Here is a 288358-nt window from a genome sequence, read left to right as displayed (position 1 = left end):
GATATCCAAGCACCCCGCCTGTTCCCATTCCAGTCCAGAAACCTCCTCCTGTGCCGGGAGCTGCCTGGCCTCCTGGGTACTGCTGTCTGTGAGTGTAATCACTGTGGAAACCATAACTGGGGTTGGCTCCAGGGTAGTCTGAGCAGAAAACAAGAACTGATCAAAACTTTTTTTTTCATGCAATGCAGCCTAAATTACATAAAATAACACTCATCTCATTTCTTTAGCACCAAATCACAACAGCAGTCACCTCAAGGTGCTTTATGTTGTACAGTAAAGACCCTAAAATAATACAGAATACAAGGTCCTCTCTACCAAAAGGATGTGCTGCTTTGACAAATGTGCAGACCACACCGTCTACATCTCCGCACGCCGTCATTTTGCATCAACTACCTGTGTAGTCTGGTTTGAATCCTGGTGGGGGTGGTCCACCCATGGAGCCATGGTAATTGTGTCCAGAATGTGTAGCTGGTCCACCATCTTGCCCCCCAGTGGTGTTCCCACTTAGGAACAGTTTATGGATGCCATAGGCTAAGAGCAGAAGCACAGCAACAACCAGCAGTCCTCCTGAGTCCTGAGTGCCTGCAGGGTAAGAGCTCTGACGGTCATGCTGCTGCCCATATTCTGATGAACCAGTAAAGAAACTGGAGGCAAATCCCCAGAGATCTGACAGACAAAACAACAAAGAACATTCTTAAACAACTAATTCTTGTGTAAAAATGAAAACCTGCGTCACTAATCCTCCTACCATTAAACCCACCGCGGGAACCCCTACTACTGTGAGCCCTCCTCTGGCCCTCTTCAGTCAGTTCCAGTGTGTACTCCAGCCCACAAGACCCTTTCAGTATGTAGGCATCAGCAGGGTGACTGTAGCCCTCACAGCTCACCTCAATGTGACCAAATCGATGTATGTTGTCCATGTCAGTCCTACACTCCCACTGTGACACACAGCAGAACAAGAGACACCCCATCAGTCTAAAATGTATTTAAGCATAACAAGTTTGAGGGTTACTCATACACACGGTACAATACCTCATTTAAACTTCACTCTCACCACTTAGACATTCTTGCATTTGAACTTAGTTTAAAGAGACAAAATAAAAGGAAAATGTGAGGTCTTCTATTTTGCAGGTGTCCCATATCTGTCAAGGATGAGATTCCCCACACAAGTTTCTCAAATCTTGCTCAAGTTTTGAAGTGCAAAATTTCAGATTAGAAAAAGTCCCAATTTAATTTGTCAGATTTTGTTTTTTTCATGAGCAGTTGTGCTGACAAGATTAAACTGCCTGAATGTGACAGAATGTGCCCGTCAACACATACATATTACTGAAATTGAACATGCAGACCATCCTACAGCCAGTGGTGCCAAAAAAACATGGAAACGACAATAAAGATTAAGGCTCAAACCACCTCTCCTCGTTGTCGCCTGTAGAAATAATGTCCTTGTAGTTTGGGTTGGCCTACCACTGTCTGAGATGAACGTTTTAATATGCACAGCACACACAGGAGTCATTTCTTCAAAAATGGAAATAAAGCAGCTGAATCAGTTCTACTGAGCTCATTTCACACAGTACAGCACCAGTAGGTCCCTCACCTGCACATCGACTCCATTCCAGCCTTTATTCACACACTGAACCACCTCTGGGACGAAGGCGTGGCAGCCCGCTGACCCTCCAACACACTTGAGCTGAGGGATCGGGCTGGAGCGCCTGGCTGTGGTGTACCGGTTCCTGTACAGAGTCAGTGCCTGGATGTCCCGCAGCAGTACACTGCCTGCAGGTGACAAAGGAGAAGGGCTATTTTCCACACTAGGATTACACAAATCACAGTCATGTCGCTTTAGACACACTAAAGCTCTTCTTCGGGAACAAACTTTGACTCGTTAGTCCTGAATCAACCGGCATTTTCTGTACGCTGTTCTTTATGACATCATGTAGTGCTATACTCATCATATAACCTACCATTGCTGACAAACATGCATGCACAGCGTGTTTGTCACTAGTTTGTGGTGTATTTCCTAAACAGGGGAGCATCTCGGTAACCAGTGTTGTGCCAAAATGTGATTGTTTGCCAAAAATTGATTTCCAGTGTTTCCCTCTGTTTTTACGTGTAATATCTTTACATATGTTGGTAAATAGACTTCGGTGAACAGGGTTTACGAAGGGGTTATATATAATATCTAAAAATTACCTGTTTTTCAAGTATCTTTATAACGTCCTAGTATTGTACCTACATTATAACCAATCCGGTCCTTTTTGTCCACTTAAAATATGTTTATATTAGGGTTTTTTTTGTTATATTTTTTGCAATTTCTGCTGTCCTCTTTGTCAGATTACTCTTAAAAAAATACTTTTTTAACGTCAACGAAATTTTTTTTTTAACTGGATAAATAAAAATAAATAAATAAAAGTCACGGCCAAAGACTGATTGCGGCTTCTAACTTGTGACAGGAGCGTTGTTTGTGACTTGATATCATTTATGGGGGATACATTTGACATGTTACAGATCAACAAGTTATTTATATCAGTTTAAATATGAACAATCCGTATTTGGCAAATACCGGAAATCAGTTTTGGCAGGCGATCACTTTTTGGCACAAACCGGAACTGAAGAGCAGCGTAAAAGAAGCGGACACTAAACGCAAACCCACCGTCATCCCAGCTGTCGGTGTGCCGCGCACACAGGAGCAGCAGTACACCGGAAAAAAACACCTTCATGTCGCGTCGTTGTTTCTCCAAGAGCCTTCACACACACAGCCTCGATAAACACACCACAGCCCGAAGACTCTGCTGCCGATACTTCCGTGTTGCGTCACCTGTTTTTCGCTTTCTGGGACCAATGAGGAACGTGCACGGCTGCACTGTGGCACGTCCGTGTGTTTGTGAGAGAGAAAGAGAGAAAAAGGCAGGGGCAGTTTGCTCGGGATAATGACGGCAAAGCTCCGGCACATGTGTCAAAACAATCAACACTGCTTCAGAAACTGTCGAGGTTCAGGTCTTCTCAACAGAGTCACGTGATCAGTGCCGTCCATCGTAATCAGAGGCATGGAGCCAGACAAAAAGAGAGGTTGCTCTGCCTATTCCTAAATAAAAAACAGTTCATAAGCATTTCTGCTCCCAGGTCTAAAGTCTAGATAAGAAATACACATAGTTATAGTTATAGAAGGTATAGTATATTTCAAGGGCGTAGATTTGGCATGGACGGAAGGGACATGTCCCCACCAATATCCAGCGATTATTGAATTGTCCCCACCAATAATTTGATCTCTTCGAGTAAAGAAAAACTAACCCGATAGAAAGAAAAAACATCTGTCGACGTCTCATTCACCCAGCGGTGCAGAAAGAGTTAAATTACCTTCTCTACTGGAGTCCTACGTCATGTGACAAATATGGCCAATGTGATTGGCTGTGCCTTTCAGGGAGCTCTGTTTAGTTTTAGCAGCGGCAAGCCTGCGCTGCCAGGTAGTGATGTGCGATACCACTGATTTCCTTTCCGATCCGATACCAAGTAATATTCAGGGTGGTATCGACAATACTGATCCGATACCGATACTTTGTACAAAAACTTATTTTATTTATTGTATCTCAAATTATAGCATCATAATGATTACAGGACATCAGATTACTTGTTCTTATCACTTAATAATGCAGAGTTCATCAATAAAAAAACTGAAGTTGTGTGCTATTTGAACACCTTGCCTGCCTGCAGCACTAAAGGACTCCGGTCTGTCTCGCCCTAGCAGCACCTGTCCCTGTCCTCCTCTTCAGTTCGCCTCAACATACTCTTGTCATATTCTGTGATGTGATTTATACTGAGGTGTTTGACAAGGTTAATGATGTTGCCACAACCATACATGCCAACCCTCCCGATTTTTCCGCCCCTCCCGAAAATCTCCCGGAGCCACAATTCTCCCGAATTTCTCCCGATTTTCCACCCGGACAACAAAATTGAAAAACCGTATCACAGAATTCATAGCGCGGCCCAGCCAATTCCAGTTTCCAACAATGGCGGCAGCGACTTAGTTTTAATATTACTCTTATTTCTCTTTCTGGGTCGCAAAAAAACTTTTAACATATTTTCAGGTGAGAATGTAGCTGTGTAAACTTCAAATATCTGAGCCGACCGACACATCGTCTTCAAACCCCCGCGGTCTTTCACTACTCGGGTTAAACATGATATACAAGTCACTTTGATAACTTAAAAATGTTATTGTTTGGCTTTTTCAGTGTTTTATTTGTTCGTGAGTAAATCGGTTTGGCTGAGATTAAAGTTATTAGATTAGATTAAATTAAATTAAATGTAACTTTATTAATCCCTCGGGAGGGTTCCTCCGGGGTTTTCACACAGCTGAATAAAGGTTAAACAGAAAACTAATTAAACAAAGTGTGAGACGGTCGAGAGTTTACGTCAGCGCCCGGTTATAAATTAGATAGCAAGGAGCAGACGGCAGAGTTTCACTCCACCGAGGGAGCTCGTGACGTACTACCCGGCTTTGTTTAGACCGCGAAGGGCGGGTCCTCAGGTGGAAGCAGCCTCTGAATTTGGACACCCCCGCTGTTTCCAGGCCGGGCAATAATAACGGTGACATTTAACGTATTTTATCCGATAAATAAACCCTGTAAAATGTATTTACCACCACCCCCAACAGCCCTTTTGAATGTCTCCCTAATTCTGAGGTCTCGAGGTTGGCGAGTATGGCCACAACACCTCACTTTTTTGCCACATGTATCGCAAACCACATCTCAGCTGTTTGTGGAGGTAAAATACGTTCACACATGACTCCAATTACGCTCAGCCATTGTTGCGAGCGCGCACGCCAGCGGCTGCGAGACATTTATACAGCCGTATTTCACACATGACTATGAAAGGCGGAAGAGGAAGTAGTTCCTTTGAATGTAGACAATCCGAATGTTAGTTTCTTTCCACCGTGTTCCTGTTAATGATAAACTACAAATTTACCCCAAATTACTAATATATCGATATTTTAATGTGAGAATCGATTCTAGAACATAAATGATTGGTATCAGAGGAATCGATATTGCAGGATCGATCCACACATCACTACTGCCAGGAGGAGAGGAGGACGGCAGCAAAAAGGAAGAACCTGGATATAAGAAAGTATTTTTCAAAGAAACCTGTAAGTCACTTAAAGCCAAGTTCGCTCATAAAATGTGTCCGTCACAATAACGTTACAGGCTATGCAGGCGGCACTATTAGTTCTCTCAGTCTCCCACAGTAGCATTTCTAATTTTGATTGAAACTGTCAGAGAAAACGGCAGCCTCGAGCAGGCCAGGATATTAGTTTACAGAGGCTGTTAAAATTATATATCTAACGTTAAATGTTGGTGACACAATAATTTCATCCTAATGGTACTGACATATTCATAGGGTTAATTTTTGAGACAAAATATCATGAGGTAGTCATGATTTTGCAAATATTCCAACCAACAATGGTGATACAAGATCACAGGTGAAACTGGATGATGACTTGATGGTTCAATTACTGTATTTGAAGCACATGTGTGACTGCATGTATTTGGAATGTGTCATTGTTATTTATCAGGTGACAGAGGCAGCTCTGCCATGTTGTAGCTCGGACAGAGGTGAAGATGCGAGGTCACAGGTGACTGACTGATGATTTGGTGCTATAGATTAACTAGTATTTATTATCATGACAATTGGGCTTCTGATGTAAATTGATTCATGTTGTATGTTTGACAAAGACTCTGAATTGACACGTCTCACTTTTTATATGGCATGAATCAATGTGTTATTTTATCAGGTGGCAATATGTCCTAGTGCAGTCAGAGGGGAAGAGCCAGGGCCAAAGGTGAGGCACATCAAGCATATAATAATAATAATAATAATTTTAATCTGAGGATAAAACGCATGTACTGAGGCTAAAAGAAGCTTCAGTGCTCTCAGAAGACTAAAAAGATGGGTAAGGTTAACAGTGACTCGAATGAGATTAAACAATGCTGCTGTATGCCATGTCCACCAGGAGAGACTGGACAGTATAGATGTATATATAGAAATGCCAGCAGTTTACCTCAGTTAACGAGAGGAGAAGGCATGTGTGTGGCCCCTTCACATAGTGGACATTGGGTTGTTGTGTGGAACACTAGTAGTCCATGTCTGTTGCTGTAACAGTAGTTCATGTTTGGAATAAAAAATCCCAGCTCACTGATTTGATAGGAGCAACAGTGTGCCTAAAATGTTGCATAATTTTGCTGAGAGATCTTTTACTTTGTGGTAATCTTAGATGAGTAGTTTTATGGACAAAACCCACCAGGTCATTCAGTGTTCCCTTAGTGCTAATGTATAAGAGATGTTGGTGTACTATAACTGAAGTAAAGTCATATTCTTTTATTGTCATGACTGTATTTGAAGCTATTTTTATGTTTGTATGATACCTGATTTATATGAAATATGGCTGAAGTAAACTAAACTCTAAAATACTTAGTCAGTCATTTGTTTAATAGTAATTTAACATTATATAATTCAAATGTAAAACTATGAATTGTAATTTTAAATGGTTTAAAAGCATGTAGAATAGCATATGTAGGCAAGTATATTTCTCCTTTTTTATCAAGAAGCAAAGACAAAAAGGGGAAAAAAAGAAACAGGGCAAGGTTCGGTGGTTGAATCATCCGTCCCCACCAATGCCAAAACCAAATCTACGCCCTTGGTATATTTTATATAAACGAATCTGTCCGCTGGTAATTGCATAATCACGTGGCCTCACAGTACAAGCATACTCCCAAGCTATTATAATGTGTTGTATATTGTTATTTATTGTGTGGGTTTTTTTAATTAGTAAAAAACCATCAAGAAGTCACAAGCAAAAGGAGAACACACCATGGCACATGTTTAAACAAGGAAAATGTATTCATCAATATTATTAAAATGGGTATAACATAATTTTTTTCAACAAAAAATACACGTTCAAAACACCATATCAGCCCGATATCAGACAGAACTGTCACATGATATCAAACAGAGGCTGTCAATTCAGCTCTGTTAATTGGGCAATCATAATGAAGCAGTTCATTACAAGTTGTAGATTCAAGCTGCTCTTCATATTTTTGGCCACCAGATGTCACCAAGGGGAACTGTGTTGAAATCGTTTTTCAATACAAGCTTCAGTGCTTCAGAAAGCTTCATTTGGTCATCACTAGCTCAGGATCTGCAGTCCACAGACTGGAAACACATTGAAAAATAGTGGTGTGTGGATTGATACTGAAATTTTGATTCTTCCAATACCAGATATTTATGTTCTAGAATCGATTCAGTAGGCAACGAGTGAAGTGTCTTGCCCACGGACACAACGACCGAGACTGCCCGAGCCGGGGCTCAAACCGGCAACCTTCCGATTACAAGACGAACTGCAAACTCTTGTGATGGTGATGAAAATTGAGCACCTCAGTTATGCGAAGAACAGTCAACTTATCTTGGAGAAATTGCCTCTGACATAGAAGTTACATAATTTATGTGAAGTTGTACCAAATGAAAAATTGATTAAAAAATTGGCTTGTCCAATTTCTCAAAAGTTACTTGAAGGTTGCATTTCATTTTTGCCTCTGCTACAGCACTGATATCACATAATACAACGGTTGAGATTTTTTTAAGTATAATCTTCAGGTTATAATTAATGAACTCAGCCTTGCCATTTCTAGCAACAGTCCTTTGGTCCAAGCTAAATCTAAGGGACGTCCACTAGCATCAGATTTCAAACTTAAACAATTCTGTGAGGAAAAGTTTAATGTTGTGGAACCTGTTGAGTATGTTCTAGAGGCAAGGTTCAACAAAACATTTCAATATGTTCCCATACTTAAGTCTCTTCAGCTACTTGGGCATAATGGTAAATAAAAGAAATGGTAAATGGCCTGTATTTGTATAGCGCTTTTCTAGTCCCTAAGGACCCCAAAGCGCTTTACACAACCTGTCATCCACCCATTCACAGTCACATTCACACACTGGTGATGGCAAGCTACATTGTAGCCACAGCCACCCTGGGGCGCACTGACAGACAGACTATAATGATATAGTCGACAAGCTTGCTAGTAGTCATATAGCCTGTTCTGCAAATTTACACCAAATACATGTTTTGATGGTCAAACAATCCTTTTTTTCATGTGAGGATTTAAAGATTTCCTTGTGTTTGCATATTAATGACTTCCAGGTTTGCAATCTATTGTTTCACGCAAGAAACATAAATATTGTCTGATTTATTGGATTTTAGGTAACTTCCCTCCGGGAAGAAACTAGTGCTCAATCTATCTCACACTGTTGTGCAAAACCAATCAAATCTATGGATTTTGTACAGCTCAGCTTTGTGACATTCGGGAGAAAGAAGTAAAATCAGAGTATTTCAGTGCAGAACAAAGAAAAGGGGGTAAGCTGCTTTGGTGTGAAAAAAGCTTGCATTTTAACTGAAAGCCTCTCTCACTTTTTCAGAGGTCAAGTTTTCTAAAAATCTTATGAATGCAATCGCTAAAGCAACATAGAATATTGCAATTGATTTGAAATTGAAAGGTTTATCTACTAGGAGGTGGAGGGGTACCACTGGCCAATGCCAATATTTTTGTCATTATTATGATATTGTTATTATTGGCTGTCATACAAACCTGTTTTTAAAGCAGTTTGAAAGTGAAGGGGAAAAAAGAGGGAAGAGAGGAAAGATACAAGAAATAAAACAAATTTAGATCATATAGAAATGCAATGGTTTTCTCATTTCACAAATTTAAACTCAATACAACACTGGTGAAAATTAAAACAGTTTCCTTAAGAAATGTGTCCTTTTTTATCAGAGTGAACACAAGATGGCTGCAGTCCTGAGAGTTGTCCTTGGAGTTGACAATGCATCAAAGTTAATTCTGCCCACTGGAATACCTGATTCAGCTGAAGTCCTTAACAAAGAGATTAGAAGGAACTTTGCATTGTCTGGCAATTTCAGACTGAAGGATAGAGACAGTGAGTTTGACAATGAGTTTGTAAACTTGTCAACAACTTCAGAAATCAAAGACAAGAGCACGGTTAAAGTTATTTACCTTCAGAATGAGTCAGACACACACACTGAAATAAAGGCCATGTTGGATTTACTTAATTCAGTAGTGGCACACAAATGTTTTTCTTTGGCAGAAATGTAAACAACTGAGTTAAATCAACACAATTTTTTCATATTCAATAAACCTGTGCATTTTGTGTTCAAAAACGCAATTGAAACATGTTTAGATGAAGTAAGTTGAGCTCTTGGAATATTTTAATCCTTCACAATTTTGTCATTTTATTTCACCACTATTCAATAACTTTTACTGCAGTACTACTTGGTCACCTAAATACTACATAATGTTCAACAAAGTCTAGAGTCTGGTTACCATGAAAGTTGAATGGATCTACAACAACTACCATCCTCCTATCTTTATCCTGGTTGCAGGGGGGCTGGGAAATAACCCTGAAGTGATAGGTTATGAGGCAGGGTACACCCTGGACAGCTCACCAGTCTATCACATGACAAACAACCATTTGCATTTACAGGTAATTTAGAATCACCAATTAACCTAACTATAATAACTGCATGACTTTTAACTGTGGGAGGAAACCAGTAGACCCAGAGAGAAACCACTGCAAACTAGCCATATTGCGGATTTGAACCCAGGACCTTCTTACTGTGAAGCAACAGCATTAACCACGATGCCACCAATCCAGGCTTAACAAAAGTAGGAAAGCTATGATTTTGAGGCTTGATGCAGATTTTTTTTTTGTTTTGTGTGTGTATGGTTGTCTGCCTCTTATAACTCCAGTGATTTTCCTGTAGTTTGACATCGCGTGCGATCTTATGAATTTCATGAGTTCAGCAACTAACCACTCTTACTAAATTGTATCATGTCATCGCAACAAGAACAAATTAAGTTGTTGAATTTCGTACAGATCCTTCATGATTTAATTACGTTCATAGAAACATGAAATTATTGTGTTCAAATTACAAGTTAGACTTTTTTAATGTAACAACCAGCCAATTTACTTTTTTTGGTATACCAAAAAAAGTAGAGGTGGCTGCTCGACTTGACTGAGACCACGATCCAAAGCGCGCAAGACTGAAATACCGTGCAGTGTCGCCGGATTTAACATTGCTATATTATTGACTTACTTCACTCGAACATGATATGAACAATTTAATCTAGCCTCTCTGCATATCATGTAGTTTCTACGCTATATAGTTACATTTAACTTTAAAGCATGAGGCACTTGTGTTAAATACATGGTGCTTACGTAAATCCTAGAGCTGGCCAATCCCTTTTTTTCAGTGCAAGAGGAGGAGTTGGAGGAGACACAGCTCTACCCTTAGATCCCATCCATGGCCATCAAACTTCAAAATATCTCAGTTCAGTTATGAGATACAGATTTAGTTTAGAGAGAGCGAATCGAGCGTTCTACAGCAGCAGCACACTTCTAAGTCCAAGCTCCAAGCTTAAGGGAGACATACTACATGGACTGGCAGAAATTGATTGTAGCTGTAATTCTTGTGAATACGATAAAAAGAGTGGGCATTATACGCTTGTTCTGCTTATATTACAATACTCATTCTGTGTAACATACAACATACTTGTCAGTGACTCTGCACCTGAAAACTTCCAACCAAAACCAGATGTTCTTACCTAGCATATGTTATAGCTGATCAACATCAGTTTTAGCTTGCTCTGAGATACACTTGGCTAATATGTGTTTTCAGGTTAATGCAGAGTTCACCCGCATCACCACAGTCCTCTAGTCTAAATCTTTTTGGTCCAACTGGAGCATTACTCCAGCAAACTACTAAGGGTGTTTAAAAAGAAGGGGGGACAGCAGGACACAATATCAGACAGCTCATGGCAACCATGCACAAGGTGTGCATGTTGAATGAGTTTGTGATTGTTTAAGCTCTTGACACTGAGGTGTAAACCTCAGGAAGCAAGTTTGACATAACCAGGCTTTATATCTTTTAGTCTGCTTGATGAAATGTAAAATCCCAGAGGTAGCAGCTATCATGTCTGTGATTCTAAACTTTCTTACTCCAGGGTTTCTGCTTAAGGATCTGTGGACTTAAAAAGGAGCGTTTGATGCTTCATTTTTCTTCTGCACAGAATGTTGATTTAAAAAAAAAATAATGCAACAATGATCCTGGAAATAGGACAAGAGCTATACAGGTTGCATATATAAAATGTGTCTTGTGCAGAGAATTTATGTACATTTACAGGATAGTGTAAATAAAATAATTAGTTTAAAAACCGTCTTTCACACAATTGAAGTAAGGTGGGGCAAGATACTGAAAGCATTGCCGTATTAAAGAGTTCTTGTAAGTTGCAACACCGTTGGAGCCCAACTGACAAAGAAAATCTGTAAAAAAAAATTTACACAGCATTTTTTGATTTTAAAAACCTGTCCACATTGTTTATACTGAAAATGGGACTTTTGAGTTATGGTTGAGGTGGAACTATTATCGGTGTGCTATTAATACTGCCATTTTTCTCCACTAGTAAACCATGGAATTTTTTCTCCATGAACCACAATAAGACAAGAGATCTGTGGTGCAAACAAGTTATGAGTGTTAATATACACTAAATCTTACTTACTGTTTATTCATTGATGGTTCTGATCTTCTCTTAGGATTTACTGAAAATGGAATATATAGATAATTACCAACCTTATATCATTTGTAAATTGTTTCATTAATACTGCCAATTTATATTATAGGCATAAGTGTTAATGTGTGTGCACTTTCTGCCATGCAGTACTGATTCTGGCGCTGTGAGACAAATTAAGAAAATAGTATTGGGCATCTACATTGTGAGACATGAGGCAGCAGATGAGATGGATCTCCCTGAAAATGCTGGTATCATCACTTGGCTTTGATTCATATTATCGTCTACACACACACACACACACACACACACACACACACACACACACACACACACACACACACACACACTTGATCTACGGTTTAAACTTGAGATAGCCTAAGAACCTGTGATACACATCTGAATTTCTTCAAAAAGTGATAATTGGATTAGATGGGGAAAAAAAGCTTTTCAATAAAGTGCAGGTCCTCAAAAACAAGTCCTCTACAGCAGACAAGACTGGACCTGGAGTTGGACTTATGAGTCTTACTCAGGCAAAAAAAAAAAGGAAAAAAAAAAGGTGTCTTTAGAATTTGGACTAATGCTGGACAAAACAATAACCAATCTCAAGACAGGATTTAAGTTGACTGTTGACTGTTGTGTTTCAAGTTTTTGTGGACTACAGGATCACATTTCGTCCACTGATGGGGAGATGCCAAAAATGCCAAATATACGTGTGAAATAACCTGAAAAGAAGGAAGGAAGACTACTGGACCAGCTAACTGGGCAGAGTAAACTGAGGAATTCCCAAAAAGACAATCTAATCTAAAGACAAAACGTTGGTGGATTTGTAAATGTAGAATAGGAGGCAGAGTGTTCAGCTTTCAGGCCCCTCTTCTGTTCAACCAGCTTCCAATTTGAATTCAGCAGACAGACATTGACGGACGGACTTTTGAGATTAGGTTTAAAACTTTCCTTTTTGCTAAAGCATATCGTTAGGGCTGAATCAGGTGACCCTGAGATGTTAGACCCACTCACTAACATCTCGCTAAGCTATGGTGCAATAGGGGGGAGGATGCTGGGAGATTCCCATGATGCATTAAGTATTTCTTCTTCAGTCACCTTTCTCATTCACTATGTGTTAATAGACCTCTCCGCACTGAATCATACTTGTTATTAATCTCTGTCTCTCTTCCACAGCATGTCTTTTGTCCCGTCTTCCTTCTCTCAGTCGCAGCAGATGGCCCCGCCCCTCCCTGAGCCTGGTTCTGCCAGAGGTTTCTTCCTGTTAAAAGGGAGTTTTTTCTTCCCACTGTCACCAAAGTGCTTGCTCACAGGGGGTCATATGATTGCTGAGGTTCTCTCTGTATGTATTATTGTAGGGTCTACCTTACAATATAAAGCGCCTTGAGGCAACTGTTGTGATTTGGCGCTGTATAAATAAAATTGAATTGAACTGAACTGAATTTATAAAATATTTAAGTAATCCAGGTAGAGGTTGAAGTCATTACCTTATTTATTTTGTAATCACTTGTCTTTCTGTATTCTGCTCAGTTTACTTTGCTGCCTTTACAAGTTTTTCCTTTTTTGTAATTGGTGGTAATTCAATAAATATACTCAGCTGTGACCCTTTATTAATTTTTTGTTTTAATGTTTTTCAGTTTCAGTGTTCTTTTGTAATGACGATGTGCATAAGTTCAAACCCCCCCCCCCCCCCCCGTGTTTTTTTTTTATTATTATTATTATTTTACCCAGTATCATTTAGGCCGCCTGGACTTATTTGATCATTTTGGCTGTAAACGTGTCAGAAACTAAGAGTGAATCCTTTTGCCCCTTCTTTCAGAATAACCTCAGCTATCAATATCTCACAATTATTTTACACTACTGTATTGTTGTGACAATGTAACAACAGCTTAAAGTGGAAAGAAAATTGACTGCGTTTTTTCAGATTTATAGTTAAGTGGAAACTGATATTCAACATGAACAAAATGTAACACAACATCAACTTTAAATATGAACCATACTAAATATGTACAAAAAATGTTTTTGAGCCTAGCTCACCCAGTTTTTTTTATATATTGTTCCTTTTATATAACAAATCTCCAGGTGTTTTTGGTCTTTGCCACTTCTCTACACCCGCCTCTCTGTACTCCATGTGTCATCAATTCTTACCCGTGTTTAGACTGTCACTGCTCATGCAATGGTGCACCATAGAGTTTTGTAAAGCTTGTCTTCTCATTGTTCAGTAACCATTTGAAATTTCTCTCTAGCCCAAATGGTTGAGGAGTTACGGTAGTGCAAAGCATCCATGGTAAAATCTAAGCAGAGTTGGTCAAAGGAGCTTGCAAAGAAAAGCGTCTGGACTTCTTTAAGTTACTTGAAGACGTTTCACCTCTCATCCGAGAAGCTTCTTCAGTTCTAAGGTCAAATGGTGGAGAGTCCCAGATATAAACCTAGTGGGAGTATCCCCCCACAGAGGGACAAAAGGACCCCCTGATGATCTTCTAATCGCCTGAGCCAAGGTGTGAAACTGGGTGTGGGTCCCAATCAGCCAGAGTTTCGGGTGTGTTCATTGTGAAACCTGGCCCCACCTTATCATGCGAATTCCTGAGGTCAGATGGCCCAGGATGTGAGTGGGCGTTAAGGCGTCTGGGAAGGGATCTCAAAACTGGATTATAGATGGCAGAGAGTTGGTGTCGTAAACCCCCGCCTCTGTTCAAAGATGGTCGCTCACAGTGGACATAGATGGCTTCTTTCACTCCTCTTTCAAACCATCTGTCCTCTCTGTCCAAAATGTGAACATTGGCATCCTTGAAAGAGTGTCCTTTATCCTTAAGATGCAGATGGACTGCTGAGTCTTGTCCTGTGGAGGTGGCTCTTCTGTGTTGTGCCATGCGCTTGTGAAGTGGCTGTTTGGTCTCTCCAATGTAGAGGTCTGGGCATTCCTCGCTGCCTCGCTGCCTCGCCCAATGTTCACATTTTGGAAGTCCAGACGCTTTTCTTTGCAAGCTCCTTTGACTACGATGACCTGGATGACTGAGAACCTTCACAGACACCTAAGCAGAGTTGATTTTTCTGTGTTCAGACAGCAGTAGCTTGTGAATGCTTAATGCTACTGCAATACACCAACCCACCTCCTCTCCATCACCGCCTCTCATCCCCCCGTTTTCATCTCCACCACTAGCATCTAGACTCCGGGGGTCAATCACTGTTGGGGTTCTGTTCTGCTGAGGGCCATCGAAGACTAACCGCCAAATACCAGTGAATCATGTTAATTTCTTTCCAATAATCTCTACTCATTGAACTACTATTTGATGACCCCTGTGCACTGTTTAGTGGATTGGTTGTCTTTCTTTTTTAACCACTGCCCATTTTTGACTAAAGATTTGGATTTTTGTCTTTTACCCAGAAGCTTTGTCTTCTGCATTTGTGTCTCATCCACTGTGAATGTGTTGCAGATACAGGTGTTTTATGTTAATAACACAGCTTTCCAACAGCTGCAAAGTTGTCATATTTTCAACTGTTGTCAGGAGAACATTTTGAGAAAGGAAATTCATATAAATACAGTGGCTTTATAGCCAGAATTATCCTTACAGTGTGCTACTGTATTTAAAGGATGCCGTTTTTATCATTGAATTGTTACCTTTCATGAGGTCAGGTTATGTATTTTAAAGCGGGAGCTATGAACAATCGTCTTATTGACTGTAGCAATATGAGATTTGCACTTATTTCCAAAGTTATAATTATATTGCAAAATTGAAGAACAACACATCTACATTTAACACATGCACCCAGCAGGCTATTTTCAACACAGACACGCAGGGAAGCAGGGAGGTCTTCTTAACTCCTTTTCCTGCATCATGTCTGTCACTGGGGCTCGCTGGTGATCTGGTGATGTGTTCACCGCGTCCCGGGATCACTCCGTCCTATAGGGGGGCACCTGTCTATCCACACTTCAGTGGGTGGGGTGGATGTGGATGGATTTGTGTCTCTGAAGTTTCTGTGTGTGTGTGTGTGTGTGTATAGACAATAATATGAATAATAAAATTGATAAACAAAAAAACAAAAACATTAACAAGATGAGCTTACAGAGACTACAGCAGGGGTCGGCAACCTTTCTGATCATGAGTGCCATCTAAAATTTCCTCAGAAGTCAATGTGCCATATGATTGCATTAGCAATAAATGTAATAATGCTCTATATTAACAGTTATACACTATATAGAACAACTTTATAGAATTATATTTGTTCACAGATGTTGGCAGCTATCAGCGAATAGTTTTCAGCTATTTTGAAACAAAAAAAGACTTTTTATCCATAACAGCAAATGAACTGTACAACATTCAGTGTCCAGCATTCAGACGGCTACCTGAGGACACTCTTCATGTGAGAGAAAATGTGCTCACACAGATATGTAGAACCAAATACTGTCAATAAGGCCTCTGCAATGTTCTAAGTTAAACTTGTCAGGTAATGATGTCCAGCAGGTGAAAATGCATCTTCATGAACACACACAGCTGTGGATTCCAGCTGTGTTCGTAGTTCTGCAAACTTTGACCCCCACAGACTCAAGCTTTTCAGTTCAATCAGCTGAATTTCGATGTCCTCTGTGTCCAGCCAGTTAATGCAAGACAAATCCAGCTGCTCATTAAAGCTTTCTGGTTTGATTAGAAAAGAAAACATTGGTCCATACACCTGAAAGTCCCGAAAACACATTATGAATTTTGTCTCGAGTCTGTGGATGTATCCGTGTATTTCCGCGGTGCTGATGTTGCACTGAGCGAACAGCTCCTGAAGCATTTGAAGTGTCGGAATGTGGAAATTTTAACATCGCTTGAAAAAACTTCCAGCTAGCATCGTCCCTCTCACCAGTAGGCAAAGTTATCTGTAGCCAAATACAAGTTGAATCTGGTAGTTGGGGTTGTTAGCTATAATATCGTCATTAAGAAGCGGCACAACAAATGTGTCTATGCAAGCCAATTTGCGATGTGCACCGCTGGCCCAGCCATTTATTTTTTAATGCACCTTCGCAGAATTCCCTGCGTGTCGTGCCCAGGGCTGGACTGGGACAAAAAATCGGCCTGGGCATTTTGACTAGAGACCAGCCCACCAGGTATTATAGGAAAAGCCATAAAGCCTTTGAATGAAAACAAACGCTGTTGTGACAGTGAAGTACACTGTCTTGTTGGTATGATTTCTATACATTTTATATCAGATAAAAACTTTGGTTGTAAGATTCAGATAACTATTTATTAAAAGCTAGACATTTGAAATGAGAATAAGAAAGAAAAGTATTTCTTTGTTCGCCCCTTTCCCGGGCTACCTGGCTCCCTGGCAACACTTTGCTAGACCCGACCCTGCACAGTTACCAGCCGTCAGCTACAAAGGATCTTGGTGTTATTATTGGCTACGTTCACACTGCAGGCGAAAGCACATCAAATCCGACTTTTTTGACCCTATGCGACCCATATCCGATCATGACAGTGTGAACAGCACAAATCCGATATTTTCAAATCCAATCTGGGTCAGATTGGATTGTGGTACTGAATCCAATACATATCTGATGTTTTAGAAAGCGACTGCTGTTTGAATGGTCATGTCGCATTAAATCCGTCTTTTACGTCACTGACACAAGACAGACGCCAATTATCAGCGCCCAAGAAGACATCGTGAACGCTTGCTGGCCATCCAGTGAAACTGTTGGGAAGACAACGTTGGAGAAACGGGAACATTTTATTTGTACTGTATAATCTGCAGATTCGGACAGAATCTGCAACTATCCTTTGAAGCACCGCTCCTCTCTAAAACTGCAGTAAGGATCATTATTAGGCCATATGTAAATAACAAAATAACTTTATAACTTAACGCAAAATTGGGAAACGTAAGGTCCGAAACAAGTCTTTATATTAAGGGCCATCAGTCAAACAATACTGTTTGGTCTGGGTCTAAACAGAGCGCGTTGTGTGTGACATCTTCTTTTGCGCATGCGGGGCGCATTGAGGGTTCACACTAGAGTGCGTTTGCTGTCACATTTTATTTGTAGTGTGAACAAGCAGACAAAAAAATCGGATTTGATCAAAAAATCGGAATTGAGCATTAAGACCTGCAGTGTGAACGTAGCCATTGTCTCTCAGAAACAGTTCATAAGTATGGCGTTATTTTTGTGCCACTATTCTGATATCAGCTGATGTTCTTTCTGGCGCAAAGTGGGCGATAAACAAATCGCCACTCTGCGTTTCTCCGCCACTGCATCGTTTGAGTTTTGAACGAAATGCATTCTGGGATATAGCATTTCGTCATTGCGAGCTGATTGGAGACCAAAACAGCCAGTGAGATTTTTTTGCATCCAAGTCTCTGATTGGTTGGTTTTGTGGCACAAATATAAAGGTGTACAGAAAGACTTGAACGTGCACGGGCAGAAATGTTGAGAGCGCAAGCAACACATTGCGAGCGAGCGCAAATGCAAAGACTGAGCGAGAGGGGCTGCTATTGTGTGTGTGAGTGTGTGTGTGTGTGTGTGTATGGATAATAGCAAACACTGAAATATATTTTTTGCACACAGCAATGAATTTTGTTCACTCAAATTTTTTCTTTTCTTCGCTCAAAATAAATTTCTCCTCAAAATGCAACACTTGCACATGCAATTTTTTTTTAACGTGTGCTCAGAATAGTGGCACAAAAATAACGCCATACATAACTTCCCTTCAACTCATTCATGTCACCTAAAAGGTAAACCTGTTTCTCCATCACCTGTTCAGTAAGGACATCTCCTGGTTTCATCCTCATGTTTCCCTCTCACCACATATCCAAACCGATATCATGACCAGCAGCTTTACAGCTGTGGCTCCAGCCAACATCAGCTGATACTAGAAATTAATATTAAATAAATTCTAACAACAGCTGACCAAGCTTAAACGTGCTGCTGTTGTTTAGCGCGACATCCGCTGGTTTCCTCTTTCTGGCACAAAGTGGGCAATAAAAAAACAAGAGAGAAAAGCCGATCAGCTGATCATTGATCAGTTTCATGATTGAAGTAGCAACAGGAGAGGGAGGGGAGAGAATGAGAGAAGAAGATGCAGCTGACAGCGTACAGACACAGAATAACTCCAGCTTTGTGTCTTTTTCCATTCTAGCTGAAGTACGGGACAAACTGTGTTCCTTTTCAGCAACGCGTAATATTTTCTCTGAATACGGGACGATTCCGTTTTGGTTAGCAACTCTACTAACTAACCTTATGAACAAAATAAAGTTCAACATCAGTAACATCGTAGCACCCACCCAGCTGTATAGAAACTCCGTCATGCTAGCTAGTATGCAGTACGAGTTATTGTAACTGACTGGAAAAAGTCAGCACAAGGAAAATAAACTCCACCTAAACTTGGTTTATATCTGACCCAGATAGACTGCAGGTCATACCATCTTACCTGAAGTTCAGTTCACCTGATACTCGAAGTAGCGGCTGCCTGGGGTCTCTCCTCCTCCTGCCTCCCCTTTCCCTCATCCACCTGCTGGCCTCTGTGGAAGCTCCGCCATAGCCACCACCAAACAACTGAGTTACTTTTACACATCGGCCAGCATCTGGCCAATCCACCACCTTTCATTGTTTATACCGTTACAAAAACAATAAAAAAACCAAAACAAACAAACAAAAAAAAACCATTGCCCCATAAAAACGAAAAATCACCATCGCTGTTGTGCCAAAAAGTGATTTCCAATGTTTCTGTGTATTTTTTCTGTGTAATATCTTTACGTATGTTGGTAAATAGACTTCGGTGAACAGGGTTTACAAAGGGGTTATATATAGAATTAAAGAATTATCTGTTTTTCAAGTATCTTTATAACTCTGTGTTATTGTACTTACATTATAACCAATCCGGTCCTTTATCCCCACTTAAAATATTTTTACTGAACTATTGTAATATTTGCTGCCATTTCTGCTGTCCTACTGGCCAACTTACTCTTACAAAAGGCAATTTTAATATTAATGAGATTTTTAAAATTTTTTTTGCATAAAAAATAAAGGTTATATAAAAGTCACGGCCAAAAACTGATTGTGACTTCTACCTTGTTACACGAATGTTGTTTGTGGCTCAAGATGACTTTATGTCATCCATGAGGGATGCATTTGACATATGTTTCACATATTATAGCCCAACAAGTTACTTATAGCAGTTTAAATACGAGCAATCAGTTTTTGGCAAATACCAGAAATCAGTATTCGGCACAACACCCGGCCAGTCCAGCTATGGTCGTGCCATCAGTTAACCCATCCCATCCCTGGGCTACAGTGTTCCTGTTGTGAAAGCAAATATATTTGGCACAACAAAGTATTCAGACCATTATTATGCTTGTGGCAACTGCTGGACAGGACAAAAAAAAAAAAGATTCCTGACTAATACTGTCAGGGCCTACAGCTTTGCCTTGGTGTAGTCACTTGGTCAGTTGTCTCCTCACTTGGTCAGCCATCACAGGGAAGGGGAAACTTGAGAGGAAGGTGGGGGGTTCTGGGTACCCAAGCTCTGTGTGGAGGAGGGTTGAGGAGGTGTTAATATGGGCACTGTATGAGGAACACCTGTTGAAAAACAGCCGCTTGTCTGCGACTGTAAACTGATGGGAGATCAACATGCACGGCCAGCAGCCACTGGTCTGCTTTCACTGCTCTGAGATTAGTCATTAGCCGCGACTGGTTGTGGAGAGCTAAGGAAGACAGGAAAAAAGACATGCTGTGGAAGAGATAACAAAGGAGTTTCCCCTTGCTAACCACCTTGGGCAACATATGTGATGTAGAGGAAATGTGTGGAAAAGTATAGCTTTAGTATATCAGCAAGGAAAACTTTAACGATGGTGGAGACTCTAACCATTTCCAGTCTAATAAAAGACGCATGTTGAGCAGGTGCAGGTTGAGCAGCACTTTTAGATTTGCATCTAATAGAATATCTGAATGTAATACATTTAACTGTTTTGCCAAAATAATATCAGTTGAATTAAATGGCTTGACCATGATAAGTTTTCTTTCATATTTGAATTCTCCCTTCAGGTATTAACAGTTAACTATGTCACATGATGATCAAGCCATTTAATGCAGCTGATATTTTTCTTACTAATCTTTTAATACACTTTTTTTTCAGAGGTCCTCACAGGAAGCATCAATATGCTTTAGTATGATGCTACTCAATTAAACAGTATTTCAAATGAGCTCAATCTTAAACTCTGCAAAAATAACATTAATCCACTTAACACAGATGGGGAACATTTTTCTGCAGATGAACTACTTTTACTTTTGATAATTTATGCAAAAATCATCTCTGTTTGCCTTTCTGTTAAAGTCATTGCACGCCACTGTGATGGATATATGTCAGTTCTGAATGTTAGTTACAGATACCAGGGAGAAAAGAATGACAAGACCCTCTGCCACATGATCAAAACTTTACTTCACGCCTCAGTCCCAGAGATTCCATATACACAGTCCAGACTTGTATTGCCAACAGAATTAAAGCAGGTATAACTTCTTCTCATGCTTAACCCTGTTTTTCTCATGCATAAAAACCAGGCATAATGCCAACAAATTGGAACCAAAGATTAAAGACTCCATTTACATTTTGCTTGCCAAGATAAAAATAAAGATGTCTTTATGGGAAATGATTCGATTATGTACAATTCAAAGCATAAACAAACTAAAACACCAAGATATAATAGAATGATTAAAGCATGGCCATTATCACACCATAAGGAGTAGGCAAGCATTTGAGCGATATATGTTCACGTTCAGCTCTTCACTTTATCCGCAGTCATAATGAATATAGATTAGGAGTCTCACATTATCACAGTAAGGGTATTCAAACAAGTCCAATTTAATCTTTTTTTTTCTTTAGCCAATAGGCAAGGGGTACAGATTTTTGTACATGTTGTGTTTCCTCTACAGATTCAATGTTTCTCTGATATACTTTACCATGCAATGTGAACCAAATAGGATATTGTCAGTTCAAGAGTAATATACCCATGGAAAGCCAGGAGTAGTGTATTAGGTGTATCAGGTGAAAGTGTCTGAAACTGGACTTGTTGGAATATGGATTCTCAGCTTCAGACAGCAGTTTCATTAGGGACTAACCAGGGAGCAGCAGACGTATCCATAGCACCATGGCAGTAATGCTCCTGTATGACAATAAGATAAATGGAAGCCCAGGTAGTCAGTTCAATAAGCTGTCCTTGGAAAAAAAATGTGTATGTATGTGTATAGTAAATGAACTGAAAGAAGTCAATGTGGCATCACAGTCTAATATGGAATAAGGTGAAAACCTTTGAGGCATAGCTGGTCCAAAGACTGATTATTCACAAATTCTTGGAGATAAGCGTCTTTGTATTATCTAGCAAGGACCACCTTCTCTCTAGAATTTGCTTTCCCCTTAGCTGTACTAGCTGTTTTTGGCCTGGTCCTAGCGGGCATGGTGGTAGAAGAGGACTGAGTGGTGGCTTCTTGCGAGGCGCTGCGTCGCATGGTGGTTGTAGTCCTGGGTGGCAGCATGGGGACAGTTGGGGCTCGTACCGAGAGGGGCTGCCTAGATGAACATACTCTCTGAGGGGAGGGACTGTCAGTCCTACAGTGGGATGAGCTAAGGCTGCGTCTGGTTCCAAACAAGACTCGTAGGGGCATTCGAGGGCTGCCAGATGGAGCAGGGACAGTTGAGGGACGGGGACATGTTAAGGAGGACCCAGGAGAAATAGGCCTAAATTTTTGGGGGGTAACTAGAGTGCTTAGTCCAATTTTCTGATTCCTGTGAAGAGAACATAAAAATGTGAAAAATTATTTTACTTTAAAAATATGTATCAAACTGCTTAAATTATTGTGGGTACACTATAACAAAGAAACTAAATCATACCCATTATTTAAGCGAGGAGTAGGAGCAGCACTACCAAGCCCACCTGAAGACCGCTTTATGGGGGTAACTGGCCTGGGGATCTTGCTCCTGCACTCTTTGAAGCCTTGCTCTTCAGTTGTTTTAAGACGAGAGCTCCACCTGGACTCATCTGATGTATGCGTGTCTTCCTCTGAGCCTGCATTGGACAGGGTTTCTGACGGCCTTCGACGCTCATCGTCCCCCGAAGACAGCGATGATGATGTACCAGAAAGCATTCTCCTCCTCATCCAACGAGTGTGTTGCTTCTGGACTAGCAGGTGGGCCAAATCCAGCTGCCTGGCGCGATGCTGAAGCCGGACCCGAGCCGAGAGAGATAAGGACTGCTCTGAGCCTGAATCCTCCTCCATAGAAATGAGCACTGGAATTCGGCTTCGGATTCTGGGCTTGATGGCAGAGAGTACTTTTGATTCTGCTGTCTGAAGTTTGGCAGCGTCTTCACTTGGTGGTGGTTGGTTTGTAAGTTCCTGTGACCGATCTTTATGTATGTCAGTTGGTGACATTGCTTCTGGAACAGGCTCCAAAGACTGGGGCAGCTCAGTAGATGGACCATTCTCAGTTTTGGGGTATTTGTCTATTTGAGTTTGGTCTTCCACTGAGTCCTTTGGATACTCTTCTATCATTGGTGCTCCCTCCACCTTCTTATGGGTGTCAGCATCTATATCGGATTTATTCATGATGGGAAAGACTTCCCGGTCACCCTCCTTGGAAGACATAACATTGAGGTGTGATGTCTCGGCAATATGAATGAAAGTACGCTCAACTTTGGTGAAGGGGGGTGAACCAGGAGCAATGGGTGTGGAAGGCCTCAGGTCTGACCTGAGAGCTGGGGACAAACGGCCAGTCTCTGAAGGTTCAGGCTGTATTGCATCCCCAACTAGAAGGCGGTCATTACGGGATGTTAGAGCACATGGTGTAGCCAACTCACCATCCAGAACGTGATCGCCGCCAGAAGGAGACTTGCGAGTGTCTCCTGGGGAGAATAGAACAAGGGTTTTGGATGCATCCTCTAGGTCTGGGTCTGCATCAGCAGCGGAGGCATGCTCCTTCTGGCCCCTCTGGTCCTCAGCCATCAGTGTTGAAGGCGCAGCATCCTGGCTACGTTCAGTACTCTTCTGACTCACCTCACTGTTGGACTCACTCTTTGTAACGTCGTCATCCTTTGGCCCTGGGGTTTCTGGAACTTCTTCGTCTGGTGTGGCAAAACTCCGCCGCTGAGGCAAAGTACCAGTCAGCATGACAGTTAGAAAGTCAGCCCTCTTGGCCTGCAGCTGAGGAAGGATGTGAAAATGCTCTTTCTCGTCACTCTGGCCTTTTGTCCGATAGTCTGGAGAGGGAGGCGACAAACCACTCTGCTCTGAAGGCGATAACACCTAGAAGCAATGCAATAACATTTTGTATTACCGATGAGTCAACTCAAAGACTTCACCCAGCTCTGTACAGAAATATCATAAAAGGCCTTTACTAGTGAAACATTTTTAGCAGTTTTAACAATGCATGAGCACAATGTCTAGCACTCATTAGGAGCTTATTTAATATTAACATACGTAGCCTTTAAAACAATATCAGGGTGGAATGGGAGAACAGTCACAATAAGTGTCTCAGCCTATAAATGAGAAAAAAGAAAATCTGATGTCAAAAACTTCCGGTGTGATGACACTAAAAACTCGTTCATTGACGATCTTTCTAGAGTTAAATACACAAATGAGTGGGGAAGGAATTACAGGAGGACAGAGTCCGTCTCTAAAGTAGCGCACATGAAGCCAGCCTCAGGCTGCGCAGACGAGGCTTTAACACGGTGGCACCAGCAGCGGCGTTGGAGGAAGACGCTGCAGTATCTCGCCTGCACAAGATACTGGGATGGCAATGGGTGGCCCGCCCCCAGCGACAGAACCGACCCTCGACAGCGCAGAGAGTAAAAGAAAGGCAGAGGGAGTTTCAAAGACGTGAAGATAAATGATATAATGATATAGATGATATAAGGCCATTCTTATTCCAAGCGTGACATCACAGCCTCTTCAACTCATTAGAACAGAGGAGCGGCACCAGCAGCAGGAGTAAAGATGTTGGACAGTTAGGATGGAGGCAGTTTTACAGCTTGCCAAACAGGCAAAAATGAACCAGAAGCAATTCCAAAAAGATGAGTTTTCAGTTGTTTTTTTAAAAGCGACTACAGTCCACAGTTCTTAGGCTCAGAGGGAGACAGTGGCAAAAGCTCTGTCACCCTTAGTTCTCATCTTAGTGTGATGCATAGCAAGTAAGCCCTGATCAGATGATCTCGGTGACCTGCTAGGGACATAGGGCTATAGAAGATCAGGAATGTAAGCTGGTGCCAGTCCATGCAAAGCTCTAAAAGTCAAAACCAGGATCTTAAAATGGACTCTAAATTCAATAGGAAGCCAGTGTAAATGACATAGCAACAATGTCGCATGTGAATATTTAGAGGACTTGGTCAGAAGCCTAGCTGCAGCATATTGCACAACCTGCAGATGTCCCACATGTGCAGACACATAAACAGTGAGTTACAATAGTGTATACTGTAGATCAATACAATAGATGTATACAACCGGGTGGCTGTAGCTCAGGAGGTAGAGCAGGTCGGAAGGTCGGTGGTTCGATCCCTGGCTCCTCCAGTCTGCATGTCAAGTATCCTTGGGCAAGATACTAACCCCAACTTGCTCTCCGATGCATCGGAGTATGAATGTGTATGAATGTCGTTAGAAAGCACTAAGTGTAGATAAAGTGCTTGTGAGAATGGGTGTGATTGGGTGAATGGGGCATGTTGTATAGAGCGCTTTGAGTACTCCGTGACAGTAGAAAAGCGCTATATAAGAATCAGTCCATTTACAAGCAATGTGTCATAAGCCAGTGGCTAGAATCAAAATAAATGGAAACTTGACAGACAGCTTTGAGCTCTCCCGAGCAGGGGTTTCAACCTTAAATGGCACAGCTGGCTCTGACATTTCATTGGAGGGCCACTTTAGTGTTCAAGTAGTACAAAAAACCAAACAAACTAGAAAACACCCAAAAATGTAGTGGGGTTTTTTTTGGTTTGTTTTTTTCAAATTTCAAATATTGTATAACAAAATAAAACTGCAAATGTGAACACAATTTTTTTCCCAATCTTAACTAACTGAAGCATTTCATTGAACTACCAAATAAACAAATTACTATTCTCTTTCTGGCCAGACACAAGTGCACACATTAGTTTTTGACTACTAGTGAAAACTGTTTTCTTTACAAATAACTCTCTCAAATAACACAGCCAATCCCTCAACATGTTTCTACTCTCTGCTCATGTTACCTTCATATTAAATAATTTTTTGCTTTTAAAATAACTTATTTTAACATTGCACTCAACAACGGACAAATCCTCCCTAACAAAAAACATAACTTCAAGGGCCAAATTGTGTAGTCCTAGTATGGGTTGGTGTTTGAGGACCCTGCTCCAGAGGAACATGTCAGGGGTGCTGTTTAAGCCCCTCCCTATTCACATTATTTATTGAGCCTCTGGCCCAATATATAAGACAAAGCGATGAGTTGAAAGGGGTTAGCAGTGGAAGAACAAAGTGTAGGTCTCTTCGTAGATGATGTAATAATATACCTCTAAAACCCAGATCATACATTCTTAAAGCTCTGGACTATTCTAGAAGAGTTTGGAGGAAAATGTAATATTTCTAAGACTCAAATATTGTGCATAAACTACAAACCCATTGAATTTATCAGACATAAATACAAACTTAAATGGGATTCAGAAAATTAAAAAATATTAGGAATCTAACTAAACACATTATATGAGACCATTTACAGTAGGATTACTAATGCAATGCAAAAGGATTTAACAAAATGGACACCCTTAGTTATGGATCTCAATTCAAGAATAGAGGTAATACCCAGATTGTTGTATTTATTCCTTTCACTACCAATGCATATCCCTGATGCTCAATTTGCCAAATGGAACAAACAAATGAGTAGATTTATTTAGAAGGGGTAAAAACCGAGGGTAAAACTGAAAACTCTCCAACTAGAAAAGGGAAGAGGAGGACTGACTATTCCAAGAGAGTATTATCAGATAGCCCAGCTGACATGCACTGGAAACATATTGAGCTCAATGATGGAGTGAGTTGCCCTCAGACAAAATGTACACACATTTCAGGGACCAAAATCCCATTGTTGCAACAACATTAAAGGTCTGGTGGGATCTGGTAATCAAATACAAAATCGAAGGAGATTGTAAAATGCTGATTTGGCCCTCACATTCTCCAGAATTCAGAACTGGTCAACTGGATAACACATTGACTAAATGGAGAGACGGTGAAATCACAGCAGTATGTACGTTAACAGACGGGAAAGTGTTTAAGTCCTTCAAAAAGAAGAGTTTGAGCTGGATAATTCTGACTTATTTAGGTATCTTCATTTGAGACACTGAGAGCAGAAGCTCTGTCTCTCAAGAGGGCATTGAGCTAATAGAAATGGTTACTGTGGCATATAAGAAGTTACCGTCAAAGGTTGTGTCAAAAATGTAAAAATGCTTCCAAAAATGTAACAGAAATTATTCATTGTGGATAACACAAAAATGGGAATCAGAACTGAAGATTGACCTTTCTGGGGATGATCTGCCTGTTACAACACACTTCTACTTGCTGTGGACAATGGAGAGAATCTGGCTGGAAAAATTTGACAAGATTTTTTTTAATCACACCTCACGTCACAAGTAAACAGTTGTGAATCCCACAGCAATGGTGGAGACTGCAGTCATATCAGTGCGAATCACTAACATTTTTTGGAAATGTGAAAAGGTTCAACTTTTCTGGGAATTGTCAAAATACCTGAGGATATCTTAAGTTATAAAATACCTAATGATCTACAGATTTTGTACTTAGGCCTACTACCCGCAGAAGTAATTCACGGTGAGGACCTTTACCTGTTTAAACTGATGCCTGTAAAAAACATTATTACAAGAAACTGGCTTTAAAGTGATCCTTTGCGATTGAAACAGTGGCGAGACGTCATGGAGCAAATTTCCACAATGAAAAAAATAACTTATTGCTTAAGTAGTGCTGTCAGCGTTAATCTCGTTAAAATCTCAGTAAAGTGACATTAACACCATAACACAGCAAATCTCTGTTAGCGAGTTGACGCGGATCGCCCCGTGCGTCAATGCGTTATCGTGGTTAGCTCGTTAACACTGTGCAGCCCCACGTTAACTCGCTAACGGAGATTTGCCGCGTTAATGTGGTAATGGCGTTAGCGTCATTTTAACGAGATTAACACTGACAGCTGATGTCTTTTTCAGGGAAGGCTTTACATATTACAGCAACACAATGTTAAGCTAAACAGTGCATCTATTACAACAGCTTTGTAGTAGAAGAGGCCAGCTGTTTAACTGACCTGCATGCAGTCCACGCCTTTCACCACCTAAAAACATTGGGATCATCACAAAACAAAAAAAAAAAATACAAGGGGAAGCTAAAAGCTTGTAATGGGCTCTCTCTAAGAAGCAAAGACAGCATAAACTGGTACATTTTTCCCAAAACCCATTTTAATGTCATTTTGGTTGAACACAAGCTTTTCAAGATTGTCTAGATTACATAAATTGATATAAAAGGCACAAAAATGCATTGCAGAGTTCATCCTTAGATAGCACACAGTTTGATATTCAGGTGATTTTTCAAGTGTTTCCCTCGTTCAATCTTTAACATACAGCTTGGACATACACACTGAACCCCGGTTATTATCATGCTTATTAGAGGTTAAATGAAAATTGATTTCTCTTAATTGCTTTCTACATTTCTATATATATCTGTACAGGGTTATTTTTTTGATTTACAAAAGTTTAAAATACATGCTTTACCTGTAAATTATACAAGCAATGCTGTACAATCATATAGTGATAGAAAAAAATGCTTACATATATTGTACATGTGAAAGACACTCACGGATCATTACACTGAACAAATATTGTGAGCATTCAGTCATCTTTTCCTTATCTACAATCTGCTGAGACTGCAAAACTGATGAAGGAGCATTCAGGTACAATTTAATATTCTTTTTTTTGCTCTGTTGCTGCTATAGTCAAATTAAAGATGGGTGCCTTGAAGCGTAGTTCAGAGCAAAAACTAGAAGCAAAGGGTGACGTGTAAGCCTAGCTCCATCAAAATAGGAAAAGTTTCTGTCTCCTACAGCAACAAAAATGTCTTAATTCAAATGCTGACTTAAATTAATTAGTTAATCAATTTTAGTAGCAATAGTTTATAGTATTCTATTGCACACTTTTTTCCCTCTGATCGCTAGGTGGGAAAAAGCATATTCCACCAACCAGTTGGTGAATGTTTGCTGGCTATTACCAGCTGAAATTGGTCACAAAGAGCACCAATTTCTGCACCAAAAAACTCAGATTGCTGCAGTTACCCATAGTTTGCATGGAATATGCAGATTTGTCTGCAAACTCTTGCTAGCTAGCTACCAAGCAGTAGAACAGTTGCAGTGAAATTGGAAAAAGTGCAAAGCAAACGAAAAACTTAAACTGTTCAACTTCAAAGGAAAAGTTGTGGTTAAAAGTCCCAACTTTTAATTCAAAGCCAAACAGTTACTGTTTCGTGTTTGGTTGGAATTTCACAGTTTCACTAGCACTGAGCAAGCAGTTAACAAAATCCTCCCTTCCTTGCCAACTACGGCCAACTGCAACAGTCTGCTAGTGTCCAAGGCAATTGCACGATTGATTATCTTCAACTGGCAACAGCAAGCAATCTCCTGCAGCTACACACCAGCCTCACTTAGAATATAGATTTTTTTCTAAACTATTAAGGTAGTTAGGAGACACATGCAGGAACTTGTCTTGCAGTATCCCCGTGCTTCTAGCTTTTGTACCAAGCTAGGCTAATTGTATCAACAAATCTATGAAAGTGGCATAGTGCTGAAATATACCAACTGGACACCAGTATATACCTCTCTCTATGTATATTCACATTTTTTTGTTAGTCCTTAATATCAGGAAGACATTAAATATGCAAACGTATGTATGTATATCTGGAAGGACATATCTCTTTATTTATTTTATAATTTTTTGTGAATCATGCCATATTTTCTATGGTAGACCTTAACAGTTTTAATATGTTTTACTCAATCAACTAATTGCTTTACAACTGCTGTAATTTTATGTAATGAAACAGTTATTCTTCCAGTTAATTATAACTTTAAAAATGTGGAGTTTTCAAAATAAAAAACTATAAACCTCATAATATACATATATGGTTAATCGCAGGTTGTTCCTCCACTAACTGGAGAACACCTAAAATATATTTTCACATAATCACTCAAAAACACTCAAATCAAAAAGACTTGTCTGATCCGTGAGTATCTCGTGTAGATGTGAATTATTTACAGAACAATCCCAGACTTCTTTTAGTCAGAGCTGTATACATAATTACTGTACAGTGCTGTTTTTTACAGTTGGCAATGCATGTTGTTCAGATAGCAGATCTCATGCAAAGAATGGACACAATTGGCAAACAGTTTTGGTACAAGATGACACCTGTTGCAGATCACTCTTTTAGACTTGAGGTGTTTTTAGTAGAATAAGCACACTGACATATTTCTACTCCCTGTTTGTAACCAAATGTAGCATTACCTTAATGGTGATACAGGATTGTACTAGTGACAATCCTGTGTGGTAGTTGAATCATTTTGCTTGCATGCAAAATAAAGTTCAAAGTTAGCAGCTAGTCCCCTTCATACATTCTCAAAGTGTTTATGTTGTAATGCTATGGTAATATAAAATATACAGGGTGTCCTGAACTCAGTGTGAAGCAGCATGAAAACAAACTCAGTCTTACCATCAGGCTGGATCTGAATAACTGTCGGCACAGAGATAATGCCTCAAATAGAAGCTAAATAAAAGCGCAAGTGGTGCGTATTTAGTTAATGTAGCCCTTTGTAGCCCTGACATTGCCCGAGCATGTCTTTCATTGCACAACATGGCCATCTTATCTAATGTTATGTATATTTAAGACTAAAGAGGAAATTGTTCTTTAACAGCAGCATACAACAGACTATATTATATGAGCCATGACATGAATAAAGTGGAGGGTTTCAGAAGGAAAGACATACATACTGTATGTCTTTCCTCCTGAAACCCTCCATGTTTTTTCACATTGGCTCATGTGGTTGGTCAGTTAGCTTCTTAGGGTACCCCAAATAGGGTTTAAAATTCTTAGGACCCTAAACCGTTTTAATTTAGAACTCAAAAACCTTGGATGAGAGGTGAAATATCTTCATGAAACTTTAAGACTTCCACTTGCTTTCTTTCCAAGCTCTTTAGACTACCATGACCCGGATGACTGAAAACCTACACAGACACATTGAGAAGACCAATATTTCTTCCGGTAAAAGCCAGCAGATATCTGGATAACTGATATTTGTGATGGTTAAAAAGCAAATAAAAAGTTACATTATTGTCAGATAAAAGCTGATGATAGTAACCATCACAGACTTATTGCTTGCAGACCTGGCTGAAACTGAATGCTACTCAAACTATAAACAGAAAACAAATATAAATATTTTGAAATATTCTATTTCAAAGATCTTTTCCATTGCTCACGAATTCTTTTGTTTATAGAGATAAGAGTTTTTCTCTTATCTCTCCAAAATGAAAAACCATTTACTTTGTCCGTATTCTCTCTTTTTATCTCTGGTTATCTTTCCAGCGTTGAACCATTTCAATTTCCCAACAAAAAGCACCTCTTCGTCAATCATACCTGGCACTGACACCCTGGCACTGACCTTATAATGTAACTGAAATGTTACGTTTCATCATGTTTGTTTAGAAGATAAAGTGGACCTTTGCATTTTTAAAAAGAAAAATCCCTTATTCTGCTCTACTGGATCTATTATGTGATATTAGGTGCAAAAAATCAAAAAAGCACAGCTGGCCTGCAGACAGTCTTTTATGCTTCAAGCTTGGGTCCTCTACCAGAGGCCTGGGAACTTGAGGGTCCTGCACAGTATCTTTGCTGTTCCTAGGACTGCACTTTTCAAGACAGAGATCTCTGATTCCGTTCCTGGGATCTGAACCACTCACCCAGTTTAGGGGTAAATGCCCTAAGCACTCCAGTTACCACAGGACCACATTTCCTCTTGCTCCTCTCTTAGCCACTGATATTTCTCACTTTGACTTGGTAAAGTTACATTTATCACTATGACCTTCTTCCTCTGCGTGTCCACTACTATGTCCGGATGGTTAGCCATAAGCAGCTTGGCCGTCTGTATCTGGAAGTCCCACAGGATCTTAGATTGGTCATTATACCCCTAGTTACGATATTCCACGTATGCCCTGCCTGCTAGCATTTTCCACCCTGCTGCAATGTGCCTGATTGTCTCAGGGGTATCCCTACACAGCCTGCACCTGGGATCTTGCCTAGTGTTGTAGACCTCAGCCTCTATCGATCTTAGAGCTTGTTCCTGCACTGCCATGATTAGTGCCTATGCTCAGTCCAGCTTTGTCCAGCCATTGAATTTCTCAGTTGTGACCATCTTCCTGATGTACTCCTTGGTCTCCTTTCTTCTGCTTATTGTACAGTCTTGGCGTGCCGGACTTCTGGTGAAACCCTCAATGTATGGTTATGGCTTATTATCCCAGCAGGGTATTTTACAACTGGCAGAGTGGTGGTATTGATTGCTTGGATCTTGTTCTTCTCATTCAGCTTCTCTTAATCTCTGCAGGTATTTGGTGCCTGCAGCTTTCCTGGGGCCTCTTCGTCGTTCCTATTTGCAGGTGGGATTGCAAGGTACTTGCACCTATCCTCAATGTCTGCAATGCTGCCTGCCGTGTGAATGTTAGACAGAATGAGGCAAGTTGTGTAAAGCGCATTGAGTGCACAGATAGAGTAGAAAAGCGCTATATAAGAACCAGTCCATTCACCATTTACTCTTTCTCTCTTTGCTACCATTCGACTATGACATTCTGATGTTGGCGTGGATCAGCGAATCAAGGTCTAATTCACTCCTGGCATGTGGCTTGATGCCATCCATGTACAGGATTTGGCTGACATTGCTTGATTCTTTAGTAGGTATGCGAAGCCAGTCTTGTTAATGATCTGGCTGGTTTCATACCTATGCAGAATAACAGTGGGACAGAGCACCTCCTTGGAAAATACCACACTTAATAGTGGCTTGTGTAATTGGATTAAAGTTGTCCTCTAGTGTTGTTTGCCACATCCCCATTGAATTCCTGATAAAGGCTCTTAGGGTCCTGTTGACCTTATACATTTCTCGGCTTCCAGGATCCATGTGTCAGGTATTGTCATAGGCGGTGCACAGGTTGGTCAGTCTGGTCTTAAGTGACTTGAGTGGCTGCTCTATCAAGCAGAAGCTGGTGTTCTGCACCGGTGGTGTTTCTTCCAATTTCTTTCTGGGCCTCGCTCATATACTGAGCCATATGCCTGTCCATCTTAGCTGCTATGATACCTGACAAGAGTTTCCGTAAGGCAGGTTATTGGTCGGTAGTTGGACGTATTTGGGCATCAGGACTGTCCGGCTAGCCATTCTGGGTATGTCTCATCCATAAACAGCAACTTAATTTGTGTTGCCAGGCGCTCGTGGCGTGCAATTAGCTTCTTCAGCCAGTAAGTGTCAGGGCCGAATACTGTCCAGCTCTTTGTGCCTGAGACTCTTTCTTGGATGTCTGCCACTGTGATAGTTACTGGAAATTGTTCAAGGTTGCTGTGGCCTGCTCTTAGAACCACTAACGACTAAGGATTGTTATTATTTGTTGCATTCGTCTCCCATCTGATCTTCCTGTTTTGCTGTGTCTCCAGACTTGGTGGGGCTGCTCCCACATTGTTCCCCTGTCACTAAGAGTATACCTTGGATGGTTCAGTAGAGAACATCCAGTTTATTCTCAGGGTTCTATCTCTCTGGTATACCCCTTCAGGCAGTTTGCCAAGTAACCTGTTGGTGTGCAAGTGTTGGTGTGATATCTATCTATGTGTCTATTTACATCAGTACTTCCAACAGAAACCCAACATACAATACATAAAATAAGTCTTTTTGAATATATTTTAAACTAACAATAAATATAACAGGATTGACTGCATCCTCTGGAAGACCTGGATTTAACTCAAACTCAAACAAGTTTACAAATTTAAATGTAGAATTTAAAACATTTAAGAATTTGAATGAATCTGTTTGAATGAATTCAAAAAGATCATGATGTTATGAAAAATAGATGTTAAAATATTTCAGTAATGGGCTCACTGACTGGCACTGTTGTGAATGCCCCAAACTCATTCCACAAAAGCACACAAATGCAAATAGCAATGCTGGATGCATTCCATGGAAATCTGCTACCTCAGTGAGTGTGCTTAAATTATACTAAACAGAAAAAGAAAAATGATAAAAGAAAATCACAGATATGTTGTGTAAAACAAGATTCTGTACAACTAACGTGCATGATTCTTTTGATGGAATAATACATCCAAGCACATTCTGTTCAGGTCAATTTGTCAGCATTTGTGTGCTTGAATGGATCCCGATCACCTTAAAATATGTATCAAAGGAGAGTCAAACAAGAGCTCCAGCAAACACTTCACAAACTGACATGTACTTTTAAATGTTCCAAATGTAAGTTCACTTCTTTTACAGTCTTCTGATACTAATGAGAATTCATTAGAAAAAAGTGCAAAAGTTAAATTTAAAAATGTCATAAAACAGGCTTTAACTTTGTTAGGTCCTATCTGGCAGCCTTCTTCAGCCCTATACATTTTCCAGTTAAGAGGTGGCCCTTAATCTCAAAGAAAACAGTTCAGAAAATTATTTCTTTCAAATAAACTTTTTAGCGTATTAAAACTATAAATAAGACTATAAACTATAAATAATAAATCCATTCAAGAAAAAACAACCTTTTTTTGGTCTTTTTCATGATTTTTGCTTGTTTTGAAAAGGAATCTTTTTATTTTCTTAGGTAGAATTTGTCTTTATTGTAAATTTGTTTACTATGTAGTGGTAGTTGCTAATTTGTAATATAAATTAATGTAAATAAAAAGTGATTTTATACATTTGTAAATTTGTTATTGGTGTCAATTCATTTATGACATGCCAGTGTGTGTTGGTTTCTTTTACTAATTAGTTTCAATTTATTTAGTAACTATTATTTTTTGTGAAATATTTGTCTTTTAGGGACACCGTACTTCTTGGTGTCAGGTGTAGGTGTAATTAGAGGTTAATGCTGAATTCCTTTTCACACCTTGAGAAAGACTTTTATCACATACCCCTCTCTCTTCACACACAGAGTTTAATGAAGCAGAAGCAGAGTGAGATGTTTATATCACTGGTTGAGTGATGGCGAAGATTTGTGAAGTCTTGGTGCAAAACCTTGGTGGGATAACCTGCACTTGTTGATAATCACACTTTCGTTTTAGCAGAAAAGAATTGAAATAAATAAATGCACAGATATTGTAAAGCTTAACAGTCTGTTTGCAGCCCCACTCTGTTTCACGCTCCTCTTCTTCATAGAAGCAAGAAGGATGTATTCAGTTTCACATTATTCACATGAGTCTGCCAGATCTGTGGCATGTGCAACATCAGGTTTGTAGAAGCTTGTTAGAGTTTATTGCATGGAAAATATTCCCCATCTTGAGCATTTTTCTTCTTTTCTTCTGTTCCTCTTCTTACAATTGATAGAGCTACGTGACTGTGAATGTGTGTGTGATACTAAGTGTTTACCAGCTTAGCAGTGCTGCTGTCTGCCAGTAATATGGCTTGTTTTGTTTCATGACCATGTCTGGCTCTTAGTGTGCTGTTTTTATCACATCTGATTTATCTATGTGTACATTCATTAGAATATTTGTATATGCAGAGCTGGCCAGAAATATCTAATGAACCAAATACAAAGGCAAAGCTGTGTTTTATTTTGGTATTAATAAGTATACTGCTTGTTTTGATACAAGTCAAATGTCTTCCCAGCTCACCAGTGATGCTTCGTAATTTAAGGGCCTTTTGAAGCATTCTACACATTTTATTTAGGGCCAATGAAATTTAAAGATTTATGGATAAATACTAATAAAATAATTAGTATTTTAATAGTTGGTGCTCTTAATCAGAGCAAATGCACCAGAGATGATCTTGACTGTGGAACACAAATGGTGGAACAAAAGGAAGTGAGAGGCCAAACTGCACCGGGCCCCAAGTTGGTGTGACCAACCCTGCATACAGTATGTATGTATTGTGTATGTGTCTACTTAACACGTGTTAATTTAATATGTGTTTGAGTCCATCTCTCAGCTGTTGTTCTTGTTCATGAGCTTAGCTAACACGTGCTGCAGCTGTGCCCTCGACATATTCAGAACAGAGTGTCTGCTCCGTGGGCTGCCAGGGGTCGGCAGAGTGCCAGCATGCCGCCGGCGGGTTGAAGTAGCAGTGGCGTTGACGTGTGCTGGGCTGCTCTCAGCTGAGCGGCTCCTCTGGATAAAGTTCCCTCCTCCATGAGGATACTGCTCTGTCTCAAGGGTGGAGGAAGAAAAGACATAGGAGGCCAGCCTCCTCAGTTGGTTGGGCCGTGGTTGGTGCCTGTCCTCCTCCAACTGCAAACAGATCAACCAGAAAGAGGGAAGTGAGGTTAAAAAAGTTTAAATTAATTATTTATTTAAAAAAAAAACCAAGCAAACAATAAATTTCAGATTTTCTTACAGCTACAACCCCACATTGGTTTGACTTCCTGCCCTTTTCTCCTACCCCTCCATGACGTTAGACAGGTTAGACAGGAGAAAGCTGATTGATGCTCACTTCTGTCAAAAGCCCTCAGCTTAAATGTTGTGAGAAAAGGTGCTTGGGGAGAGAAGCTGGTGGAGTGCTGGTGTAAACCTGGCACTCTAAAGTTACAGTTATCAGAAACTATTTAGAAGCTATTAGAAACTTAACTGGACAGTTACACCAATTGACTAGCTTTTTGGATCAGACTAGCATCCTGGATTAGACTGGGAAAATGACGATGAAGACACTTTCCCCGACAAAGCACTTAAAAGGACACAAAGGCACCAGCACAAGCGCTGCACATACTGTATCTCACTAGTCTGGTCAGTTTGAGCTTTTGTTTTCTGAATGAAAAATTACCATTGGAGGTACAAAAAGAAACAGGGAACACAAAAAAGAGATGAGTCATCAAGCACACAAAACACAAACACACAATGGAGGGAAAAAGGGAGGAAATATGTTTGAACAGAAGAAAAAGGAAGAGGAAGAACAGAAATTCAGTGAGAGAACAGAGGTAAAGGACTATTCCTAAACTGTGCTTACCCCGAAACATCACTTTATTTCTTCTTGTGTTGTCCCAATGGCACCCTCGCTCTTTTCTTTGTCTCCTCAGATGAGTCAAACTTGACATACTGTGTACTTTTAAAGCGATAGGTTGGGGGCAAAGGCATCAGTAGTTATGTGGGAGCGGGAAAAAGAATTGACGCAGAAAAGACAATGGCAGTCCTCGATGGTTGGCAGCAGACAAGCTTGCTCTGAGTCTAGAGATGACAATCGTCGCGAAAACAAAGGAAAGTCAAAGAAGAGCTCACTAAAAAGCACTAAAATTAATTTGTGCATACGAATTTTCCACTGACACGGGCTTAAAAGGTATCCTGTTTCACTGCAGATAAAGTGAAATTTCAGTGATGATGTTGCACGTCCAGCCTGTAAACAGCAGCCACCAAGTATGGAGGACCAAACCTGACCTATTTGTAAATAAATAATGGACAACTCAAATGGTCACAAATTTGTAATTCAACTAAAAAAATCAAACGTAGATTTAAATTAATAGAAAATCACATCCATGAAGAAAATCCTGCTAAGGAAAATGAAAATGATGTGAAAATACAAAGTGAGCTTAATGTGAAATTCAGTGATTCCACATTAGTTTTCCACATAACCGGCTCTTCATACGCAGAATTCAGTTCAGTTTTATCTCTAAGGAGAACCAAGCAATTGTTGTGCTCACCTCCCCACCGCCCAACCCCATCCCCCCACCTCTTCCTCTAGTTCTATAGTGCCATTTCCATAGAAATTATTCTTGAGAAATTCCCAAGCACACAAAAACAAACACACACACACAACTAAGAATCCTGTGTCATGAAAAGTTCTTGGTTTTCAGAGAATGAACCCATTAGATGATCCCATGACATTTCTTCCAGCCCCATTCTCAAGACAAATGTACTAAAATGTATTTAATCTATTTATTTATTAAAATGAAGTTTAATTTCTTTTTGGTCCCTAGTTTGGTCCTCCATAACAAAGTGCTGTTTGTTTTTATGTTTTTATTTGTTTACTTTAACTTGGTCAAAACTTAGCATATATAAACTTAGCATAAAAAATAAGGAAATTTTTGTTTGCTCAAGTATTGCTTTATTGTAACAATGCTTCCTGGCAATAACTATTATGCTGTTAGATAGCATTGGTTAAGCAGCAGAGTTTAGTATTTGGGTTGCACCCATAGAAAACTAGCCAAATCCCCTCTGCCAATGCCACACAGCTTATTCTGTTATTGAGTCCTGTTTGGTGCTGTTTCATTGTATTGGGTGATTAAGGCTACGTCCACACGTACACGGGTATTTTTGAAAACGGAGATTTTCCGTTTTCGTTTTAAAAAATAATCCCGTCCACACGTAAACGCAGAAATGAAGGAAAACGCTGCTAGGAACATGCCAAAGCAACAGGTGGCGATATATTCCTAACCGTGTAGAAATGTTGGCCAATCAGAAGTCTAGAAGCCTCGGTGGGAAATAGTAAACAAGGATGGGGCATAGAAGCAGAACCGAGTCGTATGTGTGGAGGGACAGTAACTGTATGTGTATATGTAAGCATTTAAACACTGCAGAGAGTACAATTAACAGTAACAGTATTGTAGAAATTCATTTCACCGAAACAATAACGTGGCGCACAGTGTGATGTCAAAAAAGGCGCACACTTTTGACGCTGTGTTTTCTGCGTTTTCTCAGTTTTTCTCGTCCACACGTAAATGCAAAAACTGAGTTTTCAAAAATATCCACCCTGGCCGGAGTTTTAAAAAATCTCCATTTTCAGTGACCACGCCGTTTACGTGTGGACGAAAGGTGCAAATGCATAGAAAAATCTGTGTTTTCAAAAATACCCGGGTACGTGTGGACGTAGCCTAAGTTTGAAGAAACAAGACACACTGGCAGTTTATTCATTTAACAAACAGGGGCCTCAGCAGCACGTGGAAGAACCATACATAGCCACAACAGCATGGCACCACCTCTTCCTCATGCCGGTCACCAGCTTGGTTGTGGGATGGTATCCAATTCTTCAACCATCATTTGTTGCAAGTAAGCCAGTGTGGTTGTGTTGGTCATTCTGGCACAAACAGCACACCTAAGCATCAAGGTCAGGACTGCAGGTAGGCCATTCAATTCTCTCCACTCCCAAATTCAAGAAGAAGTCTCTGATAAACCCTGCACTGTAGGGACGAGGTGGACTGTGGAGACATGGGTTTGCTACTGGAATCTCATCTCAATAACACCCACCCACACCATCACATTGCCTCAACCAAAAACTGTTACCCTATGGGTACAGTCATGGCAGGCCTCCTGGTTGACCTATGGGACTGAAGATTGGCTGTGTGCAGTTTGTTCTGGTATGGAACATATAGAAGACAGCCTACAGTTTGTAAGTGCTGACGGGGTAAGAAAACCGTATTCTTGTGGTATCATCTTCTTGGGACACATATTTTGCAGCCTATCTCTGACGTCCCTTGATATATGAAACTTGCTCTTTCACTTGGAGATGCCAATAAGCCTCACTCCAAAAAGTGGTTGGTTTTGTGGAACACCACCTTGAAGTTGCCTTATGACATGTGACCTGATCCAAGTAAATCAAACATGGCATGGTAGAGACAGCTGACAGCTTCACAGAGACAGCTGGTAGAAACCAATGACCGCTGCGGACCACTGGGTCCATGCTCACAGACACTGCTAATCAGGCACCAGATTCTTAGTTACTGGGGTACCAGAACCTCAAAACAAGAGTCAATAGCAGAATAAGCTCTTTGGAAGAGACGATTTAGCAAGTTTTTCATGGGTGTAGCCAACATACTTAGCTCTGCTGAGCCCGAATTTCATTTTCCTCACGCACTTGGCACCATTTAAAGGGGAAATAAACAGGTAGAGGATTGATTACCAAGAAGCAGTATGATAAAGAAATACTAGAACAAACTCACATTTCCTTACTTTTTGTGCCAAGTTTATAATCATAATGTCGTTGGGATCTTAGGTTTCCATACACTCGTCATGTGCACGAATGTCATGGCAATTTTCTGCTTTTAACAACATGAAATTCTTAGTAAGAAAAATGAAGAAAATTTAGACTTTTCATTCAAATTTCAAATTTCATGCTGGGTTAAGCAAATAGGACAAGCTGTACCACTAAAATAAAAATATCAGTACCATTTGTATAAGAAGGTATTTTGATATTAAAAGGGTATTTGAGAAGGTATTGTATAGGCTAATCTAATTATAATTGAGAAAATATATTTCTCAAGAATATACATACTTGCCCTGGAGTAGTCTTATAATCAAATCGATCTGAGGCTAAACAGTAACACATGACAGCCAGTCCTGTTTGGGTATCACCAGGAAATGTCGCACATAAAGATATCAAAGAGATTCAATCGTGTGTCATAGTCAGGGGTTAAAGTGGGTTGTGTTTTCTGTTTTATAACTTGTTGTTTGTTTGGGTTTTTTTTTTTTTGGGGGGGGGGACACTCAAACGAATACAGGTGTCCATAAGTTGTGGTTGCTGTACTTTAGCATCTAGCTAGCACTACAAAAGAACATAAAGGGGAACAGCATTTTTTAAGTGGCATGTAATTTCAAATATGGCGCGTCTATCAGCTCAACAAAGATTAGCAAACACACAAATTGTTTGTGTGCAGTTTGATGCACAACATGTTGCTAGCTAAAGGTCCAGTTGGAGGCCGCATTTGTAGGCCGATTATATCACAGCCAGGCGACGAAGGCTGCTCCCAATTCGAAGGCTGCTCCAAATGCAGCCGACAAATGCGTCCTTCATTTCCCCAGATATGAAGGATGGGTCGGGTGTATCCTTCATGTCCCAAACTATCCCAGAATTTATAGCACTACTAAGTTTTAATATTACTCTTTCTAGGTCCCAAAATCAACTTTTAAGATATTTTCAGGCAAGAATGTAGCTGTGTAAACTTCAAATATCTGCTCGATTTATCAAGACATCACATATTTGCAAAAGTGCTCTGACGTTTTCGGAGATGCCTGTTACCCACCAGCTCGATAACTGACTGGGAGGTCAAGGCCAGCAAGAACACTGGACTCCTGGCGGTCTTTCGCTACTCAGGTTAAACATGATATATAAGTCACTTAGACAACTTAAAAATGTTATTGTAAGGTTTTTTATTTGTTCCTGAGTAAATTGGTTTGACTGAGATTTAAGTTTTCACACAGCTGAATAAACGTCAAACAGAAAACTGCTTAAACAGAAGTGTGAGATGGTTGAGAATTTACTCCAATGTCCTGTTATACTTTAGATAACAAGGAGAAGATGGCTGAATTTATTAAACAGCTGGTGACGCAAATCTGAAGGCTAAACCATCCCATTTCACAGCCTCGCACCTCCAGCCTTATCGGTCTTCGAAGGACCCGGGCCTGCGTAGACCGCAAGGGCCAGGTCCTTCGAAGGATGCGGCTTAGGAATTGGGAAACAGCTATTGGGTCTGTACATACGACATTATGTTTTTTCATGTTTTTTCATATTGGACAACAATCTGCAAATTTAATTAAAATTTAATAAACTATCATCTTATCTTTATTTTTAGTTAGCACAAACCTTAAACACTTCAAGCTGTAAGATAATGATAGTTATATAAGAGCAGATGCATGCTGGTGCAATAAGCTGTACGTTTTACGTCCAATGGATGCATGATCTGATTAGTTGACTAATCGCAAAAATAATCGGTGACTAGTCAACTATCAAAATAATCGTTTGTGGCAGCCCTAACTGTTAGTGCAGAGAATGTACGTTAGCCAGGACCACTCGTGAAACATCTTCTTACATCTGGTTGAATTCAAGTGTATAAATCTGCAAAGAGCAGTTCAGCAGATCACAGTCTCTTCATTAAGAAAATCTATTGGAGCTCTCAACAGAAATTATTGTGAGCTGTGCTTCTTTTCCCCACGCTGAACCATCAAAACTGATTTTAGGGTTCCCCCACCCACTGAATCCCACTGTAACCCCTGACTGTACTCATTTCCTGAGTAAAAAGAAAGAAAATAGAGCTTGTCTTTTTCTCTGCTCATATTCTACATAAATAATTCAAGCTGAGTAAATTATTTGAATTCAAATTCAGACTGAAATAAAGTCTTTATTCCCTGATATAATTTTATTAATACATTAATACATTAATATAGCACAAGGTTCAGTTAGCTTTGCACAGTTGTCCTCCAAAGAGCTACTTTTTACTTCCTTACTTGGAGTACATTTCAGAGCCTGTACTTTTTCACTTTTACTTGAGTAAAGAATTTGAATCACTACTTCAAGTATCTGTACTTCTACTTAAGTACAGAATGTCTGTACTTTTGCCACCTCTGCAGGACACTCACACGACAAAGAAAAGCCTACATTGCCCATCAACAAAACAGTGAAGCAACGGGTTGCAATCAGCTATCAGCACACGCGGCTATAATTAGTGGCTTCTTAGCTAACTATTTTGGACTCAATCTATGAGACATTACAGTGAGCAGAGTGCAACATAAAAATGATCAGACTTTTGAAAAACTTCTCAAACATGACAAAATATATTTTGATTGTGCTTTACATTTGGAAAAGCCTTTTTTTGTGTCACAATTTTTTCTTTTTTTCCCTACACCAAACACACAAAAATGAAATAATAATATTCAACATACTCAACCATTGCAACAATATTCATCTACATTACAGCTTTCATTCACAAATCTATTGCATTTCACCATGAAGAAAGCACAAGAAAGATGTGTTTTCTTTTTATCACCCTATAACCAGACAAGAACACCATTATTGGTTGCTTCTGCAAAACACACTTTTCAAACTTTATGTCACAAAGCCAGAATTCAGAGATTAGGAAAAGAGCTTGATCATGAAAAATAAACAATCAATTGAAATAACGATAGGGTTACGCAACTAAACATAAAGATTAGGCTATCATAACAGTAAATGCCACCCACGCAACACTACAACAACCTTCACACCTTTACTTCCTCCAGTGGGGAATTTTGTCACTGGATGTACAGCTTCAGCTGAAAATGTATTCAATGTGGAGATCAATCTCTGGAAAATCGGCCATTTTTATTCTGGAGTAAATTTCCATCTGTCTACATTCCCCAATCACAATATCACCAGACGTGAGTGTGTGTTTGTGTGAAAAGACATCAATCTGTCTCAAGGACTAGAAAGAGACAAGTCTCACAGCTACACAGTTAAATCTGTATTTCACGAGTCATAGGCAGTTGTAAAAAACAAACCATCAGTAATATTCTGGGTCAAAATGAAGCTGATTGTGGCAACAGTAATTAGATATCTGAAACAGAGTTAGTTAAACAAACTGCAGTTTGTTTAACCGTAGTTACTTTACCGTAGTTTACCAATGAACAACAATGCAAAAATGCAAAGAATGACAGACTCCAAATGGAAGTCAGTCTCACAGATTGCGCACAAAATATGGACAAATCTACTGTGACTTTACACAACTCTGCATTTTGAATTTTTGATGTTAGAATTTCAGCTGCTGTCACAAGTGGCCATGTTTGGATAAGATGGTAAATTTTTCAGTTAGCAGCTAATGCTAACAAGCTTGATTTGCCTAGTACAGGTGCACCTCACAGGCAGATACTAATTAGTAAAAGACTAAATAAATACTAGAACTTCACTCAACAAAACTGAGACAAAAATACTCAAAGAAAGGTGGTGGTTTTGAGACTATAATATGATTATTAAACAGAATTTAGCCTACAGAAAAAAATCTAAATAGTTGAAACCTATGAAAAATCTTCCCTCTTGTCTATACATTCTGTATAGCAGATATCACTTTATAAAGATTAGTAGTTTGTAATAAATAATGTATTCAGAAAAAAGTATATTTTGCTGGTTTTTAATGTCTGTCTTATTTCTGTATCATGCCTAAGCGAGAGAGTATTTCAAATCTTGGCATTCGGTGGGAAGAAATGAACTAAGGCACTTGGTATAGACATCTCCTGTCTGTAAAGCATTTTAAAACGTAGCTGTCTTAATTTGACTCACTCTGTAGCTAAATCCTATCAAAATTACTATTGTTGTTTTGATTTCCCAGGTCTGGTGATTTTTGTTTATTTTTTCTGTACCAGGCAATGTATTTTCAGAATTGCTTACAAGTATTTAATTTTAAAAATTGGCTAATTAAAATTTGCTAAAAAACAATTAGCTATCTAGCCTAAAAACAAGCTGTGAGCAAGCTATCGGAGTTCAGCTTTACTTTAAGGTCAGCATTTAACCTGCCAGAGGATCTTTTGGATGCTGGTAATTGAACAGAACAACTACTGTACATGTGACTGGTGCTCAAGACAGAGCTGCCTCGAATCTGAAAACAAACTCAGGTGTCTGGTGTCTGTTCCCCTCTTATCACCGTGGTCTTTTTAGGACAAGTCCAGCATGACCCGAAATATTTTGCTCATTATCCAAAAAGTACGTGGACTGTCTGATTCTCTGCAATCTATAGACAGATTCCTGCATTATTGTTCTTTTGCACTTGAAGTCTGTAGCAGTCCCATGATTACGATATGAAGGATATAGAGAAGAAGAAGGAAAGCACATATTCCTCGTCTTGATTACTTGTTGTTTGATTAGGCATTTCTTAATTTAACTAGTCTGTTTGTGTGTTAACTTTAGATCATATTTTAGTAAGGCAAACACTGATTGAATTAACTAATTGTGATTAAAAAAATATACTCATCAGTATAAGAATAAAGGTTTTGAGATAAGTTTGAAGAAGGTGGATGGATTGATGGATGGATGGACAGATGGACATAGAGATGGATGGGACAGCTGGATGTTCCAAAAATGGTCTGCCTCAACATGCTCTTTCATGTCTACAAACAGAAAATATTAGTGTCCAATTTCTAAATTCAAGTTTCAAGTTCTTCTTGCTTAATTTATCCAGCAGTTTGTGTTTCTCAGCACCACCACAGTCTGACTTAGTGGCCATTGAATGCCTAAGGGCACCTTTACACTTGTAACAAGTGTTTCCAACACGTGTTTTTTTTCCTGCACAACCAACTTATAAATCGGCACCATTTTAAAGACTCTTAAAGTAAATTGTAAATCATCATCACTGATAAAGAGGGAAGAATATACATTTGCAAAACCTCTGATCATGCTGGATTTGTCTTTTAAGTTGTATGTTGGCAGGCAGATAAATGAGCCGGAGCGTGCACTGTGCCTCGATATGTCAGTGTCTGAGCAGTCAGAATCACATACTGACATCAAAGAATAAACCTCTTTTGCAGTCGTCAAGTCCGCTCATTTGTCCGCAAACATGCCATCAAAGAACTAAACTCTTGTGTTATTGGCTGGCTGGGTCTCTTACCGGTCTCTGAGGTCCAGTGGGCTCAGACTCTCTCCGGCGAGGACGTCCTGATGGCAGAGAATGACAGGGCGACTGTGCTGGGCTGCCACCACTTTTCCTTGATGCCTCCTCCTCTGTTAGCGTTAGCATCCCCCGGCTGCTCTCCCGCGTGTGAGTCTTTGGACGAACTACTGGCTCCGCTCCTGCAAAGGAAACCAAAGACAATTCTGCAGTCAAAACGTCCTTGTGTTTACTTTAGTCACTAACAGGCTGCCACAGTCACTTGCAGTTTGCAAGATGCCAACTTGTCTGCAAACATTCACTGAACCATTGAGCAGTAGTGAAAAAGTGTGATGCAAACCAGAAACAGAGAACATTCAATTTCAAAGTAAAAGTTGTGCCTTAAGTTTAAAACGTTTACTTTGAAGGCATATGGTCTCAGTTTCTAGTTTGCGTTTATATAATTATGCTTTAATGTATTCAAAAAAAATTAGTTAAAACATCTAGCTATTTAATTTAACTTGAGATTTATTGTGCAACCACTGCAAAACTGTCCAGTGTCTTTAAAAAGAGATAACATTAGCGAGCAGTTGAGCAATTTAAGGGTAGCCAGTTAGTCGTAACTTTGTTACAGCGAATGATTCTTCGAGTTATTAATAATAATAATGGATTGCATTTATATAGCGCTTTTCGGGACCCCTCAAAGCGCTTGGCCCTGGAAGAAGAGGAGCAGGCCAACAAGGAAGAGGAGTTCAAATGAGAGGAGGAAGAGGAGCAGGCCAACGAGGAAGAGGAGTTCAAATGAGAGGAGGAAGAGGAGCAGGCCAACGAGGAAGAGGAGTTCAAATGAGAGGAGGAAGAGGAGCAGGCCAACGAGGAAGAGGAGGAGGCCAACATGGGAAAGGAGAAGGTCCAGGAGGGAGAGCAAGACAACCTCGCACCATCATTACGGACGAGATGCGAGCAACAGTCATTGACCATGTCATTGTCCATGGCATGACAATGGCTGAAGCAGGACTAAGAGTCCGTCCAAACCTGAGTAGGTTCACCGTGGCCACCATTATCAGGGCATTCAGACAACACAACAGGTATTGTACTCTATTGCTTTCTTTGTCACAATACAGTTTTACAAACCTATGAAAGTAGTCTATTGGTTTCAAATCAGTTGTGACTGTATTGTAACACGTCAATTGACAACACGTTTCTTTCTTTAGAGTTGAAAGAATGCCACATAGAGGTGGGAGGGTTGCCATATTTGCAGCGGCACAAGAAACCCTCATTGTGGATATGGTTCGTGGGAACATCCTCATCAGACTCCGGGAGATCAGAGACAAAGTCATTGCCGATAATGTCAACTTTGAGAGCATTGACGATGTCAGCTTGGCCACAATAGACCGAGTTCTCCGGCGCCAAAAGACGCGGATGAAACAGGTCTATAGGGTTTCCTTTGAGCGCAACTCTGCGCGACACAAAGACCTACGTTACGAGTATGTGCAAGTAAGTATACATCCATGTTCACAGTACAGTTAGTGGACATACTGTGTTGCTCAGTGGCCTACATTACTTCTGGACAATACTGTGCTACCTGATTGACTGTTGTTCTGAACACCTGTACGCTTTCACATTTTCACAGAGGATATTACAGTTGGACGCGATGGCCAGACTTCATGAGTACCTCTTCCTGGATGAGGCTGGCTTCAACCTGCAGAAACGAAGGCAAAGAGGCCGTAACATCATTGTCCAAAGAGCCATCACTGAGGTCCCTGGCCAACGGGGGGGTAATATTACCCTTTGTGCGGCCATGGGTTCAGAGGGGCTTGTCCACCGGCATGCTGTCCTTGGGTCTTACAACACCCAACGTCTCCTCACCTTCCTAGAGGAGCTAAAAGACATCCTCCTGGACCGCCAACAACACCATCCTGGGCCCGCACATCACATTTATGTGATCATTTGGGACAATGTCCGCTTCCACAGAACAAACCAAATCAGAGAGTGGTTCACCACCAACAGTGACCACTTTTTCAATGTCTGTCTGCCACCCTACTCCCCTTTCCTGAACCCTATAGAGGAGTTCTTCTCATCGTGGAGATGGAAGGTTTATGACAGACAACCATACACAAGAGAGAACCTCCTAAGGGCAATGGAGCTGGCCTGTGTTGACATCCCAGCGGAGGCCTTCCAAGGATGGATTTGCCATTCCAGGGCGTTTTTCCCGCGGTGCCTGGCAAGAGACAATATAGCCTGCGATGTGGATGGGGTGATGTGGCCCAATGCAGCTCAGCGACATGATGCCGCACAGTGATTGTGGTGTGTGTGTGGTGTGAATAATGTAAATAAAAAAACTTCACACCCTGTTTTCAAGAGTACTGTTGTGTGCAATAGATTCTGTTTTTGCATTGAGTTGTGTTACAGTAGTGTATGTACATGCAGGATTTTCTATAGATTTATACTCTTCATATGAAACTCACAAATCTAAATGCCTAATCCTCTGCAGAGATCTACGATGATCCGTTACTGTATGGTTTCTAAAAATATGCATTGGCAGTTATGAAACAAAGAACCTTCTCACAAATTGAGCATTGTGTTTTCAATTGTTTTGCTGTAGTGTGTAATGATGTGTATAGTGTTTACATTTTTGAAAGCTTCAAGCTGCTCTTTTGGTGTGAATGTTTGAGTTTTGCAGTGGGAAGGTGTGGTTGTGTTTATGTAGCTTTAGAAAAGGGTGTTGTGTTTAGACATTGGGGAACATGGTGGAAATGTTTGTGAAATGTGTTTTAGCATTTGAGAAAAACTGTAATACAATATTTCCCCAAAAGGAATGACTCTGACTTTCAGGGTGGTATTATGTCACAGACAACAACCCAATTAGATGTTTCATAATTTCCATCAAAACACTTGTTTTAGTTGTTGAATTCCCTCATTCTGCCTCTATTTGATAGATTTAGCACTTTATTTAGTCTGGTTTTCATTTTTGTTTTCCTAATAATTCACTAGGTTATTATTTTTATTAATGACTGTTGATAAAATGGAGACTTGCTTCCAATCCACTTAGAATTCACCACTTTTAAAGAGACCTATTTTGTCAATAGAACAGGGCTCCTATTCTATCAGCTCCTAGGTAACAACCAAACTTATGGAAGATGGCACCAAAGCTAAGGTTTCAGATTAACACTAGCACTGAAACATTTCAAATAGTGTCCTGCCCTGATGAACCAACCATTTTTATTATATTTATCCTGTTCATTTCAGTTTTATGACTAAAAAGCTTCTTTTTATCTCCTACCTCCAGCCCTGAGTCGCCTCCTCTCCTCCTGTTCCTCCAGAGGGCGTAGCTCCTCAGGCTCCTCGTCAGTAGTTCCTGACGTGGTTGGAAGAAAGTCTCGCAGCTCTGCCTCTTTGTCAATGATCACCCACTCTTTGCTATCAAAGTCTTCCTCCTCTGCCAGCGGTACAGAACGAATAAAGGCGTTGCTGTGGGCCTCCTGGTCGACGGATGCCACGGACACTTCCTGACGGCCACTGATCTGACGATCTCCACGGCAGCCGGGGTCAACAGACAGCATCTGAGCCGGCTGGGAGGAGTAGACGTGACGAGATGGAGAACCGAGGATGTCCATCCTAGACCTGGTGGACGCACAAACAAATGTGTACAAAATAGAGGGATATGGGACTATGACTCTTCTACAGCTTAACAACCTGGTAAAAATACTTTTTCAACTTTTTGTTTCATTGTTCAGTTCAATTTAAAGCTCAGGTTTAAACTTCTTAAGGGTAAAGCGAAATCAATTTTAAATATAGCCCAGACTAGTTGATTTTTCAAAGGAAATCTTAAGTCTCGGTTCAGCACTGATCCATAACATATAAGACATATGATATACAGAATGTGAAGTCCATTACAAACCTCGGTCAGTTCAGACACGTCCAAGTCAAGTCATGGTAACAGAAACTTTGAAGCCAAGTTTCACATTAAAAAGATTCGGTCTTTGGAGTGTATCCAAATGAATTCTCAACAATCAAAATCAAGAAAAATCTCAGAGCCAAATCCAAGTCATTCAAATCTAGTTGAACCTCTTTTGTACATTTCTGATTTATGTGGATTCAAAAAGTTGAGATCAAATTCTTTTAGAGCAAAGGCCTCATAATTAATTAATTCTAATCTTTGGTGTGATTTTATTTTTCAATAGGCAGGTTGAGTTTGGCTTATGTTTATTTTTTTAAACTGGAAAATGTTTTCATATTTGTTGTTTGTTACCAAAAGTAACATGAAATGCTGTCTCTTCACCTAAAACCACCTTTGTTGTTTTCTATACTTTACTGTCACCTCTGTCCATAGGCGTCAGCCCGGCCCTCAGCTGCAGAAAGACGATCAGATTCTGGGCTGTTGACCCGCCGATATCGTAAGGACCGACCCTGTCCTGTTGGGGACTCGGGTCCTACACCTCGTACAGGAGACACTGGACAGGCCCCTCGAATTGCTTCCTCTTCCTGAGCCCCCTGAGGAATGATAAAAAAGTGAGCAACCATTTAAACACTCTGGAAGGCAACTCTAAAACGACTTCCTTAAGTCAACATTGTCTTGATGCATGGTCAATCATCCAGGTAAGGAAATGGGTGAGCGAGTTTGGATAAGTGACAAAATGTTTCTCCCACTGAAAATGCTACGTCCAGATGAACAGAATCAACTTTCTGGAATTAAGTCAGCAGCATAAATAACAGCAACCCTAAGCCTAAAAGCTAACGTGATGTTTTGGAGACAAGCAAAGGAAACGTTTTTTGGAGATAAAACTAATACATTTTGATACCAGTGATTCTTTTTTTTTTTTTGTACAAGACTTCAAAACTTGCAAGAAGAAAAAATAAGAAAAAAGAAAAATGACATTTTCTGATAGTATATGGGTAGAGTTAAGGGCAGTCACTGATAGTGACTTGGCAGAAGGTTCATGTGAACCAAAATGTCTTAAGACTAAACAACTAACACATTTTAGAATCATCTAAAAGGCTGTAATGACAAAAATATTTTCAGGCAATCCACTTTTTGTTTTTATCAACTAATAATTGGATAAAAATGTTGCTTATGTTTCTAATGAAACAAGTCCATGTGAAATCTCAGAGATTTCCACAGGACTTCATGCAGTCCTATAAAAAAGTACACTCCCTGATTCAGTAGCAGGTAGAACTACCTTTAGCAGCAATAACTCGAAGTAATTGTTTTCTCTATAGCTTAATCGGTCTCTCAAATTGTCCAGCCATACATCCATTTTCTTCTGCTACCCATGGGCAGCAATCTGAGCAGAGAAACCCAGACCCCCTCCTCTAGCTTATCCAGGGAAACACTGAGGTGTTTCCAGGCAAGACGAGAGAGCTAACCTTGATTATTCACAGTCATTCTGCTGTAGATAATGATCCCAAGCTAGTGTGCTTGGGATCATTATCTGTTGTATGATCCCATTTGGACCAAGTTCAAAAAAAGCCCAAATCATCACCACTCTGCTTGACAGTCAGTGTTTGTACTGACATGCTGTGTTATGGCCCAACCTCCACTTTGGTCATGTCTATCCAATGGACAATGTTCTAGAGGGCTTGTGGTTTGACACAGTTTAGCAAATATAAACTGTGCTACCATTTTTATTTTTCAAGGTTTTCCCCTCCTGTAAATTCTTCCAAATAAGCCACATTTTAAGTCTCCTAATTGTAGTACCTCCTTTAGCATGCTAACTAAGGCCTCTAGAGTCTGATTCTGGGGTCGATTTAATGGGACTGTGGCATTACCAAAACCTATAACTGATGGTTCAGACCTTGGTTAGGCTGATCCTGAGTCTATTGCGGTTAAAGTCTGTGTCATCCCAGCCTTCTCCAGTCTCTCCAGAATGCTGGACACCGGTTTCCCCAGGGGGTCGGCTCGGTGGAGGTGGAGGAGCATTTTCCTGATCACTGAGATGCTCGTCTTGAACATCGGTGTTCTCCCTCTGTAGGTCTCCAGGAACTGGAGTCACAATGGCTCTATGGACACAGAATATAACAAATCTTTACATAGATGCTGTTATTTTAGAAATACTTTTGAATCTAATCATGCAATTTACAAAACTTTTTTGTTATGGTATTAACCAAATTCTTTCTAATACAGTCTGCATAGCTTTACAAATCAAAGAAAAATGGCTAGTGGCTGTTAGAGAAACTTCCCTTTTTGGCACTTCTATTTCAGACTTATTTTACAGGAGGTTGCAGCTTGTTCTTACCCCACCATGGCTGCAGTAGGTCGGGTGTTGTGCTGTGGTTGGGTGGAGGCACTGGTTGACAGCGTGACATCACTTCCTCCCTTTTCCCAATCAAAGGGTTCATTCTCTGTAATGATTCGCTCCTTCATACTGTTCTCAAACACTGACATCAGCAGCTGGAAAAAATACACAAATTTATGAATGTGAATCAAAGTCTCAATATTAGACTGCTCCTCTGAACTTTTATTATATCTACCTGGTAATCTGGTTTAGTGTAGTAGTCCAGGGCCAGGACATGGTCCAGAAAGATTTTAAACTCTGAAGGCATGTGTTTCAGCAGCAGCTGATGGTCATAACGCTCTTTAATTTGACCAACTTGTTCCTAAACAGAAAAAAAGACAAGAATATATATACATATATACATCCATCCATCTTCATCCGCTTTATCCGAGGCCGAGTCGCGGGGGCAGCAGCCTAAGCAGAGAGGCCCAGACCTCCCTCTCCCCAGCCACCTCCTCCAGCTTATCCGGGGGAACACCAAGGCGTTCCCAGGCCAGCCGAGAGATATAACCTCTCCAGCGTGTCCTGGGTCTGCCCCGGGGCCTCCTCCTCCTCACCTCACCCAGGAGGCGCCCAGGAGGCATCCTTGTCAGATGCCCGAACCACCTCAGCTGGCTCCTTTCGATGTGGAGCAGCAGCGGCTCTACTCTGAGCCCCTCCCGGATGGCCGAACCTCTCACCCAATCTCTAAGGGAGAGGCCAGCCAAACTTCGCAGGAAGCTCATTTCTGCCGCTTGTATATATATATATATATATATATATATATATATATATATATATACGGAGCACGGAGGGAGGTTAGCCAACTAACGGAGTTGCAGAAAGGTGCGGCAAAGAAGGTGCATAAGAAATACAGCAAACTGTCCATACCTGAGGCCTTGGAAACTGCCAAGCAAAGACTCACAGCCTTGGCCAGCCGCTTGAGGAGGTACACCAGAGAGATAGAAGGCAGGAGAATAAACCAGCTGTTCTCCACAGAACCAGCAAAGGTGTACTCTCAGTGGCAAGGGAACAATAAGAGAACAGCACCACCAAGGCTGGAGACGGAGCAATACTGGAAGAGCATATGGGAGAAGGACGCAACCCATAACGGCAATGCTCAGTGGCTAGTGGATCTGAGGGCAGACCATAGCGACCTCCCTGAACAGGGACCAGTAACCATCACAGTGGCAGATATCCAAGAAAGGGTCTCCAGTATGAAGAGTTGGACAGCACCAGGGCCCGACATGGTTCACGCCTACTGGCTGAAGAAGCTGACTGCACTCCACGAGCGTCTGGCAGCACAAATGAACCAGCTGCTAGTTAACGAGAGACACCCGGAATGGCTAACCGAAGGTCGAACGGTCCTGATCCCCAAGGACCCCAAGAAGGGACCGGTCCCATCCAACTACCGACCAATAACCTGCCTCAGTACTACATGGAAGCTCCTGTCAGGCATCATATCGGCTAAGATGAACAGGCACATGGGTCAATACATGAGTGGGGCACAGAAAGGGATTGGCAAGAATACCAGAGGTGCAAAACACCAGCTACTGGTAGACAGAACAGTCAGCCGAGACTGCAAGACCAGACTGACCAACCTGTGCACTGCCTGGATTGATTACAAGAAGGCCTATGACTCAATGCCCCACAGCTGGATCCTGAAATGCTTAGAATTGTACAAGATCAACAGGACCCTAAGAGCCTTCATCAGGAACTCAATGGGGATGTGGCGTACAACACTAGAGGCCAACTCCAAGCCCATAGCACAAGTCACCATCAAGTGCGGGATCTACCAAGGAGATGCTCTGTCCCCACTGCTGTTCTGCATAGGCCTGAACCCCCTCAGTGAGATCATTAACAAGACTGGCTACGGATACCGACTACGGAACGGAGCAGTTGTCAGCCACCTCCTGTACATGGATGACATCAAGCGGTATGCCAAGAGTGAACGAGACATTGATTCACTGATCCACACTACCAGGCTATACAGCAATGACATTGGAATGTCGTTCGGACTGGAGAAGTGTAGTCGAATGGTAACGAAGAGAGGGAAGGTAGTCAGAACTGAGGGGATTGAACTACCAGAAGGCAACATTGCAGACATTCAATTCAATTCAATTCAATTTTATTTATATAGCGCCAAATCACAACAAAAGTCGCCTCAAGGCGCTTCATGACATAGAGGACAGTTACAAGTACCTGGGTATCCCGCAGGCGAATGGGAACCATGAAGAGGCCGCTAGAAAGGCTGCAACCACCAAGTACCTGCAGAGGGTCAGGCAAGTCCTGAGGAGTCAGCTGAACGGTAAGAACAAGATCCGGGCCATCAACACCTACGCCCTGCCCGTGATCAGGTACCCTGCTGGGGTAATAGGCTGGCCAAAGGAGGAGATAGAAGCCACTGACATAAAGACAAGAAAGCTCCTTGCCATGCATGGAGGGTTTCACCCCAAGTCCAGCACCCTGAGGCTGTACGCTAAGCGGAAGGAAGGGGGCCGGGGACTGGTGAGTGTCAGCACCACAGTCCAGGATGAGACAACGAACATCCAAGAATTCATTGGGAAGATGGCCCCAACTGACCGAGTGCTCAGTGAATACCTCAGGCAGCAGAAACCCAAGAAAGAGGAGGGAGACGAGGAACCATCATGGAAGGACAGGGCCCTGCACGGTATGTACCACCGGCAGATAGAGGAGGTGGCTGACATCCAAAAATCCTACCAGTGGCTGGACAAAGCTGGACTGAAAGACAGCACAGAGGCACTAATCATGCCAGCACAGGAACAAGCTCTGAGTACAAGATCCATAGAGGCTGGGGTCTATCACACCAGGCAAGACCCCAGGTGCAGGCTGTGTAAAGATGCTCCAGAGACAATCCAGCACATAACAGCAGGGTGCAAGATGCTAGCAGGCAAGGCATACATGGAACACCATAACCAAGTGGCCGGCATAGTGTACAGGAACATCTGTGCCGAGTATAACCTGGAAGTCCCGAGGTCAAAATGGGAGATGCCCCCAAGGGTGGTGGAGAATGACCGAGCTAAGATCCTGTGGGACTTCCAGATACAGACGGACAAAATGGTGGTGGCTAACCAACCGGACATAGTGGTGGTAGACAAACAGAAGAAGACGGCCGTAGTGATCGATGTAGCGGTTCCGAATGACAGCAATATCAGGAAGAAGGAACACGAGAAGCTGGAGAAATACCAAGGGCTCAGAGAAGAGCTCGAGAGGATGTGGAGGGTGAAGGTGACGGTGGTCCCCGTGGTAATCGGAGCACTAGGTGCGGTGACTCCCAAGCTAGGCGAGTGGCTCCAGCAGATCCCGAGAACAACATCGGAGATCTCTGTCCAGAAGAGCGCAGTCCTAGGAACAGCTAAGATACTGCGCAGGACCCTCAAGCTCCCAGGCCTCTGGTAGAGGACCCGAGCTTGAAAGATAAACCGCCCGCAGGGGCGAGATGGGTGTTCTTATATATATATATATATATATATATATATATATATATATATATATATATATATATATATATATATATATATATATATATATATATATATACACACATTGATCAAAACAGATCAAATTCTGACTGCTTTTTGGATAATGTAAGGTCACAGACAGACTTTTTTAAAACATAGATGTATTTAAAGAAGCAGGACAAAACGTTAAATATGTTTAACATCTTGTATGATTCATGGAGGCACTACCAAAACAAGTAATAGTAACTAAGGTGGATATAAAAACTAGAAACAAGAAACCTTCTGACCTTATCCTTGATCTTTCTCCAAGGCAGCTGCCCAACAGCAAACTCCACCAACATGTAAAACAATGACCAAAGGTCATCATGGCGACCCATTTCCTGGAGGAGCACAACAGGAAGACATTGTTAGCATATCATTCTAAACAGAATGTTCACATTCTGACTTGTGTCATTAAAATCGCTAATTAAGACGGTGTTGTGGGGTGACAGGTAATCTAATGGAATATTTATTGCATTAAGGTTAGGTGTTTCAGTATCAAATCAGACTAGCTTGAGTTGCATTTATCTTTCACAAGTATGAAGCAACTTTTGTAAACAAAATCTGCACATTGGCTGTGTGTTCAGGAGCATAATCATTAAAACTGCAAAAAGGCAAAATTCCTACAAAAATATAAATATAGAACAACGATGGCAATTTGATCTGTATATTTGTTATATTTGTTTATCAATAAAAAGGAGCAGAATGATCCGTCTCTTGCACTTGAACTGAGAGCTCTGGGCTAGGGAGTACCAAGGTCCTCTACCACAGTGTGTTCTTCAGTAGATGGTAGAGTGGTAACTTCTACCTCACAAATTCACGTTGCTTCTCCCAGCCTCTTGCACCATTTCTAGGTACAAGAGGCTGACAGAGGCTCACCACCAACTCTGCAGCCAACTCAGAAGTTATACTTTAAAGACAAACAAACAGTACTGACCTTGTTTTTGTGAGCATTGACTGAAGCGTAGCGGACGGTCCCTCTAAAACCTGCCACAGTTCTTGGCTAAAAAGAGGATGCAAAAAAGTCAGCAGTTGCAACAACAAGCATCCAGTTCACATCCAGTTACACTAATATGAAAAAGATTGGGAATCTCTCTTATTTTTTTTTTAATTTGTGTTCATCATTGGGTGATTGGCTTCCTTTTAATATATGTCATGCCTTATGGAAAAAGTAGTGATTCAGCAGTAACATGAAGTTTATTGGATTAACATACAATATGCATCATAACAAAATTAGACAGTTGCATAAATCTGGGCACCCCAATAGAGATATATCATTACTTAGTTGAGCCTCCTTTTGCAAATCAAACAGCCTCTAGATGCCTCCTATAGCCTTTGATGAGTGTCTGGATTCTGGATGGAGGTATGTTTGACCATTTTTCTATACTAAATCTCTCCGTTAAATTGCCAAGCATGGACAGTCTGCTTCAAATCATCCCATAGATTTTTAATGATATTCAGGTCAGGGGACTGTGACCACCATTCAAGAACATTTTACTTCTGAACACCTTTCTACAGTTTGAACTGTGCTTCGGGTCATTGTCTTGTTGGAATATTCAACCCCAACTTCAACTTTGTGACTGCTGCTTGAACATTATCCTGAAGAACTGGGTTGAATTCATCCCACTCTCAGCTTTAACAAAGGCCTGAATTCATCACACAGGCTCACAGCATGATGGTACCTCTACCAAATTTGACAGTGGGTAGCAGGTGTTTTTCTTAGAAAGGGGTGCTCTTCTTCTGCCATGCAAAGCCTTTCGTCTCCTCAGTCCAAAGCACAATGAAACTGGTTTGAGCTTTTACATACAACAACTGACTCTGATGCGTGAGTGCAGAAAGGGCTTCTTACTCATCAATCTGCCATACAGATGTTCTTTGAGCAAATTGTGCTGCAGATGCACCATCTGTAGAAAGATCTTCTTCCAGGTCTTTTGGGGTGATCATTCTGACAATCCTCTGCCTATGCCGTTCCTGTGTTTTTCATGGCCTGCCAGAACTGGGTTTAGTTGAAACTGACAGTTTAAACCTCCGAGATAGCTTTTTGTAGCTATCCTCTGAACCATGATACTGAGCAATGTTTTCTTCTTTTGAGAGTTGCTTTGAGGATCCCATGCTGTCACTTCTCAAAGGAAAGTCAAAGAGAAGCACAACTTGCAATGGGCCACCATAAATACCTTTTGTCATGATTGGACACAACTGTCTATGAAGTTTAAGGCTTAATGATCTAATCCAACCAATTTGGGTTGCAAGTAATCAAGCAGTTATTGAGCAGTTACATGCATTCAAATCATCAAAATTACAAGGGTACACAAGGGTAATGTTTGCAGATTTTCACATTTGATTTATTTTCAACATACCACTGTTATCTTTTTTGTTGAAAGGAGAGTGAATTATTATGCAGGGTGAGAGGGATTCCCAAACTTTACCTGCTACATACACTATTAACACCTTGACTGTATATTTTTAATTATTATTCATTAATTGTTTTATGAGGAAAACATTCTTCTTGTGATGAGAAAGGTTTCCTCGAGCTGTTGATTTTACTGGAAGTTGAACCTACTTATCTTCTCAGTTCGGTATGCTCTCTACTTCAATTTAACTCGGCACACATAACAGTAAATAATGCCAACATGGACTGGAGGCTTGTTTTGACTATAAGACTAATCAAATATCATTTGTAGCTTGCTGCGGCTGAATCCAAACATAAAAAATGTTTTTAACACTGGACTTTGAAGTGCTGTATTTCAGCAGAGGGTATGCATGCAAAAAAACAAATTCAGAAAGTGCTTTTACTGAACTACTGTGTAGACGTAAAGGCTAAATGGACAAAATAATAAATACGTACAAATAAGAGCATGTAAATAGTGTAAACAGACAATCAGTAATATCAGTTAAGAAGCCACTAGCCTAGCCATTTTACTGTGATTCAGCCTCTACAAACTATTTGTGTGTTATGTTTATATTGTTGTTGTTGTTATTGTTGTTGGTACATGTGGATTTCTGTTTACTTGATCCAGAGGCACGTGCTGCTCTTTCTGGCAAACTGAAATCTAGTGCCCAGCTGACTCACAGCAACATCGTGCTGGTCAGGCTTTAGCATACCCTATGTGTTGGCATGAAAATAAACTGTAAGCATTGTGACAAAATAAATCATTAAAAACATGTAACTTGTAAACAAAACGATCAAGTGGATATATAGCATCAAACATTCAACCCAGTGTCAACATAACTCTGTAGTACAGGAGCTTTAGAAAGAAACAGATGCAATCCTGTTTAACATCAATGTGATCTTTATACACGTGTTACTGACATCAAAAGAAAAATAAGCAAAATAAGACACAAAGACACCAGCAGACGAACACACTGCATCAGAGTGATCTGCACACGCAAGTATCAATTTACATAATTCCACTTTAATATTATTCAAATTTGTTTTTTGGGCTGTTTTTTATGACCTATTCTTAATAGTAGTGTTAAAATCTGATTATGCGTTTGGATATTATATGTAGATTGCATAATGCCTTTATCTATGTATATATATTTATATAAATAACTATATGAGATAAAAATACATTTTTAAAAAGACACAATTAACTTTTAATCATTTTTATGACTCAACTTTGAGTCTTTAGATTTACATCAATTAATGAATTTCTTTATGTACTTTTCTATCTATACATTTATTGGACAGTTAGTCTAAAGGCAATTGCACACTGAATTTGTTGTGTAAAACAACATGAAATTCCAAATTTTACGGATCTTCCCATGTAACCCATATACACACCAAACGTGTTGTATTTTTGTGGAAAATTCATCCTCAAAAACAGACAGAAAAAAAATGAAGTTTAAATGAAGGGATAACAAACTGGTCCTGATGTTCCTAAACGAGAAAAGGAACAAACTGATATTCTGGGTTCATCCAGTTCCCACAAGAAGGCAGCTGCTAGAGAATATTATGGTTTGATCCCAGAATTGGAGCTGCATTCGTACATATTTCAGGATGTCAGTGAGGCAGTTTGAAGTCTTTTTAGCAGATTTGGGAACACAATTGTATCATTTTACTATTACCATATCCTTGTATACTCAGTAAAGGTGCAAGATTTGTGCTATTAGTGCACTTGTTGCCAAATACAGTGATCTTAGTCAGATCTATTCATTGGTATCCCAAAAAATTGGAAAAATCGATTTGGTTCAAAAAAATAAATGCCACAAATTTGTGTTGGTGGTGTTAATGAGTAAGAATACTTGACTTGGTGAGCCTGAAAAATATTCTTGACACATTCAATTTTTGAGATTTCACACATCTGCTGTGAAAGGGCCTTTAGTCTCACCATAAAAAAGTACTTGCTTCTGCCACACAGAAGCAAGACACCTACTAGCTGATAACTTAATACAGTGACATGAAAAAGCAATTAATTAGAAGGATAACAGAAATAAATGCAAAATGCAGTTTCTAAATTAAGGTGTTTATTGTTAAGAGTCAAAAAAATCCAAACCTACACTACAGGACGAAAGTTTAAGAACACACAAGTTTTTCCAATTTTTTTATTGAAAACTATGCAGTGTATTGGCCCGTTGCACTCTGAAATGAAAGTATAGTACAAATAAGCAATTGGAGTTAAAAAAGAAATCATGGAATCAATTTATAGACCAAAATATATTCTAAACTTTGACTCATCAAAGCAGCCACCTTTGGCAGCTATAACAGCTGAACACACCCGTGGCATTCTTTCTACAATAGAAATCAAATATTCTGCAGAAAGTTGTTCCCATATCTGTTGCAGAAGTTCCCATAAATGTGGACCTTGTCTGTTGCTTTGCTTTCACTCTTCCGTCCAGTTCATCCCAAACCAGCTCGATGGGGTTTAAGTCTGGAGACTGTGCTGCCACTTCATGTTTTCAAGCTCACCATCATGTTATTTCTTCCTGAGGTAGTTCTGGTATAGCTTGGACTTATGTTTTGGGTCATTATCTTGCTGTAGGATGAACCCCTGACCAACTAGATGCATACCAGAGGGTACTGCATGGCGCTGCAGAATGCTGTGGTAGTTGTTTTGGTTCAGGGTGCCTTTCACTCTGTACAAGTCACCAACCCTGGATCCAGCAAAACAGCCCCAGATCATCACACTTCCTCCTTCCTTCATTTGGCAGTTGATGCCACACACTGTGGAACCATTCTCACGCTTACTCGACGGTGTACAAAGATCCTGAATGATGAACCAAAGATTTCAAATTTTGATTCATCCCTCCATAATACTTTCTTCCAGTCTTCGGTAGTCCAATGGCGGTGTCCAGGCATGTCCCTTTGTTTTATTCTCACGTCTTAGCAATGGCTCTCTTGCTGCAACTCATCCTGTCAAACCTGCAGCTCGAAGTCTTATTTTCACAGTTGAAACTGAGACTTGCTTATACGACCACTATTAAGCTGTGCTCAAAGCTGTTGTCCTGCGAGCCACCTATCAAGCAAGCTGTTAACTCTCAGAAACTTGTCCTCTGAATCAGTTGTGTCTTTGGGTCTGTCAGACCTCTTGCTGTCAGTTTGTTTCTGAGTGCCTTTGGATGATGAAGGAAACTGTACTCACTGACACCTTGACTTTATTTGCAATTTCTCTGTAGAAAAGATATACTCTTTTAAATGCTATGATGGTCTGTCTCTCTTCCATTGTTAATTTTCTTTTTCTTGCCATCTTTGTGGCAACACGCTACTTTTTGCCGTACAATATTGTTCAACTAAAGCTCACAAGGGTATGGTACCACAGTGTGTTCCACCACTGGTTTTATACAGACAAAGGGGGTTGTAAGTAATCTAGAAAAGTTACAACACCTGTAGGAATTAGTAGCACCAGCTTTTAAGGCTTGATCAACCTCCATTGCTGCGGAACAGCTTTAAATTGTTAACCCATTTTGTGTTCCCTGAAAAGGGCCTTTTTGTATAATTCTGAAATGTCAGAATAAAAATCTATATCACATCTTTGGAAAGCTAAGTTGAGTTGTTCTAGACATACCGAGCCCTGATTACTGCCACACCTGTTCTCAATTAAGAAATCAATTTAAAAAGGACCTGCCTGACAAAGTGGAGTAGACCAAAAGCTCCCCAAAAGCCAGACATCATGCCACAATCCAAGAAAATTCAGGAACAAATGAGAAACAAAGTAACTGAGAGCTCTCAGCCCAGAAAAGGTTTTAAAGCCATTTCTAAAGCTGTGGGACTCCAACCAAACACAGTCAGGGCCATTATCCACAAATGGCAAAAACACGGACCAGTGGTGAACCTTCCCAGGAGTATACAGCCAACCAAAATTACCCCAAGAGCGCAGTGACAACTCATCCAAGAGGTCACAAAAGATCCCAGAACAACATCCAAAGATGCCTCAGTTAAGGTCAGTGTCCATGACTCCACCGTAAGAAAGACACTGGGCAGAAATGGCCTTTGTGGCCATTTGAGTTCCAAGACGAAAACCACTGCTAAGCAAAAGGAACACAAAGGCTTGTCTCAGTTTTGCCAGAAAACATGTTGATGATCCCTAAGACTTTTGGGAATATACTCTGTGGACTGATATGACAAATATCTGGCATAAAAATAATGCAGCATTTCAGAAAAGGAACATCATACCGATAGTAAAATATGGTGGTGATGGTCTGAGGATGTTTTGCTTCCTCAGGATCTGGAAGACTTGCTGTGATAAATGGAAACATTAATTCTGCTGTCTACTAAAATATCCTGAAGGGCAATGTCTGGTCATCTGTTTGTGACCTCAAGGTGAAGCGCACTTGGGTTCTGCAGCAGGACAATGATCCAAAGCAAACCAGCCAAAACACAAAAGCTTAAGAAAAACAAAATGAAGACTTTGGAATGGCCTAGTCATGACCTCCAAGTAAGATGCTGTGGCATGACCTTAAAAAGGTGGTTCATAGTCGAAAACCCTCCAGTGTGGCTGGAATACAACAGTTGTGCAAAGATGAGTGGGACAGAATTCCTCCACAGTGCTGTAAAAGACTTGATGCCAGTTATCACAATTGCTCGTTGCAGTTGTTGCTGCTAAGGGCAGCCCAACCAAGCTTTCAAGCAGGGCCATTTAGGTTTTGATTTTTTTCCCCTAATAATAAACACCTTCATTTAGCATTTTATGTTTACTGATGTTATCGTTGTCTTATTTATTTATTTTTTTTGTTGATGATCTGAAACATTTAAGTGTGACAAAAAGAAGAAAACAGGAAAGGGGCAAACACCTTTTTCACACCACTGTACTTGACAGGTGGATAAAAGTCCATTTAACATTTAAAAATTCAAGACAGTGACCATTTTCAAGTTACTTGTTAACAAAAACATAAAGTGAACTACACTCTTTTTTTATGAATGTCTAAGTTTTAAATTATACACATTTAAATAAGCAGAAGTCAACTGTAGAAGTCTGAAACTACCCTGACATTTTTGTTAGCAATTTGCAGAAAGGGACATAGGATTTAGTAGTTCACATTGTACTATGTGTTGTATTATCAGTTGTTTCAGTCACAACTCCTGGATGGGCCCATTATACTCCTCACTGACTCAATTGTCATCTATCGCATTCACAAATTTTCTTGGTTTTTTATTTCTCATGATCTAGAACAGGTTGTTTTCTACTCAGAAGATGGAACTCCTGCTGTCTGTATGTCAAAGTGTCCTTGGGGAAGATATTGAACCCTCAAATATCACTGACGAGTCCATCAAAGTTTGCATGTATGTGCAAAAATTTGTTATCTGGTGCCCTACATAAAATCTACATGATATTTTCTCTTTTAATAATGTCCTTTTAATAATGGGAGGGAAACTCATGGATAAATACAAGTAGAAATACACAAATTAAAATACCCATAAAAACAGAAATTAAAAATAAAGATGGCTTCATGACCTACATAAATTTGAAAAAACAATTTATATTGTGTCCTTTTTTAGTTTATAGAACTGACTTACCGTATACTTAGGTTTTTGTCCACCATCTAGGGTTTTTTTCCCCGGACAAAAATCAAATCTGAATTTCACTTTCAAGTACAAGTTGTATAATTTAGTGCCTAAATTCTCTGTGCTGCCAGACCATTTTCTGATAGGGCTTCTAGCACATTCACAGTTCATTACAGTTATTGTAACGATCATGATTATTTTTATATATGGATTTTAGAAAACTCTTAGTAGACATTATGTCATGTTTGCTCCTTTTCTTTTTAATTCAGCTTTCACTTTGGTGCGTAGCTTTCGATGTGGCTGTGACCCATCTGTCACTATAGAAACCACTCACATCCCTGGGTAACCATGGAGATGATGGAGAAACAGGAGGCATGCACGTCAAAATCATAAATCCAAAGGAACTGTAAGAAAGACAAACACAACACTGAAACATAAAAAAGGTGAACATAAATCACATTGAACTGATAAGAAGAAAACAAAAAAAAATCAGAACATAAATCTTTGATAAAAAAAACTGATGGCAGGTGATCAGTAGAGAGTGAACATCATACAAAATTTCACAGTAAAGAGTGACCTGATCCACAAGCAGTTGGACAGGTTGCCTCACTGGACAACCGGTTCATTCTACAGAGTACTTCACTCAACATACTTTAGTTTCCAAATACCGCGAGTGAAAAATTTTGTCACTACGTAGCAACCTCAACAGTCAAGATGAAAAAATAAAGCTTGTGCTGATACGTGCAAATTGTAAGAACTGATTCAGGCTGCTGTTTGCATCTGCTGAGCATGTGTTTCATCAGGATATGTTCACTTTCAGATCAAGTGTCAAATTTTTGAAAATTAATGTATGGTAGGTCTGGCTAAAAACGTGGATGTGTTGAAGATGTGATGACAACTTTCTGCTAACAGTCCCACAATGAGTGTTGGACACACAAGAGCTGTTGCAAACAATAATGACACTTTTGAGAAATTACTGAGTGTACTTCATACACTGCATTTGTAAGTAGGTGAAGTCTCAGTTAAGTGTTTTTTGTTGTTGTCTTCTGGGTGTTATGAAACCAGATAGGAGGGGTAGCTCTGACTTAGAAACCAAGAGATACTACAAGCATATGGTAGCAACTTATCAGGTACACCAACCCCCAAATCTGGACATTATAGGGTACCATGATTTACAAAATTACCATCACGTTGTAGTCAATGAGACTCAGGGTTAGGACATTGCAAGTTCTGGTGCCGGCGGGAAATGAAAAGACAAAACACTGAGAACGTTGCTGTTGCTAAAACACAGATATTTCTGTTTGAATGAAAGCTTGAAGGAGTTCTTCTTTGATCAGTGCCCAATTCTCTCTATGTAAGAGACAATGGGTTGGTTAAAGAGAGGGGGTAATGGGGAAAGAAGGAAGCAAGGCAGGAAGATACAGTGGGGGAGGGGTGAATCAAGTGAGAAAGAGCGAGCTCAGATCACTGCACTGAAGCTGACTCAGCTGTAGAATGAGAGAGAGAGACTGGGAGACAAAAGATGATGGGTGGAGAGACTGGAAGTGACAGAGAGAAAGTGTGTGTGTGTGTGTGTGGGGGGGGGGGCTAACGTTTCTCACCCAGTGACGCATTTTACAGCATCAAATATTCATTGACTGCTGCAACAGAAGGAACACAACACTGCAGGAGAAGAACAGGGGAGCTGGTTAAAAGATGAATAGGTGAGGAGAGGTAAGGAACAAGGGGGCATAAAAGGATGAGGAGAGGAGGAAAAGAGAAAAAAATGAAAGTAAGGAGATAAAGTGAAGAGGAGCAAGCTGACAGCAAATGGAAGCACTATACATACTCGCTGATCTAAAAATAGCTGTGTTGAGTGTGGTAGAGAGACAAAAAAGCAAGAGAGAGCCTAAAAGCAGCAGCTGTGTCTGATCACACTGAAACTACAAATACCAAGAGACCTGATCGATACAAAAGCTGTTTAGAAGCCCAACAACCACTTCTGTCAGTTTACAGCAAACTATCACATGAATCCCTGAGATTTGTTATTGAGTACTGTGAATCATTGATCCGATATTGTACAGACTCACAGGAAATGAGAGAGAATGTACTGCAGTGCAGCAAACACACCCATCTGTCTGCCTGAGTCTGTGCACCTGTGTAGTTTTTATTATTTACTTTGGTATTTTTTGCAGCTTTAAAGGAAACTATCTCATATTGGTTACTGCTATAGTTTAGGACACTGATATAGCATAGTCTCTGTTATAGTGCGTACACTGTTCACTATTATAGTCTGTTCATAGCACTATGCTCCCACTACTGTACTTATATTTACCACACATTGATACATCTGTATATCTGTCTGTCTGTATGCTATACAGATCATCTGTACATATCTGTACATATATATACATAACTACATCTGTACATTTGCTCTCTGTATAGCAATATAAACATCTGTGTACTTGACTTATTTGTACATAATCTGTTCATAACTATTCCCACCTTTTATACTACCCTTATCGGCATATAATCTGCTCCTATTGCACTCACTGCTCTTGCACTTGTGATTAGATGCATACTGTATTTTGTTACCCTGTATTTATACCTGTGTAATGACAATAAAGTTGAATCCTAACACAGAAAGAAATGACATATGTCTTGTGTATAGGACCACAATAAGAAATTAAATAACAAAGTTGTAAGAAAACGCTAAAAAAAATGATGTTTGAGAAATTACTTTAAAAAAATATGATTGAACCTGATCAGGTTCAGAATTTAATATGTTGTCCGTTTAGGTTTAGGTTTGGAGTATACGCAGAGTCAAAATAAAGATATATGTCCTACCTCTGATTATTATTTTTTCCCTAACATCCAATACGCATGAAGAATTCTCCATACATTCTCCAAACCTCTAGTGACTTTATTATAATAATTGCTGTTCTTTGAAAAAACACTAGCAAAAACTAGCAAATGAACCTTGAGTTACAAATATTCTCTCCAACAATATCTCCACTGTAATAGATGAGCTTCAGTGCTGTGCTTCAGCTTTTGGTAAGGTTCGCTTTCACAGACTAAAAGTGTCTTACCGGGCGGACCTCTCCTGTGGTATTGGTGTACTGCCTTGCCAGACCAAAGTCCAGCATGTAGCATTTCCTGTAGGTGGAGGGGAGCCGTCCCATTGCAAAGTTTGACTGCAGAAATAAAACACAGTGCATCACTCAACTAGTTTAATCTAAAAGCATCTGCACACAAGAAACGTGAAGGGTATATGGGTCCTCTAACTTTGGTTCTACCTCTGCTCATTTACATAAAAATCTATTCATCCGACATCCTATTAACACCCCTTCTGTTCTGGTTTTATTGGCTTGCTTTGATATTTAGATTACCTAAAGATCTAAAGCATCAAAGTTCACCTGAAACCAGATAGACGTTTTAAATTGAGAAACTTTCAGCTACTTATATTAAATTGTTACCAAATTGCAGACATTTGGACTGTTCTACTGGTATTACAGAAACTAATCAATAATGCTCAACCAGCTCATGGACCTGCAGAAAACTATAGCTTAGGGGAAAAGCATTCATTACCATTTTGACACATCTGGGCAAGAAAAATCAAAAGTTAATATCAGTAAATAATCTCTACCTAAAATCACTTTTAACTCAGGAACTCAGTCTACAGGAGAAGCACAAGGTTGCAGAATTTTTCGAGAAACCTGTACCGGTTTGATGTCGCGGTGCAGAAAGCCCACTGAGTGGATGGCTTCAATGGATTCCAGGATCTGCTTCCCAAGTCTCAGGGTGGTACTCATGGTAAAGGTTCCTCTGGGTTGACTCCTTCGCAGGTCAGCCAGGTTACGACCCTGGGTGAGGGACAGTGACAAGACAGCGGGACTTAATTTCTGCTTGCTTTTAGTCAGGCTGAAATGTGTAAAGATCAGGTTTCAAAAAAGTAATCTAATAATAACGTGGAAAATGCAAAACTGGATATGACTCATAGGAGACACAGTGGCAACAGTAATGAGAAATACACCAGGTTCAAATAAATTGGGACTGTTCTGTGCTGTTATCAGCAAAGGCAACATTAAAAGGTTGTCACCAGTAAATTCATCTGTTTGCATTCTGGCTATGACTTTATTAAAGGTCAATTACACTTATCCTCATTATTTTATGTATTTTTTCTGGTTACATTGCAGGAAGTCAAAATACCAAATGCTGAATCCTTGAAGCAGGGGTTATATTAATGTAATTGCACTCCAGCAGGTAAAGGTTTTTTTAAGACTGCAAAACCTATACATTTGGTAGATCTTAACATGACAGCAACATGAAGACTTCCTCCTGGTGTGCTTCCTCAAAGCAGAATTTTTTAAATGCTAAAGAAATAATCTACTTTATTACTGTGTGTTATGTGTCCCTCTACACTGTTATGCTTCCCAGTAAAAGTCTGTGGTTGACATGCATCCAAACAGTGACTCACCTGAAGCTGCATGACGACATAGTTGAATTTGTCGTTTCTCCCACAGCCAATAAACTTACAAACATGGTTTTTCCCTGGAAGGGAAAAAGAAGAGAGAGGAGGCTAATAAACACTTTCCTAATGTACCACAACTTCAACGAAACAAATATTGTTCTACTAAACTAATTCGATTTACAAAGACTTATATATTTAGTACCCTGAAAATTACATATTGGATTAAATTCTTTCAGAGATGTATCTATTTTATGTTTCAATAGCCATTTCCTCCACGTTATTTGGGCCAGTTGAGAGATTTACTCTCCCATGCCTAAAGCTCCTGACCCAGGAGGTGCCCATCTATATCAGATATGCGAACCACCTTAACTGGCTTCCTTCAATGTGGAGGAATAGTGCCTCTATTTTGAGCCCCTCTCATCCTCTTTGCCAGCCACACTTCGGAGAAAGCTCTAGCCAAAGCTTGCGACCACAGTGGAGGGTAGGAATGCACACTGATCAGTAAATCAACAGCTACGCTTTTATGCTTAATTCCCTCATCACCACAGCAGACCAACGTAAGGCCATTTTTATGCTCGCCACATTGCTTGTGTAGTGGTGTAATTTTCACATCAAATCCTGTGTCGCTAGACACAATAGACACAATGGGTGTATAATCGTGTGTTTACTGAGAATCTTGCACAGAAGCTCAGAGACATACTAACACTAAGGGGAGGACATTCCAACTGTTTAAAAACTTGAGTTTGTGGGTGCTGGTTTAACTCACTGCGACGAGCAGGTGCCTACATGCCGTGCGGCTGGGAGTAGCCTCCCCAGGTTCGAATCTGACCCGCAGCCCTTTGCTGCATGTCTTACCCTCTCTCTCCCCTTCCACTTTCCTGTCACTCTTTACTCTTTCTATCAAATAAACACTGAAAAAATAAATTAAAAACAGAACAACCTGAGTTTGTGGAGAGAACTTTACAAAATAACACTCGACAAAGTCTTGGCTTCTAGTTTTGACTTCTCCTCATCAGTGCGTACGATATTGTCTGAGTGGCAACACCTTGTTTAGGAGAATACACCAGAGGCTTCCTGCACCTTAATAGCGGGTATAAATGGCTGCATCTGTGCAATGCAGGTGTGGCGGTGAGCAGTGAGAAATATATTTGTGTATGTTTCTCATGTTTTTTTTTTAAACCTGCTGTTTACAATTCATATTTAATATCTGCACAGTTAGTGTGGAACACCCAAATTTTGTTGAACATATACAATCACAATAAAGGGCTATCCTATTTTTCAGAGATTATAAAAGTGCCAATACACCCTCCACAGTGATCGCTTTGTTAAAAACGCACCATTATCACACGGATGTTTAAGTATTCAGTAGACAATAGTTGTCGCCACTCAGACAATATCACGTCATACGTGCTGATAAGGAGGAGCAGAAGTCAAGTGTTTCCACAAACTCAGGTTTTCAAACTGTTGCGTTATCTCTCTGTGTGTCAGTATTTCTTTGAGCTTTTGTGCAGGATTCTGATTAAATAGGCAGGATGATCATACACTTGTGTCTTCAAGCCAGCTGCGATGACTGCAACACAATGCACAAGTTACAAAAATCAAAAAGCCGTCCGACACGCCACAAAGATTGTGTCTCATGACACAGGATGTGATGTGAAAATCGTCACGCGACACCCACGACACAACTTAAACTGGGGAGGCAATTTGTCCTTGAGCTGAAGTGGGGACCCCACCCTTTCTTGGCTTAGACTATGGCCTCACACTTGGAGGTACTAATTCCCATTCCCACCACTTCACCTGCCACTTCAGTGCCAGCTTGTAGATGTACTGGTAACAGTTCACAGAAAATCAGAGGAACAAAGTGAAACACAAGTCCAAGACAACCAAGTGTGAAGCAGAAGAGGGAATGTAGCGGCATACGAGGGTTACAAGACAAAGACTCTTGAAAGGTCACTGCCCTGCTGCTAAAAACACCTTATGTGATGAAGATAAAGGGGGCTCAATCACACTCTGAAAGTTGGACCTAAAAAACATTCTTGAATTCTACTCACTAACAATTCCACAACTGGAAGCTTGTATAAACAACGTCTTTGCAGTCAGTTATGGTTTTCCTAATAATTAAACCTAATCACCTCCACTGTGGACCACTGGCCCAAAGCAATCAGTGTAGGAGATGGTTTGGCAGCACTTACCTTGCAGCTTCTTCAGCACTGCCACCTCCATCTTTAGCACCTGTTTGGGCTGCTGGGCTGACTCCACTTTTAGGGCCACATTTTCCCGCGTAAGCAAGTCCAAGGCTTCATAGATCTCCCCAAACCCACCCCCGCCAATCTTCTTTAGCTGGAACACAGGTTGCAGGGCAAAGAGCTCTTAATTATCTTAAAGTAACATACTGTAACCTCCAAAAAGACTTCATTCTTCATTCTTTTTTATCTTTAGTTCATGATGTGTTGGGTCTTTGCAGCTCAGTGGAGACAGTAGATTGATTAGTAAAGTGCAAACAGCCTTCATTTTGCAACCTGACTGGCTGAGACATGAGCTATATTAAGCAACCTTGTACTTCAGAATCCAAAGGAAGCTCAAACAGAAAATTAAAAAAAAGTTTGTCTTTCCACTAAACCCTCAAGTTTAAATGTTGGATAAAATTTGTTTAAAAATGGTTTACTGTGTATCATGTATCATTCATACATGGAAAAAGCTTACATTTAAATGATACGTGATGTTTTGCTTCTAATTCTTGCTGGTCTCCTCAGCTCCCAAGTACTAATCAAATAAAATGTAATGCAAAATGCTACATGCATAGTTTAACATTTGCCTTGTACTGCTGTCAGTTGAATATAGGATTGGATTCTGTTTTATTTATATTTAAAATTTTGGGGGAAAGAAGGTTTGGATGAAATCAGAATAGATAGCAAACAGTTAACAAATATGCATACCAGCTAAGAAAATATAAATACAAAATTGTATGGGGGAAATCAGACACCCAAATCTTTCAAACGCACTACTGCAGAACGTGAAACTGAACTGGGGGAATGGGAGCTTTCCAGACTCACCACTTTCCATCGATCCTTGACCATGCAGTTTGGAGGCAGGATGTCGGCCTGCTCGGATGTTCCGTTCATGTTGGCGTTGTCCTGGAGGCCAGGGACTAGGCACTGCATCTGCCAGCTAGACAGAACACGAGCAGCTCCCAACTTAAAAGAGCCATTTATCTGTGAGCAGGGAGGATGAGAGGAGAAAAAGGAAGTAAGAAAAGACAGTCAATACTTTATACACACAATGTTGTTACTGGGATTTTCCCAGTCTAACCAGAGCTCTCTGCTGCTGACAGTCATGGCAACATTATTATATTATTATTATAACAACAGGCACTAGAGGTGGCTGGTTGCCATTAGAAGCCATTCTTCAGCTGGATCAGGGTACAGGTCAGTGGGGTGCGGGGTGCAAGAGGGGTTGGGTATGGCGTGATCTTGAGACCCTGAGAAAAGAAGGCAACTGGACTTTTTAGGTTTGAGAAGATGTTTTACCTCTCCAAGAAGCTTCTTTAGTTCTCTCAGAAGAGAGGGGAAACATCTTTGCAAACCTAAAGCGGTCCAGTTGCCTTGTTTTCTCAAGCTCTGAAGACTACCATGACCTGGATGACTAAGAACCTACACGGACATATGGCGTGATGGTATTTGCAGTAACTGGAGCAAATATCATGTCTGCAGAGGAAGCAGTCTAATGCTCTATTCTTATCCTGACTGCAGCTGCAGGTCAGATGCTGCAACAGCCCAACAGCCAACACCTAGCAATGTTTACTGTAGATCAGAACAAGATGGTTTTTAATCAACAAAAAATTCTAACAACCATGAGTATGGCATGGGAACACTTTTCACTTCAATTTTAAGAAATATGTGCAAACTGCATTACTTTAAGTGGTCTTTTAACATTTGGAGTAATAGACATTTTTAGGTAATAAAAATGAATCTATGAAACTTATCTATTTCACCTTCTGTGTTTAATTCTCTCTCACATACACACATATAGGGCTGCCAGAATAATTTATAATGCCGTTACTAATAACATGATTTACTGTTTGTGTCAAAAAACTCTTTTTTTTTTTTCAAAGAAACTGTCCAAGTTGACCATAGGAAATTAAATAAGGGTTGGCAGTACTGCTCTCAAAAACTCCATAAATCACACAATTGGAATGAGGTATCTCACAATGCGCCGGATGAGTTTGCGTTTAAGCTTAGCAACAGTTTCTAGGAAGAGACTAGGAAGATCATAAGGAGCTTGTTGGGCACAAAACAACCTTGGAGTGAGCGCTGCCTGAGAAAACTACTCCAGGAAAAACGAATCCTTACAGATCTTTTTGTCTGTTTGATACAATATCACCTGTTATTATTGCAAGATTCAACCATGCTTTGATCATTGCAAATGGGACAGACCTACAAACAGTGCAGGGACTCATCGATGCTGAGTTAATTGTTGCACTGTCAAAGCAGTGAACTGCTTCAGGAGGTGATAAGTCTGAATTAGGCAACACAGTTCATTAACAGTAGTGACTGGAGGATGTGGTTCCCCTGTTAAATATTGTCAGCTCACTGACCATCAGTCTAACAGGCACTGCCAAACACTTAATTCATGTAGTCAGCCATTACCTTAGTGTTCTCCAGCCATTCAACTTGAACAGAACTCTGGCTTTTCTCTGCTTTTATACAGGATATCTGCCATGAATGGTTATCAGCTTTCAGTGGATCCATAGAAGAAATCTTAAGTTCAGAGTGATACATGTGAGTCCCCAAACCATGCTGTTCTGCATGCAATGCCATGGGCTTTCTTCAGTGCATGCAGAGCTCAGGCGGACTGCAGATAATAAGGGAGCGTGTCCACTGCATTTTCAGTCAGGCCAACTCTGATAGAAAACTGGACAGACTGGGAAGGTGGGGAGGAGGCTTCTCTGCACCTACAGTGATACAGATCTGTTTAACAGCAGCAGCTGCACAGAGACCAGGCAGCTGGGAGTCACTGTAACACTGGAGAGGTAGGGAAACCTGCTGCAGGCCTCAACACACTGCTGAGCCGCCAATCACTGCAGAGGGTGGGACCACACAGTCTCCCCGGATACACTGGAATAGTCTTGGACGACAGTAAGCACAGTGCAGAGTAAATGGCCAATCAGAATTGCGATACTATGCATTACGTGTTATTATAGTGCCATAGTCAAATATATTGCTACAGACTATGAGAACAGACAATGTGTAACAAAATCCATTTTGGAAATATACTATCAAAAGCACTATGTGATGCACAGTGGTATGTTATTACCAGATACAAAGCATAAATTAGTATAGTATTTATGGTATACTTTAGATTTGGTACAATTATCTTAAATACGTAAATTACATTATGCTATATTTATTATATGAAGCTATACCATTATTTTGTCAGATATTGTTGAATGATCTGAATAGGTTACTATCACCAGCCAGTTATCAAATAGTACCATGTAGTACCATCATATGTCATAGATACAACATTGTCTTCTGTCTTACTTTTTCGCCGTAGCATTTAACTATTTACATTAACACTAATAATCTGCACTGCGGCATGAAATAAGTGTAAAAGAGAGAACTGTGCTGTTTTCAAGCGTCTCAGCAGCAGATTCGAGAGACAGACCTTTTATTAAACCTCAATCTTTTTTTTCTTCCTTCGTCACCTACAGCTCTATTAATCTGCTAGTGGGTGGGACAGGGAGGGGTGCTCTGCCAGAAGCTGGGCTTGCATCATTCCAGTCTGAATCGGATAAAATTGGTCAGAGCTCACCATAGTTCTGAGCTCCTGGAAAACCTTAAGATTTACAACAAATCCTGAGTGTGGCAAAACCCTTCCTGTTCCTTTGTTAGCCTACAAGCCAAAACAGAGGGTACAGTTAACCAGGAGAGAAGAAGCAGTGAGTGCTGCAGTCTTCTGACCAGACATAATAGGAGGGTAGGGTACAAAGGGCCTATATACACCATGTTAACCTTGAAAACTTGAAGCAGCAAAATAATCTAACATGCGAAAAACTGTACTCATTTACCGTGTCAATCTTGTCCCAAGTTCACTTGCTGGTTGCAACAATCAGCCATGTATAACCACTGAGCAACATGACTGTTGCTCAGTGGTGGGTTGTTTAATTTTCTCCAACTCCAGCACTTTAAACCCTTCATAGACTAAAAACTTGGAAGCACTTTGTTTTCAGACTCCTACAGTGAAAACAGTGTATAACCCAGAGTAATTTATCAATGTGCCCCTAAAGACAACAGAAAAGGTAGAAACTCCTGTTACAATGTACTTCTTGCTGTGCCAGTTGCAATCACGAGCCTTTGCCTTTGTTTTTTTAAACAATTTGTTTGGAAAAAGGTTTACACAACTTTTAGCAACTCTAATAAGCTAATAAGCTGCTACAGTTTCCTGCATTTTGAACTTCTGCACCTCCAAAGGTCCACCTCACAGAGTCAGTATAACAATTAACATACACTTTCTTTGCACCTGCAAGGAATTCTATTGATGATGATGTGTCTTTTGTGAGTTTTCTGACAATACAGAATTTTTAAAACTAAGCTTAAAGTATTCAGGTTAATATGACATTAGATCACAGTACAGTTTCATATTCACTGCGTATAAATGTTGAGATTAAACAGGACCTTTAGTGTTTCTATGAGCAGATGGTGCTGCAGAAGCATGTCCCAAGTCTAAACAGAGTTACATGACAACATGAAATGAATAATATGAAAAGACTGACTACAGATGCACGATCTGATATCCTCGTGTCGGTGTTGTTCCCACACCATCATAATAAATGTTGTTCCAGGTTCAACATTGCAAGTGACCAATCACCTTGTTGTGATGTCATACTTTTGCGACTATATATATATTTTTTTCTTTTTCTTTTAAAGACACTTGTGCATATCACTAGGACAAGCTTGTTTTGTCAAAGCAGTTTCTCTCCTAAAATCTGTCATGGAGCTCCTTGTATGGTTTGCATCCATCCTTTACATTGCATCTTGTGGCCACAGTCAGCTACTGTCATTGAAAGCTCTGACTGTTTCAAACTCATAGTAAACTTTAGCCGTCTTCATTTTACAGGCATGTCTGTCTCCAGCTGAGCAAGCTGAGAGACCAGCAGCTTCTTTTGGTGATTTGCACATGGATAAACCGCTGATCAGTCGATGGGAGAGCAGCTATCAAGGCAAGCTGACACTGGCTCTTTGAGTTTGAGTGCTTGCTGTGTTATGTATGAGTCCTGAGAGGTAAAGACCTGCAAATTGTGGAATAAAGACTAATAAAGATGGTCATTTTAATGAATTAGATTTCAAATAAAGATTTTGCTTTGAAAGTATTTGTTTGTTTCTTGACCTCTGAAGACCAAACAGATTTACCAAAGGCGGTGGCAGCATTACCTGTTTAAGACAAACAAGAAATTTATGTTTTATTACACTACATTAGCAAGGAAAGCTCTGACAGTGATAGAGAGGGATGGCAGCTCTCGCCAAGCCTGGTCTAATAAAACATGCAAAGAGTGCAGGTCTGTTTCTTTTCTCAAGAACTGCCTTTTTTGCTTTTCATATATATTTGGTCTTCACAGAACATCCACTACGAGCATGTGCTTTTCCCCCCTCTGTGTATCTCTTCTCTGCAGTGCACGGTGACTTTGCCTCCACACCTAGACAAATATAATAATATAACCAACAACTCACAATAATTTCTAATGCAAGCTCCAGTAGATTTTCTTAGTGTACATGCTGTGATCAGCAGACGAGTTGCTCTTTGTGGATTTATACAAGATGTAAGCAGATGCTTCACAGCTATCTCGGCTGACTTCCGTTTCTGTCGCTAACAGCATACTGTAAATTGTCTTTATATTAGACAGTTTTATTTTGCTTTTCATATATGTTTGGTCTTCACAGAACAACCACTAGATATATATTCTTTATGCTATGGAAAATAATCCTGGACTAAATGACTTAAACACTGAATGGAGCTTCCGCTTAGGTCTAACCCCCCACTACCACCCCGTTTTCCCCCCACTGTATATATCTCTTCTCTGCAGTGCACAGTCATGGATGCTCCGTGCGCATGCGCACCATCACATCCTGCTGATCAATCAATGTGGCCTGGACAAGTTCTGAATTAAATATAAATATAATTACAGTTGTAGAGCCCCCGTCGGTCCTGGTCTAATTACCACCATGCCACTTTCGTTATAGCGTATCTCTGCGAAACACTCACACCCACTGAATGATTTCTGTATGGGCCGAGAGAGCTAGTTCGGATCAGGCCTACCTGGCGCACCGTCCGCTCCTTTTCCGCCTTTTGGGAATCTTCATCTGGGATTTTATTTCGGCACAAAACGTCCTGATCCAGAAAACCCACCGTTCCTCTTACGTGGGGCCAGAATTTGGGCCTCAGGGTTCCGCAGGATTAAATTACCATTTATTTCTTCTACAAAGGTGCCTCATATCAAACCAGACACGGTCCATCCTCAGACCGTTAGTCCCATCCAAGGCAGAGTCCAAAGAATAAATAAATTAATAAATTAATAAATTAATACATTAATTAATTAAAATGAAAAAACAAAAACAAAACACACATACACACAATAGCAGCTTTTATTTTCGCTCAGAGCCCCGGAACGCTCAATAAAATCCACGCTGACGTCCGGATCCTCCTCCGATTCTCCGCTGCATCAGCTGAGGAGGAGGAGGAGGATGCGGACTGGTCCTCTCTGCCTACTCCTGGATGTGATCCTAAACTCCAACTCAGGACAAAACCAGATCCCGAAACCCGCCTCAGGACAACCCGGCTCGGCTGACAGGGACGGTCTGCAGGTGTCAGGTTCTCCGGCTCCAGGCTGTTTGTCCGCACTGCAGCGCTGCCTTACCCAGCGTCAAATCATCCCCACCAAACACAACATCCGGCCACTACTTTCAAAATAAAGCTCCTCCTCGTCAACGCTTTCCTCACGTTAATGAACAAAACGGCAGTTCATTTGATAGCAATTTACATCAGTGCATCGGTGTGTGATGCACTTTTATTCACCATAATGGTTACCAATATACCAAAAAACAGGTGCTAAACCTTTACAGATGGGTTCTGTTAAAATATTCAAGATATTTGTGTTTTCCAGTTCCAGTGATGGATTTTATGAGCAGGGGTGATAGGTGACAAAAGTACACAAACTCTGCACCTAAGTCAAAGTACAGAGACCTGTGTTAAAAAATACTCCAATAAGTTTAAGTGCTGAATCACTGTCTTTACTCAAGTAAAAGTGAAAAAGTACAGGCTCTGAAGTGTACTCAAAGTAAGAAAGCAAAAAGTATCTCCTTGAAGGACAATTCTACCACCTATTTTTTGCATATGTAATTAGACCTTCTGCTACATTAATATAATACAACTATGATATTAGTACATTAGGCCTCCAGGGCTAGACAGAAATAAGCTTTAGTAGATTTTCTTAGTGTACATGCTGTGATCAGCAGACCAGTTGCTCTTTGTGGATTTACACAGCTGAATTCAACAAGATGTAAGCAGATGCTTCACAGCTAACTCGGCTTACTTCTGTTTCTCTCAGTAACAGTATATTGTACATTGTCTTTATACTAGACACAGTATAACGACTGAAATTAGTAAATTAATCTAAGGATCATCAGCTTTAAATTAATCTCTATTTCACTTGATGTAACCCAACTCTGATCATGAGCACCACAGCCACTGTGCATCAGTCCAACACAGAGCTTTACTGTGAATTCATCACATTAACACAAACTGACCTGTTCATCCGCAACAAAACTACCCAGAACTTTCATGCAACATTTGAATAACACAGAGTTAGTATACCGTAGTTTGTTCTGCAGGATGCTTCACAAAGTGAAAAATACATAATTTATCAAAACACATCATATATAGATCCAATATCTTTCTCCAGCTCTGAGTAAACTTAGCTCTCTCTCTTTTCTCTTTTCTCCATAATTTAAAAAAACTTAATGTTCTGTTTAGCAAGGCTTCCAATAATAGATAGGGACCATAAACTCACCTGGGAAATATTTACTGAGCTCATTGTAAACTGTGAGCCAAGAGCCATTTTCTCATCATGTCTTTGTGCAACCACAGAAGTCACCCCTACACAGGCGCGCGCACGCGCGCGCACACACACACACACACACACACACAGGCACATATATATATGTAGACAGAACAGAGTGGAAACTGCAAGCCGGATCTTCTTGTCCAACATCAGTGTCTGATCATCATATTAAACCTTATCGATTAAGAATGGGATGATGGCACTCTTGGTAATATATGTTTGAAAGCAGATGGGCAAATACTTTTGGCAATATTCTGCATATACAGTGTATATACAACAATAATAAAGCACTATTTGACACTCTCTGGCTTCATTATTGCCAGGTGTCTCTTGGAAATGAGATGTTAATCTCAATGAGATTTTTAACTGGATAAATAAAGGAGTAATTATAGAGTGATCAGAGTTCTCTTCACATTGGAGTTGGAGTTGATTAAAAGTGCTGATCTTGCATTTTTGTGGCTGTTCACTGGAACCCTCAACAGGAGGTTAAGAGAAATGTCAGTGCAAGTGAAGGCAGCAATCAGTTGGCTGAAAAGCCAAAATACACCTTTCAGAGAAATAGCAAAATGTCTGCAGGGCTAAAGTGACAAAGCTCAGAAACAGAAAAAATTAAGGAAGAGGGATTATAAAGTGTACAGGGCTATTTTCCATTCTTAGATTCAGCCAAATGCCACAAAACTATGGAGAGAAATGTCTGTAACCCTTTTGACACATAATTCTCTAATTTTACAGTGCAAATGGATGATAACCATTTCAAACAAAGCAACTACTGTGGGCTTTGGGAAGTGAACTGTTTTCATTTTTGTCATTACAGGAAAAAAAACAGAAAAAAGAATAAAGAAAAAAATGAATATAATCATTAGTTGCAGCTCTACACTCATACCGGGTTTATAGTTTGTTTGTGTATGAGTATAATTAGTACCCGGAGAATATTCGTTTCAGTCAATGTATTGTTGTATAATGTTACATTTATTTTGAAAATCAACCTAACGCTGTGACCATACAGGCTGTTATTTTGACAGTCAGTCTTTTATGTATTATCAAACAGTGGCAGTTGAATGAGCGCTGTTTAATCCCACCCTAAGGCAGAACCTAGATCACCAATCCTGTTCTGCTTTTACATATCTGTATATATATATATATATATATATATATATATATATATGTATGTACACACACACACACAAAGCTGTGTGTGTGTAGGAACACACACAGTAACGAACGATTACGATTCACTGACCCGACATCCTGCCTGTGGCCTCACACTCTCCCACTAACACTGTCATAGACGCACATACACACACACACACATACAGCCTGATCACACAGTTCATCTGAAAATTTGGTATGCCTTATGTCATTTGATGCTTATGTCAATCCGTTTCTTCTTACCTGAGTATTGTTTTCCGTCCGGACACCAGAGAGCTGAGATAAATCCGTTCCCTCTCCTCCATCTCTCAGCATCAGCACCACATACACGCACACCCCCTTGGCGTCGCCATGTCTAAGCTGCAGTGCCACTCACACCGCCCCCTGCTGTCGCGGAGTTTTTTTAGGGATTACATTTTTTTCTTAATAATCTTTATTTGAATAGAAGTGGCCAATAAGCTCCCATTCCTAAAGACAAAATATTAGAAGTACTTTAAATGTAACAACCATTTCTTTATCCAAAACTGCAACGTTTGTCAATCAATTTTAGTGTATGTAAATTGTAACCTTGTGGACATTTGTTTATGTATAGTTCAAGCCATAGAATTTCAGTTGGGTTAAGCTCTCTGACTGGGACATTGTAACACCTTGATTCTTTTTTTCTTGCCATTTAATTGTCGATTTGTTGGTGTGCTTGGGATCACTGTCCTGTTGCATCACCCAATTTCAGTCCAGCTTAAGTGGTTAGATGCACCTAGAATCATCAAGAGTTCATGGCTGACTCGTTGACTGCATACTCTTTTTAGAGAGAAGGGGCTTTCTATTGGCAACCTTGAACTCCGACGACCTTTAACATTTAACATGCTAACTAAGGCCTATAGAATCTGAGATGTACGGTCTGTTTTTTGAGCATCGTACAGTCTGACTTTGGGGTGAATTTACTGGGACAGCCACGCGCCTGCTCCAGACCAGCAAACTAAAGACCACCAAACTTTTATAGGAGGTGCTCACATTTACTGATGATCATTAAATTAAGTGCATTTACAGGACGTGGCTGCCACCTAACCCTCTTAATTCTTATGGAAGCAGTAAGGTTGTACTTATTTTTTCACAGAACTGCATAAAGCACAGCAAAAACTCTTTTTCACAGGACTGAGCTACAAAGTGAACATATTTCTAGATAATAAACAAACTATGACTCCCTGATTTGTTTTGATGTGAATGTTGGGCTTGAGGGCAGATGAAACAATCACCAACCTGTCATCCATTGCAAGACATCACAACAACTTAACACGTTAGGTTTGGCAGGCTAACCATATCGCTAATGGTCGTCTCCCACTTTGGAAATAGACTCTTTCCTTTTTCTTTGCAGCAATAAGGAATTATACATTAGGCAGCATGTGTTGTATGCTGGGCATGCTGAGGCTCTTTTAAACAACTGGCAACACTGAAGATAGCAAACTAATCTGAACATTGTGTTATAATTTAGCAGTGATTACATGTTTTATCGTACTCTATTTCTGGCAGCAGTCACCAACAAACCTACTCACCTCCTGAAGATTGCTCCTGATGCATTCTTCATTATGGTGAGAGAGTCTAAGAAAGATATCAGCCATATAAGAGAAAATAGTTCTGGTTGACACTAACTATGGTTCTTATGAATTAGCCTTGCGGGCACAGCACTTTTTCAAATTCCTCATTCCGCACTTAGTTGTGAGTGTGTGTATTCTGTGGTGGTTACAAATTTGTTAACGCAAATAGAGAACAACACATACAGTAACTTTACATTTGCAGGGGGATGATGAACATGATATATATATATATATATCTATATCTATCTATCCATACTCACTCACTCACTCTCTCACACACTCACACACACACACACTCCAAATAATCCAATCTATTTTTTTTTTAATGCAGATGTTAATTATCGTATGTGTGACTGTTCGTGAAATGTTTATCTGGGTAGGTCAGAGTACATATACACATAAGAACATATTACAGTAAGAAAGAATGATGATGAAGCCATTCTTTCTACTTTTCAAGGGGCATCAACATATTTTCCAGCATATTCCAGGGATTAACAGAGGCCTCATTTGCCAATTTTACATATTGCCATCTGTTGTCTGTTTTCACACACATATAATCATTGAGTGACATTGTACTCTTTATCCACAGGGTTTAATATGATGTCTTCCAATCCTTTGCAGCTTAGGGGAAGGCTTCCCATAAGGTTTGGGAGTGTGTTTATGGAAATTTTTGGCCAGTCTTCCAAAAGCACCTTTGTGAGGTCAGACACTGATGCTGGACGAGAAGGCCTGGCTCAGTCTCCACTGTAATCATGGCAAAAGTGTTCTTTTGGTTGAGGTCAGAAAGCTGTGCGGTTCAGTCAAGTTCTTCCACACCAGCTTCACTCAGCCATGTCTCCATGGACCTAGTCCTGTGCACTGGTGCACAATCATGTTGAAATGTTGAAACAGGAAGGAACCATCCCCCTATTCCCACCCACAAAGTTTGGTATGCTGAATTATTAAGAGCTCCTTTCACTGAAACTACGGGGTCCCCCCTCCAAAAAAAAACAGACAACAGTAACAAAAAAAACAAAAACAAATAAATGATCTCCCCTCCTTCTTTACACTTGGCACAATGTAGTCAGACAAGCAGCAGTCTCCTGGCAATTGAAAACCCAGACCTGTATATCAATTTGGCAAACAGAAAAGTGTGATTCGTCACACATACTTCGCATTATGCTTGTATTGTAAGCCTAGTGACATTTTTTAAAACTGAAAATATATAAAATATACATATATGATATGTAGCTTCAATTAAGACTTTTAAAAAACAAAACAAAACAAAAAACAAAGGTCTAAAAGCATTTTTGAACAAATCAGGCTTCTGTGCAAGAATTCTTTATGTGAAAATTCTGGTTTTCTTGCATTTTTACACAAAGATACAGGACAGAAATATGAACATTTAACACTAGATAAGACTGATTAGCACCCAATCATATTGTTGACACACTGCACTGGGTAAACATCAGATTTCAACATTTCTGAAAGTGTAAAATGACTACAGTTTGTATCCATTCATACATGTTTACAAATGCCTATGCATGGCTGAATAAGGGATTTGCAAAATTCTCGTTGCCCCGAGCTTCAGGATCGTCATTCTCAGCAAAATCTTCAGGGTCCAGATCAGCCTCAAATATCCGCTGTAACAAGGCGTCCACTGTTCGATATCCTGACACAAAACACACACACTTACATAAATATTGTCTCTAACAAACAAGAGCAAGTTTTTATTATTGTCTGTCCTCAAATACTTTGCCCATTTTTGCATTTCTACCTGAAGGGAACAAGAATGCCTGATGTAAAATTAGTGACAATCTATTGAGCAAATGTTCAAATTAAAAGTTAGCCAAAAGTGTTCCTTCTCTTCTTTTATCTTTTAAAAATCACCTTCTGTCTCCACTTGTCAACTTACTTTTTGAAGCAATTTTAAACATCAGGGACGGTAAGTTTGGTTTTGCTGACTGGCTGCCTCCCAGGTCATTGTCAATAGTTTCCATGGCGTTCACCAAGTTGTCCTCCATCGTCTCCCTGGTTAACCAAAAAATACAGATGATCAGGCAGAAATATGAGAGTGATAATCAGAGATTAAAACAGCATGAAAGATGTGCAAGATAATCATAAGAAGCCATGAAGCCAAGAGTCCATTAGACATTGTGCATAACAGAGGTTGAAAATTAAAGCTTAATTTGGATTTGATTCAGAAAGATAAAGAGAGAAATATTTTTTTAAACATATTTTTAATCATCTTCGAAAAGATCTTTTTAAAGCTTGGAAGAAAGCACCAAACAGTCAAAAGAAACCCCACTAGATTAAGGTAAAGTATTAAACTTTTTAAACACTGAAGCACAGCAGCATCAGCTTCCATTCATCTTCATAATGCAGTGAGTGACAAGTGTCATTGCAAGCCTTTTTGATTTGCCATTTCAGTAAAATTTGCTCAACCCAGAACGTTGAGAGCGCAGAGGGCAACGTGATTATAGCGGCAATGATCAACCAAGCTGATCATTTACTTAGTCATTCATTTTCATTTCATGTGCATTTTCTTTGATTTCTTTGGAGAAAAAAAAATGAAGTTAAGAGACAGGGACCACATTGTCCAAATGATTTTTAAATAATGTAAATGGTAAATGGACTGATTATTATTTAGTGCTTTTCTAGTCAAGCGCTCTATACAACATGCTGCATTCACCCATTCACACAAGCACTGTCTTCTACTGCTCACTAACTACCATTCACACACATTCATACTCCGATGGACGCGTCGGAGAGCAACTTCGGGTTAATATCTTGCCCAAGAATATTTGGAATGCAGACTGGGGGGAGCCAGGAATCAAACCATCGCCTCCTGAGCTACAGCCAGGAACCAACAGCAAAATTCTAATTGTATTTTGTGCTACTTGGTTTCAACAAAAGAACTGGCTAAGAGCAAGTCTAAGCACACCAAAAATAAACTGGATCTAAAAAGATATCAAACAAAATTATGAAACATGCAAGTAGCAAAAGTCATACTGGAAATGGTGTAGTGCTATTAATGTTAGGTCCAGTTGACATCGTACCACTATAATGGCACAACGAGCTGATTCACTATCACTAGGTTGACCAGTTCTCTTTTTTGGATGGCCAGTGAGCTGATTATCTTTCAGACACATAGGTGTCAAGTACACCTCTAAAACTAGTCAAAATCCACTGCTTGAAGAAAAAAATTGCAGACACCATTTGTGTGTGAGCTGATGACACAACATATACAGGATGTTTAAGCTGTTGTGCAATTGTGCTCAGGTACACTACCAGTCAAAAGTTTGGACACACCTTAGTTAATGGTTTTTCTTTGTTTTCATTGATGTCTTCAATGAGAATCTACAAAACTATGAATGAACACATTTGGAATTATGTAGTAAACAAAAAAGTGAAATAACTCAACATGTTTTATATTTTAGATTCTTTAAAATAGCCACCCTTTGCTTTGATTACTACTTTGCACACTGTTGGCACCTGAAATGGTTTTCCAACAGTGTTGAAGGAGTTCCCAGAGATGCTGAGCACCTGTTGGCCCTTTTGCCTTCACTCTGCAGTCCATCTCATCCCAAACATATCGATTGGGTTTAGGTCAGGTGACTGTGGAGGCCAGGCCATCTGGTGCAGCACTCCATCACTCTCCTTCTTGGTCAAATATCCCTCACATAGCCTAGAGGTGTGTTTGGGATTATTGTGCTGTTGAAAAATAAATGAACGCAAACCGGATGGGACTGCATGTCGCTGAAGGATGCTGTGGTAGCCATATTGGTTCAGTGTGCCTTCAATTTTGAATAAATCCCCAACAGTGTCACCAAAAGCGTGCCCCCACGCCATCACACCTCCTGCTCAATGCTTCACAGTGAGAACCAAGCACATAGAGACCATCAGTTTACCTTTTCTGCATCAAACAAAGACACCGCAGGTGGAACCAAAGATCTCAAATTTGGACTCATCAGACCAAAGCACAGATTTCCACTGGTCTAATGTCCATTCCATGTGTTTTATTGGCGCAAATAAATGACTCCTGCTTGTTGCTTTTCCATAGTTGTGGTTTCTTAGCAGCTATTTGAACATAAAAGCTTGATTCAAACATATGTGTCTGCTACTGGAACTCTGTGTGGCTTTTAGCTGGGATCTAATTTGAGGTGCGCTGTTAACTTGTGATTTCTGAGGTTAGTGACTTGGACGAATTTATCCTCAGCAGCAGAGGGGACTCGGTTGGTCTTCCTTCTCTGTTGAATGAGAAGGTGTGTCCAAATTTTTGACTGGTAGTATACATCACTTTAAAAAAAAAAAGATTGCTGTGTTTCTCACCTTTAGTCAGCAGAACTGCTAGGAAAGTTGAAAAACTCCATAATCAGAAACCCTAGTCCTCTAATTTTTAAAACAAGCTCATCACATTGCCTCATGCATACTTTGACATGTGTGAGAGAACAGCAGTCCTGCTGCATTATCAGATTGAACTGATTGGTGTGGCAGTGTACAGAGTATTTTTTGACAGCAACTCAGCATTTTTGCAGTATTTCTCTCAACCCCCCTAAGAGAACCATAGTCCTAGATGAAGTGTGTGGCAGGAGGAGCCCAGTGTCAGGGCAAACAAGGTGGAACCTTCAAACTCACACTGTCCACACGGTGTTTCAACATACAGAGACACTGAATCGGTGTTTTGAAAACATTTGGAATGACAAGCCTTGAAACAATGGGTCAGTTCAAATTGCCTGACAGAATCAAGATTGGGTAGGATGCTGTGGACTCAGTAGCTGCACAGTAATGTGACATACTGATGGAGCAGTCAAAGACTCGCTTTGAGAAAGTCCAGCACTTAATGCCATTTGTTGATTCCCAGCTGTTTAAGGAAAGTTTCTGCCACACAATATCTGGCTCTCTCTTTCTCTCACTCTTTGCTAATAGTAGAACATCATTATTCTTAATCAAATATATCACCAAAGTACAAGTCTGATTGATATGTTAAATGTAGTTTGAGGAGTGAAAATGACTGTTATAGTATATAGTAATATAGCATGTTAGCAATAACACACAAAAGAAGAAAATGTTGTGAGGTGATTTTGAAGTTTAAAGTTAAATCCTGTGCTACATGATGTATGTGGAAAAGTCAGACAGCTAGAGAGGATGATGAGGTGTGGCTGCACACTGGGTGGTTAGATGTTAGTCATGTGATTGGACGTCCAATCCAGCCGGTGTGTGTTTGAAGGTTGCACCTTGTTTGGTCACAGCTGACTATCATCTCTTAGTTTGTGACCCTGCTCCAATTTGCTTGGCTCTTCACATATTGCACGTGTTATATTGAAATGGACTGTGTGGCAAAACAAATCACACCCATCAATGCTATTTTGCCCCAATTTGTAAATCTGTTTCAAGTGTTGCTATAACAAGGTGGTGCTGTAACGTCCTATCAGGGATGTGACAGTGCAGGTATTGGGGTTGTGAATTATATGTGTTTGTTAGCCCACCCACTCAATATGACCACCACACACCACTCTCTGCAAGGTAACATACTGTGCCACAGCAAGCTCCAGTTCTTCAATCTTCCTCTCCAAAGATGTCTGCAAGTCACTTTTATCCACAGAGTACTCCACAAAGAACGCCTCAAGGACAAACGCCACGAAGATACTGAAAGACAAGAACAATCGCATGCAACATTTAGCAGTTCTTATCCAAATTGTATAACTGCATGTACTCAGAACAACCACTTTATCAGTTTAATATTGAAGACATTTTTCTGAGGCAGAACCGGGACCATTTATATTTCCATGATATCAAAGAACATTTTAGGATTCTAATTTGTGATTTTTTAAAATATCACAAGCTTTTTCTTCCATCATGCTTGTAAACACTGGGAAAACCAAGGAGTTGGTGGTGGACTTCCGGAGACGCAGACCCACACTGACACCGGTGAACATCCAGGGAGTGGACATTGAGATAGTGGACTCTTATAGGTACCTGGGTGTTCACCTGAATAATAAACTGGACTGGAGTCACAACACTGATGCTCTTTACAGGAAGGGTCAGAGCAGACTCTACCTGCTCAGGTCATTTGGAGTCCAGGGAGCGCTTTTAAAGACCTTCTATGACTCTGTGTTGGCATCTGTCATTTTTTACAGTGTTGTATGTTGGAGCAGCAGTTTATCGGCAGCTGAGAGGAAGAGGTTGGATAAACTCATCAGGAAGGCCAGCTCTGTTCTGGGATGCACCCTGGACGCAGTGCAGGTGGTGGGAGACAGAAGGACAAAATAACATCTCTGATGGACAGAGTCTCCCACCCCCTGCATGTAAATGTTGCTGAACTGCAGAGCTGCTTCAGTGACAGACTGCTGCGTCCTCGATGCATGAAGGAGCGTTTCCGCAGGTCATTCCTCCCTGCAGCTGTTAGACTGTACAATCAGAACTGCTCCCAACAATCATAGATGTTTACATCTGCGCTGTAACTGCAATAATTTAATCATCCGATTTGCACTACAACCTGGGTTTGCCTCTTACCTGTAGTTAATTTAATTTAATTTAATAACTGTACAGTACTCTGTTTATAGTAACTATTGTCTTTAATGTAAATATGTAAGAAAAAACAATGTGTATGTTTCTGTTCTGTGTCCTGTTTGTTTGTATATGTGTCTTTCTGGCTGCTGTTACAACCTAATTTCCCCTTGTGGGACAATTAAAGGATTATTCTATTCTATTCTATTCTATTCTACCAAAAAAGTCACACAAAATCTAAAACTTTGTGTATTATATATGATACACACATCCCACTTTGAAAACCCTCACATTGATACATTAATCCTGTAAGCCTTTACACTGATCATATTCTACTTTGGGGAATTTCAACATAAATGAAACAGTGTTTTGCAAAACCTTTTCCTTACTTTATGGCACTGACACTGCTACAATAGTGGCCACTATTAATAAACATGGCTACTGTTTAAATAAAGGTGTCAGAGTAGGCCGAGTTATCAGCACAAGATAAAAGGCGAGGTTTAAAGGTGGATAGGAGGATAAAAAGGTGGTTTAAATGGAGTTTTTCACTTAAAGAGAAAGGAGCTAAAATGGATATCTGAGCGACTGCAACAGGTAATTAATATTTTTGAACTGTGAATCAGTGAGTTGCCTACTTCTAGGACTCTGTTTGAGGGGGAAACTCTACTTTTATAGAGTTCTATGATAAAACACCCGGTATAACTCACCTTCAAGCATCTAGTGGTTAAAATGTGTCAGACGTAAATATAAATAATTATACATATTCTTCTAGATTATGGGAACAGCAGGACTTGTTTTTGTGGCTGACACCACACCAGTGATGAAAGTACGACACCATTAGCCTTACTTGAGAATGACGATGACGACTATGATGTGGAAGAGGACAAAAAAGATCCTGGCCGAAATGTGGGTGACGGTGGCAAAGCCGCTGCTGAGAAGTGGAGTCTTGTTAAGAAATGATAACACAAACAGGAATCAAACCTGGCCAACGCAATTATTCTCAAACATTTCATACATGTGGCAGATGATTTTATTTGCAGTAGAATGAAAGTCACTGAGAAAAAAAAAAAAAGAAAAAAAAGAAAAAAAAGGGGGGAGTTTTTGTAGTTTTGAAGACGTCTTAAAAATCCAAATCGCTGCTGGTAACTGAAAACAAGAGATTAAACACAGAAAATGCTGAGACATTCAGCTAAAGGATATCATGCCATTGGTTGACCACGGTAAGCTCAACCAGCAGGATGAAGGAGGAGACCACATCGTTGAAGTTATTCTTGCAATAGTTGAGCTTTGCAAAGTCTGTTCCATTCAGCAGAGGATTACCACAATATGCCTTTGCTGGATCGGTGGAGCTCTGTTCATAAAACGTCACCTTCCCTTTAAAGAGCTCCATCCCCACCATGGCAAAAATGTAGTACACCACCTGTGGAGGAACACCACAACGGACAGAACCATCTTCACAAACATAATGTCAGCTTCAGTTTTCAGACCCCTCAGCAGGTTGAGGCTCTGCATAATGCAGCGTTTGTAGGTTGGCTGGTCCTCACTATGTTTTAGAGCAGGTGTGGGCAACTCCAGGCCTCGAGGGCAGGTCTCCTGAAGGTTTTAGATGTGTCCTTGATATAAAACAGCTGATTCAAAGGGCTAAATTAACAACATGTCTTGTAGTTCTCCAGAGGCCTGGTAATGAACTAATCATTTGATTCAGGTGTGATGACCCAGGGTGATATCTAAAGCCTGCCCGACACTGGCCCTCGAGACCTGGAGTTGCCCATCCCTGTTTTAGAGTGAAGTCTCTACTGAAGGTTGCCCTCATATTGGTGATGGATCTTTTAAGACAGAACCATCATTAGGGCGGCTAACATCAGCTGTGCTTTGTTTTAGTGTTTGTTAACAAATGCTACTATGACAAACCAGCCTGCTGTCACAAACTCACAATGATAAGCTGTCCAAATGTGAGGATTGCTGGTCCAATCCTGATCAGGGTGTTGATGATTGTACGAAACCTAGCAAGAAAATAGACCTCACTGTTAGTAAAGCAACATGCTTATGCTTTCCTACTGTGACATCCATTTTTCATTTGATGCATCTAAGGATTACTGCAGGATCACCACAAACACAGATGATTTTTATACAAGGATAAATAAATGAATAAGTTAAGAAATGTAGTTAAACCTTTTGATGCTGTCCACCACCCGTATCAGTCTGAGGACTCGTAGAATGAAAACAATGTCCAAGATTTGTCGGCTGGAGAAATGACTCGCTATAATGCAAACGGAATTAACAAATTAATGAATTAACAAAGGCCAATAGCTTGTATCATCCTGTGTTTTAAAATAGTTATTGTGATTGACAGGGACATGAACACTCAAAGTAAACATTCAAAGATGTATCTAAAATGTGAGTAATTAAGTTTTGTTGAATTGTACTATCAACAGTTCAGAGACCAGAACAGCAGGAGCTTTAAAGGCTAAATCATGAAATCCTTTTTGGGGGGGAAATTGAGCATTTATACTTTAGTATTTTATAACTCAATTTTCAAAACTGTTTAAAAAAACAACAACAAAAAAGAACAACAAACTTGTGAATTTGCATATTCAAAGTTTTAATTTGTATTATATTAGTTAGTCTGCATTTTTTGTTTGTTTGTTTTGTTTAGTTAAAATTGTACTGCACAATCAGAATACTTTATTAATCCCCCCCCCACAACTACAATTAATGTAGTTGTGTTGGGGGGGGGGGTGACTACATTACACTTGATGACTCTACCATGGTGAAATTTGCCTTTATAGCTACACCGTGTAATTTGTTATTGTTGTAGTTGCATGTTTGTTTTCAGTTCAGTGATTTTCTGCCTCTGTTCCCCGACTCGATGCTGGCGTGTACATTCAAAGTGATGAAACAGATTGCATTAAACAAACAAACAAACAAACAAACAAACAAACAGTGATGTGCCAGCCAGATGTAAATTTGGCAAGGGTTAAGTTTGACCTTGATTTTGACCCTGTTGGAACAAAGCTTAACATTAATTAGAAACTCTTACATGACTTCATCACAGAGTTTACGATGGTGGCAATAAGAGCAGAGATGACAATGATTGTGTCAAACCTGAAGACAGAAAACAGAAATAAAAAAAAATTCAAACTTTAATTTAGGCAGAAATGCTATGAACGAGGATGCTGAAAACAAAACCCTTTTTTCTTATGGCGTCAGTCTGACACCACCAACGTGTCAAAAAACACAAATATACCATGAATGTAAATAAAACGACCTTTTTCTCAGCATCAGTTAAGTGTGAGAAAATCTTCATGTTGTAAAAGAATCAAAAGATTTTATCTTTTGTATTCTTATCCAAGTATTTCAAATTTAAGGAACATTAAAACTAACAAGCACATGCAGGGGGCTGCAGAGTGTGGAAGCAAACAGAACATGAAACCATTTGTGCCTAACAAGCAGCTTTCATTCATGGACTGGATCCAGGTCTAGCAATTCATCCAGAAAATATACAAACACAATGCTGAATATTTTTTTGACTGAAGTTATCGCAGCTACACTGCTCAGTAGCAAATGTAACACTACTGTAAAAAAGAAATGATAGCATAAGAAACAATGAAGACAAAAACTATTTCAAAAGCTGCAGCAAGAAACCTTCAGAAGGATCAGAGCTTAAAACCCCAGTGGCAACTTTATTAGGTGCACCAAGATGGATCTAAAGACAAACCTATTGTCATTCTACACACACACACACACACACACACAATAATATCATACCCAATAAAGTGGCCACTAAGTGCAAAAAGTCATGAAAATGAGGCAATTAACTGGCAAATACAGTGAGGAACATAAGTATTTGAACACCCTGCGATTTTGCAAGTTCTCCTACTTAGAAATCATGGAGGGGTTTGAAATTCACATTGTAGGTGCATTCCCACTGTGAGAGATAGCACTTAGAAACTTAGGAAATCACATTGTATGATTTTTAAATAACTTATTTGTATTGCACTGCTGCACATAAGTATTTGAACACCAGGCAATCAGCAAGAATTCTGGCTCTCAAAGACCTGTTGCTATGCCTTTAAAAAGTCCACCTCTACTCCACTTATTAATCTAAATTAGTAGCACCTGTCTGAGCTCTTTAAAGACACCTGTCCGCCCCACAGTCAATCAGACTCCAACTGCTACCATGGGCAAGACCAAAGAGCTGAAATGCTTATGTGCAACACAAATAAATTCTTTAAAAAAAAAATCATACAATGTGTTTTCCTGAATTGGTTTTTAAATGCTGTCTCTCACAGTGGCGCTACAATGTGAATTTCAGACCCCGCCATGATTTCTAATTGGGAGAACTTGAGTGGAGTGTTCAAATACTGATGTTCCTCACTGTAATATAAACTAAATTTAACTGAAAAAAGTTTTTTTTTTTTTTTTTTTTTTTTTTTAAATAGAACATTACATTTTTAAATAGAGCATTTTTGTACATTGTACCATTTTACCATGTTTTGTTTTGAGCTTTTCTTTTCAGTTTAGTTGTGAGTGGATCTGCCTGCTTTAGGTTTATCAATTACATCAAAAACTAATATTTTCACTTTTTCTGATTAAACCAAACTGAAGTTCATTTGAAGTTCAGAAAAGGTCTACAAGGTTATTTTCAATTTTCAATATAGAAATGTCCCTTGTGTACAAAGACATTTCAGTCTGTCCAATTCTTGTTGTTCTTAAATTGTTGAACTGTATAACAAATTGTCACACTGTCCTTTACACACTATTCAAACACAATCAGATTTCCCAGTGTCATCACTTGAAGTTGTCTTTGTAGAATTTCTATTGAATTTTAAGCTTTATATAAACTTGCATAACCCAAGTAAGCCAGTTGCTGGTTTTTGTTATATATTATTATTTTTTGTTTTATTATTATATTTCTCATTATTGAGCACTTGTTTAGTTTTATCCTTTATCCTATGTTCGTCAACATATTTTGTTTTTAAGTCTTGATGCATTCTCAATCATCCAGGAAAGTAAATCTCCAAAAGTTGATTCTGTTCATCTGGACGTAGCGTTTTGTGGGAGAAACGTTTTGTCACTCATCCAAGTGACTTCTTCAGTCGTCACTTGGATGAGTGACGAAACGTTTCTCCCACAAAACGCTACGTCCAGATGAACAGAATCAACTTTTGGAGATATTTTGTTTTTACTTTTGACATTAAACTAAGCTCCATCATTAGGAAAAGTTCACTTTCCAAAGCTTAAAAGAGTAGATCAACAACCCGCTGAGCATCAGTGACTTGGTCGAAGCACTTGAAGGCGTATGAAGGTAAAAGAAGCGGCTGATAATGTAAAAGAAACATTAAATCATGTCACATACCTTGTACTTATAATCTGGGATGTAGATAAGCTGTGTGAAATTCATGCAACACAACTTGTTGATCTTAGATTTGATTCATTTAAATACTTCCATTACTTGTTATATTAACAAATACTCAAAAATACTATACACATATTTTAAGAAATTAAACATTTGACATAACACACAAATACAGTACATGTTAATTTATAAATGTCTACGTAAGGGTTTGTGTATTAAGCAAGCAGACTTGGATTACACTGTTGGTTTTGATCTGCACAGTGGATTTTTTTTGTTTTTTTAAACCATCTGCCTCACTGAAAAAGCTTGATCGCACCCATGAATAGATGGTGCTGTGTAATGTCTGGATCTCTGATTCCACATGAACACCTGTTAAAATGTACCTTAAGCTGTCTGTAGATAAATCAGTACTGGGGATTCAGAATCTTTGGTGAGTAAAGACAAAGTGTCAAAAGCACATTAATGACATTATAATGTTATACACTTGTTCTCACGGCATGTTCTCACCAGTTCCAAAAACTGTGTTTGGAGAAGAACACTCTGGGCTCAAACACATACAGCTTCAGCAGAATCTCCAGAATATACAGAGCCAGAAAAACCCACTCTGAGTTCGCAATCATTGGATTCTCCTCATCAAGACCGATGAAAACAGCATTCACCAGTATGATCAGGTCATATACCATAACAAAGGCCCTGGAAAAGAACACATATAGTTCTGTGTTTGTAACTACTTACATCAAAATCAGAGAAAAAAAAGGTTTCAAAGTTGAATTTGTATCTTACCGGTGTTGGACCAGTTGGCATAGGAGTTTGCTGGGGGCTGACTGGTAGAGGGAAGGGCACAAACTTTGAAGTGGATGAGGTCTTGACTTAATTGTTATTATTTCAATATTCAAGAGGTCAGCAAGCTGGACAAATGCCACCTTACCTGTAAAATAATCATCCTAGAATTGTAATCAAAAACGTTACAAAAATATAAAAACTTAAACTTAGGTCTATTTTAAATGAATCATCTAATGCAGGGGTCGGCAACCCTGGGCACGCGTGCCAGCTCACGCGAAGGGTTAACTCAGTCCCTCCCAAAGTGTGGGGCCCGCCCCCTAGGGCGGGCGCAGAGCCATTGCAGGGGGGCGGTCATGAAAAGGGGAAAAAAAAAAAAAAACCAACAACACTTGGACACTGCTAGCATGGGGCACCCACACAAACGCAAAGCAGGAGATGAAGCATCGCTGAATATGTTTCCAAACCAACTTCATTCTAAGCCAAAGACTAGAAAATATGGTGAAGCAAATCTGCCCTTTGGTTTCACCTGCACAAGTGCCGAGGTAGGTCTCCCCTGCAGAATTGGTTTTCCCTTCGTCTGGAGCACACGCTGGGCTCTCCAAATCACGGACAAACAGCATCCCACATTCTTGATTTTTAGTTCACAAACACTTGTTGTAATGACTAACTACTCCTGACATTTTGGAGATGTTAGCTCTTTATACAGTAAAGTTACAGCGGGATATAAATAATATCAGGCTGATCCTGCCACGATTTGTTCCCCCAGTTCAAATCACAGACAAACAGGATCCCACAGCTGTTTATGTTTTTAAACCTATTTTGCACAGAGAGGCATTTTTTTTGAAAAATGTATTGATAGCAATGTTGAATATTATTACACAGGAAAAAAAAACAACTACATATAAAATAATTACACCTTGATGCCTCTGCCTTTGTAAATAGAGGGACAGTAACTGCATGTTTATATGTAAGTGTGTAAAACCTGAAGATAGAGACAAAATACTGTTAATCTGACTATCTGCCATTGTGCAATTCATCTCATGTAAGCAATAACGTGGCGCACAGCTGACGTGAAAAAAGGCACATACCTTCAACGTTGCGTGAAGAACTCTGTATTCCTCGTCCACACGTAAACGGAAAAAAAGAGTTTTAAAAAAAATCTCAGTTTTCGGTGATTCGAAACGCCTTTACGTGTGGACGAAACAGCTGTGTTTTCAAAAATACCCATGTAGGTGCGGACGTAGCGTAAAAGAGTTAGTAGTTTATTTTCTTACTACCTGCAGATTACTTGTATTTGCTTAATTGTTTACTAAATGTTTGAGGTGTGAAATAAACCGCAATGGAGCAAAATATGGGTGAAGATGTGTTAGTGCATGCGTGTGTGTGTGTGCGCGCGATGGGGGGGGCGCGAACATTTTTCTGTAAAACAAAGGGGGGCCCAGCGAAAAAAAGTTTGGGAACCACTGGGTTAACTGATGGCACGACCATAGCTGGGCCCGGTGGGCCGATGGTGATTTTTCGTTTTTATGGGCCGATGCTTTTTTGTTTTTTTTGTAACGGCATGAACAATGAGAGGTGGTGGATTGGTCAGATGCTGGCCGATGCATAAAAATAACTCAGTTGTTTGGTGGTGGCTATGGCGGAGCTTCCACAGAGGCCAGCGGGTGCGCCCACTTTGCGCCAGAAAGACCAGCTGATGTCGCGCTAAACAACAACAGCACGTTTAAGCTTGATCAGTTGTTGTTAGAATTTATTTAATATTAATTTCTAGTATCAGCTGATGTTTGCTGGAGCCACAGCTGTAAAAGCTGCTGGTCATGATATCGATTTGGATATGTGGTGAGAGGGAAACATGATGATGAAACCAGGAGATGTCCTTACTGAATCATCAGAGCTGAACAGGTGATGGAGAAACAGGTTTACCTTTTAGGTGACATGAATGAGTTGAAGGGAAGTTATAAACCGTTTCTGAGAAATAACACCAGGATCCTTTTCTATGTAGCTGACAGCTGGTAACTGTGCAGGGGCGGGTCTAGCAAAGTTTTGCCAGGGGGGAGGTAAGGCATTAACAGGGAGAGGTGGGAACAAAGAAGTACTTTTCTTTCTTATTCTCATTTCAGATGTCTCGCTTTTAATAAATAATTATCTGAATCTTACAACCAAAGTTTTTATTTGATATAAAATGTATAGAAATCATACATATACCAACGAGACAGTGTGCATCACTGTCACAACAGTATCTGTTTTCATTCAAAGGCTTTATGGCTTTTCCTGTAATACCTGGTGGGCCGGTCTCAAGTCAAAATGCCCGGGCCGATTTTTTTGTCCCAGTCCAGCCCTGGGCACGACACGCAGGGAATTAATTTGAGCAGGTGCCTTAAAAAAAATAAATGGCCAGACCAGCGGTGCACATCGCAAATTAGCTCGCACAGACACATTAGTTGTGCTGCTTCTTAATGATGGTATCTTAGCTAACAACCCCAACTACCAGATTCAACTTGTAATTGGCTAAAAATCACTTAGCCTACTGGTGAGAGGGACGTTGCTAGCTGGCAGTTTTTTCGAGCAATGTTGAAATTTCCACTTTCCAACACTTCAAATGCTTCAGGAGCTGTCCGCTCAGTGCAGCATCAGCACCACGGAAATCCGTAGACTCGAGACAGAATTCACAATGCGTTTTCGGGACTTTCAGGTGTATGGACCAATGTTTTCTTTTCTGATCAAACCAGAAAGCTTTAATGAGCAGCTGGATTTGTCTTGCATTAACTGGCTGGACACAGAGGAAATCGAAATGCAGCTGATTGAACTGAAAAGCTTGAGTCTGTGGGGGTCAAAGTTTGCAGAATTACAGACGCAGCTGGAATCCACAGCCGTGCGTGTTCATGGAGCTGCATTTTCACCTGCTGGACATCACTACCTGACAAGTTTAACTGTCTTCAGAACATTGCAGAGGCCTTATTGACAGTATTTGGCTCTACATATCTGTGTGAGCATATTTTCTCTCACATGAGTCCTCAGGTAGCCGTCTGAATGCTGGACACTCGGAGACCTGTGTCTCTGAGTGGGAGACCAGAGATCAGATTAACATGTGTGTCTCTGTATTAACAAACATGCCATATTGGCCCAGTTTATTTTTCTTATCATTGTTGTGAGGAGACCATAAATAGCATTTGCATTTTCTGTTGTACAGTTCATTTGCTGTTATGGATAAAAAGTGTATTTTTTTTTGTTTCAAAATAGGTGATAACTATTCGCTAATAGCTGCCAACATCTGCGAACAAATATAATTCTATAAAGTGGTTCTATATAGTGTGTAACTGTTAATATAGAGCGTTTTTACATTTATTGCTAATGCAATCATATGGCACATTGACTTCTGAGGAAATATTATATGGCACTCATGATCAGAAAGGTTGCCGACCCCTGACCTAATGTAACAACCTTCTGTTTGTTAAATGCAGGAATTGCAGTACACCCCGCAAAACTGTTTTCATTTTTCCTTCGAGTATATAGCAGCATTTTTGGAAATTTTTATCCCCTGTGCAAGACTGAAAAATGAAGACAAAATGCCAAAAACTGAAGTAACTCTAACTGCCACTTGAGGCTTGCTCTGTAAGCAAGACTCCCATGTGAAAATGCAAAGTTTTATAGTTTTAGAAAGGATGTCTAAAGCGTAGCACAAAAATGGTTTTCACAGTGAGGAAAAAGAAAACAGAAACAGCAAATTCATGCTATTGCTCAAGTGCAAAGTCACACACACTGCATGTTCACAAAGCAGAGGTTAAAAACCAAGATGCATGGTTTAAAAAAAAAAAAAAAAAAAAACCTGCATTAGAGGCAGTAGCAAATAACTTGATAGAGACAAAATCATTAAACGAATTCAGGGATAACAACCACACGTGCAGAGCACACACAGAGAAATATGTATAACTGTAAAGATCAATTAGATTTTTTTTTTTACTTCTTGGGTTGTATAACATCAGATGTTGTGGTTGGTGGAAAAATAGAAATGCTCAGTGATAATGCATTTTGACTTCCTTCATGTGGAAGATGAGTGTGAAGACACTGACTCAGCAGAGTATGCAGAGCTGAATGATACTGGACATCTGAACAATGCCTCAGCTTCAAGGATTAGACTGGACTGGTGACAATTTAATGGCCTTTAGGTAGATTTAGGGCATGCAGGCATGAACACGCAAAACTGTGAGACAACCTGGTCACCTACGGCTTTAAGCAATTAAAATGCATGTACATTTAATCTTATTCATAACCTTACCCTTATTCCAAAGCAAATACAAAATGTTGAGATATTTGTGTAGAATAATAGAAGATGTAATGCAGTTCCATAGTTTATCTATGACATGCAATCATATTCAGTCGTACAGAGCCAGTTTGGCCTTGAAATGTTGCTAAAATGTAAAGAAGGCAGCATTGCACAGCAGCTTTGTTCATTTGTCCTGAATATTACACTCTTCTCATAGCTTCTTAGCTGTGGATCTGGGATCAAACAAACTATTTTGCCAAGTTGCATAGTGACGCACCAGGAGTTTATTAAAAGCTAGACAGAAATTTTACACTTTGCAATGCCTACAACATTATTGACTTTGCCTACTTGCTTAAATTACAATTTCAGGGGCATTAACCACGAGTTTAATGTTTGTCTTTGTGTTTCTTACTCTTTAAAGATCACAAATAGTTATTTCAAACTATAGATGACCTTTTAACATTTTTACATGCATACTTTCATCATGTCCTTCTCATTATGCCTTTCTCTTCCAACACTGCTCTCTCCTCTTCCTCCTTATCTCCAACCTCATCTCCTTAAATTAAGTCAAAGCTCTAACACATGAAAATGTACATAAATATGCTCAGTTACTCTCCATATTGTCACAATTACTTGTCAGCTGACTAGACATGTGACATGCAGATTAAACAGCTGACAACAAACTGGCTAAACAAAAATAAATCTCATCCCTTCCATCTTGGGTACTTATAAAGAACTTTACTAAACTCAACTTCCCTAAACGTGTTTTGGATTTAAGGTGTGTATGTTGGTTTGGATATCACTCACCAATGGCCCCTTGGTTCTTGTCATCAGAGACGCTCCATAGCAGCTCTCTGTGAGCATTACTAAGGTTGGGTTGGACCAGTCGGACCAGTTGGTTCCAGCTGGCCTGGGTCACCACTGGCTCGCCGCCCTCCTCCCTTTGCTCCTGTAGAACACCAAATGCTCGCACCATCTTGTGCCTCTTAGCTCTCACTAGCTGCCGTACCTCTTCCTGTTGGAAATGATCATTTTCTTCTTAAATGACATGGAATGTGCAAAGATGAAAGGAAATCTACTGTATTCACAAAAGATGTGACATAAATTTATAGAAAAATAAGTACGTTTAATAAATAATTCCAAGATCCAGGTGCTGCTATAACAAAGGAACTTTCGGGATATATCTTATTTGATTGAATTGACAAATAGTAATCAGATCTGCTTGCCACTTTAACATTTCGGTTGATATAATCTTACATGGCATATAGAGTATTTTGCAAAACCCTTTGCACAGCTTCTCAGGAGGTATGTAAAGTCATTGACTAATCAGACGTTTGGCGGTCAATCCCTGGCTGCTTCAGTCTGCATGTCAAAATACCTTTAGTCAAGATACTGAACCCCAAGTTGTTCTCTGATGTATACATCAGAGTGCCAATGCTTGTGTGAATGTTGCGTGATTTTGTACAATTCTAACGATCCTAAAAGTCAATATTGGCTACAACGTCCTTTATTCTTTACCATGGCCTGATATTTCCTAGGCAAGCTTCCTTGTAGCTTTCCTGAAGGAGTCTTCATAAACAGTTCTCCAGGCTTCTTGGAGGAAATTCCAAAGGTCTTCTTTAGATGTTGGGTGACGTTGGTTCCAGTCGTCAAGAGGATCCTAAAGTGTTTTATTGTGTGGATGCTTTAAGCATCCACACTATTGAGTTCCTCTTGGGACTTCCGTACACTTTTTGGCACTTAACTACTTCCACAATTTTCAGCCGATTTTCACCGTTCAAATTTTAAACTATTCTGCTATTTCTGCTAATGTGTGCTATGTCTTTTGGTATTTTTCACTATTATACTTTTTAAAATATTAAGCTTAATTTGTCCCATTGAAATGAATGGGAAACTTCTGCAATTCTGCTAAAATTTGCTTGTTTTTGAAACTTAACTACTTCCTCATATTTTCACGTAGAACAACCATTCAAACTTTAAAATGTTCTCAAATTATTGGGCTATTCAGGTATAAATCAGCTTTTTCAAATCTTTTACCGTTTTACTTTTATGCCTCTTAAAGTTTTCAGTTGCAAAATTGTGATTTTTCACAAAATACATGCGTTGTTATGGTTGCTATGCACTTGGCTTCCAGTGTGCCACTGAAGGTTTTGCAGTCTTCTCTTCATGTCCGAACAACTTCTTGCTACTTGCTCAATTTTCACTCAACTTCCACAAATTATACATCAAAATGTAGGTATTTTTGCTGGCTTTCCGAAAATGTCACTATCATTGTTGTGGGATTTATAGAATTTTGGCAAATCTCCTCAGACCAACACAAAGTCGCAAAACTCTCCATAGAAAGTCAATGGAGAGCTTGTTCAAAATCACCGCTTGATTTCTGTAATGAGAGGCATATTCGAATCGTCATATCTCCTTAACGAAGCAAAGTTAAGACATAAGGCTTGTCCCAGTATATCTTCAGACACTCCTGACGCTCACAATTCAAGAATTATTTTCTCACCTATTACCGTTCTGAAATGAGTTAGACTTGTTTGAGGGTAGGAAATTCGTCCTTCGCTCAGATTTCTTCAGATTTCAAACTCTGGAAATGAACCACTTTTTTCTCTCGTTATATCTTTTTAATGGATTTCCACAGAGACCTGAAAATTTCCATGATTGTTCACCAAAGCCTGCTGTCTCTTACGGTGAAAGAATGATATTGATACTCCAAATAGATTTAGAGTTAGAAAGCGTTGTTTGAGGGCAAGTCAAGGCAGTTTTTGCTTTGCTCTACTCAGTTATGGTGCATTAGAAGTCAAATATCTTTAATAATTCATATTTTAATGATAAATTGTCAACACTTTAAGATTCCCCCATCTCTTCTGAACAAAACTGTGTAAGAATGACCGTTCTAGCCCCTACGGTTAGGAAATTATGGTCATTTGTTTGAGGGGAGTCGTCATTATGAGAAATAGACTGCAAAAATCCTGTGTCTCTCTGTGCTGCGTGCACCTGTTTTGGCGGGAAAAAGTGCACAGGCTCTCTGATTGGTGGATTCAAATTCAGCAGCTCCCAGGCTGCTTGACTGAGCTAGAAACTTACTTCTCTCTCCCTGTGTGTGTGTGTGTGTGTGTGTGTGTGTGTGTGTGTGTGTGTGTGTGTGTGTGTGTGTGTGACAGAGAGAGAGAGAGGAAGTTATCATGTTTCTGGTAAGTTACAATATTTCTGCTAAGTTCTGCTATGCTATTGTATTTCTGCCAAGTATTATGTTTCCTCTAAGATATTGCAGTTCTGCTAAGTTATTCCATTTTAGCAAAGTTCCTTTGCTTCTGCAAAGTTTTTACAATTTCTGCAACTTTTCAGCTTTTTCAGCTAGTTTTTGCATACAGCTTCAGCTTTAAAGCATCCACACTGCATTTTCGCAGAAAATGCAAATTTTTCTAGTTAATGTTGAGGTCCTGGTTCTAGGGAGGCCAATCCATGACTGCTTGTGTTCCACCATGTGTTTTTCTAAAAATGCATGCTTTTATTGCATTGTCAGTGTTTTCGGGATCATTGCCATACTGAAAAATTAAGCCATCACCAAAGAAATGGCCTGCCAGATGGTATTGCATGATCAATCAAATCTGACAGTGCATTTTTATGTACATAGTTTCATCAATTTTGACAAGATTCCCAACACCACCGGCTGAAATGCTCAAACTAGGACAGAACCTTTACTGTGATTTACAGATGGCTATAGACACTTACTGTACCCCTCTGCCAACTTCCTCTGAACATACTGATTTAAATTAAAATTTTCCTTTTGGATTTATGATACCACAAGACCTGTCCCACTGATTTTCCATTCAGCTTTTGTGGAATGTGGTATAGCTTAGCCTTTTCTCCTGGTTTCCCTCTCTTAAGAATGACTTCTTTATAGCCACGCTTCCACTGAGACTATTTGTAATAAGGCTTCAGTGAACAGTAGATGAATCAAATGCAGGTCCAGATACATCTCTCAAGTCCTGTGTCAAGTGTGTGTGGTTTTTTTTAATGCGGAGTGGCTCAAAACTTTTGCACAGTATGGTATTTTTTAAAGAAATTATAAAAATATAGAGAACCTGCACAGGAAACGGTCACATGGCTGTACCTTCAAGTATTTTTTATAGTTGTTGTATACGACAGCCAGGAAGACGGACATGAAGATGTAAGTGTTGATAAGGATGTACACAATGAAGAAGACTGCGAAGAAGAAGTTGGCGTTGTATGCTGGCATCCTGACAATAACAAGCAGAAAAAAAGAAGTCAGGCTAAGATACAAAGACAAATAGATACTAATAGAAAGATACCAGATACTAGAAGAAAAAAAAACGGTTAGTGTTCACTTCCTTCTTTTCTGTAAAGCTCAGAGAGTTCCCTCTCAAACCAAGAGGTCAGCGCCAGAAAGAAACACAAGAGTTTGTGTGGTTTGAAGTGCTATTTAAATAACAACACTACTTTTACTTCACAAACAGTTTCAAAATACATTATGTCAAATACACTAATAAAAATCTGAGAATTAGAATTATAACTGAGTTTGGCTGAATTGTGTTATTCATGTCGTCTCCTTGCTGTTCAGACATCACGCCTTATTGATCATATAAACAATTCCAGTATTCAAGGAATACATGCACAACATTGAATGCAACACAAATTACATTCAGTGGGTTTCAGCTGAACAAAAATTTTAACAGAAATGAGAAAATCTGCTAATTTTTTTTAATCAACTGTCCTTTTTCAAATATTAATATTTGGTTCAACGAGATAAGCACTATTAACAACAGTGCTGTTTCTTTCTTTCAGTCAGAGTCACTGAATGATGTATAAGATGATGTGAAGATGTCCAATTTAGATTAAAAAGACAGAATGTGCATCTGGATGAAAATGTGACATTTATGCCAGTTTTATATGTACAGTATGTGAGATAAAGTGCATCTTAATTGCTCTCCAAATATTTAATCATCTATCATTAATCTGTGAATCTATTTTCATCCATGTTTCATAGTCATCTTTGTCTACTTGATTTTGTTGATTGTTTGACAAAATGCACATAAAACAAAAGTGGAATGAACCAACACTACATTCCATTTTGCAATCACACGCAAAATCTGACTTCCACGTATTTTCACAAACTGAATCATCTCAAAGTAAATACTATATAAAGTAACATCATGCAAACACAATCAGGGATTTAACATACTTTAGAAAAAGGCATGCTTCATGAAGACTGAAATAATTGTAAATTGCTTGATCTCAAAGAACACAAATTGAGATTTACAATACAAACTTACATGATGTCAGGGCTATTGGCCGTGGTGACGAGGACGTACAAGTCAAACATGATTTCCAGGTAGCTGGTGAAATATGGTGTTCCATTTATGTTTGTCAAACCTCTAAAGAGAGAGAGAGAGAAAAAATACATACACTTAAAAACTATTGCTAAAACTCAAAAAAGTCCTCTACTTTTTCACTAAAAACAAAACAAAGCAAAAAAACAGAACACATGGCCTCAGTAGAGCCTTTGGGAAAATGTTGACCACTGTCTAACTGTGCCAGATGTTGTGGCTCTTTGACTGACCAGGAGAACATGTTTGTAAATGTTGCATAATCTTAAAATCTTTGCTTATTTATATGGATGACATAGCTGGGTGTTTGCACAATTGTCTGTGCAAGCTCATGTTATAAATTACAATTTCACTGGTTGCATCATGCAAGATTTTATTACATAGAGAAAGAAAGAAATCCAGGTAATATATTTGGATTGGATTGGATCTCAGATCTTTACATGTATTCAGCTTGTTACAAAATATCAGAAAATGACCCAGCAAGTCTGTCAAATCTGTTGTCTGTATGCTGCTTACTATTGTCCCCTTTACTCTCATTATTCCAGGCTTCTCACAACACTGCCTGAAAGCTATCATCTGTTACCTACCTGCCTGTTATTCATGTAGAGCGCTTTAGCTTTTGCAGGAAGTGTTTTCAAGTTGCATGGGTCTCAAAGATTCCCAAGTTATATGCAATGTAAATACAGCCTTTTAAAAGATAATAAACAGGCCAAAAAGAAGTCACATATATGGAATGAAATGACTTGAATGATTCTAACTGAAAACAAGTTTAAAGAGAATTTGAAAACTGATGTCAAGAGCCAACCTCAGAATAAAAAGGTACAGCTTTCTCACCGTTTGCCCAGCAACTTCAGCGCCATGAGGGCGAAGATGAGGATACTGAACATGAAGAGCAGGAAGACGTAGAAAATCTGAGGCAGAGCATTACGGATGCTCCTGAATGCTCTGCGGAGCTGAACACAAAGGAGCACACAGTGACACAGTTTTACATGCAAAAGCTCTTTCCTTATACACTTATCAACAATGTTTTCAAGTACCATTGGCTCGTGAAGTCAAACATTTACATGTTTAATAACATTATGTCTGCCTCAAACACTCCACAAATTCCTAACAGAGAAAAACTAAACATGATCCACTGATCAAACGGCAGAAAATTCATGACAGACAAAACACCACTTTGAGAGCCTTGATCACGTGAACACAAACAAATGCTCAAACTCTGACCAGATGTGAAAACATTTTCAAGTATGACTTAAACTGAATTTAGGACCAAAGCTTTCTAAATGTCTGCAAAACATGAGTCACTTGGATTTCTGGGCAATTTGTCATTTACAACATACATGCATAAAACTTCTGTATGAGCCTAATCACCTCCAGGGCTGAGACTGGGAAAAAGACTGGGAAAAAAACATGCCAAAAAATGTAGTGGTTAGTACTGTTGACACAGCAAGATGGTTCTTGGTTCTACCACTACTATGTTAGGTTAACTGGTGATTCTAAACTGGCCATGGATGTGAGATAGATAGTGTTTGAAGTACATCGAATAAAATATGCCTATCGAGCGGACAAGCATAGCAGCTGTAATGGTCCACTTGTGAAAATAGATTTGTTGGAGATTTTGTTTGACAACAAATCTGACTGCTGCACTGCCGGATAGGACAGACAAAAAATAAAATAAATAAGTTAAGTGTATAAATAATAGAAGTTTGTTAAATAAGACCTAAAAATTTGTTAAATAGAGCCATCTTGTGATGTCTCTGGAATATTTCTTACAGCCAAATCATTAATAATCCCCACAAACACATTATATTTGGTGTCAAAAAACACTGAGCTAATAAAGACGTCATATTTTGAGAATGACCTCCTAACAGGGATGATTTCTTCTTTAACATGTATTCTGATATATGTTATTTCTCTTAGTTATCTTAGTAATTTCTCCTAATCTTCACTGTAGTACACAAAGTTTCTGAGTTTAACCCTAGGAATGTAATCATAGAAAGAAGACACCGAGACAGTCTATAGTAGAGCCATGAAAAATGTAACCAATGACCTACATTTGACTACAGTGCTTATCCTCACTTTACTTTTAGTGCTTCAAGCCTTCCCATATTAGTTCAGCAGAGCTAGTTCTGAAATGGATCATCCTCTGGAGAGGATTTAATGAGGAAAAAAAAGGAAAAAAAATTGAAATGTTCATGGTAATGAAGCTTTGATTACTGACTGTGGATTATTTAAACATTCAGCCATTACCTGCCGTCCCTCTGTGACGTTGACCAGTAGAAGCGGCCGCAGGACTCTGGACCAGCGAACACCATAATAATTTGCAGCTTTCAATGCTCCATAAATGATCATATCAACCAAAGTGAGCTAGTCAATGCACAAAAGAACAAAGTCATTTAATGGTAAATGTTAAATAGACTGGTTCTTATATAGTGCTTTTCTACTCTGAGCAATCAAAGCACTTTATACAACTTGCCTCATTCACCCAGTCGCACAAGCACTTTTTTCTATGCAAGTGCTTCTAACATTCACACACATTGAAAAAATACCAGCTTCAATGCTAGTATTTACTATCTATTTGCATTTCAAAGAGTCAGATGCAGTTCAAGATGCATATGTCAATACTTAAAGTGTTTCCATGACCAAACTAGCTAGATAAGAATAAACAGGATTATTCTGATGAAATTATTTGAGCAGTAGTAGAAGGACAGTCTTCTTTGAAATGAAAATGATTTCATATAAAATACGAACAAAATAACAACTTATTCCAAATATTCCAGAAAATAAAAGGTTGTGCAAGAAAATTTGTGACTGAGAGCCTCAGAATCACTGAGTCACAAGGAAGCTTTACTACTTTGGTAGTGCTGAGAAAGCAACATCTTAGGCTAAAGGTTGTTTCACAACAAGAGGAAAGCCTTCTCAGCACATCCTGTCTCTGCAGCTCAGCACACGTTAACAGTTTCAGCTTTCAGACCCTAAACCAGGAAGTCCTCTGGGTGCACACTGCACACTCACCAACTGACAGGAATGTATAACCTCTTCCTAAGTACTTAGTCAAAAACATCTTTACAATGACTTGTTCTGGTTCTGTCTGAGTTAGAGGAGCCTTCTTCCAAAATCTTCCAATTAAAAAAAAAAATATATACTAATAATGTGTATAAACCCCTCCCACAATAATAATGCAGATTGGCACTCCTACCGTGAGGATGACAATGATGCAGATATTTTTGGGATCTTTCCAGAACTTGTCACGGAGAATCACCTTGGCATAGTGAATGACTCGAATGGTGAAGATGAGCAGACAGAGTATCTCCACCAGCATGGTGGCCTGAAAAACAACATAACACAACACATGACCATACTTCTGATAATAATTTAACTTCTTGGACTTCACAGTAGCTAGTCTATTTCACTGATCTCAGCTGCACTACTGTAATTGCTGTATAGACCATCATACTGTACAATACAATAATTATAGTTTTCCAACTGTTTCCAACTGTTTATTAATACTTGCAATTGTATATCTACAATCTGTATAGTTTTCATATTTATGTATAGTTTTCATATTTTTAAACATATGTATAACCTGTTCATAGCCTGTGCATACTTATAGTATATTCATAACATTCCTTCATACCTTGTACATGTAACATACTATAATAGATCCAAATTCTGTATTATATATTATTACTAAAGCACTTTCTGGATGGATGCAAACTGCATTTCGTTGCCATGTACTTGTGACATGTGCAGTGACAATAAAGTTGAATTCTATTCTATTGTATTCTATTCTTCAGGACTGGTAAAATGTTGAATGGCCTGAAAATCTATTCAGTCTTTTTATAATAAAATGCTGAGGTGTAGACAGTAATTAGTATTTCTATTCATACAAGCCACAGAAGATTACATTAGAGTCAGCCAAAGTTAATGGTGTTATTAATTACTTTTACATTTCCGCTATTACTGAACTCCAATTTGGAATTTCAATGATTGCACATTTTACATATAGGTCAAGGGTCAAGTTCAAGGTCAAGTTCATTTATATAGCACATTTCCAAACCGTCCATACTGCACAAAGTGCATAACCATGTAAAATGCCACTAAAACAAATAAAATGTAAAACAATGATGCAGTAAAATATGGAAAAAATAAATAAAGTAAATCAATAAAAACAACTAAAACAACAACTAAGGCTGTTACAACCAAAATGTTTAGGTCAAAGTTTGTTAAAAGCCAGACGATAAAAATGTGTCTTCGGTAACGATTTAAACTGATCACGCGTTTGTGCAGATCTAATGCGGGATCTGCCACAGAGAAGGCTCAGTCGCCATGAGACTGATATGGAAAGACATAGAAAGACTGTAGCTACATCAAAATATAATATATACCCTAATACCACTATCTCCCAGTTTCATAAAAACTATAGCGGTGTGTAGTTTGTAACAAATTACTGCTGATAGAAAAGCAGCTTATTTTAAGTGATTAGAACATTATACTAGAACTAAACATCTTGAGCTGCTGCGTCTCAATCATTACCAAAGATCAGACATATGATAGTGTCTCCATAATAGACCTCATCCATCCAAGCGTATTGACTGTACTCGGCAACAGTAACTCTTGTTGTGCTTTAGACACCTGTTGTGAGCTCGCCGTTCACTCTAGCCAGAACCAGCAGCAGTAAGGCTCACCAAGACTGGGGAGCAGACCAAGAAATACAATTGCCAGGTGCAGTCCAAAATGTTGGAGTTGAAGTCTGTCAAGCTCTGGGAGAAGTCTATTTATATAAAAATGGAAGAGGAATTATTGCTAATTCGCATTGTCAAGGAGTGAAGCCAAAAAAAGGTGGCAGTAGATAAACCGTTACTTAAAAAGCCATCTCTAGACCCAGCAGTTTTAGCTAATTATAGGACAATCACCAACCTTCCTTTCATATCAAACATCCTTGAAAGAGTAGTTGTAACTGTAACTGATCATCTGCAGAGGAATGGCTTATTTGAAGAGTTTCCGTCAGGTTTCAGAGCTCATCACAGCACAGAAACAGCTTTAGTGAAGGTTACAAATGATCTTCTTATGGCCTCTGACAGTGGACTCATCTCTGTGCTTGTCCTGCTAGACCTCAGTGCAGCGTTCGATACTGCTGACCATAATATCCTATTAGAGCGATTAGAACATGCTGTAGGTATTGCAGGTACTGCGCTGCATTGTTTTGTATCATATCTAACTAATAGACTTCACACATTTTCAATGCTTTGCAGATAACACACAGCTTTATCCATCCATGATACCAGATCTCACACACCAATTAGTTAAACTGCAGGAATGTCTTACTCCCTGAAAAGCCTTCAGTTAATCCAAAATGCTGCAGCAAGAGTCCTGACAGGGACTAGAAAGAGAGAGCAGATTTCTCCTGTATTGGCTTCCCTTCATTGGCTTCTTGTTAAATCCAGAATTGAATTCAAAATCCTGCTCCTCACATACAAGATCTTAAATAATCAGGCCCCATCTTATCTTAATGACCTTGTAGTACCGTATCACCCCATTAGAGCACTTCGCTCTCACACTGCAGGCCTACTTGTTGTTTCTAGAGTATTTAAAAGTAGAATGGGAGGCAGAGCCTTCAGTTTTCAGGCCCCTCTTCTGTGGAACCAGCTTCCAGTTTGGATTCAGGAGACAGACGCTATCTCTACTTTTAAGATTAGGCTTAAAACTTTCCTTTTTGCTAAAGCATAGGGCTGGATTGGGTGACCCTGAATCCTCCCTTAGTTATCCTGCAATAGGTGTAGACTGCTGGGGGATTCCCATGATGCATTTAATATTTCTTCTTCAGTCACCTTTCTCACTCACTATGTGTTAATAGACCTCTCTACATTGAATCATACTCGTTATTAATCTCTGTCTCTCTTCCACAGCATGTCTTTATCCTGTCTTCCTTCTCTCACCCCAACCGGTCGCAGCAGATGGCCCCGCCCCTCCCTGAGCCTGGTTCTGCTGGAGGTTTCTTCCTGTTAAAAGGGAGTTTTTCCTTCCCACTGTCACCAAAGTGCTTGCTCATAGGGGGTCATATGATTGTTGGGTTTTTCTCTGTATGTATTATTGTAGAGTCTACCTTACAATAAAAAGTGCCTTGAAAAAACTAACAAACAACAACAACAAAAACAAACAAACTAGTAAGAAAGTATCCTAGTTGTTTATTTAAACTGCTATATTTCACTTTTTTGAATTCATTAATTTTGCTACATACTTGCTAAGTTAATTTTTTAGGCAGCACGGTGGCACGGTGGTTAGCACTGTTGCCGCACAGCAAGAAGGTCCTGAGTTCAATTCCACCATCAGGCCGGGGTCTTTCTGTGTGGAGTTTGCATGTTCTCCCCGTGTTTGTGTGGGTTCCCTCCGGGTACTCCGGCTTCCTCCCACCGTCCAAAGACATGCAGCTTGTGGGGATAGGTTAATTGGATAATCCAAATTGCCACTAGGTGTGAATGTGCGAGTGAATGTGAGTGCGAATGGTTGTCTGTCCCTGTGTGTTGGCCCTGCGACAGACTGGCGACCTGTCCGGGGTGTACCCCGCCTCTCGCCCTATGACAGCTGGGATAGGCTCCAGCGCCCCCTGCGACCCTGAAAAGGATAAGCGGAAGCGAATGGATGGATGGATGGACTTGCTAAATTTAACATCTGTATAAGTTTAATTACTAGTCAGCCTTTAAACCAAAATGAAACTTAGATTTACAAGAGCCCTCAGAACATCACTTAGTTAGTACTTAGTTTATATCAGAATAACTCTTATAGTGTTTTTGCATAGACTCTGCTTCAATCAGCATGACAGAGGCTCGGATATTTCAGATATATCAGTTCCAATACTGTCTGCATCTCTGAATTTTTCAAAAAGCACTTACGATTGTTTGGACATTTGGCGCTGCTGACAAACCTTTTATTCCTCTCAGCACCCTTAGCCTGCACATTAAAAAGAGAAACTATAAAAACAGGACAGTGTCTCTGTGTGGCAGTTGCAGTCTTACCCATATAGGCAGAGGGTATACAGCTGGATCCTCGAAGATGGCAAGAGACAGATTGACCAGCATGAAGAAGTAGAGGAGTACCTTTAGGGCCCAATGATTATAGAGCATATACAGTCTGAAAATCCACACACAAAGTTGGATTTTAGATCAACTCACACTCATTATTCAATCCAAACTGCATGCTATAACTTAAAGTCCTCACATCCAAATGCATTTCACATTAGGGGGAAGTCATTTCACGTCCCTCATAGTTTGCCATAGCAGATTGACTAATAAACAGGAGAAAATGTTGCATTTGCTGGGACAATATATTCAACATGAAAAATTATCCATTCAACAATGTTGACTTAAAGCTGTTATAAAGACTAATATGTATTTATTAAAAGTGAAATATAAAGTTATGACACCTTACAGTAAATATACAGAATAAAAAATACCAACCAGTCAGCACAGGCAAAGAAAGTCATTGTAAACAGAGCTAAAATAAACTGTTCTAGTCTGACATGCTCAAACTGCTGGTCAAAAATTAAGAGGAGACGGAGAGGAATGAAACATCTTCCAGGCTGAACAGATTAAATATACGTGTGTACAGAAATCAGCACAACAGAAATACAGCAGAGACAAACAAAATAATTATAGAATTTCCACATATTTAATATGGATGGATGGATGTGAAAGCCGCACCTGACAGCCTGAGGTGATGTGTCAAAGTAGACATTTCTGTTGTACTGGGCATCTGACACATAGATGGCAGCCAAGTTAAAATCCTGAAACACACAGAAGGGTATTTAAAGCATTTAAATATTACTCTCAATATAAGAAAATCTGCAAAATAAAAAGGTATTTAACGCTGAAAAATTAACAAAAATTAAAACAAATCTACTATCTGATTGTTTTTCAGTTACGTATAGTTGTTTGTTTCCTTAATACTCACATTTCCTTTGTCTGTTAGTGGGTTGTTTTTTGTTTTTTCGGCCGGCTTGTGTGATACATATATAAATGGTATGAGATCAAGTGTAAACCATCATTATGGTATTATCCATAGGCACACTGGCTAAGGTACAGCACGAATTACAACAGCCTTACCTAAGCCATTTCTCTGTGTGAGATACAGCAGGCAAAATCAGTTTTGACCATGTGACAAACTGTTGCTATTGATAAGAAATTCTCACCAGAGAAACCATCCAATCCACACATGCAAAGAAATCAAAGCACAGATCCCGATAAATTATGTGTAATATAAGAAATGATACAGAAAACGTACTGAACACACAAAGAAAGGGATGTACAAAAAGGCATGGAAAGTCATGACACCAGCTGAATAATATCAGTAAGCAGTCCTGCCACTTGGTTCAAATTGATGTTGGTTCATTCAAACTGATGGCCTATAAAAACATGTCTCATAAGAAACATGGGTAAAACCAATGAGGACTCTCAAGACCTTTGAAGCCTTATTGTTGCAAAACATACTGATAGCATTGGTTACAGAAGAATTTACAGAAGACACTACTGAAGGTTCTAGTGAGCACTTTTGAAGCCAATATCCAGAAGTTGAAAGAACATTATTTCACCATAAACCGGCCACGACCAGGTGCTCACTGCAAGATTTCAGACAGAGAAACAAAGGCAAATGATAGTATGCATGTTCAATACATTTTCCACTCTGTCATTTCTCATTATTACACATAATTTATGGTAATCTGTGGTTAGATTTCTTTACATGTGTAGACCGAACTGGTTGTTATTGGCATCTGGTGAGAATTTTACATCAAAAGCACCTTTAGAAATATATTTACTTAGAAAATTGGTGGCACATTCAATACTTATTTTAGCCACTGTAATTATCAGCAGCTTCACCTAAAGGTTGAGGAAATGAAAACAACTTGCAGAAGCATAGACTCAGGGTCAGCAGTGACCTGCTAGACAGAACCTCAGTGATGGATCCTTGGTTCAGGGCCAATATACATCCCAAGCACCAAAAGACTAGTGCACTTAAACACAAAACTGTGTTTGAGGTCAAGTCTATGCTGTCTGATTAATTGGTGACCACAGTGCATGAGCCTGAAGGCTAGCAAAGAATAGTGCAACTGGTAAGAATCACTGGCAAGCAGGTCCTGAGCTGTGACGAGAGAGTTTTAAGGTGATTTACAGTGATTTAATATAGAAGGCAGTTCACTCAAATAGTGGAAGGAACATATAGATTGTTTGTTTCAAGCATTGAACCATCTGTCAAAAATGGTACGTGAAAAAAAAGGGGTCCCTTTTTTTTTTTGTTTTTAAACAGTCGTCCAAAGCTATCGAATAAAATCTATTTTATTTGTCAATGATTCACTTAATGCACAATAAATTCATCTTTAACAGAGAACTAACTAGGGAAGTTGGAAGCTGTATACTAGAGATGGGTGCTTTATGGGGCTTAAAGGACAAGAGTCCAACAGTTTACTGCAGTCGTGGAATCATTTGCACTTCTCCAGGCCATCCGCTGACAGAAAACCTGCACAATCACATTATAATCACTTGTAGTTGTACAAGAGCGTCCAGCTGTGTCATACCTCTTCGCTTTTTGCTGTATTCCCTGTGTTTGAATTTCCTTTTCTTGCAGACGTTTCGGGAATGTTTTCATTCTTCTCTGATTCAGACATCTCTCAACACGACCGACACAAAACGTCCCAAAATGTTTCTTCTAACTTTTTTAATGACTCTCGAAATGTCTCCAAACTTTCACTACCAGCTCCTCGGCGTTTCTAAGTGGTGAAAAAAGAAAAACATATATCCAAACTTAGTTTAAGTCGCACTTTTTGATGTCATCCACGAGATTCGCATCAGAGGATTTCTTTCAAGTGGCATAAAAATGACAACCGCTTGCCATCTATCTCAGCCTACTGATATCTGGTCAGAGCCGCTTCAAGTCTTGCTCTAATAAACCACGACTCTTGCTGACTTCACGGACCAGCGGAATGAATAAGGAGGAAAAAATACAGTGACGTGTAAAACAGGCTGATTACCATTAAACAAAGCAACAACAAACTATCTCATATTCCCTCATAACAAAGTTGCAGATAGCGAGTAAGGCCAATAATAGACTTACAAAACGCAAAATGTTACGTTTTAACCAGATTTAGAGTAGTTGACCAGATGCCTCAATGAAAATCAACAATAAATGCATAAAAAGTTAAAGATTTTTTTTTTTTTAAAACTTTGAATAATAAGTAAAAGGAAAAAGCCTATTTTCGTAGCATTGTTGCTACATGTCATTGTTACATGTCCCTTTTTATTCTTGTCCAATTAGCCTCTACAATTTAATTTGTTCTATACTTATTCCTTTGTAGTGGTTTCTATAAAAGAATTATTTTTGGTGCTTTTTTCTTTTATTCCCACCGTTTTCACTGTTGAACTCGTATTATTATGCTGTTGTATTTTTCAGACATTACTCGGAGACAGTAAAAGCATCATGTGGTATCATGTGACTCAGCACGATAACGGAAACTGGGAGAAAGAGTCAGAGGCATTTCAAATAGTGGGAAAATTAGGAGAATATACAGAAATACAAGTTTTTGCATTATTGTAGGGTCTTCATCCTACAATATAACGTGCCTTGATGCGACTGTTGTTGTCATTTGGCACTGTATAAATGAAATTGAATTTACCCATTTAGCCCGTTTGCTGATGTTACATTTAGAGAACCACATAACAAAAATACTTGTCCATGGCATATTGAACTTACTTTGTAGCGCAAGGTCCTGGTACTTTTGTGGAAGGGCAGTAAACACATAGAAAGTCGCCATATATATATATATATATATATATATATATATATATATATATATATATATAATGGGATTTGAAAAAAGTGGGTAGGAAAAGAAAAAGTGTAAACTTCATCCTGCTGTTTTTCAACCACAAATATTGTGTAGACACATAGTGTAAATAGTGGGAACAGCTCATGCAAGTGGGACCCTAATCTGCCCGATGTACTCTGAGCCCCTCTCAAATGACTGAACTCCTCACCCTGTTTCTAAGGGAGAGGCCAGAAAGCTTATTTTTGCCACTTGTGTCTCATTCTTTCAGCCACTATTATAGGTCATAACCTCAGATGAGGGAAATGACATTGATCGACCAGTAAATTAATAGCTTCCCCTTTATGCTCAGCTCTCTCTTCACTACGACAGAATGATTCAGCATCCACATCCCTGCAGATATTGACAGACTGATTGGTGCACTATCTTGCACCCTTCTCTCCTCACCCCTGAAAAAGACCCCAAGATATTTAAACTGCTCCACTTGGCAGCAACTGTTTTAGTGATTTTGTGTTATCCAAATAAAATTGAATTGAATTCAATAAATTAATTATTAATTAATTCAAGAGCATTGACCTGTTTTATGATTTTAGGAGTGAAGCTTTGTGGATGATCCTTAAGCCTGTAAGCTCATTTCTGCCATTTGTAGTCGAGATATCATTCTTTCAGTTCATTTTTCAGAGCTTGTGACCACAGGTGATGGTAGATCGATCTGTAAATCGTCAGCTTCCACGCTGAGCTCTCCCTTCATCATAGCAGATGTGTACAGAATCCACATCACATCACAACTAGTATGGTGAAATACTAGTTGTCTCTCAATCTTTAGCTCTTCCTCCTGAGACAGTAACTCGCTCCTGTTGTTCCTCCTTCAGCCCAAAGATCAAAGAGTTGGGGTATTTAACACCCCTAAGTGGGTACTCCATCTTTTCCCAACTGAAGAGCATGGCCTCAGATTTTGAGTTGTTAATTTTCATCCCAGTCACTTCACACGTGTTGCAAACTGCCCCAGTGTGAGCTGGATGTTGTTGATGAAGCTAAAAAAAAAAAAAAAAGATACATCGTCCATAAAAAGCTGAGATGAGATCCTGCAACCACCAAACCAGACACCCTTCACCACTTGGCTGCAACTGACCAAAGATGAGAGATGGTTATTTTATACATTTATTTTTTCCAAATAACTGCACTAACAGTTGTCACCTAGGTTCTTGCTGATGATCTTGGAGCCCATTCCAGCATGGAGCAAGTCTTCAATTATGTCCCTTCAATCAACAGCTCTTTGGTCCTGCCCATGGTGGTGAGGAGGTTGGAACAGCAGATATCAATTCAGTGGACATGTGTGCATTATACACATACGTTGAAATCAAAAGTATCTGTAATTGACTGATTGTAGTCAACCTGTGCAAATTCTGGCTGGGTTGTAGGGGAACAGATTCCTATTTCACTCAATGACATACAAAACAACCTTTTAATTGATTTTTTTAAGATTCTTTTTGTTGATATTATGTCTCTCTCAATTAAAATGAAGCTACCACAAAATTTATTGCTGTTCGTTTTTTGTGAGCAAATTTTAAATTTCTTCAGGGGATCAAATAATTATTCCCCTGACTGGACCACCGGCTTGACGTACTCAGTAAGCAAGAAACTTAAGATAAGGGGAGATTCCAACAGATTTATTTGATATGGATATGAAAACAATCACATTTAATGAAACAATGTTTTTTTCTTAATGACAAGAAAACAAATCATTTTGGATACATTTTTAACACAGTATTAATACTGTGGTTTTAAGTGTCTGCCCCAGTTGAAATAAAATTTGACTATTCGTGCTTTAGTTTAAGATAATTCTTGTTAGCAGCACTGACATCTATAATTTTAGGTGTTTAAACTGAATTGGTTAACATGAAGAAATAAATACAATCTTCCTACAATACACTGTGAAGCTGAGTAAGTCCACCCTTTAAATCAACATAAAAAAGTCTTAATCATGACATTTATTTTATTGAAATATACATTTCCATGTTTTTAATTACTTTAAATCACAACTTGAAACATCAATTTATTTTTAACTAACTCAAGAAAAGTGTCAAACTGTCCAACAAAACTGATTTTTTACTGCAATCTTTTCAAACTTGACATTCTCAAGTGGATGTGGATGGATGTGGATAGAGTACAGTCTTTATCAGTTAATGTGGGGCACAGTCGTCTGGAGGCTGATTTCTATCCTTCCCTCATTCCAGGGACTTAAATAAAAATCAGTCTGGTCTCCCTTCAACAGTTTTCTTTTTGACTGCAACCTCAGAGCGCACCACGCTCTTCATAGTTCTCTGCATTATCCATGTAGCCAGGTGGATAGTCACAAAGGCACCAGAGACGGCCCACAGCCAGTTCCTTCTGAGCCAGCTCTGAGGTTTCATGGTGACACCACTGCAGGGGAAGAAGAAAAACAGTATTTACTCACAAACACTTGGTATACAGAAAAACATGGCAGAAAAGCCAAATAAAATTGACCATTTTCACAGTTACTGGGAGGAAGAGTTTGCTTTTAATCACAGGTAAACAAAGGGTGTATGTCTCACTTGCTGTGGCACTGGGAAACTGAACCATCTGAACTGTGAGCTGCAAGGAAAAGGTAAGACTGCTGCTGACATGATAAATGCATTTAAAGCCACGATGAGAAAAAAGTCCTGCACTTTCCCTCCAAACAGCCACTTTGTTCTCACTGTTTCGATGATATCACGTGTTTTAACGACAGTCCAGCCATACTACAAGTGCGATGACTGCAAAGTGGGGTGTGCGTAATTATTCAGCCCCCTTTGTTCTGAGTGCAGTCAGTTTCCCATAGACATTGCCTGATGAGTGCTAATGACTAAATAGAGTTCACCTGTGTGTAATCTAATGTCAGTACAAATACAGCTGCTCTGTGACAGCCTCAGAGGTTGTCTAAGAGAATATTGGGAGCAACAACACCATGACGTCCAAAGAACACACCAGACAGGTCAGGGATAAAGTTATTGAGAAATTTAAATCAGGCTTAGACTACAAAAAGATTTCCCAAGCCTTGAACGTCCCACGGAGCACTGTTCAAGCGATCATTCAGAAATGGAAGGAGTATGGCACAACTGTAAACCTACCAAGACAAGGCCGTCCACCTAAACTCACAGGCCGAACAAGGAGAGCGCTGATCAGAAATGCAGCCAAGAGGCCCATGGTGACTCTGGACGAGCTGCAGAGATCTACAGCTCAGGTGGGGAAATCTGTCCATAGGACAACTATTAGTCGTGCACTGCACAAAGTTGGCCTTTATGGAAGAGTGGCAAGAAGAAAGCCATTGTTGACAGAAAACCATAAGAAGTCCCGTTTGCAGTTTGCCACAAGCACAAGACACAGCAAACATGTGGAAGAAGGTGCTCTGGTCAGATGAGACCAAAATGGAACTTTTTGGCCAAAATGCAAAACGCTATGTGTGGCGAAAAACTAACACTGCACATCACTCTGAACACACCATCCCCACTGTCAAATATGGTGGTGGCAGCATCATGCTCTGGGGGTGCTTCTCTCCAGCAGGGACAGGGAAGCTGGTCAGAGTTGATGGGAAGATGCATGGAGCCAAATACAGGGCAATCTTAGAAGAAAACCTCTTGGAGTCTGCAAAAGACTTGAGACTGGAGCAGAGGTTCACCTTCCAGCAGGACAACGACCCTAAACATAAAGCCAGGGCAACAATGGAATGGTTTAAAACAAAACATATCCATGTGTTAGAATGGCCCAGTCAAAGTCCAGATCTAAATCCAATCGAGAATCTGTGGCAAGATCTGAAAACTGCTGTTCACAAACGCTGTCCATCTAATCTGACTGAGCTGGAGCTGTTTTGCAAAGAAGAATGGGCAAGGATTTCAGTCTCTAGATGTGCAAAGCTGGTAGAGTCATACCCTAAAAGACTGGCAGCTGTAATTGCAGCAAAAAGTGGTTCTACAAAGTATTGACTCAGGGGGCTGAATAATTACGCACACCCCACTTTTCAGTTATTTATTTGTAAAAAATGTTTGGAATCATGTATGATTTTCGTTCCACTTCTCACGTGTTCACCACTTTGTTGGTCTTTCACGCGGAATTCCAATAAAATTGATTCATGTTTGTGGTTGTAATGTGACAACATGTGGAAAAGTTCAAGGGGGCCGAATACTTTTGCAAGCCACTGTAACTCTCTGACACTCATTCTGTTTCAATTGATTACATATCAGATGTTTCTAAAAATTGACTGCAGTCCACCTGTGATAAATTCAGTTGATTGGACATGACTGGGAAAGGCACACACTTGTCTATATAAAGGTCCCATATGTAACAGTGCACAGTGGAGCACAAACCAAGCCGTGAAGTCCAAGGAATTGTCTGTAGACCTCTGAGACAGGATTGTATCGAGGCGCAGATCTGAGGAAAGGTACAGAAAAATTTCTGCATCTGCAAAGGTACTTGTATAGGTAGCTTGGCTAAGTACTTGCTCAAAGGAGGTCATTTGTTTTATCAGTATTACTGTAGGATATTGCCGAGTTGTTGTAGGTTAGATTTGGTGCCATATAAATACAATTAAATAGAATGTTACATTATCTTGATAGTTTTCATTCTTGAATATCTTCACCTGTTAAATTATAAAAAAATATCTCTAAGTTTTGAAAATATAAAATAGATGGATAAAACTTTACACTTTGACCACTCAAACCAAAAAATCTATTCCCTGTAAACATTTATTCATTCATTTGGGTGTGACTCTTATCAGCTTTTTGGGCTGAGTTCTAGTGCGGGCTGGGATGATGTCTGTGGAAATTTGTGACAGAACTGAGCATGGCAGTCGCACAGCAAACTGAAACTTCCAGGAAACAGGACATTAGAGGACTACCAATAAAAATTATGTCTGACTCCAGTCTATTCACACCTACAGGCGAGCTGCCACTCTTTTACTGATGAGGATATACACATCCTGGACAGGGAGGAACGGTGGTTTGGAGTCAAGGAGGCCATTTACGAAAAAGGGAAAGACGATTTCTGAATCGAGGAGGGGGCCTGAGGGTAAATCTTTCATCATCTTACAATGCTGCCTTACCAGTAATCAAATACCCTGCTGGAATAATCAGAAGGCCAAAGGGGAAACTGAAGCCACTAACATCAAGACAAGAAATCTCCTTACCGTGCATGGAGGGTTAGCCCCAAATCCAGCACCCTGAGACTGTATGCAAAGTGGAAGGAAGATGAGGACTAGTCAGTGTCAGAACTACTATCCAGGATGAGACAACAAAGATTTAGTTTTTTGTTAGTTTGTTTTAGTTTAGTTTAGATGTATTCACTATAGTTTAGTGAATACCTCTTGCAGCAGAATCCCGAGAGAAGAGAAGCAGGAAAAGGAACCATCACGGAAGGATGGGAAGCTGCACGGTATGTGCCACCGTCAGACAGAAGAAGAGACTGACATCCACAAATCCTGTCAGTGGCTGGACAAAGCTGAACTGAAAGACAGCACAGAGACAGCACTAATATGGCAGAATAGGAACAAGACCCTGTAGGCTGTACAGAGATGCTAATGAGAAAATTTCAGCACATAGCAACAAGGTGCAAGATGCTAGCAGGTATGGCATACATAGAACACCATAACCAAATGTCCCCTTAGGGTAGTTGAGAATGACTGAGTTAAGATCCTGTGGGACTTGCAGATACAGACAGAAAAACTGGTGATGGCAAACCAAGAGGAAGACAGCTGTAGTAACAGATGTAGCTATACTGAATGATAGCAGCTCGAGAAGTGCCAAGAGCTGAGAGGAGAGCTCAAGAAGATGTGGAGATTGAAAGCAGCAGTAGTCCTCGTTGCAACTGGAACACTCAGGGCAGTGCCCCCAACACACACCCACCCACATACACACACACACCCACCCACCCACCCACATACACACACACACCCACCCACCCACACAAATACACTTCTCAAGCATCTTTGTTGTCATTCAGTATAGCTATATTTTATCACTACAGCCGTCTTCCTCTGCTTGTCCATCACTACGATGTTAGGCTGTTAGCCATCACCGGTAGGGATGGGTACCGGTATCCGGTGCCATTCTGACATAAACGGTAGTAACCAGACCGAAAAGCAGCGCTCATTTCGGTGCTTTATTTCGGTGCTTTTTTTTCCTGAGATGTCATACACTTTGGATTCTAGCCAATCATTTTACCTTTCCAAGGATAGTAGGCGGGCCCAGATACGTACGTTCTTTTAGAGCAGAGCTACAGATTAAAAATGCCCAAGGCGAAGCGGTCAAAAGTCTTGCTGTACTTCACAGCAAAAGATGCAAACTCAGCAGCCTGCAACAAGTGCTTTAAGGTGATACTGTGCAAAGGAGGTAACACCTCAAATCTGATGAAAAACCTGGCGACGCATAGCGTTGTTTTAAAAGCCGTATTTGATAGCTTGCTGCAAGACCTCACACCGAGCACATCTACTGCGGGTGTGGTGCCTGTTATCGGACCCAGAGTTAGCAACATCCCCCAAGAACCCAAAGAGGAGAGTCCTGGCCCCTAGCCCTGCCAGTGTAGCAGAAATGATGACTGATGATGATGGCAGCAGCAGCCGTTCTTCTCTGGGTGAGTAGCTTAATGTTGTTCGTGTGTAATTTATGTTGAGTGGGCTAACCACGTTATTAAATTAATGCACGTAAGGTGAACTAGCAAACACCGTCGTAGTTACATGCGGCTGTCTTGTTATTTGATAGAGTGATACCATATATGCCCTATAGCTGCAGAAAAGGCTAACGCTGTTATCTTTTTTACAAAAAAAACAGCTAAACATGAGAGGTTTTAGGACAAATTTTGTGTTTTCCATTGTTTAAGCACCGGTTCCAACCAAAGGAGGTATGTTGTATCAACAGAAAAGGCTAACTTGGTTATCATTTTGCAGAAAAAAAGAGACTGCTAAAAATAAAAACATAAGAGGTTTTTGGACAAAGTTTGTGTTCTCCATTCTTTAAGCACCGGTTCGAGCACTGTTTAAGCACCGGCACCATTTCAAATGTACCGGTTTGGCACCGGTATCGGATAAAACCTAAATGATACCCATCCCTAATCACCGGTTTATCTATCTGTATCTGGAAGACCCACAGGATCTTGGCTTGTGTCCCATTTTGACCTTGGGACTTCCAGGCCATAATCGGCTCAGAAGTTAAAGTATACTATGCCAGCTATTTGGTTATGGCGCCTCATGTATGCCCTGCCTGCTACCATCTTACACCCTGCTGTTATGTGCTGGATTGTCTCTGGGGCATCTTTACACAGCCTGCACTGGGGATCATGCCTGGTATGGTAGCCCCCAGCCTCTATGAATCTTGTGCATAGAGTTTGTCCTGTGCTGCCATGACTAGTGCCTCTGTGCTGTCTTTCAGTCCAGCTTTGTCCAGCCACTGACAGAGGAAGTGGCTGACATCCAGAAATCCTGTCTGCCGGTGATACATACCACGCAGGGGCCTCTGGCTCCATGACAGATTTTCTACTTGCTCCTTTTTTTCTTTCTTGGGTTTCTGCTGTCTGAGGTATTCACTAAGCACATTGTTCGTTGTGGCCATGATCCTGATGTGAATGTTTATCGTCTCATCCTGGACAGTGGTTCTATACTGTTTAGCATACAGTCTCAGGGTTCTAGTCTTGGGGTGAAACCCTTTGTCCTTGGTGAGCTGCTTCCTTGTCTTGATGTCAGTGGCGTCTGTCTCCTCCTTTAGCCAGCTTATTATCCCAGTAGGCTATCCAATCCCAGTGTTGATTACCTGGATCTTGTTCTCTCCATTCAGCTGACTTCTCTGGACTTGCCTGACCCTCTGCAGGTACTTGGTGATTGCGCCTCTCTTTACCTTTTGTTACCTTCTGACTACACTTCTCCAGTCCGAAAGACATTCTGATGTTGTTGCTGTAGACCCTCGTGGTGTGGATGAATGAATCAATGTCTATTTAAGCATACAGCTTGATGTCATCCATGTAGAGGAGGTGGCTGACGATTGCCCCATTCTGTAATTGGTCTCCATAGCCAGTCTTGTCAATGACCTAACTGAGGGGGTTCAGGCCAATGCAGAACAGCAGTTGGAAAAGAGGAGCTCCTTGGTAGACCCTGCACTTCATGGTAACTCTTGCTATTGGTTCAAAGTTGGCCTCTAGAAGCTACTAAATATTTTGCTGTCTCTCTAAATGCTGGGTATCAAAGATTCCATAGGTCCCACATCGTCTTCATGTAACCCCTTCCGCTGGGGTTAATTATGTAGTAGCATGCCAACAGTGCTTTGTTTTCATTTCTTCCCCACTTATGCCTTCCGGTTCCGTTAACCCACTTCTCATCTGTGTGTCATGGTTCCCCAACACCTGACGTGGACCTTGTCCACATCCTGTCTGAGCTGGTATGGCTTCAGTTATCTCTCTCTTTCTCATATCCAAGGTAGCTTGGTTAGCATAGGGAATCTCGCCTAGGGACCCTTACTGGATACAGACACCCAAGAAAACACCAAGAAAGGTCAGGTGTGCAGTAGAGTATTAAACTTTGTGTGTAGGGACTTCAGGTTGAACACCCAAGCTGAGGATGTCAAAGACCTACCGAATGAGGCAGAGCAGTGTGAACACTGGGTGGTAGAGAGGCTGCAGACAGATTGGCCAAGATGATAAACTTTAAATTTCTACTTTTCCAATAGCTTATAGAAATCTATTTATTTTGTTGTAGCCATCTGGGTAATCAGTTTTATAATGCAGGCAGTAACCGGTCTTTATTTTCACATTACTAACACGACACATTATCCAAAGTTAATTTTTTTTATTTTTCCATTACGCTCTTCTTCTACAATAATTAAAATTATTCAGATATTGTTTTCTGTAATTTCGTTCAAAAATATATCTTACCTTCACGACCTATACTGAAATAATCAAAATAACTCATAAAAAACCCTCCAAATTTAATCTTAAAAATGTAACTTATAATTGGGGAAACTAGCTGAAATTTAACAAGTTAACTTTTTCAAGATATGACTTCTTTGCCATTATTTCTGTTGTTGCAGGATGGGATCATAATCTTCCCTGTGGTATCAAATATCAGTTATTTTCTTTGGTACTGGAATTGAGTTAATTTGTAGAGTTGTTCGTTTGTTTTTTAAATTGGAGCACCAACTTCTGAAAATCTGAAAATGCAACTAAAGCTAGATGAAACTGCTCTGAGTTTTACAAACCCTTTGTGTGCTCAGTTATACAAACTCTCAAGGGCAGAAAAACTTAGCACGCTTTCTTCAGGTGTTTTTAACAGTTTCATACCTCAGTGCGGGTTACTTGCTCTTGTGAGCAACAGCTGGAGGAGGAGAAGGAAGAGCAGATGCAGGAGGGGAAACGTAGGTAACAATGCCAGGTTCAGGAATATACTCGTCTCCGTCTTTGCGTAGCAGTGGGCTTCCCTTCAGATTGTACCAGCCCCAGTGGATCAGCCCCAGACTTGTGCCCATCACAATCAATACTTTGTAGTTACTCCACAAATCCCGCAGACCCATAACTAAGATGCTAAAAAAAAAAATCCAAAAGATGATCATTGCATTCATATAGACAGTTAATATGATTCTTACTTACTGTAGTAACTAGTCAAATAATATATACTGAAATGGAAGTGGAATTAAAGTACAAGGCAGCATTAAAGGGAAAGTACACTTATAAGTAATAGTTGAGTGACAATCATTTTCCATCACTGGTCATTCAAAGGTCAAGTGTGCAAAAAAGAAACAAATATCAATTGATCAAAGGACAATACTCTGAGTCTAACTATTTTTGCTGGAAGATCCTGACAAGTCCAGTAAAAAGCAAAGTAAAGCAAGTAAACAAAACTACTGCCTATGTATAGAATTATAGGAACACTGACATTCAATCGATTTCTTATTTAGAACGATACACGTACACCCATGCAAAGGATATTGTAAAGTTTTACTCAATGAGACACCAGCAATGTTACAACGCAATAAGGAACTGATTCATATCTATTAAAGTACCGTTTTAGTACATTTGATAGCTGTTTTTAACATGCTCACAGTTTAGTTTAGGAAGGCAGCTCAACCTCATCGATTATCTGTATTGAAATTGCACAAGAAAAATTAAAGTTAACCAAAATTAAAATGAGCAACACAAACTAACCTGTGATGACATAAGAGAAGCCCTCACCTTCAGAATCCATCTGTGTTTTCTATGCTGAAGATCACTAAACATGTGCCTGAACGCAATTTACGTTAATTATAAGCATAATTGCTCAAAACCTTAGTGCTAAATACTAACACGCTTATTGTTATTAATTATTGTGTTTTTCATGGAATCCAAATTGAAATAAACACCTTTAAATGTGCCGCTGATGTTATAAATATTTTTTTTTACTCAGGCAACACATTAGAAGCCTGAAATAATCATGTGACTGTGTAACCATCGGCTATTGGTTGAGTTTTGCATTACTAGTGAAAAGGTTTTGATATATGACTGCATCTATAAAACATCGTCATTTCGTAATTATCTCGGTGTATTTACAAAAATGTATCGCCTGTACAACATTTGATGCGCTACAGTAGTGGTGGCTAGATGAAGTGTTGTAACACTTTTGGTGTGTTGCTCAATAGTGACATCTCCTGGATTTAAAAAAATCAGTGCAGGCAACCTGGATAAAGAGTGTGGTGAGAGACTGAGCTATGTTCATTTTTTTTCTGCCAAATGAGGGATGCATGTTCCTGTTTACATAACAAGCTGATGGTAAAGCGCTGAATGAAAAAAACATGTATATAATGCAATTAATTTGATTATAACAAAATAATATCTTTGAATAATACATGTTTAGTCACAGCTGGATTTCACCCCATCATATTTAATGCAGGTATAATCATCATCAACACAGTTTTCTTTTTGTTTTTTTCATGGGAAGTCATCAGGTGCTACAACTACATTATTTGGAGCTGGGAAGACCATCGTCTGTCTGATAAGGAAAGCACATCAGCATCAGGGCTACCATGACATGTGCCTTTTTTTTTCTCTTTTTTTTTTTTTTTTTTTTACAAGAAAGCAGTTAATTAATGACTAATGTTTCATTTAGTATTATCCTACTTATTTTGTATTTGTTGTATTTTATTTGTATTTTTTGTATTTTTCTTCTGCTATCTGTGCCTGAGCTGAGGTAATGCCATCTGCCTGTACAGCTCCTCCATCTAATGCACTGTAAACTCTGCAGTAGTTACACCTTTTTGTACACACTCTTTTCTACTCAGTAATGTTGCTGTCAATTTTCTTGATATTTATTTATAATCATCTCTGTCAATCCTTGATATTTATTATTGAGTGATTTATATATATTAGCTATTTCTTAAATCTGTAGCATATTGTATTGTTAAATAGTCTAGTCTGTTTCTCTTACTGTTACTGTACTGGAGCGACTGTAACCCACATAATTTCCTTAGGGATTAATAAAGTATGCTGATTCTGATTATGAAATTCCACAGGTGGTGAAGCCTTTTATTAACCACATCTTTGAAGATGGGGGGAAGAGACAAGGGGCAATCACTGTGAGAGGAGATTAAAGTTGTAAAAATCTCCTCCCTTCTGGTGAGGGTCAAAGGTTTAAAAAACAGCTGTGGAATACTTTTGTTCTGACTGTATTTAAACCAGGGCTGGGCCGGGCTGGTTACAGAGACTGCTGTCAGTGCCCCGCTGAATGTCTCTCTCCCTGAAGTATGCTCAAGATTTAAAGGTGTTAACTGCTGCTCATTGTGTCTGTAGACTTTGTTAATTACATTTCCATAACACCTGAAGGTTTTTAATTAAATGGGCTACATAGACAAGCTAGACAAAAACACCACTGTGCATTGTAGGAATGTTAATGTTTGACTTATTTCAGTTTTTGTTCCTGAGCAAATCAAAGTTGATTCTGTTCACCTGGATGTAGCGTTTTTCAGTGAGAGAAACGTTTCGTCACTCATCCAAGTGACAATGTTAGCACCAGTGGCTAACATTGGGCTGTAAGGTGAGTTTCTTGATCATTAATATGCAAATTGTCATGGCCATTGATCAACAACCACTGATCAAAGATCAATGGACAGGGGGGAACACTGAGTGGGGAGTCAAGGAGGTCACCAACGTGAAATGTGAAAGACCATCTCTGAATCGAGAAGAAACGTTTCTCCCGCTGAAAACGCTACATCCAGATGAACAGGATCAACTTTTTTGGGATCCATTACTGGATCGTTTTATTTAATTTTAAAGTCTTACTTGGAGAGTAAGACATATGCTGACATATATTATGTCAGCATATTTTGAACTAAATATAAATATTTTGCTCATCTTTATTCCTTGGTATGCTGATCTTATTTTTAAGAGCTGACTGTAAATTAAATCTAACATTAAAAATATTTTAATCTAGGAGGACGCATTTTTATCATTGGCATGTTGATATGTGGAGATCCTGACGACTGCTCCAGAAATGATCAAATTATGTTTTGAGTATTTGTTCAATTCTCATCTGAACAGAAGTTTTCTATTGTAAGAGTTTCTACTAAAATAGAAATAAAAGCATTTAGTTTTAGCATTTTTTCTTTAAAAAAATCTAATTACATCATGTAACAAGGCGGCCCTTAGCGGCTGGAAACACAGTGAGATGGACCAAGACAAGTGCAGTGGAACAAAAAGTATTTATTTGCAATACAGCTCTCCTTACAACAATTAACTCATCGAGCTTCTTTGCAGCACAAATCCACCCTCTAATGACAACCGGCAGCCTTAAATATGTTCAGCTGTCACAGACTAAACCATTATTCCACTCTCAGGTAAATTCTTAAATCCCAACCTTCCACCACAGTATACAATATACCAATTAGAATAAATAAATACATAAATACATTTCACATTTTTATATTAATAAACATTTCACACTTTAATTTTACACCAAACCCAATATTATAAAAAAAAACAAAAACCCAAGCACAAAAAGATTCACCACACTCTCTTTACCAATGGTCTCTCCCGGAACCTTTAAATGGTGTCTGGACCACCGGGGAAACATTTGCCCAAACAGCTTGAAGAGGACACAGGCAAGAAAGATGAGTAATCATTATCTTACAAACACTTATTTGTAGTGATGGGCAGATGAAGCTTCATGAAGCACTGAAGCTTTTCATCCAATTGGTTCACCCCAGCGCAAAGCTTCTTGAAGCTTCATTTGCTCTAGTAGGACACCTACTGGACGTAAAAATATTAGTTGGCATGAATTTGAAGAGTGTGGCCTTTTGCACACAGCCTGTAAATGTCAACACCAAAAGGAGTGTGTAAAACATCTATATTGTAGTGATGCAGTGTACTGTGTATATTTATACTGGCAGTATGGAAAATGATCATTTGGAAATGCTTAAAATGGAAATGATCATTTACTGTGAGGTGAGGTGAGGTGAGGTGTGGTTGGGGTGTGGACAGTGGTTGTGCTTTTGTAACGTTGAGGTATGGACAGCAACACACTGAGGCTTTGAGCCTCAGTCCTGCCCACATTTTATTCTGTAAAAACAAAATTTTCACTGCTTTTATGACCTTTTTAGTGGGGAGAACATAGCTAGGATTAAATGATTTAACAAATCTTTTAAATCCTTTGTCCTCCACAATGCTAAATGGCTGGGAGTCCTCAGTCACCATGCTAACCAGGTTTTCATCTATTTGAGATTGTTCTCTAGAGGAAAGAAAACAAAAACAAAGCACAAATATAAATATCACACACGTAACTTATAACAGCTGTATAATATTGTTATATCATTTAGTAACATTACAGCATGCTGTATTATCATGGCATTTGATGGCTCACCTGGTCTTGCTCCACAATTGGTGTTCCCCCTATTCTCATGCAAAGCTCTGTAGTGCCTAAGCATGGATGAGGTGTTGTTATATCCCAGCTCCCTGGCACATAGCAAACACTTCACCTTGTACAAAAGTAAAGCCGCTTAACATAAATTGTATTGTACTATCAGTATTATGAAAATACATCTTCTGTAGAAATTTACATACCTTGTTGGGAGGAATAAAATCAAAATGTTCCCACACAGGGGAGGACATCTTCCTCTTCTTAGCTGGCTCCATTCTCTCCTGACTTTCTCTCCTCACTCTCATAAACCTCCAAACTGTCTCCAAACTCTCACTAACCGCAACTCTCCATCAAACACCCACATTTTGAATGAAGTCTGAGGGGTTTGTATCGCTGTCGTAGCTCGCGGCAAATTCGAACCACTTCATGAATCAGTCACGTGGTACAGCCGGGCAGCAAGGCTTCGGACGTCATCATTTTCAGCTCCTCCCACAAATGAAACAAGCCTCGATACGCGCATCGCGGCAACGCCCCCTCCATTACTCGACACAAGCTTTGAAGCCTCGATACAGAACGTCACATCAGTACTTATTTGCACCACTTTTCCTAGATTTCACACACACTTGCATTAGTTTTCCTTACTGGTAAACCTTAATCACAATCTCAATCACCCTTCTTCTCTTCTGACAGACAACCACCACATTCCTTGATGAGGAGCAGCTGTGCAGGATCTGAAATAAGGCTACCAACTGATTTTAAAGTTCCCAATAAATAGTCAATAAATAATTAAACTTCTTGTGTGCAAATGTTTTACTGTGCGTGTAACAGTTGGTGAAATGTTAGTATTTGACCACTAGGCGGAGCTCTTGTAATGATAATGTAATTAACGCATTTTATTTTGTATGTTTTATTTTTGTGTTGAGCATGTTAACATTTTCCTTTTTTGCCTACCGGATTGGTGTACAGTTAATTTGATACATGGAAAATAACCGGTTAATTTTGTAAGTATAAGGTAAGGGCAGAGGTCACTTCCTGTTTTGGGAAGTAAGGTCAGAGAAGCTGCTCATGGTGACGGTCTAGCCGTGTGAATGTTAAAGAAGAAATAAGCCCTAAGTTCCAATTACACCGGTTTGTCTACTTGCAGGCCAAAGTGGTATGTTTGTTTATATTTTGTGAATTTTATATTGTAATACATTTTAATGCTGAAACATAATTTTCTTGTACATTTGTATTCACCAGTTCTACGGTGTACCTGTGTATGTTAAGAGAAGCACAGTAAACATCAGTAAAGAAGAACTCTCATGTCTCTCGTGTATGTGTACAAGCCGGCATAGTGTGAATCCACGCTTACAGTGCAATGCTAAATAAAGTGCTTGATAAGGTGCTTTAAATAAAGTGCTTGATAAGGTGCTTTAAATAAAGTGCTTGATAAGGTGCTTTTAATAAAGTGAAAGGTGTGCTCTAAAGTGCTATACAGATAATATAAATAAATGTAGTAAGGGAGTCCTCTTCCTTACACATCACGTGTAACTTTGTATATCATGTGTAAATTTTCATTGCAAATATTAACCATAGTTGAATTAAGGGGGGATGGCATCAAGTACACTGTCGTTCCATAGACTGATCAACCTGCTTTCTCAGGAAGTCCGAACTCCCGTGTGAACTTGAGAAGTATGAGCTAAGAGAACAGAAGTATGAAGTTGTGACCTTAAGTATTGAGAAACCGCCCGAGTGAAGCAAATATCGGGAGGCCCGGTTTACATAACAAGGGCGATGCAGAAGAACAGTGATTTAATGACTTCAAGTTATTCAGGAGTGAGGTGACTGCGTTCAGGAGATATGGAATATTTAACGGTTGCCAAATCAAACTTTTGTTAGGCTCTAGCATGTAGGCAGCTAGTTAGTAATCTAGATACATGCTAGAGCCTAACAAGAAGAGATCATAACATTTGGTCCACCTGTTGCCTCACTCCAACAAGGTCCTGAATTTGACTCCACCACCTGGCTGGGTCCTTCCTGTGTTGAGATTTGAAAACGGCGTTTTCGTCTGAAAACGCTCTGCGTCCACACTATCGTTTTCAGTCATTTTCACAGAGTTGTGTCTGTGTTAGTCACACTCGTTTATCAGCAGCTGTCCTCTGAATTCCTGCACTTGGCACCTAACTGGGTTAAAATTTAGTGTCCTGGAAAACTTGAATTTGCTCTATGTAATAAATCCATGGCAGATCCGACCAAGTTTCCATGCTTTTCATCATACTACTTTTATTCACAGTTGCTGTTACAAACATGGCTGCAGCTTTTCAGCTCGCAGCCAAACACACACAACAACAACTCCAGTACCTAATTCAGAATTTTTATGCCGGCGAGGCGTGATTGCAGATTCCGTCCAGGTACGTCCGCCTGCGCTGCAGACCACACCCCGCCACACACCCCCATTCCCTGACTGAGGCTGGGGAGCCATCAGGCCGAACTGGGTAACTGGGTTCAGTCACACCTGCTCTACGACAGGCCTGTATTAATGGGTTGCTGCTACAGACCCCCGAAGTAGCAATACGTTGTATGTAGAACAAATCTGTGAAATGTTGGAAAGAGTAAATGAAGAAAATAAGGAGATATTTTTATTAGGGGAGACTTTAATATTAATTGATCAAGGAAAAAAAGTTCATCAGCATCTGCATGCTGTCTGTCTCACATGGTCACGATTCCTACCCTGGTCACGGTCAGTGAAGAAGGTCATAGGTCATCATCATGTATTGATCACATATATACAAATGTATGGCATTATCTATATTTATCAAAAATGTTTGCTATCTGGCTCACAAACATGCCCCCTTTTAACGCACCTTGGCTAGATAATGAACTCAAAGGTGCAATGTCAGAAAGCGATACTGCAAAAGTAAAGGCACATAAGTCTTTCAGCCCACAAGACTGGGTGAGACATAAGTTAGGAAATCAAGTAACTAAACTGAATAGGTGTAAGATGAATGTATATTATCAGCTTAAGCTCAAGGAGTCCAAAAAGGACAGCAAGAAGGTGTGGAAAGTTTTAAATAATATAATGGGTAGAGAGCTCGCTCTGGTGGTGTCACACATCAGCACGGATGGAATGTTTATAAGTAAAGCTAAGGATAAGGATATAGAAAATAATTTCGAGAATTACAACAGCAATAAAATAACAAATTTAAAATCTAATAAGAGCAGAAGCAATCCCACCCCATCACACTGTCTTATACAGGATGTTATCATGAATAATAAGGAATGGCAATTTAAGTTTGAGGTAGTGAATGTTGTGACAGTGGAGCGTTTATTAATATCACTTCCTGATGATGCATCCTCAGGTTCTGATAACATAGAAGGTAAACTGCTCTAAGTTGCAGCCAAGTTTGTATCCCTTCCTAGGTCACATATTTAATAGATGTTTGGCATGCAACTTATTTCCACTGCAGTGGAAAGAATTGAAAACAATTCCTTTTCCAAAAAATAAGAATGTTGTTTTTAATGGTGTCAATAGGCTACTCAGGATCAGAATCAGAAATACTTTATTAATCCCGAAGAAAATTATGGGTTACAGCAGGCAGCATGCTGGTTGGCGCATGCGCACTCACAAAACAACCCTCCAACCAACACACTTTACACAAACATCACATTGGGGAGACAGGTCAGAGAGTAGGCTGATACAACAAAAGTACACAACATGAGGTAAGAGGAGGAGAAAAAAGCTCCACCCAGACTGATGGGAGAACAGTTTGAGGAGAGAAAAAACCCACCTCAGCATAAAAGCACATGAATCTTAATACACCATAGAAACACAAGACAAGCAACAGGGGTGGGCAAGGGGTGAGAGTAAGCCAGTATAGACAGTGTATCCGGTCATGTGCTATCCGGCGGCTGAGGTCAGACGGCGGGTCTGTGCTGGGCCCAGACCCGCCGTCTGACCTCAGCCATAAGCATTCCAAGGCGTTTGGAATCCAGGATGGGGGACACGGGATGGGTAAAGAGTATAAACAGAGTCTGTTATACTCCCTGTTTTAAGTAAAGTTATGGAGAGAATTGTTTATAAACAAATTCAACATTACTTAACAGAAAATTATTGACTCACTAAATTTCAACATGCTTAGAAACCTGGTCATTCCACCAGCCCAGCTCTCATTCATATGACAGATAACTATTACAAAGATCTAGACCAGCGGTCCCCAACCTTTTTTGCGCCATGGACCGGTTTATGCCTGACAATATTTTCACGGACCGGCCTTTAAGGTGTCGCGGAAAAATACAGCAAAATAAAAGTAGTACCGGTACCGAAAAATAGAAGAGTTATTCATAACACACGTGAAAAGACCCAGGAAAACCGAGTTAACGATAAAAACGATAACAAAATAACGCTGAAAACCGATAAAAACCCTGAAAACCATACATTTCACACCTGAGCCTCAACTCTCGCGGCCCGGTACCAAACAACTCACGGACCGGTACCGGTCCGAGGCCCGGGGGTTGGGGACCACTGATCTAGATGATGGGAAAGTGGTTGGGGTTGTGTTCTTGGACTTTAGTGCTGCATTTGATTTAATAAATCATGATCTTTTGATTGATAAACTAAAATGTTATGGATTTTCACCAGCTGCTTTGTGCTGGATGAAAAATTATGTATGCAATGATTCCACCATGTTTTATTCAGCCAGTGACAACTTCGAATTGACCAGCGTATTACAAGATTTGCTTGTTTGACTGGATAAGTAAAAACAACATGATTCTAAATGTATCTAAATCTAAATCTATGTTAATTGAGGTAGAATACGTTTAGTCAACATTCCACAACTGAATCTTTCCATAGTCGGATCAGTATTAGAACAGGTCACCCAGATTAAACTACTCGGTGTTACCATAAATCACCACCTTTCATGGTGTCAGCACATGGACTCTGTTATTAAGAAAATGGGACAGGGCATAGCTATGGCTTGGAAATGCTCTTTCTATATCACTTCTTCAGTCATGAATGATGTCATTAATGCACTAGTAGATTTCTCGTTTGGCTCTTGACGAAGGCGGTCGCACTTTTCTCCTCTCCCTCCTCCTTATCGTTCCTGCTTGGCTTCTCAATATCCTTGTTTAGTCCCGTCTACTTTTCTACTTTTGCCCTGGAAAACTCTCACGGTCTGTTCTCTAAAACCTAAAAGAGGAATTATGGATTTTTGATCAACTGGTCCCTGAACGCAATTGACACCCTCTTCTCAATGAGAAGCCTGGGGTGAGCCGAGTGTTCTGAAGGGACGTTCCCTGCTGGATACATGATGGACGGGTGGAAAAACTGGTGAGTCGTGTGCCTGGTGGGACTGTCGATCGAGGACATTGAAGACATCTACCTATTTGGAACCATGATAATAGGGTTCTTGCTGATCGGAGCTGGCTTGGCCCTTTCTTATCGCAGATTAAAGAAAGCGGAATCAGCTGTTCAAAATCCCACAAGGCTGCCCGCTGTGATGGAAACGATGGGACGGGTCGCGACTTCTCAAAATGGGCTCACTGAACGCAGCACGTATAAGATCTTGGAGAAGCTCGAGGCTGTCGTGAGCACTCAGACTATGCTCTCTGAGAAAAAATTGGATAACATCTTGGAGAAGCTCACGGCGGTCGTGAGTACTCAGACTGTGCTCGTTGAGTGCAAAATTGATAACATGTCAGAGAAGCTCACGGCTCTCCAGCGGGAGATTGAAAGACCAGTGTTAGACCAAGTGTGAAACTGACATGCAGTTGTTCGCACTAAAGGAAAACCACCATCATTTCATGCGGCTACCATATCATCATAGCATGTTTTCCCTCTGAGTTATGGTTTCATATTTGTTGGTTAGATTGTCCCAGTTTAGGTTTGTTCTTAGTTTCTGTATTATCACCTCATGTAAATAAAGCTCATTCATTGCATCATCAGTGCCTACGATTGGGTCCTTTTCCCTTCAACCCCACATGACTGCTGCCGCAGCCGTGACAAGAATAGGGCGGCTAGAGTAATGTTAAGATGTTCATACTATACTAGTATCAATCAAATGCATAATAAACTTTTCTGGCTGCGTGTACAAGCTAAATTACACTACGGCTTACTTTTATTTATAAAGAAAGCAATACTGTTAAGCACATCACATTTGTTTCTCTGCTCAACTGCAGTATCCAGATGAAATACATAATCATGCAACACGATTTCTAACAAACTGCAATTTAGTAATTCCTCAAGTTAAAAGTAACTTTTTGAAAAACTGTTATATTTAGAGCATCTTTTAAGTGGAATTAACTGCCTTATGCAAATAGAGAACTAGCTACTATTCCTTATTTTAGAAAACATTTAAAAGCCTAATTACACAGTTTTTAGTTATTGTAAATATTGTAAGTTTTGATTTGTTGATTTTTGTCTATGTGTGTGTATTGGGAAGCGTATCTGTAACCGGAAGGTCGCCGGTTCGATCCCCGGGCTCTCTGTCCTGGTCGTTGTGTCCTTGGGCAAGACACTTTACCCTACCGCCTACTGGTGTTGGCCAGAGGGGCCGATGGCGCGATATGGCAGCCTCGCTTCTGTCAGTCTGCCCCAGGGCAGCTGTGGCTACAACCGTAGCTTGCCTCCACCAGTGTGTGAATGCGAGAGTGAATGAATAGTGGCATTGTAAAGCGCTTTGGGTGCCTTGAAAAGCGCTATATAAATCCAATCCATTATTATTATTATTATAACTAATACATAGTGTGTGTGTGTGGCATCTTGTTGCCACAACTGGCTCTTGTCACCGAAACTTTTTTTCAGTTTCATAGCTTTGTTTCTGAGAGCATGTCCACCTGAAAACAGGAAAGCTGTGAGGCCTGCAGATGGTTTGCGCATGCAGATTGTGGATAAACTCTAACCCTTTGATAGCAGACTAAGGGGAGACAAGAGTTTTTCTTTTTGGCTACATTCACACTGCAGGTCTTAATGCTCAATTCCGATTTTTTAATCAAATCCAATTTTTTTGCTTGTTCACACTACAGATAAAATGTGACAGCAAACGCACTCTAGTGTGAACCCTCAAAGCGGCCCGCATGCGGAAAAGAAGACGTCACACACAACACGCTCTGTTTAGACCCAGACCGAACAGTATTGTTTGACTAATGGCCTTAATATAAAGACTTGTTTCGGACTTTACGTTTCCCAATTTTGCTTTAAGTTATAAAGTTATTTTGTTATTTACATTTGGCCTAATAATTATCCTTATTGCTGTTTTAGAGGAGCGGTGCTTCAAAGGATAGTTGCAGATTTCTGTCAGAATCTGCAGATTATACAGTACAAATAAAATGTTCACGTTTCTCCAACATTGTCTTCCCAACAGTTTCACTGGATGGCCAGGAAGTGTTCACGATGTCTTCTTGGGTGCTTATACATTTTATGTTTTATATAAAAATCAAGATATGGACCTGTGTGTCGGTGCTCATGAACAACTGTTTTTTATTGCTCACAGGATATCCACCACAAACATGAACATATAGAATATGATACTAGACTTTAAACAGACTATAAAGTGTTTAACTTGTTTTTAACCTGTTTTAGCAAGCTCATGGTCTGAATGCTTTCTTGTGCCAACAATATCTGCTTTGCCAAAAACATTAACAAGAGGAGTCTACAGACAGTCTCATTCAACATAATAATTACATTTACTTTGATTAGATTTTTGATCAGAAAACAGTCAACTGTTAGCAAAATCACATATAGATAAACTGTTTTAGCACTGATTATCACTTTAAAAGGTTGGATGTTAAACTCGTTTACCATCTCTGATGTAATAAGAGCTAAGCTCATTACATCTTCAATTTCTTTCAATCCCACCTCCCCCAACAGTAGAAACTATTGGTGGAATGTCATATGTGGTAGATCACTATTGATGAAACACTACTAGAAAAGATTCAGATCCAGTTTTTTGTTTGTTTGTTTTTGAATTAATTATACCCATTCTGTGAAAATAAAAGAGTCTGTTTGAAAGAGAGTGCCTCAGAGTTTGTTGATATTTTTAGCCTGTGTGTATCCGCTCTAAAGAGCACCTCTTCCATATAATGGATTGCAGACAATAAAAAACATATACACTCAGGACAATAAGAGGAGAGGCACCAGGTGGAACACACAGCTGTAACTAGAAACATGATGAGAAAGGGGAAGTAAACACAACAAGAGTCACAGAAAGCCACAGTTACTGGGGGAAAAAAAACAGGAAGATGCGACTGAACGAGAAACAAGGGTTAACTTAACATAGAGGACCAGACAGGGGAACGTGTAAAAGAAAAAGACAATTGCAGATGAGACTGTGGTACCAGGGAACACAGAACAAACCAGGAAAGACAACCTCAAACAAGTGTTTGTTATTAACATTGAAAGCTGAGTATGAGTAGCGGTTGGTTGACAGTTTTGAAGTTAGACTTCAAGGCTTGAAACAATAAAATGACAAATGATGATGCATGCTATATTGTACTGAACAGTCCTAACTGAAACAATATGAGGTCAAAATGAAGATCAGAACAGAATAGTCACTAGTCTGTAAACTCCCAATAGTGAGCAATAATTCATGTGTTAATGAACCAGAACCATCAAAAAGAAAGTCTTCTCTGGCCAGCAGCTGATCAGTCTTCTTTCGACGCTGCTGCCTCTGTACAGTTTACCAGCTCAATCTCTGCATCTTCCTTTGCATCAGCCTGCCTGTGTCTACATAGAAAAGAAAAACAGATAAAAACAGTCATTTTTTTCTCTTATTTGTTAAGAGTAAAATAAAGCATCAGTAATTTAAGACAGCAACATTGACATGACTTTTCCATGTTTTACTTTTCTTAACAAAATCCAGTACTTGTCAAGAACTTGTCAAAAGTGACCTGTAAGGTCTGGGTGGACAAAATATAATAAAAGGGCACCAAGTTCAGTTCCTTGGAATTGTTATTCTGAATGCCTATCAACCTTATTGCTTATCGATTCCACTTGCACTTGTATTACAATCAACTGATTTCAGTTTGTGTGCCAGAGGAAGAAAATAGTGGCACAGTCTGCAAGGTGGATATTCTGACCCCGCTCTGATTTCTTTTGCATAAAGAACAAGAGTGCTGCTGCTCTAGGACAGCTTCCACTCTTTGCAAGCGCTTGCACAGACAGCATACTAACACTAAGCTAGACAAGAACCCAAAGTGATGATAAAGCTGAGTGACCCCATCCCAGAAGCCAGACCCTGAACTTCAACAGGGAACAATCTGATGAGCAGTCAGGCTGCAGCCTCTGTTTTTAATTGTTCATGTTTCTAAAGTAGGATAACTGTTGTGATTGCTTTGAATCCCCCCCCCTTCTCTCTGGTATTCATCTTTGCTTATTGCTGTCGGCTTTGTGTTTGTACCTAAATACTAGAAAGCTTGTGTGTCTCCTCATTAGGATTCGAATTCACGTTGGCTTGTGTGAGACTGTAGCATATAGGTTTATATTGTTTAAATGGTAATTATGAGACAAATCTTTTCAGGTCATTTTACAGAGAAATGTGAAAGTAATTAAGTGACATCTGCTTAGCGAAGATGGTGACTCTGAAAGCGGAGCCAATAAGAACCCAATGAGAATTGACAACGGAATTGATAAGGAGTTGGATTCCTAAGTGATATCGATAACAGAAACAAAGTGCTAATTTCTTATCTTATTCCCATCCCTACTGATTATCTTGACAGTGAGGCAGGTTTGGTCTGTTTGTTGGTATGTGTTCACAGTTTATGTCTATGGTGTGATAGCATTAAAGCAATAAAGTACTTCCAGAATACAGATACTTTGAGATTAAATTTAACTTATGACTCATGTTTGAATGTTACTCTCTGATTTGCTTTTTTGCTGTCTTGTCTATACCGTACCTTCCCTCTTCAACATCAACAATGTTTTCAGGCAGACGGACATTGAGTGTCTCTGGGAGCAGGAAGACCAAGCTGCCGCTGATAATTCCAGTGCCAGCAAAGATCAGAGGGGGCAGAAGATGCCAGGCATCATCCAGCAGCATGATCAGTGGAGCCAGGGAACTCCCAATCCGACAGATACACGAGGTGTAACCTATACCACATTGCCTGCCCAACAACACAACCAGGAACTATGGTTTTAATGCTGCATCACAAAGTACATTTACTGCATAAAATTTGTAACTAAAAGAGCATTAGTTCTGCGCACTTGATGTTAAATGGTGATGCTTCAGAACCCTCAAGGGGTTATACCTGAGGACAGTTGGGTAGAGTTCAGCCGAATAAAGGAATGCGGTGGTGAAAGCTGCCTCAGAGAAACCTTTTGCCACAACAGCAATGCATGTACGAAGCACAGAGAACTCTGAACAAGAAACAGATCAAAGATGTGTAAGGTATCAGAAACCTTGGAGTGGATTTATGACGCTAACTAAAACTAACTAAATAAAGAAAGGTCTGCAAGTCTCATTTACTTTAAGTGTAAATAGGGCAGGAAGTTATTTAACCTAGAGGAATGAATGTGTTTATTCCAATCAGAGATCCTGTTATGATTAGAAACCACGCCTGGCCATTTCGTCGACCAATCCAGTCCAAGATGAAGAAGGCGAAGACTTTGGCAGGAACTTCAATGGCACCATAGATGAACTGAGTGAGGTAGATATTGACTCCAAAACCTGAGATCTTGAAACTAATCCCATAGTACAGGAAAGCAACAGCAAACCTGGAGGTTCAGCAACACAAAATGAAAACACACAAATACATGAAATGACAACAGTAGCAAGTAGTGCTTTCGAAGAATGACTTGATACCAGAAGAATCCAGAGACAAGTGTGATCTTCCTCAGCTTAGGTGTTTTGACCAAATCCAGATAGGAGTGGTTCTTCTCAGCCACCTCAGAAACTGTCACCTTCACCAGAACCTGCAGTACGGAAAAGTAAAAATATATATTTTAAAAAGTGCAGTCAGCTGCTCACTTATTTCCCAAGGGGTCACCACAGTAGATGGATTGATATGTTTGAATTGGCACAGATTTGATGTCAGATACCCCTTGGATGAAACACTCAGCTTGTGACCCTCTGGTGCTGAGCGTGTCTACTCTTGTTCTTGAATTAGAGATCTTTTGCAAGAAAAGCAAATCCATTAACTATTGAATTCAATTCTATTTTCTTTTAATTCAGGTTTATTTCGCTTGCCTTGAGGCACCTGCTGATGTGATTTGACACCATTTTATTAAAATTAATTGAATAACAACAATAGTAATTGCAATATTAATTGAGCTACTCTTTAAAGTTTTTGGACCATTTCAAGTTGCTATGCATCAATACAACTGTTAATAATATGTATGATAAAATCCATAGTACATATGCAAAATTGCCAAAAAAAATAAACCTGGTACAATAAACCAAAAAAGTTTTTTTGTTTTGTTTTTTGTTTTTTTCGTCTGGACTTGCTTCACCTGCGCCGTCGCCGCTTTCCTAACGGCTGGCAACCTGGATTGTCTCATTACTGCTACTGGCTCTGCTGTCAGCCTCCAGAACTGCTCTGCCGCCAGCGCTGGCTCCACAGTTGGCCTCCTGAACTATTTTTCCATGCAGTCAGCCTCCTGAAATGTTTTGGCCTGAAATCCTGTGCTGTCAACATCCAGGTCAGCCCCTTGAACTGCTCTGTTTTGCACTCGTGCCGTCAAACCTCCAGGCGAGCCCTCTGAACTGTTTCTGGAGTTCCAGTGCCTTTTGTGAACTTTTTGTTTTGGACAATTGCACTGAGGTGTAAAGCTTGATTGTAGGTTAAAAATGGTTTGGGGGGACTGAAAGCTTGATTAACAGACATCAACATCCTGATGCTTTTTCCAGTGTAAAAGCAATCGTATTTGAAATGCTACTCTAAACCTTATATAGCTGTAGATGTTAATTTTGCACACAAGTAACATTAGCTTCACCTCACTATCCAGTTTGGATATGTATTCATTCTTCCCATTGACTTTAGCACACTGAATCAGATACTTCTTGGCTTCCTCCACTCTCCCATTAGCCAGCAACCACCGGGCTGATTCAGGAAGCCACCTGAAGTGAGGCAGAAGAAACTGGATTTTAAAAACACACAGACAATAACATGTTTTCTGTTAGTATTGAAATGGAAACTCCTTACCACCAGGGAATGATGGCAGTAATGCAGGGTGCTGTCACTGCTAAAGTCAAATGCCTCCAGTCTCGTATAAAGTAGGCCAGCAGGGCCAGAAACATGTTCCCAACACTCCAAGATAAACTCATAACAGTACCAGCAAAGGTACGGTGCTTTATATCTGTCCATTCAATACCTGAGGAGGAAGTAAAAGAAAGTGTCTGAGGTCATGTTTCAACATGAATATCTCAAAAACTATTAAAGATAAAAACCTGAAATTTTACTTGTCTTTGTTACATCAAATAATGTCTCACTATTGAATAGTTAAAATATTTAAAAAAAATAATCTAGCAGTCCTGCAAAGTCCCACGTTTGATCACACACTAATAAAAAAAACTTAACATTGCAAAAGACAACTACTGGCAATGTCTGAAAAATATATAGTTATACTTCGCAAAAATGCAAGAGAAAATGTAGAATATGTTTTTAAAACAAAATTCTGCATAACAGAATTTAAGTAAATGCTGTTTTCATTCCACTTTCATGCTGGATTCAGAATAGTTGTACCAAATTAATAAAAATATAAATAGACCAATTTAAATTAAAAAAAAATCAGAAGTTTACACATAGTACTGTACATTGTAGATACACACTGGAGACATCAAATATATGAAGCAAATAAAAACTTGATGAATAACTCTAGATATCTCTTATATTTTAGATTCCTGAAAGTAGCTATCCTTTGCTTTGTTGACAGCGCTGCAAACCCTTGGCCTGAAAATGGTTTCACTTCACAGGTGTGCCTTCTCAGTGTTCATTAGTGGAACTTCTTGCCTTCTTAATGGGGTTAGGATCATCATTATCAGTGAATATTTTTTTAACAGAACAATGACCTCAAACACACCTGCAGACTGTATAACGGCTTTTTGACCAAGAAGGAGAGTGATAGAGTGCTGCGCCAGGCAGCCTGGCCTCCACAGTCATCTGGCCTTAACCCAATGGAGATGTTTTGGGATGAGATGGACCAGAGAGTAAAGGCAAATGGGTCAACAAGTGCTCAGTATCTCTGGGAACTCCTGTGCAAAGCAGTAATCAAAGCAAAGGATGGCTATTTTAAAGAATTAAAATATGTTTTGAGTTATTTCACACTTTTTTGTTTACGACATTCCAAATGTGTTCATTCGTTGTTTTGATGCCTTCAGTGAGAATCTACAATGTAAATAATGATGAAAATAAAGTAAAAACATTAAATGAGATGGTGTGGGTAAACACATTTATTTATTTTTCTACATTTTTGCAGGCGCTGTGGGAGTTTTACAATGCCCATGTCATATCCGCTCACTGCTTTCGCAGAATCGCGTTCAGAACAGGTTGTAGTCACTGGGTGCGAAGTCCAGACTATAGGGTGGGTGGGCGGGCGATGAACTTCCAACCGAAGTCTTGCAGGAGAGCGACAGTTTGACGGGCGACGTGTGGACGCACGGTGTTATGGAGAATGCTTACGCACAGTGCGCGCAGTGCGGGCATTGCGCAACTGTGTTTTCGGACCGAAAGGGGATATTGTTGATGACTTTCTGCCTGTTGGGACCACAAGAAATGCTGACAGGTACTGTGAAACACTGGAAAAAACTCAGAAGGGCATTTCAGAACTAGAAAAGAGGAATGGTGAGCAAGGGCATTATATATCACATCTTTCTGGCTGACAAACCTGTGAATTACACAGTATGCCAGAGCTACTCCCAACCTAACGTGGACTTTGTAGGTCTCCGACTAAAAGCAGGCTAATATTGCTCTCATCACTGACCCACCAGTGCCAAAAGACACCTTCTGCATAATAGAACACAAAAAGCATTTGCAGACTGCCGTTACATTTCTCTCTATCTTTAGACCACTAACGATCAAATCAATGCATAATGATGAAACATATTTTTGAAGGAAAGAAAGAGTTCAGATGATATGATTTAAAAAGTTAGATTTTTATGAAGAATAATATCCAATAAACAAAAAACATTGCACAACACTTCACAGCAGGTTTTACACTGATTAAAGGGGTACTGTAGAAATGTATTTAAGTGAAATTTAAGTGAATGGACATTAGACGTGTTTCATAAATTTCTTACCGAGGACCACACCAATGATTGACATCCCACTGAGGGCTGCACCACAGACTGCTCTGGAGATTGCAAACATAGTGTAGGAAGTGGAGAAGGCAGAAGTGGCTCCTAATGTCGTGGAGGCAATGAAAGCCACCAGAATCATTGACTTACGACCAAATCTGCAACATACAAATTTTAGCAATGAGTTTCAACTGTATTAGATGAGCTAGAACTGCAGGATAATTTCTGGGTTTTTTACATTCCAAGGACATTTTTGTTTTTTTGCATTAAAGGTCATGTAATGAGATTAAACACATTAGCATGGCACTAAATGGACCTTACAGTTGCAGCAATGTGGCTTATAATGTCACTTGTTAGGTGTGTCTTCTGTAGATCAAGAAATTACTTAATTAGTTGAAAAAAATAAATAGACCATGAAATGGAGGGCAATATGACAAATGCTTATGTGACTCTGTAGAAAATGAATACTAATACTTCATAGAAAATGAAGATTATACTGATTGTGTGGCACCAAAAATGATTCAAAAACTTAACCGCATCACACGAAATATGAGCTCTCTGTGTGTGTGTCTGTCTCATGTGACATGTTGAATAATCCCAAAATGTTAGTTACCTAATAAGTCCATGTCAGTGATTACAAAACAGTCTCCACATGACTTTTTCTTCACACAGCTGTATATTAAAGAAGACTACATAAACTTGTCATTACTACAAAATGGAATGATTTATGTTTTAAGCTTCTTCTTCTTTTTTTTTTTTTTTTACTTAAGTACAATCTGGACCTACCCCCAAGCCCCTCCACATCTCCCTTCCACTTCCTAACATAAGCAGACATGCTTGTTTTTCTTATCAGTACAGTAGCAGCTGACTTTGTCTGAACAAAGGCTGGTTGTAATAATGAGTCACAGGACAACAATGACGTAGTGCAACGCCTGGCTTAGATGAAGAAACATCTGAGTCAATCTAATTGTTATAAAGCCATAATTTTAACTAAACAAATTACAGCTGAATTAAAGCTTTAGTTATTATCCTTTAGATTTTTACTAAATAGAACTCAACTTTTCAAACTTCTAATCTTGAAAGTTTTAATTTCTTTAAATATGCTGCGGAAAAAGTGAATCCCAGAATCAGGATCCCAAGTCAGTTAAATTTCTGGGGCATTGCTCTGGTCAGTTAAGTGGCAGATGGGGTTGTAAATGAGTTTTGGCTGCTTTGGTGGCAATGAAATTAACAACAGATTTACTAGTGGGAAACAATGACCCCCCCCCCAAAAAAAACAAACAAAAAAAAAAAAAACAGGAACGGTTTTACAGGTGCAGGCCAATGATATTTTATGTCTCTTCATCTTATCTGATGGTTTTTGCACTAGTTTTACATTCAGTGTCACTACTGGTAGTATGATATCTGGACCCTACAAAGGTTGAACAGGTAGTCCCATCTCCTCCAGGATGGTAAATCATTACGTGCTATTGGCGTAAAGTTTGCTGTGTTTCGCAGCAGTCTCAAAAGCATGTAAGAGATTCCAGGAGAAGGGCAGTGTAAGAGAGTTGGACATAAAGGGTCCTTAACCCATGAAAAGGACTGGAATCTGCTCCTTTGAGAAAGAAGGAACAGGACACTGCCAGAGCTATGAAATGACCTCCAGTGGGCCAGTGGTATGAATTTGACCAAACAATCAGACACAGACTTCATGAGGGTGTACTGAGGGAGCGCGACTGACATAGCATATCAGAATTGTGTGTTGTTGTTTTTTTTACAGATGAGAGCAGGTTCACCCTGAGCACATGTGACAGATTCTGGAAAATCTGGAGTCTGGAGAAGACATGGAGAAAATTATGCTGCCTGTAACATCATTCAGCATGATGTGTTTCAAGTTTTATTGTCATATACAGATAAACACTGTAGCCACATTTACCCATAATGAAATTCTTTGGCTCGTGGGTCTTTGGCTTGGAGGTGGGTCAGTGATGGTCTGGGAAGGCATAGCCATAGAGGGACACATAGACCTCTACAGATTAGGCAAAGGCAACCTGACTGCCATTAGATATCAGGATGAAATCATTGTTAGACCCTATACTGGTACAGTGGATCCTAGGTTCCTCCTATGACATTGGCCGAATGTGGTAAGAGTATGCAGTTCCTAGAGGAACTGATACCACTCTCCGCCACACTCGCCTGATGTAAATCCAACAGAACACCTCTGGAATATTATGTTTCAGTCCTTCCAACACTGCCAGGTTGCACCTGAGACTGTCTTAGGAGTGCAGTGATGCCCTGGTCCAGGTCTGGGCGATGATCCTCCATGACATCATCTGTCATCTCATGAGGAACATGCACCATGCATGCATACTTGTACTACTGAGTACTATTTTGCATTGTTGCAAAATAAATTTGGTAAAATGGAATAGTCCGCTGCATCATTTTTTCCACTTTGATTTTTGGGATATCTTTGAATTCAGCTGTATGTAGGTTGATCATTTTCATTCCCATTAAACATTGGGGCATGCTTTCATTCCTAACATATTACCCAGTCCATATCTGTTTAGATATCGAACACTTTTTTTTTTTCCAAATGAAATCTGTCCCATTAATTTTTTTGAGCAGTGTAGTACTTTTTCACTGTCTGTGGCACAGTTCACTATATCTGATTCAGCAGCTCCGTATTTTATTACCTTGTTAAGTATCAACCTTTTTGAATATGGTTGCTCAATTTATTATAGTAGTAGTATGAATCTTCCTACTATTTGGACATTTTTAACACTGTGGCAGGGAACCCATTCAGTTGTTTACACTGAAGAATAGCTCTTGGCTCTGCATCACTCAGAACTTCTCTACATGGAAAGACCACTATATTTCACAAAGGTAAAAGAAGGACTTCAGGCTGCAGAGCTTAAGTGAAGGGTCAGGAGCAGAAGAGACGGTAAACCATCTGTTATTATGTGAAATGTTTCAAGTTTCAGTTTTAAGTTTTATTTGTCATATATGGATAACATCACTACCGTGCCTACTATCATACCGTGACAAGTACCATGACAAACAGTACTGTGTCTACTGTCTGCCCCAGGTGAACCAGGGTTAGGTGGACCAGGGCTTGCATGCAGCCCAGGTATAGAGTAGGTCTCTACCGGAGAAGGAAGGTGTTGGTGCTCAGCAGCTGGCTGGGCTGGGGAAGCCTCATGGAACCTCCTCCTTGGGGCTGGAATTAGTTGACTTCCTGCCGCGTGCCAGCTGCGCTGCCAAGTGATCTTCTGACTGGGTTACAGCAATCTCGAGGGCCTCGCGGCCAGGAGGGCGGGGTTGGTCTGCTATCACCGGCTGGCCATCCGCTCAACAAACCTTTCTCGTACTACCACGTCCAGTGGTCACACCTCTCCTGGTGTGGGGCCTGGCTGCACCCACCTGCCTGCAACATCATGCAGCCCCTAGCGAGGGGCATGTCTCCCGGCCCGTCTGATCCTCCCGGAAGCAGCGGCGATGGCCCTCCGGGGAGAGATCCAGTCAGCCCAAGATTGCCTGCCAAATATCTTCAAACGAGGCCCTAACCATGACAGGGAGGCTAAGAGCGGCCACCTGGACCTCCCCCAACAGCAGTGTCAAGGCCCATTCCTTGCCCAGTTATGGGCACATCTCTCACTTTGGTTTAGAAAATCTCAACTAAAGCCTCTGAATCGTCGCTTTCCTCTATTTGGTGGAGCACCACTGGCAGGAGCCAGAGTGACCAAAAAGGTTTGATGAAACCGTTTGCATCTGCCTGGACCTGCAGTTTCTTTAGCTGTTCACTATGCACAGCCGCCTGCTCCTGGTGCATCACCGCCAAATCTTCCACCATCTGCATTTCAGCTGCCCTCTTCAGCTCGCACGCACCACACAGCTTTCTCCTCTGGGCACTGTCAGCTACTGAAATAGGGAACCCAACCCCTCCCCTGTAGCTGAGCCACAAAACACCCCGCCACACTGCCTCTGGGACCTCGCCCCAGGTAATGCTTGAGTCCTCCCCCTCGTCCCAAGTCTTTGCTTCCTCCCTCTGTCAGTGGGATTAAAGAAGTCCTAAAAGTGTTCCTTCCACCGCCTTCCACAGTATCCTCAGTTGAAGTCAGCGACACTCCACTCACACTGTACACATTGTTGGTAGAGCAACTCTTTAACCTTCTGAGCTGTGTTCCGCTTGGCCTGCTGGTGCCTATCAGCTGCCTCTGAAGTCCTACAGGCTAACCAAGCCTGATACGACTGCTTCTTCTGCCTGATTGCTCCCTGCACCACAATAACATTACTTTTAATTTTATTGCACAAAAGGATGAGAGGGCGATGATAAAGTGGAGACTACTCCAGGACAGAAATAACTGCCTTACACTGTTAACACAACTTCGGCTCTTCACAAGCACCTGCACAGACAGCATGCTAACGCCAAGAATCCAGAGTGATGTTAAAGCTGAGTAAATGCTGAGCTCAGCCCAGCACTGTGATAAAGTGAGCCGTCATTTGCCATGAAGCCGCTGCTGAACTTAAACAGGTAACAAACTGATGAGCAGTCAGGCTACAGCCTCTGTTTTTACATGTTCATGTGTCCAAAGTAGAAACACTGTGGTGATTGCTTTGAAGTGTCTTTGTGCTGGTTTTCATCTTTGCTTTGTGCTGTCGGCTTTGTTTTCATACCTAAATACAAAGAGAAAGATGTGTGTTGGGATTTGTGTTGATGTGTGGGGCTGTAGCTTGTTGTTTTTTATTGTTAAATAGTATTTATGAGACATTGTGTTGCAGATCATTTTACAGAGAAACATGAAAGCAACTTAACAAGTAGTATAACGTATGTCTGGGTGTAATGTACGGCATTACTTTTAAGAATTTTTTTTTTAACATGCATAATAACATTTTTACTTTACTTATCAATAAGGGAATCAATAAAGAATTGAATCGATAAGTGATATTGATAATGGAATCAGAATTGCTAAGTTCTCATCCCTACCAACCACCTTGTGGCCACAGCTCAGTGCAGAAGCCCCAGCAATAGAAGTGCTGATCATGGCCGACCGAGGCCTCAGCCAGGCATTCCCAGAGCCCCCTCACTATACATTTGGGTGCGCCGGGTTTTGGTTAGCACCCTTCCCCACCACCTGATCGAAGTCACCAATAGGCTGTGGTCAGTTGACAGCTCAGCCCCTCTCTTCACTCGACTGTCTACAACATACTGCTACAGATCTGATGATACGCTTTGAAACCACCGACTGGGATATATTCTACATTTTTGCTTGTTGTTTGTATGTTATTCACATTGCTTTTCTTAAAGCATGTTGATACTTCTTTCTCAGACATAGACTGTATAAATTCACCTGCAGTTTGGATTACAGGGCCAGATGATCCTGAGGGTTTAAAATAACAATGAATACTGAAGAACTCACTTGTCAGAAAGCTGTCCAAACAGAATGGCTCCACATGTGACCCCAAGAAAGAAATAAGTAGCCAGAGCTTGATTCAGGTGTTTGTTGTCGCACACCAGATCCCACTGCAGAGATACAACATACAACAGGCAGTTAACAAGCAGATAAAAAACTGAGGTTGTGATCACAGAATGACAGGTTAAGTACCTTTGATTATGGCAGCAATGACACCAAGAGAATTACATTTATCTGTCAAGAGTCTATATTAATTTCTGTTTCTTCAGTAGTACACTGTTGTAAATTACTTTTTTTTTTTGCTCAAACAATTATTTGCGTATATAATATTAGAGGTAATTCCTTAGCCTCTCCTGGAAATTTATTTAGCACTTCCTCACATCTGATCAAATTCCTGCCACAAGCACAAGGCTGACAACTTGGAAAAATGAAAAAAGAAAAAAAAAAAAAAAGTTTTTCAAATAATTCATTGTGCCGAGTTAAAACACGGGGACTCAGGTGTTGGTGTGTGCTGTGGTGTGATGTGAGCTAAATAAATGGCTCATAAGTACGATCTGTGGTCCCGCGGTGCCTTAATTCTACCACACTGGTGCCGAAACCCAGGAGGTGACACGGTGGGTCCTTACCGGAGCCAGGGAAGGGAGGAGCTGGCCCAGATGCTGGCTGAAATGGCGGCCACAGTCGTCGGAGGCACGGCACAGACAGGAAGAGCTACGGGACCAGGCTGGGCACCACCTGGGGCGAATCGCGGAGCTGGCGACGCTGCTCCAGGCGTGGTCGACACCACTGCCGCCAACCTGGTGGTGGGGAAGCGGTGGAGGAGCTGTGTGGGGCACCTCGGCCGCCGGAGGCGGGGGACGAGGTGCGCGGGTGTCCGGCCGGATGGCTCCCCGGCCACGATTGGGCGATGGGGGTATGTGGTGGGGCGTGGTCTGTGGTGCTGTGCAGGGAAGGCGGACGCACCTGCACGGCATCCTTAATCACGCCTTGCCGAGCTAAAACACGGGGACTCAGGGGTTGGTGTGTGTTATGGTGTGATGTGATCTAAATAAATGGCTCATAAGTACAATCTGTGGTCCCGCCATGCCTTAATTCCACCACATTCATATAGATTGATAGATAGATATACTGGTAACACTACACGCCTTTAGAACTTCAGACTCGGGGTTCTCCTGATCAGGGCATCTGTATACCATAAGGGTCCCTAGGCTAAACCACCCATGCTAACCAAGCCTACCTCAGATATGCGTGAGAGACAGATAATTGAAGCCACTGGCTTGATCGTCACTCGGATTAACAAGTTCTGCGTCAGTTGTTGAGGAACCAGGAAACACTGATGAGAAGTGGACTACTGGAACAAGAAGCCTTAAAATGGGCAAGACATGACAACAGGGCACTGTTGGAGTACTACTACGCATAAAACCCCAGTGGAAGCGTTTACATGAAGAAGATGTGGGACCTATGGAATCTTCAATATCCAGCATTTAGAGGGACTGCGAAACAACTAGTAGCTCAGTGTTCCAACATTTCAATAGAACTGCTATCACAGCTGGAGATCAATGAGGTACAACACAAATGCTATGAAAAGGGGGAACCAAGATGTCGGGTCAGATACCCATCCGAGATTAGGTACCAAGCCCCAAGAATGACAGAAGGAGCGTTGAGTGCGACATCCAAGAAAGAGTCTCTAATATGAGAAGGTGAACAGCACCAGGCACCAACATTATTCATGCCTACTGGCTGAAGAAGCTGCCTGCTCTCTATGAGCGTCTGGCAGCACAAATCAACCTGCTGGTAGTCAATGAGAAACACCCAGAATGGTCAACTGAAGGCCGAACAGTGCTCATCCCCAAGAATCCCCAGAAGGGACCGGTCCTATCCAACTAGCAGCCAAAGAAATAATAAGGGATAATAAGCTGGCCAAAGGAGAAGAGCCACTGACATCAAGACAATGAAGCACCTGACCATGCATGGAGGGTTTCACTGCAAGTCCAGCACCCTGAGACTGTACGCTAAGCAGAAGGAGGCCAAGGACTGGTGAGTGTCAGAACCACTGTCCAGGAGGAGACAACAAGCATCCATGAGTCCCTGAGAAAATCCAGCACATAACAGCAGGGGGCAAGATGCTTACAGACAGGGAACACCATTACCAAGTGGCCAGCATAGTACACAGAAACATCTGTGCTGAGAAGGCCTGGAGTCCCTAGATCAAAATCGGACACGCCCCTCGGGGTGGTTGACAGTGACCGAGCCAAGATCCTGTGGGAATTCCAGTTACAGACAGACAAACTGGTGATGGCTAACCAACCAGACAGACTAGTGGTGGATAGACCGAGGTAGACTGCTGTTGTGATAGATGTAGCTATACCGAGCAATAGCAACATCAAGAGCAAGGAACACAAGAAGTTGGAGAAGTACCAAGGGCTGAGAGAAGAACTTGAGAGGATGTGGAAGGTGAAGGTAACAGTGGTCCCAGTGGTAATCAGAGCACTCAGTACAGTGACCCCCAAGCAAGGCGAGTGTAACCAGCAGATCCCAGGAACAACAACTGGGATATCTGTCCAGAAGAGCGCAATCCTAAGAACAGCAAAGATGCTGTGCAGGACCCTCAAGCTCCTAGGCCTCTGGTACAAGACCTAAGCTTGGAGGATAGACCGTCCAAAGGGGCGAGAGGGGAACTTTATATATATTCTGTTCTAAATTAGTATTTTTCATCTCACAGTCTTAAGTACTAATCAAGGTTCAGGTCCAATCACAGTACAGAAACAACTCTTCCTAAAATCATCAATAACCTAAAGATCAACAGTGAGAGTTTCACTTTTAGGTCTGTTTGATCTTACAGCTGCTGTTAACACTGTTGATCATAAAATTATATTTCAAAGGCTCCATGACTCAGTTGGTTTGGGGGTCAGGTTCTTTATTGGCTTTCATCTTATCTAAATACAGAAGTGTTTGTTTCAGTTTTACATTACAAAATTTAGTCAGTTCCTCAAGGTCAGGCATTGGTCCATTAATCCCCTTTTTTTTCCCGTCTGTCTTTTTATGTCATAAAAATAGATGTGTGGCAGTGGTAGAGAGTGGCCCAAATTCAAAACTCAGCATAGATAATGAAAGTCAAAACAACTGGCAGCTGGCAGCAACAAAAATGATAATAATAAAAAAAACAACAAGAGGCAAAACAGACTGATAGAACACACCATGAGAGAGGATGCAACATTTTTACACCATGACACCAAGACAAGTTCCTCATTTGTGTACAAATGTTAGTTGCAATGATGATGTTAACTGCTGGATGTCTTGAAACATTTTAGAACCGAATATTGACAAGACAGAAATATTTGTTGCATTCAAAATGCAACACAGAGAATCCTTAATGGTATGTTTAAATTTGATATCACCGTAGAGTTTAAGTCACTTCATTGCCTCTCAGTACAATATAGAATTACTTTTAAAATCCTGTTAGTGACTGACTTGCACACTTTTTACAGTTTAGTCAGACGTCTCAGGTCATGAGGTGCAGATCTCCAGAATTAGGTTTCCAAAATCAGATTTAAGTGTGCTGGAGGTGCCTTAAGCTATTGTGGTCCTGTTCTTTTGGAACAAGCTGCCTGCAGGCATGAGCTCAGTTACAACTGTGCACATATTCAGAAACAGACTCAAAATGTTTTTTATTGAACCAGGCTTACACTTCATACGTGCTGTTGATTTGCTTTGGGGTTTTTTGTTTTGTTTTTCTGCTTCCATTGCATTAAGGCACTGTAAACCTACAGAGGTTTTATGTTTTGTCTTCTATGTTGAGTACATTGAACTTACATGTAATGAAATGTGTTAAGTAAATAAAATAGGCATTGCCATTGCTAAATGGGCCTACTTGACACTGGCTAAGGAAACCTAAGGGTGAACCTGGGTTCCTATTAGCTTGAAGTAAATAGGAAGTCAGCAGTGGCTCATAAAAACCACTCATTACATCTCTGAAAACCAGCAGAAGAAAAACTACAGATATTAGCTTAAGCAGAAGTATAGATATTCTTCACTTAAGTAGAAAACTGAGATACTCTCAGCTTCTTTACACAAGTAAAAGCATGAAAGTACAGTATAATAGTATATAAGTGTAAGCATAAATAGGAAGTAGTTATTTCTACCAGCTAAATTAATGTCATGCCATATTAATTTTCAGTTCAATTCAATTAAATGTCATTTATATGGCCCCGAATCACAACAACAGTTGCCACAAGGCAATTTATATTGTAAGGTAAAAACCCTACACTTGTACAAAGAAAAGCTATATATATGTGTGTGTGTGTGTGTATGTATATATATATATATATATATATATAGTATATAGTATAGTGCTATGAATGATGCATAAATTCACTATCTGGGACACTATACATTCAGTTTGAATTGATGCCCAGGAGGGGCACAGTGGTGCAAAATGATCAATGTTTCCTTTCAAATGTGTTAATCTAAACATAATAATACTGGATCATTACTAGTTCTATTCAGACATCATTAATTTGATTTTAGTGAGATTTGGTCAATCATAACCAACAGCTAGTGTGTTATCAGTAATGTTTTGTCTCTCTTTGATTAAGTTTGAATGGAAACAGACTCTGGATAAATCAGTAACTTTGTTCCATGAATGCTCAGTAATATAATGCAGTGAGTTGTTATGAAGTGCAGCGTGTAGAGAAAAAAATCAATGTTTTTCTTCTTATTAGTAGAAGTTTTTCTTAGTAGAGATTTTCTTGTGCTAATCATTTGCAATAAAATACTCTAACAGAGCTTAGATTTTCATCCTTACCTCTGTGGCAGTTGTAGAAAGAAACTGTGACTGGTCGTAGACCCATCCATGTGGACAAGGTGCAGACTGGTTTCCTTGGCTGATGTTAAAGGCTGGAAGGGGACTGTAAATCCTGCAAGAGCTAAAGGAGCCATCGTCCTGGCGGGGAATCCTAAGGGAAAGCACCTCAGAGTCCCAGCTGTCCTTCTCATTTTCTTGTGTACTCTGAAGGGAACAGCGGTGAGATGGTATGACTGAGATGAAGTTGTGCAGGAGAAAGTGGAGTGGAAGGATGGCACGGGGAAGACACAAGATAAGCAGGACCAGGAACTGGAACTTGGAGAACCCACCAACATTATCCAAGATCTCCTCAAACCTCATGATGGTGAGACAGAAGGGCTGAGGGTTTGTGTCTCCAGAGTTCTCAAATTAATGTGTTATTCTTTGCTTTCCATCTAATGCCCTGTCTCTCTCTCGTGTGGTGATGAAGCACAGAGAGAGCTTTTTTAAGAGTGTGTGTGCGTGTGTGTGTGTGTGTGATGTCACATGTAAAATCATTCACTGTTGCAGGGAGAAGAAGCAAGTCTTGCTATTGGAAAAAATGAAAAAAACTTTGTTAACATTAGAATATGTTTAAATTAGGTTCATGTGAAGTTATATACGTTAAGTTATATATATATATATATATATAAATGAATATATATATATATATATATATATATATATATATATATATATATATATATATATATATAGATATATATATAGATATAGATATACATACACACACACACACACACACACACACACACACACACATATATATAGCTTTTCTTTGTACTAGTGTAGGGTTTTTACCTTACAATATAAATTGCCTTGTGGCAAGCTAAACATACGTTGTATGTTTAGCTTATTGTAAGTTTAGGTAAAGATTAGTTTCTGTTTTATGTAATGTCAAAGTCAAAGTTAGAATAAGATGGCTCTGATTTTCTCTGCATTGAATAAATGTTACTGCATATTACTGCAAGAATAAATGAATCACACTGATCTGAGCCCTATACCATGACGCAAGTTCAACATATCCAGTTCACTTACCCTAACATTGGCAATCAGGATAAGCGGTCACATGAAGCTGGTTATCAACACAGTAAGTTAACCCAGAGTTTCCCCAGCGTGTTCACATCAAATGGCTGGCATTGGGTGCATCTGACCAATCACAAAGGAACCTTTCACAGATCATATGACTCTTCTTCCACAGCAAATTTTCCTTATTCATGACAGCTAATGCATCAAATGGTACCAAAAATCTCTAAACATCATAGAAATATACCAGTCAAATGCAACACTGTTGAAAAGAAAAACTAATTAAAATGCCATAGAAAATTCTTTAGTTGATCTGGTGATTTAGTGCATGCAATAAGCATTTTAATTCCATTTAATAGTTTTATCACTGAGTGTGACGGCTCCACATTTTACTTAAACAAGTCAACTAAGGCATTTGTTTGATCACTTAGATATAAAAAGCTTGATTTATATAAATATATTATGTTTATAGTTATAAAATGATTCATTTTTGTTGGTTGTATCTGAATCAAGTAAAATTCAGATCAACTAGATCGATGTGTGTTCACCCAATGAGAAGTGATTACTTTCAGCACTGTGATTCTTTCATTACTAACTAACTCCACACCCTGGAAAAAATTAAAATCAAAGCAAGCAGGAAAGTTGGATAGCTGGTAAACTAACACATCTTCTGAGCTACCAGTTGTGGAACTACTTTTTTACATCCTTAATAGCAAGGGTAAGAACTGTAGGTCTCAGAAGGCAGTGACTCCTATAATTTCAGTCTTAACATTTCTGCCACACTGAGACAATCTTTACACATACCTACACAATGAAAAAACTACTAGAAAATATTGGAACATGTCTGGTTAGTTGCAGATATATGCATGTTTTGTTGAAAACTGTAGTAGGCAGAATGTGCATGGTTAATCTCTTCTTCCTAACTTTTCAATGTAAAAAGTATTAGAGAAAAAAAACACGACCTTCTAATTAAGTTGTTATTTGTAATAGTTTGCATAGTACTGTTTTGTTTTGGGGTTTTTTTGGGGGGGGGAGTGTATTTAATCTGGAGTCAGCACATTAGTCTTGCTGTAGGTATTTTACCACTATTAACTACATTTTATGGTAGTTTATATCTTGCTCAGTGTCTACATGCTTTCCATTCATGAAAATATTTACGTTTTCCCTTTTCTGACTGGTTAACATCATTAAACAACTGCATCAAGGTTGAAATTAGTGTTTCTTGTTTTGTTTTTTACAGTAGGATTTGTTTTAATATTCAATTCAATTCAATTCAATTTTATTTATATAGCGCCAAATCACAACAAAAGTCACCTCATTCTTGTCCTTACCAGGAGTACATAACAAAATAAAGGAGTCCCCTTCGTCTGCTTGTTGGAACCTGCTCTTTAATCCACAGTAAGTTTTCACATATTTCACATTTATGTATTCAGTGTCATGCGGCCCACAGACTGACCCAACAGATGGACCCAAGTGCAGATACCAAAACACACAGCAATAAGGTTTACAGATTTATTGTGTCTGAAGCAGAGCACAATTAACTAGCGCTTAATTAGCGCTTCATGGCATGGGACTTGGAACATAAATACACTGGGGGGAGACACTCTATAATACAAAAAACAGACCCGTTTACAGTGTGCAGTGATCACATTAGTCAAAACGAAGTGGACTTTAAGGCACTGTACAGACTGGCAACTGTGAATACACCCATATTAATCTATGTTTTATGTCCTAATCTATGTTCATTTTGGTATCTTAATGTTTCTGTCAGTGGGAACTGACTTCACACTTAAGACTCTGTCTGAAGTGGACTCTAGAGCAGGGCTCTAGACTAACTTTTTGCCATGGGTGTACCAGTACGCCTAACTTTAAAAAGTTAGGCGTACCGGCACAAAAGTTAGGCGCACACAAATTTTATAATAATTTATATAATATAATGTGTTTTTCTGGATACACTGTGCTTTTTCAGCATTCAAAGATTGATGACATTGATGAATTTTGAGAAGGATCAGGCCTTAACTTAACAGAAAAGTTAGCAATAGTTCTTTTCCTATTACAGCTACATCCACTTCTGTCGTGCCTAGGCTGCTCACTAGGGCTGGGTATCATCACTGATTTCTATAATCCGTTCGATTCCGGTTTTCAACATCCCGATTCGATTCAGCTTAGCCTCAGACAGTCAGAAATATTATAATTCTGATCATTTATCAGTACTGACTTCATCAAAATTGTGAACATCACAGCAGATGCCTTTGTGTGAAAGTAACTGAGAATAAAACACAGAAAAACATGAAGGAGATTTTCCTGGTCTGGCTTTTTATAGCAGATAACCTTAAAAATATTCTACAATGTTCTGCATATAAAGTTTAAATTTCTTCAGTATTGAACAACAGAAAAAATAGGCTTTCTTGTCCGAGGTCATTTAAGTGAAAAAAAGAAAAAGAAAAGAAAAAGACAGCAGCCGACAGCGCTGTAAACAACGGTAGACTGGTGGGTAATAAGCGAATGAATAATACAGAAAACAGAGATTGGAGACGGGAAACTGTTCTTGAAGTACAGAGAGAGATAGAGAGAGAGCTAGCTGTGCATGGAGTGTGATTTTAATAGTCGTGGAAGCAAAACAGCAAAATTCATGACGACATTGATCAAATGTGAAGGCAGTTTGCTGCTTCTTTTGCTGCTGGCTCGGTGAATTTTGGTTGGAGAGAGACAAAACCTGCAGCTCAGAATCAGCGCAAAAAGACGTAAACACAGCGCGGACCGGACGCATCAGAATCACTAAGCTCCGACAGCGTGTCCGTCTACGGGCCGTCGGGTGAGAAAGCCGAGAAAGACAAAGTTAATTCTGATGCGTCGGTTCCGCTCCGTGTTTACGTCTTTGTGTGGAATCCGTGTACCTGCTCTCATTTGCTGTTTGGTTGTTGTTGAAATGGTTTTGTGAGCTTTGATCTGAGAATCTGGCGTTTCTGGCAAAACACAGTTATATTTAAAAGTCGATTCAGGATTTAATGAATTGATATCGCTTTATTCAAGCTACTCACCTCCCACTTCCACCTGCACTTTCAACTGGACCACGGCCAATCAGAGAGGTCCCGCCCCTTACTATCTCTGATTGGTTTAGTCCACGATAGGGGCAAAATGTGTGTCTGTTGTTGACCACAGGGAAGGTTGCAGATTTTTATTTTATTTTTTTTTTGCTACCCGAACAGTTGGTCGCACAGGTGCAACCAAATATTTTTTTTTAGTCGCACCACTGAAAAATTTGGTCGTATTTGCGACCAAATTGGTCGCACTCTAGAGCCCTGCTCTAGAGGAACTGCTATTTTTGTCACTTTGTGTTGGTTTAAACATGTCAGATATACTCATTTATTCATTTTTTTTGTACCTCTTAAAGTACGATCTTCAAAGTCTTTATGTAATCATCAGAAACACTGTTAAATTATCTATGATGAAACATGAAAAGATAAAATATTCACATTTTGCTTTCACTTTATAAAAAGTATGACATGGATAGATGCATTGTTGTCAGAGGCAATAAGATAACAAGGAAAACGATGATGTCTGTCTGGTGACGAAAAGACAGTCATGGGAGATTTCAAAGTATAATAAACTAATTTGTTGGTCAAAACCCAGGAGACACATAAGTAGAGTGAATGAAAGATATGCCTAAAAAATATCACCTGACTTTGAAAATTAACTTTCCTAAAGGACAACTCCTGCTCTTTATTGTATCCTTCATTTATTGATGAAGGAAGTTTTTTAGTCACAAGTCTGAATACCACATGACTGAAAGTGTGTAAGTGGGGACAACAGATGAGATAAAAAAAAAAAAGAAAAAAGAAAAAAATAGAAAAAAGACCAGCTGACCTCATCATTTTGACAGTGAAGACTACTGTTTACCTTCCATTTCTCACAGAAAGTCAAGCACTAAGATAAGATAAGATAAGATAAGATAAGATAACCTTTATTAGTCCCACACGTGGGAAATTTGTTTTGTCACAGCAGGAAGTGGACAGTGCAAAAGTTATGACGCAAAAATTAGAATACAATAAGAATAAATACAGTACACAGCTGTACAGAATAGAATAAAATAATATACTATATACAGTAGAATAAAATAGAATAAAAATATACAATAAGATAAAAATAGAATACGAATGCTATACAACTGAGTAAAAATACAACGATGCCAGAAAAGATTATTGCACTTAGTGTTATTGCACATGTGTGGATGTGTGTGTTTGTTCAGTTAAAGTCTTTATTGTGGAGTCTGACAGCAGTGGGGAGGAAAGACCTGCGAAATCTCTCCGTCCCACACCGTGGGTGCCGCAGTCTCCCACTGAAGGAGCTGCTCAGTGCTGTCACAGTCTGCTGCATGGGGTGGGAGATGTTGTCCAACAGGGATGACAGCTTAGCCGCCATTCTCCTGTCACTCACCACCTCCACTGGGTCCAGAGGGAATCCTAGAACGGAGCTGGCCCTTCGGATCAGCCTGTTCAGTCTCTTCCTGTCCCCGGCAGAGATGCTGCCGCCCCAGCAGACCACACCATAAAAGATAGCAGAAGCCACCACAGAGTCATAGAAGGTCTTCAGGAGTGGGCCCTCCACCCCAAACGACCTGAGTCTCCGCAGCAGGTACAGCCAGCTCTGCCCTTTCCTGTAGAGGGCGTCTGAGTTATGAGTCCAGTCCAGTCTGTTGTTCAGATGAACACCAAGGTACCTGTAGCTGTCCACAGCCTCGATGTCCATACCTTGGATGTTCAGTGGTTGCAGTGGAGAATGCTTGTGCCTGCGGAAGTCTACCACCAGCTCCTTGGTTTTACTGGCATTGATCTGGAGGTAGTTCAGCTGGCACCAGTCCACAAAGTCTTGGGTCAGTCCTCTGTACTCCTTGTCGTCCCCATCAGTGATGAGGCCGACTATTGCAGAGTCATCAGAGAACTTCTGCAGGAAGCACTGGGTGGAATTGTGGGAGAAGTCTGCAGTGTAGATGGTGAAGAGGAACGGAGCCAGAACCGTTCCCTGTGGGGCCCCCGTACTGCAGACGAGCCTGTCCGACACACAGCCCTGAGTTCTCACATACTGTGGTCGGTCGGTGAGGTAGTCCAAAATCCAGGTAGTGAGGTGATGGTCCACTCCAGAGTTCTCCAGCTTGTCCTTCAGAACAGAGGGAAGAATGGTGTTGAAGGCACTGGAGAAATCAAGGAACATGATTCTCACAGTGCTTCCAGCGGTCTCCAGGTGAGCGAGGGAACGATGTAGGAGGTGAATGACGGCATCATCCGCTCCAATGCCAGGCTGGTAGGCAAACTGAAGTGGGTCCAGTGATGAGCTTGTTAGGCGCCGAAGCTGAGCCAGGACCAACCGCTCCAGGGTCTTCATCAGGTAGGATGTCAGAGCCACCGGCCTGTAGCTGTTGAGGTCCTTGGGGCGTGAAGTCTTTGGAACTGGTACAACACAGGAGGTGTTGTACCAGTGCCAAAGACTAGTCCTGAGCATGACCTTTACTCATTTATTTGCCAAAATGGAACCTGTCTTTGAATGGAACCTAACAGTATCTTTGGGTATGTTTCTGTTTTGATGTTTAGATATGAAAACAGTATGTCACACCTAACTTCCAGCTTTATGGTCCAGAATAAATAACTGATGCATTGTGTTTATTTATTTGCAGGATATAGTGGTGCTGTTCAGTTAAACTCTCCTAGTCTCAGCTAAGCATAGAACTGACAAATCAGGCCTAACAAAATTAAAAGTCAAAATAAGACGCCATAAATATTGGACCGTCCTATTTATTTTTCAACAGGACAATGACCACTAGACTGTATAAGGGCTACTTGACCAAGACGGAGAGTGATGGAAGTGTTGTGCCAATTCTAGCACAGTCACCTGACCTAAACCCAATCAAGATGGTTTGGGACAAAATGGACCGCAGAGTAAAGGCAAAAGCATCAACAAGTGTTCAGGAACTCCTTCAAGACTGTTGGAAAACCCACTTCAGGCGACTACCTCATGAAGCTCATCAAAAGAAGACCAAGGAATCTAAAATATAAGACATGTTTTGAGTTATTTCACACATTTTTGTTTACTACACGATTCCATATGTGTTTATTCATAGTTTTGATGCCTTTAGTGAAAATGAAGGCTGCTAGCAAGCCTTTAGTGATGAAAGTAAAGAAAAACCATTAAATGAGAAGGCGTGTCCTAACTTTTGACTTGTAGTGTATTTTTCGCACATTATTTAATTATGGCAGAATGCAAAAGCATATACACTGTTGTTGCTATCATCTCTGACTTGCTGTTTTGTATCACGTCTAAAATACATTCTTTTCTGACAGGACCAACCAACCAACAATCAATTTGCATTTAAATTTAGATTTTCATTTTTGAATGAAAAACCATTGCAGTGCCATGCTTTCATGTTCAGAAACATTACTCAGCAATAAAATAAAATGCAAGCATCACTTTTTTCTGATGTATCTTGCCTTTTCAGTGTGCACAACCGCTGTTGTTATATTTATAGACACCCTGATCAATGCAAAGCATGCATAGGTATGTGTAGAAAGCTGTAAGTGAATGAACTTCCATTAGCACTGCACCCCCTGGTGGATACACAAGACATTGCCACTGGTTTTCATAAATGCTGCTTGGCAGCAGTAGTGGTTTTAGATACGGGCGACACGGGCGGTTACCCGGGGCGGCATCGTGGTGGGGGGCGGCACCACGGGCATCGGCAAAAAAAATAAAAATGCTCGTACTCATGCTGCCTCGACGTCAGCCAGCGCATATTGGGAATGGCATAGGCACCGATTGGTTTTCTATCGCCCATTTGCTGGGAGTAAGGGCGCCCTTCGTTTGCGAGGTGCGCCTGCTGCTTGCGGCGCAGAGAGGAGAGGGCGGGGCGGCGGGGGGTTTCTGACCGGCTGGAGCAGCATCTAATAACCATCTCGCAAAGTAAAACAAAATAAAAACAAACCAACAAACACGAAAACACCAGACATCATGACAGACTTATAATTTGCACCGATGTTTTTTCGAAATTCGAAAGAGTTGAGCGCGCACGGGCAGAAATGTTGAGAGCGCGAGCAACACATTGCGAGCAAGCGCAAATGCAAAAACTGAGCGAGAGGGGCTGCTGTTGTGTGTGTGTGTGTGTGTATGGAATATAGCAAACACTGAAATACATATTTTGGACGCAGCAATGAATTTTGTTCGCTCAAATTTAGCTTTTCTTCACTCAAAATAAATGTCTCCTCAAAATGCAGCACTTGCACCTGCAATTTTTTTTACATGCGCTCATAATAGTGGCACAAAAATAACGCCATACCAAACCCCTATGGCATTTTGTGTGGGTGGTGATCTTGCATTGTATTTTTGTACTCTTGTACTCCCCCAGCATCATTTCTAGATTATAGATTCAAAATGCACATTTTTGAGTAAATCAGAAAACACAGTTGTTTTGTTTCATTTTTATTCCACATGACAGATGTTTGTAAGTTTTTAGAAGACTTTTTTTTTAATGGTTCAACTTTTGTCAGGGTCCCTTGGTGCTCGCTGTGCGACTTGCCATTTCCTGTGTGTTTCTGTGTTCTCTGTCTCCTCTCTCCCATTTCACAGTTTTTTCACACACCTGCTCATGATGACCTCATGACCTGCTTTATAAGGAAGCAGTAGGCAGTCAGTCTTCACTGCATCGTTGCATGAAAACAGTTAGTGAATCATGGTGCCAACTTTTGTTGTGTTTTAGTACTTATTGTGAAGAGTATCTTTGACCTGCCCGTCCCTGTGCTCAGGTTTATTTGGAGATTACTTCACAGTGGTGCAGCAGACTCGAATGAGGATTTTGGGAGAGAACTGGTTGTTTGTTTTGACTTTGTTGAAGTCTTGGGGAGACTGGACCTTCACAACTGCAATGACCTTTCTAAAATATGTTTCATTCACTGTACATAAATGCACTGTGGTTTGGAACCCTACATTTGAGTCCTTCTTTGACTTAAGTCAATGTGACAGTTTTTGTCTACTTTTCAGATAAAACCTTTTATCTTAGAACTTATTTTTAGTTGATTTTAGACAATTTAAATAACACACCATATCCTGGGTCATGAGTTTGTTACATTTTCTGATGTATGTTACATTTTCTACATAGCTATTAAGCACCTACTTGAAACATTTATTTTTGGTGAAGATACAAAGTCAAGGTAGGACACTGTGGTAGTGGAGTTTGCTTGTTAATTTTTAAGCAAATGCATTTACTAATGCATTACTACCATGATTAGGCACAAAACTCACATGTGAAGATGTTTGGAGATACTGAGACAAAACTGTGTGGAAGAATATGATTAATGATGAGATCAATATTTAGAACTTAGAACTACATTTACTGTCATTGTACAGTTGCCTGCACAGTAAAATTAGCTAGCAAGACCGCATAGGTGCAAGAAAGTGATAAGTTTAAAAACAACAATATTAAAAAAACACACTATATACACAATGTATAAGTTAAAAGAAACATTGTGGGGGTGTATACAAGGGCATTATAATATAATAAGTAAGGGTGGAAGGGCTTTCGTCATTAAGGATAGTGGAACTACTGGGTAGGATGATAATTGCACACCTGCCAGGATATTGCACAAGACACTCACTCACACATACGCACGTACACACTCAGATTACCTAGGATCAAAGTAGTGTCAGTGTGCTTGTGCACTGAGAGTTCTGACAGCCGACGGGTAGAAGGTGTTCTTTGGTCTTCCAAGAGTGTGACAAGTATGAAACTTGTCATTAGTGATGAACAGTATTAACGTTCACTACTACATAAAAGGCTTTTTTTTTCAATAAAATATAGCAAATTAGATCTTCTGAGCTCTGAATCATTGCTGTCAAGCTGTATTGCTAATAATGGCATGTGTATAACTTGCTTGTGTCGCTGCACTGATAGGAGCAGAAGGCATTGTATGTTTGGTGTTATCTAGTCTGTTATCAAGGTAGTACTGAAGGTAAAATCACATCTCTGAAGCATCATAAGGTTTGTTTTTTATGTGTTGTGTAATCAGTGAAATATTTTCAAGTTAAACATAAAAACTCAAACTGTGAGTATGATTTTGACATCAGTGTAACATTTTCAGAAGTCAGTGATCATATTTCCTTTGTAAATCTGGTGCATCGCTTCATATGCTGAGGTACAGGTGTGTTGTTACTATGGTAACCTGACCTACATGTAAAGGAAACAGAGAGAGAGAGAGTTGTGTGATAAATTTTTTTTAACAACTCTTATTAAAAACACACTTTAATGTGAATATGTTTTTGACTTTTATAATCGTGCTTCCAAAAGAGTGGGGACACTCCACAAAAATTTAAAACAAAATTATCTAAGTCCTACATTAACTGAAAAAAAATCTAATAGTACCATCAATTATTGAAGCTGAGAAATTTTCATTGCTTTATGCAAAATAAATCCTAATGAATTGGTGCATGCAGCATATTTTACCTCTCCTTTTAACAGTCAGAAAGATTTTTGGACCAGGGGAGATCAATTTTATCAGATTAGAGTGAACAGAGAATTGATGAGAGTAATCAGTATCCCTATAAACAGTGAATGGAGAACCAGCTGGAGCTGATTAACATTAGCATATGATATAATATGTTAAACGTTTATTTTGTGACCCAGAAAGAATAATAAGAGTAATATTAAACTAACTAGCTGCCACCATTGTTGGAAACTGAGCAGGGCCGCACTATGAATTCTGGGACACAGCTTCTTCTTCTTCGGGGTTTAACGGCAGCTGGTATCTTTGTACATGAAGTGCTGCCATCTTCTGTTTAAGTCCGTTATTACACTCTTCAATCCTGCTACTTATTCCTGTGTCTTTTGGGATCTTACAAACCTTCAAACGACGGGTCGACTATTAAATTAGTTGTAGACGATTTTGATAGTTCGACGTAATCGTGACTAATCGACTAATCGTGGCAGCCCTAACACCTTCCTGATTTCCTTTTTTAGTATGTTTGTCACATTTAAATGTTTCATATCATCAAACAAATTTACATTTTAGACAAAAATAAGTAAACACAAAATGCAAAATGTTTCTAAATAAAGCTCTTTATTGAGGGTGGGGTGGGGGTCTTCTGATGAGACAAAAGGTGAACTTTTTGGAAGGTGTGTGTCCCATTGCATCTGCTTAGACAGATTGGAATCAGAGGACAGGCGCAATGGCAGGCTATAAGAGAATTCGCTAACATTGCTGAGAGGACCAGTCACTGGCTGTGGTTAAAGAGGGCTAAGGCAGTCAGCTAACCGTGAGACACATGCCAAGGATTGATCAACCCATGGTGGGTCTACCTCAGCAGAGGGTGGCAAAAGGGTAGAAAACCTAACACTAGAAATTTTATGATGATAAACCAGAACCCTGGTTGACTGGTACAGCTGTTTCAGGGCATTCTGGGGACTGTGCAGTTAACCTCATGGCAGTGAAAACTAACGGAGGAATAAAAAAAATGTTCTGCTCTTCTTCCCTCTCTTTTTCCCTTTTCTGGGAGGCAGTGGTAGTGGGAGGTAGAGCATACAACCCGATCCGGCAGGAAGGTGTGGGATGCCAGATCGGCTCTCAGCTCTCCTATCTTGTCTCTTTTGTCTTACTTCTCTCTTTATCACCTTTTCTATCCCTTTGAAGAAGTGAGGCTCCTTAAATATCAAAGAGGTAAGTATTACTTCTCATTTTGCAGTGAATTGATAGAAGAAAATAAATTGTGGAACTTAAACAGAAGAAAGTAGAAGAGAAATAACAATTTAACATAAACCAGTGACACACTCCGGTGCCTGATCAGCCCTGGCAGGGCCTCCTGGATCAGAGTGTCTAGTGATAATGATCGAAACACCCAATGAATCCAAAGTCCACTACTGATGATGTGTCCCAAAATTTCAATACTATAATCTAGATCAGATCTCTAATCCCTATGCCTAACCAAGGAAGGTAAAAAGAAACTAAAAGAACAGTTTGTGGCAAAAGAGAGAAACACCCTGTGAGGTTGAGGCACACGATGTGTCCCTCTGGTAAAGTTAAAGTTAGGAGAGAGTACGACCATGCAGCGTTTCAAGCTTGGAAGTACAGACAGTCCTTTGAGTTTGAGTCTGTAAAAAGTGACAAAAACATTAGCATCCGGTGTACACTCTGAGTGGGAAGAAAACTTCTTTCTTCTTTGAAATTAAACTTAGATTCTGAGGGAGCACCTAACAAGCCGGCACAGGAATGTGAAATTCACAGAGAAACCCGTGGATCCCCCCACTGACATGACCTCCAACACTTAGGGCTATCACACTTAGGGCTGTGTGATATGATGAAATACAGGGAGTGCAGAATTATTAGGCAAGTTGTATTTTTGAGGAATAATTTTATTATTGAACAACAACCATGTTCTCAATGAACCCAAAAAACTCATTAATATCAAAGCTGAATGTTTTTGGAAGTAGTTTTTAGTTTTAGCTATTTTAGGGGGATATCTGTGTGTGCAGGTGACTATTACTGTGCATAATTATTAGGCAACTCAACAAAAAACAAATATATACCCATTTCAATTACTTATTTTTACCAGTGAAACCAATATAACATCTCCACATTCACAAATATACATTTCTGACATTCAAAAACAAAACAAAAACAAATCAGCGACCAATATAGCCACCTTTCTTTGCAAGGACACTCAAAAGCCTGCCATCCATGGATTCTGTCAGTGTTTTGATCTGTTCACCATCAACATTGCGTGCAGCAGCAACCACAGCCTCCCAGACACTGTTCAGAGAGGTGTACTGTTTTCTCTCCTTGTAAATCTCACATTTGATGATGGACCACAGGTTCTCAATGGGGTTCAGATCAGGTGAACAAGGAGGCCATGTCATTAGTTTTTCTTCTTTTATACCCTTTCTTGCCAGCCACGCTGTGGAGTACTTGGACGCGTGTGATGGAGCATTGTCCTGCATGAAAATCATGTTTTTCTTGAAGGATGCAGACTTCTTCCTGTACCACTGCTTGAAGAAGGTGTCTTCCAGAAACTGGCAGTAGGACTGGGAGTTGAGCTTGACTCCATCCTCGACCCGAAAAGGCCCTACAAGCTCATCTTTGATGATACCAGCCCAAACCAGTACTCCACCTCCACCTTGCTGGCGTCTGAGTCGGACTGGAGCTCTCTGCCCTTTACCAATCCAGCCACGGGCCCATCCATCTGGCCCATCAAGACTCACTCTCATTTCATCAGTCCATAAAACCTTAGAAAAATCAGTCTTGAGATATTTCTTGGCCCAGTCTTGACGTTTCAGCTTGTGTGTCTTGTTCAGTGGTGGTCGTCTTTCAGCCTTTCTTACCTTGGCCATGTCTCTGAGTATTGCACACCTTGTGCTTTTGGGCACTCCAGTGATGTTGCAGCTCAAACTGGTGGCAAGTGGCATCTTGGCAGCTGCACGCTTGACTTTTCTCAGTTCATGGGCAGTTATTTTGCGCCTTGGTTTTTCCACACGCTTCTTGCGACCCTGTTGACTATTTTGAATGAAACGCTTGATTGTTCGATGATCACGCTTCAGAAGCTTTGCAATTTTGAGACTGCTGCATCCCTCTGCAAGATATCTCACTATTTTTGACTTTTCTGAGCCTGTCAAGTCCTTCTTTTGACCCATTTTGCCAAAGGAAAGGACGTTGCCTAATAATTATGCACACCTGATATAGGGTGTTGATGTCATTAGACCACACCCCTTCTCATTACAGAGATGCACATCACCTAATATGCTTAATTGGTAGTAGGCTTTCAAGCCTATACAGCTTGGAGTAAGACAACATGCATGAAGAGGATGATGTGGACAAAATACTCATTTGCCTAATAATTCTGCACTCCCTGTATATCGGATAACGAAATGAAAACATCTATTGTTGCCGCAAACCGGTCCCCACCACGGACTCAAACATGGCAAACCTCTTCTACCACCTACGCAAGAGTTACGTGAAAGAGTATGGAGAGTGTTTACAGATCAGAAGCAAAAAAGAGCCATCAGGTGCTCAAAATAAACTTTCGAATCAAATGTTAGAACAGTGTTTTCCTTGCTGCACGCCATGTAATAAATACTCACAAAAAATGGCAGCCCTTACAACTTGTATCTAAAAATATATAGTTTCATGCATCGGTCAAAACACTCGACTCCAGGTACACGATAGCTCAAAACAATTCACACAACTCGAGTTGCCCAAGATTCACAGAATTTAGAGAAAAAACACTATTTTGTGATATATATGGTTATTGGGATAAGAAACGTCTTATATGAGATGGTTATGAGATTTTGGTCATATCGCAGAACCGTAGTCCCACTCCTGCTGAACAGGTGAAAATAGACGTAAGAGTTACAGAACTTAGTGCCGCTGAATGTTTGATTTTATTTATTTCTTTATTTACTTCTGTTGTCAAATTTGCAATAAAGAAATTAGAGCTCTTTTCTTTCCGATTCAGAGATGGTCTTTCCCTTTTCACGTAAATGTCCTCCTTGACTCCGCGCTCAAACCAGCGTTCCTTCCTGTCCAGGATATGTCTTCATCATTGAAAGAGTGTCCACTGGCCTGTAGGTGTAAATAGACTGCAGAGTCCTGGTCTGACGAGGTAGCTCTTCTGTGTTGTGCTATCTGCTTCGTCCGAGGTTGTTTGGTTTCCCCGATGTATAAATCCTGGCAATCCTCCTGGCACTTAACAGCGTACACTATGTTACTCTGTTTGTGTCGGGGGACCCGATCCTTGGGGTGGACCAATTTTTGGCACAGCGTGTTTTGGGGTTTAAAAGCCACAGAGACGCGGTGTTTAGATAAAATGCGTCTCAGCTGTTCCGATACTCCTGACACATACGGGATCACTACAGGTTTTCACATAGGCAGCGGTTGTCCTTCTTTCCTGGATCGGCTGGAGCTTTCTTTAGGAGCCTTCCCAGCTTTGACAAATGTCCAGCTGGGATAACCACATTTACTCAGAGCCTTCTTGATGTGATGTTCTTCTGCTTCCCTGGCCGCTGTGTCTGTGGGGATGGTGTTCACTCTGTGTTGTAGTGTCCTGATGACACCCAGTTTATGCTCCAGTGGATGATGAGAGTCAAACCTTAAATACTGATCCGTATGTGTAGGTTTACGGTACACATCAGCTTTTAGATGTCCCCCATTACTGATGGAAATCTCACAGTCTAAGAAGGCAAACCTGCCACTTTTCATATCCTCCCTGGTGAATTTGATGTGTCGGTCCACCGAGTTAATGTGATCCGTGAATTGTGGTACGTCCTGAGATTTGATTTTCACCCAGGAGTCATCCACATACCTGAACCAATGACTTGGTGGTGTTCCAGGGTAGGATAGCAAACCCTTTTTTCCACTTCTTCCATGTACAAGTTGGCCACAATGGGTGAAACTGGGGAACCCATGGCACACCCATGTTTCTGCCTGTAGTACTGACCCTTGTATGTGAAGTAGGTTGATGCTGAAGGTGGTCCTGTTGCTGAGGTTGGGGTCATCGTGTAATCTCTTATGAACTATCTCCAACGCTTCCGTGACTGGGATGCAAGTGAAGAGAGACGTAACATCATACGAGACCATAGTTTCATCTGCCTCCATAATGACATCTCTCACCTTCTCAACAAAATCCAGGGTGCTCTACTTGTGGTGTTCAGAGCTGCCTACCAGCGGGTTGAGGATCAAAACCACAATCTTGGAGATGTTATAGATGATCATACAGACAATCGGTCTTAAAGGTGCACCCTCTTTGTGTATCTTGTAATACTAACTCTTCTGTATTTTTCATTTTTGTTGTTGTTTTTGTCACACGATATTGTCCGAGTGGCAGCACTTGTGGTTTAGGAGAATACTGCAACAGCGGATATAAATGGCTGCATCTGTGTGACAATAATGGTGCAGCCGTGAGCAAAGAGACCAGTGCGGAGGGTATATTTGCACCTTACCATTACTAATGTTAAGAAACTTTGCAGATATGTCACCAAAGGTTTTATTGTTCTTAATTGTAGCACTAAATTTGCATCACTAAATAAATAAGCGAGATTAACCACAGTACTTTTAAAACAGCCTTCGTAGCCTCGCTGTGACGTAATCACCCTTTAAACACGGCCTGCGAAGGAAGTGGGCCTAAATTGGGACACAGCTAGCAAGTGTAGCAGTACAGGCCAGGTTATTTTGTTTTCAACAATATATATTACTTATTTTATTTGGCTGCGGGCTTTTCTCCATTAATATTGGCTATTTGGATCAATGGATTTTTGCAAAGTTTATGATCTAATGCTGCATTCCATTTGAACTGGGAATGTGTGTGTTTGTGTCTGCCTGAGTACGCATGTGTGTGGTGGTGGTGGGAGCCAGGGCACTATATGCGACTATAAAATTGTTTAAATTACATATGGACAGTTAAATAAGCTTCCCCGTAATATCCCTCAGAGCTGTCTCCATCTTATTTTTTTTTAAATATGTGAAAGTAGTAGTTTTATACTTTTCTTTTATATCATGCATATGTGCAATAATTCACATCCGTGTTTACACATGCAGATTAATAGCTTTTTCAGAAATTTACTACAGAAAATATAACAAATGTAAAATCTTAAATTATTCCATGTATCTATTTATTGAATAAATGAACGACATTCAGCACTTTAGGTATGCCTATGTGATCAACATAGTGGGCCTTGTATAAGAACTGCCACACCAGCAGCTAAGAGTGATGGGGATTTGGTGTTGTGCCGAAAAGTGGTTTATCATATTTGCCAAAATGTTGATTGTCGGTATTTAAACGGTTGTAAATACAACAATGCAGATGCATAAAAATCCTTGCAAAACAGTTCATTTAATTTTTTTATATGTAGTCCCTTTGTAAATCCTGTTGACTGCAGACTGTTTATCAACATAAGCAAACACATAGAACCGCCAGAAATCACTTTTTGGCAGACGATCACAAAAGAAGCAGCAACTGGCTGCATTTCTGTGATATTGGAGACAGAAAGGTTGAGTGCATAATTTGTAAAAAAAAAAAAAAAAAAAAGAAGAAGAAGAAAAAATATATCAGAGTGGCGTCAGCAGAGGGTGCGCATTCGCTGTCTGCTCTACTTCAGGGTCTTGTCCGTCTGCCTGCTCTGTTGTCAGATGGAGGCAGTGTGCAAAGTATGTACAAAAACGGGTCTGTGGGCCACTCGTGCTCATCTTCTTGTTGGTTTGTGAGCCAGCCAAAAGAGAGCGAAGTTACCATACCATCAGCTGAGGTGAAACCATATTAAAAACTATTAAAATATCCAACCACAGTCTCTGGTTTTCAAGTATTATTATTATTATTATTATTATTATTATTATCTTTGAAGTTTTTATTGCGGTTATCCTGTTCTTGTGAACTACCCTATGATTCAGCCACTTGTCTGACCAATCAACTTGGCAATTGCTTATGCTTAATAATTTCCCCTCAACTATAAATCAGTGACTTTTCAGTTGTGGCCACATAGATTGTACCACTGTGAGAGGGGTGCTACAGAATAGTCTAAATGATAGCAGCTTTAATTTGTTCAACTATAAATCAATGATTTTTCAACCTGATGTGGTGATCTGGCCAACTATAAATAGATCAACAAGCAATAATAACGGGATAACTATAAATCAGTATTATTCCAATGTCATTACTATCGCACTGTAGGCTTTTTTAACGTTTATTTAAGATTTCTTTAGCATTAACATTTCAATCTTGATCATAATGAAGTTTTAGACCTTGAGAAAAATTAACATCTATTTATTTAACATGTTATCTGGTGTACGTCATCCGCGTCCAGCAACACGCAGGATCTTGGGGGACTGCACAGGAGGCACGTGTGAAAACCGCTGTCCCCCATCTGTGCGACCGAAAAGACGGACACATATAAACCCGCTTAATCTGCGTTTAAGGCAGGCAAGCCAAAAGAGACGAATCTTAGAAAAGACCCAGACTTCCCATCACTACCTCTTGGGTATGTGAAGGTGAGTCTACAAAAATGGTAAGTCTAATTTGTTTCAATAAAAAAAAAAACAAACAAACCCCAAAACAAAACAGAAAAACAAGAACAACAAAAAGCCACCCAGTGTTGTAAGAAAATAAGTGTGCCTGCAAGACAACACAAACCATGACACGCAATGAGCAATGTAAGACGTCTTCCTGTTTTGGCGATCTTTGGAGCTGACCTGAGAGACAGCGAGAGACAGCGAGAGTAGCAGGTGCAACGTCTCTTCTTCCTTTTTACCGAAAATTTGTGACTTTCTCCTCTCTTCTATGATGGAAGAGAGCGAAGACAGAAAAGAAGGATATTACCAGGTCGCCAAGCGGCTCCGGACGGAACAAGAGACCGGTGTAAAAGAGCTAGAGGACGGGAAGGAGGAGGAGGATTCTGCCGCTGAGGAGGCAGCGGGGAACGGGTGCACTGAGAACCGCAGGAGCGGAGGGAAGGTGAGGCACACAATATTAATCCTTCTGTATCTAAATAAAATGTAAATATTTAACATTTTTTCATACGATTTACAAACAACTGGAAGGGTCTGAAAAATTATGTTAATGATTAAAATAGACAGCAAGAGAAATGAAAGAGTACAAAGTCAGAGTGGAATATAAATGAGTTTCTACATTTATTATTATCATTCATTATTTACATAAACGGCGTAACTTTGGAACAAGTGGCAGTAACCCGTTTTCATCGTCACGACGATCACTAACGTGCTTAAGAAAAATGTGTTGGAAGTTAACCAGTCCGGAGCTTCGTGTTAACTCAGTTTAATTCATTTGTGATTTTATAGCGCTAATTCAGAACAGTCCACTCTCTTTGTATTGTAAGGTAAAAAAAACCAACAATATTATAGATGTATGCTATGAGCATATGTGGAGAGTGAGAAGAACTTTTAACAGGATGAGCACACCAGCCATACTATGTCCCAGACTGGTTGGTTAGAAACTATTTAAAGATGAATCATTTTTTTGAATTAACTGAATTGAATAAGTGCAAGAAAATGAATGGATGAATGGATATGTTAAAGCTTTTTGTTCGCATTCTTCCTTCCTTTGGGCTCCATGGAGATCTTTATATGTTAACTTGTAGACGTGCATCCAGTCAGCAAGTGTACTCGTGCATCATAACATACATGATGAGTAGTGGCCGTATTCCTGATTCACTCATGGATCTTTGCTGTTTCAGCCTGGATATAGAATCTGCACTGTAGTGTACATATTCCACCACTCTATTGGCCTCCCCAGGCTTTCCTAGCGGCTTTTTCAGCAGTCACTTGAGGGACTGCTTTATCTACCAGTAGCTGGTGTTTTGCCCGCCTGGTGTTTCTGTCAGTTCCTTTCTGGGCCCTGCTCATATATTAAGCTATGTTGTTTGTAAGAAGACCATATGGTTCTAAGAACTATTACTATTTTTTATTACACACATTTGTTTAGCAGTTTATCAAACTTAGTCTGGACAGATCATTATTTTCCTCAAGCAAAATACCGTTATTGAGTTCTACCTCAAAGCTGTGGCTTCATACCATAAAAAAAACACATTGATTGAGTACTTATATTCAGATGATATAAGCAGCATATAGTCACCAGGGCTCGCAAAATCGCTAGCCCGACGTCCCGGGGCTAGCGATTTTTCCAGTCGGGCTACCAAAATCTATCTCTGCCCTGCCCGTCGGGCTATCATAGGAAGGTAAAATATATGGTAAATGGCCTGCATTTGTATAGCGCTTTAGTCAGTCCCTAAGGACCCCAAAGCGCTTTACACTACATTCAGTCATTCACCCATTCACACACACACAGGCAATGGCAAGCTACATTGTAGCCACAGCTACCCTGGGGCGCACTGACAGAGGCGAGGCTGCCGGACACTGGCGCCACCAGGCCCTCTGACCACCACCAGTAGGCAAACATGGGGTTAGTATCTTGCCCAAGGATATTTGGCATGCAGCCAGGAGCATATGTCAATGCTTTTGCATTCTTTCGGAAATGTAGCTGGGTAATTATGTCATTGGCATCGGTGAGCCACTGTCAATATGCGACAAATTGAAATCGGGTTTGAATTTGCGCTTTTTTTTTGCTTTCACTTTGCAATCGCGCGAACTGTGTATCCGGTTGTTAAGTCTGACGTCAATAGCCGTGTCTGGGCCTAAACTCCGCTGCAGGTCCATATATCAAACGATCACTATGGCATTACTGAGAGTTGAAAAACTGTCTAAAGTCTTTCATCTTTAATAAAATGATCAGCGTTCTGCTCTACCAGGTGTAACAATTGAGTTTAACATCCAGGCGTCCGTGAAAACGGAATTTATGACATTTAACGGAGCTAGAAGTTAGCAGGAAGTTAGCTCGCTAGTTTCTATCTAAATACAATATAGCATGTCCTGACTGCGGGGTTTTGGAAAAAAATTAAAACGTACAGCTCTGTTATCACTTCCAACATAAATGAAGACAGAAAACTAAACAGCAGTGACGTTTGTAGGGTTACTGAAGTTTGGCTAGCTGGTATATAATGATGTGCTACGTGACCGCTAGCGACACAGCTATGTTAGCATAATATAAACAAGCTAACTTTTTTTTCCACTCGATAAAAGTTAACGTGAGTGTTCTCGGTGGTCAGGAACAAATGTAATCGCATGGCAGGATGCTGTAAAAGGACCAAACTTCAGCCAGGAGAACAACTGAGATAATCCATCCACAATACGAGGTTAGTCATTCATATACTGCTGCATGGGCTGGGCTGTAGTTACATCCTAAGGTTTTAAAAACTGAGCCTAAATAAATGATTAGCGGTAATAAAAGAGGGAGGTCAACAGTGATCACTGACTGTTTTAGGAGCTTTTTGAGATTAAATAGAAGAAAATACAAAACATTAAACATGTTAACAACACAAAAGCCATATTAAACGCAGACTAGGATTTGTCACGTCATCGCGTAACGACCGGATAGAGAGTGACAGTACTGATTGGTGAGTGACGATAATTTGCGCACCAATTCCTCTGACATCGTCTTATCAATCGTTAGCTTACTATGCAAACATGACAAGTGAAATCTCCCGCAGCAAGCTTAAACATGTGAGAGGTTGATCGTGCAGAGAATCGCTGAGCGTTATGTGAGTGCGTGTGTAAAAGCAGCAGGATATATATTTTAGTTCTGCTGAGCCAAATAAGACAGGTTAGGGTGAAGAAGTGACAGCAAAAGAAAAGCTTACCACAAAACGGAAAAGTTATGTGGTAGGCTTATCTGGTGCGCGTCTTTTATTTTGACAGCGAATGCGCACATGCGGACCACTTATGTGCACCCGTGTAAATAACATTATGTTCTGCCTGGTGTGTTGTTGGTTTTCCCTCGATTTCTGAGTCGACAAGCGCCTTTGTTACTGGGACCAGTAATTTTAAGAAAGGCCCCCATTAGAACCCATGAGAAATGCAAGAAATGCATTATTGCTCAGTCTGCAATATCTTTCCCAGAACAAACACCAATTGCAAATAACATACTAAAAATAAACCTGAAAAATCTGTTTAGAACAGCGTACTATGTTGCAAAGAGTGAACTACCACTGGCAAAATTTCAAAGCAGTCTTTGCAAACTTCAAAAAGCAAATGGCCTAGATCTTGGTTCCACTTGCCTCTTACCCGTGACTTCAGTGGAAATTTCAAATTCAGGATCTGACACAGACTGATTCATGTTCTACACAGTTCTTACAAGTTCATAGAAATTTCTGTTCAATTAGAACCAAGTATTTGAGTTGATGATTGTAATTTTTATACAATGTTGTAATTTGTGTATGGGCAGAAATCTGTACCATCAGAAACTGAATATGAATGAGTTAAATTTGAATTTGAATTGCTCAGATTGAATCTGAATTGTAACTTGAATAAATGCTTTTAAAAACTGAATATGAATTATCCTAATTTGAAATTCAATTTATTGGTCTGAAAATGATCATCACTAAATTGAAATTGAATTTTATATTTTGAAAATGAATTAATTTGCTTTGAAACCGTATTTTATCCTTTAAAAATTTAGCTCTCGAATAATTTCAGATTCACTTCTCACCATTCAGTTTCAGTTCTGCAATTCAATTTCAGTTCCAAAATTCAGTTTTTTGGGACTTACATCCGGTTCCGGTTCAAGAGTAATTGAGCTCAGATTAATAGAACTACGTTTTACTAGCTGTTAGCTCAAAACGCTAATTCAGATTCAATCTGAGCAATTCAAATTCAAATTTAACTTATTCATATTCAGTTTCTGATGGCACAGATTTCTGCCCATATTTGTGTTTCAATAATTTTTTGATTAATGTTTTGTTTCCGTTACAATATTATACTTTAATGTATAATATTGTAAAGGAAACAAAGCAGGAAACAAAACATCAATCAAAAAAGTGCTCTTTTTTATTCGGGCTACTTAAATTTATTTTGGGCTACCAAAAACTGAAGAGTCCCTGCCCGAAGGGCTACCAGGGATTTTGAAATTTTGCGAGCCCTGGTCACCATAAATGAATGTAATAGACTTCTGTGCCTGTTATGACCCTCCTTCCTTTCATCAAACATCCAGAACATGTTTTAACTCTTCAGTACATTCGGCAAAATTTGCTTTTGCATGTTTTTGTATTTTGAGTTTGCTACTGGAAGCTTCCTTCCACTTTATAAAAAGACAAGCAAGGTAGCGAGGGCATATAAAGACAATTTTGACTTTTCCTAATAGGTTTACAGGTAAAGGATGAAGTCATAGACCTCTTCCTGCTGACAAACACAATTTTAGTCCACATTTCAACTACTACCAACTTTATTTTTGTTTTGTTTTTTTAATTAGTCTGCTCTCTGATGGCTTCTGACTGCTCTGTGGTGTGTATCTTACAGCCAAAATCTCATCTGATGATCTGTAGGCAAGGATTGAAAGGCAGCTCATTTGCCTGCTGTGTTGCACTGGTTGTAGTGTATTTTTGCGGTGACTGTGTATTAACCCTTTAAAGCCGGTTGGAGCGGGCACGCTCCGTTTTGCGTAACTATTTTTAAATCCTGGTAGCACTGCAACCACGTAAGCTAGCGCAATAATTTTTTTTGCATATGAAACCGGAGGAGTTGTACTTACATCTTATGCCATCAGCTTGTCCTAGGTCACAGTTTCCTTCCACATATAGCTTTGCAAAAACTGCATAAAAAGCACTTGCAGCAACAAAAACATAATATTCCAGAAACACGCTTTGCCGATCTGATCAGCTGTTTGTAACACTTCCTACGTTCATCAGCGCGAACTATCGCATGTCCGCCATGACCTGCCCGAAACCGGAAGTGACGTCATTTTGCGGAAATGTAGTTTTTTACCATCGGGACCTTATGAGCCTATACTGGTGTTTTTAAAAGTTATGTTTGACTTTATGACTTTCTGTATCATTTCTGGGATGCTTAGGACTCATATTGCACTGCTGGAAATAGTTTATTGTGATGAATATGCTGTTATTTTGCAAATTTGCATTATAATATTTATTTTCGTTTTTCCTGCAGTATATAAAAATTATTTCAAAAATAAAACTGTGAAGACACTTAAAATAAATTTCCTGTGGTGGGAAACTATTTTGTGCAACTTTTTTGTATTTACAGTTTTGAGGGATAAGCCTCTTAAATTTCTCTAACTAGAAATATATGTTAAAAAAAACAAAAACGATTTTCAATTTTTTTGTAGTTTATTGCACTTTTTTGCAATTTATGTAATTACTATGCACTTAATGCATACATATTATTAAAATTTGGGCTATAATGGTTGTATTGATGTATATCAACTTGAAATGCTCCCAAAAATAGCACTACAGCATGTAAAAATATAATATAAGCTCTGGCGGACTTGGTTCTATGGTAGGTCTTAAAGGGTTAAGGTGCACATCTCTCCAGACATCAGCTGACATCAGAGAACCTTTGAACTCTAGTGTCTATTGTATATTGATAATTATTTATTATATATATTATTAATTATTATTTTCTGGGTCTATATGCTTTTCCAAGTCCAGAACATTATAGTCTGTGTACTGAAATGTTCTCAGTTTCAGTTTATCATAAACAGTATTCCATTGAATTATATTGTTTTTGTTGCTGGATGCAGAAGAAGATCTTTTAGACTGTGCCATATGGTGTGTTGTGTGTCACGTCACATGTGTATTCATACCTCTGGTTTAAGATGAACATCAGTATTTGTCCAGCTCCTCAATGTTTCTGATGACCAACACTTTGGCTTGTTCCAGTGTTCCTTTGATTTTATGAATACTTTACAGCTTGTGGTCCATGTATTGTGAATTTTCCGTTTTTTCAAGGAACGTGCTTTACTGTCAATGTCAGCATTTTGTTTTGTCAGATGTTAATTTGTGAAGACATTGGATCCTTTTAGATTCTTTCCTTGTTTTATCAGTGCAAAAAACCTATTACATGAAGCACTCTGCACACTGTTCTTGAGCTAATCTGAAGGTCACTTGAAGTTTGGAGGTCTGTAGCTATTGATAGCTTTATATGACCTACTACTTTGTGGCTGAGTTGTTGTCATTTTCTATCATTTCCACTTTGTTACAATACCACTAACAGATGACCGTGGAATAGGTGTTTCATTTTATACACCTGTGCCCATGGAAGTGATTGGAACACCCGAATTAAATTATTTTGATGGCTGAATAAATACTTTTGGAAATATAGTGTATTTCTCTGTCATCAAAAATAATTTTCTCATGCAGTAGCACAGATCCTTTCTTGAAACCCTTTCATATGTTTTGTCTATATGCTCAAAGACACATCTTAACTTCTTCTGACCGTCTCTATATTTCTCCATCAGCACAATCAAGGCAAACTTTGCATTTGTAGTGCTTTTTCTTGGCATAAGGGTATACTGCTTGTTGTTGTCACCTCTCCACTCATGATATGGCTCATCAGCTTTATCCCTCTGTAGTTGTAACCCTTGATTTTGAAAATTGGTACTGCCGCACATCTCTGTTCCTAAGATATCCCCTCACTCTCCAATATTGTTTTAAACAGTCTAGTCAAAGATTCCACTGTCCTGTCTCCTAGAGATCTCTATTTCTCCACAGGTATATCGTAAGTACCAGCTGCCTGTCCACTCTCCATCTTCTTCATAGCTGCCCTCACTTCCTATTACTAACTATCCTATTACACCTATACTCTTCTTGATTTACCAACTGTCCTTCTTTCGCATTCATTTTCTATGTTCATCAGCTCCTCAAACACACCCCTAGTCTTCTCAACACATTATTGGCTTGTTAGCACACTTCCATTTTGTCCTTAATCATCCTAACGTGACGCACATCACCAACTCAAAACCTTTGACTAGTTATTCGGTGAGTACCTGAGTACTTCCTCTTGGCCGTTTCCCTCTGCGCTACAACTGTATGTACTTATGATTCATAGACTAGACTAGTATAGAATAGAATAGAGTACAATAGAATAGAATAGAATAGAATAGAAATGAATAGAATAGATAATTGGGAAACTTTCTGGAGGAAACCTGGTCTTGTTAGAAGAGATGGCATCAATCCCACTTTGGATGGAGCAGCTCTCATTTCTAGAAATCTAGTCAAATTTATTAACCCCCCCTAAAATGTGGCTATCCAGAGTTGGGATCAGGAGGCAAAGTTGAAGTCTTCGTCGTCTCTCTGCAAATTCTGTCCTCCCGTTATCCCCCCCAAACCACATCCCCTTAGACACTGTGTCTACTGTGCCAAAATGACAAAAAAAAAAAAAAACCCCAGCAAAAAAAACCTTAAACATAAAAAATTGCAAAGAAAGAAAAATAGAGTATCCTCAAAAGCATCAAAGAGTAAAACAGTGGAATATGGATTATTAAACATTAGGTATCTCTCTTCCAAGTCTCTGTTAGTACATGAATGTGGGGGGCACGGTTGTGGCGCAGCTGCAGGAGAAGCCAACACACCGGAGCTGCAATGGGCTCATCGCACTGCCGTGCATAAATAGTACTGGGTCCTGAGTGTGTGGTTGTTGTTGTGGTGTTTGTGGTTTGCAGCTGTTGAGCTGCAGCTGAGCTTGTGAACAGCAACCAGAAGAATAAAATGTGTGAAATGCTCAAAAGCATGAACCTGCGGTCATCGGGTCTGTCGTGGTTATGCTACTGTGACTTAATAAGTGATCCACAAATTGATTTACTCTGCCTTACAGAAACCTGGTTACAGCCGGATGATTATGTTAGTTTAAATGAATCAACACCCCCGAATCACTCTAACTACCAGCATCCTTGAAGCACAGGGCCTGATCCTTAGTCTTGTTTGCCCTAGCTGTAAAACTCAGAAACCAGTCTTATTTGTTATCATCTATCGTCCACCTGGGCCTTACACAGAGTTTCTCTCTGATTTCTCAGACTTTTTATCTGATTTAGTTCTCAGCTCAGATAAAATAATTATTGTGGGTGCTTTTAACATCCATGTAGATGCTAAAAATGACAGCCTCAACACAGCATTTAATCCGTTATTAGACTTGGGCTTCTCTCAAAATATAAAAGAACCCACCCACCACTTTAATCACACTCTAGATCTTGTTTTAACATATGGCATAGAAACTGAACATTTAACCCTCTCCTTTCTGATCATTTCCTGATAACATTTACATTTACAATAATTGATTACACAGCAGTGGAGAGTAGACTTCATCACAGTAGACGTCTTTCTGAAAGTGCTGTAACTAAGTTTAAGAATATAATCCACCCACTGTTATCATCTTCAATGACCTGTACCAACACAGAGCAGAGCAGCTACCTGAACACTACTCCCACAGAGGTCGATTATCTTGTTAATAATTTTAGCTCTTCACTACGTATGAGTCTTTTTCTCCAGTTGATCTTCCTAAGTTAACTTCAGTAATTACTTCTTCCAAACCACCAGCGTGTCTTTAGATTCTAATCTCTGTCTCTCTTCCACAGCATGTCTTTTGTCCTCTCTTCCTTCTCTCACCCCAACCGGTCATGGCAGATGGCCGCCCCTCCATGAGCCTGGTTCTGCTGGAGGTTTCTTCCTGTTTTTTCCTTTCCACTGTCTCCAAAGTGCTTGGTCATAGGGGGTCATATGATTGTTGGTTTATCTCTTTATGTATTATTGTAGGGACTACCTTACAATATAAAGCACCTTGAGGTGACTGTTGTTGTGATTTGGTGCTGTATAAATAAAATTGAATTGAATTTATCTGAATTGAATTGAATAGCTATTGAATATTGTCATTGTTCATGTACTATGACATTGTGGGTGCTCCACACCAACTGTGTTGAAAGACAGCAGGAATAAATAGGAAACGGGAGAAATATATACAATCAAGAGGTATACATACTAAATGAGAAATATATACAAAAATAAGAGAAAGGCACACATTGGAGAACAAGTTGCAACATGCTTGGAAGTAGTGCAAAGAGAAGACAATCTGAATAAAGTCAATTTGTGAGCGGGGTTATTCATAGCATGGCTCCGATTGGTGAGATGAGTGGCCAGGGGTAAGGTGGGATATGGGGGGATAGTGTTTGTTGACAATGGCCCAAGGGAAGAAGCTGTCTGTGAGATATGGTAACTGATTTGGTAGCTGTTCCCTACCACCCAGAGTCTAACTGAAGTATGTGCAACATTCTTCCTTCTTCAACTTTTGCTACTTCCTTGGCTCTGTCTTCACTCATTTCTTCTTCTTAACACCATCAGGTGTACCCAACACCTCCTTATCACCTCATTTTCACCTACCTGTCCATTAAAGTCTCCAATCACCAGACTATCCCCCCTGAGGACACTCTCTACCACTCCATCCCACTCACTCCAGAATCTTTTCCTTTGGTTTGTTTCTTAATCCAGTTGTTTTGTGGAGAAGAATTACCATCACACTTTTAATTTCCAGCTTCAAACTCATCATCCTGTCTGACACTCTTTACCTCCACAATGGAATTCACATACTCTTTCTTCAAGATTATCCCTTCTCCATTTTCTTTATATCCACACCATGGTAGAACAGCTTGAATTGACCTTTAGTTCTCTTGGATTTGGTTTTCTTCCACCTGGCCTGCTGTGACACAATATATAGCGGTAGCTTGACCCTCATAACAACTCCAAGTGGGCTGATTTTTTTCTAAGTCATCCTCCTGGATAATTGAGCTAGGGGTGTGGTTGACAGACGTTTTGAATGAAATTTGCTAGACCTCATCACTGTGTGCCTGTTGTCGCTGTATTTTGGAGCATTTTTAATAGTTTATGGTTGTGGTTTTTCTATGTAATACAGATGATCCAAGACGTTTATGCTTCAGTTTTAATGAAAGCAATTCTAGTGTTTTGTTATCCATTATTTTGCACTGATGAGTTGATATTTGTGTTTCCATGTTGTACTAATACAGTTTATGAATGTATCTTTCTAACCGAGGTAACTAGCATTAGCTGCAAAATTAGGATGCCTTTCTTTCATCCATATAAGATAAATTCTGGATCCAACAAAAGCAACATGATAGACAAAACACTAATATTCAAAATGCCAGTTGAGTCCAAAACCAATGGGCAATGTAATAGTGCTACATCCATATAGCATTTTCAGCTGTTGTTAATTGCTTCCCCCTTTGTTCTGCCCTCACCTCTGATCTGTTTCTGAATTATCCTTCCATGTGTATATTATAGTCCTTTTTCTTACTTTGTCAGATCCTACTTTTTTATTTATCAGGAGCAAAGTACTTAGTTTTCCTGCCTGGCATAGCGTGACGGCTGTGCACCTAGGTATGCTATTTGGAGTACTCTAATAGAAACCACACTTCAGCAACATATTATCAAAGACTACAGAGAAGTATCCGCTGTAACAAAAGCGGTAAATGGGCACTCCTTATATAGACACTGCAAATGTTGCTTGCTTTCAGCATTTTATAGATGATTATGCATTAGTTAAAAATGTGATAGTAATTATGGATTTTCACTCTTTGTCGCATGTTGCTGATTCAGCTGATATCTGTCTTGGCCAGGAGACTTTTGCAAACAAGACTTTTAATCTCATATTTTTCTGGGTTAAAAAAGTTAAAAAATATTATGGAGATGTGACTAGCATTTGGAGCAAAGTTCAAACTTTAAACCACACTTCAGAGAGTTACAGCTTTATATAGCTAGCAATTAAACACATATACAGGAAGCTTGATATTATTGTGCTGGTGACGATGTTAAAGTCATATCCTGAATGCTACCAGATCTAAGAGCAAGAGCATTTTTTAACATATGATCTAATGTTGATTTTGAGAAAAATAATCCACTTTAAACTCTTTTTTTGTGGTTTAAACAATACATCATTGGATAAAATGAAAACAATATATAATAAAATATTCAAAAATCTTTTCTGTGGTGAATCCAGGTTGTACTTGATTGTGTGATGGCAAATATAAATGATCTATCACCATGACCTTTTTAGCTTTGTTAAACACTGACCAAGATAATATATTTTATATACTTTATCATATAAAGGAAGAATAAGAACACGAAATGAGGGAAGAGAGAAGAGGTGATGAAGAGGGACTCAAAGGTGGGGGAGGCTTAAGAGACGTCAAGCACAATGTCACATAGAACTGTAATGATGCAGCAGTCTGTTGCAGGAAAGCAACATGTCACTGAATGTTCAGCCTCAGACTCTCTCTCACTCTCTCTCTCTCGTACACTAGATAAAGACACATGCACTCACCAAAAAAACAAATGTATGGTTTTCACGGCATTAGGGAAGTCATCAGCTTTATGTTGTCACTATCTTAACTATAATGTCACCATGGTAACCACATTCCAGTGCTCTTACCAGCACAAAGTAAAGCTTGTGAGTACATTGGTAACACCTCTCCTACTTCACCAACACCATCCATAATTCAACCACCTGCCTCTTGTTTAATGTTGCTAGAGCAACGGATTCCTTTGTAGGTGTAGTGGAGCATATACTCATCATTTTGAGACCACAGTCTTAAATATTTCTGACATCAACTGTTTTTGATGTCAGGGGCTGAAGGCTAATGAGCTGTGAGGATTTCACACATTGTGCCTACTTCCGTATCAGTGATAACAAACCTTTTCCTCAAGTAGATGATAAAGAGCTAATTAGAGACATTTATATTTTTATCCTGAGTTTTGTAGTTAGGCAAAATGGGCAAAGCTTAAAAAGTTTTAAAAATGAATCAACAGATATCACAGAAGTTGATTCTATTCATCTGGACGTAGTATTTTCACTTTGTCCAGAAGTACAGAATCAACTTTCTGGGATGTGCTTACTTGGATGATTGAGCAAGCATCAAGGTGTTCAACAAGTAAAACTGATCAGCAATCAAAGTTAACAGTAAAATCTACTGGTCTTTTTAGTGAAGCACTACAGTTTAAAGGTAAATACTTTAACACTGAAAGTAGCTGAATTCTTGTCAGAAAGTTCTAATGCAGTATGAATTCAGCAAAATAAACCAATAGGTTAGAAATAAATTTGTCTGAAATTCCATTTTGAATAGTCTTCAGAAGATTTGGATTAATCATGTTCTAATTGGAAATTTTGGAAATATGTGAATGATTTTATATAAATGATGTGTTATGTGGGCGACCAAGAGAGGTTGTTGCTGTAGCATGTCTGATCACATGAAAAGGACTTTATGTCAGCAGATCTGCATGTCCGTACATGCAAAGTGCTGCACTGATGCTGTTACCATACCTTCTAGGCGTCATCCCCTCAGAGACTTAAAAACAGCTTGCGGCCAGTCAGACCTTGAGCGTGTTTCCTGCACAGTAAACTTACCGCCTCAACCTGCAGTATAAAAAAGGTCAGGCTGCAAAAAGTGTGATGCTTGCTCAACCTCTTCCTGAGACAGAAAGCTGTACTGTGAGATTTTCCGACAGTAGGCATCAGGTTTTTTTTTGGGGGGGGGGGTTGCAACTGCACTCAACTGTGCTAAGACTTCGTAGCACAGTCAAATCTAAAATACTCTTCTGAAATAATCCGTTGAAGTGGAGCTTGTTCCGATTACATTACTATCAGTATATGTATGTTTTGTGCTGTGTTAATCAAATTAAAACTATTTGTGAAATTTAAAGGGCAAATTTCTCTTTGACGGCCAAGCTAACAGTATATATATTGTGTGAAACATGACAAGAATGCACTTCCAATTTCATATAAGCTAAACTGCAAAACATTTATTTTTCTTCTATTAGCAGTATGAGCAACAGGACCACTTACGAACTTTAGCAGTATCTTTGTTTTGTTTTCACTTATTGACCTTGAATCTTGTGATAATTTTAGATATCTTGATTCATATCACACTGCTGTGATATACAGAAGAAAATAATGCATTCATTTTGTCTTATCTTTTCTGGCTACATGCCACAATCCTGCAATGTGACAAACGTGATTTCTGCTGCTTCTTACTGCATCTGGGTTTGCTGTGGCCTAACGGCTGCACAGAGAAGATTAAATGATAAGTTTTAACATGGGGTGGGTGTAGGGGTATAGGAACGCTCTTTTTGTCTGTTTTTCTCGTGGTTTAAGATCACTATCTGGCTTCCTGTCCTGACTCCTTTGTTGTTTTTGGTTTTTTTATGCGAATGTGTATGTGTTTGTGTTCTGTTGTGGAAAAAAAACTGAGCACCAAAACTGTTTTATTAAAAGAAAGTTAAAACTTTTGCAAAGGGATAAGTAATGCATGGACAGTCTTTGCACAAGCATTAACCAAAAACAAAAAAAACACAGATTGTGTGGACAATCTGTGTCTATTAAGCAGTCGGGAGTTTAAATCCTCATGTGTAATTTTACCAGTGTTTGGGTTGCATGATATCAAACCATTCACAATGACCACCTGATCAGAATTAGCCAGTGGTGTGTCCTGTAGATCTAGGCGAACGGATTTCAGATATAGCTACTATGCAATCATGTGGTTTACCATCTGCTTCTGTGGGGAGTAGTGTCAAATGTCAAGGTTAAAACACCTACTGTGTTAAAGCCAGCATGGTGTAGCACAGTGCATCTTTTAAGTAGCTAATACCAGACTGTGCTAGTGGAAATGCCAAGTTAGTTGTTTTTTGCAGAAGGATCAGAGATACAGAATGTGGTAGAGTGGCCCACAATGAATGGTTTGTCATTTTTTGAGGTTTTGGAATGGATTGATTCCCAGTAATCCTTTTCAGAGACAGTGACTTACTGTTGGACGTGATCATATGTCTCAGATAGGTGACTGTGGCGGGGCTATGGGGGAGGTTGGCACACCTGAGTGGAATCAGCACATACCCACATAGCAAAATTGGTATGGCCCGGATCTTGCCCACACAATGTGCTTACACATGGCCCACATACCGCAAAGAATGACGGCCCTTTGGTGGACAGACCTGGTTTGCCAGACGTGGCCCACACATGGGCCAGCACAAGGCCAGTTGTATACACACTGGTGGTCCTGTGCTGGCCCACGTGTGGATTACCTCTGGCAAACCTGATCTGGGCCACCAAAGGGCCGTCATTCTTTGCGGTATGTGGGCCATCTGTAAGTGGTGTGGAGCCACGGGCCAGTTGTAGACACACTGCAGGCCCAGAACAGTTTCAGCTCTGGCCCCAGATGTCAGCCTAATGTGTACCTTAATCAAGGCATGTAATAACAACATGTGCCAGAACATGCAAAACAGTGCAAAAGTAACATGACAAAACTCTGTTCAGACAGTGAATGGACTGATTATAGTGCTTTTTGAGTTTCCCGGATTACTCAAAGTGCTCTATACAACATACCACACTCACCCAATCACACACTTTCTCTTAACTGAGTGCTTCCTAACTACATTGATACACATGCACACTCTTGACATGCAAACTGGAGGAACCAGGGATCAAACCACTAACCTTCTCATCAGTAGGTGACCTGCTCTACCGCCTGAGCTATTGCCACCCACTGGCAAAGTTGACTAAACCGTTACTAGGTTTTGGATAAAGTGTACACTCACAAACCTGTCAAACCTGCATTTGAACATTGGCTACCATAGCAGTATAGTATTGCAACATGGCATTTGGGTCTTCTAACTAAAATAGGAAAATAGGAACATAAATAGTGCCATCATTGCCAGACCTTGCAACTTCTGACACCAGTCAGTCAGAAGTGCCAGCTTGGTGCCAGATCTGGGCCAGACCTGTTTTCTATGGGCCTGGGCCACACATCCATACTCTATTGTCAAGCTCATGTCAGTCTGCGTCTCTTTGTTTCTTGTTTTATTGTGACAGTCTTGCGTTCCATGTTCAGTGCATTTCAGTTTTGTTTCCTCACTCTCATTAGTTCATGTTCAGCTGTGTTCCCTCCTGTGGTTTGTTCCCTCATGTGTATTTATGTCTGCGTCTCCCTCTGTCCTGGGTCGCGATCTTCCTCATACCCAGCTGTGTTGGTTTAGTTTCCTGTATTCTCCAGTTCAGTTTTGTTGCTTCAACATTCCAGCAATAAAGCTCTGTTTTTGTGTTAAGTCCTGCCTGCCAAGTCTGCTTTTTGGGTCCAATCCTGCCTGCCTCACACACAGTTCATGACATTAACAGCTTCTAGTGATGCTTACATGGTCTTAACTCAGACTTACCAGTAACCACCAATGAAAGAGCGCCTTTCATTTCCCCCCATATCATATTTACTATTTGCCCATAAGTGCTACGCAATATTCAAGGTTCAAGGTTCATATCACACAATTCTGGAGAGTCAGGGGCCAACTGGCATAGCTCCAACTGGGTCCAACTGAGAACTTTTTTTCAGCAGGTGAACAGTTCTTACAACACAATCATATGCTGTTAGATGCTTCCCAAACACCCCATTACAGTGCTTTACCCCTGGAATGTCAGTTTCTTCCCATTGTTTGTACTGTTGTACTGGTTTTAACCGTGGCAACATATCTTGACAATCATCTTGTTCAGTTTTTGTTCTGTAAAAATAGTTTTGTTCATCAGTGAGAATTACACTTATGTATTTTCCAGTATACACTGCCTGTTTGTACTCTCTCAGTTTCCTGTTTCTCTCTGTACTTTCTCAAACTGTTCATTAACCCGGGTACCGGTTTAGCTCACTGGGATGAACGATATGCTGCAGGGCTTTGTCGCATGTCTTCCCCTTTCTCTCTCTCCCTCTGCTTTTCTGTTCACTGCTCTGTGCAAAAAAAGCCAAAAATAAAATATTAAAAAAATATATTTAAAAAAACTGTTCATCAACCCCCCTTAAACACACGTGGTGTTACATGAGGTCAGCTTGTTACTGTGTAGTCTGATGAATGTGTGTGTGTTGTACAAGCCTCACCAGTTCATCACAAACAGGAAACGCAGCAATCTGTTGGAGTCTCTACTCATACGCTTACAGCAGCAGATCAGCATGATATTTAACCATCTGCAACATTTTGCTCACCGTGTTATTATCAAGTCATCTTTCCCTGACACAATGACAATTGTGTTGTAAATTGAAGTTAACACATAGACTCTCAACCCAACAAGTTGACTGGACAATATGGCGACAACAGGAATGTTTGTTTAAAAGATCCACATTCAATTTCTTTGCATTGTAAATCTTTTGTATATTGTTTAGTCACTGGAATATCTTCTGTTCCTACAGTTTTAATAAAAAGTTTTGGTTTTTGATTCCAGTCTGCTTGTCTGATCACTGATTCTCTAGCATCACATATTTCCAAAAGTCAACCTGTTCTCCTGCACCCCAGAGCAGAAATTGTAGCAAGTGTTTATAAGTAGTGGGCTTAGCATTTGATGAAGTGTAACCTGGTCTTCCTTTCATCTTCATTGCACACAATAATTGTGTGTGTCATTAATCTGGTTTTCATTGCGCAAATGTCTGTCTTGTTTTTATTGCATCTGTGTCTCTTGTTTTACTTTTTTACCTTTTGTTGCAGTGTCTTATCACCCCTCCCCTTCTCACACGAGTAAGCAGCCTCAGTTTCCTACTTTTCAGGACAATCCTTAGCCCAGTGACATGTGGCTCTCCACTGAAAACAGCTCTGTCTCTCTCTAACCTTATCCTCCTCCCCTGGCCTCTCACTTGTTCTGCAGTAGTCTGTGTTTGGCTCTTGTACATTTTAAGCTCTGTCATTTGGACTTTTTCTTCAGTCTTGGCTTTCTTGTTATTATTTTTCTTGCCATTTTATTCTCCATGTATGGCAAATCCTTCCACCTCAGACATCCTTGCTATCCCATTGTACACATATGCTTATACTTAGTCTTGTACTTGTACAGGTTTAAACACAAAGCAATCCCACAGATGTCCTTCCCAGTTTGTGATTTGGGGGCATCTCTCCATCCAAGAGACAGTTTTAATAATGTACAGCTGTTTCATCCTCTTGTTGAATACAGGCCATGCAATGGTGAAGTTGTCAAACAGTGTAGTTTTGGCTGTGGTATATACTGCTGTTCCACTTGTAAGGTTGGGGGAAATGTTATTATCTGGCCACCCACTGCTGACTATTGACCAAACTGTTTGTACCCAATAAATTGCAGTAGTGTTCGCTCGCTCTGTGGTAGAGTAGCACTTCCTGTTCCTGCTCAAACACAGTGATGTTTCCGAGTAGCTTATCTGCTTAGCAATTTAATTAAAAAATTTAAATACATTCTTTATTCATAGTATAATCTTCACGTGCTTCATCCGAAGCACACTTTCTGTGTACTCACTACCTAATTTATAGCCAAAGTATTCACTCACTGTCTCTGTACTGTTTCGCTAGCTTAGCTTAGCTCGTAGCCGACTCGTTAGCACCATTGCTACTTCACCTGTCCCTCCTGCACTTTCTTGCTCATTGTGTCAGATGTTTAGTTACTCCTCGGCCTCCTTTAGCAGTAATGATATCTGTAACAAATGTAGCATATTTGCAGCTCTGGAGACCAGGATTACTGAATTGGAGACTCAGCTTCGCACCCTTCATTCACCCGTAGCTAGCCAGGCCCCTGTAGCTGGTGCAGCCGAAGATAGCGTAGGCCCCGCTAGCTGTTCCCCGGCAGACCCCAAGCAGCTGGGGAAAGAGGGCGGCTGGGTGACGGTGAGGAGGAAGCATAGTCCTAAACAGAAGCCCCAGGTACACCACCAACCTGTTCATGTGTCTAACCGTTTTTCCCCACTCGGCGACACACCCGCCGGGGCTCAAACTCTGGTAATTGGTGATTCTGTTCTCAGACATGTGAAGCTAGAGACACCGGCAACCATAGTCAATTGTCTTCCAGGGGCCAGAGCAGGCGACATTGACGGAAATTTAAAACTGCTGGCTAAGGGTAAACGTAAATTCAGTAAAATCATAATTCACGTCGGCAGTAATGACACCCGGTTACGCCAATCGGAGGTCACTAAAATCAATATTGAATCGTGTGTAACTTTGCCAAAACAATGTCGGACTCTGTAGTTTTCTCTGGTCCCCTCCCCAATCAGACCAGGAGTGACATGTTTAGCCACATGTTCTCCTTAAATTGCTGGCTGTCTGAGTGGTGTCCCAGAAATGATGTGGGCTTCATAGATAATTGGCAAACCTTCTGGAGGAAACCTGGTCTTGTTAGGAGAGACGGCATCCATCACACTTTGGATGGAGCAGCTCTCATTTCTAGAAATATGGACAAATTTATTAAACCCCCCAAAATATGACTATCCAGAGTTGGGACCAGGAAGCAGAGTTGCAGTCTTACACGCCTCTCTGCAGCTTCTCTCCTCCTGCTACCCCCCCAAAAACCCATCTCCATAGAGACTGTGTCAGCTCCCAAAAAGACAAAAAACAAACTAAAAACCAGCAATAAACAACTTAAACATAAACAATCACAAAGAAAGAACAATACAGTATCCACATCTGAACCAAAGAGGAAAACAGTGAAATGTGGATTATTAAATATTAGGTCTCTCTCCTCCAAGTCTCTGTTACTACATGACTTAATAATTGATCAACAAATCGATTTACTCTGTCTTACAGAAACCTGGTTGCAGCCGGATGATTATGTTAGTTTAAATGAACCAACACCCCCGAGAACTACCAGAAATCTCGAAGCACAGGCCGAGCGGGCGGTGTGGCAGCAATTTTTCACACCAGCCTATTAATCAACAAAAGACCAAGACAGACTTTTAATTCATTTGAAAGCCTGATGCTCAGCCTTGTCCACCCCAGTTGTAAAACTCAAAAACCAGTCTTACTTGTTATCATCTATCGTCCACCTGGGCCTTACACAGAGTTTCTGTCTGATTTCTCAGACTTTTTATCTGATTTAGTTCTCAGCTCAGATAAAAATAATTATTGTGGGTGATTTTAACATCCATGTAGATGCTAAAAATGACAGCCTCAACATGGCATTTAATCTGTTATTAGACTCAATTGGCTTCTCTCGAAATGTAAAAGAACCCACCCACCACTTTAATCACACTCTAGATCTTGTTTTAACATATGGCATAGAAACTGAACATTTAACAGTGTTTCCTGAAAACCCTCTCCTGTCTGATCATTTCCTGATAACATTTACATTTACAATAATTGATTACACAGCAGTGGAGAGTAGACTTTATCACAGTAGATGTCTTTCTGAAAGCGCTGTAACTAAGTTTAAGAATACAATCCACCCACTGTTATCATCTTCAATGCCCTGTACCAACATAGAGCAGAGCAGCTACCTGAACACTACTCCAACAGAGGTCGATTATCTTGTTAATAATTTTACCTCCTCACTACGTACGACTCTGGATACTGTAGCTCCTGTGAAAACTAAGGTCTCAAATCAGAAGTACCTGACTCTGTGGTATAATTCTCAAACACGTAGCCTAAAGCAGATGACTCGTAAGCTGGAGAGGATATGGCGTGTCACAAATTTAGAGGATCATCATTTAGCCTGGAGAAATAGTTTGCTGCTTTATAAGAAAGCCCTCCGCAAAGCCAGAACACTGATTGAAGAAAATAAGAACAACCCCAGGTTTCTCTTCAGCACTGTAGCCAGGCTGACAAAAAGTCAGAGCTCTTTTGAGCTCTGACTTTAACGTTAACGTTGACTTTAACGTTAACGTTGACTTTAACGTTGACTTTAACGTTAACGTTATCCCTTTAACGTTAACTAGTAATGACTTCATGAACTTCTTCACAAATAAAATTTTTGTCATTAGAGAAAAAATTACCAATAATCATCCCACAGATGTAATATTATCTACAGCTACTCTTAGTACCATTGATGTTAAGTTAGACTCTTTTTCTCCAATTGATTTTTCTGAGTTAACTTCAATAATCACTTCCTCCAAACCATCAACATGTCTTTTAGACCCCATTCCTACAAAACTGCTCAAAGAAGTCCTGCCATTAATTAATTCTTCGATCTTAAATATGATCAACCTATCTCTAATAATCAGCTATGTACCACAGGCCTTCAAGCTGGCTGTAGTTAAACCTTTACTCAAAAAGCCATCTCTAGACCCAGCAGTCTTAGCTAATTATAGGCCAATCTCCAACCTTCCTTTCATATCAAAAATCCTTGAAAATCCTTGAAAGTTGTCAAACAGCTAACAGATCATCTGCAGAGGAATGGCTTATTTGAAGAGTTTCAGTCAGGTTTCAGAGCTTATCACAGCACAGAAACAGCTTTAGTGAAGGTTACAAATGATCTTCTTATGGCCTCTGACAGTGGACTCATCTCTGTGCTTGTCCTGCTAGACCTTAGTGCAGCATTCAATACTGTTGACCATAATATCCTATTAGAGCGATTAGAACATGCTGTAGGTATTACAGGTACTGCACTGCAGTGGTTTGTATCATATCTATCTAATAGACTCCAGTTTGTACATGTAAATGGAGAGTCCTCTTCACACACTGAGGTTAATTATGGAGTTCCACAGGGTTCAGTGCTAGGACCAATTCTGTTTACATTATACATGCTTCCCCTAGGCAGCATCATTAGAAGACATAGCATACATTTTCACTGCTATGTAGATGACACCCAGCTCTATCTATCTATGAAGCCAGATAACACACACCAATTAGTTAAACTGCAGGAATGTCTTAAAGACATAAAGACCTGGATGGCCGCTAACTTTCTGCTTCTTAATTCAGATAAAACTGAGGTTATTGTACTCGGCCCTGAAAATCTTAGAAATATGGTATCTAACCAGATTCTTACTCTGGATGGCATTACCTTGGCCTCCAGTAATGCTGTGAGGAACCTTGGAGTTATTTTTTACCAGGATATGTCCTTCCATGCACATATTAAACAAATATGTAAGACTGCTTTCTTCCATTTGCGCAAAATCTCTAAAATTAGAAAAATCCTGTCTCAGAGTGACGCTGAAAAACTAGTTCATGCATTTATTACTTCCAGGCTGGACTACTGCAATTCATTATTATCAGGATGTCCAAAAAACTCGCTTAAAAGCCTTCAGTTAATCCAAAATGCTGCAGCAAGAGTACTGACAGGGACTAGAAAGAGAGAGCAGATTTCTCCTGTATTGGCTTCCCTTCATTGGCTTCCTGTTAAATCCAGAATTGAATTCAAAATCCTGCTCCTCACATACAAGGTCTTAAATAATCAGGCCCCATCTTATCTTAATGACCTCGTAGTACCATATCACCCTATTAGAGCACTTCGCTCTCACACTGCAGGCCTGCTTGTTGTTCCTAGAGTATTTAAAAGTAGAATAGGAGGCAGAGCCTTCAGTTTTCAGGCCCCTCTTCTGTGGAACCAGCTTCCAGTTTGGATTCGGGAGACAGACACTATCTCTACTTTCAAGATTAGGCTTAAAACTTTCCTTTTTGCTAAAGCATATAGTTAGGGCTGGACCAGGTGACCCTGAATCCTCCAAAATACGTAGGCTGCCGGGGGATTCCCACGATGCATTGAGTATTTCCTTTCCAGTCACCTTTCTCACTCACTATGTATTAATAGACCTCTCTGCATTGAATCATATCTGTTATTAACCTCTGTCTCTCTTCCACAGCATGTCTTTTATCCTGTCTTCCTTCTCTCACCCCAACCGGTCGCAGCAGATGGCCGCCCCTCACTGAGCCTGGTTCTGCCGGAGGTTTCTTCCTGTTAAAAGGGAGTTTTTCCTTCCCACTGTCGCCAAAGTGCTTGCTCATAGGGGGTCATATGATTGTTGGGTTTTTCTCTGTATCTATGAAGCGCCTTGAGGCGACTTTTGTTGTGATTTGGCGCTATATAAATAAAATTGAATTGAATTGAATAAATTATACTGGAATTGGGCAAGTCCTTGCTGTCCTCTTTGGGTCTGGCAGATGTTTGTAACTTCTCTCTTGTCATTTTCAGGCCACAGTCAGTGAACCAAAGTTATATTTCTATCCGGGCCCATGACTTCAACCATGGGTATTATGGTTGTCATCATTACATTTTTTTCCTGATTTGGTGATATAGGGAGAGAGTGAGATGATGCAATGGCTCTAGCACTTTCTGGTGTGAGCTGGGCGACTTTGTTGATGGTGACACTCAATTGATATCTTTTTTTGTGCCTTGCCTATGCACAGTTTTTCTTTCTTTGCATTTTAATTCATTCATCTTTAACTTGTATTCACTTTCTCATTTTCCAGTGATTTTGAGCGAAGACCCTCTTTTGGGAATTCATGTTCATTTATGGACTTAAATAATAACTGCAAAATTTCCTTAAACATGGGTTTTTACTGATTATAGAAATAACTGTTGTAACACAGTAATTATATAGCTTTTATCGCAAGAATATATATTGTTGCAGACCTGCCTGTCTACCACAACAACAGTGTGCTAGACACTGTGCAACAAACAGTTTCACTGATAGCTATCAGTGATCATTGATAGATGTCAATACTGAGCATTACTGATTAAGACTAAGATTGTGGCTACTCCTCTTCTAATGAGGTTTATGTTCCCTCCTGAGATTTACACAAAGTTCTAGAGGCACACTCAGAGCTACCTTTTGCACCTGTAGAGTATATTGAGTAAAGTATCCTATTGCTAGCTTTGGCATCAGCCAAAAGGGTCAGTGAGGTACTGCCTGCAGTTTTCCCAATCAGATGGTTGGTGGTTTGATCCCTGGCAACTCCAGCCTGCATGCCAAAAATCTTTGGGCAAGATAGTAACCCCAAGTTGATCTCTGATACATCCATTGGAGTATGATTTGTGTGAGTGCTAGATAGAACACACCTACATATAGAAAAGGTATTTGTATGAATGAGAGTTGTAAGTGGTTTGAGTGCTCAGGTACAGTAGAAAAGCACTATGTAAGAACCAGTACATTCCATTTATTAGCTTTTCTCTACTTGCCATTTGCAGATGAGAGCCAGAACCACTTTAATTCACTATGCCTTATCCATACATTAAGCAATTATCTAGACAGGACTGAGGGGTTTAGGAAAAGCAACCAAATCTTTGTAGCTTTAACTCCTTCTTTAACCCTTTAAGACCTACCATAGAACCAAGTCCGCCAGAGCTTATATTATATTTTTACATGTTGTAGTGCCATTTTTGGGAGAATTTCAAGTTGCTATACATCAATACAACCATTACAGCCTAAATCTTAATAATATGTATGCATTAAGTGCATAGTAACTACATAAATTGCAAAAAAGTGCAATAAACTACAAAAAAATTGAAAATCATTTTTGTTTTTTTAACATATATTTCTAGTTAGAGAAATTTAAGAGGCTTATACCTCAAAACTGTAAATACAAAAAAGTTGCACAAAATAATTTCCCACCACAGGAAATTTATTTTGAGTGTCTTCATAGTTTTATTTTTGAAATACACCAATTTTTATACACTGCAGGAAAAACTAAAATAAATATTATAATGCAAATTTGCAAAATAACATCATGTGCATCAAAATAAACTATTTCCAGCAGTGCAATATTAGTCCTAAGCGTCCCAGAAACGACACAGAAAGTCATAAAGTCAAACATAACTTTTAAAAACACCAGTATAGGCTCATGAGGCCCTGATGGTAAAAAAACTACATTTCCGTGAAAATGACGTCACTTCCGGTTTCGGACAGGTCATGGCTGACCTGCGATAGTTCGCACTGACGTCTATTCCAACGTAGGAAGTGTTATGAACAGCTGATCGGCAAAAAAAAAAAAAAAGAACAGCTGATCGGCAAAGCTGTTTCTGGAATATTATGTTTTTGTTGCTGCAAGCGCTTTTTATGCAGTTTTTGCAAAGCTATATGTGGAAGGAAACCGTGACCTAGGACAAGCTGATGGTATAAGATGTAAGTACAACTTCTCCGGTTTCTCCGTGGTTGCAGTGCTAACAGGATTTAAAAGTAGTTGCGCAAAACGGAGCGTGCCCGCTCTGATCGGTTTTAAAGGGTTAAAGGTAAGTCTATGTCTCGCCAGGGGTTGTCCGACTGGGTGGTAGAGGTCCAGTCTTCCAACAAGGTGGACCACAGCCTTTTGTGCAGCTGTGTGCACATTCCATATTGACTGCCTCATGGGACCTTTTTAGGAATGTTTATGTAGAGGACACCTGTCAGCAAGTCCTTGAAGTGACTGGTCATGCCAGAGGTTGCTTACCATAGTGGGATACTGAACTCACCTTTCAAAGAACCCTGGTTACGCTAGTAAGCAAACATTTTCTTTGTGCAAAGTAAAATTAAGAAAACATCTGAGTTCATTTTTATTTTCTCTACAGGATTGTTTGGATGACAGTCGTCGCATCCCCCCATCTCCAGTTGTCCATGTTCGAGGACTTTGCGATGCTGTGGTGGAAGGTGACCTAGTGGAGGCACTTGACAAGTTTGGCAACATCTGGTAGTCCTGGTTTAACTCTAAATACTGTTGAGGCCATTTAAAAAATATTAACACACTTTCATTTAGCTTGGAATTGCATTGCACATTGACTTTGGTATCATCAACTTTTTTTTAGTGCACACCTTGCAATGTACAGGCATGACATGATTTTGAGCTTGTTCTAGAAAGCTTGTTTAGCAAGCTGCAACCCTAAACTGTATGAAACAAATGCCTTATTCCTAGTGTTAAATGACTAGAAAGACCAATTAAAAATTGGAAACATCCCTGACAAAAACTGACGTGCAAAGTTAGCACTGTCAAATGGTGGGATAAATCAGGTACCAAATAAACAGTAAATTCCTAATGTTCATGACAAAAAAATGGTCAAACATCTGAGCAACTTTGACAAGTGGAAGAAGGCAGCCAGTGAATCAGTTTCTTTATATTTACCTGGGAATGAGTGAAGTAGGATATACTAGCTAATGCACTGTTATTAACCTTGGGTCCTGACATTTGGGCAGTTTTTCTTTTGGCAAGAAACAAACATCAAAATGTTGCTGTAGACTGTGCACACATACAGTTGGGATGTGTAGCAATGACACCCTGTGGCGGGGAAGTTAATTACAGTCACATGCCTGGCTGCTCTTTCATCTACAGGTGCGCAGCACCAAATGTGACTAGGGATTCCAATGCTTACTATGCACTGAACATTTCCTCATTGCATCATGTACATGCAGCTTCTGCATGCTACTTTGCTTCTAGGATGACCACAAGGGGGCAGTATATAGCAGTGTGCAACACGCTTTGAACAAAGTCACTTTAACTGGAACTGAACAAAAGCTGAATTTGCGTGCAATAGTATTTGCCTGCAAATAGAGCTTGCATCGTTGTCTGTATATGTCATCATCATCATTGATTTGATCAACAATAAAGTCACCGAGGTATTTCACCTTTTTATGAAACGCAATAGTATTTTGGGACAGTTAAACACAGAGAAATCTAGCTGTTTATCCTGCTTGGTTCTACATATCAAAATAGCACTTTTAATAGCATTGTACTTTATATCATAATGCAGACCATATTCAGTACAGATATTAAGCTCCTGTAATCCAGCACTACTGGGACTAAAAACAACCAGGTCATCTACATACATAAGATGATTTATCCATGTTTTACCTAATATACGCCCAGTGTTACAGGCTCTCAGCTATATGGAGAAATCATCAACATATAAATTAATTAAAATTGGAGACAAAATCCCACCCTGTCTGACACCATTGGGTCACAATCCACGTGTTGTTTACCCAGTCCAGTTTATTATCTGTGCTTAGTCCAAGGTATTTATAGTCCTCCAAAATGCGTACCCCCAGTCCACGGCGATAAGGTGAAAAAAAAATTTCTCAATCCACATGTTTGAGAGAAAACAATTTGAAACACACTAACACGCTACTAATAAGTAAAAGAGAAAAAACTAAGAACAAAAGTTTAAAGAATGGAGAAAAAAGGTAATAACTGAAATAGGCTGCCTTCCAGTTGGCACATGTGCATGAGATTTTGTGATTTACCTTAATCACAGATAATAACGACAGAAATTCCAGTATAGAATAAGTGTTCTTGATTGGATCTATATTCACAATGTCATGATCGCACAGTCACATCAGTTCATACTTGCTTTTGCAGCAATGGCAAAACATGCAAGGTTACAAAAGTTGATAGCTGTGTGACCTGCTGAAATGATTTCAAAGTGCAGCTTGTGCCAGTAGTCATCATTTTCGACTTGGATTTCATTAACTCTTCTGGGACACTATGGTAATTTCTTGTGAAGCACTTGGTGATGTTTATGTTGAAAGATGCTATAGAAATAAAAATGTACATACTTTTACTTTACTTGCTCACCTTCTCTAACCTTCACATTTGTCTCCGCTATCGGCAGTTATGTAATGATGATGCCTTTCAAGCGTCAGGCTCTGGTGGAATTTGACAGCGTGGAGAGTGCTGAGCGCTGCGTGTCATTCGGAACCCGTGATGCTGTCTACGTCGCTGAGCAGCAGGCTTTTTTTAACTTCTCTACCAGCCAGAGAATCACCAGACCCACCAACACAGACGACCCCTCCAGTGGAAACAAAGTCCTCCTGTTGTCCATACAGAACCCTCTGTATCCCATTACCACTGTAAGTCCTTTACCCCACCTAAGACTCTTGCCATATCTTCAACTTGTGTTAGAAAAGAAACTTTTTGCTATCTGAGCTAAAACTCTTTAACCAGGTCTCTTTTTACCCTTCAAGGACGCCTGCTCCTGTGTTAATAATGATTACAGTCATTGTACATTACTTAAAATGTTTGCCTCAGGAATAGACCCTGTGCATGAGAAAATGCTAACTTCCTGGTTTGAGACCGGATGTGGAGTTGTACATTTCTGGTAGCTTTACTTTGCGGTCAATCGCTACTTCGAAGATATACGCCAAAATCATGTCCAAAACTCGAAAATGGAAAGATCGCGTTAAGTTACAAAGAGGAGAAGGTGGGAACGCTCACTACTGTTGTGTCATAAAAAAATCTAATGATCAATTTTGACGTTTAAAGAGTTTAGATCGATCAGTTGTTTACATCACTCAACACAAGCAGAACTGCATCACTGCAGCAGAAGACACATCGTCCACATTCAGAAGCACATCTCTGTATAGTGACTGGTCTTATGATTTAAACAGGCAAATGTTCAGCATTCAAACTACAGGTGAACAATAGTCAAGCCAGATGTTTCCCCCGTTATGTTGATGTCAGCTAGTCAAGTACACACCTACACAGCATGTTAACAAACCGTGAAAAAAGCCACACAAAAAATGAATGATTGCTGGTAACGGTTTCTATACATTAGTATTTACGAAGGGTATGTTGTGACTTACCTTCAAAATTACAGTGGTCCCTCGCTAATAATGCGGTTCACCTTTCACCTCGCTGTTTCGCAGATTTTTTAGTGCAAGTTTGCATGCTTATTTTTTTTTATGTCAAATTGTGTCCTGCGTCCTGATCTGCTGCAGACGATCTCCTCCGTGACGTCTCTCCTGTACAGTACAGAATCGCTGCATCGATCGCTAGCAGTGTGACTCTGAAGTGCAGTACCGTATGTCCACGATGTCCACGAAACGTTTTGCACCGTCCAGCCATCTTCATCCGCTTTATCCGAGAGGGAGAGGGAGGTCTGGGCCTCTCTGCTTAGGCTGCTGCCCCCGTGACCCGGTTTTGCACCGTCAAAAAATAAAATTGGCTACTTGATTTCACCTATCGCTGGTTATTTTTAGAACATAACACCCGCGATAAACGAGGGACAGCTGAGAAATATAACATTTGAATCCCTTTTCTCTTTTGCCCTGAGGCGCAGGGAAAAAATATCGACAAGTCGATGAACATCATTTACAGATATATTGGGTAAATGCCCAAGACATCTATTGAAATGTAAATCGCCGCTTGATTCATTCATTTGCTTAACTTGTTTTGGACCGTAAACAAGGAGCGAATAGGACACCGGAAACAAAGCTCCCTACAGGAGTTTCCGCACCGGAAGTAGCATATGCTAACGTGCACATAGTCTATACCCTGCCTTCTGAGATAAAGAGATACAAGCTTACATTGTCAGACATCTATTATTAACAAACCCTCTGTGCCTTTGCTCTGTGTATACATTTTTTATCTGTGTATACATCCTCAACAATATCTTTGTAATTTAGATTAGTGCTAATGTCTCACTGCTTATTTGTAAAATAATGTAAGCTTTTAACTTTTAGTTAAAATTAGCTCATAAATGTAAAGGTTTTAAGTGTTAAAGCCCATTTTCCATTTCCGTTTTCTTAAGTCCATTTTCTTGGTGACCAGTAAGTACGTTGCAGTTTTTACAGTGTGGTCTCTGTCTTTCTCTCAGGATGTGTTGTACACTGTGTGCAACCCAGTTGGTAACGTCCTACGTATTGTCATCTTCAAACGCAACGGCATCCAGGCCATGGTTGAATATCCTGACTCTGTGTGTGTGTGTGTGTTGTGTGTGTGTGTGTATGTGTGTGTGTGCGCACACAATTGCATGTGTGTTTGGGGTATATCACAGATTAGCAGAGAAATGCCAACATGCGTTTTCATTTTTCTAAGCTCCAGTTCAGAGCTTAATAGACTCGTTTGGATACAAAATAATGAACACAGGATGGTAGAAGAGGATTATAGCTAACTGGATGTGTTTTGTTGATGCCAGATCAAAGTTCACTTCATTAAACCTGACAGTGCATCATCTTGAGGGCTGTGGTAGTCTTGTTTTTCTCTGCTGATCCTGATGAGTCAACCTTAACAAGCTTGTTAACATTTGAGTCAGTAAAGGATGCTCAGAAGGCCAAACTGGCTCTGAATGGAGCTGACATCTATGCTGGCTGCTGCACACTCAAGATTGAATACGCTCGGGTAAACACATGCACATACACTCACACAGTCATGCCCATGCACATGAACACACATCTAAAAAGAGGTGCTGTGCTCTGTTGCCCCTTGCAGCCCAACAGACTGAACGTCATCTGCAACAACAACACCAGCTGGGATTACACCAAACCCTTCCTCCTGCACCGAGGTAGTGTTCCCTCTTTTAATCTCCGATCAATGAAAGCAAACACACATACACACAATGACGTATTCTGGATGTCATACTCAGTGGAGTTGTAGTGATGGTGAGGCAGCTGGTTCCAAGTGTTTTTTTTCCCATTATCATGAACATGAATGTTTATGATAATAGAGCATAGAAACAGAGGTTTTGTTTTTGACCAGCAGTTTTTGTTTTGTTTTGTTTGGCAGATGGCTGATCTTAGTATTTTAATGAGCAACTGCCTTTACTGACCTACTGGGAATGTAGAGAAATGTGCACATCTGATTTTTTTGTTTGTTTGTTTGTTTGTTTGTTTTTCCTGAAACAGTTCTCCATAGATTTTTTTTTTCAGCACTTTAAGCATATTCTTTAAAGTTTACTTCGAGGCAGTCCGAAAGTCTTTTTCCATGGCCACTCAGAACTCCTCCCACACCTGAGTTTTTGCTTCAGCCACTGCCCGAGCCACTTCACGCTTGGACTGTCAGTACATATCAGCTGCCTCTGAAGTCACACAGGCTAACCAAGCCTGATAGGACTCCTTCTTAGCCTTGTGGCTCCCTTCACCTCTGGTGTCCACCATTGGGTTTGGGGGTTAACCAACAACAGGCACCAACCACCTTGCGGCTGCAGCTCAGTGCAGCGGCTTCGGCAATGGAAGTGCTGAACATGGTCCATTCAGACTCAATGTCCGCAGTCTCTCTCGGAATGCTGGTGAAGCTCTGCCGGAGGTGTGCGTTGTAAATCTCACAGACTGGGGCCTCTGCCAGACATTCCCAGCACACCCTCACTATACGTTTAGGTGCACCAGGTCTGTCCAGCGTTCTCCCCCGCCACCTCATCCAACTCACCACCTGGTGCTGAATTTGATTAGGTTGAGGAGTTTAAGTATCTCGGGGTCTTGTTCATAAGTGAGTTGGGAGAAGAGAGCGGGAGATCGACAGACAGATTGGTGCTGCGGCTGCAGGGATGCGGACAGTGTACCGTTCCATCGTGGAGAAGAGAGAGCTGAGTGTAAAAGCGAAGCTCTCAATTGACTGCTCGATCTATGTCCCTACCCTCACCTATGGTCACAAGCTGTAGGTAGTGACCGAAAGAACAAGATCGTGGATAGAAGCGGCAGAAATAGGCTTCCTCAGAAGGGTGGCTGGCCTTTCCCTTAGAGATAGGTTCAGAAGTTCTGCCAGAGGGGCTCAGAGTAGAGCCGCTGTTCCTTACATTGAAAGGAGCCAGTTGAGGTGGTTCGGGCATCTGACAAGGATGCCTCCTAGGCACCTCCTGTGCGAGGTTTTCCGGGCATGTCCCACTGGGAGGAGGCCCCGGGGCAGACCCAGGACATACTGGAGAGATTATATCTCTCGGCTGGCCTGGGAGTTCCACCGGACAAGCTGGAGGAAGTGGCTGTGGAGAGGGACGTCTGGGCTTCTCTGCTTAGGCTGCTGTCCCCACGACCCGGCCCGGATAAGCGGAAGAAGATGGATGGTTCACTTCGAGTAAAATTAATATGTTGACATTTTACTTATTCCTTCTAGTGAACATTATTATCTTCTTTTTACACAGCAGGAATGTGTCTTATAAAGCACAATACATTTTGTTTGCAATCTGAGTAAATATAAACAGAGTAAATTTACTCCAGTTCAGTTGGAAAACCTCAGGAGGAGCTTGGAAATGTCAATGCACTAAGATGACATTAAAAGGACAAAAGACTGATAAGGTGTGTCCCAATTAAAGGGCTGCATCCTCAAAGAACCCAGCCTATGTAAACCGTGAAGGCCAGGTCATTTGAGGATTTGGTGTATGCGATTTTTTTTGGTATCTCAAGTATCTGAGGATGAGAGAGCACAAGACCATGAAAACGTGACTGTTAATTTTAAGATTAGCTAGTAAGTAGCAGCTAATGTTCATGGGACTAGTGTCATCGTACTTTGCAAATATAATATGCATAAAGATAAAATTCTTGTATTAATAAATTAGATTTAAAATTCGCAGTAGTGAAATTTAGCTCAGTTTTAAATACTGAACTTCAGCAAAGATTCAAGTTGCATTTATTTCTATATTTCTATTTCTATATCAATTCATATCTTCATCTCAAAGATAAGTATTTTTTACAGTATATAAGGCTGTTTTGGACATGAGACAAATATTGTTCTTTTACTATATTGGTACTACTGCGTTTGTCTGAAGGCTTACTTATATTGGTAAAAAGAAAAGTCAAAATGAAGAGTAGACTGATATACTAAATATTCCTTTATTGGGTGAGAAAATCATGCCATATCTTAACCGTTTTAAGTCATATAGAATAGATGTGATGTAATGCTGTAATGCAAACACAGCAGTACTATTAGTACTAAAATACTCCATGTTTCAAATAACTGAAGAAAAGAAATATTGACATCTATTTTCAGCTACATTCTGGTGCTTATAGGTTTCTGAATATAGAACTTTCTCACTGCTTTTCATCGTTTTTACTTGGAGGTACATACGTTGTGCTTTACATTCAGAGAGAAAAAAAATCAGGGGAAACGGCTGGATACACAAAATGGTGACAGACTCAAGTGGTATGAACCACTACAAAAATAACATAAGAGCAGTAGTTTCTCCACATTTACTTTTTGTCTTATTAGGGGTATTAAATAAGTTGAGATCCCATTTGGCACACTAGCACACTGAGTCTATTTGGCTCAACAGCACCAAGCAGAGGCAGCAAAATAACCAAGTTACCATTAACATTAGTGCAATGAATCCTGAATCCTGCTTGTACCGGGACTTAAGTAATATTTAGGACTGAAAACCAGGCAGCATTCACTAATTTCGTTCCTTTAAATTCAGATAAAACTGAAGGTATTGTACTTGGCCTTACAAGTATGTTATCTAACTACAGGGAGTGCAGAATTATTAGGCAAATGAGTATTTTGTCCACTTCATCCTCTTCATGCATGTTGTCTTGCTCCAAGCTGTATAGGCTCGAAAGCCTACTACCAATTAAGCATATTAGGTGATGTGCATCGCTGTAATGAGAAGGGGTGTGGTCTAATGACATCAACACCCTATATCAGGTGTGCATAATTATTAGGCAACGTCCTTTCCTTTGGCAAAATGGGTCAAAAGAAGGACTTGACAGGCTCAGAAAAGTCAAAAATAGTGAGATATCTTGCAGAGGGATGCAGCAGTCTCAAAATTGCAAAGCTTCTGAAGCGTGATCATTGAACAATCAAGCGTTTCATTCAAAATAGTCAACAGGGTCGCAAGAAGCGTGTGGAAAAACCAAGGCGCAAAATAACTGCCCATGAACTGACAAAAGTCAAGCGTGCAGCTGCCAAGATGCCACTTGCCACCGGTTTGGCCATATTTCAGAGCTGCAACATCACTGGAGTGCCCAAAAGCACAAGGTGTGCAATACTCAGAGACATGGCCAAGGTAAGAAAGGCTGAAAGACGACCACCACTGAACAAGACACACAAGCTGAAACGTCAAGACTGGGCCAAGAAATATCTCAAGACTGATTTTTCTAAGGTTTTATGGACTGATGAAATGAGAGTGAGTCTTGATGGGCCAGATGGATGGGCCCGTGGCTGGATTGGTAAAGGGCAGAGAGCTCCAGTCCGACTCAGACGCCAGCAAGGTGGAGGTGGAGTACTGGTTTGGGCTGGTATCATCAAAGATGAGCTTGTGGGGCCTTTTCGGGTTGAGGATGGAGTCAAGCTCAACTCCCAGTCCTACTGCCAGTTTCTGGAAGACACCTTCTTCAAGCAGTGGTACAGGAAGAAGTCTGCATCCTTCAAGAAAAACATGATTTTCATGCAGGACAATGCTCCATCACACGCGTCCAAGTACTCCACAGCGTGGCTGGCAAGAAAGGGTATAAAAGAAGAAAAACTAATGACATGGCCTCCTTGTTCACCTGATCTGAACCCCATTGAGAACCTGTGGTCCATCATCAAATGTGAGATTTACAAGGAGGGAAAACAGTACACCTTTCTGAACAGTGTCTGGGAGGCTGTGGTTGCTGCTGCACGCAATGTTGATGGTGAACAGATCAAAACACTGACAGAATCCATGGATGGCAGGCTTTTGAGTGTCCTTGCAAAGAAAGGTGGCTATATTGGTCGCTGATTTGTTTTTGTTTTGTCTTTGAATGTCAGAAATGTATATTTGTGAATGTGGAGATGTTATATTGGTTTCACTGGTAAAAATAAATAATTGAAATGGGTATATATTTGTTTTTTGTTAAATTGCCTAATAATTATGCACAGTAATAGTCACCTGCACACACAGATATCCCCCTAAAATAGCTAAAACTAAAAACAAACTGAAAACTACTTCCAAAAACATTCAGCTTTGATATTAATGAGTTTTTTGGGTTCATTGAGAACATGGTTGTTGTTCAATAATAAAATTATTCCTCAAAAATACAACTTGCCTAATAATTCTGCACTCCCTGTAGTATGCTATCTAACCTCTAGATGGCGTTACCCTGTCCTCCAGTAACACTGATGAATCTTGAAAATTGTTTTTGACCAGAGGATATGTTCTTCAGTGTGCATATTAAACAAAAATGTAGGACTGTTTTCTTTCATTTGTACAATATCTCTAAAATTAGAAACATCCTTTCTCAGAGTGACACTGAAAAACTAGTTCATGTATTTATTACTTCTAGGCTGGACTACTGTAATTCATTATTATCCAACTGCGCTTAAGACTCTCTGAAAAGCCTTCAGTGGATCCAAAATGCTGCAGCAAGAGTACTGACAGGTGCCAGAAAGAGATAACATATTCTTTCTCTCATACTGCCTTCTCTTCACTGGCTCGCTCTTTGAACTACAATCAAATTTTAAATCCTTGTCCTCACATACAAGTTCTTGAATAATCTGGCCCTATCTTATCTTAAAGACCTAATAGTACTGTATCACAACATTTGAGCACTTTGTTTGTTTGTTACAGAGCGGGGGAAGGGGAGACAACGTCATGCCATATTGGGAGAGCATCCATCTAATGGCGGTGGTAATGTTATTTCTTCCACTTGTTTCACTGCAATTACTGTGAGTCCACTGTACCACATAATATCCCCTGAGTATCTGTGCGTATCTTTGCAGGTACACACTGGCCCCTCTTGCCTCTACCTGCTAAAAGCCAGAACTGGAGGTACAGCGAGGAGGTGCAAGAGAGGATCTCTTACCCGCTACTCCAGAAGACCTCCCCCACATCCTCTTCCTCTTTCCTTGGCAAAAGCATTACTAGCTCTGTCACCATGGTGAGCGGTCTCCATCCTGTTAAGATGAACTGCAGCCGTATTTTCAACCTCTTCTGTCTCTACGGCAATGTCGAGAAGGTGTGTAAGGATACTCTCTGACTTTTAGAGGTCATGTTGATATAAAAATACATATATTGTACAATAGTTCCTATAATTTTCTTTTAATAAATCTTAATCATAACTTATGTTCTAGGTATGTATGATTTAGTTTATTTTTACAGTGCTCAAAAAAAGAAAACATCAGATCTCAATGGAAAAAAAAATAATTCTGGATAGCTATACTGGAACAAAAGGATGCCACATCATTGGATGGAAATGAAAATTAGCAGCTTACAGAATGAAAATGTGAAAAAAGATGCAGCACAATAGTCCATTTTGTAGCAACTTAAAATGGCACTCAGTAGTTTGTATGACCCCCATGTGCTTGTATACATGCCTGACAATGTTGGGGCATTCTCCTAAGGAGACAATGGATGTTGTCCTGGGGAATCTCCTCCCACATTTGGACCAGGACATCACTGAGCTTCTGAACAGTCTGAGGTGCAACCTGGGGGTGTAAAATGGACCAAAACATAATGCCCCAGAGGTGTCCTTTAGGAACTCCCTGTTTACTCTGGCCATATGAGAGCAGGCATTGTTTTGAACCAAGACCAACCTACGACCCATGCTCCAGTGTAGGGTCCAACAATGGGTGAAGGATTTAATTCCAATACCTATGGATAGTCAGGGTGCCTTTGCCTAGCCTGTAGAGATCAAATGCAAGTTGGGTTCCACAGTGCCAGGCAGTGAACACAGGGCCAGTTTGAACTTAATAAAAAAAGAAAAAACAAACAAGCAAAATCTCATGGACCATCATCAATCTGTATTAACTTCTCATGTATGCCTTAACCATGCATGTATTAATTAATTAATTAATTAATTAAAGAGGTGTTCCCCCAGATGGTGTACTGAGAAATAAGGTATGCATTCAAATTTTTTTTACAGCCACAGATTAGCTGTCTACGAAGTTCATTTACTGTATTGGTGGCACTTTATAAAAATGTCCCACTATTAAGCATTAGTACGGTATTAGAAAGTCCTTAAGTCATCATGTACATATTTCTTTACACCTCCTCAGTATGTCATTTATAAATGTACACATGTTTATCCATCTGTTACTGTTACACCATGTACTTCTGTGACTGCTATACTGGTGTCACTATGTACAGCTATCACTGCAACTGCATCATTGCTGTTTATAATCACAATCATATTTATTATCATTATCATAATAATATCTGTATTCATAAATGGTTTGCTAAGGAGGAATGGTGCTCTGTAAATGTATGACTTAGTAAGGCAGTTAAAATGGAAATGGACTACTTTTTAAAAAAATGAGCAACTGACCTGCCATTTAAAGAAAAGCGAGTAGCTTCTATCTTAAAAGGTCTTTTGCAGAGTTGGCAAAAGTACAGACATTCTGTACTATGCAAATACTACTGTTAAAAACTACTCAAGTAAAAGTTGAAGTACTGATTTCTTACACGTCTTCAACAACACTAATTAGCCTGCAGTTTGTAGCTATCCACTTCACTGTGCTTCTCCTTCAAGCTGCATCCACTGTTTGTTTGGGTGGGTGATTTGGGCATCAATAGCATGTAATTTCAAGCCTGCGCTAATCAACATCTCATCCCTCCTGTGACCCATGGCTTTTTATATTCAGAGCACGTGAATATATTTTAGTTTCAATATTAATGATTTAAAAAATTGCAGTAGAGAGAGTAGGGGCAGGGTTAAGGGGATGGTGACACTCATGCAAAATAAATAAATACTGCAGTTATCAGCAGCTAGCATGCTGCAAAATGGTAGCTCTTCAGCTAAAGAAAATATCTTCTGTATTTGCAGGTGAAGTTCATGAAAAGCATTCCAGGCACAGCATTGGTAGAGATGGGTGATGAGTATGCTGTGGACCGAGCTGTGACTCACCTAAATGGTATCAAAGTATTTGGCAAGAAATTCAACGTCTGGTAAGCACTAAATATGCATGCTTCAGACTTGAAGACACTTGGGGTTTGTGGTAGGGAGTCTGATGTAGTCTATCCGGTCGTTAAGTGATGATGTGACGAATCCTACTTCCGGGCCTAAAGTAGTCTGCGTTTAATATGGCTTTTGTGTTGTTAACATGTTTAATGTTTTGTATTTTCTTCTATTTAATCTCAAAAAGCTCCTAAAACAGTCAGTGATCACTGTTGACCTCCCTCTTTTATTACCGCTAATCATTTATTTAAGCTCAGTTTTTAAAACCTTAGGATGTAACTACAGCCCAGCCCATGCAGCAGTATATGAATGACTAACCTCATATTGTGGATGGATTATCTCAGTTGTTCTCCTGGCTGAAGTTTGGTCCTTTTACAGCATCCTGCCATGCGATTACATTTGTCCCTGACCACCGAGAACACTCATGTTAACTTTTATCGAGTGGAAAAAAAGTTAGCTTGTTTATATTATGCTAACATAGCTGTGTCGCTAGCGGTCACGTAGCACATCATTATATACCAGCTAGTATATCTTCTTCATCTATGTTGGAAGTGATAACAGAGCTGTACATTTTAATTTGTTTCCAAAACCCCGCAGTCAGGACCAGTGTTGGTCAAGTTACTTACTTAAGTAATCAGTAACTAATTACTGATTACTTCCCCAAAAAAGTAATCCCGTTACTTTACTGATTACTTATTTTCAAAAGTAATTAATTACTTAGTTACTTTGTTACTTTTTAAAAACACGATTTACAACCTGAATAGGTGATAAAGCGATAGATCTTTCAGCCCAATTCTACTTTTTCTACATAATCCATCATACAAAATGTAATCAAATGGAAAAGTCCCTTTTTAAAACTTGTTTTATTAGTTTTAATCTTTTAACTTCATGCATCAAGCAAAATTTTTTTTGTGTTTACACTCACTCTTTCAAATAGATGCAAGTAAAACACAGCAGAAAATAAATAAAGTCAAAGACTAGTGGTCCTTTTGCTCTATTTTCACCTGTAAAGCAGGAGCAGGGTAGGCGGAGGTTTACCCTGGTGCAGGTGTGCCGCAGCGGTCAGTGGAAGAATCCGCGAGTTTCTCTGTGAATTTCCCATTACGTCGTAGCGCACTCGGTGCTCACTTGGAAGTTTAGGGGGTTTTTTTCGCTGTAAAAAGAAGTTTTCTTCCCACACACAACGGACGCTAATGTTTTTGTCACTTTTTATGGAATCAAACTTAAAGTAAGGTCAGTACTTCCACGCTTTAAACGCTGCATGCTCATACTCTCTCCCGCACTCGATATTGTTGATCTGCACACAGCTGTTGTCACGAACGACGCACTTGCTTACGTCACTGTCATGAGACATTCTCGCAAAAAAATCACGGTTTTAGTAACGCAGTAACGCAGCGTTCCTACGGGAAAGTAACGGTAATCTAATTACCGTTTTTGCAATAGTAATCCCTTACTTTACTCGTTACTTGAAAAAAGTAATCGGATTACAGTAACGTGTTACAAGTAACGTGTTACTGCCCATCTCTGGTCAGGACATGGTATATTGTATTTAGATAGAAGCTAGCGAGCTAACTTCCTGCTAACTTCTAACTCCGTTAAATGTCATAAATTCCGTTTTCATGGATGCCTGGATGTTAAACTCAATTGTTACACCTGATAGAGCAGAACACTGATCATTTTATTAAAGATGAAAGACTTTAGACAGTTTTTCAACTCTCAGTAATGCCATAGTGATCGTTTGATATATGTACCTGCAGCGGAGTTTAGGCCCAGACACGGCTAGTGACGTCAGACTTAACGACCGGATAACAAAATATCTTAACTGCTAGCTAAAAGTACATGACGCTGACATTGGCTCTAGTGATATTCATGTCATGATCATAGGTCAAAACTGAGAAGAGACGTGCATGTTTAAATAAAGGAAAGGAACGCGTTTTTTTTAAGACCTGATATCCAAGAACTCTCCAAGGACTGAAAATTCCTACAAGCTGTCACTTGTATTTTACATAAATAACAGGAGTTAGCCTCTATTTTTTTTATAAAATATGTTGGGCTGTTCCAGCCTTTGCAAATTTGTAGAAATACTGCATTATTATATTTTTTCATTACTTCAGTCAGTGACTATCTGCCCAGAACTTAAAGGAGATCTATTTTATCTGTTACCTGAAACAAGCCACTTGAGTTCACTTTTTTAATGTTAAGCCAACTCTCTTCTGATTGGTAAGGTATCCCCCCTCCATGAAATCATACTGTACAGAAAGTAGAAAAAACCTTAACAAGCAGACTGACGCATGGGATTTTGGCTCACACTGATAACATGTCCTTACAATACTTTGTCTATCACACATCCCTTTATCTGACCCTGCTCAGTGTGTCCAAGCAACAGGCTGTGATTCCCAGTCAGGTCTTTGAGCTGGGTGACGGCACCTGCAGCTACCAGGACTTTAGTCTAACAAGGAACAACCGATTCAGCAGTGCACAGAGCAGCAGGAACATCATCCAGCCACCCGCTACTGTGCTGCACTTCTACAATGCCCCACCAAACCTCAATCAACACCAGTTGCAAAAGGCAAGGCCACACCTGCATGAGGCTTATTATTTCAATGGAGAAATGCTAGACTTAATGTCTACTCCAAGTGAGCTTTCTAAGTAGACAAGTATGTGCTCCACTGTGGCACGCCTTGAACTTTGAAAGGATCATTCAAAGATAATGAGTGGTATGTTGGTTGTTTGTTTGGAAGCATCTTTATTCACACATAAAAAGAAATGGGCTCAAGTTATTTTCTTTCTGCTCAGTGTACGTAACAGAATAGACAACAAATAATTACTATGGAATAAATAGATGGAATAGACTTGTTACTATATATATAGTCAAATCCTCATCTTGACTATATATAGATATACAAAATAAAATAAACAGTAAATTAAACTTTGTAAATGTTTTGATTTTACACACGGTACATCTTGATATTTTAAGATGTCAATAAACCTAGTATACCATCATTATAACCTTGTTCAGGCAGATTTAATCTTCGAGTTACTCAGTTTTGCCTGTGGTCTTAAGATCACTACTGTAAATGTATTTTTAGCAGTGACAACCAACATTGACAACCAACACTTTTTGTCAAGTTTTAGTTTGGTTTTATATTAACAAAAGAAAATGCAGGAATTGCTTTTAAAAATGCTTTTCTATCTTTCTTGCCAACAGCTCTGTACTGAATACAACATTTCAGCATTCTCTAAGTTCAAGGTTTTTGATGCCAAACGTAAGTTTAACCAATTAAGCAGCGATAATAACTCCTCAGGTCCAGGTATCAGGAGATATCATTCAGTGTGTACACGTGTGGTTTTTGTTGTTATAAACATTTCCGTCTTTCCCCCATCTTCCTCTTCCTCTAAGCAGCCAGCTCAAAGACTCTGTCTGGTCTGTTGGAGTTTGACAGTAAAACTGAAGCTGTGGAGGCTCTGACAGTCCTCAACCACCACCAGATCCGAATACCCAGTAAGTATTCAAATGATTCTCAGCCTGTATCAGAACTGCTGACAGCAGCAGCTTCTCTGAGGGCCTCAGTCACAGGTCTAGAGAATATTCTCCCACTTTTGAAGTGTTTGCTGAAGGTTGCTGGCAGTCCCTGTGAAACCAGTTGCTAAAGACATGTTCTGATATTGCTTCAGAAAGTGTGAAAGAGGGTCCAAGACATGCAGAGGATGACTGAGTCAGACTTAAAGCAGAATGTTTATTGGCTGGTACCAATAATCAAAAAGAAACATAAATTCAAAAGGGTAAACTGAAAACTATTAACCACGAGGAAGATCACTAGAGTTACTAGGAAAAACACACTGTCAGTGTCCTGTGTCACAACAGAGTGTGACACAGGACACTGACAGTGTGTTTTTCCTAGTAACTCTAGTGATCTTCGACAAGGGGAAAGAGGATGACAAGACACAGCTTATTATAGTAAAATATATAATATAATAATATATATATATAATATAAAATAAAGTCATGCAGTAAGGATTACTGAAATAGGATAATTACAACAATCAGAATTAATTATTTTGTCTTCAAGTTAGAAAAAATAGATAAGACAAATTAAGACTAGTTACCTAGAATGAAGGATGAAGTTAACAGACAAGATGAATGGGTTTCAAGGTCCTAATCACTCTAACATAAGGTATAATGTTTTGTTCAGTTCCCCTTTCTTTCAGCATGGTCAGTGCAGAGTGCAGCCTCTCATATGAGATTGGACAAGCAACAGCTTGTGTTCACTATTAGATGAGGCTTTACATAGGTTGGGTAAAAAAAATTAAGTAAAGAAAATAGAACACCATCAAACAGATAGGCATTATTCAAACTTCAGGACAATACAAAGTGTCTCATATGTTTGTGATGTTAAACTGAATGTCAGGAGTGGTCTTTCACAATAAAGTCAACATCTTTTCTCCAACCTGCAGATAGCTCCAGCCCTTTCACCCTGAAGCTCTGCTTCTCCACCTCCTCCCATCTGTGACTCAGAAACAAGATGGCCTGGACAAACTGGAAAAGAGTTTATTTGTTCCTTGAAACAATTCTACTTTTTCAATGGATGATTGCTGTGTGGTCAATGTAGAAAAAAAGATTTTAGCAATAAACTAAATAAGTGAAACCCTTGAAAATTAGATAATTGAGCCAGACTTTTCTTTGTTAACATTTGTTAATATTTCATCTCATAGTTTCGGTGTAATTTGTTTGAATGTAAAGTGTTTGAATTAGTTAAATTCCTTACAGGGGCTTAAAATGGAGTACACTAGGAAAAATCTAATGGGAAGCAATTAGGAACATTTGTGCTTAGTTCTGTGTTCAGTCCAAAGACAAATGATGATAACAACCTTATTTTATTTGTGTAATTAAAGAGAAAATATAGAGAGCTTATATCATTATTAAAGCCCACCTGCATCAAACTTTTGCCTCAACTTAAAAATATGAAAAAAGCCTTTTAATAAACTTATATTAAATCAAAAATACAGTTTGTTCTAAAACCACTAAACCACTGCTGAACTCATTTGGTAGTTCTTTAAAGCTAAACAGCAACTTCAACTAATAAATTCATGTCTGTTTAAAAAAACAAATGTCTGCTTTTAGTATTACTGTGAGCGCCCTGATGTTGTATTTACTCTTCCCATCATCAAAATTTAAAGAATATTTTGTAAAGAAGGTGCTGGGTGTAACTGCTGTAAAGTACTGTGTGTTATGTTCACTATAAGTAAAACATTAACCCCAGGAACATTTATGCACTTTATGGTTGTTGATGAGTACTGCTCGCACTTCCAGTTGTTGGATTACATAGCATACCTTCTTTTCCCTGGATAATGTTGTCTAATGCTGTCTTCCAAACTTTTTGAATCAAACCTTAAATACACTGCTTAAACCAAACTAATTTGTCACAATAAAACAATATTTTCACTGTGATGTATTTGTGTTATGAAAGGACACTGAACAGCAACAGAGTTAATAAAACTATTGATTTCTGTTAACTAACAGAAATCAACCAGCAAGACAGAATCATTAAAAATGCGTTGAACATGAATTTTTATTTTGTTTCTATGTTCCTGCATCGTTTGAAACCAAAGACACCAAAGCAGGCAGAAGATTTAAAGATTAATGGACTAAGTTTTTAAAAAACCCAACCCACAATGTAAATACATACATAATTTTTGCTACATGTCTGGATCAGGCTAACTTTACCACTTAGCCAAATGTCTGATTTTTTTGTACATGTTAAAAAATAATATAACAGCAATGAAGAACACAATCAAAACAAAACATAGTGAAAACAAGATAATCATAATAAATAACATGTTGAAAAAGGACTAGGAAGAAGCATAAGCTTATTTAATCCCACTAATATTTCTACTAATAATCAATCCCTTTTTCTCCTTGTATATGCCCTATCCTTTCATAAATCCTTCCAATTTGTTACATGGTTTTATAATCCCAATATACTGTTAAGAGTTATGCATATTTACAAATATTTAATACATACATGCTCATATATACATATATGTATACAAACATATGTTTACACACATACACACACACACACACACGAATAGTGGGTGACAGCACCAGGTCCAAGCCTACATACTCCCTGTCCTTTGTGAAAAACATATTTTTGTGCCTCTTTTTAAACAGTCATACTGGGATTTTGCTTCATCTTTTTACCCAGTCTTTTCCACAGGTATACTCCACATACAAGATGCAACAACTTTTTAAAACCGTACAGATAAAGGGATGTTTTACATTTATTTTCCTCCTCAGATTGTATTTTCCCATCCCTTTTAGAATATTGTCTGGAAGTAGGTTGGTTATTGCTTTAAACATAATTTTATAGAGCTGTTTTAAATCTTGTTATACTATGTATAATGACAATAAAGGCTTTCAATTCAACTTGTGCAGTGTGAAAATGAACTAGATAAGTGAATTTTAGTATTTTGGATTTGTATTTACACTTATTTATGACAGGAGTTATTTCTTATTCTTCCCATGCTGTAAGGAACATTGAGTTAGGATTCCTATCAATCAGGCTTTAGATAGAGTCAACAGAGGCTCTGTAATTCTTTATGCCAGATTTGGTCCAACATTTACAAAATAACTGTTGAAGCTCTTGACTACATCAGCAGCATTGTCCTCTATGATGCCATTATCAATAAAATACTGAGGATAACTTTGTTGTGCAGAAATATGTTTAATAATAATATTCAATATACCCCATATTCCCTTAATATTGTGTTTGCTATTGTCCAGTATTTTCCTTTAATTCTCCTTTGTAATATTGGTCAATTTATTTTTCTATTTTTTTTTTATATTTTTTCTTTCTTTTTCTAATCTTTTGTCTTTTTGTTCTTTTTTAAAAAAATCTGTATACGGTGTGCTTTTTTTTTTTTACACGCATTTTGTAAACCCTTAGTGGTTGAACTGAATATTTTTGCTTTCTGCTGTATCATATTGTTGAACATGCTGTTGGAAGCTGCTACGCAAGTAACCCCAGCAGAAGGGGTTACACGAATAGGATGAGGGCCCGATGGAATCTTTGAATCTTTCACGGCTAGAGATTGATGGGGTACAACACAAATGCTACAGCAATGAGCAGCCAGAACTATAGGTCAGGGGGGAAATTTTATCACGCCCACCAGAGATTGGGTACCAAGTCCCAAGTGCGATAGAACAATGATCGTACCAAGGTGTACTCTCAGTGGGGAACAATATGAGAACAGCACCACTAAGGTTGGACTGGAACAGGACTGGAAGCATATGGGAGAAGGACGCAACCCCCTAACTGGTTGAGAAGGACGCAATCCAGGATGCTCAGTGACTAGTGGATCTAAGTGCAGGCTACAACAACCTCCCTGAACAGGCTCCAGTAACCATCACAGTGGGAGATATTCTCCAGTATGAAGAGTTGGAAATCACCAGGCCAAAACATGTTTCATGCCTACTGGCTGAAGAAGCTGACTGTACTCCACGAGCAGCCAGAATAGAACCAGTTCCATCCACCCAATAACCTGCTGGAACATGGAAGCTCCTGTCAGGCATCATATCACCCAGGATGAGCATGGCTCAATACATGAGCGGGGTTACAAAAAAAATGGCAAGAATACCAGCCAAGACTGTGCACTGCTGGATGGATTACAAGAAGGCCTATGAATGCCTAGAACTGTGCAAGATCAACAGGACCCTAAGAGCCTTCATCAGAAGCGACACTAGTGTTGTGGCGAACAACACTAGAGGCCAACTTCAAGCCCATAGCACAAGTCACCATCAAGTGTGGGATCTACCAAGGAGATGCTCTGTCCCCACTGCTGTTCTGCATAGGAACCCCCTCAGTGAGATCATTGATAAGACTGGCTACTGATACCAACTACGGAATGGAACAATGATCAGTCACCTCCTTTACATGAATGGCATCAAGCTGTATGCCAAGAGTGAACAAGACATCAATTCACTGATCCACAGCACCAGGATATACAGCAACGATCATCAGAATGCGGTTCGGACTGGAGAAATGACATTGGATGATAACAAAGACAGGGAAGGTAGTCAGAACCGAGAGGAGCACACTCCCAGAAGGCAACATTGCAGACATTGAGGACAGCTACCAGTACCTAGGGATCCCACAGGCAAATGAAAACCATGAAGAGGCTGCCAGGAAAGCTGCAACCACCAAGGACCTGCAGAGGGTCAGGCAAGTCCTGAGGAGTCAGCTGAATGGTAAGAACAAGATCCGGGCTATCAGCCCCTATGCCCTGCCTGTGATCATGTACCCTGCTGGAATAATAAGCTGGCCAAAGGAGGAGATCGAAGCCACTGAAATCTAAGACGAGGAAGCTCCTTACCATGTATGGAGGGTTTCACCCCAAGTCCAGCACCCTGAGACAATATGCTAAGTGGAAGGAAGGAGGCCGGAGAGTAGTGAGTGTCAGTACCACAGTTCAGGAGAAGACAACAAACATCCACGAATACATCAGGAAAATGGCCCCAACGGACCGACCGCATCCTCAGTGAATACCTTGGGCAGCAGGAGGAGGAGCAAGAGATTGAAGAGGAGGAACCATCATGGAAGGATAGGCCCCTGCACGGTATGTACCACTGGCAGATAGAGGAAGTGGCTGACATCCAGAAGTCCTACCAGTGGCTGGATAAAGCTGGACTAAAAGACAGCACAGAGGTACTAATCATGGCAGCACAGGAACAAGCTCTGAGCACAAGATCCATAAAAATGGCGAAAACAAGAAACAGTGGTGAACCTTTGCAGGAGTGGCCTGCCAACCAAACTTACCCCAAGAGTGCAGTGACACCTCATCCAAGAGGTCACAACAGACCCCAGAACAACATCCAAAGAACTGCAGGCCTTACTTGCTTACTTAAGGTCAGTGTTCATAACTCCACAATAAGATGAGATTGGACAAATGTGACCTGCATGGCAGTGTAAAACGTGTAAAAAGTGTTTACATAAAGCTCATCTCTGTTTTGCCAGAAAGCATTTTGATGATCCTGAAGACTTTTGGGAAAATACTCTGCGGACTGACAAGACAAAACTTGACGTTTTTCGAAGCCATGTGTCCAGCTACATCTGTCACAAAAGTAACACAGCATTTTAGAAAAGGAATATCATACCAACAGTAAATAATATGGTGATAGTAGTGATCTGCTGTCTACCAAAACATCCTTAAGAAGAATGTCCGGCCATCCGTTCGTGACCTCAACCTGAAGCACACTTGGGCTCTGCAGCAGGACAATGATCCAAAACGCACCAGCAAGTCCAAAAGTAAATGCTTTAAGAAAAACAAAATGAAGACTTTGGAGCTGCAAAGTCAAAGTCCTGACCTGAATCCAATTAAGATGGTGTGGCATGACCTTAAGAAGGTGGTTCATGCTTGAAAACCCTCCAATGTGGCTGAGTTGATACAATTCTGCCAAGATGAGTGAGTAAAAATTCCTCCACAGTGCTGTAAAAGAGTCATTGCCAGTCATTACATCAGGGACCTTGGGTCCCTGATGTAAAGTCTTCATTTGGACAAGCATAGTGTTAAAGTGAATTGTTAAATGTTGTCATTTTTATGCTTACCATCTCTACATTGTTTTAACTCTGTGATGAAAGGAATCCTTTTATCCCCCTCCCCTGCCTCTCGAGGTTCTGGGGGGGATGTAGTGTTTTATTGCAGATACATCCTATCTGGAAGATCTGTTTCTTGTGATGTATACACACACACACACACACATATACATACAGTGCCTTGTCTTTGTAACCAAGGGGGGTTACGAGGCGAGGTGCGTGTAAACTATTGTGTATTGTGTGAACTGTTTTCCCAATAAAAGGCAGCAAGCGGAGGCCGGATTTGGGGTCATTTTGTGGTAGATACCAACGAGGCCTGCCTTGCAAGTAAATCGATCGATTGCTGACTGTCTTGTTTTCTTCATGATGAATAAGTCTCTAAACCAGCGGGGCTTGTGGAAACACAGACCCAACACATAGGGCACAGGAAACATAGGGCTAATTGAATTTCTCATGTCTATGAGTCACCCTTTACATCCAAAGCTAGACATGCAGCTATTCTCCTTCATAAGTCGGTACCTTTTCACTCTCATTTTGTCATAAATGTCATTGAGATTAGGACCCATATGCAGACTCACAGGAAGGCAGGTGAAGAGGTGAAGACCAGCTTGCTACTGTATAGATGCAGCCAGACCACGAATGAATTAAGTCCACAGGCCCTCTGCTGCCCACAGCTCTGACCCAACAGCAATTGCCTGCACAAATTGGTGTGACAGCTGTTTCTAAGTGATAGGCCTACCCATGAAATGAAAAGCTGGTTACGTTTCAAAATACTTTTAGTCCTGTCCAAATGAGCGCACAAAAAGCAAACAGGACACAGCATGTGCAATCTGTGTTGCTCTTCAGAAGAACAAGGAGGGCAGGGAGAATCCTGTCAAGGTAATAGGCACACATGACCCAGCCACTTTAGACACATAGGCTGGGTTGGCCGGGTTTCAGCAACAATCTGATCTGTCCAAGGGCAAAATGAGTGCATGAAGGATGCACTAAAATGGCATGAATGTCACTGACATGTGTAACACAGGCTAGCAACATGGAAAGACAAAGACAGATGCTTTAAATCAACCTCGTGCGGAGGTTCACTGGCATTGTTGAGTCCCAAGGGGGTGACAGACGGAGAGTAGCCTGCGGGTCGCCTTCATAAAACAGCAGACCAAGGGGTTCTGGCTATTTTATCACTATACCCTAAATGGAAAAGCAAGAATGGCAGCCAAATGCACTTTAACTGTGGAAAACATTTTCCAGTCAGTCTAGTCAAGTCCTACAAGAATGACAAAATCTCACCCACTGGAGACTGAAAGGGGATGTGACCATTGTGGCACCAGTTCTCAAATACACTCCAAATATAGTTGTAAAAAGACCTAGTGGAGAATGCCCTAGAATTTTAATATCACAATCACACTCTAGGGGAAGCCCACTGTGATTAGAGTGACCCACTCATGGACCAGCCTCAAAGTGCCAAGTGCCATGTTGGTGGAAACCCCTCCATCTTCCCATGCAACGGAAGCTGACATGCCTACTGTCACGTTCAACTTTTTCAAAGGATGTACAGGAGAAATATCTGTCATTAAAAAGTTTTAATTTGCATCAGCAGTTGAAATTCATTTTTTACACGTTTTCAGCACTTGGACTTCTCTGTGAACACAACTATCTGTCTTCACCGAAAAGATGACCCGTACAGTTTTATACTCCGACAATAACACATTATTTCTATGACTGTCTTCTTCCTGCAACCAACGCGGCAGTCCTGATGTCTCCCTCATCTCACGTCCGCTCACTTCTGACCTCTTATCTGCTCCTTTTCCTGGAATGAAAGAGACAAAAACACCTCCCTGCCTGATTATATTATATATTAATATTATCAGACTACTGATTCTATTTATGTAGTTTGGGGCATTCTGTTCGGCCTTCCCTTGGCTCAGAAAATATCCTTCTAACTGTTATCTAGTGTGATGTAAACATGCAGCAAAAAAGAGACACTCAGCGCTTCTACTAAGAACAGCGATTAATTAGATAGATTAATTACAAAGAAGTAATTAATGTATTTGATATTTTTATGACATAAAAAAACAGATTGCAGTGCAAAAAATAAACTGTAAATCTCTCTAATTAAGGTTTTTTTTTCCAACTTTGGACAGTTAGTGCTGTCAGAAAGAGCCATAACTTATAATAATAACCAGTTGGATTACTCAACTTGTCCGTAAAACTGTCAACACAGAATTATGAGGTTGTAACACAATAGGTGCACATCAAAAGGTGTTCATGTATAAGTAGTATATAATATATGTAGACAAAACTTAACCCTTCCATAAAGGTCAACTCTGCATGCAGTACAAGCTACTTAAGGGTGGTTGGGTCATGTAATCAAACGCAGATACAGTGACAGAGCTGGCCTAATGAAAACTATGGTTGTTGTTTTGTTTTGTTTTATTTTTTCTTTTGCTTTCTGAATTCTTCAAATTGCAACATGAGTTAGAGTTGCTGAAATAGTGTTAATTTTGGTTAAAATCGTCACAACATTTTCTAAAATATTCACTAATGAGAAAAAATTTATATCCAGAATGAAAAAGGTTTTCCTCATTTTTTTTATCATATATAAGCAATTGAGTTGTGCAAGCAGACTGGCTGCTTGAACCTCCTGAGAGTTTCTGTGAGCTGGATGCTGCTGCATATTGGTGATGTGCTACATTATATCACTGATCACTCAAGACTCTTAAGCTGATTAAGTTTTCATCAGTAATTCAGACCGTAAAAATTGTGACTATCCACATACACAAGAAAAACATTTTTACCTTTCTTTGTCCGCAAATAATAGGTTACAGTGGAACTGTCATTTAGCTGAGCTGTAATTCAATGTAAAAACAGGTCCCTTTATGGAGAGTACAATTATGCTCAATTTCCTATTTATTTTTTTTATAATTTTGAGTGGCGATAATGTGATCAGCAAACCAAACAAAACATGTAGCTTAATTTCAAAACTGGAAGTAAGTGACAGTTAACAGTTTTGTGGCAGGTTTCAGTTGCAGCTGTCTGTTTGTATGACAACTGTAACTCATTAATTTCAGCCTGTTCTCTTTTACAGAATGAAAATCAGATAATGTAAGAGTCAACCACACTGCCATCCAGGTGTGAAGACCAGAGGCGGAGCCAGACATTTGAAACACCCAGGGCTTAGCCCTAAAGGGTAGTATGCATGTGGGATTTTTTTTTTTTTTTGGGGGGGGGGGGGTAGAAATGACTGAAAGATTAATAGGCTCTGTTTTGAGTTTTGTTAAAAAAAGAATGACTTCATATAGGGAAAAATATATATCACATATGCAGGACACCTTAAACTAGTTTTTTAATTAAGCAGCAAGGCAGAACAAAGTCGGGGCTGTATCAAGACACGAGGACTAAACCCCAATTCAACCAGACCAAGAACTGATCCGGAATTAAAACAGGACTACAACAGTTCAAAATCAGGACTACTGAGGACTTAACCAAGACAGAACCAGAATCAGAACTAGATGACAGTAGCACTAAAAATCATCATAGACCTGCACTACACTTATTTTTTTAATTCTACCAAAGTACACTATTTAGATTGAGAAAAGTTTATATAATTATTTAGCCTTGTTGTGCAAACAAGCCTGCATAACTTAATAAATGTAGAATTTGAAAAATAGCAAACCTAAAAAGAAACACTAGGTACGAGATACATGAGGACCTATGATACGGTGATACTCTTGGTAAACAACCATTTGACTAACATGTGTGTCTCACCTGCTCTTGTTCCATCTCTGTTCTGTCCTCATTCTCCATCTCCCTCTCTGTTCCTCTCTCTCCCTCTTTGTGCTGACAATCATCAAATATACAGTTGAAACCAGATATTTACACACTCTTCAGATCAAAACACAAACACTTTTTTAATTGTAACATCAAATCAGACTAAATGTTTATTTTTTTAGATTGATAAATATAAAAAAACATATTTGTTAACTTTAAGAGTAAAGAGAGAAACTATCTGTATTTCTTAATTGCAAATGGCACCAAATTGTATTCAAAATTGAGCCACATTTATGGAGCTCCACGATTCTTTTTCTGGTGTTTTGGTTGATATCTCTTGATTTTCCCATTTCAAAGAAACAGGCTCAGTTTTTTGCCTTATATGCATCCACAGGTGTGCCACCAATTTACTCACATGGACTCTACTAACCTATCAGAAGCTTCTTCAGCTCAGAATGGAATCGTCTGGAGTTTTCTTATTAATTAACAATAAACTTAGTGTATATGTACTCCTAAATTTGATCAAAGTGATAAAAAATAGACAGCTCTGTCTCTCTTTATTCTGACATTTAACTAATTCAAAAGATATTTCAATATTTATCTAAAACAAAAGTTTACTCTAAATTGATGTTGTACAGTAAAAATGTTTTATGTTTTCTCCCTAAAGTGTATGTAAATATCTGGTTACCAATGTGAATATCCTGCTGTGTACTGAAATCCCTCTTGTTTTGCATAGAAATATACTGAACAACATACAAAGCATAATATATAAAATAACATTTACCTGAGTTTTTTCTTTGAAAGAACCCTCTAATGTCCATTCTTATATTTCAGTACATAACTGAAACCTATTTAGTCGGGGAGGGTAAGAACTGAAAATATGAAATAAACACACGTAAGCTAAGACTCTCTAAAAAAATTGCATTTGTTCGGCTTTTCATTTCGCCATTTGTTGATTCACTTGAAGAGCAAGTAACGTAATATTGGTCAAGTGATCAGTTTGATATCAATCTTTCGTGATACACCGTCATATTTACATTATTTGTACAGTACGAATGATTTGCTTTGGTACCTGGTCGAACTTAAGCTCTCCTTAGTATGGCTTTCTCCGTTTCTCCAACAGCGCACTCACAGGCAGCAGCTGCCCCGCCCTCTCGCTCAGTCGCTTAGTGCCTGAGCTCGGATCATACCAATATCAGGGGGGATTCACGCACAGTCGTAAATTCCCACAGTGTGCACTATGTGCTTCGAATATTGTGTGTACTTTTTGTTTTATACAGTTGTCAGCCAGGCATCTAACTATGAAAAAATTACACTCCAAAAGACCCCGGGCTTCTGACAAAACAACCCGGGCTTAAGCCCAGTAAGCCACCCCCACGCTCCGCCCCTGGTGAAGACAGAGGAAATTGTGAGCAAAACCAACTTTAAAGACAAACAACAAACATGAAAGCAGGTCAGGGGGAGCCTGCAGTGTGCCTGACCACAAACTTTCATGATTATAGTGTAAAAGCCCTACTGAGTGAAGATAAAATAATTTACAGAGAAAGGATTCCCAATAGACAGTATCCAGTGCGAGGCAAGGGGAACTTGCAAATGCATCTTCTCCAAAAGTCAGAGGTTTTTAAAAACAAGTTTGTTATATTAAATTTACTTATTAATTCGAAGCCAGCAATGGAGTAAGACGTGTTTCTGAAGGCTAACCGCTAACCGAGTTTCAAAAATAGATTTTTTTCAACCTACAAAGTCTTATTTTGTGTTACAGGGGAAGTTAACAGTTTTATATATCATATTACAGCGTTATTCGAGACAAAATGGCATCTAACCTAAGAAAATATAAGTACACAGGAGGAACGGCAACTAGGCCCGGCGCACCCTCGGGCGAGAGTACCAATGATGACCCAAGGGCAGCGCCCAGCTCTGAGGTCACTGAGGAACAGACTCAGCAGAGCGATGGGCATTTTGTGGATACTGATGCCCCAAAATTGGAGCTTCTTCAATCCATCAAAGAGGATATCAGTGCGGTGTTAAAAGAAGAACTCAGAAATGCACTTTAAGAAGATTTTGATAACATTAGGGCTGACGTGCAAGAAGTGAGAAATGAGATCACTAACAGCACAGCGGCAGCGCACGCTGAAATTAATGGAGTTAAGGCCACGGTGAAAGAAGTTGAGGATGGGCTGTCAATGTGGAGCGTAGGGACGGTACCTTGTTCAGGGGTACCTCAGGGTAGCCGTTCAGTGGATTCGAATCCCAACCTTCTGATCATGGGGCCACCACTCTACCTACTGAGCTATCCAGCACCAAACCAGTTGTCTTTTTTCTGTTTTCGTTGCAGTCAGAGCATCCCTAGCTTCCCCAGTCTGCATGCCAAATATCCATGGGCAAGATACTAACCCCGAGTTGCTCTCTGATGCATCCATCGGAGTTTGAATGGGTGTGAATGTTAGTTAAAAAGCACTTAAAAGCACAGAATAAAGTGTTTGTGTGAATGGGTGTGAATGGGAATGTTGTATAAAGCCCTTTGAGTGCTCCAGGAGAGTAGAAAAGCACTATATAAGAATCAGTCCATTTACCCCTACTGTTCATCAATATAATGTAGCCAGCATCGCCTCACTCAAAAGGCGATGGAAAAAGGTGCTTTGATTTACAAAAATTTTGACTTACGAAAGACCCTCTGGAACGAATTCCTTTCGTAAGTCGGGGTTCCACTGTACTGTAATTCCGGGGTAATTATGGTTACCCAGTAACATCCACTGATCTCCAGAGAGAGCAACAGCTGGTACACATTGTAAAGCAGACACTTTCATAGTGCTCCACTTTTTATACAACGTATACACTCTTATTGTGATGGTGTGTCTTGAGAGAGGCTCATACATGCTGTCATTTGTTACTATTCTAAGAACATTCCTCACACTGACATCTTCAGCAATGCAGTTTGTAGCTATCCACTTGACTATGGGGTTTGTTGTTCTTTGTCCTGCTTTTGTACACTTCTTCAAGCTGCATCCAATGTAGTCTGCTGAAGCTTGGATGATTTGGGCGTATTTGAAGTACTCTAGTGATAAGAAAACTCAACTTTGCAATGACTTCAGTTGTATCAGCACTACCTTCTGAAACAGTTTTAAATTAAAATGTCCATAATCTGTACATTTCTACGTATTTCTGTCCCTGCCAGTTTGTTATGTTTTGGTTCATGTGAGTCCCCCCGCCCCAAAAAAGAGAGGATGACTGTGACCACTGATTATTTTTAGGGGCTTGCTTATATTAAAAAGACAAGATACGAAGCATTACAACACTTTAAAAAGAAAATGGCCTCAATGAATGCTGTAGGAGCATAGACTTAGAAACAGGGTTGATAGTACGCGCAAAACAGAGAAGCACTGCATTACAATTTAAAACCTGTAAAGAGTTTAGACATTTTAATTAAACAGCTAACCAAGAAGAAACAACTGAATGTCATTCAAAGGGTCTTCAAAATTGAAGATAGCTATTAAAAAAATCAGGATCTAAACAAGTTAATTTTTGCTATTAAGTTTCTAACAATGACATTCAATGTTGCTTGATCACTTTTGGACAGAGGTGGGTAGTAACGAGTTACATTTACTCCGTTACATTTACTTGAGTAAGTTTTTGAAAAAAAAAAACTTTTAAAGTACCTTTTTTGCACGATACTTTTTACTTTTACTTGAGTACATTTGTGAAGAAGAAACGGTACTTTTACTCCGCTACATTTGGAAAATTTGACTCATTACTATTTAAAAAATAATTAGTTTAACACATTAGATAACATGCCGCCAGTGGAGTTTCCGGTAACTTTTTTACCAATCAGATGTGGCCATGCAGTCACATGACCAGTTTGAAACTGTGGCGGGCAGAGCGGCCCAAGCGTTTCAAAGTAGCGGACACTAGTGATGGTAAATTTGATTCTTTTTACTGAATCGAGTGTTAATGAGTCACTCACCAAAGTGAATCGGGTTTTTTTGAGTCATTTGATTCACTGAGTCAGTTGACCAGAGAGTGCAAAAATTTTACATTTTCACTCAAAACTGAGTGGCTCAAATGTGTTGTTAGCATGTTAGCAGCGCGATGCTACTCTGAACCGAGGAGCTATTTTCTTGATGTGAGCTTCTACTCAGGGTTTTTTCTTCCAGTTCAGAGCAGAAATGCTTTTGTTACGAAACTGGCTGTTGTTTTCCCCCCCCACAATTTTAATTATAAGCTAGATATATTTCTACTAATGGAATTAGTTTGCTAACAGCAAAAGGGATGAGTCAGTGAGTCAGTTGGGCTTGTGAATCATGATTCACGAGTCAGTAAAGTGATTCTCGAGTATTGAACGATTCGTTCACGAATCGAACATCACTATTTATTAATGTTTATTATAGTCAAAGGAGCTTGACATTTTATTTTAGTTTTATACATTGATTAATGACCTGCAGAATCTCCTTATCATATTAAGTGATTCATAATTGTTACTTTATGCTTTCTCCATCTCTAAAGTGATGACAGAGAACAGGCAGATTTACACTATAACATGCAGCGTTCTATAGATGGACACATAAAGAAATGAAAAATTACATGTATGTGCTAACTTTCTAAACACTTTGTTACATTTATGATAAAGTCGATAAAACACATTTATGTCTGCCTTGGCTCATAGTTCTTGTCTGTAAATTAACTTTGCCTGTGTGTGTTTCAGGTCCTGCTCTCTCAAAGACTGAATGAACCAGCATTGCAGCCTTGGGTCATGGTGAGCATCACAGGGAAAGTTGAAGCCGCCCACTGCACCTGTATGGCCGGAGTCGCGGAGACCTGCACCCATGTACCTGCTCTTCTGTTTAATGTAGAAGCAACAGTGTTGATCGTGGCACAAGGACTGTTACAGATGAACCTGCATACTGGGTTTTGCTGGGTAATGTGACCAAGATACAGTCAGTGGTTGGCCATAAGATAGACTTCTTCTCTTCAGCTGCCCAAAAAAGGCTTTTGATCAAAACATAAACAGAACATCCATATTGAAAGGTAAAAGGAGCCGTCCTCAAAACAGAAAAATCCCACCTGCTACTGTGGAGGAGTTGTCACTGCTATAATGCCATAATGTTTTATCTAGGGGTCTAGATTTATGCCTGTAGTGCACTGCCGTGTAAATAATTTGCATTTACTGAATATGTACTGACTGAGTCCCACTGTTCAAAAGTTGAATAAAGAAACAAACTAATTTTTGCCTCTTTTTTTTTTTTTTTTTATTAAAACCACTTTATAGAACATCACATCCGTTACAGTGTAGAATCCATGTCATTTATAGTTTACAAATGACAAAATGTTTACATAAAATCATGACAGTGTTTACATGATATCACCCACTACTAACATTACTTTATTTACTGTATCTTTTGGAGAGAAAAAAATATCGCTATTTATACAGCAAAAGACTTAAGAATATTTAACAGGAGCAGGTTTCATTTTCCCTGGTTTTATTATCACACTGTTCACCAAACGCAGCAAACCTTCACCATCTTATCCAGAAGGGTGGTATGTTTGAAGCAGGTCCCTTGTGTAGCGCTGGAACCCAGTCATGATGTTTCATCCATTTCATAGGCTGGTTTGCTGCTATAATGCCAAATAATTAGCAACTCTATAAATAGAAGGTAGTTCTGCAAAATCACTCATTAGGATGTTTGTTCTAATTTGCTATGAGCTCAGAGCGCATCGAAAATAAAACTGATAGGCTATAAAGAGTGATATGAACATATTTAGAACTTACCGGAATGAAAATGTCTGGAGCACCAACAGATATCTGGAGATGGAAGATAACTGGATATAAGCTCGTCTCACAGCTGCTATCCAGACTAGACGCCTTCGTTTGGTAACATCGATACACGAGCTCCCTCATGCAGCCGACCACACAGCAAATATGAACGGTGGCTGTTGTGTGTGCCTTCGCTCCCTTTTCGCTTGCGCTTTGTTTAGACCCCCAAAATGGCGGATCGGGCCAAAATCCTTTCCACGCCCACCCCCGTGACATCACACTCCAAAGCCTGGTTAATGACGCTAGAGTTCCACGCACATGTAAACAGCTCATCTCTACTGCTTTAACTGTTAAAACAGAAGGCAATACTGCGGGTGACAGGGTTTATTATGTGAAACAGCAGCTTGTTTAGTTTAAACAGTTTGCATTAAGCTGGGCAAACACTGCGATTTTTTTCAGTCGCTTTATTCAGCTCCTGCTCAAACTGTACAATTGAATCTCAGGGGTTAGAAGTTCATAGGTCAAGATGCAGGGTCTCACACTATACGGCCTGATGCTCTGATGCGACCTGAGTGCTCAAACTGTGCATTCATAACATGAAGCTTATCATATAAAATCTGTCTCTGGCTCTCCCTCTGTCTTTTACTCACTCACACAGGCACACACACACCACCACCGTCAACTTTGCTAAATTACTAATGAAAAACATTGACCAGGCAGCTGTGATTGAGCAGCAATGTCCATCCAACTCTTTTCATGGTTGTTGTAGTCGTGATAATTTTGTGAGGCCACATTGAAAAGACTTGGATACGGAAGCGTAGAGCTGCCACCCAGGCAAAAGAAAAATAGAAAAGGGAAAAGTATATTGTTCTAACAATATACCTTTCACGTTTGAACAATATAATATCACGTTATTACAATATACAGAATTATCACGTTCGTACAATATAAATATTATATAGGCTACATCGCAGCTCCAGTCACCGCTTCCATCACAGTCTTTCTTGTCTTTTCCCAGAGTAACAGCCAAACAGGAGGATCTATTGGCTAGCACTGCTTAGCAGGGCTCGCAAAATCGCTAGCCCGACGTCCCGGGGCTAGCGATTTTTCCAGTCGGGCTACCAAAATCTATCGCTGCCCTGCCCGTCAGGCTATCATAGGAAGGAAAAATATATGTCAATGCTTTTGCATTCTTTCGGAAATGTAGCTGGGTAATTATGTCATTGGCATCGGTGAGCCACTGTCAATATGTGACATATTGAAATCGCGTTTGAATTTGCGCTTGTTTTTTGCTTTCACTTTGCAATCGCGCAATATAGAGAGCGACAGTACTGATTGGTGAGTGACGATAATTTGCGCACCAATTCCTCGGACATCGTCTTGTCAATCGTTAACTTACTATGCAAACATGACAAGTGAAATCTCCCGCAGAAAGCTTAAACATGTGAGAGGTTGGTCGCACAGAGAATCGCTGAGCGTTATGTGAGTGCGTGTGTAAAAGCAGCAGGATATATATTTTAGTTCTGCTGAGCCAAATAAGACAGGTCAGCGTGAAGAAGTGACAGCCAAAGAAAAGCCTACCACAAAACGGAAAAGTTATGACAAATCAGACTATAAGGCAAAAAGAAAGTGCAGCTTTATGGTTTCATGGACAAAAGAATTTCTGTGGCTGCAATATGACGAGCTAAATAAGAGTCCCTACCCGAAGGGCTACCAGGGATTTTGAAATTTTGCGAGCCCTGCTTAGCCTTGCACGCATTCTTATTTTAAACTTAATCTGGAATTCATTGCAAACTGTTTGTGCGGGATATGAATGACAAGATTTTGTTTTTCTACAAGAGTTAGTAAAAACATCTCCAGTGTGATCAAATCTTCTTGCCAAACATCCACAGCTTGGCAGTGTATACAGCACTATAATGACCAGACCTAATTCTTTTGAAAACCATACATCTTTCCACAGGTCTCAACTTCATCAGACATCACCTAGACACAGAGCTGGATGATGCCAGCGCAAACAGCGGCCTATTCGACTAAGATGATGGATCCATGGGGTCAAAAAAGCCAGAAGCAGGGCTGGAGAGGTACCTTTCATGTCCATTCACTGGAGGTGTGGATCTATTGCATGGCGTTCCTCACATCAAGAAGCTGTTGATCAAAATCAATACAGCTCTTCCTGCATCTGGAGCTTGTGAAGGACTTCTCAGTCATGCAGGACTCCTGTTCACTGCTAAACAGTTACAGCTTCACAGAAAGAACCTTGAGAGCAAACTGCTGCTGAAGCTTAACCATCACCTTACTGAGTCAAGAAATGGCACATTTTTGCTAAATATGCAGAAATAAATGCACACCCATACAATTTGTGGTAAACTGAGCTCCCTTGTATGTACATGAGGAAGATGTCTCGTTCTGTTTTCTCTGAGGCTGCTGTGCCGTTTGGAACAAAAATGAATATAAAGTTTACAGCATATCTTGTCACTGGAAATTGTTTGCACTGTTTATATATTTATATTATTTACTGTAGGTATTGGTGAAAAAAGCTTGTTTGAAAAATGTTGTGAAAATCTGAAATCTTGAAATTAGAATTGTTGTGCCTTATTTTGTTCATGTTTTTACATATATTCCTTTTGAAAATACTAAAATTTGTATATTTATTTATTTTTTTTGTCTGATAGCATTTATTTATAAAATAAATCAGACATTTCAAACAGTTACTCGCTACTTGAGTAGTCTTTTCACCAAGTACTGTTTTACTCTTACTCGAGTAACTTTTTTGAAGACTACTTTTCACTTTTACTTGAGTAATATTTTAAAGTAATGCTACTCTTACTTGAGTACAATTTTTGGATACTCGACCCACCTCTGCTTTTGGATCCACTTTTTTGACCACTTAAAGAAACCGAAATTTGAGGTACTGTTGAGTCCACTTCCCTTCTCAAAGAAGGTGTCTAATTCCTTCCTCTGGAATTTACCTAGTAATATTGCCATAAAACCATGGAAAGTGAGGGCTGCAGAACAGAAGTCAACTTACACGAGGAAAAGGCCGGTTGTGTATTTTAGGACCCCACGGACATTACTGCCGCTCTGAGTTCGGTGACGTCAGAGCGGTCTGCCGATATTTGCGGCTTAAGAAAGATGGCGGCTGAGAAGAGCAGGTTGAAACAGCGGAGTCACAAAAGCAGCATATTTAAAGAAGGTAATTAATGCTCTGAGACTTGAAAGATTCTAGTAAGAAGAGTTTCTGTGTGGTTTTAACCGCAGTGTGTTTGTGTGCGTTTGATAGATAACAACAGTTATGAAATGACAATGCAGCGCTCCGCTTCGCCAAATATTCGCCTCAGCCGTTGTTTCGCATATTATTGCGAATTTGAGCTTCCCGCTGTGTTCGACCGATAAAATATCACTGAAAAGATTGTTTTGATTGTATTGTTTTGATAATGACACTGAGCGTGCATTCTTTGAGCCGGGGACGACTCATTCTCGCTGTGCAGTGTGTTACAATAAAGCCGGTGTGAAGCCACTCAGCTGTCCTCACCTGCAGCTGAATGTGTTTGTTTTTCCTGCTACTGCTTACCCCTTGAGCTGATGTTCATTCTTGTAGAACATGTCATTATAACAGCCGCTAAACCGATCTGTCAATGTACAGTCAATAGAAGCCCGTATTCGTCTATTATCTAGCAACTAGCTAACTTAACTTGCTGTGTAATTTTAGCTAGGCTAATGTACGACGCACTGGATAACGAGGCGCTTTAACAGCGGACACCGTTACAAATGTAATATAGCTTTATGCCGTAGGCCTTAGGGTACACACATTACAAATTAACTTCGAATTCCAACTAAAGTTAAAATTGCCAGTTGAAATGGCTTTCCTCTCTTATTAAGAAATTCATGAAATTAACATTTGTAAATGAAGATCTGAATTGAAAAATTCAACTTTTTAATTCTCTAGTATCGAAGAAACTTATATTATTTTTGCAAGAGCTCTGATTGTGCACCCTTGATCTCAAATGTAAGTCAACGATTTAATGGACAGAGGTCAGAAGGAATAAGCAGTGAGGTAAGTTTACCTTAATACTGGAATGCTCTACTATTTAGCTGTGGCACCTCAAAGAATTACTTGCCAGTAGTTGTTACCTGTCACTGAAAAAAGAAAACGCATAAGCAATGCTATCGTGGTTTTCGTGAAAGACACCCAGTATCAGGTTAGAGTAGTTCATAATAATCTGCTTACAAGGTTCTCAAGGATACCAGGACAGCTATGTTGGTTTCCCTGAGCTGGCTGTTTAGGAAATCTTGGATTTTTAAAGTTTACTAACTCCTTAGTCTGTTTGGGGAGTGTTGGTGGACTGTAATATCAAAAAGCCTTCACTGTTCTTTACCCTGTTTTTAAGCACAGAGTTTCTTATGTCATTGAAGAAGAAGCTGGAACTGTTTGCTTTTAAAGATGTCATGTGATTTGTATGTATTTGTGCTGGTATGTTTATTATCTCGACAGATTCAAGTTCAGACTGAATATTGCAACAGCACTGATGCTTATAGACCTGTACTTATTAGCCAGATCCTAATGGGAATTCTTAGGGCGTGGTTATTGGTTTTGCAATTCTCCGATAAGCCCTGGGCTTCTTCATAGAAGCACTTTAAGACAGATTAGCAGAATTTTGACTGAATATAGTTTCTAATGTGTTTTAATAGCAAAGGACAGACACTGGAGAAATGTTTAAATTGGGCAACTTGCTGAAAGGGTGAATCTAAAGGGGGCGTGGCATGTAGACTGTTTATTTTCAGGGTTCCATAGCGTTATTTATTTTAGATTTAAATTTAAATAAATAAAATGTTAATAGTCATAGTCTAGTAATAGTCTAAATTTAAGAAACACTAACAACAAATGTATTTTAAACCATTAATCCCATTCTTCAATATTGAATCAAGTTGCTTAACTGTGTGGCACCTTGCATTGTGCAGCGTTATAAGTTATACTCCAGACAGACAACAAAAAAGAAAAACACTTCAATTGAACTTCAAATTAACACTTCAAAACGCTTCAATTAAATATGATATGAAAACATGTTGCTGCAAAAGATTTTCATGAATTAATAAAATATGACAGATTAACATCTGAAAAACTAATGACATAACAGCCTTACCTGTCTGCTTTTGATGTGGAGGAGTAGCAGCTCTACTCTGAACCCCTCCCGAATGACTGAACCCATCCATCCACCTTTTTGAGGCAGAGCCCGTCCACCTTTTACAAATCAGGCCTAGATTAATAGATTTACTGCATTTCCCAAAAACCATGAGCAGTCTGGTGGCAAAGTTGCAGTCTACAGTAGTCCTTTTTAGCAAATGGCTGTGTTAGCCTTGCTCCATCTTAATAATTACACCAGCAGCAGAAAACAAAATACACTGTCCTGTCCAGCAGCTTCACGCTGAAACTTTACCGTGTCTTGCCAACATGGGTACAGACACAAACTGTGACTTCTCTTGACGAAAAGTCTGAACTCACTCACTGAAAATACTTGAAAACAAGCTAACTTCTCCACCTGCTCTGTGTCATCGCACACTGTCTCTTTGCGCTCTTTTTACTTTAACTCTTCTCTCCCACCCTGTGCTACCTTCACCCATCATATGCAGGAAATTACATTTTTCACAAGCAGTTCACAATAACTGAAAGATATCCTTTTTTTTTTAACAATGTAAATATGTTTTTAGTCATTTTACATAAACTTTGACTTTTAACAAAATGCGTTTACTCAATTTCCTTTTCTCTTTGTAATCTTACTTTACTTTCTTACTCTACTTTACTATCTATCTATCTATAAATATAAAATTAGTAAAACATAACTGAAGTTTTAGATTATAAATACAGTATGAGGGAGATGGATGATAGATATTAATAGATGGATCTCTTTGAAATCTTCATCCAGAAGAGTACAGTATGTTTATGCTTGGATACATTAATAGCTTTGCATTATTCACAGTTCAGATGATCTTCATTTGTCTAATGCTGTACCTCAGTGACCCCTCTGAGTTTATCAAATATCTGAAACAAAGAGTTTCTACATGTCTTCCTCCCTTTCAGTTAACTTTATTCTGATTTGCTGGCCCTCGTAAGTAGAACGTTAAAGCATGGACTATCTTTTTCATATAGCATAAGCGACATTAGTTGCTTATGCTATATTGCTCACTGCTTCTATGACAAATTGAATGGGGACCAGGTCACCCAAAGAGTTAAATCTGTCCTGGTTACATGTCTCTATTCAATCTAAGTGGATCTGTAGGTCAGTGAAGCATCACTGCTGCCATACAAGGAGCTTTAGTCATCCAAAGGTTAAAACTGACTTTTGTAAATAGTGGTTTTATTTACTATACACTTCAGGTCAGGCCTGCAGTTCCGTAATAGCAATAATTCCTCTTAGAGGACTATAATCAAGAGGAAAGCTAAGGCTTCTAGAATTAGACAGGGTTTTCCCCCCATCCAGCAGACTTTCACTTCTGACTGCCAGCTTATTGATTCCTGCGAGGAGACTCAACCTTCAAGACTACAGCCATGCTATATAGAACATATTCACACTGTAAAGAGTGCTTAGTTTAATGCATTTATTTGAAAATGGCAATAATGGTATTGCATTTGTTTAGAACTGTCAGCATTTTCCCATAAATAAAAGGCAATTAATTAATTTATTCTCTAAATACTCTAATATTCTATATTCTCTAATATTCACGTAAAGATTATTTTGGTAGTCAGTCTGTGGCTAATCTGTCAGTTAATTTTTATTAGTCAACGATTATTCTTTGCTTCCTGTAGGCATACCTCTTGTTCCAGTCTACAGTGCATATTTGCTTCACCTGCTCAAGTTGCCCAGCTGTAAATGTCACCCTGCTGTCTCTTCTCCAGCCAATTAAAATAATGACCCATGAAACATATGAATTTGAAGTCACTCAACCAATGTTTCCAACCAATAACTGTAGAAAACATGGACGACCTAACAGCTTGTCCCCTGGTGTCTGGCTCCAGTATAGGTCATAAACCCCGCCTCCTCCATGTTATCAGATTTTTCACAAAGATGCTTTATGCCATTATTAGCAATTCTCATTGTTCAAGGGGTCTCCTTTCTCGCAGGTTGGATTCTAGTTAATAACTTAATGCTGTCAAATTGGGGTCAACGTCATCATGACAGCTTTGACTGGCAACTGCTGTTACAGAGAAACTTGCCTATATCTAATTGGGAATGGCTGATAGAGAAAGGACGCTGAGAGGAGGGCCAGCATTTACTTTCCAAAACCACGACTGTTTCAAACTGACAGCATGAGGTGTTCTGCAGTAAACTGGATTAACCGACAGAAGGACCAGAGGACTAACTGCACTTTTTCGGTAAGTTGAATGTGTGTTTGTAAGCTAATCAGAAATTAACATCCTGAGCTAGCTAGCTTGGTTGAGCAGTCATCTGTTGGGTAAAGCCGTGTTTGGTAGCTAATCCGTGCATGTGAATGAATATACCTTGACTAAACAAGTCACTCTGAGCTTGAATGTACATTAAAGTCAGTGCTGTACAGTCATAGCTCTGCTGCTGTACTCAATGGAAAGATGTTCAGACTGAAGATCAGGCACTAAAACTGTTTATAAGAGCAATGGAGAAATGCCACTCTAGCTGCTCAGTCACTAACTAACATGACAGTTACTGTACTTTTTATGAGTATTATTCTGTAAGAGCAATAAGTGAGACTCTCCTTCAGTTCTTTTGGAGAGCTGATTATAAAATATATGCAAATGGCAGCATTTTTGTGTCTCTCTTACATCTGTAATGACAGTAACACCAAATTAATAAAAGAAAATGCACTTTAAACCCTCATTGATGATGGATTTCATTCAGTTTTAACACAAGAAGAATTACTGAAGATCGAAAATGTTCTCAAAATACAGCCTGTAGAATCAGTCCCAGTTTCTGATTTCCGTTTGTGTCTTACACAGCTGATGTTCACAAACTAAAAGAAACAGGATTATAATAGGAAAGCAGGGGTATCTATACAGAGCCTTGTACCTGGGGGCTTGCTTGTTGTGTTAGAGACTCCATGATAGTTCCTTCTCTTGCTCCCATTTCTGAGGTTTCTGTTGTCTGAGGTATTCACTGAGCACATTGGTGGTGGCCATCTTTCTGGTGTAGTTGTGGATATTCGTTGTCTTGTCCTGGACTGTGGTACTGACACTCACTAGTCCCTGGCCTCCTTCCTTCTTAGGCGTACCTTCCTTCTACTTAGGCGTACAGTCTCAGGGTGCTAGATTTGGGGTGAAACCCTACATGCATGGTAAGGAGCTTCCATGTCTTGATGACAGTGGCTTCTATCTCTGCATTGCTATTGCTGCATTCCATAGTCTACCAGAGGCCTGGGAGCTTGAGGGTCCTGCGGAGTATCTTTGCCGTTTCTAGGACTTCGCTCTTCTGGACAGAGATATTGGATGCAGTTCCTGGGATCTGCTGGAGCCACTCACCTAATTCCTGACAATTGCTGCATTCTGTAGTCAGTATCCATAGTGATCTCACTGAGGGAGTTCAGGCCTATGCAGAACCGGAACATCTCTTTGGTAGATCCCGCAGTTGATGGTGACTTGTGCTATGGACTTGAAGTTGGCCTCTAGCATTGTTTGCCACATCTGCATTGGGTTCCTGATGAAGGCTGTTAGGGACCTGTTGATCTTGTACAGTTCTAGGCATGCCAGGATCCATTTGTGGTGCATCGAGTCATAGGCCTTCTTATAATAAATCCAGGCAGTGCACATGTTGGTGAACCTGGTCTTGGAGTCTAGCACAACTGTTCTGTCTGCCAGTAGCTTTGCCAATTCCTTTATGTGCCCCCTCTCATGTGTTGAGCCATATGCCTATTCATTTTAGCTACTATGATGCCTGAGCAGGGCAATATGACCAAAAATATTTATCACGATATACATTTGAAAATTTGCGATAACGATATAACTGACGATATAATTGACGATATAATTGACACTAGACAAAATACTTTACAACTCCACAACTTTATTAGTGCAAAAAAACCCAAACAAACATCAATGTATTTTCACTTAAACAAGCAGCTGTTTTTTATTAAAAATTTAACAGTGCAAATGCAAATTCCTTGCTGACAGAAATTGGCCAACATATCCTCAGCATAACCAAGGCATAACCGCCTTGTGCGTATGAAAACAAAGGCACTGCTCATGCGCATTTTACCCATATTCTATCGCAATATTTCATTTTCTTACCGTTGCCCAACATTATACCAGTATTACCGTGAACGGTATAATATGGCCCAGCCCTATGCCTGACAGGAGCTTCCATGGGGTACTGAGGCAGGGTATTGGCCCGTAGTTTGATGGAACTGGACCCTTCTAAGGATCCTTGGGGAACAGGACTGTCCGGCCTTCAGTTAGCCATTGTAAGTGTCTCGACTAGCAGCTGCTTCATTTGCACTGTTAGATTCTCATAGAGTGCAGTCAGTTTCTTCAGCCAGTAAGAGTGAATCATGTTAGGGCCTGGTGCTGTCTAACTCTTCACATTGGAGACCCTTTCTTGGATGTCTGCCACTGTGATTGTTACTGGACCCTGTTCAGGCAGGGTTTTGTGGTCTACTCTTATATCCACCAGCCACTGAGCATTGCCATTATGTGTTGCATCCTTCTCCCATATGCTCTTCCAGTATTGCTCGGTCTCAAGCCTTGCTGCTGTTCTCATACTGTTCCCCTGTCACTGACATTGGTTTATTCTCCTGCCTTCTATTTCTCTAACCCTAACCCGTATGAAGCGGCTGGAAAAGGCTCAGTTTTTGCTTGGCAGTTTCTAAGGCCTCGGTTATGGGCAGCTTGCTATACTTCTTGGGCAGCTTCTTAATTTCCCCTTTCTGTAGCTCCGATAGTTGGCCAACCACCTTCCTCACGTCTTTGATCTGTCGCCTGGATTAACAAGGTCTGCGTCAGGTGTTGAGTAACCAGGACACACAGATGACAAGTGGAACAAGACAAAATAAGTGAGAGACAAAAATAGGGCGCTGTTGGAAGCTGCTACATGAGTAACCCCAGCGGAAAGGGTTGCATGAATGGATGAGGGACCTATGGAATTTTCCATACCCAGCATCCAGATTGATGGCGAAACTAGTAGCTCAGTGTTCCAACATTCGGAAGAAGGAACTGCTCTCACGGCTAGAGATTAATGAGGTACCACCCAAATGCTATGTCATTTGGAAGTCAGCCACTTCCTCTATGTGCCGCTGTTACATACCGAGCAGCTGAGAAATAGAAGGCAGGAGAATAAACTAGCTGTTCCCCACAGAACAATCCAAGGTGTGCTCACAGTGGCAGGGGAACAATATGAGAACAGCACCACCAAGGCTGGAGACTGAGTAATACTGGAAGAGCATATGAGAGAAGGACGCAACACATAACGGCGATGCTCAGTGGCTTGTAAATCTAAAAGCAGACCACTGCACTATCCCTGAACAGGGTCCAGTAACCATCACAGTGGCAGACATTTAAGAAAAGGGTCTCCAGTATGAAGATTTGGACTGCCACCAGGCCCCAGCATGGTTCACACCCACTGGCTGAAGAAGCCAGTAGGTTGTCAGTGAGCGCCTAACTACATCAGTCCCATCCAACCACCGGCTAATAACTTGCGTCAGTACCACGTGGAGGCTTCTGGCAGGCACCATGGCAGCTAAGATGAACAGGCACATGGGTCAATACATCAGCGGGGCACATAAAGGAATTGGTAGGAGTATCAGAGGAGCAAAACACCAGCTACTGGTTGACAGAGCAGTTGCCCAAGACTGCAAGACTAGGCTGACTAACCTGTGCACTGCCTGGATTGATTATAAGAAGGCCTATGACTGGATGGCTCACACTTGGATCCTGGAATTCCTAGAATTGTACAAGATCAACAGGACCCTAACAGCCTTCATCAGGAACTCACTGGTGATGTGGCAAACAACACTAAAGGCCAACTTCAAATCTATAGCGCAAGTCACCATCAAGTGCGGGATCTACCCACTGCTGTTCTGCATAGGCCTGAGCCCCCTCAGTGAGATCACTACGGATACTGACTACGGCTTGCAGCAGTCGTCAGGAATTAGGTGAGTGGCTCCAGCAGATCCCTGGAACAACATCCAATATCTCTGTCCAGAAGAGCACAGTCCTAGAAACGGCAAAGATACTCCGCAGGACCCTCAAGCTCATAAGCCTCTGGTAGGTGACCTGAGCTTGAAAGATAAAGACCGCCCACAGGTTTGAAAGTGGAATGAAAGGGGGAGAGAGTGAGTGAGAGATTTTTTTTTTCTCAACTGATTTTGTTTCAAGTGTTCTTGTTTAAAAGAGCAAAACAAAAAAACCCCACAGAAAACGGGCTGAATTGTTCTTAATTAGGTGTTGTTCACAAAGTTAAATGTTCAGTACTCTGTACATGTTATATCGCTAGAGAGAAATGATGTGAAGCATTAACCTCCTAAGACCCGAACTCTTCCACAGCATGCATTTTTAATTTCTCTTTGATATTTGGGCTGATTGGGTTCTGATGAATGTAAAAACAAAGAATTACCAGATTTTATTTTTAACCAGATTTTTGTTCCTAAGAAAAATGAGAGCCACATATGAGGATATTCGTTTAAAATTTTGATAGAACAGTAGCAATATAATGTCCTCGTTAGTGGATATCAGGCCCTTGTAGAGCAAAATTAAATATTTTGGTCTAAATAACCCAAAATGTGGTGTCCACATATGTGGACGCCAGGTCCTAGGAGGTTAATATGTTGTCCAGTACTCGGGCAGCAGCTCAAACACTGCTAATAATGTGTGTTTGTCTCTTGTTTTCCTGCAGGTGACCGCCATTGAATTCTGACCACTTTATTTCAGATTTGAGAGATACACTTCACATTTTACAGTTTGTAATGATTCTTATCTCCTTGTGATTACAGGAGCCGCCCTCAGCACCACCCAGAAAACAACAACAGAAAAATCATGTTATGTGTTCACTCTTGATGAACACACTGTTCATGACATGTTGGGTTTGTCCATCTTATTGGCCGAGCGGATAGTGGAGGTCTGAAGACTTCCCTCTGAGGGAGCTGCTGGTGAAGATTATGAGTCCTGTTTGATCCCTGCGATGAGCGTCACTCCTCCTGGTGTCACAAAAATAATGTCTTTCTCAGTGGGTCAACAGAACATCTGGCACAGGACAGGTGTGATTTATAAAAAAAAAAATAAGCATGAAGCTTCTCCTAACCTTTGGACCCAGAGAACCGCCTTGGCCCTGCCTCCAGGGTGAATCTGTTGATTATGTGGACTCTGGATCATGTTATTAAATTAAAAGAAGTAATCACACTTCTGTGAAACCTTCTGCTGCTGTGTTTTTCAATCTAACATTTTATTCAAACAAAGTGCTTTGAGAGTGTATAATGTATCTAAAACTGTTTAAATCTTCAGTTTTATAACACCTGAGTCTTATGTTAAAATCTGACGGGATAGCATTAACAGTAAAAAAAACAAACTTCAAAACCAAATCTTTTAGAGTCTCAGCAGCTGAATAACAGTTGTTGATTATTTTAAAATGAACCTAGAATTGAATTTACACAAGGTCCTGAATAATCAGGTCCCATCTTAATGGCCTTATAGTACCATATCACCCCATTAGAGCACTTTGCTCTCAGACTGCTTACTTGTGGTTCCTTCAGTATTTAAAAGTAGAATGGGAGGCAGAGCCTTCAGTTTTCAGGCCCCTCTTCTGTGCATTCAGGAGACACTATCTCTACTTTTAAGATTAGACTCAAAAAATTTTTTTTTCCTTTTTTTAATAAACATATTGTTAGGGCTGGATCAGGTGATCCTAAATATTTCCTTAGTTACATTGCCAGGTCTAGGCTGCTGGGAGGTTCCCATGAGCAAATGCAGTCAAAACTGTAGAAGAAACTGAGTGTTTCTTCTTCAGTTGCCCCTTTCACTTTGTTTATACACCTCTGCATTTCGTTATTATTTATTATAAATCTCTGGCTCTCTTCAATAGCTTGTCCTTTCCCTGTCTTCTTCCCCTTACCCTAACTCAGGGGTGTCAAACTCCAGGCCTCGAGGGCCGGTGTCCTGCAGGTTTTAGATCTTACCCAAGGTCAAAACACCTGAATCAAATGATTAGTTCATTAACAGGCTTCTGGAGAACTTCAAGACATGTTGAGGAGGTCATTTAGCCATTTAAATCAGCTGTCTTGAATCAAGGACACATCTAAAACCTGCAGGACACTGGCCCTCGAGGCCTGGAGTTCGACACCTGTGCCCTAACTGGTCAGGGGGACCAGATGGCTGCCCCCTGTGAGCCTGGTTCTGCTGGAGGTGTCTTCCTGTTAAAAGGGAGTTTTTTCCTTCCTACTGTTGTCAAAGCACTTGCTCATAAGGGGTTGATGAGCAAGCTTTTTGGGGTTTTCTCTGTTGTATTATTATAGGGTTGTGGGATCTTTACCTTACAATATAAAGCACCTTGAGGCAACTGCTGTTTTGATTTGGAACTATATGAATAAAACTGAATTGAAATTGGAAAAGTGTCTGTGTTTTGGAGGTATTGGCCATTTCTCATATTTATAACATTTATTAGAGATTATATTGTTGTCACCGACCCCCCCCCCCCCCCCCCCTTTTTTTTTTTTTTTGTTTCTTTCTTTCTTTCTTTCTCGTGAGAAGTCATGTATTTGATCAATTTGTAATTGCATTGACAATTTGTAATGACAATAAGAATATTGTATGTAAAATTTGTCTTGGAATGCTTCCAATTGTAAAAATTTACCATTGTCATGGTGATTAATAAAAATACCATTATCATCAAACTGTTTCTATATCAAGTGTTTTTCTATTTCTGATAATGGTTCTCTTGTTCCATTGAGTAGAACCATGTAAAGTTATAAAGTTATGGGTAAATATCATCTTCCACTAATAAAGTATTTGTTTGTGGATTTTGGCTAGGTTTACAGACAACTTTGTATTATCAAAGTTGCATATTATTGGAAAATCCAGACCTCCCATTTAATAAAAATTTCACAGTAATTTAACTTCCTCAAATATGCCTATTCAGGGTTGACGTCACAGCTCCAGGGCACTGATCTTTTAAGTACTTGTGCGTTGCAGTCGCAGGACGACTGTGATATCCTCACACACTTTTCAAAGTCTCCCTTTCATCTTTCTTCCATCTTCTCCACCCTCCTGTTATGCTGTGTTTTAATGATCATGCTACATTTTTCTTTGTTAGTACTCTGTAGTCTTGGCAGGCAGTCAAGGCGATACTCTCCCATGTATTTCTGTAGTATATTGTAGTTCTTAAACCATATAAGTGTTTCTGTAATATGACACATCAATAAAATTAGATGTTGAGCAATTTTCCTAGTCATTGTTATCAATGACAATGTGTAGCTGTCTCAGATAAACAGTTAGCTGTAGAAACGATGTTACTGATTAAGATTGTGTGATTTGCGTCGTAATCTTTGTACTGTTACCTTGTGACAATTGCTTGTAAAGTTGGTGTGAACCACTAAGGTAGCCCTGTCATTACAGGGCTACCTTAATGTAACTGTACAGTTACACTAAGGTAGCCCTGTCATTACAGGGCTACCTTAATGTAACTGTACAGTTACTGTACTGTAATTGTAGTTTTGCAGGCCATTTCACTAATACTGGTAAAACACAGATCAGGGAGTTTCTGACTTCCAGCATAATAGAAAATTAAGTAGACTATAAAGAGCTTACTATATTAAGTTATAACACGTGCATCTATATTACTCCTACTCTTCATGCTTATGGTTCTATTAAATAAAAACTGAATTAACCTCCTAAGACCCGAACTCTTCCACGGCATGCATTTTTTTTTTATTTGGGCATATTGGGGCCTGATGAATGTAAAAACAAAGAATTACCAGATTTTTTTTTTTTTTTTTTTACCTTATTTTTGTTTTTAAGAAAAATAAGAGCCACAAATGAGGGTATTCGTCTAAAATTTTGATAGAACAGTAGCAGTATAATGTCCTCGTAAGTGGATGTCAGGCCCTTGTAGAGCAAAATTTAGTATTTTGGTCTAAATAACTCAAAATGTGATGTCCACATATGTGGACGCCAGGTCCTAGGAGGTTAAAGGAGGTATTAATTGGCTCACCTATTTTTTTACTCCTCTGTTCTTTGTGCCCTCTGCACACACTCTGGACTCTTTATTTGCCTACTGGTGAAATAAATCTGTAAAGATGTAGTGGCATTTGAGTCTGTCTGATAACCTATTGTCTCTCCTGTGTATTTTTCAGTCATTATTATATATGTTTAACACCCACTAACATCTATTTAATCTATTGCTAATCTATCTATTCCTTTCTATTTCTTATTTATTTGCTTTATAAATACATTTGGCTCGACTTTGCATTGAGAGATGAGTTTCATTATCACCCCAACCGGTCGCAGCAGATGGCCGCCCCTCCCTGAGCCTGGTTCTGCCGGAGGTTTCTTCCTGTTAAAAGGAAGTTTTTTCCTTCCCACTGTCGCCAAAGTTCTTGCTCATAGGGGGTCATATGATTGTTGGGTTTTTCTCTGTATCTATTACTGTAGGATCTACTGTACAATATAAAGCGCCTTGAGGCGACTCTTGTTGTGATTTGGCGCTATATAAATGAAATTGAATTGAATTGAATTATCCAAGTCAAAAACAATAGAAATGGTCTCTCATATAATAACAGGATCAATGTAGCTGCCACCTACCCCTCCAAACTCCACACTGATTTTTAAAGAATCTGGAAGTGAGTATAATTTATCTAAGCACTCACAACCAACTGTTTCACAAGTGGTTGTTATATGTAGAGTTGCCAAAATTAAATTGCTAGAAAGTCATGTTATATTTAACAGCAATGTTCATGAATGTTGAGACAACTGAAAACGATATTTTTTTTGCTACAAATGATAATTGATAATAAGAATACAGGCTGTAAATCCCTTTAATTGGCTAGTTATTGCTTAGTACCAGTGAACAGTCATGACCAATCATTTCTGCATTCTGAGCCTTCAGACACATTTTAAGCTTACTTTCCCCCTCTCAGGTGGCCACAGTTTTAAATCATGCGCATCCCAGATGAGGTGTGAAGAGGAGGACTATGACCTGCTGGAGGAGGAAGAGGAGGAGAAAGTGGGCATGCCCCAGCCTGTGCAGATTGTAGTGGCAAATGAGGAGGAGCATTCATTCTTCCTGCAGGAGCAGGTGCTGGAGCAACTGCTGCTGCAGAAGAAGGTCCAGGACCTCCATGTGGTTGTCGTCTCCGTGGCTGGAGCTTTTCGCAAGGGCAAATCCTTCCTGCTCGACTTTATGCTTCGTTACATGTACAAACAGGTAACCTGTCAAGTTCTGTGAAATTCAAATTGTTAGTTTCATCATAATCCTGCTGACAAACATCACCAAATATATCCATTGACCTCAACTCTCGTCTTGGTGGAGCAGTCAAAAGAACCACTGAATGGCCCCACTCTGGCAAAATACAAATCCAAACTATACACCACAATAATGAGCTTATGGAATCTGGTTTTCCTGAATTAATCATTAATTTCAGAATTGGCTTGTTTCAAAATGTTGAAAGTTGTAACGCTGTGAATAATGCTGTACACATATTTGATTTATCTGAGTGTGGCTACTATTAACTGCGGTAGTAGTTTCTGTGTCCATTAACAGTTAATGTTCATAACCGTCACTGGGTGCTATGTCAAGCAGATGAGTGCTGTTCTTTGAAGCAGTTTCTGTTAACATACTGTGTGAAGTCTAATCCACACTGACGATGAAGTTTGGGAAATTTGGTTTACTAGGAGCAACTGGAACAGTCAGTATTTATAATTTTATGTTAAGCTTATACTGCAGTGTTCATATCACTGCAGATGCAGCCCAATCCATCAGACTGCTCCTCTTTCCCCTTGCTGGTGAAGAAGACCCCGAGATACTTAAACTCCTGCACTTGGGGCATCAGCTTGTCTCTCACTCGAAGTGGCCCTTTTCTTATTGAGGACCATAACCTGTAACTTGGAGGTGCCAATACTCATTCCTGCCACTTCACTCAGCTACAAACTTCTCCAGTATGAGCTGGAGGTCACCTGCTCAGAAGAGATTATAAGGCCACCAAGGTGAAAGCTTTCTGCCGCTTGGCTACCCCTAGAAATTCTGTCCATAAAACATTATAAAGAGAGCAGGAGGACAGAGCAGCCTTGGCGGGGTCCCATCAAAAATAAGTCCAACTCATTGCTGGCAATACAAAACAAACACTTGTAACAGTTATACACAGACAGACTAGCTTGTAACAATTGACCCCCCTCCCCCCCATAAACACAAGGCTTTCCACATGTTTGCGTGTGAGTTTGGAATGCAGTTTGTTAGCTATACTCTTGTGATCTTCCAGTCATCTGATTCGTGGCTCGGCGGTGAGGAGGAACCTCTGACCGGCTTCACTTGGCGGGGTGGTTGTGAACGGGAGACCACGGGCATCCAGGCGTGGAGCGATGTGTTTGTAGTGGAGAAACCAGATCACAGCAAGGTCTGTGTCACAGCATCTTCTAGGCTGTTCCTTTTAAAATGTGGTGTGGGTATGTGTGTATATGTGTATAGCGTGAAAAAATGTTTCACCCCGTACTGATTTTTTTTTTTTTTTTGTTAACTTAAATTTGTCAGATCATCAAACAAATTTAAATATTCGACAAAGTTGACACATGTAAAAACAGAAATGTGTTTTTTAAGTGAAGGCATTTATTATTCAGGTGAAAATACAGACCTATATAGCCCTGTCTGAAAAAGTAATTCCTCCTATGCCATCTTTGTAAAGCTGAGTTTAATTTCTCTAGCCACACCCAGGCCTGATTACTTCCACACTTGTGACAAATGGTGAAAAATGGAACATTGGTAAACCTTCCCAGGAGTGGCTGGACAAGAACTGAACAAAGTTGCCCTAAGAGCTCAGTGACGACTCACAAAAGACTCCAGCACAACATCCAAATTAGGTCTGACTTGCCTCAGTTACTGTCAGTGATACCGACTATGGAATGGAGCAATCGTCAACCACCTAATCTACCTACCACACAACTTGGATCTACCCGAATGACATTCTGATGTCTGTAGTGTAGCATAGGTGGATGGTAACAAAGAGAGGGAAGGTATTCCAAACTGTTGGGATTGCATTACCAGAAGGCAGCATTGCAGACATCGAGGGCAGCTACAGGCACCTGGGAATCTCATAGGCAAATGGGAACCACAAAGAGGCCGCTAGGAAAGCTGCAACCACCAAGTACCAGCAGAGTGTAAAGCAAGTCCTGAGGAGTCAGCTTCATAGGAAGAACAAGATCCCAGCAATCTACACTTACGCCCTGCCAGTGATTAGTAGCATCAGAAACCCAAGACGGAAGAGGAGTAAGGAGAAGAAGTAAGGATGATGGAACGGCAGGCCACTACTTGGCCACTGTCAGAAGAAGTGGCTGACATCCTGTCAGTGGGTGGACAAAACTGGACTGAAAGACAGCACAGAGACGCTAATCATGGCAGCACAGGAACAAGCCATAAGTACATGATCCATAGAGGCTAGGGTCTAACACACTAGGCAAGACCCCAGGTGCAGAATGTGTGAAGATACCCCTGAGACAATCCAGCACATAACAGCAGGGTTCAAGATGCTAGCAGACAGGGCATACATGTAATGCTATAACCCAGCAGGCATATTATACAGGAACACCTGGGCTGAGTATGACCTGGAAGTCTCAAGGTCAAAATGAGACATGCCCACTAGGGTCGTCGAGAGCAAAGATCCTGTGGGACTGCCAGATACAGACAGCCAAACTGGTGATGGCTAACCAACCGTACATAATAGTCATGGACAAGCAGAGGAAGACAGCTGTAGTGATTGATGTAGGTATACCAAGTGATATCAGGGGGCTGAGAGAAGAACTCAAGAAGATGTCGAGGATGAAGGCAACAGTGGTCCTAGTGGTAATCGGAGTACTCGCCCGTGCTTTTGATTGTACTCAGAAATTCTGCCTTCCAAATAGGAAGATGTAGGCAACACCAGACTGCAGATGAGCTGCATACAGAGCTGGACTGGGACAAAAAAATCAGCCCGGGCGTTTTGACTAGATACCGGCCCGCCATTATAGCAAATATCATAAAGCCTTTGAATGAAAACAAACGCTGTTGTGACAGTGATGTACACTGTTCTGATGGTATATATGTATCAATCTATCAATCGTTTGTTGTAAGACTCAGATAATTATTTATTAAAAGCTAGACATTTGAAATGAGAATAAGAAAGTATTTCTTTGTGCCCCCCTTTCCCTGTTAATGCCCTACCTGCCCCCTGGCAACACTTTGCTAGACCCGCCCCTGCACAGTTACCAGCTGTCAGCTACATAGAAAAGGATCCTGGTGTTATTTGTCTCTCAGAAACAGTTCATAACTTCCCTTCAACTCATTCATGTCACCTAAAAGGTAAACCTGTTTCTCCATCACAGCTCTGATGATTCAGTAAGGACATCTCCTGGTTTCATCTGGTTTCCCACTCACCAGATATACAAACTGACATCATGACCAGCAGGTTTACAGCTGTGGCTCCAGCAAACATCAGCTGATACTAGAAAGTAATATTAAATAAATTCTAACAACAGCTGATCAAACGTGCTGCTGTTGTTTAACGCGACATCCGGTGGTTTCCTCTTTCTGGCGCAAAGCAGACGATAAATAAACAAGAGGGAAAAGCTGATCAGCTGATCATTGATCAGTTTCATGATCAAAGTAGCAACAGGAGAGGGAGGGTGAGAGAAGAAGAGGCAGCTGTGCAGCAAAGACACAGAATAACTCCAGCTTTGTGTCTTTTTCATTGTAGCTGAAGTCCGGGACAAACTGTTCCTTTTCACCTAAATACGAAACGCGTAATATTTTCTCTGAATACCAGACGATTCCGTTTTTTAGGGAACGGTTGGCAACTCTAATAATTAACCGTATGAACAAAATAAAGTTCAACATCAGTAACATAGCACCACCCAGCTGTATAGAAACTCCGTCATGCTAGCTAGCACGCAGTACGAAAAAGTCAGCATAACGAAAATAAACTCCAACTAAACTTGGTTTATATCTGACCCAGAGAGACTGCAGGTCATAACTTCTTACCTGAAGCGGCTGCCTCGGGTCTCTGCTCCTCCTGCCTCCCCTTTCTCTCATCCACCTGCTGGCCTCCACCAGTTGCTAATGTTACTGAATCTGTGGAAGCTCCGCGATAGCCACCACACAAAGTAACGAGTAACGACCCTATCTAAATCCCAGTAACGAGTAACGCGTTCCTGATTTTGGCATAATAACTAGTTACCGTGGTCGTTACCACAATAATAACGTAGTTACTGTAACGCGTTACTTAATAACGCGTTAGTCCCAACACTGGTGGTGTGTATGTTTTTATTTTTACATCATTTTTCCACAGGTTGCAGTTCTACTAATAGACACGCAGGGAGCGTTTGACAGCCAGTCTACCGTTAAAGACTGTGCCACACTATTTGCCTTGAGCACCATGACCAGCTCTGTGCAGGTCAGTAATTTCTGGTATATTCTAGTTGTCACATAAGAAACTCTTTAATTCATCGTGATAGTATAACAATAGAATATACATTTTTATCTAGAAATTATGGCATCAACATTATGTGTGTTTCAGGTGTACAACCTTTCCCAGAATGTTCAGGAAGATGACCTTCAGCATCTCCAGGTCAGTATCAGCCTGCAAGACAGCTTTACTATTTCTAGACTGAATCCTATAGCATAAACCCAATTCTCCAAAAAGTTGATTCTGTTCATCTGGACGTAGCGTTTTGTGAGAGAAACGTTTCGTCACTCATCCAAGTGACTTCTTCAGTCTCAACTGACTGCAGGTTTCCCCAACCTTATAAACAGTACATTTGCATAATGACTGAAACCTGCCCACTGAAGGAACAATGGGCTGGGAGGTCAGTCAGCTGAGACTGAAGAAGTCACTTGGATGAGTGACGAAACGTTTCTCCCACAAAACGCTACGTCCAGATGAACAGAATCAACTTTTTGGAGATTTACTTTCCTGGATGATTGAGAATGCATCAAGACCCCATGAACCCAATTATTTAGGTTATTTATTATGTTAAGTTATTTCAGCAACAATTAAATGCATCAAATTAGGGTTGTAATGATTTGAGTAATTCAAATAATTTGATTATAAAAAAATACTTGACAGAGCTGTGTGTTAAACGATGTGTCATTTAACACACAGCTCTGTTGTGTGCTAATGTGCTAAACGATGTAAATGCGAGCGTGGGTTGTACTAGACCATATTTATTTAGGCTTTCATTAAAAACATTTTACGTTGAAAGTGAAATAATATCAAAAATGTTGTTGTCATTTTAATTGCGTTAATATTTAAACATATAAAAGCTTTTTTCACAAGCCAATAAAAAAGTATGGTTCAGTAAACCTGAGGGTCGTTAGATTGGACACTGAACTGTTATTAATATCATTTAACATCTACACATCAGCAGCACAAAAACCTTGCATCAACCCACATAGCAAAATTCGTATGGCCCGGATCTGGCCCACATACCGCAAAGAATGACAACATGTGCCGGAACATAATAGTAACATGACAAAACTGTTCAGACAGTGAACGGACTGATTCTTACATAACGCTTTTCTACTCTCCCAGATTACTCACAGTGCTCTATACAACATACCACATTCACACACTTTCTCTAAACTGAGTGCTTCCTAACTACATTCATACACATTCACGCTCTCGCTATGCAGACTGGAGGAGCCAGGGATCGAACCACTAACCTTCTGATCAGTAGGTGATCTGCTCTACCTCATGAGCTACAGCCCCCCAGTGGGAAACATGAGTAAACCTCACTAGGTTTTGGATAAAGTGTATACTCACAAACCTGTCAAATCTGCATTTGAAACGTTTGCTACCATGTAGGGCTGGGCCATATCATATTGTTCACTGTAATACCGGTATAACGTTGGGCAACGATAAGAAAATGAAATATCGCGATAGAATATGGGTAAAACGCGCATGCGCAGTGCCTTTGTTTTCATACGGACATGGCGGAAAAAGCATGGTGGCGACGGAGAATGAGAAGGGCGAAAGCGGATCGTTGAATGAAACAGATGAACCAGAATTGGTTTGTAAAAATGTTGCAACTTCAGTGGTGTGTAACTGGTTTAGCTTTTGTCCGTCACATACACAACAAAGCACTATTTTTGGTAGAGCATGCTAGCGGGCCGTCGTTATTACCGTGTTTTTTGGAAAATATGGCACACTTAAAATCAATCCTTTGATTTTTCTGAAAATCGACAGTGCCCCTTATAATCCCGTGTGCCTTATGTATGAATTCTGGTTGTGTTTACTGACCTCGAAATGATTTTTTGTACACGGTGCTCGAAAATCTGTCAAATGTTGTAGTACGACTTTGCTAAGCTACGAACCCGCACCGCTTGATGGCTTGTCGGAGCATTACGGCTATCATAGGCAGGAGCCTCGTGGAGTGATACGTACTGTGCTGTGTGTATAACCTCTTTTTATGTTTCGTGGATATTATACATGGTTATGCTGAGGATATGTCGGCCAATTTCCACTTGAAATGCCTTTTGGTTAAATTGTCAGCAAGGAATTTGCATTTGCACTGTAAAATTTTTATATAACTTTAATGCACATAAAAAACAGCTGCTTGTTTAAGTGAAAATACATTGATTGTTTGTTTTTTGCACTAATAAAGTTGTGGAGTTGTAAAGTATTTTGTCTAGTGTCAATTATATTGTCAGTTATATCGTTATCGCAAATTGTATATCATGATAAATATTTTTGGTCATATCGCCCTGCTCTATTACCATAGCGGTATAGTATTGCAACATGGCATTTGGGTCTTCTAACTAAAATGGGAAAATAGGAATATAAATAGTGCCACCATTGCCAGACCTGGCCCACATCTGGTTGACATACACCCACCCATGACACCAGTCAGTCAGAAGTGCCAGCTTGATGCCGGATCTGGACCAGACCTGTCTGTTATGTGGGAAAGCACAGGGTAGACTTCAGAATGCTAAGTTTTCTTCATAGCAGCCACCACATTCCTTTAAAGTCCTTTAAAGGCTTGAAGACACAAACTCACTCATTCCCTGCACACTTAAACTTGCAGACACACATGCACAAAAACTCATAATATGCACGCACACCCTTTCAGAGCTCTTTTTTTTCAAAGCTGCCTTTCAGAACTCTGATTAAAAGATGGAATAATCAAGAGATCACTCGATTACTAAGATAATCAATAGCTGCAGCCCTACATCATATCCACACATGAAATGGACAAGCAGTTTATGAAAGCTGCAGTGTCTCTAAACAAGATAAGGTCAAATTTTTCTGTGACAAGAATCAAAGAAAAAAACACCAAATGAAAAAATAATTGTTTAGCACTCTTTTTTTAAAAATCACTAGAACAGCATAGGAAATGGCCCAGAAAGGTTAGTTTTTTATGTGCTTCTTTTCTCTGACCCTCTCTGCCTCCCTCTGAAGTTTAAGAGAAAATGACAATTTTTCCATCGTATAGATCTCTTGTACAGAATGTATCCAATCTTCCATCGTTGGTGGTTCAGGCTTAAACCATCCCCTCGTAAGAGGCTTTTTACTGGCGGCCAGTAGGATATACAAGAGTCTATTATCATTGGAATTCAATTTATCCACTGGTACATTACACAAAAATATGGTCTCAAAGGTTAAAGAAAAAACATTTTGTAGATGTTCATGGATTAGAGACCAATACTGGCGAATAACTGTGCAATCCCAAAAAGATATGGAAATGGTTAGCTCCATCTCCCCCACATCTCTAACATGTGTCACCAGTTCCCCAATATCTTTGTTGAGCAAGGGTGATGAAAAATCTCATAATGCTTTTCCAGCAAAATTCACGCCAAACATTAGACCCAGTGGTAGCCCACTATATCTTGCATGCGTGGTCCCAACACTCCTCTGTAATTGACAAATTACCTTCTTTTTCCCACATTGCTTTAATATACACAGTGCTGTCGTTTTTACACCGCAGGATGCTGGTATATAATTTGGAAATGATTTTGCTTTGCGCTCCAGATTTGGTTAATAATAAAAATGTTTCTACAAATTGTAATTCGTTTAGGTTCACTTTTAATTTTTGATTAAAATAATTTCTGACCTGTAGATATCTAAAGAAGTTGTCTGAACCTAAATCATGTTTACGTCTTAAAAATTCAAAGCTTTGGAATGCCCCTTTGTGGACAAATAAATAATAATTAGTTTTATACCTTTTGAAACCCAGTTCTTGAATCTATTATCGTAATGATTTGGGGTAAAATCTGAATCATATGCACACCATCTTAAAACCTTGGAGCCATTTTCCAAACCGCAAATTCTTATTACTTCTTTCCAAGCAGATATCATTATTTGTAGCATAGATTCGTCTGCCACGTTTATGTCCGATATTAAAGCTGTAACTGGTATTCCTTTAACTATTGTTCCTTCAACATCTTTCCATCCGGCGTGTAGTCTGGACAACAGAGACATGTCAATGGTCTTAACTGAGCTGCACAATAATATTCTCGTAGACAAGGAAGCCCACGACCTCCCTTTTCTTTCTTTAGTTGGAGCATTTTATATTTAACTTTAGCTTTTTTCCCGTTCCAGATTTTGACAATCCAGTATTTTGACAATATTCTATCCCATGCCACAAACTGTTTTTGTGGTATGGCAATCGGTAAAGACTGAAACAAATACAGCAGTCGGGGAAGAATATTTAATCTGATTGATTCGATCCTGGAGTGTAGGTCCAGAAACGGAATGGTATTCCATCTTTGTATATCTGATTTTATAGATTCATTTATCGGGGCATAGTTGGCATTGAACATTTTGGTGAAGTCACGGTGTATTACCAACCCTAGATACCTAATGCTATCTGCATCCCATTTCCATTAATAGCAATTCTTAATTTTGACTGGTGGTTCATAGTTTACAGTTAATACCTGCGTTTTATTTACATTAACCTTATATCCCGAAAAAGAGCCATACTCTGATAGCATGTCCATGATTTGGGGGAGTGCCTGTGAGGGATAGGATATTGTTAAAAGTAAGTCATCACCAAATAGTGCTAATTTCTGTTCCCCTCCTGCCGTTCTTACTCCAGTTATATCCTGTCTCTGCCTGATCCATTGACTTAATGGTTCTATAAACAAAGCAAAAAGCAGTTGTGAAATGGTTCTTTATTCTATGTATAGTCCTCTCTGCTTGTTGCTTCCTAAGTTTAAGAAACAGAAGTCTTAATGATTTCCTCCCTACCTCGCATTGCTGTTGTTTAATAAAAATACGTTTTTTCTGTATGTCCATCGTGTTTAGATCATCTCTTTCTTTTTTATTATATCAGATTTAATATCATCATTCAGTGTCACAGAGTGTAGATGTTGTAGCTCTAACAATTAGTCTTCTAATTGACAACGGTTTTCCCACCTCGATTTTATAATGTAAGAGGATATACTAATTATTTTTCCTCTAATCACTGCCTTCAATGCATCCCATAATATTCCCGGAGATACCTCCTCATTTTCATTATACTCTAAGTAAGTTTCTATTTCTTTTTTCAAACTCTCTTTAATATTTGGATAATTTAAAATGTTTGTATTCAACCTCCATAAGGTTTATCTATTTTTGCTATTCAGGCAGATATCAAGATAAACCGGCTTATGATCTGAGATGGTACAAGCGGCTATTTCACAGCTTTTAATTCTAAATAGATAATTCTTAAACATGAGAATATAATCTAGCCTAGAATATACGTTGTGCGGAATTGAGAAATGGGTGTACTTTCTATCATTTGGATGAAAAGCTCTCCACACATCTAGTAGTCCAAAATCGTCCATAAAATGCACCATTCTTCTTCCACTATTCCTCTGATCACCTTTTCCGTTTGAAGAATCTAGTTTGGCATTTAATGTGACATTAAAGTCACCCCCGCAAATGAAAATTCCCTGACTCCTTGTTGTTGCCAATTTCAAAATCTGCCTATATAAGGACTAGTCACTGCCTGGGGGAATATACATATTTAAGAGGGTAATCATGGTACCCTCAATCTTACCTGTTACCAATATATATCTACCTTATATGTTCATAATTCAAAGCTGAGGATAACAGAATCGCCACCCCCTTCGCCTCCCATAACTATGAGAAGAATAGAAGGCATGTTTGAAACCTTGTTTGTTAAGTTTTGCCTGGTCTTTGTCAGCTAGATGTGTTTCCTGCATCAGAACAATTTAGGCTTTGTCCCTTTTAAACTTAGATAGGGCTTTCCACCTTTTCACTGGACTATGTAAGCCATTAATATTAATTGACAAAATTTTTATTAACCTGCTACTCATCTAAATTGTATTTTCTATGATTATTATACAAAGTTTGATAGGCTCCCTGCACACCCTTGTAAAAACTAAACATAAAACATATGAGAAAAAGTTTCATCAGAAAGGAACAGAAATCAAAATAAAATCTTAACTTCCAAGGTAGACGTCCCCTTAAATGGACCCTGCTTCACCTCGAGAGGCAACTTCCTCATCGGTCTATGAAGGAGGCTCTCGATGGCTTAGGCCTCACCATAAAGAGCATTCATGAGAGAACCTATTTATTTATGTATTGTACACCGTATAGTAAACTTAATTGTAAAGGGAAACAAAGTAAGTAGACCTCAATTTTCCGAGGAAGAAGGTACCGTCCTCCTGAAGGCTCCGAGTTTTTCTTTGTAACCGGGATCGCGTTTCCTGTTTGCCGCTGCGCTCACTGGTTCTCTGCTGACCTTACTCCATGTTAGCTGCTTCAGTTCTTCCAGAACTATTTCGGGTGATTTAACGACGTTTACAGCATAACCTCTACTGGCCATATCTTCGGTGGCTTCAGCTGCAGTGATGTAAATTTTTGTTTTATCAGTATATTTCACCTTAAGCAGGGCTGGGAAGAGAGTCTGGAAGGGGATCTGCTGCTCTTTCAGAATCTTGCGCATCTCTGCATTAGGGCTGCCACAAACGATTATTTTGATAGTTGACTAGTCACCGATTATTTTTGCGATTAGTCGACTAATCAGATCATGCATTCATTGGACGTAAAACGTACAGCTTATTGCACCAGCATGCATCTGCTCTTATATAACTATCATTAGCTTACAGCTTTAAGTGTTTAAGGTATGTGCTAACTAAAAATAAAGACAAGATGATAGTTTATTAAATTTTGATGAAATCTGCAGATTGTTTCAGTGGAGTTTAATAAACTCAGCCATCTGCTCCTTGCTATCTAAAATATAACAGGACACTGGAGTATATTCTCGAGCATCTCACACTTCTGATAATCAGTTGTCTGCTTGACGTTTACTCAGCTGTGTAAAAACTATAACTTTAATCTCAGCCACCATTGTTGGAAACTGAGCAGGGCCATGCTGGGCCGCGCTATGAATTCTGGGACACAGTTTCTTCTTCAGATTGTTATTCTTGATGTTAAAACAGACACTGACAAATAGCATTAAGCATCGCTAATCGAACAATCAGATATGCAAACAATTGTTTTTGTACTTCTTGATATTTTATAGCTGCTTCTGTTTTCTAGGCTTTCTTTGCTTGTTTTGTCTCCTCAGCTCTTCACTGAATATGGACGACTGGCCATGGAGGAAGTCTATGAGAAACCCTTTCAGGTCTGCCATACTATGGTCATTGTCCTTAAAATATATAAGGGAGGTTTCTTTTAATTTTAAAACAAGCTTTGTCTTGTTGTATCAGTACTTGTAAAGTCATGAAAGGAAAACATTTTGTCTTCATGTCTGTTCCTGGTCAAAGCTTCTAACAATCTTTTTCTTCATACCAGCACATACTGCTTGAGTTTTAACTGTTGCACACTCTTATCCATTTCTAGATGTTCTTCACCTGAAAGTCACACATTGATGTCCATGCTGAATAATAATTTAAATGTTTTTTAAGAGACTGATGTTCCTAATCAGAGATTGGAGTTACCCATATGAACATCCATACGGCCTGGAGGGAGGGCGGAGCTTCTTGGATAAACGATTGCAGGTGAGTTGAATAATTAAACCCCAACAGCCTGACTTAATAGATCAGCAAAGTCACGTGGCAGTGGATGTAAAGCAGGTGGAAACTGCCTACCTACTACAATATAGAGGCAATCTTCTGTCGAACATCTCCACGGTTTTTTACATTTCACATTGTTTTAATTTGTTTTAAGTGCAGTAAATCAGATATTAACTGAAGTGCCTGGCTTGTGTTCAGGTGAAACAGAACCAACACGAGGAGCTCCAGAATGTCCGCAGACACATCCACTCCTGCTTCTCCAAAATCAGCTGTTTCTTGTTGCCTCACCCTGGCCTCAAGGTGGCCACCAATCCTCATTTCGATGGGCGGCTCACAGGTATAACAGAACTTGTAATAGCAAAGGTCAGTTCATCTTCTTTTCATGTGTATGTTCTCTTCCTCACCCCTTGGAGGGTGGTATTTCTCTGTTCCTCAAGCTGGGCCCTCTCCCGATTATGGATGCTCCTGGATTGTTGCTCTGGCACTAACTAATCCTTGCCCTCCCTTTTTCTATTGCTCATCGACCCTCAGGATGCTTAGCTTTGGGTGGAGACCTGAGCATTGTGAGGAGTTTTTGTGTTTTGACATCAATAGCGTGGCCACCTTATTATTCCAGCTGTGCTGTAGCCTCTGAATGTTCTGCGCTATAGATTGATATTTACATCAAAAGCTGTGCGAGAAATAGCATAATCACAAGTAAATCTGTCCATCTGTGCAGGTATTGATGATCACTTGTGCAAGTATATTTTCGTGCACAGAACTTGGCAGCCATGTGCACAAAGACGCCATCTCACACAAGTGGCTAGTTTATGAGGGCTGCTCCATCATGCTCTTGATGGTAACTCTCTGTTCTTGAAACCAAATCAAGCTCGCTCAAATCACCTGAGTTTTGACTGTATGGAAGCCCAAAAGAAAAGAGGTCCTAATGTGTTGTTCACTTTGGACAGTTAAGGTTACTGTGTTAAGTTACACTGTGGAAGCAACACAAGAACTGTTTTAAACCACTGTCTATGTACCATTTACAATTTTGGAAATGACTTTTGCCAAATTAACTATCAGCAGTTATTGTTTGTAGTGTAGCAGTGGAAGTAGTGAAAAGTGTCATAGGTGTCAGTATTTTAATGCTTTAATCCTAAAAATCTCTCAGAGCAGAGGTACTTGCAAGGGCACAAACATGCAGGATGTCTTGGAAAGTAGAAACTCTTCCTTTTTTATCCATGGCTGCTGAGTTCTATGTGTGCAGTTTGTTGAATTTATGCGAGTGGAGGAATATGTAATGTAATGTTATGTTACATGTTATAATATGTAACATAAAATATGCATGCATAGAGTAGTAGTGAACAAACAGAGAAAGAATGCCGTGTGATAGATGTAGCAAAAGCAACTTCAGGAAGAATGAACAGAAGAAGCTCGAGAAAGGAAACAGGCTGAGAGAAGACCTATTGAAGACACTGAAGGTGAAGGTAATCGAAACACTCAGAGCAGTGACCCCCAAATTTGGGGAGTGGCTCTAGCACATTCCAGGAATTATATCAGGTTTCTGTGTCCAGAAGAGCGCAGTCCTAGGATAGTTAGGATAGTGCATAGGATCCTCGGGCTCCTAAGCCTGACCTGAGCTTAAAGGACAGACAGTTTGTTTCTGTTTTTGTATGTAATAATATAATATATTGGGCGGTCGTGGCTCAAGAGTTGGCAGTTCATCTTGTAATCTGAACGTTGCCGGTTCGAGCCCCGGTTCCGACAGTCTCGGTTGTTGTGTCCTTGGGCAAGACACTTCACCTGTTGCCTACTGGTGGTGGTCAGAGGGCCCGGTGGCGCCAGTGTCTGGCAGCCTCGCCTCTGTCAGTGCGCCCCAGGGCAGCTGTGGCTACAATGTAGCTTGCCATCACCAGTGTGTGAATGTGTGTGTGAATGGGTGGATGACTGAATGTAGTGTAAAGCGCTATACAAATACATGCCATTTACCATTTAATATATATTGGTAGGAACACTAGAGGGGTGAAACATCACCTTCTAGTAGATAGAGCAGTCGCACAAAACTGCAAGACCAGACTGACCTCATCCTGGATTGATTTTTTTTTTTTTTTAACTTCCGGCGCCCCCCCGTGCGTGGCAGCCTGTTACAGCAGCTCCGCTCATTCAGAGCTTCTTTCTTATCTCCTCTTTACTTTTGCGTAATTTTTTGTAACTAAAGTCACCAGAAAACTGCTGCATCCGCCTGTTTACTAACTGCGACTACTTTCAACATGGAAAGTAGCTGATAATTAGTGAACTTATGTGCAGCAGAGTTTGTTGCAAGCTTACACACACAACATAGCAGTGGACACAGAGCAGGTGGGTGGGACACACTGCAGCGGTCTGCTTTCCCATTGGTTGAAACATACTGGAGCCTGTATATTCTGATTGGTTGGGCAGGCTGTCTATTTTTCCTGAATAATTTGGGATTTTCTCTAATCACCAGGGTCAACAGTATTCATAAACTCCCACATATACTTGATTGAAATCATTTAGCAAGTTGCAACTCAACCAGATGCTTTTGGTAGCCATCAACAGTATTTTGGGATAATTCTTCTTGAATTTTGTGGTGAAGATTGTACTGAACTAATCAGAGCAAATAAAGAGTGAAATGACCCTGGATAAGAGGGTGTAGGTATGGTAATCAGGGGCAGATATGAATGTAATGATGAGCTTTGACTGTTCTGCTTTTTAGAATAATTATTCAAAGTGTTTTGTATACGTTTTTGTAGCCAGCTGTGAGATCAATATTTAAAATGTCGATGATCAGCTCTTCAATCTGTTTGGCAGGGTGTGCATGTTTATATGCCATCTTTGTGTCAGTGCAACCAAATATTACAACCCAAAAATAGTTTATAACTTTTCACCATGTTTTTCTGTAATGTTAATTTTTTTTAGATGTATTAACTATTATGTGTCATTTGTTGTACCCTTTGTTTGTTTGTTTATTCTAATGTGATTTACAGACTGTGACGAAAAGATCTAATTAATATAACACCTAAAAACCTATATTTGGTCCAGTCTTACTTAAAATGCGAAAATATGGATATAAAGGAACAACTTGGCTTGCTCAGGAAATTATTTATTTGCAGGAGGGATCTAATTGACCCCTCAGGGATAAACATGGAATGTACACAACTCAGTGCTTCTCCACCAGGAGAAGCTATTATACACTTTTTTTGGGGTGGGGGATAAATATGTTTTTGGTGTGTCACTCAGATATTGATGGGGACTTCAAGAAGGAGCTGCTGAACCTCGTTCCAGCGCTGCTTGCTCCAGAAAATCTAGTGGAAAAAGAGATTGGAGGAGTCAAAATTACCTGCAGAGATCTGCTGCACTATTTCAAAGTGAGTTTACTCGTCAGTAAGTCATCAGATAACAAAAGATTTCAAAGTAAGCTCCCCAAAAAAGAAAAGGATCAAAGAAGTGAGCTTTTGTGGGATTTCTAGTGGGATGCTTGAAAATGTGATTATGGGCAGTCTGATGACGGGGGAATACTTCTTTACTGCTATTACTTTCTGTCAAGATGGTTGTCAGATGTTCAGATGAAAATGTGTGAAACTATTTTTTTATGTAAGACTTGGTTGAAAGCCACAGGAAAAGCTATCCGTTTTGGTTGATTGTATTGTCAAATTTCTAAAAATGTTCCCTACCCTACTGCTGTATTTGCAGGCCTACATGAAGATCTATCAGGGAGAGGAACTCCCTCATCCCAAATCAATGCTCCAGGTTGGTTCAGCTCCTTCAGTTTCACTGTTAGATGGCTCCATCTCCTGGACAGTTTACATTATGATCTGTAATCAGAAGAGTAAGTGTCTCTGAGGTTAAGAAGTGAATGGCGTCTGTTTATTATGAAGATTTTACATCTTCAATCAAGTATCAAGTTGATACATTTGCTTTAAAGGAAAACAACAACACCACATCCCTCAGATCAGGCTGCACTCAATCTCAGTTTAATTAAAAACTTTCTGTATTGATTAATGTGTGATAAAGATTGTTTCTGCACAATGTTTTGTCCTCTGGTTTTTAGGCAACAGCTGAAGCAAATAACCTTGCAGCTGTAGCAGGATCCAAAGACATATACAACAAAAGCATGGAGCAGGTAAACATATGGCATTTTGAGGGACATAGATTTAAGCTGATCTGGAGAGTTTGAGATCCAGACACCTCAGAACTTGGATGTCAGACTAAAGTGATGTAACTCCTGACTTAGCGCAATTCTGATTGATTTGTGAAGAGTACACATATAACCACAAAATATGTGGTTAACATGAGTTTGTGCCAGAAGTTTGATCATTGTCTAAACACTGTTACTTCCTGTTCATTTAATCAGAGATCCAGGTTTTGTTTGATGAATTCAGTTAATTTTTTTGTTGTATTTCCTGTCCTGGTCTCAGATCTGTGGTGGAGACAAACCATACATTTCCCCAGCAGAGTTAGAGCGCCGTCATGTGGAGCTACGGCAGGCTTCCGTGCGGTGCTTCCGCTCTGTCAAGAAGATGGGCGGAGAAGATTTCTGCCGGCGCTACCAGGAGAAGCTGGAGGCAGAACTTGATGAGGCCTATGCCAACTTCAGCAAGCAGAATGATGGAAAGAACATCTTCTACGCTGTACGGACGCCCGCCACACTCTTTGCTGTCATGTTTGTCATGTACATAGTGTCAGTTGTCACCGGCTTTGTGGGCATTAGCTCTGTGGCCACGCTGTGCAACCTGGTGATGGGATTGGCTCTGACAGCACTCTGCATCTGGGCATATGTTAAATACTCTGGAAAGTTTCGCGAGGTTGGAGGATTCATTGACCAGGTGGCTGAAACCCTCTGGGAACAGGTGAGAGGACAATCTTTGCATTACAAGTGGTGCAAATTTCTTCTAATCTTTATGTCAGTGAATGATTGATTAACTGATTGATTGAGTATATCAGCAGTGTTGGGCAAGTTACTTTGAAAAAGTAATTAATTATAGTTACTAGTTACTTCTTCAAAAAAGTAACTGAGTTAGTAACTGAGTTACAAGATTCTAAAAGTAATTAATTACTTGAAAAGTAACTATTGCGTTACTTTAAAAAATGTTTAACCCTCCGGGGTCCAGGGTATAATTGGCCATTTTTAACTACTCCACATTTCACCTTTAAAAACTATTTACTTTGCCTTGTTTGGTATCATTCTTTTCAGCAAAACCTCACGTGTCTGAATTTACAGTTATGTTTTCATTTTGACATTCTGTATTAACACAGTTGATCTAAAATCAGACAAAAAAAGTAGAGAAGGTTATATTTTTTACTGTAACAACCACAAACATGTTTATTGAATCATATTTCATAACTTTAAATGCAAATATAAATTGTCAATTTTAAAATCCTATGCAAGTTTTGCAAACAAAGTTATTTGCAGCCATTTACCTTTTACCCTTTTTTTAAATAACCATTTCAAACTATTTACATAACAATCAGCTGTTCTGCATTCAGTAAGATGCCACACAAATTATTTGTGCCACTCCAAAAATGTCTGTCTACTATAAAGGAGAACATCACAGCCTGATACCTGCAGGTCTGACAGCAGGAGGTGTATCACTCCTCCTGTTTTCTACCTGGAGACCGCAGTCGCATCATTGTTCTGACACACAACACAAAAATATTCAAAACGCTACACGCTAACTACACAAAACAACACATTAACTACACACTCCAAACACACTAAACATCACAAATCTCTCACATCTCAAAACTCGCTCTCTTTCTTTTTCTGCTGTCTTCCTCTCTCTCTTTCTCGCCGTCACTCCTAAAACGTCCCCCTCTTCCTAAACAGCCAAATGTCATGTTGCCATATCATTTTTGATTGGTCGTCATGGTGCATTTTTCCACCAACACGAAAGGGCTGTTTCTTGTTTTTTTTATTTTTTGGTCATAAGCAGAGAGTGCTTGCTGCGCTGTCCTTAGACAGTAAACGTGACAAAACTGTTGAGGAAAAAACGCCACGTATATATTGTTTATCATGACTCTGGTTTTACGTGGTCTATCAGCACAATTTAAAAACTGGTGTATATCACCTTGTTGCTTTGTCATCTTGAAGTGGTCGTGTGATTGGCTTACCACGACTACTTTATTCTTCCTCAGTCAAACAGCAGCACTCATGCGATTGTTTTGCCCCCTTAGCTCCAGGTGTTGTGCCAAAAAGTCATCATCTGCCAGAAAGTGATTGCCGCCTGCGAGAGCGCGCGCAGCTGCTTGAAGCTGTAGCGCCCAGATTACTTACAGCTACTTTCGTACAACTGATATAAGATGTGGTAAGCTGAAGACAGCTTCAACCGTCTGTTTGCTGAAAAATAGTAACGCAACCGCACCGTATTTTCTTCTTAGTAACAGTAACGGCGTTGTAACAATAGGAATTATTAGTTAGATAACTTGTTACTGAAAAAAGTGACGCCCTTAGTAACGCTGTTACTTGTAACCCCGTTATTCCCATCACTGTATATCAGTATTTTTATGTAGGTTCTCATTTAGGTCATGGTATATCAGTGTTTTCTCCCCACCTTTTATGCTTCACTCAAAAGTTTTCAAAAGTGAGAGGTGATTGCCATCATCAACTGTCTAAATTTTATTATTTAAAATTCAAGTACCTCTATTTGTCAGGCGTTTAACCTCCTAAGACCCGAACTCTTTCATGGCATGCATTTTTAATTTTTCTTTGCTATTTGGGTTGATTGGGACCTGATGAATGTAAAAACAAAGAATTACCAGATTTTTTTTTTTTACCTAATTTTTGTTTCTAAGAAAAATGAGATCTACATATGACGATATTTGTTTTGAATTTTGATAGAACAGTGGCAGTATACTGTCCTCGTAAGTGGATATCAGGCCCTTGTAGAGAAAAATTAAGTATTTTGGTCTAGACATCCCAAAATGTGATGTCCACATATGTGGATGCCAGGTCCTAGGAGGTTAATTTACTGAATATTTTATTTTTCAATAGTTAAGCATAGAACACAAGAACAGTACACAATAAGGTGCAAGGTATACGTAGAACTTCAATGAAGGTTCTGACAGCATTGACTCCCAGATGAGGTATATTTTGTGTGTGTACGTGTGCTATTAAATAAGTGACTGTTTCTGTAAGGCTTTAAAGGACCTTGAAGAAAAAATGTATGCAAAACTGAGGTTTTTCTTTGTACTGCGATGTAATGTTTCCTGCTGCAGAAAAGATGTTCTGAGGATGTAGATTTATTTATAGTTATTTAATTATTAACTTTAATTATTAATATTAATAATAGTTGAGTAGCAGCCCCAATAAAGAATAAAATTAATTCTTCTGTAGCTTTGCTGTAGATTTGTCGCAGTCAAAAACAAATGGCTGTGAATGGGAGCAGCAACAGTTCGCTTTTTTAAACAAGTTGAAGCATTAGTCGCAAGTGTGACTGACACTGGTACATGGTAAACTGGTACATTTACATCGTAAATGGACTGGTTCATATATGGTGCTTTTCTACTGTTCCTAAGCACTCAAAGCATTTTATACAACTTGCCTCATTCACCCATTCGCGGCTATTTATACAAGCGCTTTTTTCTATGCATTTTCCAAGTAAGTGCTTTCTGTCAAAGAAACATTGACATGGTGCTCCAACCCACCTTCCCCAAATTAGCTTCACTACCATAGTTCTGACATTTTTGGTTTTTCTGTTCTTGCTTTTTTGATTAATCTTTCATATTTGCCCCTTAATGCTTCCAGAGGACTCCACGAAAGGTGAGCCCTTGCTTCACGTATATTTTTTTAAAATATTTTATTTATTTTTAATCACAATCAAAACCACTAAGACTTATCAATGAACTTTTTATTTAGATAATTATTTGAATTTCAGGAGCTTGGCCACATCTCATACACTCCCCTTCCTGTTCTCTGTCTATAATTTACCCCCTGCACTACGAATTGGTTGTGTTCTCATTTTTGTCAAAACATCCATTGACACCTATTGTGTGTTTTCGGTGTGAAGGAGGTAGGGAGGCATAACATTTAGGACATAACAGTTTACTAGCATTGAGCATCAATTAAAATGTTAACAATTAGATTAAACAACTAGTAAGTCTGGTACTGACCAGTGACAATAATAACTAATGTCTTGATGCATGCTCAATCATTCAGAAAAGGAAATCTCTAAAGGTTCGTTCTGTTATTCTGGACATGTCATTTTCAGCATGAGAAATGTTTTGTCACTCATCCAAGTGACTTCTTCAGTCTCACCTACCTGCAGGTTTCCCCAACATTTGTATAATCACCGAAATTAGCACCAGTGACAAACAATGGGCTGTAAGGACCAGTTTTAATGATCGTTAATATGCAAATTGTCATAACTATTGATCAATAACCATTGATCAATGGCCATCAGCACCATGGCAAAGATGGTGATCTTTCTCCACCTTACAATTCTGTGATTGCAGCCATTCCTTAACTCTCTGTAAATTGTACTCATGGCCAGATAAACAGAATCAACTTCTTGGAATCAACTTCTAGTGAATAATAGTTGTTTAGTCTTGTCCATCATTCCTCGAACCTGTTGCAGTTCCATCTTTAGCTGCTCCTCCATTACCATTTTACTGCACGGCTGCCAACAGAATGCTGGGTTGTTCTGTAGTCCTCCTTCATAAAATGCAGGTATCTAAAACTCTTAGTATGACCGCAGGCTAACAGATATCTGCTGAGGGAGTTCACATCTGCACTCGGGGGAGTGTAAAGACAGAGCACTACCACGTGACTGATGTATGTGTCTTGGAGAAAATCCTCACAGTTACACCTACCTCCTGTTTAAAAGGCCGTCGGCTTCAACACACTGCATCAGGAAATAGGTCTCCAAAAGTGGAGCGTGCCCTGAGAGACTGTTTGAATCCACTGACTGGGATATGCTGCTGGATCCACATGAGGACAGTGAAGGGATTGCAGGCTGTCTGTGTGGACGCGGTCTCACCTGTCAAGACAGTACGCTGTTATCCTAACAACACCTCCTGAATAACACAGGAGGTCAAGGCTATCCTCAACGGGAAGAAGGTGGCCTACAGAATAAAGGATAGGACACAAGACGAGGGGTGGTACAATAGAGGAGACACTGGAGGAGCCAAGTAACTCTTGGTAACCTTCTTCAATCGGTATGACCAACAACCAACTGTCCCACCTCACTACAGTGCCCTCCCCCACCTCCTTTCTCCACATGACATTGCTGCACACTCCACACCCTGCTCATCGCAGTCTCTCTCCCTCACTGGCACCCTCACCTGACACAGAGGACATACCTCTCCTCCTCCCCTCCCCACAGTCCTCTCCCTGCATAACTGCAGACCAGGTGAGGAGAGAACTGGCTTTGACCCAGGAAGGCCCCCTGCCTTTGGGCCTGCTGTGTCCATGGCTGCTGCACAGTCAGGATACTTTTCCTGGACTTCTCTAGTGCTTTCAATATCATCCAGCCAATTATGTTCCAGGAAAAACTTGAACGGTTTGAAGTGGACCCCTGCCTGGTGACCTGGATAAGCAGCTACCTCACTGAGACACCACAGTATGTCAAGCTGAAGGACTGAGCAGCACTGGTGCACCGTAGGGCACAGTGCTGGCCCCTCTTCCCTTCACCCTATACACTTCAGACTTAACAACTCAGAGATGTGTCATGTTCACTCTGCACTCCTTAAACATCTGCAGTAAACTCCTGTGGATGTTCTACCAGTTAGTGGTTGCCAGCTTGATCTTTTACGTGGTGGCGTGCTGGAGGGGTGGTACACCCAAAAAAGATTCCTCCAGGCTGGCGAAGGTAGGCTGGCTCTGTGGTTGGCATGAAGCTAGACTGACTCTCTGGTAACAGTGGCAGAGAAAAGTACTCTGGAAATTTCCTCTGCAAACTGTCATCAAACCACAGAGAAACCGGATCAGCGACGGGCTGCTCCTCCCCAGCAGCAGAACCAGCAGGGCTAAAAATTCTTTGTTCCCTGAGCCATCAAACTGTACAATTCAGGGAGAGGGGGAGGAGTAGCAGGAGGAGGGAAGGGCACGGGACGATGTTGATCCAGTGAAATAAACTAAACTTATTACCTCCAATGCCAGAAATCACAGCATGCTTCACTAGAGCTCAGTGTTCCAGTTCTCTCATCATCTGGAATTTATTCTGATCTCCTCTCCTGACATTCCGTGGCATTTATGCCAGTATATCCGTCACGCTGACCACCAATTATATATTTGCAACAGTCTTTAACCTTTGTAACGTACAGTCATCACTTCTTGGTGATGCCTTCCTTGGGGATTTGCCCAAAACTCGAGCCATAATATGCATCATATAATTCCTTTTTTAATAATGTATAAAAATCCTTGTAGATAGATGCTGACTATAGCTCCATTTGGTGGCACACCTGTCAAACTACTACACACCCAACATAAAGCTTTACCTATATTACTCCAAGATAACTTGGAAAACAGCTGTTATGGAGCAAGAGGCTAACACCATTCTTTGTACCAGGCTCTAAAAATGCTCTTTAATGCTGTGCAGCATTTTAACAGTCCATAACACTTTTAAAATATTCATCTTTAGACCCAGCCTCAAGGGATCCTGCTATATTGAGACAGCAGCTACCTCCTCTCCAAACAAGTCCAGTTAGCCAAATAAAATTTAACAAAAGTAAACAGTTTTGATTGTGCATACAGTACAGGAGTACTAATTAGTAGCTTTGATTTCATTACGTTATGTGTTGAGTGAAACTGAAATGGGCTTATTCATCAAATACTGATTTTTGAGGGGTGAGGGTTCAAAAGAAGAAAAAATTAAAACAACCCAGGACATCATTTTCACCTCATAGAAACAATATAACAGTATAAAGCAGCTATTGTGGCATACCAGGTTGCCTAGCAACATGATTATTTGCACACATTTTGACATCAAGGCTGCTGTAAAATGAGCCAGAGCTGGCTGTATGTGATTGATAAATAAATATTAAACTGTAATGGGATAAAAGATGAATAATTACTGCAGCGTTGAGGATGGGATTTTGAGCTGGAGCAGAGTTGGTCAAAGTGGAGATTGTGTTACCCAATGCATAGAGAACTTCAAGTCTGATGTGACATCTTCCTTCTCCTTTTCCTCCAGATCTTCTCCAAAGTCTTTGAGGTGGCCCGAAGTCGAGTCCTGTTTGGAAGCTTTATCCCAACACCACGGCCCCGGCTCACCTCCAACAACAACATCAAGAAGAAAAATTAGCAGCACACCATGTTTTCCCTGTCATGTTGGGGTTTTTTTTCCTCTCCCTCTCTCTCTTCCCTTTTCCTGTCACATCCACCTTCTGCTCTGTTTTAAAATGATTTGAAATGTATAAATAGGTTGGTTTTTTGGATATAGATGATGGTTCCTCGCCATGCTGGCTGTTGGTTTAAGGGCACGCTGTAGTTCTGAACAAAGTGGTATGATGTATTTTATTCTCAACGAGGGTTATGATTCTTAGTGTGGGTGGCCATTCTTACACCATTATACCAGGTGTGGTTACCTGTCAAATAATGACTGCACATTATTAAACCCCGTTTATCTGAATGTATGTATGAAGAGCATGTCACCAGACCCTCCTCACTTCTCTCTTTGCGGTACTTCCTCTTGTCTTCATCAGGTTTCTGTGTCGCTGGGCGGCAATACAAATAGTTGTCACAACCAAAGTTTACAGCGTTACTCGTAGAAACTCTCTTAGTGTTTCTTGTGACTCTGCTGAACATATATCAGCCATAAAAACTTTAAATCCACATTATGTAGGGTGTATACAATAAAATAACCCTGTGACATGAACAAACATGATTTCAGGTCAGGGCTCCAATCAGTTCTCTTCATTATTAAGTGATTTTTAAAGTCTTACTTCAGTTGAACCTTTTCTGAAAAAGATGGAAATGACAGTTGTGCAGCAATTTGTTTGTTTTTTTGTTTTTGTTATTTTCTGAGGTTAAGAAATGATTTTAATTTTATTATCAAGCTAGTTCAGATAGTAATCTATAGTTACCTTAATTAGTTTGTCTGGATCTGGGAAAGAGCTGAAAGTAAAGGAAGCAAAGTTTTGATAAAACCAGCTCAGCACTTAAGTATTCACCTTAGTAGAATGATCTGCAGATGTATTGTACCGATTGACAAAAGACAGTGTCTGTCAGTTCTTTTTTTTTTTTTTTACTGTTTTAAGTGGATTATGACTTGACGTGTTTACCTCCAGATACTCTTTATTTTTAATACTCGGCTTTGTCAGAGTCATGCTTGCTTTCCAACAGCAAGATATGAGGTATCAGACTCATGTATGTTTGCAGTGCAGACTAGCATAGAGCGACCAAAATATTTGTTCAACAGATCTGAGACATTTCCAGCTCTCTACTTGACCTACCAAGAAAGACGTCTTACTAAATGTTCAGCTATTAAGTTTATCTATGTCTGGATCTCCAGCTTCTATACATTTTCTGCTAGTTGGTCCTCTTAACCTGACTGCCAGTATTTGAGTAAAACTTTCATTTTTATTCTCCAGTGTAGCTCAGGTTAGCAATGTAGAGTATTTTTATTATTTAGTTTTGGGGGGGTTTATTATTAAACTTAAGCTCTCTTCCCTTCATCATTCCTCGTTGTCCTCTTTATCTTGGCAGATCTGATGGACTGAGTCAGCTCCTCTTGTTTCTAAACCACCCAAGACCACATAGTCAAACACCAAAAAATTGAATTGTTTGCCATTCGATCTGTTGCATCGCATATATGTAACACAACACTTTGTGGGTCCAGATTGGTGGGTCCAGTGTTTCTATTTTCAAAGCCAAAATCTGTAAATTGAATGGCAGGTTCATTCCAAGTGTTGGCATTGATCTCAGGGTCAGAGGTCATAAAACTTTGCTTTACTGATCAATTTTCTTTTGTAACCATTCCATCCACAACGTCACCACTGTGTGCTCTTTGTTTTTTTACAGTGTACTTCTTTTTACTGCCACACACACACACACAGGCTATGTGTATGAAATATAAACCTTTATAAACATAAATTTTCTAGACTTTTTTAGCTGGCAGAACGTTTGGGTGGTAAACCTCATTTCAAATCACTAGATGTAAAGGAATGCTACATATATATATATATATATATATATATATATATATATATGTGTATATATGTGTGTATGTGTGTGTAAATTTATCTTACATGAGCACTGCAATTTCACCCCTTGCTGGCAAAGAATGTTTATAATCTGTTGTTTTTCCCCGTTATGTTGTATTTAAAGTTATTTAAGTTAACTTATTTTTCAATACACTATTAAATCAGACTTCTTCAACACACATACCGGTGGTGTTCTGTCTTTACATTTTTTTTCCTTTAATGAAGAGGTAACACTGAAAATGCCAATGTTATTCTAGGTTGGCACAACCAATGCCAACATGGAAAAGCTGGACTGATATCTGAATGTTGTTGTAACTCAAACTAAATGCACAATAAAATACCATTTTCATCAAATTACCTAAACCATACACTACTTTTATCTAAAGTAGAGAAGAAAATATAAAAACCATAGAGTACTTCCATGTCCAGATTCTGCATTATTTGTAACATAATCACTTAACATAAAATATTTGTTAGATGATAAAACATCTGCCGTTTTTTATTAGCTTACTGTCCATGCTGACTTTAGCAACCAGAAGATTATATGTATGTTTCTATACTTACATTTTGTTTTATGAAGGAAATTTCATTTGAGCTTAAGAGAATGTGAATTGTTTTTTCAGTATTAACATTACAAAGTCATATGTTTAGCAAATGTCTCAGACATTTCCCCTTGTGTAAATTTTACACAGATTTTCTTTTTGCACATACATACAGACGCACACCCACGACCGCTCAAAAGTTTGGGATGTACTGGAAATTTCTTTAGTTTATGTATTAATCACATCATTTTAGTAATAGTAGTAACACTTTCTGTACTCAGTATAGAAAGCTCACTCTTGACATCAGTTGTATGCCTGTGGAATGTGATCACAAGTGGGGCCCAAGTTTTATTGCACCTTCACAAGCAGACTCATTTTCCTCTTGAGGGCTCTGGACATCCTATTGCAGAGGAGATGACGGTTGGTCGGAACTGTTCCTAGACTGAAGAGATAAGGATCTGCTAATAATTGATCTGCTGTGGAATGTTCTTTGTTTGGGAGGTATAAAGGGTTCAGGGTGATGTCTTTCCCTCAGAAAACGGGGTTAGGAGTGTCACTCCTAACCGCTGCAGTTTTTCTCCACTGCAGTGTTTTTCTTTTCTTTTTTAATATCGTGGCTCAAGAGTTGGCAGTTCGTCTTGTAATCGGAAGGTTGCCAGTTCAAGCCCCGGCTCCAACAGTCTCGGTCGTTGTGTCCTTGGGCAAGACACTTCACCTGTTGCCTACTGGTGGTGATCAGAGGGCCCGGTGGCGCCAGTGTCCAGCAGCCTCGCCTCTGGCTGTGGCTGTGGCTACAATGTAGCTTGCCATCACCTGTGTGTGAATGGGTGGATGACTGAATGTAGTGTAAAGCGCTTCAGGGTCCTTAGGGACTAAAAGTAAAGTGCTATACAAATACAGGCCATTTACCTCACTTCAAAAGGCACGCTCGCCTGTTGGTTGCATTTTCATTCAAGATTTTCCACAACAATTTGGCGTTGTCGGGCAGGATTCCTCGGGTAAGTTTCGCTGAATCATGGGCAAGCGGTGACTGGCCATCCTCAGGTAAAATTACTTCACTCCCACCGTTCTTTTGTTTTCAAAAAAGAGGGGAACCGCAAGATGTACTTCAGCGACTCTCACATGCAGGAATTCTGACGAATCACGAGGGGAGCCGCAAAGAATCTGCAACGGTGAGTGGGTTTTGATTTGGGGAGGGTTTTCAACCAGACCAACGGGAAGAGCCTCGGCTCCTTATTATTGCAACAAGTGGGTGCAGGGTCCTAGAAACTCAATGAGTTTTAGTATTCTAGTGTGAGAAATTGCGCCCTGTTGCGGTAGTAAGTGCAGGATCTTAGGAGCTCAACGAGTTGGGCGTTCTAGTGTATGTTTTTTTAGCACTTTTGCACCAGTGAAAAAAAGGCAGAAAGGCTGAGCGGAGGACGCTCTGTTACATTATGGGAAAGAGGCCCAGTAAAATGGCCAGTGGGGCTGTGGGAGGCATTCCTCTAGGTGGTCTGGGTGAAAACTCCATTTTTGATTCCATGGTAAAAAAAAGTTTGGACTTGATAGTATCAGATATGTTGAGAAATGGCAAAAAAAAGAATGGTTTTGCTGAAAAAGGTTTGCTTAGTGTGAACCAGTTGAGAAAGGTGGAAGAGCAACTGGGGGGAGAAGACCAACAAATATTAAAAAAGAAAAACGTTAAATCGACTGCTGTGCGTAGGATCAATGATTTCAATTCAATTCAATTTTATTTATATAGCTCCAAATCACAACAACAGTCGTCTCAAGGCACTTTATATTGCACAATAGATCATACAATAATAGATACAGAGAAAAACCCAACAATCATATGACCCCCTATGAGCAAGCACTTTGGCGACAGTGGGAAGGAAAAACTCCCTTTTAACAGGAAGAAACCTCCGGCAGAACCAGGCTCAGGGAGGGGCGGGGCCATCTGCTGCGACTGGTTGTGGTGAGAGAAGGAAGACAGGATAAAAGACATGCTGTGGAAGAGAGACAGAGATTAGTAACAGGTATGATTTAATGCAGAGAGGTGTATTAACACATAGTGAGTGAGAAAGGTGAAAAACTCAATGCATCATGGGAATCCCCCGGCAGCCTACGTCTATTGCAGCACAACTAAGGGAGGATTCAGGGTCGCCTGGTCCAGCCCTAACTATATGCTTTAGCAAAAAGGAAAGTTTTAAGCCTAATCTTAAAAGTAGAGATAGTGTCTGTCTCCCGAATCCAAACTGGAAGCTGGTTCCACAGAAGAGGGGCCTGAAAACTGAAGGCTATCCCTCCCATTCTACTTTTAAATACTCTAGGAACAACAAGTAGGCCTGCAGTGCAAGAGCAAAGTGCTCTAATAGGGTGATATGGTACTACAAGGTCATTAAGATAAGATGGGGCCTGATTATTTAAGACCTTGGAGCAGGATTTTGAATTCAATTCTGGATTTAACAGGGAGCCAATGAAGGGAAGCCAATACAGGAGAAATCTGCTCTGTCTTTCTAGTCCCTGTCAGGACTCTTGCTGCAGCATTTTGGATTAACTGAAGGCTTTAGGTTTTAGGACATCCTGATAATAATGAATTACAGTAGCCCAGCCTGGAAGTAATAAATGCATGAACTAGTTTTTCAGCGTCACTCTGAGACAGGATATTTCTAATTTTAGAGATGTTGCGCAAATGGAAGAAAGCAGTCTTACATATTTGTTTAATATGTGCGTTGAAGGACATGTCCTGGTCAAAAATGACTCCAAGGTTCCTCACAGTGTTACTGGAGGCCAAGGTAATGCCATCCAGAGTAAGAATCTGGTTAGATACCATATTTCTAAGATTTTCAGGGCCGAGTACAATAAATATCTGAATTAAGAAGCAGAAAGTTAGCGGCCATCCAGGTCTTTATGTCTTTAAGACATTCCTGCAGTTTAACTAATTGGTGAATGATGAAAAGAAGTGTCTTAAAATGTGGATAGAGGAAGCAGAGAGACGGGAGGAAAAGGCAGCTCTTAAGGACATGCCAAAATCAGATAAAAAAGAAGCTGAGGGAGAAGCAGTTGCTGCTAAACCCACAGCTCCACCACCATATGTTAGCGACGGTTCACTGCCCTCACCTTATGCTATTTTGCAGGCTGCCCTACAGGCATTGAAGCCTGAACCCGACTTGGACTCTTGTCCTCCCGCACCGCAACAGCCACAGCAGGACAACCAGCTCCACGACCCAGCGCAACCTCCCCACCATCAAGCCCGATTGCAGTCGTCCAGCGCTGTAAGATCACCGCCTCCACCAAGACTCCCACCCCCACTATTGCCTGTGTCTTCATTTTGGCCCCAAGGAAAAGGGAGTCGCCGAAAGATTTTGGGGTCCAAACAAGCGGGCCTGGAATATGGGACGGTCGAACTCACCCAGCCCGGGTATTCAATCCTAAAACTTATCTCAGAGGAAGAGCATGGGGCTCCCGACACTGGTGAAGACATGCGCACAGAGGAGGACAATGATGAGAGTGATCAATGGAGTTGAAACCCCCAGAGGTGTAAGATACTTTCTGAGAACCAGGAAGAAGAAAGAGCAAACCACCCCACAAATGCCAATGGTCGAAGTGTTGGGACCATCTGGGCCCATCTTGGTACACAGACCATGGACAGCTTCGGATGTGAAAGAGGCCACCTCTCTCCTGCCAGACCCGTTTGTTTCTGGTGCAAAGTTTCGAGAGCAGTTGCTCATTTTCTGCCAGGAGTACAGACCTACGGGCGCAGAGTTTCGCAGGCAGTTGCGGTAAAGATGAAGCCCGTGGACCTCCAGAAAATTTAAAAAAGTCTGCCAGCACCTGATCTTCGTATTACACACCTGGTGTGGACAAATGATGCAAACTGGGACTATTGGGAGGCTATAGTTAATTTGAATGCGGCTTTGCGACAAGCTTTTCCTGACAAAGTGGACATGGTGAGCAGGTAAAACAAGGCGATTACGCTTTCTGAAGAGCAACAGAAAGTGTTTGCTATGGATGCATCCGCCCCACAAATTTCCCTGGCGAAAGCTCATGATTGCCAGTGGGAAGATGTGGGATTGTTTGTGCACCGGTGCAACAGCGCTTGCGATTGGCAGGCCACAGAGGACCCCACAGTGCTATATTCTCCAAAATTGGAGGCTTACAAGAAAACTATGCTGTGCACAGTCCACTGTGTCCGCTCAGTCGAGCTGATAGACACAAGTGTTTCACAGTGTGTTTTTTCAAGCAGCATCTTCTGCAGACCTCACACCTCCACTGCTCACAGAGGTGCCTGATGGCCTGTGGCCTCATCTAAATATGATGTAGGATTGATTAAAGACTGTGAGCCTGTGGTAATAACTCCAAGGTCCTCTTTTCGGCCGTGTCAAAAACAATACACTCTGAAACAGGAAGCTGTGGTGAGGATCACTCCTGTTTTTGAAGCTTTGTTAAAAGCAGGAGTGATTGTTCCGTACCCCACTTCTCCAGTTCGCACTCCACTGCTCCCTGTGAAAAAAATTAGGGGGCTGAATGAACCTGTTGAGTGGCATTTTGTGCAAGATTTACAGACTGTAAATAAAGCTGTGGTCCCCAGAGCCCCTGTAGTTCCAAATCCTCATACCATTCTGTCTCAGATCCCTTCAGACACTATGTGTTTTACTGTTGTTGATTTGTCTAATGCATTCTTTTCTGTTCCAGTTCATCCAGATAGTCAATTCTGGCTTGCTTTCGAGTTCGGGGGAAAGCCATACACCTTCAACTGTCTGTGTCAAGATTATTGTGAGTCCCCTACAATTTATAATGCAGCGCTTAGGGATTCTTTGTCAGATTTGGTTCTTTCCCAGGGCACGGTGTTGTTGCAGTACATGGATGATTTGCTGTCGTGTGCACCCACACAAGAGCAGTGCAGATCAGATTCTCTCTCCTTGTTGAAACATCTGTATCACAAGGGTCACAAAGGCAGCAAATCTAAGCTACAGCTCTGCAGGGAGCAGGTCACATTTTTAGGACATGTGATTTCTCACAACTCACGCCAGATCTCTTCCAAAAGGGTGGAGGCAGTCACAAACAATCCAAAGCCTCGCACCAAAAAACAGATGATGTCGTTCCTGGGAACCACATCATACTGTCAAAATTTCATTCCACAGTATTCTTCTGTGGAAGCTCCGCTGGCTGCTATTTCATCTTGTTCTCTCTATAAACTCCACAAGATGCTCGGTTGAACTTTCTCTCCTCCGAGGTAAACTTTTATTAAACTCTTAATAAACAGTCATGAGTCTCTACTTCTCACCTTCCGGTGTTACACTCTCAAGACTCCGGGTGGAACACACGGGTAAATGCAATTCCCATTGCTACATCCCTTTTCTTTTACAAAGACAATGAACTATTCATAAGTTGAGAACTCAGTTTGCAACTGGAACAAAACTTAGACATGACATTTCTTTGTTGGACACCATTTTCTTCAAAAATAAAAAATTCTTTCTTCCACTTACTTCTTTAGCTTTCTTTCTATTTTCCTTTAGTATTACTTTTATTCATTTTTTCCGTTTTGTTTCTCTTTTCCTTATTTTTTTTTCTTTTCTTTTTTCTTCCAAACAAGTAAACAGATCACAAAGCCATAACTCAAAATATTATCACAGATGTTTTGGTCTGTTCTCTAACCAGTAAACAAATCACAACATATAACTCACAGATTACCCCTTAATTGCATACATAGTCCTTCAGATATCCAGGTTGTTGTACTACCCGTCCTGACCTGGTAGTGCTGTTTTGTGTGTTCTCTTTGTTCTGTGTCGGCACAGACAATTCCTTCTGGGGACTCTGCCGTTGTCCAACTCCACATCATAGGATCTGTTTCCCAGAGTGTTACACACTCTAGCCTTGGTCCATAAGTTGTGTGGTTCAAAAGGTTGGACTCGCACCAAGTCCCCTGGGTTTAATGTGTCCATGTCCTTCGCCGTCCTGTTGTAGTACTTTGTTTGTCTCTCTCTGTTTTTCATCAGTGCTAACTTGTTGTCAGTCACTTTGGGTTGCAACAATCTGTCTCCTATTGGGAGGAGTGTCCTCGTCCTCCTGCTTAACAGTCTCTGTGCAGGGCTGGTAGTCAAACCTTGTGTTGGGGTGTTTCTGTGGTCCAATAAGACCAAATATGGATCCTGTCCAGCCTGTCCGCCTTTTTCATGAGTCGTTTGGCAGTTTTAACAGCAGACTCGGCTTTGCCGTTGCTCTGCGGATAGCCAGGTGATGAGGTATGGTGTCGAAATTCCCATTTCCGGCTGAAGTTGGCAAACTCTGTCAAGCTGTACTGGGGCCCGTTGTCAGAAAAAACAATATTTGGGATTCCCTGACGTGTGAAATGAGCCTTTAGTTTCCTAATCACAGTACTCAACTTGGTATCAGGTAGATAATCTATCTCCCAAAAGTTGGAGTAATAATCAACAGTTATTAGGTAGTCCCTACCCTCAAAGTTGAATAAATCTGTCCCAACTTTGGTCCATGGTCTAGTGGTCGGCTCGTGTGGTTTTAGTGTCTCTTTCTGTTGTTTTGCATCCACAGACCGACATATGTCACATGTAGCGATGTACTTTTTGATGTGGTCGTTCATACCATGCCAGTAGACACAGTCTCTAGCTCTCCTGAGGCACCCTTCTGTGCCGATGTGTGTTGAGTGAATTCGCTGTGTTATATCTGCCTGGAGTGCTTCTGGAATCACCACTCTCTCTCCCTTGAAGACCAGTCCATCCTGTGTGCTCAGTTCATCCTGCAAAGATTGGAACTGGGTTATTTCAACAGGTACATCTTCCTTACAGGCCGGCCACCCCTTTTGTATTGTTTTTATCAGCGTTTGTAGTGTGTGGTCGGTTCTTGTCCCTGCTCGTATTCTGTCCATGCTTTCTGTTGAAACAGGTACATAGTCCACCATGTTGACACATTCTGTCTCCAACTCCGTCTGACTTTTGATGCTGTCCTGCAGGTAGGCCCTACTCAGCGTATCAGCGAGTAGCATGTCGCAGCCTGGAACATATGTTATGGTTATATCATATTTTTGCAGCCTCAATAACATCCTTTGCAGTCTCTTAGGTGCATGTAACAGTGGCTTTTTAATAATGTTCTCGAGTGGCTTGTGGTCTGATTGCACTCTCACAAGACGACCATATGTATATTGGTGGAATTTCTCCATCCCAAACACAATAGCTAAACATTCCTTTTCAATTTGTGCATAACCTCTTTCAGTGAGCGTCAGTGCACGACTTGCAAATGCCAAATTCCATGTTGAGTCAGAGCTGCTCCCAGTCCTGTCTCACTGGCATCACACTGCAGTGTCAGCTCTTCTTCAGGGCTGTAATATTTCAAAACTGGGACTTGTGTTAGTTTTTCTTTCAGTATTTTAAATGCATCTTCCTGCACGTCTGTCCACTCCCATAGGCTGTCTCTGTGCGTCAGTTGTCTGAGAGGCTCACAGTCGTCTGACAGATGCTTGTAGAACTTGGATAAATAGTTGACCATTCCAACTAGTCTCTGCACCCCTTTTATCTCAGTTAGTGCTGGCATCTCTGTGATGGCCCGTACCTTCTCTGGGTCAGCTCTCAGCCCCTCTGCCGTGAGTAGATGTCCGATGTATGGTACTTCCTGTCTTCTAAGCTTGAGTTTTTCCACATTTAATTTGATGTTTCTCTCTCTGCAGCGTTCCAGGAAAAGTCTCAGGTTTCTGTCATGATCCATTTCTGCCAACTCAGTTGTCTCTCCTTTTCCAGTGATCAGGATGTCATCAGCAATGATGTATGTGCCTGGCAGGTTCTCTAACGCTTGCATCAGTTTGCGCTGAAAGACCTCTGGCGCTGGGCTGATCCCCATCGGCATTCTCAGCCAACGAAAGCGGCCAAATGGTGTTGCGAATGTCGTGAGATGGCTTGACTCTTCTGTAAGCTTCACATGCCAAAAGCCATGTTTCACGTCACAAACTGTGAAAACTTTCGCTTTTGACACATCTGGCAAGATGTCATCTATTGTTGGTAACGGGAAGTGACTACACTTCAAAGCTTTGTTGAGCGGTCTCGGGTCAATACATATCCTGGGTTTGCCATTTGGCTTCTGCACTGTCACCATCCCACTGATCCAATCAGTACTACATTCCACTGGTGCTATTATTTGTCTGTCTGCAAGGCTCATCAGTTCCTCTTTCAGTGGTTTCATCATCGACACTGGCAGTTTGACGGGCTGCACTGTTGTGTCAATTTCCAGCTCATATTCACCTTGCAAACATCCATCTCCTGTAAACACATCCTGAAACTCAGTCTTTATCTCTTCCAACAACCACGTGTTTTTCTCTGATGGAGCTGTTGTCACTGAGCTGTCCAAAGCACAGATGTTATCATATTTAACTTGTATTAGCTTCATCGCTTCACTAGCTGTTCTCCCAAGTAGAGGTGTTTTACAATCCTCTTCTACCACTTGGAACTCGACTCTGTACTTTTTGTTGTTTCTTGGGTTTGTCAGCTTGACCTTACACTTTCCTAATAGACACAGCCTTGACTTATTGTACATCACAAGAACCTTGTCTGTGTGCTCCATTTTGATGTTCGGGTTCAACAGGTTGATGGGAATAACGTTGCAGGTTGCACCACAGTCAACTTGAAACTTGACCAGGCTGTTGCCAATCATCATGCCTGCAAACAGCTGCTCTCGTTTTTTCATGTCTGATGCTTTGATCTGGTTCACTTCTACTGCAGTCTGTGTCATAGCTGTGACAGTCATTATGTCCTGCTCCGTCACTGTGTGGACCTTTTTTCCATTTTCACTCTGTCTGCTTTTATTCCTGCATGCTATAGCAAAATGATTTTCTTTGCCACATTTTTTGCATTTTTTTTCCATATGCTGGGCATTTTGATTCCGATCATGTCTCTGATCAGTAAGTCTTTTAATTGTCCAACGTTGCAGGTGCTCGCCAGCATTCTCAGGTCCGTAACATATTTATCAATATTTTCTCCAGGAGCCTGATTGCGTGCAAAAAATCTGTATCTCTCGACAGTCTCATTAACTTTGGGATTACAGTATTCATCTATTTTTCTCATCAGCTCACTTACTGTTACTCTTGACTCAGCTCCGATCAGCGTTCCACAGAGCTCCCTGCCCCGTTCCCCGATCAGATAGTAAAACAGCCTCACTCTCGCATTTTCCTCAGCATCCGGCAGAGCTAGTTCCGTGTAGAGTGTAAACTCTTCTTTCCATGTTTTCCACGCTTTAGACAGGTTCACTGAATCCATACTCCACTGTGCGGGTGGCTTCAATCCATCCATCGTAGACACCGCTGCGCTCTTCTCGTCAGCGTCTCACCTGCTATCCTGAGCCGTTAGCACCTCCGAGGCTAACTAGCCTAGCTGGACGCGTCAATACCGTCCGCTCAATCAAAGCGCGGTGTGGATCACTCTAGACCCCGCTGCCACCATATTTCATCTTGTTCTCTCTATAAACTCCACAAGATGCTCGGTTGAACTTTCCCTCCTCCGAGGTAAACTTTTATTAAACTCTTAATAAACAGTCATGAGTCTCTACTTCTCACCTTCCGGTGTTACACTCTCAAGACTCCGGGCGGAACACACGGGTAAATGCAATTCCCACGGTACGAACCTGTCTGCACATGATTACATTTCCTGGACACCGGAAGCTGAGTTGGCTTTTGTGTCACTTAACGAGTTGTTACAGACAGCACCTATTTTACCGTTTCCAGAGAGAGAAAAATGGTTTCATGTCTTCTGTTCTTTTACAGCAACACGGTGATTTGCTTTGTCCCGTTGCATACTATTCTTCTAAGCTTAACCCAGTGGCTGCAGGCCTTCCTGGATGTCTGCGTGCAGTCGCCGCATGTGAAAAGGCTATGCTTGCCTCCCGTGACATTGTTGGGTATTCCCCTTTGACGGTGCAGGTACCCCACGCAGTTTCTCTTATTTTGCTAGAGCAAAGAACCTCACACCTGTCTGCAGCTCACTGGCTGAGGTATTCTTCTATGTTGCTTGATATGCCCAACATCACAGTGACGCGTTGCACAACACTGAAACCTGCCACTCTCCTCCCTACACAGGAGGATGGTGAGCCGCACAGTTGTATTTCGGTGTTGACTGGAAGGTTTCAGTCAACCCCGTGTTGATTTGCTAGATGTTCCTCTTGAGAACTCTGATATGGTGTTGTATGTGGATGGCTCCTCCTCACGTGATTCAGGAGGAACTAACCGTGTGGGTTTTGCTGTGTGTTCTGATCATGCCATTCTTGTTTCAGGCTCGCTGCCCAAGCATTTCTCGGCGCAGACCGCGGAACTTGAGGCACTGACAGAAGCCTGTAAACTTGCCGAGGGTCTTTCTGTCACTATCTACACTGATTCTCGCTACGCCAGGGGTGTCCAAACTACGGTCCATTTTTAATTGGCCCGCAAGAAATTTTATAAATAGAATAGAATATGGCCCACACTTCAACTTTTGCTTGAGTGTATTGCACTTCTTAGTTTTAAAACCAGGGGGAGCTGCTGTTGATCAAGGCAGTTGCTCCACCAAAAAGGACAATCACAGAAGACATTTACCCCAAGTTACTAAACATGGCAGAACCAAAGAAGCAAAAGGTAGAAATTGAGTGCAGAAAATTTCAGACACGGTGGGAAAGTGAATATTTCTTCAAAGAATTCAAGGGGAAGTGTGTCTGTTTGATCTGCACCGAAACTGTGGCAGTTATGAAAGAGTTTAATGTACCACGTCATTATGAAACCAAACATCAGGCCTATGCATCCTACACTGGTCCTGAGCGAGAGCAGAAATTAAAGCAAATGGTAGCTATCCTGCATTGTCAGAAACAGTATTTTTTTCGTGCTCAAAAGGTCCAGAAAGAGGCCAGCTATGAGGTCGCCCAACTCATCGCAAGACATGGCAAGCCTTTTTCAGATGGAGACCTCATAAAACACGGCCTCGTTAAAATCACGGAAAAAGTGCAGAACTTCAACAACGTCAGCATGTCCAGAAATCCAGTTGTGAGACGCATTGAAGACTCGTCAGCCAACATTAATCAGAATCAGAATCAGAATACTTTATTAATCCCTGGGGGAAATTATTTTTTGTTACAGTGCTCCATTATAAACCAACATTAAGACAAGACAGACAATACGCTAACTAAGAATAGTACAATATATACATATATATACATACATAAGTCACTCTATAAATAAATAGCTGGAAAAGAAACATGTGTAGTTGTAGCAGTAACCAGTGTGTTAAGTGGATGCGTTGTACAGGGAGATGGCCACAGGCAGGAAAGATTTCCTGTGTCGTTCAGTGGTGCTTTTCGGTAATCTCAGTCTCTCACTGAACGAGCTCCTGTGACTGACCAGCATGTCATGGAGTGGGTGGGAGGTGTTATCCAACATTGTCTTTATCTTGGACAGCATCCGCCTCTCCGACACCACCTTGAGGGAGTCTAGCTCCATCCCCACAACATTACTGGCCTTACGGATTAGTTTATTAAGTCTGTTGGCATCTGCGACCCTCAGCCTGCTCCCCCAGCATGCAACAGCATAGAGGATCGCACTGGCCACAACAGACTCATAGAAAATCCTGAGCATTTTCTGGCAGATGTTGAAGGACCTCAGTCGCCTCAAAAAATAGAGACGACTCTGGCCCTTCCTGTAAAGTGCTGTGGTGTTTTTAGCCCAGTCCAGTTTATTGTCAATGTGTACTCCAAGGTATTTATAGTCCTCCACAATGTCAACACTGACCCCCTGGATTGAAACAGGGGTCAAGTGTTTCCTGGTCTTCCTGAAGTCCACGATCAGTTCCTTGGTCTTTGCCACGTTGAGCTGCAGATGATTCTGCTCACACCACGTGACAAAGGAGTCGACCACAGCCCGGTACTCTGTCTCATCATCCCTGCTGATGCATCCAACCACCGCAGAGTCATCAGAAAACTTCTGAAGATGGCAGGTCTCTGTGCAGTGGCTGAAGTCTGTGGTGTAGAGGGTGAAGAGGAAGGGGGAGAGGACAGTCCCCTGTGGTGCCCCTGTGTTGCTGATCACCTTGTCAGACACACACTGTGGGAGGCGTACATATTGTGGTCTTCCTGTCAGGTAATCAACAATCCAGGACACCAGAGAAGCATCCACCTGCATCGCTGCTAACTTATCACCCAGGAGGGTCGGCCTGATGGTATTGAAAGCACTAGAAAAGTCAAAAAACATGACCCTCACAGTGCTCGCCGGCTGGTCCAGATGGGTGTAGACACGATTGAGCAGGTAGATGATGGCGTCCTCAGTTCCAAGACGAGGCTGATAAGCGAACTGAAGGGGATCCAGGTGTGGTCTTACTATGGGTTGCAGCTGGTCCAGGATGAGCCTTTCCAGGGTCTTCATGATGTGGGAGGTCAGTGCCACGGGCCTGTAATCCTGGGGGCCACTGGGACGTGGCGTCTTTGGTACAGGGACGAGGCATGATGTCTTCCACATCACTGGTACCCTCTGCAGACTCAGACTCAGCATAAACAGTTTATGAAAGACTCCACACAGCTGGGGGGCACAGGTCTTGAGGACGAGGGGACTCACTCCGTCTGGTCCAGCAGACTTGCCTGAGTGAAGTCTCCTCATTTGCATCTCAACCTGGTATTGAGTGAAGGTGATGGGTGGGGGAGGGGTGTCAGGAATCTCACAGGAGGCAACAGCGCCATGTGAAAAGAGAGGCTGGCACAGTGGTGTGGCTCTGGATTCCAGGCTGACTACAGGTGAGGGTGTGGGGGTGGGAGCAGACACTGTGGTGTCGAATCTATTGAAAAACAGATTCAACTCGTTAGCTCTATTCTCACCTCCCTCAGCTCCCCTGCTGTTGGTTGGCCTGAATCCAGTGATGGTCTTCATGCCCCTCCACACCTCTCTCATGCTGTTCTGCTGGAGTTTCCACTCCAGCTTCCTCCTGTAATTGTCCTTAGCCTCTCTGATCTTGTCCTTTAGTAACACCTGGACCTTCCTCACCTCCTCTTTATTGCCCCCTCTGAAAGCTCTCTTCTTGTTGTTGAGGAGGGCTTTGATGTCCTTAGTCACCCACGGCTTGTTATTTGGGTAACAATGAACAGTCTGAGCTGGAACAATGGAGTCGGTGCAGAAAGTTATGTAGTCTGTGATACACTCAGTAAGCCCATTGATGTCCTCTTCGTGAGGCTCACAGAGTGTTTCCCAGTTGGTCACCTCAAAACAGCCCTGTAGTTCCGCTAAGGCCTCCTCTGACCACCTCCCAACAGTCCTCGTGGTCACAGGTTCCCTCCTCACAATTGGCACATAGCGGGGGGTGAGGTGAATCAGGTTATGATCTGACCTACCAAGTGGGGGGAGGGAGGAGGAGCTGTATGCATCCTTGACGTTAGCATACAGTAAGTCTAAAATTTTCTCTCCCCTGGTGGGACAGTCCACATATTGTCTGAATGTTGTTAGTGTATTGTCCAGTGATACATGGTTGAAGTCACCCGAGATCACAATAAAGGCACTCGGGTGCTGAGTCTGTAACCGGGCTATGGCAGAGTGGATAGTGTCACATGCAGCTGTGGGGTTAGCAGAGGGAGGAACATAAACAGCCACCAAGATGACGTGAGAGAATTCCCTGGGTAAATAATACGGCCTGAGTCCAACAGCACACAGTTCAATGTCCGGGCAACAAATCTTTTCTTTGATTGTTATGTTGGCAGGGTTACACCACCGGTTGTTAACTAAAACAGCAAGCCCACCTCCTTTCCGCTTACCGCTAGCGATGCTGTCCCTGTCCGCCCGAACAGTGTGGAAGCCTTCCACGGAAGCATTCTCGTCGGGAATGTCCTGGTGCATCCATGATTCGGTGAAACACATCAGGCTACACTCTCGGTATTCCCTCTGACTCCGTACCAGTGCTGAGAGCTCGTCGATTTTATTTGCCAACGATCGCACATTTCCCATTACGATAGACGGCAGACACGGTTTATACCTCCTCCTCGCTTCGAGCCTCCGCTGTCTCACCGTCTCCTTCTTTCTTCTCTTCTGTCCTTGACCTCTGCATCCCCGATGTGTTTTCCTCCAAATTTCAGCTGGTACTTCTGCGGGCCTGGCCAGCGAGCCGGCCGGCATCAGGGCGATCAGCTGATCTCTGGAGTAAACAGTCCGTGAGTGTAGGAGATGTGCCGCGGTCCCGTTCCTTGATAAAAGTAACAGTTCCACGGCCACCAGAAGAACAAAAACTCTCTCAATCCACATGATTGAGTAAAAGATAATAAACGGATGAAAATACAAGTCAGAAAAATAAGAATACGTAAGAAAAAAGAGCTAAACTAAGAGAAAAAGCAGGAGCGACTGTAACAGGCTGCACGCTGGTTGGCGCATGCGCACTGGCATTAAACTGCAACTGTCTGATAAAGCTGTGCTTTTGATTTTTACTCCATCGCATGTGATGAGAGCACCGATGCCACAGACAGCGCACAGCTGCTAATTGTTTTGCGGGGAGTGGACGAGAGCACAAGCGCTTTAGGTGAGTAAAAAATATAGTCCACAGTACCCGTGTGTTAATAAGCATGCACGTGCAGGTACATATGCTTCAAATATTAATAATGCGCATCAATTCTGTCACTACCCTGCTTTTGCGCACCACTTTCTTATATGCGTTTTTCTTGTTAACACAGAGAGTACACACAGCTGTGCACAGCGCACACACTACACATGCAAAGTCAGCTGATCTCATCTGATGCAGATTTGCGCCTTGATCAAGTGACATTTGTCCGGATTTTTGGTGCGAGTGGCGTCGGATCAGCACCGCAGGAAAATCTGACGTGCATGGCAAACTTCACCGATGATATTTTGGGAGGAATAAACACACATCAGCCTTCGGCCATTTTGATGAACGCATACGCCCCCTAGAGTGCGCTAACTTTATTAACAGCCACACAAATGTAAACCACACATCAAACATAAATGAACCATTTGACTGTCTCCATAATTGAGAGCATTTTCTCTTCTTATGTCAACACCCCCACTTGCTCTCATATTATGATGCTCTTAAGTAAACAAAAAAAAACAAAAGGTTTCTTCCTCAGTACTGTATACATGTCCATATACCATGTTAATGCCCAAACATAAACTTCTCAAACTTGAACAACTTAACTTTTGTTGCAGGTTTTGTCATTACATCTGCAACCATCTCTTCTGTTGAACAATAATCCAGAGTTATTTTTCCTGCACTCACAGTTGACCTCACAAAGTGGTACTTTATGTCAACATGTTTACATCTCTGTCTCGTCACAGGATTCTTCGCCAAAGCAATTGCACCCTGATTATCTTCATGAACTTTTGGCGGTGCATATTTTTGTCCATCGATACCTTGTAACCAGTGTTGGGACTAACGCGTTATTAAGTAACGCGTTACAGTAACTACGTTATTATTGTGGTAACGAGCACGGTAACTAGTTATTATTCCAAAATCAGGAACGCGTTACTCGTTACTGGGATTTAGATAGGGTCGTTGCTCGTTACTTCGTGTGGTGGCTATCGCGGAGCTTCCACAGATTCAGTAACATTAGCAAGTGGCGGAGGCCAGCAGGTGGAGGAGGGAAAGGGGACGCAGAAGGAAAAGAGACCCGAGGCGGCCGCCGGTCCAAGTGTGATCTGAACTTCAGGTAAGAAGTTATGACCTGCAGTCTATCTGGGTCAGATATAAACCAAGTTTAGTTGGAGTTTATTTTCGTTATTCTGACTTTTTCCGTACTGCGTACTAGCTAGCATGACAGAGTTTCTATACAGCTGGGTGGGTGCTATGATGTTAACGATGTTAAACTTTATTTTGTTCATAAGTTATTAGAGTTGCCAACCGTCCTGTCTGGTATTCAGAGAAAATATTACGCGTTTCTTATTGAGGTGAAAAGGAACAGTTTGTCCCGTAATTCAGCTACAATGAAAAAGACACAAAGTTGGAGTTATTCTGTGTCTTTGCTGCACAGCTGCCTCTTCTTCTTTCATTCTCCCCCCTCCCTCTCCTGTTGCTACTTCAATCCTGAAACTGATCAATGATCAGCTGATCGGCTCTCTTGTTTGTTTATCGCCCACTTTGCGCCAGAAAGAGGAAACCAGCCGATGTCGCGTTAAACAACAGCAGCACGTTTAAGCTTGATCAGCTGTTGTTAGAATTTATTTAATATTAATTTCTAGTATCAGCTGATGTTTGCTGGAGCCACAGCTGTAAAGCTGCTGGTCATCATATCGTTTGGTTATCTGGTGAGAGGGAAACATGAAGATGAAACCAGGAGATGTCCTTACTGAATCATCAGAGCTGAACAGGTGATGGAGAAACAGGTTTACCTTTTGGGTGACATGAATGAGTTGAAGGGAAGTTATGAACTGTTTCTGAGAGACTAATAACACCAGGATCCTTTTTTTAAGTAGCTGACAGCTGGTAACTGTGCAGGGGCGGGTCTAGCAAAGTGTTGCCAGGGGGGCAGGTAGGGCATTAACAGGGAGAGGGGGGCACAAAGAAATACTTTTCTTTCTTATTCTCATTTAAAATATCTAGCTTTTAACAAATAATTATCTGAATCTTACAACAAACGATTGATAGATTGATACATATATACCATCAAAACAGTGTACATCACTGTCACAACAGCGTTTGTTTTCATTCAAAGGCTTTATGATTTTTCCTATAATGGCGGGCCGGTCTCCAGTCAAAACGCCCGGGCTGATTTTTTGTCCCAGTCCAGCCCTGTATGCAGCTCATCTGCAGTCTGGTGTTAACTACATCTTCCTATTCGGAAGTCTGAGTTTAATCAAAAGCGCACATGACGCTGTGACGTAGGCTAGAATCATGGCGGCGGTCAATGACGGTCCAGGCGTGGGATTTCTCTCGTGGAAATATGCACATTATCTTTTCCTTTCTATTGGTAGGTGGCACAGTGCACTTGTGGCAAGTAAGCAAGCTAGAAGACTGGTAATCTTGCTGGGTATCCAGTTATGGAAGCAACACATTAACAAGAGAATTCTGAGTAAAACCAAAGTTACTTTCCCTAGTAACTAGTTACTTTGAAAGTAATGAGTAACTTGAAGTAACTGAGTTACTTTTGATAGAAGTAACTAGTAATGTAACTAAGTTACTCATTTAAAGTAACTTACCCAACACTGCTTGTAACAGTTGCATTAGGTACAAAACTTCTTGTAGGGTTGCAGCTAAAGCCATGTACTCCGCTTCACAGGTAGATAATGCAACAGTAGGTTGTCTTTTGGTTTTCCATGAGATTAAAGGACCATCTACAGACAAGCTTATGCAATAACCAGTTGTACTCCGTCTGTCTGTTACATCAGCTGCCCAATCAGCATTGCTGTATGCCCACAACCTCAGTTCTTTGTTGTCACATTTCCTGTAACACAGTTCTTTCTCGGTTGTCCCTTTCAGATACCTCAGTACATGTTTTACTGTAGTCCATTGGTCTTCAGTTGGCTCAGTAAAGTACTGTGAAAGTTTACTGACTATAAAACTCAAGTCTGGTCTTGTGCATGTAGCCAAATAGATCAGACTACCAACTGCCTCTCTGTACCTTTTGACATCACTCATCCTTTCTGCATCATCAGCATAGTTCAGTTTTTGCTCACAAGGTGTCTGTCTTTCTTTACAATCCTGCATGTTGAATCTTTCAAGTATTTTTTCCACATATTTTTTTTGTGACATTTTTACGCAGTTATCACTCTGGTCAAAATCTATACCAATGAAATGTCTCAGTTTCCCCAAATCCTTCATTTTGAATTTTGCTGCAAGCATTTTCTTCACAACAGTTAGTTCACTTTCATCACTAGCAGCAATGATCAGGTCATCCACCCATACAATCAGAATCACCTTCTTATTTTCTGTCATTTTTGTGTAAACACAATGGTCAGCGGGATTCTGCACAAAGTTGTTCTCACTCAGATATTCATGCAACAACTTGTTCCAATTTCGGCCTGATTGTTTTAGCCCATATAGCGACTTTTTCAACTTGCACACCAGTTTTTCATTTGTTTCGGACTTTACCTCATAGCCCTCAGGTTGTTCCATGAATACCTCACAATCTATTGGTGCGTGAAGATAGGCAGCTTTAACATCCATCTGATGTAAAAGCATGTTTTCTTGTGCTGCCTTTTGCATCAACACTCTGATACTAGTCAGGTTAGCAGTAGGGGAAAATGTTTCTTCATAATCCACACCTATCCTCTGACTATATCCTTTAGCAACATAACGTGCCTTGTACTTCTCAGATCCATCAACATTGTTTTTGACTGCGTACACCCATCTACCCCCCACTGTCTTCTTACCCTCAGGCAAAGTGGTTAAGGTAAATGTGTCATTTTCACTTAGTGATTGCGTCTCTTCATCCATTGCACTGACCCATTTCTCTGAGTTAGATGAAGTTATTGCTTCCTTGAATGTTTGGGGGATGTTACACATTGCTCTGTAACAATAATCCATGTTTGTGAGTACTTGATCACAATCCTCCTTATCAGTAACATATTCACTTAAATACCCAGGCCTCTTTCTCACTCTGGAAGGATACCTTGCAGCCTCGCAGTCGAGTTCATTCTCCTGTGACTGGCTGCTCATCTCAGACATGCTTACTGGGATCTGTTCCTGAGTATCTGTGTGTTCTGTACTCACATCAGTCTGTTCTCTGGTCTTGGTGAACCTGTTTGGTGTCTCAAAGTCACCCTCATCATCTGGCACCTTGTCAGTCTGTGTTTGTCTCTCTACTCTTGTTTTAGTCTCAAACTTCACCAGTCTATGCTTCTGTACTTTCCCACTGTCTGGGTAGTAGACCATATAAGCTGGACTGTTCTTGTCATATCCAACAAAAATTCCTTTCTCACACCTTGAGTCTAGTTTTCTCTTGTTCTGCCTGTAGGCATAACACACTGACCCAAATGTCTGCATCCTGGAAAGGTTTGGCCTTCTTCCTGTCAGCATTAAATATGGAGTCTGTTCTGTGCGTCTGTTAAAAAATCTGTTCCTCACTACAGCTGCTGTTTGCACTGCATAAGTCCACAACTCTTTAGGTAACTGTTTCTCTATTAACATACACCTGGCCATATCAAAAAGAGTGCGCCAATTGCGTTCTGCTGTACCATTTTGGTGTGGTGAGTATGGTGCTGAGGTCTCATGCCTGATTCCATTTTTGCTAAGGAGTGCCTGATACTCATTTCCCATAAACTCTGTTCCATTGTCAGACCTGATACATTTAACTTGCCCATACGGGGCCGTATCAGCCAAAAACTTCTGTGTCGCTTTTGCTGTGTCAAGAGTGACACAGTGACACATTTTTCAGAAAATACACAAACACTGCACTGGAATAGTCATCATGAATGATAGTGCAAATCTATATCCATCTCTGGACTCTGGGTCTACTGGACCAGCTAGATCTGTGTGTACCAGCTCTAAGGCGGTTTTGGCTCGTGCATCAGGGTCCCTGTTTCTAGTTTGAACAAACTTTCCCTGTGTGCACACTTCACAATGCAAGACAGATTTATCTGTTTTTCCTTTGATTGCCATACCATCAACAACACCCTGTAATCTCTGAATGTCATCATAATTACAGTGACCAAGAATTTCATGCCATGTTTGCATGTCATAGCAACCCTTACACTGGTCTTTACCTTCAGTGTTTACTGTTTGTAGGTAGTACAGTCTGTTGTACTCATATATTGGGAACCTTGTACCGTCTTTGTGTCGCAGGGTGTCTTTTCCTTGCTTGAAGATCATAGTTGCTCCATTTGAGGTAGCTGCTTTCACAGAGAAGATGTCTTGTGGATACGATGGGATGTACAGTGCCTGTTTCAAGGTTGTTTTGTGGCACTGCCCCCTGCTGTCCATCAAGCAAAACTCTGCCTCCCCTCTTTGCTCTGCAACTCCAGTGCACTTAGTGCCGTCAGCCAACTCTACGTAGTGTGACTTGGGCTGGAAACTGTCGTCGAATCTCCTGAACTTCGTTATATCTGTAACAATATGCGAAGTTGCCCCTGTGTCCACCATCAGACCCTTTTTGTTGATGCCATGCTCTGACTGGAACGCTGCATCCTCGCTGCTCACCCGGAATGCGTAGTCTTTGCTACCCGACTCCTCGGAAACTTTCCGTGCGTTGTCTTGCCGCCGTTTCCGTCTGCATGTTGAGTCCCGATGGATGGTGCTTTTACACTCGCTACACCACTGCTTGCGCTGACACGTCCTGGCTTTGTGTCCCTTTAGTCCGCATCTGAAACACACTATGTCTGCGTTGCCGGCCCCACGGTCATTCGATTTTTCTAACGTGGGATTGTCGCTCGGTCGTGCACGTGCTTTCATGATGTTGTCATCTGACGCTGCGGTGCGCATTTTCTCTGTGTCTTCATAGCTTCGCAGTTTAGTTTTAAATTAAGAAAAAGTCACTTCAACTTCACTTTGTGTGACATGAATAGCAAACGGTTTGAATGATTCTGGCAGTCCCTTCAAAACCATTGCTACCAATAGCCCATCACTCAATGTTTCTCCAGCATTCCTCAGGGCTGTGATTATTGTCTCTGCTCGTATCACATACTCAGTTACACTCTCACTGCTGGACTTTTGGAGCGAAGTGAGTTCTGTATACAGGCTAATTATACGAGGCTTTCCTTTACCTGCATAATAGTTTCTTAGAATCCCCAGCGCCTTCCGTCCATCATCCGCTGCTTCTCGCATAACAAGGGACAAACTTTTGTCATCCAGAAACTGGATCAGCTCCGCGTAGGCCTCTGCATTCTTTGCTGTCTTCTTCTCCCTCCGCGTCGGTAGGCTGCTCCAAAATAATGTCTCCCTTGCAAACGAAGGTGGCCCAAAAATTTAGTCTCCCATAGTTCGTAATTCTTTTCGTCTCCATCAAAAACTAGCCGAGCCCAACGGCTATTTGACTCAGCGGCTCGTCGGCTCATGGCACTAGCATGGTATGCTAATCCTCACCGAGTGCGCAGTACGTCGCGGCGTTTTCTCTCGGTGGCAAAACCACATGGACTCTTTCGGAAAACTTCTTAGCTTCCTGGGCCCATAACCTGTTGGCAGAGGTATGAAAATGCGCAGGAAAATCTGACGTGCATGGCAAACTTCACCGACGATATTTTGGGAGGAATAAACACACATCAGCCTTCGGCCATTTTGATGAACGCATACGCCCCCTAGAGCGCGCTAACTTTATTAACAGCCACACAAATGTAAACCACACATCAAACATAAATGAACCATTTGACTGTCTCCATAATTGAGAGCATTTTCTCTTCTTATGTCAACATAACACAGAGAGTACACACAGCTGTGCACAGCGCACACACTACACACGCAAAGTCAGCTGATCTCATCTGATGCAGATTTGCGCCT

At 40.3% G+C, this 288358-nt stretch overlaps 9 protein-coding genes and 2 long non-coding RNA genes across 16 annotated transcripts in view; 3 read left to right on the top strand and 8 right to left on the bottom strand.

Moving 5' to 3' along the window:
* Window positions 1–3315, bottom strand: part of saraf (store-operated calcium entry-associated regulatory factor) — a 6281-nt gene extending 2966 nt beyond the window's left edge. Inside the window, exons 1-5 of one of the 2 annotated variants that reach the window (XM_084932329.1) lie at window positions 2651–3315; window positions 1595–1773; window positions 761–938; window positions 394–666; window positions 1–138 (exon numbers count right to left, since the gene is read on the bottom strand). The exon at window positions 1–138 is cut by the window's left edge and continues 16 nt beyond it. In XM_084932329.1, the coding sequence (XP_084788455.1) occupies window positions 1–138; window positions 394–666; window positions 761–938; window positions 1595–1773; window positions 2651–2717 (835 nt within the window). In that variant the 5' untranslated portion in view covers window positions 2718–3315. Of the gene's footprint in view, window positions 139–393; window positions 667–748; window positions 939–1594; window positions 1774–2650 lie in introns of both variants that reach the window. The other variant, XM_084932328.1, reaches the window with a different exon arrangement.
* A 17694-nt stretch (window positions 3316–21009) lies between these two features.
* Window positions 21010–78900, bottom strand: ttbk1a (tau tubulin kinase 1a). 3 transcript variants are annotated; one of them, XM_084932320.1, is made up of 17 exons: window positions 78784–78900; window positions 70331–70489; window positions 69470–69617; window positions 67284–67357; window positions 66529–66669; window positions 65896–66000; window positions 63162–63254; window positions 55823–55888; window positions 55134–55226; window positions 51582–51707; window positions 51347–51501; window positions 50906–51110; window positions 49432–49604; window positions 48394–48734; window positions 45132–45313; window positions 22478–23886; window positions 21010–22372 (listed from the first exon to the last, which is right to left on the bottom strand). In XM_084932320.1, the coding sequence occupies exons 1-17, from the start codon at window positions 78853–78855 to the stop codon at window positions 21961–21963; spliced, it is 3954 nt and encodes a 1317-aa protein (XP_084788446.1). In that variant the 5' UTR covers window positions 78856–78900; the 3' UTR covers window positions 21010–21960. The 3 variants fall into 3 exon arrangements, with proteins under 3 accessions (XP_084788446.1, XP_084788444.1, XP_084788445.1); XM_084932318.1 differs by lacking the exon at window positions 63162–63254 and having other exon boundaries at window positions 78784–78899; XM_084932319.1 differs by lacking the exons at window positions 63162–63254; window positions 78784–78900 and adding an exon at window positions 75591–76227.
* A 1529-nt stretch (window positions 78901–80429) lies between these two features.
* tpcn3 (two pore segment channel 3) lies at window positions 80430–112291 on the bottom strand. The gene is made up of 19 exons (XM_084932317.1): window positions 111944–112291; window positions 110076–110158; window positions 109392–109506; window positions 105575–105703; window positions 104626–104742; window positions 103210–103328; window positions 102322–102423; window positions 101142–101268; window positions 97835–98042; window positions 92764–92908; window positions 92488–92673; window positions 89662–89726; window positions 88794–88881; window positions 88555–88624; window positions 87822–88041; window positions 87469–87559; window positions 85647–85760; window positions 82027–82142; window positions 80430–81783 (listed from the first exon to the last, which is right to left on the bottom strand). The coding sequence occupies exons 1-19, from the start codon at window positions 112031–112033 to the stop codon at window positions 81650–81652; spliced, it is 2319 nt and encodes a 772-aa protein (XP_084788443.1). The 5' UTR covers window positions 112034–112291; the 3' UTR covers window positions 80430–81649.
* Window positions 112292–114837: 2546 nt separating this feature from the next.
* LOC146386230 (uncharacterized) lies at window positions 114838–119080 on the bottom strand. Its single transcript, XM_084932314.1, has 3 exons — window positions 118545–119080; window positions 118371–118409; window positions 114838–115612 (listed from the first exon to the last, which is right to left on the bottom strand). Exons 1-3 carry the CDS (start codon window positions 118589–118591, stop codon window positions 115441–115443), a joined length of 258 nt encoding a protein of 85 aa, XP_084788440.1. The 5' UTR covers window positions 118592–119080; the 3' UTR covers window positions 114838–115440.
* Window positions 119081–122514: 3434 nt separating this feature from the next.
* LOC146386229 (uncharacterized) lies at window positions 122515–123458 on the bottom strand. Of its 2 annotated transcripts, none has more exons than XM_084932315.1 (2): window positions 123365–123458; window positions 122515–122743 (listed from the first exon to the last, which is right to left on the bottom strand). In XM_084932315.1, exon 2 carries the CDS (start codon window positions 122731–122733, stop codon window positions 122515–122517), a length of 219 nt encoding a protein of 72 aa, XP_084788441.1. In that variant the 5' UTR covers window positions 122734–122743; window positions 123365–123458. The 2 variants fall into 2 exon arrangements, with proteins under 2 accessions (XP_084788441.1, XP_084788442.1); XM_084932316.1 differs by lacking the exon at window positions 123365–123458 and adding an exon at window positions 123262–123358.
* A 224-nt stretch (window positions 123459–123682) lies between these two features.
* LOC146386228 (uncharacterized) lies at window positions 123683–124261 on the top strand. Its single transcript, XR_014800412.1, has 2 exons — window positions 123683–123888; window positions 124134–124261. It is a non-coding gene; the product is annotated as an uncharacterized LOC146386228 (long non-coding RNA).
* A 10231-nt stretch (window positions 124262–134492) lies between these two features.
* On the bottom strand, window positions 134493–151951 carry slc22a7a (solute carrier family 22 member 7a). The gene is made up of 10 exons (XM_084930066.1): window positions 151442–151951; window positions 146644–146747; window positions 141251–141405; window positions 139158–139326; window positions 138949–139072; window positions 137819–137928; window positions 137516–137730; window positions 137265–137373; window positions 136914–137120; window positions 134493–135744 (listed from the first exon to the last, which is right to left on the bottom strand). Exons 1-10 carry the CDS (start codon window positions 151799–151801, stop codon window positions 135663–135665), a joined length of 1635 nt encoding a protein of 544 aa, XP_084786192.1. The 5' UTR covers window positions 151802–151951; the 3' UTR covers window positions 134493–135662.
* A 17396-nt stretch (window positions 151952–169347) lies between these two features.
* Window positions 169348–224659, top strand: LOC146386226 (heterogeneous nuclear ribonucleoprotein L-like). The gene is made up of 14 exons (XM_084932312.1): window positions 169348–169972; window positions 194107–194225; window positions 196138–196375; window positions 198121–198208; window positions 198550–198644; window positions 198735–198807; window positions 203758–203817; window positions 203910–204145; window positions 205952–206073; window positions 208454–208652; window positions 209292–209349; window positions 209487–209585; window positions 210539–218860; window positions 224141–224659. The coding sequence occupies exons 1-13, from the start codon at window positions 169799–169801 to the stop codon at window positions 210592–210594; spliced, it is 1617 nt and encodes a 538-aa protein (XP_084788438.1). The 5' UTR covers window positions 169348–169798; the 3' UTR covers window positions 210595–218860; window positions 224141–224659.
* A 3615-nt stretch (window positions 224660–228274) lies between these two features.
* On the top strand, window positions 228275–266652 carry LOC146386224 (atlastin-2-like). Of its 2 annotated transcripts, XM_084932310.1 has the most exons (14): window positions 228275–228383; window positions 241271–241557; window positions 242609–242743; window positions 245663–245767; window positions 245891–245941; window positions 252888–252944; window positions 253228–253320; window positions 253534–253672; window positions 256570–256697; window positions 257023–257079; window positions 257381–257452; window positions 257748–258179; window positions 261074–261088; window positions 264459–266652. In XM_084932310.1, the coding sequence occupies exons 1-14, from the start codon at window positions 228323–228325 to the stop codon at window positions 264567–264569; spliced, it is 1743 nt and encodes a 580-aa protein (XP_084788436.1). In that variant the 5' UTR covers window positions 228275–228322; the 3' UTR covers window positions 264570–266652. The 2 variants fall into 2 exon arrangements, with proteins under 2 accessions (XP_084788436.1, XP_084788437.1); XM_084932311.1 differs by lacking the exon at window positions 261074–261088.
* On the bottom strand, window positions 258445–264459 carry LOC146386225 (uncharacterized). Its single transcript, XR_014800554.1, has 2 exons — window positions 264340–264459; window positions 258445–262304 (listed from the first exon to the last, which is right to left on the bottom strand). It is a non-coding gene; the product is annotated as an uncharacterized LOC146386225 (long non-coding RNA).
* Window positions 266653–277940: 11288 nt separating the features above from the next.
* Window positions 277941–286309, bottom strand: LOC146386223 (uncharacterized). Its single transcript, XM_084932309.1, has one exon. It carries the CDS (start codon window positions 281227–281229, stop codon window positions 278242–278244), a length of 2988 nt encoding a protein of 995 aa, XP_084788435.1. The 5' UTR covers window positions 281230–286309; the 3' UTR covers window positions 277941–278241.
* Between the last annotated feature and the right edge of the window lie 2049 nt (window positions 286310–288358).

Source organism: Perissodus microlepis, chromosome 6, assembly GCF_051167445.1.
Source record: "Perissodus microlepis isolate ML-2025 ecotype Zambia chromosome 6, ASM5116744v1, whole genome shotgun sequence".
NCBI lineage: Eukaryota > Metazoa > Chordata > Actinopteri > Cichliformes > Cichlidae > Perissodus > Perissodus microlepis.
The sequence above is the reverse complement of the archived record's forward strand: the minus strand, read 5'-3'. Positions and strand labels throughout refer to the sequence as shown.

Excerpts from the sequence above, each read along its gene's own strand:
- ttbk1a (XM_084932320.1), bottom strand. The coding sequence starts at position 78,855 with ATGCTGAGAGATGGAGGAGAGGGAACGGATTTATCTCAGCTCTCTGGT. Across the intron at positions 55,227-55,822 it reads TCAATGCTCACAAAAACAAG|GAAATGGGTCGCCATGATGA; the intron begins GTCAGTACTGTT and ends GTGCTCCTCCAG. Across the intron at positions 45,314-48,393 it reads GAGGCGACTCAGGGCTGGAG|GAGCGGAGCCAGTAGTTCGT; the intron begins GTAGGAGATAAA and ends TTTCCTTTGCAG.
- tpcn3 (XM_084932317.1), bottom strand. The coding sequence starts at position 112,033 with ATGTCTGAATCAGAGAAGAATGAAAACATTCCCGAAACGTCTGCAAGA. Across the intron at positions 105,704-109,391 it reads TATACCCTCTGCCTATATGG|GCCACCATGCTGGTGGAGAT; the intron begins GTAAGACTGCAA and ends GTTGTTTTTCAG. Across the intron at positions 98,043-101,141 it reads ACTATAAAAAATACTTGAAG|GAAGAGGTACGGCAGCTAGT; the intron begins GTACAGCCATGT and ends CATTTCCAACAG.
- LOC146386230 (XM_084932314.1), bottom strand. The coding sequence starts at position 118,591 with ATGGTTCCTTTTCCTGCTTCTCTTCTCTCGGGATTCTGCTGCAAGAG. Across the intron at positions 118,410-118,544 it reads TCGGGATTCTGCTGCAAGAG|TCTCAGGGTGCTGGATTTGG; the intron begins GTATTCACTAAA and ends CTTTGCATACAG. Across the intron at positions 115,613-118,370 it reads GGGCTAACCCTCCATGCACG|TGGTGTCACCATGAAACCTC; the intron begins GTAAGGAGATTT and ends CTTCCCCTGCAG.
- LOC146386229 (XM_084932315.1), bottom strand. The coding sequence starts at position 122,733 with ATGGGTCTGCGGGATTTGTGGAGTAACTACAAAGTATTGATTGTGATG.
- slc22a7a (XM_084930066.1), bottom strand. The coding sequence starts at position 151,801 with ATGAGGTTTGAGGAGATCTTGGATAATGTTGGTGGGTTCTCCAAGTTC. Across the intron at positions 146,748-151,441 it reads TTTCTACAACTGCCACAGAG|TGGGATCTGGTGTGCGACAA; the intron begins GTAAGGATGAAA and ends GTATCTCTGCAG. Across the intron at positions 137,121-137,264 it reads CTCTACCCAACTGTCCTCAG|GCAATGTGGTATAGGTTACA; the intron begins GTATAACCCCTT and ends GTTGTTGGGCAG.
- LOC146386226 (XM_084932312.1), top strand. The coding sequence starts at position 169,799 with ATGATGGAAGAGAGCGAAGACAGAAAAGAAGGATATTACCAGGTCGCC. Across the intron at positions 196,376-198,120 it reads CTCTGTATCCCATTACCACT|GATGTGTTGTACACTGTGTG; the intron begins GTAAGTCCTTTA and ends TCTTTCTCTCAG. Across the intron at positions 204,146-205,951 it reads TCTACGGCAATGTCGAGAAG|GTGAAGTTCATGAAAAGCAT; the intron begins GTGTGTAAGGAT and ends CTGTATTTGCAG.
- LOC146386224 (XM_084932310.1), top strand. The coding sequence starts at position 228,323 with ATGGCGGCTGAGAAGAGCAGGTTGAAACAGCGGAGTCACAAAAGCAGC. Across the intron at positions 253,673-256,569 it reads TTTCGATGGGCGGCTCACAG|ATATTGATGGGGACTTCAAG; the intron begins GTATAACAGAAC and ends TGTGTCACTCAG. Across the intron at positions 257,080-257,380 it reads ATCCCAAATCAATGCTCCAG|GCAACAGCTGAAGCAAATAA; the intron begins GTTGGTTCAGCT and ends TCTGGTTTTTAG.
- LOC146386223 (XM_084932309.1), bottom strand. The coding sequence starts at position 281,229 with ATGTGGATTGAGAGAGTTTTTGTTCTTCTGGTGGCCGTGGAACTGTTA.